General features: G+C 43.0%; 1 protein-coding gene and 1 non-coding gene across 8 annotated transcripts; one reads left to right on the forward strand and one right to left on the reverse strand.

Annotated features, from left to right (window-relative positions):
• Positions 1-47,920: 47,920 nt before the first annotated feature.
• On the reverse strand, positions 47,921-225,302 carry LOC106573623 (A-kinase anchor protein 13). 7 transcript variants are annotated; one of them, XM_014148841.3, is made up of 38 exons: positions 225,033-225,302; positions 175,017-175,060; positions 141,636-141,789; positions 137,382-137,705; positions 127,736-127,922; positions 124,696-124,891; positions 122,126-124,286; positions 119,692-119,771; positions 94,906-94,993; positions 90,481-90,596; positions 82,229-82,620; positions 78,577-78,633; positions 78,117-78,176; positions 75,583-75,742; positions 75,244-75,349; positions 71,287-71,314; positions 71,038-71,152; positions 67,684-67,840; positions 64,750-64,817; positions 64,518-64,572; positions 62,531-62,696; positions 62,161-62,273; positions 61,755-61,901; positions 58,981-59,234; positions 58,733-58,858; positions 58,192-58,309; positions 57,817-58,068; positions 57,505-57,581; positions 56,298-56,479; positions 55,987-56,069; positions 55,676-55,876; positions 54,110-54,274; positions 53,922-53,992; positions 53,225-53,269; positions 52,929-52,976; positions 52,121-52,585; positions 51,443-51,785; positions 47,921-50,723 (listed from the first exon to the last, which is right to left on the reverse strand). In XM_014148841.3, the coding sequence occupies exons 1-38, from the start codon at positions 225,091-225,093 to the stop codon at positions 50,665-50,667; spliced, it is 7,524 nt and encodes a 2,507-aa protein (XP_014004316.3). In that variant the 5' UTR covers positions 225,094-225,302; the 3' UTR covers positions 47,921-50,664. The 7 variants fall into 7 exon arrangements, with proteins under 7 accessions (XP_014004316.3, XP_014004320.3, XP_014004319.3 ...); XM_014148845.3 differs by having other exon boundaries at positions 51,353-51,785; positions 52,929-52,979; XM_014148844.3 differs by having other exon boundaries at positions 52,929-52,979; positions 64,524-64,569; positions 225,033-225,301.
• On the forward strand, positions 148,262-148,412 carry LOC123727929 (5.8S ribosomal RNA). Its single transcript, XR_006759891.1, has one exon. It is a non-coding gene; the product is annotated as a 5.8S ribosomal RNA (ribosomal RNA).
• Positions 225,303-239,114: the final 13,812 nt, after the last annotated feature.

Consider the following 239,114-nt stretch of genomic DNA (forward strand, 5'->3'; position numbering starts at 1 on the left):
GCACAATGACTACATGCTACAGTACATCCCCACCGAGAATACAGCCAGACGTATATGGCAGGGTCTACAGGAAATCACGGACTACAAAAAGAAAACCAGCCACATCACGGACACCGATGTTACACTTCCAGACAACCTAAACACCCTCTTTGCCCGCTTTGAGGATAATACAGTGCCATTGTCGCAGATCGCTAACAAGGACTGCGCCTCCCCCTACTTCTCTATGGCCGATGTGAGTAAAACATTTAAACGTGTTAACCCTCGCAAGATTGCTGGCCCAGACGGAATCCCTAGCCGCGTCCTCAGAGCATGCGCAGACCAGCTGGCTACCAAGGACTGTGGGCTCTCCTTCTCCGTGGCCGACGTAAGACATTTAAACGTGTTAACCCTCACAAGGCTGCCGGCCCAGACGGCATCCCTAGCCGCGTCCTGGTGGCTGGTGTGTTTACGGACATATTCAATCTCTCCCTATCCCAGTCTGCTGTCCCCACAAGCTTCAAGATGGCCACCATTGTTCCTGTACCCAAGAAGACAAAGATAACAGAACTAAATGACTTCCGCCCCGTAGCACTCACTTCTGTCATCATGAAGTGCTTTGAGAGACTAGTCAAGGATCATATCACCTCCACCTTACCGGCCACCCTAGACCCACTTCAGTTTGATTACCGCTCCAACAGGTCCACAGACGATGCAATCGCCATCACACTGCCCTATCCCATCTGGACAAGAGGAATACCTATGTAAGAATGCTGTTCATTGACTACAGCTCAGCATTCAACACTATAGTACCCTCTCAACCTGCCCTGTGCAACTGGGTCCTGGACTTTGATAGGCCGCCCCCAGGTGGTGAAGGTAGGAAACAACATCTCCACTTCGCTGACCCTCAACACTGGGGCCCCACAAGGGTGCGTGCTTAGCCCCCTCCTGTACTCCCTGTTCACCCACGACTGCGTGGCTATGCACGCCTCTAAGTCAATCATCAAGTTTGCAGACGACACAACAGTAGTGGGCTTGATTACCAAAAACGACAAGACAGCCTACAGAGAGGAGGTGCGGGCACTCGGTGTTTGGTGTCAGGAAAACAACCTCTCGGTCAACGTCAACAAAATAAAGGAGATGATTGTGGACTTCAAGAAACAGCAGAGGGAGCACTCCCCTATCCACATCGAAGGGACAGCAACAGCAGTGGAGAAGGACGAAAGTTTTAAGTTCCTCGGCGTACACATCACAGACAAACTGAAATGGTCCACCCACACAGACAGTGTGGTGAAGAAGGCGCAACAGTGCCTCTTCAACCTCAGGAGGCTGAAGAAATTTGTCTTGTCACCCAAAACCCTGACAAACTTTTACAGATGCACAATCAAGAGCATCCTGTCGGGCTGTATCACAGCCTGGTATGGAAACTGCACCGCCCTCAACCGCAAGGCTCTCCAGAGGGTGGTGCAATCTGCACAACGCATCACCGGGGGCAAACTACCTGCCCTCCATGACACCTACAGCACCCGATGTCACAGAAAGACCAAAAAGATCATCAAGGACAACCACCACACGAGTCACTGTCTGTTCACACCTCTACCATCCAGAGGGCAAGGTCAGTACAGGTGCATCAAAGCTGGGACCGAGAGACTGAAAAACAGCTTCTATCTATAGGCCATCAGACTGCTAAATAGCAATCACTAACTCAGAGAGGCTGCTGCCTACATTGAGACCCAACCACTGGCCACTTTAATAAATGGATCACTAGTCACTTTAACCAATGCCTCTGTAAATAATGCCATTTTCATAATGTTTGCATATCTAACATTACTCATATCATATGTATATAATGTATACCATCTACTGTACATACTGTATACCATTATACCATCTATTGCACCTTTCCTATGCCACTCGGCCATCGCTCATCCATAAATGTATATGTACATATTCTCATTCACCTCTTTAGATTTGTGTGTATTAGGTAGTTCAAATCAAATCAAATGTATTTATATAGCCCTTCTTACATCAGCTGATATCTCAAAGTGCTGTACAGAAACACAGCCTAAAACCCCAAACAGCATGTAATGCAGGTGTAGAAGCACGGTGGCTAGGAAGAACTCCCTAGAAATGCCAAAAACCTAGGAAGAAACCTAGAGAGGAACCAGGCTATGAGGGGTGGCCAGTCCTCTTCTGACTGTGCCGGGTGGAGATTATAACAGAACATGGCCAAGATGTTCAAATGTTCATAAATGACCAGCATGGTCAAATAATAATAATCACAGTAGTTGTCAGCACCTCAAGAGTAAATGTCAGTTGGCTTTTCATAGCCGATCATTGAGAGTATCTCTACTGCTCCTGCTGTCTCTAGAGAGTTGAAAACAGCAGGTCTGGGACAGGTAGCACGTCCGGTGAACAGGTCAGGGTTCCATAGCCACAGGCAGAACAGTTGAAACTGGAGCAGCAGCACGGCCAGGTGGACTGGGGACAGCAAGGAGTCATCATGCCAGGTAGTCCTGAGGCATGGTCCTAGGGCTCAGGTCCTTCGAGAGAGAGAAAGAAAGAGAGAAAGAGAGAATTAGAGAGAGCATACTTAAATTCACACAGGACACCGGATAAGACAGGAGAATTACTCCAGATATAACAGACTGACCCTAGCCCCCCGACACATAAACTACTGCAGCATAAATACTGGAGGCTGAGACAGGAGTGGTCAGGAGACACTGTGGCCCCGTCCGATGATACCCCCGGACAGGGCCAAACAGGCAGGATATAACCCCACCCACTTTGCCAAATCACAGCCCCCACAACACTAGAGGGATAGCTTCAACCACCAACTTACCATCCTGAGACAAGGCCGAGTATAGCCCACAAAGATCTCCACCACGGCACAACCCAAGGGGGGGCGCCAACCCAGACAGGAAGACCACGTCAGTGACTCAACCCACTCAAGTGACGCACCCCTCCTAGGGACGGCATGGAAGAACACCAGTAAGCCAGTGACTCAGCCCCTGTTATAGGGTTAGAGGCAGAGGATCGCAGTGGAGAAGGGGGAAACCGGCCAGGCAGAGACAGCAAGGGCGGTTTGTTGCTCCAGAGCCTTTCTGTTCACCTTCACACTCCTGGGCCAGACTACACTCAATCATAGGACCCACTGAAGAGATGAGTCTTCAGTAAAGACTTAAAGGTTGAAACTGAGTCTGCGTCTCTCATATGGATAGGCAGACCATTCCATAAAAATTGAGCTCTATAGGAGAAAGCCCTGCCTCCAGCTGTTTGCTTAGAAATTCTAGGGACAATTAGGACGCCTGCATCTTGTGACCGTAGCGTACGTGTAGGTATGTACGGCAGGACCAAATCGGAAAGATAGGTAGGAGCAATTGGGGAATTATTAGATTACTTGTTAGATATTATTGCACTGTCGGAACTAGGACCACAAACATTTCGCTACACTCACATTAACATCTGCTAACCTTGTGACCAATACAATTTGATTTGAGTTGAGCTACAGCTAGCAATAAATATGTATTATCCCTCACGATGCAATTATCTGGGTACATTCATTCATGTCAACCCTTTCCTTTAGTGTTACCATGTGAATCCATTTTAGATAATTGGCATAGGAGAACTTCCTTTGACAGCTAGTAAATTTCTTCTGAAATGATTCGGTTCATAAGGCTTGAACATGAACAATCCCAGCAGTAGAACTCTGGGTGTCAACTAGTCTGATTAATCAGACTGTAATTGTCATGTCCTGACCAGTAATAAGGGTTATTTGTTATTATAGTTTGGTCAGGACGTGGAAGGGGGTGTTTGTTTCATGTGGTTTGGGCTATGTATTTAGGTAGAGGGGTGTTTGGTTTATGTGGTTCGGGGTTTGTTAGTCTATGTTCTATGTTAGTGTATTTCTATATTCTGACTAGTCTATTGTAGTTCTAGGTTTAGTTAATTGGTGTTGGGGCCTTCAGTTGGAGGCAGCTGTCTATCGTTGCCTCTGATTGAAGGTCCTATAATTAGGGGTGTGTTTGTCATGGGATTTTGTGGGAGATTGTGCTGCGTATAGCTTTGTGCCTTACCGGCCTGTTATTCGTCGGTGTGTTTTTGTCACGTCCTGACCAGCAGATGGAGCTAGTGTTTTAGTTTTGGGGTCAGGACGTGGCATGTTTGTATTGGTTTAATGTTGGGTGGATGATTGGGACTTCCAATTGAAGGCAGGTGTGTATAGTTGCCTTTGATTGGAAGTCCTATATAGGTGTGTGTGTTTTTCTTTGGGGTTGTGGGTGGTTGTTTTTTGCACTGCGTTTCTAGCCTGCAGAACTGTAGCTGTTGTTACTTTGTTTGAATTGTTAAGTGGATGCTTTACTCCTTTATTTTAATTAAAGATGAGTATTCACGTACCTGCTGCGCCTTGGTCCATTTCTACAGAAGACAACCGTTACAGAACCACCCACCAAAGGACCAAGCAGCAGAAGAGGAGGAAGCCACAGGAGAGAAAAAGGGAACAATGGACATGGGAGGACGTCCTGGACGGCAAGGGAGCCTACACCTGGGAAGAGATCCTGGCCGGAAGGGATCGCCTCCCATGGGAACAGGTGGAGGCACTCAGGAGAGTGGAGGCAGCTGGACAGAGGAACCATCGGGAACGTTACGCTGGAACACGGTTGGCTAGGAAACCCGAGAGGCAGCCCCAAGATTTTTTTTTGGGGGGGCACACGGGTAGTTTGGCCAGGCCAGGGAAGAGCCGTAAGCCAGCTACCCGTGACTACAGGGAGGTGCGTACGAGGTGGAGGGCGCCATGTTACGCTGAGGTGCGCACCATCTCGCCTATACGGACGCACAGCCCAGTTCGCCCAGTACCAGCGCCCCGCAGGTGCCAGGGCAAGGGGAGCATCGAGCCGGAAGGGGTGATGCTAACCCTGCACTCATGACCGCCAGTGCGCCCTTTTGGTCCGGTGTTTCCCGCCAGACGCACTAGCATGGAGGTGCGTGTCTCCAGGCTGGCACGTCCTATACCAGCCCCACGCATCAGGAGTCTAGTGTGTCAACCCAGCCTCGCCAGTCAACAGTCACCAGAGCTGCCCGCCAGTCAACAGTCGTCAGTGCTGCCCGCCAGTCAACCATCACCAGAGCTGCCCGCCAGTCAACAGTCGTCAGAGCTGCCCGCCAGTCAACAGTCGTCAGAGCTGCCCGCCAGTCAACAGTCGTCAGAGCTGCCCGCCAGTCAACAGTCGTCAGAGCTGCCCGCCAGTCAACAGTCATCAGAGCTGCCCGCCAGTCAACAGTCGTCAGAGCTGCCCGCCAGTCAACAGTCGTCAGAGCTGCCCGCTAGTCAACAGTCGCCAGAGAGGTCAGACTGCCCTGAACTGCCGGAGTGGCCAGACTGCCCTGAACTGCCGGAGTGGCCAGACTGCCCTGAACTGCCGGAGTGGCCAGACTGCCCTGAACTGCCGGAGTGGCCAGACTGCCCTGAACTGCCAGAGTGGCCAGACTGCCCTGAACTGCCAGAGTGGCCAGACTGCCCTGAACTGCCAGAGTGGCCAGACTGCCCTGAACTGCCAGAGTGGCCAGACTGCCCTGAACTGCCAGGGTGGCCAGACTGCCCTGAACTGCCAGGGTGGCCAGACTGCCCTGAACTGCCAGGGTGGCCAGACTGCCCTGAACTGCCAGGGTGGCCAGACTGCCCTGAACTGCCAGGGTGGCCAGACTGCCCGGTTCTGCCAGACGTGCCCGCCTGCCCTGATCTGCCAGGGTGCCCGGCCTGTCAGGATCAGCCCGAGTGGTCCTCCTGCCCTCCGGTCCAGCCCGAGTGGTCCTCCTGCCCTCCGGTCCAGCCCGAGTGGTCCTCCTGCCCTCCGGTCCAGCCCGAGTGGTCCTCCTGCCCTCCGGCCCAGCCCGAGTGGCCCGCATGCCTTCCGGCCCAGCCCGAGTGGCCCGCATGCCTTCCGGCCCAGCCCGAGTGGTCCGCCTGCCCTGATCTGCCAGGGTGCCCGGCCTGTCAGGATCAGCCCGAGTGGTCCTCCTGCCCTCCGGTCCAGCCCGAGTGGTCCTCCTGCCCTCCGGTCCAGCCCGAGTGGTCCTCCTGCCCTCCGGTCCAGCCCGAGTGGTCCTCCTGCCCTCCGGCCCAGCCCGAGTGGCCCGCATGCCTTCCGGCCCAGCCCGAGTGGCCCGCATGCCTTCCGGCCCAGCCCGAGTGGCCCTCCTGTCCCCCGGCCCAGCCCGAGGGGCCCTCCTGTCCCCCGGTCCAGCCCGAGGGGTCCTCCTGTCCTCCGCCCCAGCACGAGTGGTCCGTCTGCCAGGGTCAGCCCAAGTGGCCCATCTGCCCGGCGCAGTTAGCAGCGCCACCGAAGTGGGCTACGCCGACGGTGGAGCAAGGTCCACGCCCTGCACCTGAGCCACCTCCAGGATAGGTGGGTTGGGGAGGGAGGGTGTAGCACAGTGCCGTCGGTGACGGCAGCCACCCTCCCTTCCCTCCCTTATTGTTTTAGGGTTATTGTTTATGGGTTTTGTGTTGTTTTTTTTTTTTTGGTAGGTGCATTCCGGGGTCTGCACCTTGAGGGGGGGGTACTGTCACGTCCTGACCAGTAGATGGAGCTAGTGTTTTAGTTTTGGGGTCAGGACGTGGCATGTTTGTATTGGTTTAATGTTGGGTGGATGATTGGGACTTCCAATTGAAGGCAGGTGTGTATAGTTGCCTTTGATTGGAAGTCCTATATAGGTGTGTGTGTTTTTCTTTGGGGTTGTGGGTGGTTGTTTTTTGCACTGCGTTTCTAGCCTGCAGAACTGTAGCTGTTGTTACTTTGTTTGAATTGTTAAGTGGATGCTTTACTCCTTTATTTTAATTAAAGATGAGTATTCACGTACCTGCTGCGCCTTGGTCCATTTCTACAGAAGACAACCGTTACAGTTTTGTATACGTGTTTGTTTTGGGTTTTTCCTTCTTTGTCCACTATAAAGAAGATGAGTGTACATATTCCCGCTGCGTTTTGGTCCTCTCCTTACGACACCTGTGACAGTAATACACAATTCATTGGTACAGTTGAAGTCGGAAGTTTACATACACTTAGGTTGGAGTCATTAAAATTCGTTTTTCAACCACTCCACAAATGTCTTGTTAACAAATTATAGTTTTGGCAAGTCGGTTAGGACATCTACTTTGTGCATGACACAAGTAATTTTTCCAACAATTGTTTACAGACAAATTATTTCACTTATAATTCACTGTATCACAATTCCAGTGGGTCAGAAGTTTACATACACTAAGCTGACTGTGCCTTTAAAATGCTTGGAAAATTCCAGAAAATGATGTCATGGTTTTAGAAGCTTCTGATATGCTAATTGACATCATTTGAGTCAATTGGAGGTGTACCTGTGGATGTATTTTAAGGCCTACCTTCAAACACAGTGCCTCTTTGCTTGACATCATGGGGAAATCTAAAGAAATCAGCCAAGACCTCAGAGAAGAAATTGTAGACCTCCACAGGTCTGGTTCATCCATGGGAGCAATTTCCAAACGCCTGAAGGTACAACATTCATCTGTACACACAATAGTACTCAAGTTTAAACACCATGGGACCACGCAGCTGTCATACCGCTCAGGAAGGAGATGTGTTCTGTCTCCTAGAGATGAATGTACTTTGGTGCAAAAACTGCAAACCAATCCCAGAACAACAGCAAAGGACCTTGTGAAGATGCTGGAGGAAACAGGTACAAAAGTATCTATATCCACAGTAAAACGAGTCATATATTGACATAACCTGAAAGGCCACTCAGCAAGGAAGAAGCCACTGCTCCAAAACCGCCATTAAAAAGCCAGACTACAGTTTGCAACTGCACATGGGGACAAAGTTCGTACTTTTTGGAGAAATGTCCTCTGGTTTGACGAAACAAAAATAGAACTGTTTGGCCATAATGACCATCGTTATGTTTGGAGGAAAGGGGGAAACGCTTGCAAGTCGAAGAACACCATCCATCCAGCAATGGGGTGGCAGCATCATATTGTGGGGGTGCTTTGCTGCAGGAGGGGCTGGTTCTCTTCACAAAATAGATGGCATCATGAGGATGGAAATGTATGTGAATATATTGAAGCAACATCTCAAGACATCAGTCAGGAAGTTAAAGCTTGGTCGCAAATGGATCTTCCAAATGGACAATGACCCCAAGCATATTTCCAAAGTTGTGGCAAAATGGCTTAAGGACAACAAAGTCAAGGTATTGGAGTGGCCATCACAAACCCCTGACCTCAATCCTATAGAAAGTTGGTGGGCAGAACTGAAAAAGCGTGTGGGAGCAAGGAGGCCTACAATCCTGACTCAGTTCCACCAGCTCTGTCAAGAGGAATGGGTCAAAATGCACCCAACTTATTGTGGGAAGCTTGTGGAAGGCTACCCAAAACGTTTGACCCAAGTTAAACAATTTAAAAGTAGTGCTACCAAATACTAACTGAGTGTATGTAATCTTCTGACCCACTGGTAATGTGATGAAAGAAATAAAATCTGAAATAAATCATTCTCTCTACTATTATTCTGACATTTCACATTCTAAAAATAAAGTGGTGATCCTAACTGAGCTAAAACAGGGAATATCTATTAGGATTAAATGTCAGGAATTGTGAAAAACTGAGTTTAAATGTATTTGGCATAGGTGTATGTAAACTTCTGACTTCAACTGTATATACCGCCTGCAAAATCATGTAAATGTTCCTTACAAGCCAGAATGTTGAAAAAAATTACAAACCGCACATACCGGTTGTCTGTGCGGTTTGTCCTTCAGCTGCTCTACATTTTTTACAAAATATCCACAGTTAAGTATTGTTCACCTGACTTTTTAGAGAGCTGGTAGGTATATCAGAGGAGGATGGAGAACAAACAACACCTTTTTGAAATGTTTTATTAGGATTTAAATATACCAAAAAATTAAAAATTCACACAAAAAAATATGTGTTGTTCTCATTCTCTGCTGATTTTTTACAGTAATGTAACTGGGCAAGTCAGTTAAGAACACATTTCTTTTTTTCAATAACAGCCTAGGAACAGTGGGTAAACTGCCTCCTTCAGAGCGACATATTTTTTACTTTGTCAGCTCAGGGATTTGAGCTTGCAACCTTTCAGTTACAAGTCCAACGCTCTAACCACTCGGCTACCTGCTGACCCGTTGTTCATGGCATGCTTTGTTCAATAGCTATAGATGAGAGAAAACCGGTGCCTAATCAAACCACACCTACCAGCTCCCTAAAAGGTTTGTTAAGAAATACTTTCCTGTGGATATTTTATCCAAAATTTAGAGCAACTGAAAGACAAGCCTCACAGGCAACAATTCGTGAAAGTTTACATTTTGTTCAACATTATGGCTCATAAAGAACGTTTACACGATTTTTCAGGCAGTATCTCTCAATTGCCCTACTGTAAATGTACAAGTACAAGGATCTGACGTATACTGTGAGCCACACTGTTGATGACCACCATACTGTGGGCTATACTGTACATACAGTCAGGCTAATAACCTGGTTTGGCAGCTTCCCAGAAATGTCATGAACATACACAATTGTGTGGAGAAGCAATGCATGCCGGTGAGATAATAATTTAAGCTGAATAAAAATATATACACAATTCCTGGAAGCGGAAAATGTCAGAGTTCCTTCATGGTCTGCGTACTCACCAGACATGTCACCCATTGAGCATGTTTGGGATGCTCTGGAACAAGGTGTACGACAGCATGTCACAGTTCCCACCAATATCCAGCAACTTCGCACAGCCATTGAAGAGGAATTGGACAACATTCCACAGGCCACAATCAACAGCCTGATCAACTCTATGCGAAAGAGATGCACTGCATGATGCAAATTGTTTTTGTTTTTTTAAAGGTAACTGTGACCAACAGATGCGTATCTGTATTCCCAGGCATGTGAAATCTATAGATTAGGGCTTAATTTATTTATTTCAATTGACTGATTTCCTTACATGAAATGTAACTCAGTAAAATCTTTGTTCCATGTTGCGTTTATATTTTTGGTCAGTGTACATTAAGAAGACAGAGAGCGTTTCACACACTCACTCCTCCCTCTAATGCCAAACATAGATCAGGGCTTGTCAGATACTCCACCATCTCATTTTTTTTTACCACTGATTAAGAGAGACATGTGAAATCAATAAATTCCATTAGCCCTATAAGTCTGTGTAAAAGTAAACACTATGAACAGCTAATCTCACCCCCCAGCGATGGGATTGACAGTGGTTTGCTGCTCTTACTGCTTAGTATGCAGACATGTTCTGCAGAAAGTCTATTGACCTTCTCTCAGAGAGTGCCTTGGATACACAGACTCCTGGGAGTTGAGAGGTTAAAGGTCAAGCTGAGGATTGGCTGCAGCAATATTGTGTGTAAGGGGTGGTTGGTGTTGTTGTCATTGTGGAGCAGAGAGCAGCAGACTAGGACTGGCCTGACTGCACCACTGGGACTGAGAGCATACAAACAGGAACAGTTGAGGACAAAACTACAATTACAACAAACCCTACACTGAACAGTAGGCTACAACATAGATAGTGTTGTGTCGTAAATAAGGTGAATGCACCAATTTCTAAGTCGCTCTGGATAAGAGCGTCTGCTAAATGACGTAAATGTAAATGTAAATTTGCTAGCTACCGCATTCACAATGGCTCACAAATTCTGGGGAAAGTATAAGAGGTAAAATTAAGGTGTATAAGGTTGAAAAGCCACTTGGAAATACCATTGTGTAGTCTTTCTAGTGATGGGGAGTAGTGAGCTACTGTACATTTAGTTCCACTAGTAACTATACTCCATTTTGCAGTAGCTTGGTGGTAGTTGAACTAAATTCAAATATAGTTAGTGTTTTCAGTAGTTAATTACTTTTTTGCCATGTAGCGGTGTAGCAGACTACTGGAATTACAAATTACTTTTTTGCAAAAAGAAAAGATGGGTGAAGTACATTCTTAGAAAAAAGGGTTCCAAAAGGATTCTTCACGGTTCTCCTATGGGGACAGCCAAAGAACCCTTTTAGGTATTTATTTTTTCTTCTAAAATTGTAGGCAAGAATTTCCTTTCTTTGTTGGCATAAGACCTGCTTCATTTTCACTTGAAACATAGGTTTGTGTTTAATAGACTCAATAACACATCCTGTTAACAAGGGACTCGAGAGCGATCTGTTTTTGCTATTTGTATTATATGACATTTTAGATTTGCGTATGATCATTTTTCACAAAGTAGTTTGGATGTAGATAACTACTTTTTCAATGTATCTTTAGTTAATAGACTATATTTCTGAAGGGTAGCTTTAGTGTAGCTTAATTCTTCCAGTGTGAAGTAATTGGTAGCTTGGAAAACTAGATTTTCAGAGTAGCTTCTCCAACACTAAATCTCTCTTTCAACAAGCTTGAGCTGGAATTCAGAACCAAACATCATAAAGACAATAAAATATTCCATGAGGACACAACTGTTGCATGTTGCCCTCCCCTATTATAAATCATGTATAGCAGCCATGATAATTAACAACAGATGAGCTAAGCCAGGTCTCTACTTGAATTTATTCAATTTAAGCAGAATGTATTAATTAGTCCCTGTAATAATGGTGTATGTAATAACACTGGTTAATTAATGTAATAACTTTTATAAATATAATAACATTTAGTATTTTATTAGGATCCCCATTAGCTGTTGCCAAGGCAGCAGCTACTTTTCCCTGGGTCAGAAATAAAACATTACATCATACAAAACATTGTGCATTATACATATGTACATTGCTCCATTATTACATTACTAAGAATAATGTGTATATGTCTCTCTCTCTCGCTTTCACATTGTGCTGTGAGTTGTTGTTTATCTGTTTTTTTAAATCAGATTTTATTGCTAGCTTGAGTTACCTGAGGTGGGAGAGAGTTCTATGTAGTCATTGCTATATATAGTACTGTGCGTTTCTTAGCCTCTGTTCTGGACTTGGGGACTGTGAAGAGACCACTGGTAGCATGTCTTGTTTCAGTGGGGTATGTATGGGTGTCTGTGCTGTGTTTTAACTGATTGAAACAGACAGTTTGGTACTTTCAATACATCAATACCTCTGACAAAGACCAGTAGTGATGCAGTCAATCTCTCCTCCACTTTGAGCCATGAGAGATTGACATGCATGTTTTTTTTTTGTAAATTCCTGTCAAGAAGATAGACACAGAAGTCCAGTTAGCCTAAAGTTTCAAATGGAGGTCGCTAACAAACAGTTTCAATGCTGCAGGAGCTGTGATATTTTGTTTTATTCCCAGACAACGTGGCCCCCCCGGACTTTCAATGTAGCAACTGTTTGCTCGCAGAGGACTACAGAGGTGAAGTGGCTACTCTTAGCAAACAAGTAGTGAACTTATACAAGCTATTGGGGAATCCACATCCACCTGACTTGCCTAGTTAAATAAAGGTTAAATACAATAAAAGAAAACATCCACATCCACCTACTTTCTCTTCTACTCCAGCAGCTGGACGCCACTCTGACCTGATGGGTGTGTTGCCGCCGTGTCGTCTCTCCATAACCGACTGGCCGGTGCTCTGCAGGGATCCCTCCCTGAAAAGATCTCCCCCTTCCCTGGGAAATTGAATTAGTAGGATGCTTCTGGATGACTTAATGGATGTTCCTATTTGTTACAGGCTTTGGTTTTTCCATTTGTTGGTTTGAGTGATGGGAAGGCCAATGCAATGATACTGTATGTTGCGTGGTTCTAGGTTAGATATTGTCCACCCTACCTCCTAACAGGCACACTGCAGGACAAAGTGGGAAACATACTGTACATTCAAAATTCAACATATCACCTACCTCAGTCCAAAATCTTTTGACGTCTGGACATTTCCATTACAGATGCATTAGTGTACCAACCTCACCGCAGCCATACCAACACAAATCTGTGAGGTGTAATATAAGCCCTATGCAAGACCTTAATTTTGAATAATTTTATACCTTACACAGTTGGATATCGATGTTGTGTGTTTCCATGTTGCATCCCACTGTACTGCAGTGAGAGATACACCCAAGTCCTGTTCCCAACATAACTGAGCAGGGATGTTGTTGTTTGAGGAGGAGATGCCAACCAGCTTGTATAAGGCGGAAAACGTTTCTTTCCCATTAGCAACACCCCTCAGTTTGTTGTCTATCACACTTTTAGATCCCACATCAATACCGTTTGAGGAAATACATTTTATTATTGATTTGAGCTGCAAATAGGGTAGAAATGCCGTATCTGTCACGCCTGTTCCCACTCCCCCTCTCTGGCACTCGAGGGTCCCAGGCTGCCCATCATTACGCACACCTGTCACCATCGTTACGCACATCAGCACTTCATTGGACTCACCTGGACTCCATCACTTTGTTGATTGCCTCCTTTATATCTGTCTATTCCTCAGTTTGATCCGCGTCAGCATTAATATCGTTATGTTTCCCTTGTCCAGACGCTGTCCGTGTTTTGTTTCATGTCTGTTATTTATAAAATATTCAGTCCCTGTACTTGCTTCCTGTCTCCCAGCTTCTGACCTCACAGAATGCTGACACCAATATTGGAAGCATCAGGGAGTTTTTTGTTGTTTTTTGTTTTGGTTGGTGACATCGGGTCCGGGTGCCACTGCCGAAGAAACCAGGGATGCCTTAGCTGGCTCGAGAGGTTTTATTATTTTTGTTACCCCTTTTTCTCCCCAATTTTGTGTTATCCAATTGGTATTTACAGTCTTCTCCCATCACTGCAACTCCCGTACGGACTCGGGAGACACGAAGGTTGAGAGCTGTGCATCCTACGAAACACAACCAAGCCAAGCTGCACTGCTTCTTGACACAACTCCCTCTTAACTTGGAAGCCAGCCGCACCAATGGGTCGGAGGAAACACTGTACACTTGGTGACCATGTCAGCGTGCATTGTGCCAGGCCCGCCACAGAAGTCGCTAGTGCGCAATGGGACAGGAACATCCCTGCTGGTCAATACGGACCACAGCCCCCCCCCAAAAAAAAATACTCTGTTAGTGATCCCTCTAAATTCTGGAAACTGTTAATTCACTGAAGCTTGGTAATTCCTCTACTTCCCTGCCTAAGCAAGTAGTTTTAGACTCCTTCATCATTACTGAAAAGTTAAGATCTGTGATGCTTTTAATCAGCATTTTATCTCTGGTTTCATGTTTGGTTTCATATTTCCTATTCCTGGTTTCCTATTTGAAAGAAATGGTAGTCATACCGGTCTTGGTCAGCCAGTTGAGCACCACTACGGCTACCATGGTTGTTGCAAATTATATTGTGAATGCCTTAGATGATAGAAAGAATTGTGCTGCCAATTTTGTAGCTTGTTCAAATCTTTTGATACTGCAGTCCATGTTTTTCTGTTGAATAAGCTGTCCTCAATAGGGTTGGGTACTGATGCTTGCCGATGGTTTCATAATTATCTCAATGACAGAACTCAGGCCATCAAGGTAGATGGGGTCAAATCTGAGTTCCTTTAGTTACATAAAGGGGTTCCCCAAGGTTTGATACTCGGCCCAGTATGCCCCACTATTGTTTACAATCTATATATACTGAACAACAAATGTAAAGTGTTGGTCCCATGTTTCATGAGCTGAAATAAAAGATCACAGTAATGTTCCAAACACACAAAAAGCTTATTTCTCTCAAATGTTAGTGCTCATTAGACAGATGCACCTTGTGCTGGGAACAGTCAAAGGCCACTCTAAAATGTGCCTACCCTAAGTGACTATTAAAACCTACCCTAAACAGAAACCGTGGATAGATGTCGGCATTCGCGCAAAACTGAAAGCGTGAACCATCGCATTTAACCATGGAAAGATGACTGAGAATATGGCTGAATACAAAAAGTGTAATTATTCCCTCCACAAGGCAATCAAACAGGGCAAAATGTCGGTATAGGGACAAAGTGGAGTCGCAATTCAACTGCTCAGTCATGAGACGTATGTGGCAGGGTCTACAGGCAATCACGGACTACAAAAAGAAAACCAGCCACGTCACGGACACTGACGTTTTGCACAGACAGTGTGGTGAAAAAGGTGCAACAGCGCCTCTTCAACCTCAGGAGGCTGAAGAAATGTGTCTTGTCACCTAAAACCCTGACAAACTTTTACAGATGCACAGTTGAGAGCATCCTGTCGGGCTGTATCACCCACCGCCTGGTACGGCAACTGCAGCGCCCACAACCGCAGGGCTCTCCAGAGGGTGGTGCAGTCTGCACAACGCATCACCGGGGCCAAACTACAGGACACCTACAGCACCCAATGTCACAGGAAGGCCAAAAAGATCATCAAGGACAACAACCAACCGAGCCAGTGTCTGTTCACCCCGCTACCATCCAGAAGGTGAAGTCAGTACAGGTGCATCGAAGCTGGGAACCAAAAACAGCTTCTATCTCAAGGCCATCAGACTGTTAAACAGCCATCACTAACACAGAGAGGCTGCTGCCTACATACAGACTTGAAATCATTGGCCACTTGAATAAATGGATCACTAGTCACTTTAATAATGCCACTTTAATAATGTTTACATATCTTGCATTACTCATGTATATACTGTATTTTGTACCATCTATTGCATCTTGCCTATGCCTCTCTGTCATTGCTCATCCATATATTTATATGTATATATTCTTATTCCATTCCTTTACTTAGATTTGTGTGTATTAGGTAGTTGTTGTGGAATTGTTCGATTTCATGTTAGATATTGGTGCACTGTCGGAACTAGAAGCACAAGCATTTCGGTACACCCGCAATAACATCTGAGCAATAACATCTGAGCAATACATTTAAAAAAATTAGCCCCACCTGTTTCGAGCCACACATTTTTAGCAACAAAAAAAACATTTTTCTTGGCTTGCCTGTTTTGCATGTTATTTTGGCATTAATACGTGTCACATATCAGTATGCAAACAATATAATAAATAAATATATATAATTGAGTTGATAAAGCCGCATACAAACATGGTCTCTATTTTGTTTTCTTGAATAAGGCAGCTCCAAAATGCAGGTGTTTCAGCCTAGCTCAGTGCTTTCTGTGGTTGTGGGGCAAGCCATCAGAAAATACGGAATGTTGCGCCGTGATTGTCTCAGTGTTCTGTCACTCATGGGGACACTACGTCACCTTGGATTAAAAGGCTCTTTTCCAAATTTAAAATTATAAACATTCAACATTGACCATGCTGTCAATGAAGCATGATTTGTGCCATGCTCAAAACAACTGTTAACTCGGAACTGCGAAAACTTGACTTCAGTGAGTTCAAGACAACTGGGAAGTCGGGAATAAACAAGCTCCGACTGGGAAAATATGTTTTGAAACGGTCATCCAACTCAGAATTGTAAATCTGGCCTGAAGCTACGACCTGAAGATCATCATTATATGACCTTGTTTTTTTCAGAGTTCCCAGCTGTTTTGAAAGCACCATAAATCCAGAGAATGCCAGACTTTCCTGCTCAAGTGAGCACAGCACAACAAGGTGAGTCCAACAATGTATTGTATGCTGCTGCATAAATGATGTAATATGCCAGGGAGATATGTTTACTGTAGCTAAGAAAGTAATAATATGTGTATGTTGGGTAGTAAGATGTTAGTAGCCCGTGTGCCTCACCCTAATAATTTGGTCTATTTACCCCTCTTAATTTCGCCTACTGTTCTGACTTGGTGGTGCACATGTAGCCTATAACCTGTTTTAGAGAAACGTAATCATCGAATATTGTAAGAGCTTTCATTGTCTGCTTGTATGCCCCCTTTATTTATACTACAGTTCTGACTTGGCGTACAGGGAGAACACTAAGAACGGCCCATGATTTGAATTCTGTCACTGTACATTTCAAAAGTGCTACATCCATCCTAGCTCGCTCGTTAATGTCTTAATCGAAATTATGGATTGCCTCTTATCCACTTGTCGTCCCCTTATGCCATAGTTTGTACTAGAGGTCGACCGATTGTGATTTTTCAACGCCGATGCCGATACCGATTAATCAGACGATATTTTTTATTTATTTATTTGTAATAATGACAATTACAACAATACTGAATGAACACTTATTTTAACTTAATATAATACATCAAAAAAATCTATTTGGTTTAAATAATGCAAAAACAAAGTGTTGAAGAAGAAAGTAAAAGTGCATTATGTGCCATGTAAGAAAGCTAACGTTTAAGTTCCTTGCTCAGAACATGAGAACATATGAAAGCTGGTGGTTCCTTTTAACATGAGTCTTCAATATTCCCAGATAAAAAGTTTTAGGTTGTAGTTATTATAGGAATTATAGGACTATTTCTCTCTATACAATTTGTATTTCATATACCTTTGACTATTGGATGTTCTTATAGGCACTTTAGTATTGCCAGTGTAACAGTATAGCTTCCGTCCCTCTCCTCGCTCCTACCTGGGCTCGAACCAGGAACACAAAATATATACTTCTGTGTATTGATTTTAAGAAAGGCATTGATGTTTATGGTTAGGTACAGTCGTGCAACGATTGTGCTTTGTTCGCAAATGCGCTTTTGTTAAATCATCCCCCGTTTGGCCGAGTTGGCTGTCTTTGTTAGGAAGAAATAGTATTCATACAGTTTGCAACGAGCCAGGCGGCCCAAACTGCTGCATATACCCTGACTCTGTTGCAGAGGTGACACATTTTCCCTAGTTAAAAGAAATTCATGTTAGCAGGCAATATTAACTGAACATGCAGGTTTAAAAATATATACTTGTGTATTGATTTTAAGAAAGACATTGATGTTTATGGTTAGGTACAAGTTGGAGCAACTTTTTCCGCGAATGCGCACCGCGTCGATTATTTGCAACGCAGGACAGGCTAAATAAACTAGTAATATCATCAACCATGTGTAGTTAACTAGTGATTATGATTGATTGATTGATTGTTTTTCATAAGATAAGTTAAATGCTAGCTAGCAACTTACCTTGGCTTCTTACTGCATTCGTATAACAGGCAGGCTCCTCGTGGAGTGCAATGTAAAGCAGGTGGTTAGAGCGTTGGACTAGTTAACCGTAAGTTTGCAAGATTGAATCCCCAAGCTGACAAGGTAAAAATCTGTCGTTCTGCCCCTGAACAAGGCAGTTAACCCACCATTCCTAGGTCGTCATTGAAAATAAGAATGTGTTCTTAACTGACTTGCCTAGTTAAAAAATATTTATAACTTTTTTTTTAAAGAATTGGCAAATCGTTGGCCAAAAATACCGATTACCGATTGTTATGAAAACTTGAAATCGGCCCTAATTAATCGTCCATTCCGATTAATCGGTCGACCTCTAGTTTGTACATCTCAATTGTCATTAGAAACCACATTTGCTTAAGCAAGTCAGCCATATCAGCTATGTTTTTTTAAAGGCAGTAAATGAGGCTGAATTAACTGTTTCGCTGCCAGACAAGGCTCCACTGGTAGCCAGGTGTTGTGGTGGTAAGGTGTTGGGACTGCTGTTGGGACAGCTTTATGTAGGCCCTAACAGTTTGTGGGCACCGTTTGTCACTGTTACAGTGCAATTAATGTATTGTTTAGTGTTGTGTTGTGTAGTGGCTTTGCTGGCATGCGTCCCACTTTTATTTTTTTTGCCCCACCAATATTTACATGCTAAAATCGCCACTGCCTAGCAATGGTACCTCTCTTTTTTTCAAACTGAAGGTGATTGTCATACAAGGAAGTATGATCGTCATAAGGCCTTATTCAATCTTCATCGCGGAAATCAGCTTTACAGAGTGATTTACTAAATTAAAAGGCAATGTTCCTGCTTTAGTGGTGACTGCATTCACTGTAAACACTGCTTATGTCAGCTCAATCGGAAATGACCTTTACATGTATATTGCGGAGTCTGTAACGCTTCAGCATTACAGATTTAATAGAGCCCCTAATCATCTCACTTACAGTAAAACAGACATATCTATCATGAAATGATTACTGGTTCACATTTATTTCCATCTTTGTCATGACTCATTGTAGGAAAGCATCTGTTCATCAAACATTCCAATTGTCTCAACAACCAAATGTTCACATTGTTGCTGTGATTTTATGATTAAATCTGTGCATACAAACATTTTATAAATGATGCCTTTGGTCTGCCATCCAGTGACGAGTACCACCAACCCTGTTTAGCTTCAGAAGCAAGCCACTCTTTTGGTGTATGGCGATCAGACCTGGGTTCAAATACTATTTAGGGTATTTCAATTGCTTTCAAAGATTTGAAAATACTCAAATACACTGACGTAAACCAGGTATTTGAAAATAGTATTTGAAATAAGTATTTGAAAATACTTTCAAAGAGTAGGCTATTTATAGCAAATTATTTAAAAATACTTACCAATACTTTCAATGGTAGTTGTTTCGGGCCACACTATTTGAATATACTCAAATACAGAAAATAAGTATTTAAATAACAAATAATAAAATACACATATATTTGAACGCAGGTATAATGGAGATGGTGCTGGGAAATGGAACCTCTTCAAATTCATAGACAGTGCTCTAGTTGCAGAAGCAGAAGCTATACACAAAGTCTCATATAACAGTATAGTTACATTGCTACATGTTCAGTGGATCATATCATATTTTATATTTTCTTTCATAATTTGTTACGGTTAAGTGAATCCTTTTATGTAAACCTGCTGAGAAAATTCTCAACATTACTTACTGTATAGCCTACTGTGTAATGCCAGCTTGAGAGAGGGGAATGTAGGAGAGAACATAGCATTTCCACAGAAACATGCTGTGACACGGTTCAATGGGAAGCCTGGCTCCTTAAGATTGTCAAATTTACATAACAGGAGTCTGGAGCTGCCGGGCATAGGTAAGCCCAGGGCTCGACAGCCCAGGTTCTCTGTCTGTGCATTACTCTGGGGCAATGTCATCTGTCTGTCTGTCTGTCTGGCAGTAAACATGCCAAGTGTGGGAAGGAACTATGCGAGAAATGCAGCTGTAAAATCAGAGCTGACCTCCCAGAGCAGTGCTGAAACAACAAAGCTTGTGCTGGATGCCACAGCCGCACAAGCTCACACTGTCTTGCACAAGCTCATACTCTGTCTTACACATGCTCTCTCTCACACACATGCATGCACACACTCGTATGTACACACTCCAATGCGCGCACACTCACACACAACAAAGTACAATATAAAACTCTTTCATCTTTGCTAATCCTTGAGAGATTATCTTCAAGTACACATCTCCTGCAACTGAGTAGAGGAACAGCATGCCAGGGGAGAACAGTGTTCACACGTCTACAGCACACAGAAGAATGAGTCTGAGCACAGGGTTTAGTCACTCTTTGCTGCACTGCCTTTCAAAGTAGGACACTTTGTTTGTTGTCATTGTTTGCGTTGCTGTTTCCATTTTCTCGTGAGTGAGAATCATGTTATGTAAACCATGTTCACTGGTGAAAGAGCGGGAGAGGGGGAGATGTGAAGTGGGCAGAAGGGAGGAGGGAGGCAGGGAATGGGGGAGTTGTTTCAAGCCTCACACCACATGGAAGAAAGATGTTTTGGAAGCAGTCATGTCAGGCACAAACTCAGCGTGTGAACAGGGCCCAGTGGGGGTTTGATGCGTCCTCTTATAGAACCTGTAGAAGTGCAGCCTGATGTTCTACCCCGAGAGGAATACTGTACAAAGAGCATGGCAGTCATCAGTTATCACCCATATCATTTGTAAATGTATTATGGAATCTACGTGGAAAATACATTGGATCTGAAAGAAAATGTTTGAGGGTGAAATTTCAACCACAGGATTATGGCATCATGGTAACCACATTTCAACATCGACAAATCTTGTATAAAATGTGTACCTTTAAAACAATGTCAGATCTTCAATGTGAATTCAACTAACAATAGACAATACAAAACACTCTTAGCAAAAGGGTTCCTTGGCTGTCCCCATAGGAGAACCCTTTTTGGTTCCAGGTAGAACCCTCTGTGGAAAGGCTTCTTTGTGGAAACCAAAAGGGTTCTACCTGGAACCAAAAAGGCTTCATTAAAGGGTTCTCCTATGGGGACAGCCAAAGAACAATTTTAGGTACTAGATAGCAACAAAAAAAATTCTAAGAGTGTAGGCCTGGGGTTTCAAGCTCTGGTTGATTTCCAATGTAATGATATTTAGTAATATTGAATTGTGTCTGGTTTTCAACGCAACCAAATATCAACATTTGAAGGAGATTAATCTTCTGCTTGGATAGTTCCATCTGTGCTACTGGCTTTAATTCCAGCTTATCTTCAATTTAATAATTGATGTGTTGGATTCACATCGTCATTTCAACCAAAAATCAAAGTCGAAGAATAGGACTTAATGAAATCAAACTTTATTTAAAGTGCATTTAAACTTTAATTTGATTTAGCCCTGTTCATTCAATTCTATTTTTTGGTTGAGATGGAGACGTGAATCCAACATCAATGATTCATTTGTAGAAAAACTGGAATTTAAGATACAGATGGAAGTATCCATGCAGAAGATAAATCTCCTTCAAATGTTCATATTTGGTTGCATTGACAACAAACATAATTCAATATAACTTTTGAAATACAATAGCTCATTAACTTGTCGACAAGTAAACAACTTATATGTTGGATTCATGTTTCCAACTCAACCTAAAATACAACTTTAAGAATGGGATTAAGCCAGTGGTTCAGATGGAACTATCCAAGCAGTAGTTACATCTCCTTTAATTGTTGATATTTGGTTGCATTGTCAACCAAACACAATTCAATATTACTTTTGTAATACAGTAAAACGCCTAAAGTTAAGTCTATTTTACAAACTAATGTAACATTCTATTTTAAAATGAGTAACACATCCATGGCCACATTTCGAGGTTTCTGTAACTATAAATGTCTTATGAAATCATATAAAGTGTGCATGTTCAAGAGAGCATGCATAGGTGGTTACAGGTCTGTGGAGATCTTCATAATTGCTGTAATAATCTGTGCAGAATCTCGAACAGCATTAATCACCTGCACCTTGCACTTATAATGTAATCTCAACTGAAATCCATCCAGGTCATTTGGTTCTTCTATTAGATTAAGCACAGTGATAACATATTCATCTGTTGTATAAATAAAAATATCTGATGTTGTATTCCCATTTGAACTCTGCTGTGCTTTTAAATGGTTGAAAGTGCAGTGATAGACATTTGTGTGAAAACTAAATGAAAAATCTGTCCAAAAAATTGTTTTTCCATTGAATTTTGGTTGTACTTTTAGATGGTTGAAAGCATAGTGATACCACATTGGAAATTCAACTAACATTTGGCTGTGTTTTTGAGTGTGTGAATATAGGTTGTAGTCTTATTGATCAAAGTCTCAACCAAATGCACTACATGACCAAAAGTATGCTCGTCGAACATTTCATTCCAAAATCATGGGTATTAATATGGAATTGGTCCCCCCTTTGCTGCTATAACAGCCTCCACTCTTCTGGGAAGACATTCCACTAGATGTTGGAACATTGCTGCGGGGACTTGCTTCCATTAAGCCACAATAGTTTATATTGAGGTTGGGCACTGATTTTGAGAGATTAGGTCTGGCTCGCAGTTGGAGTTCCAATTCATCCCAAAGGTGTTCGATGGGGTTGAGGTCAGGGCTCTATGCAGGCCAGTCAAGTTTTTCCACACCGATCTCAACAAACCATTTCTGTATGGACCTCGCTTTGTGCACGGGGGCATTGCCATACTGAAATAGGAAAGGGCCTTCCCCAAACTTTGTTGTCACAAAGAATCGTCTAGAATGTCATTGTATGCTGTAATGTTAAGATTTCCCTTCACTGGAACTAAGGGGCCTAGCCCAAACCATAAAAAATTGCCCCAGACCATTATTCCTCTTCCACCAAACTTTACAGTTGGCACCATTCATTGGGGCAGGTAGCGTTCTCCTGGCATCCGCCAAACCCAGATTCTACCAGATGGTTAAGTGTGATTCATCACTCCAGAGAACGCATTTCCACTGCTCCAGAGTTCAACGGCGGGAAGCTTTACACCACTCCAGCCGACACTTGGCATTGCGCTTGGCATTGCTGCTCGGCCATGGAAACCTATTTCATGATGCTTCCGACGAACAGTTCTTGTGCTGACGTTGCTTCCAAAGGCAGTTTGGACTCGGTTGTGAGTGTTGCTTCCGAGGACAGACAATTTTTACATGCTATGCGCTTCAGCACTCAGTCCCATTCTGTGAGCTTGTGTGGCTTACCACTTTGCGGCTGAGCTGTTGTTGCTCCTAGATGTTTCCACTTCACAATAACAGCACTTACAGTTGACCAGGGTAGCTCTAGCCGGGCAGAAATGTCACAAACTGACTTGTTGGAAAGGTGGCATCCTATGACGGTGCCACGTTGAAAGTCACTGAGCTCTTCAGTAAGGCGATTCTAATGCCAATGTTTGTCTTTGGAGATTGTATGGCTGTGTGCTCAATTTTATACACCTGTCAGCAACAAGGTGTGGTTGAAATAAGCCGAATCCACTTATTTGAAGGGGTGTTCAAATGCTTTTGTATATATAATGTATTACCCAATTAGTCACGTTTAAATGGCGTGGTGTGCACATTGGGCAGTATTCTTCCTTTCTATTTTGTAGTCTTGCTCTATAGATTCCCCAAATATGGTAAATATGTCACTGGAAGAGCACTATACTTACAGTGCTCTGTGTGCTATGCAGGGATTCCACTTCCACATTTCAGGACTCTGTATACTGTATACCGTAATTTCCGGACTATTAAGTGCACCTGAATATAAGCCGCACCCACAGAATTTAAAAAAAAGTATTATTTTGAACATAAATAAGCCGCACATGTCTATAAGCCGCAGGTGCCTACCAGTACATTGAAACAAATTAACTTTACACAGGCTTTAACGAAACACGGCTTGTAACAAAAATAAATAGGCTTTAACGAAACACGGCTTGTAACAAAAAATATAAAATTAGCAGTAAGCTTTAGTTGTCTTTTTGCACTGAGTCAATTCCTCACGCTGCTGTTTCCAACGTCTTATCATCAACTCATTAAGACCAAGCTCCCGTGCAGCAGCTTTATTTCCTTTTCCAACAGCCAGATCAATCGCCTTCAACTTGAAAGCTGCATCATATGCATTTCTCCGTGTCTTTGCCATGATGAGGGTGACAAAATGACTACCGTAATCAGAATGATGGGAAGTTTGAGAGCGCTCAATTTAATCTAAACAGTAAACAAAAAAGTTGTTTGACCTTAACCCATTCGGCAATTTCATTGGTCTAATGAAAGCTTCATGCCGCCAAAAAACTGAGTACGTCACAGAATGTTTTTTTTTTGAAAAAAAATTGAAAGCGGGAAAAATCCATGTATTAGCCGTGTCATTGTTTAAGCCGCGATGTTCAAAGCTGGGAAAAAAGTTGCGGCTTATAGTCCAGAATTTACGGTACTCTAATGTGGATGGAATCTCAAAGGTCTCCCATCCCTCCCCTTCCTGCCAACACTTGTGTGACAGGACAAGACCTCTTGTTAGTCAAGGTAGGTACAGTACAGTCTGCAGTGAACAGGGCCATGCACCAGCGAGAGCACCGCGGCTCCCAGGGGCCCGATGGACAGGCCTGGTCAGGACATGACAGGAGACAAGAGAGGTGTGGTCCCCTGGACAGATGAGTCATCCCACACATTTTTAACAGTGCAATTAACAGCCTTTGAAGAGGTGGGATACCCAGCCTGTTGGAGGGAGATCTCTGGGGTACGGAGCAGCGAGGAGAGGAGAGGAGAGGAGAGGAGAGGAGAGGAGAGGAGAGGAGAGGAGAGGAGAGGAGAGGAGAGGAGAGGAGAGGAGAGGAGAGGAGAGGAGAGGAGAGGAGAGGAAGAGAAGAGGAGAAGAGGAGAAGAGGAGAAGAGAAGCTGATGGCTCTCTCTCACTCTCTGAGAGGAGTTGTTCTACCTCTCTGGAAATCAACAGCAGCCAGCCTTGTGGCCAGAGTAGAGTAGAGCAGAGCCAGTGCGTCAAAGACAGGATATGCAGCATAACACATCCACCCTAATGGACCTTACCTGGCGTTCCTGTCCTTTATCAGATCACTCTGCACTTTAGAACCCAACCCTGCTATATGTTGAATCACTACGCTATACAGATGATTAAAGGGCACTGTGCCTTTCAAGAATACAGTAGGAATGCTGTCATAATACATCATAACAAGTAAGCTCTTCACGGTAACTGTGTCATAGATAGCATGTCACTGCAAAGGACACTTACATTTCTAGCTTTGATCTAGCAAATTATAAGGTCATTAATAAAGTAATGTATAAAGTATGGTGTTCAGGTGTTGTGACAATAATCATCAAGAGGTCACTGTTGGTGCACAGTAATCTATTTGCCATATTAGCTGGAGAACAGTATCCTGAAAACCCGGGCAACAGAGCAGCCATACTGCTGTTATTCTCTAGTCTCCTCTCCCCTTCTTCCTTCATCTCTGAGTGGCCTCTCCTCTCTCCCTGGTTTCCCCTGACTGTAATTCAGTGGAACACATTACTATGGCTCACGTAACCACCCTGTCACATTGTCTGCTGCGGTGTGCAGGGTAAATAAAGCTGCTGCTCCCTCCCTCCCTCCTCCTCTCCATCCCTCTCCCTCCAGCAGTAGGTTATATGGCCAGACGAGCCAATTGCTGGGGCCGAGGGGGGAAGGGCTCAGGGCGTCAGTCAGGGGGCTCCTCACATGCTCCTGCTGCCTGGGAGTCACCTAGTTGCTGTGTGTTTGTATAACAGTCTTATGACACTGTGACTAGGTATTATAACAGTCCCGAGGAGGGGGTGGGACAGGGTATCAACCCAGTGTTTAGAGGGGTAACCACCGGAATGTCTGAGACAGTAATCGCCTGAAGCTGTCCAAGCTGTAATTTTGGTCACCCTCTTGAAAGTTGTAATAGTAGAATGAATGGTAACACTTTACTTGACACCCAGTGTCATAACACATCATAATATGTCATAACCGCTGACATAACTTGTCATAAACTGTTATAATATGGTCATAACATTGTCATGACACATATTTAGACCTGTTGTGACATATATTGCGTTATTTTAAGGCTGGTTATGACACCTACATAAGAGTCTCAAAACCCACAAAGCCTACCACACAAGGCAAAACATTCCATTACACCATAGCCTACGTGTCAACAGTATGTTTAATTAATTACATTGACCATATTAAATTATACAGTCGAAGTCAGAAGTTTACATACACCTTAGCCAAATACATTTAAACTCAGTTTTTCACAATTCCTGACATTTAATCCTAGTAAAAATTCCCTGTCTTAGTTCAGTTAGGATCACCAATTTATTTTAAGAATGTGAAATGTCAGAATAATAGTAGAGAGAATGATTTATTTCAGCTTTTATTTCTTTCATCACATTCCCAGTGGGTCAGAAGTTTACACACACTCAATTAGTATTTTGTAGCATTGCCTTTAAATTATTTAACTTGGGTCAAACGTTTCAGGTAGCCTTCCACAAGCTTCCCACAATAAGTTGGGAGAATTTTGGCCCATTCCTCCTGACAGAGCTGGTGTAACTGAGTCAGGTTTGTAGGCCTCCTTGCTAGCACACGCTTTTTCAGTTCTGCCCGCAAATTTTCTATAGGATTGAGGTCAGGGCTTTGTGATGGCAACTCCAATACCTTGACTTTTGCGACCAAGCTTTAACTTCCTGACTGATGTCTTGAGATGTTGCTTCAATATATCCACATAATTTCCCCCCCTCATGATGCCATCTATTTTGTGAAGTGCACCAGCCCCTCCTACAGCAAAGCACCCCCACAACATGATTGCTGCCACCCCTGTGCTTCATGGTTGGGATGGTGTTCTTCGACTTGCAAGCCTCCCCCTTTTTCCTCCAAACATAACGATGGTCATTATGGCCAATCAGGTTTATTTTCTTTCATCAGATTCGAGGACATTTCTCCAAAAAGTACGATCTTTGTCCCCATGTGCACTTGCAACCGTAGTCTGGCTTTTTTATGGCGGTTTTGAAGCCGTGGCTTCTTCCTTGCTGAGTGGTCTTTCAGGTTATGTTGATATAGGACTCGTTTTACTGTGGATATAGATACTTTTGTACCTGTTTCATCTTCACAAGGTCCTTTGTACAGATGAACGTACAGATGAACGTGGTACCTTCAGGTGTTTGGAAATTGTTCCCAAGGATGAACCAGACTTGTGGAGGTCTACAACTTGTGGAGGTCTTGGCTGATTTCTTTTGATTTTCCCATGATGTCAAGCAAAGAGGCACTGAGTTTGAAGGTAGACCTTGAAATACATCTCCTATTGACTCAAATTATGTAAATTAGCCTATCAGAAGCTTTTAAAGCCATGACATCATTTTCTGTAATTTTCCAAGCTGTTTAACCTGTCTGGGCTAGGGGGCAGTATTTTCACGGCCGGATGAAAAACGTACCCAATTTAAACAGGTTACTACCCTGGCCCAGAAACTAGAATATGCATATTATTAGTGGACTTGGATAGAAAGCACTCTGAAGTTTCTAAAACTGTTTGAATGGTGTCTGTGAGTATAACATAACTCATATGGCAGGCAAAAACCTGAGAAGATTCCTTACAGGAAGTGGCCTGTCTGACCATTAGTTGAGCTTCTTGCCTCTGTTTATTGAAGACTGAGGATCTTGGCTGTAACGTGACACTTCCTACGGCACCCATAGGCTCTCAGAAGGCAGGAAAAAGCTGAATGATGTAATTCTAGCCCCAGGCTGAAACACATTTGCGCTTTTGGCAAGTGGCCGATCAGAGGACAATGCGCTTAGGCGCGTGCACAAGTCGACCCCATGCTTTATTTTCTTTCGTCTTTTTACCTAAACGCAGATTCCCGGTCGGAATATTATCGCTTTTTTACGAGAAAAATGGCATAAAAATTGATTTTAAACAGCGGTTGACATGCTTCGAAGTACGGTAATGGAATATTTAGAATTTTTTGTCACGAAATGCGTCGTGCTCGTCACCCTTCTTTACCCTTTTGGATAGTGTCTTGAATGCACGAACAAAACGCCGCTGTTTGGATATAACTATGGATTATTTGGGACCAAACCAACATTTGTTATTGAAGTAGAAGTCCTGGGAGTGCATTCTGATGAAGAACACCAAAGGTAATAACATTTTTCTTATAGTAAATCTGACTTTGGTGAGTGCTAAACTTGCTGGGTGTCTAAATAGCTAGCCCTGTGATGCCGGGCTATCTACTTAGAATATTGCAAAATGTGCTTTCACCGAAAAGCTATTTTAAAATCGGACATATCGAGTGCATAGAGGAGTTCTGTATCTATAATTCTTAAAATAATTGTTATGCTTTTTGTGAACGTTTATCGTGAGTAATTTAGTAAATTTTTAGTAAATTCACCGGAAGTTTGCAGGGGGTATGCTAGTTCGGAACGTCACATGCTAATGTAAAAAGCTGGTTTTTGATATAAATATGAACTTGATTGAACAAAACATGCATGTATTGTATAACATAATGTCCTAGGTGTGTCATCTGATGAAGATCATCAAAGGTTAGTGCTGCATTTAGCTGTCTTCTGGGTTTTTGTGACATTATATGCTAGCTTGAAAAATGGGTGTCTGATTATTTCTGGCTGGGTACTCTGCTGACATAATCTAATGTTTTGTTTTCGTTGTAAAGCCTTTTTGAAATCGGACAGTGTGGTTAGATTACCGAGAGTCTTGTCTTTAAAATGGTGTAAAATAGTCATATGTTTGAGAAATTGAAGTAATAGCATTTCTAAGGTATTTCAATAACGCGCCACAGGATTCCACTGGCTGTTACGTAGGTGGGACGATTTCGTCCCGCCGACCCTAGAGAGGTTAAAGGCACAGTCAACTTAGTGTATGTAAAGTTCTGACCCACTGGAATTGTGATACAGTGAATTATAAGTGAAATAATCTGTCTGTAAACAATTGTTGGAAAAATTACTTGTGTCATGCACAAAGTAGATGTCCTAACCGACTTGCCAGAACTATAGTTTGTTAACAAGAAATATGTGGAGTGGTTGAAAAACGAGTTTTAATGACTCCAACATAAGTGTATGTGAACTTCCGACTTCAACTGTAAGTGTAATTGCACACACATTGACGTCAGACATGCAAAAACTCCAATGCTCTGTTGCTGATGACAGGGATGACTGCAGGAGCAGATTTCAGGAGCAGGAAGAAGACACCCTCTTTTTGACTGATGACTGGCATGTACGTGATAGGCTTATTTGACTTATATGATAATGATGGTCATAATGCTTCTTGACAGTGTCATAAAATATATTTTCTTAGTCCAAGGAAAGTGACACAGGATGGTCGTAATGCTTCATGACAGTGTCACAAAGTTATTTAAAATATGATGGAGAAAAAAACATGACTGTAAAGAATTCATTAGAAAAAACAAGGATTTAAGAAAAAAACTTTCAAGCGAAAGGAATCTTCTTGGCAGGAAAAAAACAAATTTGAATAATTTGGGTTTTGACATTTGTTATGTAGGTGTCATAACCAGCCATAAAATAATTCAATATATGTCATAACAGGTGTAACTATATAGGTCATGACAGTGTTATGACCATATTATGACATGTTATGACAAGTAATGTCAGCTGTTATGGCATATCATACATGGTTATTACTGTGTCACAGCGTGTAAGGACACTGGATGTAGAGTAAAGTGCAATTTCGAAATTGGGTACTGCATTAGCAGCCTCTTGTCATGCCAGTCATTGTAGACCTTATATTTGTAGCTTTTCAGAAATGTCCAGATCAACTAGCCTATTTTTTAGCTAGGATTTTAACCCATTGATTTTGTGGTAATGTTGGTCTCTTAAATATCACATGAAAAACATGAGCTTTAAAACTGCAAAATGTTCTCTCCACCAAATGGCAAATGTTGTATAATTGCAGGAAATGTACTTTAAATTAGCTTTAAAATTAAAAAAAAATATATAACATTTCCACCCCATGGCAAAATGTATGGAATTGCAGGAAATAAGCATTAAACCTGCTAAATTCTCTTCGCCAACAAGAGGGGTGTGAAAAGTTTGTCTCATTGACAGTGCTTATGCCCATAGAAATACAAGTGCCTTCAGAAAGTATTCTCACCACTTCACTTTTACCACATTTTGTTGTGTTACAGCCTGAATTTAAAATGTATTACGTTTAGTGTAATTATTTTTTTCAAATGTTTACTAATTGATTAAAAATGAAAAGCTGAAATATCTTGGGTCAATAAGTATTCAACCCCTTTGTTATGGCAAGCCTAAATATGTTCAAGAGTAAAGTTTTGCTTAATAACAAGTCACATAATAAGTTGCATGGACTCACTCTGTGTACATTAATAGTGTTGATGATGTTTTTATGATCTCATCTCTGTACCCCACACATACAATTATCTGTAAGGTCCCTCAGTCAAGCAGTGAATTTCAAACACAGATTCAACCACAAAGACCAGGGAGGTTTTCCAATGCCTCGCAAAGAAGGGCACATATTGGTAGATGGGTAAAAAATGTAAAAAGCAGACATTGAATATCCTTTTGAGTATTACACTTTGGATGGTGAATCAATACACCCAGTCAGTACAAAGACACAGGAGTTCTTCCTAACGCAGTAGCCGGAGAAGAAGGAAACTGCACAGGGATTTCACCATGAGGCCAATGGTGTCTTTAAAACAGTTACAGAGTTTAATAGCAATGATATGAAAAACTGATAATGGCTCAACAACATTGTAGTTACTCCACAATACTAACTGAATTGACAGAGTGAAAAGAAGAAAGCCTGTACTGAATACAAAATATTCCAAAACATGCATCCTGTTTGCAACAAGGCACTAAAGTAATACTGCAAAAAATGAGGCAAAGGAACTTTTTGTCCTGAATAGAAAGAGTTATGTTTGGGGCAAATCCAATTACAGAGTACCACTCTACATATTTTCAAGCATAGTGGTGGCTCCCTCATGTTATGGGTATGCTTGTAATCGTTAGGGACTGGGGAGTCTTTCAGCACAAAGAAAAAACGGAATGGCACTAAGCAGAGGCAAAGTCCTAGAGGTAAACCTGGTTCAGTCTGCTTTCCACCAGACACTGGGAGATTAATTCATCTTTCAGCATGACAATAACCTAAAACACAAGGCCAAATCTACACTGGAGTTGCTTACCAAGAAGACAGTGAATGAGGTTGTCTAACAATGATCAACAACCAATTTGACAGAGCTTGAATTATTTTGAAAAGAATAATGGGCAAATGTTGCACAATACAGGTGTGGAAAGCTCTTAGATACTTACCCAGAAAGACTCACAGCTGTAATCACTGTCAAAGGTGCTACTACAAAGTATTGATTCAGGGTTGTGAATATTTATGTAAATTCAATTTTTCTGTATTTCGTTTTCAATAAATTAGCAAAAATGTCAAAAAACATGTTTTCACTTCGCCATTATGGGCTATTGTGTGTAGATGGGTGAGAAAAAATTATATTTAATACAGTTTCAATTCAGGTTGTAACACAACAACATTTTGAATAATTTAAGGTGTATGAATACTTTCTGAAGGCAATGTAGACGTGACAATAGTGAAAAAGTTCAGGAACCACTTCCCTACAAGGTGGAGAATAACAATGACGGTGATCACAGCTAAGATATTAGGTTTCCATGAAGGCCAAAGAAAGGTATTTGGTCAGATGTTGGGTAAAATGTTGAGAAATTCTACTAAGAAAAGGAGAGAACAGGCACACACAAACATTGAGTGACAAAATAAGATTTCTGAGAGGATACTATCTAGAAAACAACTTTCGGTAGTTTCACAAGCGAGGTGTTGCCATGCGTCAGCATAGGGTACTATCCACTTTCACACCTTTCAGATTAAATCATAGAGAGAGAACATGCTGTACTGTCAGAGGGAAGGGGAAACGGGAAATTGGATGGATTCACCATAAAACTGTATTCACATCAAAGACACCGTATTACTGGTCTGGCATGGATTTTAGAATCACTCGAAGGTCATGCATCTCATCATAATGAACATTGATGTCTGTCCTCCCCCAGTAACTTACCATCTCATATCCACAGGGATCCGAAGAGGATATATGATGGATATGAACGATTCCTGTCATTACATCAGAGTACAAATAACTATATAAGGTTCCACAGTCTACAGTGCATGTCAGAGCAAAAGTCATGAGGTCAAAGGAATTGTCCGTAGAGCTCAGAGACAGGATTGTCTCTGAGCTCCCCAAGATCACAGTGGCCTCCATCATTCTTAAATGGAAGAAGTTTGGAACTACCAAGACTCTTCCTAGATCTGGCCACACGGCCAAACTGAGAAATCGAGGGAGAAGGGCTTTGGTCAGCGAGGTGACCAAGAACCTGATGGTCACTCAGCAGCAGGGACTGCAAGACTAGTCAGGATCGAGGCAGAGATTAACGGAGCAATTTACAGAGAGATCCTTGATGTAAACCTGCTCCAGTGCGCTCAGGACCTTAGACTGGGGCGAAGGTTCACCTTCCAACAGGACAACGACCCTAAGCACACAGCCAAGACGCAGGAGTGGCTTCGGGACAAGTCTCTGAATGTCCTTGAGCATCTCAGGAGAGATCTGAAAATAGCTGTGCAGCAACGCTTCTCATGCAACCTGACAGAGCTTGAGAGGATCTGCAGAGAAGAATGGGAATACAGGTGTGCCAAGCTTGTAGCGTCATACCCAAGAAGACTCAAGGCTGTCGTCGCTGCCAAAGGTGCTTCAACAAAGTACTGAGTAAAGGGTCTGAATACTTATGTAAAGTGATATTTCAGGGATTTTTTTTTTGCTTTGTCATTATGGGGTATTGTGTACAGATTGATGAGAAAAAACTAACAATTGAATAAATTTTAGAATAAGGCTCTAATTAACCTGTTAGGGCTAGGGGGCAGTATTGACACGGCTGGATAAAAAACGTACCCGATTTAATCTGGTTACTACTCCTGCCCAGTAACTAGAATATGCATATAATTATTGGCTTTGGATAGAAAACACCCTAAAGTTTCTAAAACTGTTTGAATGGTGTCTGTGAGTATAACAGAACTCATATGGCAGGCCAAAACCTGAGAAGATTCCATGCAGGAAGTGGCCTGTCTGACAATTTCTTCCCCTTCTTGATTATCTCTATCCATTACAAAGGATCTCTGCTGTTACGTGACACTTCCTACGGCTCCCATGGGCTCTCAGAAGGCGGCAAAAAGCTGAATCGTGGCTTTGCAGGCTCTGGCTGAAAAAAAGTAGCGCGTTTGGGTAGTGGCTGGTTACAGTACTGTGAGACTCAAGCGCGTGCCCGCGTCGACCAAATGCTTTGTTTTCTTTCCTCTGTTTACCTAAACGCAGATTCCCGGTCGGAATATTATCGCTTTTTTATAAGAAAAATGGCATAAAAATTGATTTTAAACAGCGGTTGACATGCTTCGAAGTACGGTAATGGAATATTTAGAATTTTTTTGTCACGAAATGCGTCGTGCTCGTCACCCTTCTTTACCCTTTTGGATAGTGTCTTGAATGCACGAACAAAACGCCGCTGTTTGGATATAACTATGGATTATTTGGGACCAAACCAACATTTGTTATTGAAGTAGAAGTCCTGGGAGTGCATTCTGATGAAGAACACCAAAGGTAATAACATTTTTCTTATAGTAAATCTGACTTTGGTGAGTGCTAAACTTGCTGGGTGTCTAAATAGCTAGCCCTGTGATGCCGGGCTATCTACTTAGAATATTGCAAAATGTGCTTTCACCGAAAAGCTATTTTAAAATCGGACATATCGAGTGCATAGAGGAGTTCTGTATCTATAATTCTTAAAATAATTGTTATGCTTTTTGTGAACGTTTATCGTGAGTAATTTAGTAAATTTTTTGTAAATTCACCGGAAGTTTGCGGGGGGGTATGCTAGTTCGGAATGTCACATGCTAATGTAAAAAGCTGGTTTTTGATATAAATATGAACTTGATTGAACAAAACATGCATGTATTGTATAACATAATGTCCTAGGTGTGTCATCTGATGAAGATCATCAAAGGTTAGTGCTGCATTTAGCTGTCTTCTGTGTTTTTGTGACATTATATGCTAGCTTGAAAAATGGGTGTCTGATTATTTCTGGCTGGGTACTCTGCTGACATAATCTAATGTTTTGCTTTTGTTGTAAAGCCTTTTTGAAATCGGACAGTGTGGTTAGATTAACGAGAGTCTTGTCTTTAAAATGGTGTAAAATAGTCATATGTTTGAGAAATTGAAGTAATAGCATTTCTAAGGTATTTGAAAATCGCGCCACGGGATTACACTGGCTGTTGCGTAGGTGGGACGATTTCGTCCCGCCTAGCCCAGAGAGGATAACAAAATATGGAAAAAGTCAAGGGGTCTGAATAGTTTCTGAATGCACTGTATACAGAACCAGCACAGTACAAGTACAGAACCAGCACAGTAGAAGTACAGTAGCTTGGTTGGGATTTTTCTATGTGGTGAGTGTTTCATCACTGTTATAAATCAAATCAATAATGTTATATGCAACAGCAACAGACTGAGAATGGCTGCTGGGTTATCCTTTAGCCCAACCGTTGAACCTATCAGAGATCCCTATTGATCTCTAATAGGTTAGAAATGACCATTGGCAGACTCAGAGAGATGGATGGATAAAGAATGAAGGAGAGGAGGGGGTGGCACACCATTGGTCCTCTCGTTCTCTTTCTTTCTTTCTCTCTCATTCTCTCTCTCACTCTCTCATTCTTTCTGTGAAAAACAGCCTATCTATCTGAGTGCATAGTGCCATTAGTATTGATTGTTAAAACATTGATGGGAACATACACACATGACCTGACAACAAATGTCGGCCCCTTGTCTGAGATTTTGAGGTTCCTCTCCACAATAACAATAACACCCTGCTTTCTATTACTCAGCTGTCACCTTCCTCCTGTGGCTGGACTGTGAGGGGAGCAGGATGGGGGAGAGAGAGAGGGGATGGGCATTATACAAGCCTATTTGGAAGAGGAACAACGCAGTCTAAGAAATTGACTCCCTCCACTATGACACGATATGAAAAAGATGTTTAACCTTTATCAACATCTAGCATAAAAAAATATACAACACGCTTGACGGTGTCGGGCGAAATCAAAGGCTGGCAATGGTGAACATACTGTTTTTGATACTCAATGGCCGTTCTGTTCTCTGTTCGTATTGAGACACACTCTCTGTATGGATTTACAGCCCAAGAAGTAATTGATGGAGTGGAAACACATTCGTTATCACAAAGGCACCCAAAATGAAGAGACAAATGTGGAGCAGACAGAGAATGCCATTGTTAAGTAGTGAAAGGCTCTCTAGAATGAGCTCTCATCTTCATTAGTCACACCCTATTAACAGGCTTAATTACTCCTATCTCCCTGGCCACTGGTCTTCCAAGTGTAATCAATCAATCATGCTCTGGACCCGGCTGACAGGGACGGGAGAGGACTGGCTTTCATGGCTGTGTGATCAGACTGAGCAACCAATGCATTCCTGTATTTTATGTCATTCCTATGTCTACAGGGGGCAGATGCATTACTATGTCTACGGTTATGAATATGAAACTTACTCACTAATAATAAACTTTCTCCATAAACAATGTTTGTTTCTAAGCTGCTGCAGGAGCTGGACTGACTTGGCTTCCATCCCTTTGGTGAGCCATAGCTTATAGATAAATAGTGCACTTTATAGCAAATATTACAGTCTGGCAGGGGCAGACCGAAACATCAGATAGGCTGGATCATTTTTTGCCTAGTGGACCTGTCTAACTATTTTTTTGGCGCAAAATGATAAATATCTGGATAATAATTGGGGCCTCAATGAATAAATGGGCTGGTGTGGGGGCCTTGAGTGACAAAATGTGCCGGTGTTGGGTCCTCAAGGAAAATAACGGTTCGCTGTGTTTGAAATGTTCACTTTATCAAACTGTTTCAAGGTACTTGCATGCCATATGGTCCGCTGTATGTAGGGAGGGGAACATAGCAGAAGCAGTGTGCCCTATGGCGCAGTTTTTAATGAGAGACTTAAGTGACCAGGACAACAAGTTAAGAATTATTATCAAAGGCTAAAACTAGGTCCCAGATTTTTTTCTGGTTAGTTTACATGCGGAAGAAACACTCCTGGTCCTATCCATAGCCTATCAGGTGTGTGGTTGTAGTTGATCATTAAATTGCCTGCCTGGGACCTTGGTATAGGCTGAGTGGGGCCCTGGCATGGTCTGAGTTGGGACGTAACATTGAGATGTCTGAACCCTAGCGTCCTCACAATGCTCCTTCAGAGAATGTGACTCCTGTCCTCTCCTCGCTTCATTCCATTCCAAAGCATTTAGCAGTGATGTTCAGCAAAGCGGACACTGATTGGCTTAAACCTATAGCATCTTTTCCCCCTATTTTTTTCACCCAGAAAGGGCCTTCAAATGATTACCAGTCAGTCGGGGAGGACACTAGAACTGATGCTTTCTAAGTAGGGCCAAGTGTTTTTTCCTCCTCTAGATTAGCATTTGAAAAAGCTGAAGGACCCTAGGGCCGAGGAGAGGAAAACAAGGAGGACTTTGCCCGGTGGTGAGAAGCAGAGGTTTCCTTCACAACCAAACTATTCTCCTGTATTAGCCTGTGGCTGAAAAGAGCCTTTTGTCTGAGTCTCACTAACGTCATTCATCCCTATTATACAGAGCAGGAACCAAGGCCCCTCTGTGTATCACTTCATCTCCCCAACTTCATCTACCTGTCACTACATACTGTATAGTACCCAGACATGAATCAACAGGTTTCACTTTCATTTTCAAGATAGTTTGTCTTACTTCAAAATGCAATTATTAATTATTGATGACAAAATATATTTCTTGAAAGTGAAAGGGGAGAATACTATGTTGCATACTGTACATACTGTTAGAATGAATATAATGAACAATCCTACCAGTTCCATATGTTTTTTTTTTGTGTCAACCTGCTGTGCAGAAGACAATTTCTCTACCCCGTTCAAAGTAGACTAAACTATTTGAATGCCTCATGACTAAAAGTCTTGAGTGGTCAGATCATGATAATTCCAATACTTCAGACTAGTCAAGGTGCCCTGCCCTGGCTATGGCTCTGGCTCTGGCCTCCAGCCAAGTTTCTCTCAAGCAACATGTTTGTCTTCTTTCCCTCCTCTTTTTCATTACAGGGTGGTATTTGCCAAGCAGCTGTCACTGAGGAGATGTCGGCCATTGTGTGTCAACAGCCTGGTAACCATGGAGGTATGCCCAATAGGAAGCATCTAAATTAAAGTCTACAAAATATTTACATTCACCACTCTTGGCTGTGGGCGACAAATTTCTGTTTTAAACAGAGGCCCCATTTAAACTTAACGGTCACAACCTTGAAACTAAAAACTTCTAGACAGAGGAGAACTACATCAGTGGTCATCAACTGGTCAATCGCAATCGACTTGTCAATCTCCAAGTCATTCCTAGTCGACCGCTAAACATTTCTGTAAAAAACCCAACAATAAACCCTTGCGTTCCTATTTTTTAAAATTTGTATTGCACTTTTTGCAGTAGGTGCACCCAATTCAGGTGCCCTGCGCACCGGGTAGCCGAAGTGTTCCCATTTTATGTGTCTGAAGGTTCAAAATCAGCCTTCCCGGTGGGCCCGGAGAGTAAATCAAGTGCTCTATAGGCCTACCGCTGGCCAATCGGATGTCTCAGATTTCCATGTCTGCAGTAATGTAGCAGGTGTTAAAAAAAGCAACAACAAAGTTGATACTGTGAGATTTCTAAACGTTTAAAACCATGACCTTAGTGATCACTCTTTTACAGCCTGTTTCCGTAATGGCTGCTCAGTGAAATGACCTGTCCTGATTTGTCATACGCTTACAAAAAATGTTTAGGAGCAAAGCCTTCCTTCATGGCCTGGCCTCTGTAAATTGGTATAGAATCAGCTTCGAAGACGCTTGGACCTTCTTTTTTTATATTTTCAGTGGTATTGTTAACAAACACACCCACATAAAGAAAATGAGAAAAAAAAAACAGGTTCAGCCCCTGGTTCGACCATGATCTGGCAGAGTTACTCCACCTCAAGAATTCCATTTGGCGAAAGGCTCGGCATACGCATATTCAGGCTGACTGGCTCTTGTTCAGGCAAATGAGAAATAAGTGCACTCAGGCTATCCGGAAGGCCAAAGTTAGTTACCGTAAATTCCGGACTATAAGCCGCAACTTTATTCCCAGGCTTTGAACCTCGCGGCTTAAACAATGACGCGGCTAATATATGGATTTTTCCCGCTTTCAATTTTTCTTTCTCCAAAAAAACACATTCTGTGACGTGCTCAGTTTTTTGGCGGCATGAAGCTTTCATTAGACAACTTTTTGGTTTACTGTTTAGATTAAATTGAGCGCTCTCAAACTTCCCATCATTCTGATTACGGTAGTCATTTTGTCACCCTCATCATGGCAAAGACACGGAGAAATGCATATGATGCAGCTTTCAAGTTGAAGGCGATTGATCTGGCGGTTGCAAAAGGAAATAGAGCTGCTGCACGGGAGCTTGGTCTTAATGAGTCGATGATAAGACATTTGAAACAGCAGGGTGAGGAATTGACTCAGTGCAAAAAGACAACTAAAGCTTACTGCTAATTTTATATTTTTTGTTACAAGCCGTGTTTCATTAAAGCCTATTTATTTTTGTTACAAGCTATTTTTGTTACAAGCCGTGTTTCATTAAAGCCTATTTATTTTTGTTACAAGCCTGTGTAAAGTTAATTTGTTTCAATGTACCGGTAGGAACCTGCGGCTTATAGACATGTGCGGCTTATTTATGTTCAAAATATATATTTTTTTAATTCAGTGGGTGAGGCTTATATTCAGGTGCGCTTAATAGTCCGGAAATTACGGTACTTTAAGGAGCAGTTCTCTCTCTGTGGGTCTAACCCCAAGAAGTTCTGGAAAACAGTTAAAGACCTGGAGAATAAACCCTCCTCTTCACAGCTGTGCATGTACCTTAATGTTGATGATGTGGTTGTTACTGACAAGGAGCACATAGCTGAGCTCTTTAATCACCACTTCATTAAGTCAGGATTCCTATTTGACTCAGCCATGCCTCATTGCCCATCCAACATTTCCTCATCACCCACGCCTTCTAATGTGACTAGCCCCGATGCTCCTCTCTCTTTTTCCCCTGCCCCGCTACAAAGGTTCTCCCTACAGGCAGTCACTGAGTCTGATTTGCTAAAGGAGCTCGTTAAATTTGACCCCAAAAAGGTTGCAGCCCCTATCATCGCCATGCGATAGTACTCTCTCTGGTATTCTCTCTGGTATGCAATCTGGCTTCTGCTCAGGTTATGGATGTGTCACTGCAACCTTAAAGGTCCCAAAATGATGTCACCATTGCCTTTGATTCTAAGCAATGTTGTGCTGCTATTTTTATTGATTGGGCCAAAGCTTTTGATATGGTAGACCATTCCATTCTTGTGGGCCGGCTAAGGACTATTTATGTCTCTGAGGGGTCTTTGGCCTGGTTTGCTAACTATCTCTCTCAAAGAGTGCAGTGTATTAAGTCAGAACATCTGCTGTCTCAGCCACTGCATGTCACCAATGTAATACCTCAAGGCTCGATCCTAGGCCCCATGCTCTTCTCAATTTACATCAACAACATAGCTCAGGCAGTAGGAAGCTCTCTCATCCATTTATATGCAGACAATACAGTCTTATACTCAACTGGCCCCTCCCCGGATTTTGTGTTAAATGCTCAACAACAAAGCTTTTTCAGTGTCCAACAATCTTTCTCTGCCCCTAACCTTGTTCTTAACACCTCCAAAACAAAGGACATGGGGTTTGGTTAAAAGAATGCCCATCTTCCCACCTGTGTGATTACTACCTCTGAGGGTTTAGAGCTTGAGGTAGTCACCTCAAAAAAGTACTTGGGAGTATGGCTAGACGGTACACTGTCCTTCTCTCAGCACATATCAAAGCTGCAGGCTAAGGTTAAATCTAGACTTGGTTTCCTCTTTCATAATTGATCCTCTTTCACCCCAGCTGCCAAACTAACCCTGATTCAGATGACCATCCTACTACCCATGCTAGATTACAGAGACGTAATTTATAGATCGGCAGGTAAGGATGATCCCGAGCGGCTAGATGGTCTTTACCATTTATCCATCAGATTTGCCACCAATGCTCCTTATAGGACACATCACTGCACTCTATACTCCTCTGTAAACTGGTCATCTCTGTATACTCGTCGCAAGACCCACTGATTTATGCTTATTTATAAAACCCTTTTAGCCCTCACTCCCCCCTATCTGAGATACCTACTGCAGCCCTCATGTGCCACATACAACACCCATTCTGCCAGTCACATTCTGTTAAAGGTCCCGAAAGCATACACATCCCTGAGTCACTCCTCTTTTCAGTTCGTGGCAGCTAGGTACTGGAACGAGCTGCAAAAAAGACAAACTGGACCGTTTTATCTCCATTTCTTCATTCGAAGAATCAATCATGGACACTCTTACTGACAGTTTATTTTTCTTTACCTTTATTTAACTAGGCAAGTCAGTAAAGAACAAATTCTTATTTTCAATGACAGTGGGTTAACTGCCTTGTTCAGGGGCAGAATAAAATACTTTTTTATCATGTCAGCTCAGGGATTCGATCTTGCAACCTTTTGGCTAGTAGTCCAACACTCTAACCACTAGGCTACCTGCCGCAGTTGTTGCAGTTTTGCGTGAAAAAACTTCCAAGATGGCGTAGCAGTGGGATGTCTGTTTTGATTGTCTTGTCACGTCCCTTGTATATATCGTTTTTTGTTGTATATATTTTGTATACATTTTTTCTATTTTTAATCTCATTTTCCATCTACGGACTGAACATACTCTCCTGCAATCCGCCTCACCCAATGTGGTACGGATCTGCTATTTTTTACACTTTAGAACCAGAACCGCTTACCTCCACTGTGCTCACATCCCACTATAACCTTGTCTGTACATTATGCCTTGAATCTATTCTTCTGTGCCCAGAAACCTGCTCCTTTTACTCTCTGTTCCGAATGCACTAGACAACCAGTTCTGATTGCCTTTAGCCATACTCTTATCCTATTCCTCTTCTGTTCCTCTGGTGATGTAGAGGTTAACCCAGGCCCTGCAGCCTCCAGCAACACTCCCATTCCCCAGGCGCTCTCATTTATTGACTTCTGTAACCGTAAAAGCCTTGGTTTCATCCATGTTAACATCAGAAGCCTCCAACCTAAGTTTGTTTTATTCACTGCTTTATCACACTCCACCAACCCAGATGTCCTAGTGAATCCTGGCTTAGGAAGGCCACCAAAAATCCTGACATTTCCATCCCTAACTATAACATTTTCCGACAAGATAGAACTGCCAAAGGGGGCAGAGTTGCAATCTACTGCAGAGATAGACTGCATAGTTGTGTCTTACTATCCATGTCTGTATGCAAACAATTCGTGCTTCTACTGTTAAAAATCCACCTTTCCAGAAACAAGTCTCTCACCGTTGCCGCTTGTTATAGACCCCCTTCAGCCCCCAACTGTGCCCTGGACACCATATGTGAATTGATCGCCCCCCATCTATCTTCAGAGTTCGTACTGTTAGGTGACCTAAACTGGGACATGCTTAGCACCTTGACCATCCTACAATCTAAGCTAGATGCCACAAATTATAAGGAACCTACCAGCTACAACCCTAAATCCGTAACCATGGACTCCCTCTTAGATATGATCCTGACCAACTTGCCCTCTAAATACACCTCTGCTGTCTTCAACCAGGATCTCAGCGATCACTGCCTCATTGCCTGCTTGCGTAATGGGTCCGCGGTCAAACGACCACCCCTCATCACTGTCAAACGCTCCCTAAAACACTTCAGTGAGCAAGCCTTTCTAATCGACCTGGCCCAGGTATCCTGGAAGGATATTAACCTCATCCTTTCAGTAGAGGATGCCTGGTTGCTCTTCAAAAGTGCTTTCCTCTCCATCTTAAATAAGCATGCCCCATTCAAAAAATGTAGAACTAAGAACAGATATAGCCCTTGGTTCACCCCAGACTTGACTGCCCTTGACCAACACAAAAACATCCTGTGGTGTTCTGCATTAGCATTGAATAGCCCCCGTGATATGCAACTTTTCAGGGAAGTCAGGAACCAATATACACACAGTCAGTTAACTTCACTAGGGTAGGGGGCAGCATTCGGAATTTTGGATGAAAAGCGTGCCCATAGTAAACTGCCTGCTACTCAGGCCCAGAAGCTAGGATATGCATATAATTGGTAGATTTGGATAGAAAACACTCTGAAGTTTCCAAAACTGTTAAAATAATGTCTGTGAGTATAACAGAACTGATATGGCAGGCAAAAACCTGAGGAAAATCCATCCAGGAAGTACTATTATTTTGAAAGGCAGTTTTTCCATTGAAAGCCTATCCACCATACAAAGACTTAGGACCCAGTTCACGATCTCTATGGCTTCTTCTACATGTGGCCCGTCTTTAGGCATTGTTTCAGGCTTTTACTCTGAAAAATGAGGGAGATACAGCACTTTCAATGAGTGGACAGTGGAAATTTCCACACGAGTCCAGCGCGCGATCGGTTTCTCCTTTTCTATTGACGAAGCTTTTGTCCGGTTGAAATATTAGTGATTATTTATGACAAAAACAACCTGAGGATTGATTCATTAAACATCGTTTGACATGTTTCTACGAACTTATATTGTACTTTTTAGATTTTTTGTCTGTCTGTTGTGACTGCGCTTTGTTCCATTGGATTGCTGAACAAAACGCACCAACAAAACTGAGGTTTTTGGACATAAAGAGGGACATTATCGAACAAAATGAACATTTATTGTGTAACATGGAGTCTTCGGAGTGCAACCATATGAAGATCATCAAAGGTAAGTGATACATTTTATCGCTATTTCTGACATTTGTTACTCCTCTTCTTGGCTGCTAACTGTTTGTAATGATTTGTCTACTGGGCGCTGTTCTCAGATTATCGCATGGTTTGGTTTCGCCGTAAAGCCTTTTTGAAATCTGACACAGCGGTTGGATTAACAAAAAGGTTATCTTTAAGCTGGTGCATAACATTTGTATCTTTTATGTATGTTTATTATGAGAAGATGAGTACACATAACCCCGCTGCGTATTGGTCCACTTTCTCCGACGATGATTTCTCTGTATCGTCTGACGACGAAGAGTGTTACAGTTGTTGTCTTAAGTCTCTCTTTAAGTAGTGTTGTGGTGTCTCTCTTGTCTTGTTGTGTGTTTTTTCCTATATTTTTATTTTTAACCCCAGCCCCCGTCCCCGCAGGAGGCCTTTTGCCTTTTGGTAGGCCGTCATTGTAAGTAAGAATTTGTTCTTAACTGACTTGCCTAGTTAAATAAAGATGAAATACATTTTAAAAACTAGAGCGAGAATGTCAACGAATACAGCAAAGAGCTTCTGTTTTTATTAGTGAGTTCATGTTTAAGTTATTTTTCAGCACTGTCAACACAATTCATTCAACACTTTTATAAGCCATAAAATGTGCGTTCTTCCTTCTTCCACTCGCTCTACAACCAGCATTGCAGCTGTAATGAATAAGTAGGAAAGTGTATCAATAGGCTTGGTTGCATTTTTATTAGCGGCTTGGGACTTTTTTAATGTCGAGGAATTTCACTTTCTCTGCTCATAGGAGTAACAACAACATGAATTTGTGCATGATGCAGAAATAATACGATACGACTCAAGTTTCACCATCAGCTGGAAAAAGGTGTACCTTTTTGGTCAGTGTCAGTGGAGGAAAAGGAGAACGGAGGGATTTTGAGAGGCGAACTGAGGATGAGACTGACCATCAGCTGCAGGCACCATCAGCCCAGTAAAATACAAATAAAATACAAATTATTTAAATGTGTGCTCACTTAGCTGTTCCCCACAAGTAATATAACAACTTATCTATTACAGGTGTGATCATTTAGCCTACCTGACATTTTTCTAATATATACAGTGCCAGTCAAAAGTTTGGACATACCTACTCATTCAAGGGTTTTTCTTAATTTTTTTTACTATTTTCTGCATTGTAGAATAATAGTGAAGACATCAATACTTATACCTAAGATAAATAATCCTTCTCTGTTGCTAGGCAGAAACTCAGTCTGCTCTTCTTACTGGTATTGTCATGGCCCTGCCTAAGTGAGGTTTCTTCTCTCTTCAACTGTTGACCTTATTGAGTTGAGTTCCACACCCATCCTTATCCTAGTTCTACAGCATCTGGCCTGCCTTATCAGGAACTGAGACTAGACTGTTACTCTTCGCCTCCTTCCTTAGAAATATTAATATTCTGCAATGACATGTTTGCACAGCTATTAACTTTCTGTACTTCCCCTGGTCTCACACAGTAACTTTCCTTACACAAAGTTTGTAAGTGAGTTTACCCCTAACATATACTGTAAATGTCTTATATATGCAAAGTAATCAATGTTCTATAATGGTGACATGAATAAGTATATTTGAAGACAGAATCCAATACATAATTGTTGTCCCATGTGGCTCATTTGGTAGAGCATGGCACTTGCAACACCAGGGTTGTGGGTTTGATTCCCACAGGGAACCAGTACATGGACTGTGGTATTCACTACTCTGGATCCAGCCTTCCAGGGGTTTCTATAAATCTGCATTTGACCAGAAACTCATTACTCAAGCCAACGCCAGCACAAAACACACCCATGAATCGTTTTTTTTTTTTTTAAACACCCATCAACAGAACATACAGACAGGCCAACCGACACAACATGCTGCACTTCCTCAAAATACTGTATTTACATACAGACACAGAGTACCGTGGTAATTGGTCAGAGGACACCCGCTGTGTAATGCAGCTCCCCCAGAAGACCCAGTCAGATCAATGAGCAGTCCGTCTGGTCTGTCCAGGACAGAGCAGAGCAACGCTCCATCCGAAACAAGGTGGAGCCTGGAACCCCTGATCGGCATGCCGATGAACTCATCCTCTCTTTCTCAAAGAGCATGTTCACCAGGAGCCCAATGGACTCTCACATTTTCAACTGGCCTGGCAGGCCCTTTGATCTATTGTTGTGCCCCAGCGATTGAAATTTCCTGCTTGCTCACCAGTAGCTGGCTGCAGTGCCTGGTCAGCCTAGTGCTAATGAATGCACACACAATCCCAGAAGCTTCCAAAGCCCCCACTAGTCCAGCGCCAACAGCAGAGCAGGCGCTAAGCTCCCAGTGAACCGGCACATTAAAATACCCTTGTTGACAGCCGTAATGGAGCGAAACCTATTTAATTCCTTCAGCTGCGGCTACAACCCATAGATTCTATTGTGGCCTGTGTGTGTGCATCTTGCATAATCCTCCACCCTCCAATTTGGGGTGGGTGAAGAAGATGCTCGTTTAATTTCACCCCCCCATGTCCCCCCCACAGAGCTAGGGGATGTTGGAGGAGAATTGGGGGAGAGCCTGGTTGTGGTCGGCTGGTGAGTAGAAGATGGTAGTTGGGTAAAACACAGCCAAATTACAGAGCATGAGGAGAAGGGCAGCAATCTGCTGGAGCACAGAAGATGATGACCAAATCCCTCACATGTCACACCAAGGATGTGCTCACATGCCAAGCTGTGTGACTGCCTTACTGCCTGGCTGCTACAGCACAGTGGGAGGTCATAGAAAACCAATAATGGGCAGGAAGGAAAAGTGCTTTTGAAGTGCATGTACCTTACAAAAAATGAGGTCTGGTTCAGAAGAAAGACATGCTCTTTTAACAGCCCGAAAAAGAAGCAGAAATTCTCTGGATGAGCATTATTATCCCTTCTCTCTCTGCCACTCCACCGGGATCAATATAGCCCTAATGCCATCATTTATGATTAATGGAAAAGGCAAAAAAAAATTGATTCAGCAGATCAGGTATAGAGAACAAATTAGCAGAAATAGAGATTGAAAAGGTGGAGGAGGAGGAGAGAGGAACAGAGGGAGAGAGAAAAACAGGAAGAGAAGGAGAGAGAGAGAGAGCTGCAGAGCGGAAGCAATTTAGTTCTGAACCTTTAAGAGTCTAGGTGAAATATGATTTGCTGATGATGGGAGCCGCTGAGGGGGTAAATTATGAACCCTAGCCTCATCATCGCTGCCCCCGGGGAGAGGAGGCCCAGAGATGGATGGAAATGGCTTCAGACCCTCTGCCTCCCATTTCCATCAGACAGTGATTGAGTTCAATAATAACCCATAGGGTGCTGCCTGCGTGGTGTTTGGGGGAATGGGAGAGACAGGGAGGCACTGCACTGTCGTGCTTCCAATGTGATATATATGGAATGAACAAAAGAACGTGACACCTGTGAGATTTACGAGGTACTTGCTTGTATAAACCCAGGCTGGCTAGTTATACAGCTTTCATTGTAAAACAAAGACATCAGTCAGCCACCCATCTGAGATGACCGCCTGTCTCATTAAAGTTATTATCATATTGAAATAGCTCAATACCATACAGGCTGACCTCTTTAAAACATATTAATATGTATTATGTTTCTTTGATGCCTCTACGTTCTCTAAGCTCAGGAGGATATTCTTCATCCAGTATCAAGGTGTTTCCCATGTTATATATACACAGGTTTCCGTACTCAACTGAGCCAGATAGGTTGCCATAACAAACTGTAAGTTGACTACCACAGAGAGCAGCTCATTGAGGTTTGTACTATAATATGTAAAAGGAGAATAATGACTCATGCCCATATCGGAGCACAACACCAGTCTGCCACTATTGTTCTAGCGAACATACGGACAGGATTTATATGCCCGTCGACACGGAACACAATAAAGACTCAGGTTTCTTTTGTTTGTCCCTTTTTCTTTTCTTCCCCAGATGGTGCAGTCTAGAATGGCTCTTTCACATTACACACCAATTGGCACCAGGAGCTAGATAAAGGTCACTACTGACAGTGAGCAATGCATGATAATATCATCCTTTACAAGCCAAATCTCTGCTGCTCTGCTCACATTCTAACGGTGTGACAGGTCGCCCAGTCATTCTTCCACTGCAGTTGAGGGAGGGAGGGCCAGGGGGATTTGGAAGCACTTTGAAAAGGTCATACTAGCAAAGATGAATATGTGCTTAGGTGGAGTTATAATGGCAGACATCTTGTAGGCTGGAGCTTTGGGAATTATATAGATCTGGACCTGAGTGTGGGGCATTTCACAGCAGCTGCTAGAGAATCCTCATCACGGCTTAATAAATCTGTTCATATCCCAAACAATGTTCAAAGTCAAATATGGATACTCATCTGGGACAAAATAATAGAAAGCAGAAATAGAGAGCATAATGTGTTAGTTAAACCACTGGTATAAGCCAGGGAAAACATTCTTTAGATTAGCTGTTTTGTGTATTATCAACCAGAGAAAAGATGTGTACATTCTTTAATCAGGAATCAGGATGAGATTGACTGGATCTGATTAGAAAACAGTTTCTTATCTTCCCCTCCTCTTACCTTGAAGTCCTGTGTTTCTCCTCGGCGCAGTGCAGTACGGTGCAGGCCAGCTGGGCAGGGTCACTTATTGTCACTGACAAAGGCAGGGCTAGTCACATCCAGAAGTGAACTCCGCCATACCCTCTACCACAGAATTCTTCCTGAAGCCACTCTCAGTCTAAAGAGCTGGCAGTGAGGTGGATGAAAAAGCATGCTAGAGCGAAAAAGACAAGTACATTTCTATCTTGTCTATGGAGTGGAACACACAAGCGTAAAGAAGGACAACGTCCCCTGCAGAGGAATGGCAGTTTTGCGAGGTACCTCGTCAAACTAGACAGCACAGGATCATAGAGACAGAGAGAGAGAGAAATAGAGTAACAGGTGGTTAAATCAATTAAGGCCTACATTCACCCAAAAACTGTGAAACACGATCCATGCAGAGTTGTCCTGCTTGGCTGGCCGTTATGTGTGGCCTAGAGGCACACCAAAGCAATTCCATTATAGAACAAACAATTAACACACAAAGACAATGGGAGAAAATAGACACAGACACAAATCTCAGTTGACAAACAATAATAGTTATTTATTAAGAGAAAAATGAATGTACATTTTATACCTCCAAAACAGGGAGGACACTGATAAATAAAGCCTCATTATAAAAAGCTTAAATCAATCCAAAAATCCACAAACAATACTTTAAAAGTTACATTTGTACATGACACATATTTACATAATGGTTGCTTTGCCCTTTTTTTTCTTTTTACATGAAATTCCGCAAGAAATACAAATTGTACCTTTTTAGTACAAACAACAAATTACTTTAAAAGCACTGGTATACAGTATAACTGTAAAACCCACTCCAACTCCTCACAGATGCTGGTTAATATTCTAGTGCATTTCAATTTGAGCATAATGGTCTCCCCTATCTCTGCATTTGCCACAATGCATCATGTACAACATTTCAGAGCTACTGTATCACTGCTCAACATCTTATACTGTAGACGGCCATGACAGTTGTTGTTGAAGGGATGATTAGCAGATATTCCAAGAAGGATATCAAGAGATAAAGGGTAGGGTCTAAGAACGTTCACACCTGTCAAAAGTGGAATATGTCTATTAAGGCAAGTCAGTAAGTGTGAATGAACCAATCAATCAAAATGCCAATGATCCCTCCCTATGCTTTCACTTTTGTAAAATCACTAAACAAGGCCATAAAACACCATGTTAACGTGGTGATTCACTTTGCATATATATGACCAGGGGGAATTGTTGTGAAATATGAAGATGATAAATCCCACAGAGTAGATAGTGGTGGTGAGTTATGAAGATTGCCACAGCGCCATCTGATGGTCAAAACAAGATAAACCAACGCAGACAAGAAGAAGCAGAACAGTTAGGCTGCATTTACACAGGCAGCCTAATTCTGATATTTGATCCACTAATTTGTATTTTTACCCATCAGACCATATATATTTTTTTGAGCTGATCGGATTAGTCCAAAGACCAATTAGTGATAAAAAGATCAGAATTGAGTGTAAACAGCCTATGCGACTGATGATTAGCACCATATTTCAGTTTTACAGAGTCAGAAGAGGACTTTGCTGTGCTTTCATTTTAAATTCTGCTCATCAGCAGTAAAGAGAAACGACAAACCTGAAATATTACACATTATGCACCCCTGGTTATATGGATCAAAACCCCAGACTGGAGCATGGACGGAAAAATATAAATGAAGAAAATACAGGGACATTAATTATTCTGGACTATTTGAGAGGCACAAGAGAGCTTATGGTACCACAGGCTACCAATACTAGAGCAGACTGCAGGGAAAATAGGGAAATATGGGGTTTTGTCCAGAGGAAAGGTTTGGTTTGACTAATAGACAAACAGCCTGTCCTGCAGGCAGATATACAGTATCAGTGTAATTCCAATGGGAATGGTTGGTCAGGGATAGATTCATCTATTCCAATATCAGCATAAAAATATTACCCAAAAATGTAATCAGAATTTTTGTTTCTGTAAATCCATTCTTGTGAGATAGATATCCCTTAATCAGTCTGGATTTCGATTTAGTCTGTGTAAATTGAATGATTGTCACTCATTGTAAAGCAGGAAGTCTCGCCACTTGTAACAGAGTGAATATTATCATCACCTTCAAACCCTGTGCCAGTATTGCATTGCAGTGATTGACAAATAAAATGGTTCACAAATTCAAACTCAAGTGTGCAGTGGAGGAATAGAAACACGTACCGCAAATGTCTCTTCTACCCATTCAGTCAGCTGGAACCGTAACGTCTAACAGTTTATCATCAATACATTCAATTGCAAAGTGGACAATAGCGACAAAAGCATGTCAGCCACTACGTCTTTGAGTTTCGCTTCCTTACACACTACACTCTCTTTCTTCAGCTCTTCCTCTTCGTCACTCATCTCTCTCTCCCTCACTCTCTCTTTTCTCTCCTCCATTACAAGCTATTCTTTCTCTTTCTTTGCCTTGTCTTGTTTTCCTTTTCTCCCAGACTCATTCATCCTCTTCTCATAACTCGGACTCTGTGGTTAGTCATGTCTTCTCTAACCTTGAGTTGCCTTTCTTTACAACTTCTGATGTAGCGCTGATGGGACAAATGAGGCTGTAGTTCCTTACAGGTGGGAACGAAGCATTATGGGGCCCAGTGTTAAGCAATACCTTTAGAAGATTGACAATAAACACTATTGCATAAACTTTACTCACTCAACTGGAATTGTTGAATAGGGTGTACTGTATGCTCTCTTTTGTCATTTTGGCTATTAGGGTATATGTGGATTTGTGAAATGCAGAACATTCTACAACAGTCACTCCCCTACGACACCTGCTCTGTTAAATCTTCCCTTCACATAGAAAACGAATGTCAGCTACTATATACTTCATGAATGCTAAAACTTCTTCTAGCCATGGTAAAATTCCTGAAACTGTCCAAATCATATCTGAACGCTATCAAACACCAAAGTAACCAACCCATGCATACCAATCCAATCCATGCCACAGCAGACTTGCAGACTTGATCTTCATCCAAAAGTTATACCTAGACAATTCAGTGGCAACTAAGCGGGAAGTGTCTGCATGGTTCCGTAATAAGTTCACAGGAAGTGCTCTAGCTGTACTTCCTGTCCATGGCCATGGCCGACCCCTCCAGGTCCAGGTCAGTGGGTAGGGTACAGTATGTCAATGGGGTGCATGTCTATCTGGCCACACTACTACATGGTCTGGCAGTCAGTTGATGCAGTGAGTGTGGGGCATTGTGGGATAGTGGATGACAGAGGGATCAGCAGAAGAAGATCTTTCCGTCGCCCTGAGGCTCTGTGACCCCAGTGTTCTCGGGATCTGTGGAGAAGAAAGACGGACATAGACTTTAGTTAGACTGTAACAACATCCCTTATACACCGAATATACCAAACATTAGGAACCTCTCCCCCTTTTGTCCTCAGAACAGCCTCAATTCATCTGGGCATGGATTCCACAAGGTGTCGAAAGCGTTCCACAGGGATGCTGGCCCATGTTGACTCCAATGCTTCCCACAGTTGTTGGCTGGATGGCTGGATCAAGTTGGCTGGATGTCCTTTGGGTGGTGGACCATTCTTGATACACACAGGAAACCGTTGAGTGTGAAAAACCCAGTAGCATTGCAGTTCTTGACACAAATCGGTGCGCCTGGCACCAACTACCATACCCTGTTCAAAAGCACTTACATTTATTGTCTTGCCCATTCACCCTCTGAAAGGCACACTGTCACATACATAATCCATGTCTCAATTGTCTCAAGGCTTAAAAATCATTTTTTAACCTGTCTCCTCCCCTTCATCTACACTGATTGAAGTGGATTTAACAAGTGACATCAATAAGGGATCATAGTTTTCACCTGGATTCACCTGGTCAGTTTCTGTCATGAAAAGAGCAGGTGTTCTTAATGTTTTGTGCACTCAGTGTATAGCGCCTAGCACAGGTAACTCAACTTTTCCCATGGCTCTCTTTTCCTTACAAAGATGGGGGGTCCTACTGGTACTTGGCTGGTGCTACTGGTACCTGGCTGGTGCTACTGGTACCTGTCTGTGATTGCTGCCCCTTCCCTTTCTTCTTCTTCTTCTCCTTCTTGTCCTTGGTCTTGGCCAGCTGCATCAGGCGGTTAGGGATTTGGTTCTGGCCCTCTGTGCTGCTCTGGGCCTTGGAGCTGGCGTTGGAGGAAGAGGACAAGGAGGAGAAGGGGTTCAGGTTCTTCCCTTTCCTCTTGGAGCCCATCCTGAGGAAGGGGTCTTTGGTGGCGGGGGAGGAGGACAGCTCTGCCTCCCCTCCTCCAGGCTCTATATCCAGAGAGGTGGAGCTCTGAAACTTCATGGACTCCTCTGAGGTGGTGGAGGGCGTCCGCTGGGTCCTGTGTGCCTGATCTGCCTACAGATCAAACCAAACCATACAACAACAAGTAGACAGTTAAGCCTCACAGCAACTTAATGATGGAATCTAACTTTTGAAGGAAGAGATTATGTCTTGGAGTCAAGGTTGAGCTAGTTTTAGGATTAGAAGCTCAGGCTTGAGCCCAGGTGGTTATGGTAAGCGGTAGGTAAAGGGTTATTTAAAGGCCATCATTACATAGCCCATGTGTAGTCAGTCCATTGTGGTTACATTTTGTTACATAATAGTTATTTGATTTCTGTAATGTAAGGTAACAGACAGAGACCAGTGAGCAGCAGCCCTCTTTGAGAACCGTGTCGGCCGATCTAGCTCACCTCGGCTTTCTTCATCTGCTCCACTATCTCAGCCTCCCGCTGCAGCGTCTCCTTGTCTCTGTCCAGCTTCCTCTGGGCGTCCCTCAGCCTCTCCAGATCCCTCTGGTACTCCTCCTTCCTCCTTAGCAGCTCCTTCCTCTCCTCCTCTATCTGCCTACGCCTCTTCACTGTCTCCTCCTCCTGCTCCTTCACCTGCACCTCCCTGTCGCCCAGCCCCGACTCCCTCACCTCCCACTCCCTCTCCCTCCTTCTCCTCTCATCAGCGTGGGCCACCTGCTGGCGCTGCAGGTTGGCCACCTCCTGCCTCTGCTTCTCCAGGCTGCGCTGTTTCTCCTGCTCAATCAGGGAGTTGGGCCGTGAGGAGGAGGAGGACAGGGAGGAGGTGGAGGAGTGGCGTGAGGCTGGCCGCTCAGCCAGAGCATGACGCTGGTCCTCGATGAAGGTGTCCTGCTGCACCACCACTGCCTGCAGGAGGACAGTAACACCGGTTATAAACACATGAAGTTGTATTGACATCCATACTAATGGCCAGTTTTTGTATGTCAGTGGGCTTTTTAACAGCTCCGCGTGATTTATCTAATAAAAGAGGAGAGGAAATGTGAAGAAGAGACGAGAACATTGTATGAAAGAGAGGAGAAGTGGAGAAGAGACGAGAACATTGTATGAAAGAGAGGAGAAGTGGAGAAGAGACGAGAACATTGTATGAAAGAGAGGAGAAGTGGAGAAGAGACGAGAACATTGTATGAAAGAGAGGAGAAGTGGAGAAGAGACGAGAACATTGTATGAAAGAGAGGAGAAGTGGATATACCTGCAGTGTGCTGAGGAGGTCATGGAGGTGTGTGACACTCTGGAGGACCTGCTACATTATAAGACAAGAAGAGAGATCATAAACATGTACCTGTGTATGGTTACACAATAGGAACATGCACACAATAAAATACTTCCTATGAAATAACATAGTACAGTACAGCAGCAACTAGAGGCCTGTCTGTGGGAACAGGTAGTGATGCCTCTCTCACGCAGCCAGTCAGTCAGCCAGCCAGTCAGTCAGCCAAGGATGTACAGTATGCTGGTAGTGTAACATAGCGTTGGAGTCAGACCTACCTCACTGTTCCTCTTGAGCAGCAGCAGTAGGTTGTTGTTGCCCCCCTGTGGAAGAAGACAAGTACAGCTGCAGTTAGTTGCTGAGATGTTAACAGAGCTGCTGAAGCGAGTGGCCATGTTAATCATCCCCTCAAAGGAAGAGATTGATCCCACCTGCCTGCCGGGGAGGCCTGAGCAGAGGAGATTGCAGGCATTAAAAGCACAGGACTGCTCCCACACAGCTCAGGCCAGCCCGGGGGCATCACCTAGCCTAATGGAGCCTTATTAATATGGACCAGCTCAACTCAGCCAGCCCAGGGCCTCGGGCTGGGATAATGTCTGTCTGTTAATGTCAATGGTGGTGATGGGGGACTGAACCAGGCCTACTGAGACACAGGCAAGATTAAATCCTTCCTGATGGCATTGGTTAGGAAATAATAGTTATAAAGAATAGCCAGGAGTTAATGAACAAAGTGTGTGTGTGTCTGTGTGTGTGTGTGTGTGTGTGTGTGTGTGTGTGTGTGTGTGTGTGTGTGTGTGTGTGTGTGTGTGTGTGTGTGTGTGTGTGTGTGTGTGTGTGTGTGTGTGTGTGTGTGTGTGTGTGTGTGTGTGTGTGTGTGTGTGTCTAAGCTGGTCTACAAGCATTTCTCTGTTCCTTTCATTCCTTTGCTGTGACTCACACACATACACCTCTGAGATGTACGGTTACTGTAATTACCTTCTTTAACACACCGTCTGACTCAGTCCTCCGAAGGTCTAATGAGTCATCCCCCTCTTCTTTCTCTCCATCTGGAATAACAAAAGAGACCTTTATCCCACAGCTGCAGATAATGACAGTCAGCTACAGTATGACAGGCAGTCAGGGTACATAGGGAGAGGGAGTAGGAGTGAGTGATGCGTCCTTACTCTTGGAGATATTCATCTGGTGGCTGTCAAAGCCACCGAAGGTCTCAGCGCGGCGAGGCAGACACACCGGCCCCACACTGCCCCCTGATGCATCTTGGGTACTGGACACCTGCTGCCCCACGGCCCCGCCCAGACTTCCATTCACCAGCACATGGAGAGTCTCCACTGAAACACACACACAAATTACACACATAAGGATAGGTCCTGCACTCTCGTGCTGTATTCTTGCATTAACGTGACATAAAATTATTCACAGGTGTGTGTTGTTTTTTATTACTATTTGCCAGGTCTTGTGACCCTTTCCTGGCTACATGTACACACACCATACTGTATGATTTCAGTAACGAATACACACACTGCTCTAGGTAGCTGAAGAAACCTGGACAAACCTCCAAAACTGGGTTTCTAAGGGAACCAGGAGAAAATTAGAAAAAACATCAATATCTGGCTCATTACTCAACCTGCAGCGTTAAAGCAATCCATTTGTATGCTTATGCATTGATTCTATCGCTGTCTACAGAGAGAAAATGCTGATATAAATAACTATGACAAGTACCGTAAATTCCGGACTATAAGCCGCAACTTTTTTTCTCACGCTTTGAACCTCGCGGCTTAAACAATGACGCGGCTAATATATGGATTTTTCCCACTTTCAAATGTTTTTCTCTTCAAAAAAACATTCTGTGACGTGCTCAGTTTTTTGGCGGCATGAAGCTTTCATTAGACCAATGAAATTGCCGAACGGGTTACGGTCAAACAACTTTTTTGTTTACTGTTTAGATTAAATCGAGCACTCTCAAACTTCCCATCATTCTGATTACGGTAGTCATTTTGTCACCCTCATCATGGCAAAGACACGGAGAAATGCATATGATGCAGCTTTCAAGTTGAAGGCGATTGATCTGGCTGTTGGAAAAGGAAATAGAGCTGCTGCACGGGAGCTTGGTCTTAATGAGTCGATGATAAGACGTTGGAAACAGCAGCGTGAGGAATTGACTGGGTGCAAAAAGACAACTAAAGCGTACTGCTAATTTTATATTTTTTGTTACAAGCTGTGTTTCGTTAAAGCCTATTTATTTTTGTTACAAGCCATGTTTCGTTAAAGCCTATTTATTTTTGTTATTAAGCCGTGTTTCATTAAAGCCTGTGTAAAGTTCATTTGTTTCAATGTACCGGTAGGCACCTGCGGCTTATAGACATGTGCGGCTTATTTATGTTCAAAATAAAATAAAAAAATTAATTCAGTGGGTGCGGCTTATATTCAGGTGCGCTTAATAGTCCGGAAATTACGGTAACCATATATCACTCTGGCTTTAGCCAACAATGAGTTTTCGGCAGTATTCTGTAATTTCTCTGCCTTGGTCTTTCAGCTGCTACCGGCATTATATTATATTAGGGGTATTTTCGGGTAATTTCCTGATTGTTTCTGATTGGTCCTGTGTGTCTTTAGGGGCAAGTAACTGGTGGGCCATGTGTCCAGGTAATTCAATAGGTGACCACTGATTGAATAAAGGGTCATCTGTGTTGTGTGTGGTCTCTGCCCGAGGACCGTCATCTCTGACTCACCTTCCCTCAGGGCATCCTTCATGATGGGCTCTCCCTTGGTGATGTCATCTGGGGTGGCTCTAAACAGCATTCTGGTCCTGATAGACTGGGTTGGTCTGGTCTCCTCTGCTGGTCCACTGCCACCCTCACACATGTCCCTGAACACCTTCACCTTCTCCTCCAATAGACTCATGATCTGCTCATCCTTCTTCCTCAGCAGCTCTGAGAGGAACAGAGACACACACTGTGGTTAATACCTGTCATACACAACACTGACAGAGGATATCCATCAGGTTACACAGTATTTGATGAAAAAACAGAATAGGTTTTACCTCTAATCTCCCGTGCTTTGGTCTCTAGCAGTCTCTTGTCTTCCTCGGTCTCACTGGGGATTCCCTCATCATCATCCTTCTCTCTGTTAACACACACAATCCTCAATCAATCAAACCATTTACACTGCATGTGTAGTATAAAACAAACATGTTCAATGTATATATTTGTGTATCTGTGGGTACACAATGTGTGTGTTCCCATAGATATAGAATTACAGATATTTTTTATTATAATCAAATTGCTGTGGTCTGATGGGTTTTCCCCATTCTAGTCATTATATTTCTATGTGTGTTGCTTCTAACTGACTCACATGGAGTGCATGGCGTCCTGTATGAGCTGCATCCAGGTGTTGCGTTCCTCCTTGGTGCTGGCCAGCACCTCCACCATCTCTGGCTTCTCTATCCCCGCTGTGATCAGGAACAGACCCCTCTCCTCATTAGCCACCTCACGCACAATCAACTTCTGCAGGGAGATCACCGTGGACCGCTGGTCCTGGGGGACGGGAGAGTGGGGATGGAGGGGAAAGAAAGAGGGAAGAATGGAGTGAGAGGAAAGCGAGAGAGAGAGAGAGAGGGAAGGAGAATGGAGGTGAAGGATGTATTGACAAGGTTTCTATTGAAGGATGTATAGACCAGGTTCCTATTGAAGTGTGTATAGACCAGGTTTCTATTGAAGGATGTATAGACCAGGTTCCTATTGAAGGGTGTATAGACCAGGTTTCTATTGAACGGTGTATAGACCAGGTTTCTATTGAAGGGTATATAGACCAGGTTTCTATTGAAGGGTGTATAGACCAGGTTTCTATTGAAGGGTGTATAGACCAGGTTTCTATTGAAGTGTGTATAGACCAGGTTCCTATTGAAGGGTGTATAGACCAGGTTTCTATTGAAGGGTGTATAGACCAGGTTTCTATTGAAGGATGTATAGACCAGGTTCCTATTGAAGTGTGTATAGACCAGGTTTCTATTGAAGTGTGTATAGACCAGGTTCCTATTGAAGGGTATATCGACCAGGTTTCTATTGAAGGGTGTATAGACCAGGTTTCTATTGAAAGGTGTATAGACCAGGTTTCTATTGAAGGGTGTATAGACCAGGTTTCTATTGAAGGGTGTATAGACCAGGTTTCTATTGAAGGGTGTATAGACCAGGTTTCTATTGAAGGATGTATAGACCAGTGGGAGGTTTCTATGGAAGCTACTATAGGGAAATTCAATGTAAAGCCCAAGGAAAGGTGAGCTGAATGAAAACTCCAAACGTAAGTGAATGGTAAAAAACTGCAAGACAAGATTCTACAAAGAGTGTAACCAAGCCAATGTTACTGCTTCATTAAAATGTACATCTAGAATGCAATGGACTTGCGAGGCACAATATTAATACAGCTGGATAAACCTTGAAGGACTGGTGTTATAACAGCACAGAAAGCTAAACTTGGTGTAAACTAACATGAAGTGGGCACGGTTCTCTACAGAGTGTGGTACATATGAAACATTGAGCTGGGAAAAACAAAAATAACATACCAGTGAGGCAAATACATATTTCTGGTCTTTCTCCTGGAGGAACACAAACACATCAGACAGCAGCATGGCCTGGACATCTGAGGAAAATAATAAAGGTTCAGGATCAGTGGAGGAGGGAGGGAGGGGGGAGAAGTGGGAGGGGCAAGATAGGGAGGGGGAGGGAGAATGGGAGAGAGTGAGAGAAATTGAGGACAGAAAGAGTGAAAAAAAACTAGAAGGAGAGGGAGAGAGGAGGGAATGAGAAAGAAAGAGAAACCTAGCGAGGGACAGAGAAGGCGAATGAGACAGAGATGAACAAGGCTGATCCCGTACCCTTTAGTCTGCCTGCAGAGTTCTTGAGCTGCAGTGGTCCATCATGCAGCAGCCTCCTGCCTCTCACCAGGTCTTCCCGTGCAAACATCTGGCCACTCTTCATCCTCTGAATGGACTTGCTGTCCGTACGACTGTACACTTCTTTCAACCGTTTCTTCTTGTCGTGTTCGTTCATCTTGTTGTCCACCACATTTAGAATCTCCTTCACCAGTCTCAGAGCCTGGGTTATATCGTCATGGTCTTCCTCATTCTCTGCATCAGGGAAAGAAGAGCTGCATGTCACTTCAGCACACACAGAGGGAGAGACATCACCACTCTTTCTCACAAAGTAAGTGTATGAGTGCCATCCAAGGAATAGAGAATAGCAGGCCTCACCTTTGGTGTGATGCAGTATCCTCTGTAGTAGCACGGGGTACTTGGTTATTCGCTGTGTCACTAATAAGATACACTCTGGAATGCCTAGTCTTCGGACGATTGTGCTGCTCATCTTTTTCTGAAAAACAGACAGATTCAATTCAGATATGAATATTCTGTTTCAAACAACTGTAGGTTATGCAATAAAATTACAACAGTGTAGTGGCACCACCTGGTGGATAAAGTTATGTTTTTCATACTGCTTATAATCAATCAAATGTATTTATAAAGCCCTTCTTACATCAGCTGATGTCACAAAGTGCTATACAGAAACCCAGCCTAAAACCCCAAACAGCAAGCAAGCAAACAGCAAGCAGAAGAAACCTAGAGAGGAACCAGGCTATGAGGGGTGGCCAGTCCTCTTCTGGTTGTGCCGGGTGGAGATTATAACAGAACATGGCCAAGATGTTCAACTTTTTATAGATGACCAGCAGGGTCAAATAATAATAATCACAGTGGTTGTAGAGGGTATAACCATCTACAACAAAGAGCAGTTAGTTACCTTGATGAAGGCTTGGAAGCGTTTGTCTTTGGTGTGAAGCTCCTTATAAAAGTTAACCGCCTCGTTGTGGCGACTGCAGAATTTCCCGTAGACTTTCTTCATGCGGTCCGCATTGGGCCCTGAGAACTGAAGACCAGACAACCCATCTAAGATTAACTTACAGGTTAGTCTACTAGTCAACATTTGCACAACATCTGCACAACGATCACTAAACCCCTCATGCCGACAAACAGTCTCCCCCTGCTAACCTGTGAGACAAGGACGTCTCCTATCTTGTGGATGAGGAAGCTCCCGTCATCCCGACCTTCGATTGAAGACTCCCTCTTGCGCTCCAGGAGGTGTGTGAAGAAGTCTGTGTGTAGGTCCAGGAGTTCGTCCAGCATGGGGAACACACGCTCCACCGTCAGGGCCTCCAGCTGCAACTCCTTCTGCAGTCCCTTACTGTACACCTCAGACATGATCCTCAGCGTCCTCACGTGGTGCATCTCTGTCTGGACCAGCTCTGCAGAGAGACAGGAAGGGTAGGAGGGAGAGGTAGAGACTGGGTTATAGTGCAAAATCCCAATTAACAGCACCTCACATTGTGTTTAACCCCAGGGTGAAAGTAAGCTGGTACGGTCCGGTACAGAGTACCGTCAAAATAACTAGTGGGGATACGCCGTACCGGTTAAACATGACCCTATCACAATAATTAAACAAAGATGCAAATAAAACTGTCAGCTATTACACTTTTATTTATCATTACCACATGTCACATTAAAAAAAATGTGCGAATGTGTAATATGCTTCAAAATGCGGTGTGGTTCAACGACAAAGGTGGCATTTTGCGAAGGCAGAGGTGAGTGGCCAAGATGGAGATGCACGCGGACAGCAGTGGACCCATCCATTCAGGTTAAGTCTAATGAATGACCATCACTGAATGTCATTCATTACATGTTGGGGTGTTTTGTAAAGCCTGTCGCATGCTTCCCAGTCCAAACACCGCTTATATTATGAAAACATTTTGTATCGTTTTTGCAGTGGTGTAAAGTACCTAAGTAAAAAATACTTTAACGTACTACAAGTCGTTTTTTGGGGTATCTGTACTTTACTAGTAATATTTTTGACAACTTTTACTTTTACTCCATTACATTCCTAAAGAAAATAATGTACTTTTTACTCCTTACATTTTCCCTGACACCCAAAAGTACTCGTTACATTTTCAATGCTTAGCAGGACAGGAAAGTTTTCTAATGCACGCACATATCAAGAGAACATCCCTGGTCATCCCTACTGCCTCTGATCTGGCAGACTCACTAAACACAAATGCTTGTTTGTAAATTATGTCTGAGTGTTGAACTGTGCCTCTGGCTATCCGTAAAAAAGAAAGAAAAAAAAAGAAAATCGTATGTCTGGTTTGCTTTATATAAGGATTTTTTTGTGATTTATACTTTTACTTTTGATACTTAAGTACATTTAAAACCAAATACTTTTAGACTTTTACTCAGTAGTATTTTACTGGGTGACTTTCACTTTTACTTGAGTCATTTTCTTTTAAGGTATCTTTACTTTTATTCAAGTATGAAAATTGGGTACTTTTTCCACCACTGTGTTTTTGTTGGTTTTGGTGTTCAGCAGGTTTTTCTTCGGCTGTTCGAGAAAAATAAATTCTTGAGGCGAGTCGAAGTCCGGTAGACGAAGTCTACACCCCTTCGTTGGTGATTGTTCAACAGTAATACTCTTAGTAGGAGTGGGAACTATGAACGGGATTCTTCAATTAAGTGTTTCTTTTCATTCAACAAGAAACGACTAGTTTTCATGCACATATTTTCACATGACAAATAATGCACTGAACATCTTAGTTTGATGTAAAATTAAGCGACTAAGACCTCCTTGGCAAGAACATCAACCTTTATTACAGATTTCTTGATTTATAAATGTGTATTTATTTGTTGTTGCTACGGCATCTCAAGAGGCACAAACAGTAATGTTGCCGCTTTTTTCTCGTTTTTCAAGCAAAGGTCTTTTAAGGGAGTATGCGAGGCACAGACGTTCGCTTCGCCTAGCTGAGTTCTGCTAGCAGCAAAGTGAACCTAGTATGCGGGCGCCTTAACAGATGTCTCTTTCCACTCATCAAATGGCGGGTGTACAGTGCAGTGTATGGATGTAGTAATGATTTTTGAGTAGACAGGATTACAGGAGTCTATTGAAGTAATTGTTTGACAATCAGATGAAAGCATGATGACTGGTTGTGTTTATACCACATTAAAAGGTAATACATTTTAAAAGTAAAAAGGACAAATCTTTACTATTAGTCCCACATATAGCCTATTAAATTAATAGGGATTCTATATGCGAGTTTATATGCGAACATGCAAGTAAGCACTTCATTGCACTGTGTACTCCATGTATTTCAGGGATGGGCAACTTTGATGGGGGTAGAGCTCTGCTAACCGACCCGAGTCCAACGCCCCGACATTATACATCAGGACTAAATTGATCACTAACAATTAGAAGCTGAACATTTGCACGTGCTGTGCTGCGCAGTACAGTCATATATGATTAAGAAGCGTCAGATGTGTCAGAAGCGTTTGAAGCGTCAGAAGTGCTTCAACCTCGTCAAATATAAGACAAGAGAGATTATTTTGCAGAAAACAATAACGTTCCTTGAGTTTTGTCAGAGTTGAGTGACGAAAAAGTAGCTAACAGCTACTCATGTCTCTTCATTGAGCAGAGCAGCCCAAGCAGAGCCGTTGCTATGGATACTCAGACACAGAGTCGCCATGAGCAGAGCACATGCAGAGTGAGCTGCGCGCAGGGAGCGAGTGACAGACAGAGAGGAGCAGCTAATGGATTTCGGGCTTGATTTCAGGCTTCGGTCAGGGCCGGTCTTACATTTGGCAGAAGCAATAGGGCCTGGGTAGGGTAGTAGTGTAATGTAGTTTAAAATGTATGTTGTAACTTCTCAAATAAATTGTTTGACTGAAACAAAGGATTGGAACATATGAAGGAATGAGTGGGATTGGGAGAGTTGCCCTCCTACCATAGATGACGTCCTGTCTCTTGACCACCTCCTTCTTGAGCCCCTTCACATACTTCTTGTCCACAGTGAAGGTCCAGGAGTCTGCCTCAAGATCCTTAGACTCTGCCTCAAACTCTCCCATCAGCTGGCTGTCCATCATCTCAGTCCCTAGGACAACACACACAGGAACAGTTAGTATGGACGAGGCAGGAATGGCTATACTGTAAGTACTGTAAGCATACATGTGCTCTCCTACACTCACATATGCTGTAATGTGGACCAATACAAAGTCATGCAAAACAACAGCTGAAAACAGAGGAAATCCGAACATGTCATATTTGCTCACTCCTTTGAACCGATCCCTACAAAGAGAGTACAGCAAATACAGGCTCTGTCACAGTGATAACTCTCCAGCTCACTACCTTACCTTCATCAGTGAGAGACTCAGTGGACTCATTGACCTTGGAGGTCTTGTGCAGTGAGTCTGTGGACTGGGACAGGTACTTCAGGCCCTTCAGTGGCATCTCATCCATCAATGGCCTGCACGGACAGACAGACAGACAGACAGGGTGGAAGAGAGAAACAGAGTTAGTGAAGGAGGGACTGTTACAGTGATAACATAAGTTGTGTATACACTCTGGTTGTACAATTCATGTACAATGCATTTTACACAACACTTGTGAGTACACAGTATTGTTGATGAGTGTGTCAGCATGAAAATGTACATCCTTTGTACAACCCGAGTATGTAAGGGGCGATAGTGAGTTGGTTGGTGATTGATTGGTGTTGTGTCTCACCCTGCGATGTTGCTGATGGAGATGCTCTTGGACAGGTTGCTTTTGTTAAAGGGGAGGATGCTGTGGTTCCTGCGAGGCACCACCGCTGCCACCGTAACCATGGCCTGGTCATCAGGGGACAAGATGGCAGACCACGGACGCTCCCGAGACGATGTCGATGATGTAGCTAATCACACAAATACAGTTAGCATGTAGAGTAGTACAGCTCATAAGGATATCAGGAATTCTAAAAGCACAATCTCAAATAAATACAAATATACTGTACATAAAAACATTTACAGTATTTGGGATTTTTTTGGAGGGAAATATTAACAATGCATAGATTGAGACAGACATACAGTTGAAGTTGGAAGTTTACATACACTTAGGTTGGAGTCATTAAAACTCGTTTTTCAACCATTCCACAAATTTCTTGTTAACAAACTATAGTTTTGGAAAGTCGGTTAGGACATCTACTTTGTGCATGACACAAGTAATTTTTCCAACAATTGTTTACAGACAGATTATTTCACCTCTCCCTCATTGTATCACAAATCCAGTGGGTCAGAAGTATACATACACTATGTTGACTGTGCCTTTAAACAGCTTGGAAAATTCCAGAAAATTATGTCATGGCTTTAGAGGCGTCTGATAGGCCAATTGACATCATTTGAGTCAATTGGAGGTGTACCTGTGGATGTATTTCAAGGCCTGCCTTCAAACTCAGTGACTCTTTGCTTGACATCATGGGAAAATCAAAAGACCTCAGAAGAAAAAATTGTAGACCTCCACAAGTCTGGTTCATCCTTGGGAGCAATTTCCAAATGCCTGAAGGTACCACGTTTATCTGAACAAACAATACTATGTAAGTATAAACACCATGGGACTATGCAGCCGTCATACCGCTCAGGAAGGAGACGTGTTCTGTCTCCTAGAGATGAACGCACTTTACTGTGAAAAGTGCAAATCAATCCCAGAACAACAGCAAAGGACCTTGTGAAGATGCTGGAGGAAACAGGTACAAAAGTATCTATATCCACAGTAAAATGAGTCCTATATCGACATAACCTGAAAGGCCGCTCAGCAAGGAAGAAGCCACTGCTCAAAAACCGGCATAAAAAAGCCAGATTACGGTTTGCAACTGCACATGGGGACAAAGATAGTACTTTTTGGAGAAATGTCCTCTGGTCTGATGAAACAATAATAGAACTGTTTGGCCATAATGACCATCATTATGTTTGGAGGAAAAAGGGGGAGGCTTGCAAGCCGAAGAACACTATCCCAACGGTGAAGCACGGGAGTGGCAGCATCATGTTGTGGGGGTGCTTTGCTGCAGGAGGGGCTGGTGCACTTCACAAAATAGATTGCATCATGAGGAAGGAAAATTATGTGGCTATATTGAAGCAACATCTCAAGACATCAGTCAGGAAGTTAAAGCTTGGTCACAAATGGGTCTTCCAAATGGACAATGACCCCAAGTATACTTCCAAAGTTGTGACAAAATGGCTTAAGGAAAACAAAGTCAAGGTATTAGTGGGCATCACAAAGCCCTGACCTTAATCCTATAGAAAATGTGTGGGCAGAACTGAAAAAGCGTGTGCGAGCAAGGAGGCCTACAAACCTGACTCAGTTACACCAGCTCTGTCAGGAGGAATGGGCCAAAAGTCACCCAACTTATTGTGGGAATCTTGTGGAAGGCTACCCGAAACGTTTGACCCAAGTTAAACAATTTAAAGGCAATGCTAACAAATACTAATTGAGTGTACGTAAACTTCTGACCCACTGGGAATGTGATGAAAGAAATAAAATAAATCATTCTCTCTACTATTATTCTGACATTTCACATTCTTGAAATAAAGTGGTGATCCTAACTGACCTATGACAGGGAATTTTTACTAGGATTAAATGTCAGGAATTGTGAAAAACTGAGTTTAAATGTATTTGGCTAAGGTGTATGTAAACTTCCGACTTCAACTGTACATCTGAACTATACAAATAAATATATTACATTTACTTCTCAACATGACTCCGGATATGGACGCAGAATCTGGCACCGTTTGCTGCTGAAAAATACAGTATGGTATTACAATACATCAATGCCATTAACAAGCCTGTTACCCATTCATTCATGATAGACAGAGACTGATCCTGCACAAACGCGTGTTGACAGACACACAGACACATTCTGTTCCTGTGTGTTTGAATGAAGTAGCATTGTGGACAGCTGACAGCAAGCTTACCTTCATTTTGACCTGGACACATACAGGAAGACGCTCTCTGCAGCCCTTATGGACCTGTGCATTGCAGTCTGAAATCATCAGAAGAAAAACAACATTAGGACAAAGATTTGGTAGAAACATCTGTTAAAGACTGCAGGAAAAGCAGAGTAGTCAGGTCTACCCATCTCACTCTCCTCCTTCATCAGGTGACAACATTGCTACTTGCTACAGGTGTAAATAATATCATTTCAATGCAACAAGATCACACAACAGCGTAAAAAACCTGCTAGCTTGGTGGTGTGACTCATACTAAAATCAACATTGCTCATCTGAACCATCCTGAACTATAGAAACAAACAGGCAGCAAGAGGAAACTCTAATCTGTACACTGAGAAAATGTCTTCATCCCGATTCCACCAGATTTTAGGCTGCATAAAATAATTAGAAAAAGTCCCAAAATGGTATGATGTTCTGTAAAGAAAAACATATTTTCTATGTTTCTGCCTAGTTTCCCTTTTCAGACAGGGTACAGTGTCTTACAGTACCTCTCCCAGCACTCCATGTCTGACCTCTGAACAACTACAAAGTCTTGTTTACTGAACACAGTTAGCAAACACACCCAGGTTAAGGTGAGGGGAACTCAGAGCAGGCGCCATATAAACAGTTGACCTAACAACATAAAACATAAAACAGAGGAATCAAGGCTGAGTGTAGAGTATGAGCAGACCATAGAGGTCAAAGTGTTCCGCTCCACCTCCAGTCAAGCCCATCCCAACACCAACACAACAACACTTCAGGGAGGAAAGAGATGGGAAGAGGGGAGAAACACAACAATGAGCAGGCTCTCCCAGCTGGAGGTTTTAAACAGTGAGCGAGGACTGTGCTATTGCTCTCTCCCAGCTGGACGTTTTAAACAGTGAACGGGGACTGTGCTATTGCTCTCTCCCAGCTGGAGGTTTTAAACAGTTAGCGGAGACTGTGCTATTGCTCTCTCCCAGCTGGAGGTTTTAAACAGTGAGCGGGGACTGTGCTATTGCTCTCTCCCAGCTGGAGGTTTTAAACAGTGAACGGGGACTGTGCTATTGCTCTCTCCCAGCTGGAGGTTTTAAACAGTTAGCGGAGACTGTGCTATTGCTCTCTCCCAGCTGGAGGTTTTAAACAGTGAGCGGGGACTGTGCTGTGCAACAGGGTGTGTGTCGATTTTTTTTTTTTTAAATGAGTCTGAGAGAACAGAGAGAGGAGCAGTGGTGTAAAGTACTTAAGTAAAAATACTTTAAAGTACTACTTTGGGGTATCTGTACTTTACTTCACTATACTTTTACTTCACTAAATTCCTAAAGAAAATAATGTACTTTTTACCCCATACATTTTCTCTGACTCCCGAAAGTAGTTGTTAAATTTTGAAAGGAAAATGGTTCAATTAACACACTTATCAAGAGAACATCCCTGGTCATCCCTACTGCCTCTGATCTGGCGGACTCACTAAACTATGTCTGTGTGTTGGAGTGTGCCCCTGGCTATCCGCCAATAAATAAAAATCATTAAATTGTGCTTAATATAAGGAATTTGAAATCGTTTATACTTCTACTTTTGATACTTAAGTACATTTTAGCAACTCCATTTACTTTTGATACTTAAGTATATATAAACCAAATACTTTACTCAAGTAGTATTTTACCTGGTGACTTTCATTTTTACTTGAGTCATTTTCTATTAAGGTATCTTTACTTTTACTCAAGTATGACAATTGAGTACTTTTTCCACCACTGGAGAGGAAGCAACTCTCCATTAGACACTACCCTCTATTAGTTAATACTTCAGAAAAACTCATTGACTCTCCACAAAGCCCTATTTTACTATTAGATAAGATAAGGATCAAAATCACCGATCAAGAAAAAATATGTTTTGAATAATTATGTCAATTGTCAAAATAAAGGGCTTGTTTCAAATTTAGGTCTTTGCTCGTCAAACCCTATGTGGGCCACAATTCTGTGAATCTGTATGACAAAAACGAAGTCACTTTTAGAAATGAGCAATGGAAGCCCCAATAGGGCTTACAGCACATCCTCTGCCAGTGGAAGAAAGAAAGAAAGAAAAAAGAGAGAGAGAGAGATAGCCGGGATGTAAGAGTAGAGCTGACATCTTCCAGCTGCGTCAGGGGCCAGGGGCAGGGTGATGCAACCCATTGAAACATTGAGGGGACTAACTGGACTGGCTGGGCCGAGGGCCACATCCCTCCCCTGTCCCTGGTTCCCTCTAACCACCCAACTCCTATTCACTGGGACAGACCCACCCAGTCCATCACGCTTCAGACAGACTGACAACAAACAAAATAGCTCTGAGAAAAAGTATTGGGAGTGGTCTACTCTGCTCTTCTAATGCATGCTGCTGGCCATACAGAGATGGTGGGAGGAATGAATATACTGCAGCGACATAGTTTCTATATACGTCCACTTCTGATGGCCCCAAAATAAACAACATTCTCTTTAGTTCTCTGCAGATAGACCCTCGAAATGTAGAATTTCCTGTGTCCTGCTTAATATGGAGCAGTTTCAGTAAAGTGACTAGACTGAATGAATAAACAGGAGGATAACCAGTCCACATTTTGTCACATTACTTGGAGCTAACGTAGGATGTTCCACCACCAGACATTACACAATGATAGAAAACACGGCTTGAGCCCCTAAAAACATACTGTAAAAGTACTGAATCTACTGACTTACGGAAACAGCATAGTTTCAATGGTAGAAATACACACAAAACAGGTCCAAAGCAGCACCAAGTGTAGGCCTATGTAATCACCATGTAAAGGAATAAGGGGTATTGAGGTGTGGTAAATGGCGCTAAAACTAGAGCAGTGGTCCCTTACCATGGAACAGAGTGACTTATTAACTCTGTGGAGTCTGGGATTCTCATAAACACTCTGATAAGATCATTACAGATTTGTTGTCTTACTGTTGCAGAGGAAGGATTCTTTAGTGATAATTGGTTTGTTGCATTGGTGGCAGGTTGCGGATGGGGCTGGGTTTACAGAGCTGAAGAGATGGCCGTTCAGGTTTTTTTTCTCCTTCTCCTTGGGGTCTTTATCCTTCCCCTGAGCCTTCTCTTTCTCCTGCAGAGAGTTAGAGACACAAAGGAAATACCATAAATTCTCTAAGTCAAAGCACTATGGCACTGTGTATGCTTTCCGTAGATAGTGTAAGCAATCAAGGTCTCACAAATAGATCTCACACTTCGATAGTACTTAGCCAAAGCCTAGAGATATGAGTCATTTGCGCAAAGATGTACAGAAGTTTGACAGCTATCAAAAACCCCTTCACAATATTTCCGTATTTTCTATCCAGAAGTCTCATTCACAAAAATAAACATAATTATGACAAAAGGTTACAGTATATCAATATAACAACAGACACAATACACTGGACTGACCGATAACACACTCTCAGGTTGACTGTACAGGTAGACACTCATTCATAATCAGTACAGGAAATGAAACAACCAATATCCTATGATTCTGACTCAAACTAAATGTGTTGCTAAAGCAATTCCTCCTGAAAAAGGGAAGAATGTGTATTTAGAGAAGAGTATCAGAGCCTGTTCCTTTCTGAGCAGTGAGCCGTGAGACAGGCAACAGGCGTTAGTCAACACAAAGAACCAATATCCCCTACCTCATCCTGTATTGTATCAGCCCTCAGATTCAGGGAGCGACCGTGTGCCAAGAAATGTCTACACAACATCACAGTGGCAGTCTGTCTGTCTGTCTGATACATTATTACAGTGACAGTCTGTCTGAACGCTGTTCTGTACGCTGGTCTGGAACAACAGGCAGACAGAATCTACAGATGGAACTCTGGCGTTCCCATGTTACCAGCCATCAGCCCAACAGAAGGAAGTGAGCTACCATGGATGTACCATGAGTGTCTGTGCTGACTGTTTTGCCGTCTCCGTTACACACCAGCCCCACTGAAACTTCGGGCCTATAATCTAGCTCACAGTCTCAGCAAACTATTGTAAAGTATGTACAGGGCATTCAGAAAGTATTCAGACCCATTCCCTTTTGTCACGTTACAGCATTATTCTAAAATGCAATAAATTCATGTTTTTCCTCATCAATCTACACACAATACCCCATAATGACAAAGTGAAAACAGGTTGAGAAATGTTTGATAATTTATTAAAAATAAAAAAAACAGAAATACCTTATTTACATAAATATTCACACCCTTTGCTATTAGACTCGTTTCCATTGATCATCCTTGAGATGTTTCTACAACTTGATTGGACTCCACCTGTGGTAAATTCAATTGGTTGTACATGATTTGGAAAGGCACACCTGTCTATATAAGGTCCCAAAGATGACAGTGCATGTCAGAGCAAAAATCAAGCCATGAGGTCGAAGGAATTGTCCGTAGAGCTCCGAGACAGGATTGTTTCGAGGCAATATCTGAGGAAGGGTACCAAAACATTTCTGCAGCATTGAAGGTCCTCAAGAACACAATGGCCTCTATCATTCTTCAATCGAAGAAGTTTGGAACCATCAAGACTCTTCATAGAGCTCCTGCCCGGCCAAACTGAGCAATCAGGGGAGAAGGGCCTTGGTCAGGGATGTGACCAAGAACCTGATGGTCCCTCTGACAGAGCTATAGAGTTCTTCTGTGGAGATGGGAGAACATTCCAGAAGGACAACCAAGATTCTCTGGTCTGATGAAGCCAAAATTGAACTCTTTGGCCTAGAGGAAACCTGGCACCATCCCTACAGTGAAACATAGTGGTGGCAGCATCATGCTGTGGGGATGTTTTTCAGCGGCAGGGACTGGGAGACTAGTCAGGATCGAGCAAAGATGAACGGAGCAAAGTACAGAGTGAAAACCTGCCCCAGATCTCTAAGGACCTCATTCTGGGGTCAAGGTTAACCTTCCAACAGGACAATGACCCTAAGCACACAGCCAAGACAACGCAGGATTGGCTTTGGGACAAGTCTCTGGATGTCCTTGAGTGGCCCAGCCAGAGCCCGGACTTGAACCCGATCAAACATCTCTGGAGAGACCTGACAGAGCTTGAGAGGATCTGTGGAGAACAATGTAAGAAACTCCCCAAACACAGGTGTGCCAAGCTTGTAGCGTCAAACACAAGACTCTAGGCTATAATCGCTGCCAAAGGTGGTTCAACAAAGTACTGAGTAAAGGGTCTGAATACTTATGTATATGTGATATTTCAGTTTATTTTTTTATAAATTAGCAAAAATGTCTAAAAACCTGTTTTTGCTTTGTCATGAAGGGGTATTGTGTGTAGATTGATGAGGGAAAAAACAATTTAATACATTTAAGAATAAGGCTTTAACAAAATGTGGAAAAAGTCAAGGGGTCTGAATACTTTCCGAATGCACTGTACAAGGTACATACTTTCAAACCCCATATTGGAAGCTATACAAACATTGGACATTTTTCTCGGTCTGTATGCATGTGTTATGGATTGAGTAGCATTTTTGATGATAAGCATGTTCTTCTATGTAATAACTAGGCCTGCTAAAAAATACATAGAAAGATATTGTTTTGGATACAACACAGGGAAATCAAATCACATGAGAACTGTGTTGATGCATGGTCTGGGCATTACTGTTATTTCCCTTAATGTTATCAGGAAGTCTAATGTTATTAGGTCTGAAAGAATTGTGGTTTGTTTTCGTAGCAGCAGTGATGCCATACAGACGTCTGTTTGAGACAAACCACAGCATGCCTCTGTTTCCTGTTTGGCTTCCCTACTGCGTGCAGACTAGGCGCCTCGCTCTGCTTCTCACAACTCACAGACTCACAGCCAGATACACTTACCCAGCAGATATATACTGTATACTCCCTCACAGTCATTTACAATCTGATTATGACACCTAGAACACAGATAAGCGCCAGGGAAAAGTATCTTATTCCGGAAACGACAGTTTTGAGATTGCAATATGTGTATTAGCCTGCACACAGCTATTAGCCTGGACATAAATTATAACCTGAAAACTTGTACCCAACAAGCTATAATGAGAAACCTTTAGACACGTGATAATCCATTGGATTCAACACCAATACAGACAATAGCGCTAGGGTCAGACTGAAAAGGTAGTGTACTACTGGAGCTTCTTAAATTCAATTAACTTCAATACAACTTTATTTATCCCCTGAGGGGCAATTCTGAGCCAGGCCCTATGCCGGTTATTTCATTGTTAGTCTACACCTGTTGTTGTTTACAAAGCATGTGACCAATAAAATGTGATTTGCTCCACTAGTGCAGGAGGAGGAAGAGAGGCTGAATGGACAGACTCACCTTGTTCTTCTTAGTACTCATCTTGCTCTTGAGGTAACTGAAGGTGCGGCTGACTTTGGTCCCCTGTCTCCCCTCAGAGTCGCTCCGCAGTGGCCCCGGGTCCTCCTCAGAGATGCTGGATGAAAAAGAGTAGGAGAACCAGAGAGACAAACTCAGTATACTGCCATTCAGACTGCCAGATACTACCCTGCTGGAGAAATAGCCTTTAAGAACACACCCATATAAAACGGGACAAGGTTTCTGTCTTACCTGTGCTCTAGTGATGCCGATCCCATTCCTACAGCAGAAATAGAGAGAGGAGGTGATGAGCTGGATCAATGGAACAGCAGAATGTGTCATTTATTTATTTACATTTGTATTGGTACACCAGATAGGTGCAGTGAAATGTGGTGTTTTACAGGGTTAGCCATAGCAGTGCGGCACGCCTGGAGCAAATTAGGGTTAAGTGCCTTGGTCAAGGACACATCTACAGATTTTTCACCTTGTCGGCTCAGGTATTTGAACCAGCAACCTTTCGGTTACTGGCCCACACTCTACGTGCTAGGCTACCTGCCACCTTAAATGGGACAGGGAGTTGTAAATGTAGTTAGAATAATATAAATATGATCAAAATATAGCTGTACATTTATATACAATATGAGCAATGAAAGCATGTTGAAACAACAGAGATTACAGAGTGGAATCCCCCCCCCAAAAAAAATACATGTACTTTTATCAGTATTTTGGTTCAGTACAAGCATACATTACATAACCATTACAATACATTTCCAAGCAGAGGTGATATCACTTAACACGTAGTAGTACCAATATCCAATAGAACCAGGTTAAAACCTGTTGTGGATAGGGGGCAGTATTTTCATGGCTGGATAAAAAAACGAGAATATGCATATCATTAGTAGATTTGGATAGAAAACACTAAAGTTTCTAAAACTGTTTGAATGGTGTCTGTGAGTATAACAGAACTCATATGGCAGGCAAAAACCTGAGAAGATTCCAAGCAGGAAGTGGCCTGTCTGACAATTTGTAGTCCTTCTGTTGCATCTCTATCGAAATTACAGTATCTGAGCTGTTACGTGACACTTTCTAAGGCTTCCATTGGCTCTCTAAAGCCTTCAGAAACCGGATTGACGCGTCTCCTGTCTCTGGGCAGATAACAACAGCACAGTTTGACAGTGGACTGCCTGGTGACAGAGAGACTGGAGATGCGCATTCACGAGACCTCGCCATTTTTTTATTTTCCTCTTTGAATGAATACAACATTGTCCGGTTGGAATATTATCGCTATTTTACAAGAAAAATAGCATAAAAATTGATTTTAAACAGCGTTTGACATGCTTCTAAGTACGGTAATGGAACATTTTGAATTTTTTTGTCACGAAATGCGCTCACGCGTTACCCTTTGGATAGTGACCTGAACGCACGAACAAAACTGAGGTATTTGGATATAACTATGGATTATTTTGAACAAAAACAACATTTGTTGTTGAAGTAGAAGTCCTGGGAGTGCATTCTGACGAAGAACAGCAAAGGTAATACAATTTTTCTAATAGTAATTCTGAGTTTAGTGAGCCCCGAAGTTGGCGGGTGACTGAATAGCTAGCCTGTGATGGCTGAGCTATGTACTCAGAATATTGCAAAATGTGCTTTCGCCGAAAAGCTATTTTAAAATCTGACATAGCGATTGCATAAAGGAGTTCTGTATCTATAATTCTTAAAATAATTGTTATGTATTTTGTCAACGTTTATGATGAGTAATTTAGTAAATTCACCGGAATTTTTCGGTGGGAATGCTAGTTCTGAACATCACATGCTAATGTAAAAAGCAGTTTTTTGATATAAATATGAACTTGATTGAACAAAACATGCATGTATTGTATAACATAATGTCCTAGGAGTGTCATCTGATGAAGATCATCAAAGGTTAGTGCTGCATTTAGCTGTGGTTTGGGTTTTTGTGACATATATGCTTGCTTTGAAAATGGCTGTGTGATTATTTTTGGCTGGGTACTCTCCTGACATAATCTAATGTTTTGCTTTCGCTGTAAAGTCTTTTTAAAATCGAACAATGTGGTTGGATTAACGAGAGTCTTATCTTTCAAATGGTGTAAAACAGTCATATGTTTGAGAAATTGAAGTTATAGCATTTTAAAGTTTTTTGTATTTCGCGCCACGCTCTACCATTGGATATTGGTGAGGCGTTCCGCTAGCGGAACGTCTGTCCATGTGGAATTGCACACTGGGTCATTTGGTTAAGGACATGGCCAATTAACAACAAGACCAACAAATACATACACCAAGGAATGTGACGATTATGCAGCATACATGTACAGTAGTAGTCAAGGGTGGCCAATAATAAAGACATTTACTGAGGGCCAGACACAGCACTGAAACGCAGCCTCAGAACTACCACAAAGCTCAATAAGACACACATACCACGACAAACACAGAGACATTTTCACAACAAACAAAAAAACTGCCAGGCAAAATCTCTCACAGCTCTTAAGCTGTAGATATGACACACTAGAGCAGCGAAAGCCCTTTGAAACGTCATCCTCCAGCAACGGCCCAGACAGGGATTTTCTTCCTATCGTTCTCTCCAAAATAATATACAAGGCTCAAAGGAGTGTGAAAGCAGCAGTGAAATGTTCCTATCCTTCGTAGCAGCTGTCAAGCCCAACAGGAACACTTTGAAATGTGTTTATGTGGATTCCAAAGAATGGAGGCTAGGGGGAATAAATAGAACTGATGGAGGAAAGAGAGGGGAGAAATGTGTGTAAAACTCACAGGAGAGACATAATAGGAATGCCAGCCATGTCAAATACAATAGAAAAAGGGCTACTTTGAAAAGGGGCTACTATGCTAACAGAAAGCTGATTATTTGATCTCAGTTAGATACCAATAGTGGGAAATAGATTCTGGGTTTATATGCGTCTCCAGCAGATATAACATACGGCTGACTGGACTGCAAAGGGCTTTCACTCTGCTACAGCGTCCCTACTCTTTTAAAAAATCTGCACGAGTCTGCTGTTCTTGCATGGGTTTCAGCAATGTAGATATAGTTCAGAAATATAGGGCTCTTAAAAGGACAAAAGAGTTAACTGTTCATGAACATTTATGAAATATGTGAACATCTTGGCAGGTTTGACATCCTTTCATAATTTTTTCAGTCATTTTCATGGCAGCCAAGGTTTTCGAAACTGATCAAATAGTTGAATTTGCTTGAAACTTCACATAAACAGAACAGCAAACAGTGCATATTAGATCACCTGTTGAGATTTGCATTAGTGACTAGAGGCGATTTAAGCCTATGTAAGTAATTTTCTTTTTTAGAAACAATGACTTCTACTGATTGATATTTTAGCAAACCAAATTATTTGCCTGAATTGATTTAAAAGAGTTGATTTAGAGAGGTAACGTCTTTTAGTGACACGGGTTGACCTAGAGGCACACTACACAGGAAGCAGCCAGGGGCTAAGGGGCCACTCAGGGCATTCTGGGAACTGTAGAACTTACTCACTACCTCCTCCTCATCACTGGAGGAAGTGCCAATAGAAAATAATGTTCTAGATTTTGGGAAGGTCGGAGAGATGCTGAAAGAGAAGGAGATGCGCTACTTTGGTCGAGTCCGTCCATTGGCTATCCAGTTCAAGGGTACAACAAATATCAAATCACACGTTAAATTAGCACAAGAACCTGGGCCGTCCCTCATTCCCTTCCAAGTGATCAAATGAGTGAACCCTACACAAAGGGACAGGGAAACCAGAGAAGGGAGAAATAACAACCCCAGTGATAGTGAGGAGAAGATCTAACAGTAGCCCCTGTTAGCCCCAGAGGAGATTGGGATTGAGAGAGTTAACAAACCACCTGATACCTGTCTGGGAAACACAGCAGAGGGACAGAGAGACAATTGACCTGTAGGACGAGGTTGGAAACAGCAGGTGACAGGAGACTTGATTGTTGGATAGATAGAGGCATGGGCCTGAATCCACAAAGCATTTCAGAGTAGGAGTGCTGATCTAGGATCTGTCCATATAATCTTATTCATAATGATCTAAAAGGCTAAACTGATCCTAGATCAGCACTCCTATTCTGAGACGCTTTGTGGGTACAGGCCCTGGCCTTGTGTACCACCATGTTACCACAGAGAGAGAGAGAGAAGGATGTAGAGGGTAACCCAGAGAGAGAGAGTGTAAAAGTGACCCTCACCCTCCAGGTCTCTGTGACTGATGGCCAGCATGGACACCGACTTGGTGAGTGCTTGGTGAGGAATGGAGGGACAGCTGTGTCTCACAGGCAGAACTCTTCCTGATTTCTGAAATAAAGGAGAAAGAGAGAGAGAGAGAGAGAGAGAGAGAGAGAGAGATATCAGTGAGCTGTCTGGGTGAAAATAAAACATGAATTACACTACTGTGCATAGAGAGAACAAGTCTACATGGGATGGTATGAAGATTCATTGATTCAGTGCAAGTGCAAGTCATTGTGCAAGCAAAACACAGGACCTCTATGGTAAAGATACGTCTGGACAGTATAGTGTGTGAGGGTTACCTGGCTGTCGAGGCTGCTGTAGTCTCCCAGGTCTGACTCCTGCTCCTCTGTTAGGGACAGAAGCGAGCCCCTCTCCTCACTGTCCAGACGCGCAACAGTTCCCACACCAGAGGAGATCTTCCCAGCATCCTCCTCTCCAGCCAGACCCTCCAAACTGTAACTGCAGACACAACAATACCATGTTAGTGAAAGAACACTCCACTGGTGTTTCTGGTGATAGATGTAGTAATTGGTTTAGGGACAGTAGATACAAACACCCTGTGAGATCTTTAAACCCTTGGTAGGAAGTGAACCCACACCCAGCAGATCTTCATGCTCCGGAAAGGATGACACAATCAGTTATTTCAAAACTGACACCACACAAGTGGAGTGCACAAGTGCATACACATATTCACAGTTAAAGGAAAAATCCACTCCAAAACAATATATATATATATTTTTTAATTAGTCCACTGTTGATACAGTCCCAAAATGTTTTGCATGTCAGCATTTACGTTTTGAAGATATTCGATTTTCAAGAAGCAAAGTGTCACTTGCCACATCATGATGATGAGGGGTTTGGCACATCTTGAAAGTCTAATATCTTGAAAACTTGACTGTCGACATACAAAACATTTGGGACTGTTTTAAAAGTGGACTAATGAAAAAAATACCTAAATATATTTTTTGAGTGGATTTGTCCTTTAACTAGATCCCTGCAGTAGAGCAGTGAGGTGATGATGAGATACAGAAAAGAGGAAAAGCATGTATAGCCAAATGAAATACATATGAACACCAGCACAAACAGGAAGGAACACATACATGTAAACCTAAACACAAATGTAAGGGGGAAATAACTGAAGTAAAATAAACATAAAAATACAATTCCCCAAGCTTCAAATCAGAAAAAACAACCTAGTTAACTTGATTAAAAAGTGTAGCATGTTAAATAATAGGCGACAAATAAACTCCATTGAGACCATACTTATGTAATTTATGAATGCATAAGAAATCAGCATTCAGTATTAGAATACAACAGACCTATTATCTCGTTCTAGCTGTGTGTCAATTCAACCTCTCACTGAAGCTGTAAGTCTGGCTAAGCGAGATGAACTGAACTAAAACCATAACTCACCTGTCTGGCTCACTGATGATGATGATTATATTAGTCATTCTAATCTTTGCAATAGTTAACCAGCAGTGTAGCAGTATAATACTATTGTTCTAAAGATGCTTGATGCTTCCTCTCTAAATTCTAGCTTCCTTGTCTCAGAGAGAGAGAGAGAGAGAGAGAGACAGAGAGAGAGGGGAAGAAGATAAGTGACTGTGCATCGCTGAGGTCGACCACAACTGACCAACAAGGTGAATAAGACAAAGAGAGAGAAACAGCAGCAGTGACAAAGCACACACCAAGCCAGAGACACACCAAGCCAGAGACACACCAAGCCAGAGACACACCTAGCCAGAGACACACCTAGCCAGAGACACACCAAGCCAGAGACACACCAAGCCAGAGACACACCTAGCCAGAGACACATCTAGCCAGAGACACACCAAGCCAGAGACACACCAAGCCAGAGACACACCTAGCCAGAGACACACCAAGCCAGAGACACACCTAGCCAGAGACACACCAAGCCAGAGACACACCAAGCCAGAGACACACCTAGCCAGAGACACATCTAGCCAGAGACACACCAAGCCAGAGACACACCAAGCCAGAGACACACCTAGCCAGAGACACACCAAGCCACAGACACACCAAGCCAGAGACACACCAAGCCAGAGACACACCAAGCCAGAGACACACCTAGCCAGAGACACACCAAGCCAGAGACACACCAAGCCAGAGACACACCTAGCCAGAGACACACCAAGCCAGAGACACACCAAGCCAGAGACACACCTAGCCAGAGACACACCTAGCCAGAGACACACCTAGCCAGAGACACACCTAGCCAGAGACACACCAAGCCAGAGACACACCAAGCCAGAGACACACCTAGCCAGAGACACACCAAGCCAGAGACACACCAAGCCAGAGACACACCTAGCCAGAGACACACCTAGCCAGAGACACACCAAGCCAGAGACACACCTAGCCAGAGACATACCTAGCCAGAGACACACCAAGCCAGAGACACACCAAGCCAGAGACACACCAAGCCAGAGACACACCTAGCCAGAGACACACCTAGCCAGAGACACACCAAGCCAGAGACACACCTAGCCAGAGACACACCTAGCCAGAGACACACCTAGCCAGAGACACACCAAGCCAGAGACACACCTAGCCAGAGACACACCAAGCCACAGACACACCAAGCCAGAGACACACCAAGCCAGAGACACACCAAGCCAGAGACACACCAAGCCAGAGACACACCAAGCCAGAGACACACCAAGCCAGAGACACACCTAGCCAGAGACACACCAAGCCAGAGACACACCAAGCCAGATACAGACATGCACAGAGCAGAGAACATGTAGAGGCTTCTTTCATATTGTTTGTGTGTTTGTCCTCTTAAGCTATTAGTTGACACGTGATGGCATACCTTCTGCTATCAATCTGTTCCGGGTGGGGAGGGGGGACGTTGGAGGGACACCAGCTCATACTGACAGGGAGAAGACAGGGAGGGAGAGGGATGGAAAGGGACAGGAGAGGAGAGACAGACAGACAGGAGCAGAAGGGAAAGGGTGACGTTATTTCAGGGTGAGATGTGATGGTCAAAGGTAAAAGTGGTGGGTTAATGGAGAAGGTTTTTTTCCATTGATGTGACTTGATACATATTATATTGGAGAGAAATAAAGTTTTCACTGTCTTCATTCTTCATATGTTTTAGAAATGATTTTTCCATAGCATAAGGCACATAAAATACAATTTGATTTGATTAGGGAGTGCTCAATATAGGTAGCAATACATTTTACATTTTCTTCCCGTAATTAAAAAACAGCTTGGCAGTGACACATCAGAGAGAGTCAGAATGGAAACATTGAGGAATAACTGTGTGGTACCTTCTCCTATGAAATGTTGGCTTTCGAGGCTTCCCTTCCCCTTGACCTTGCAATAAACTGAAAAGAGATGGGGAGATGAGCAGATGACAGAAAAGATGGGATGAACAGAGAGAGATGAGAGCACTGACAGTACAGTACATGATCAAATGGGTGATAATGAATAAGAAGGAAAATGGTGGCAATAAAAGTCACAGTGCTTAACCTTTGACCTGGACCAGGCCTTTCCCACAAAGTCCACTGACACAGAGGTGCCTCCAGGAGTATCTAACTGTACTGTATAAGGCCCCCTGAGGGACAACCATGGATTAAATACACACAGAGACAAATATCTACATACACATGCGCTCACACACACAAACAGTAGCCCACTGACACACAAACACAAAGTGTTTGAACTTGAGGCCGTATGAGGACCAGTCCTCTTAAAGCAAGACTCTGTCCTAGTCTCATCCCTGCAGACTGCACTTCCCAGGGTACTACTGTCTCAAGTGACTCCCCAATAGATATCATCATACTGAGGACAAGTCAGGATACTGTAGGAGTTGGAGGCTTATGGTTCACACTAGAGGTCGGCCGATTAATTGGAATGGCCGGTTAATTATGGCCGATTTAAAGTTTTCATAACAATCGGTAATTGGTATTTTTGGCCACCAAATACATTTTTTACCCAAATTTTTTTTTACACCTTTATTTAACTAGGCAAGTCAGATTAAGAACACATTCTTATTTTCAATGACGGCCTAGGAACGGGGGTTAACTGCCTTGTTCAGGGGGGATTCGGGGATTCGTTTTTGCAACCTTCTGGTTACTAGTCCAACGCTCTAACCACCTGCCTTACATTGCACTCCACGAGGAGCCTGCATGGCAGGCTGACTACCTGTTATGCGAGGGCAGCAAGAAGCCAAGGTAAGTTGCTAGCTAGCATTAAACTTATCTTCCAAAAAATTATCAATCTTATGATAATCACTAGTTAACTACACATGGTTGATGATATTACTAGTTTATCTAACGTGTCCTGCATTGCATATAATCAATGCGGTGCCTGTTAATTTCTCATCGAATCACAGCCTACTTCGACAAACGGGTGATGATTTAACCTGTTGGGGCTAGGGGGCAGTATTTTCACAGCCGGATAAAAAACGTACCCGATTTAAACTGGTTACTACTCCTGCCCAGTAACTAGAATATGCATATAATTATTGGCTTTGGATAGAAAACACCCTAAAGTTTCTAAAACTGTTTGAATGGTGTCTGTGAGTATAACAGAACTCATATGGCAGGCCAAAACCTGAGAAGATTCCATGCAGGAAGTGGCCTGTCTGACAAGTTGTGTTTCATCTTGGCTCTTTTTATTGAAGACTGAGGATCTTTGCTATAACGTGACACTTCCTACAGCTCCCATAGGCTCTCAGAGCCCGGGAAAAAGCTGAACGATATCGAGGCAGCCTCTGGCTGAAACACTTTATCGCGTTTGGCAAGTGGCCGATCAGAGTACTATGGGCTTAGGCGCGTGCCCGAGTCGACCCCATGCTTTATTTTCTTTCGTCTGTTTACCTAAACGCAGATTCCCGGTCGGAATATTATCGCTTTTTTATGAGAAAAATGGCATAAAAATTTATTTTAAACAGCGTTACATGCTTCGAAGTACGGTAATGGAATATTTAGAAATGTTTTGTCACGAATTGCGTCATGCTCGTCACCCTTATTTACCCTTTCGGATAGTGTCTTGAACGCACAAACAAAACGCCGCTATTTGGATATAACTATGGATTATTTTGAACCAAACCAACATTTGTTATTGAAGTAGAAGTCCTGGGAGTGCATTCTGACGAAGACAGCAAAGGTAATAACATTTTTCTTATATTAAATCTGACTTTGGTGAGTGCTAAACTTGCTGGGTGTCTAAATAGCTAGCCCTGTGATGCCGGGCTATCTACTGAGAATATTGTAAAATGTGCTTTCACCGAAAAGCTATTTTAAAATCGGACATATCGAGTGCATAGAGGAGTTCTGTATCTATAATTCTTAAAATAATTGTTATGCTTTTTGTGAACGTTTATCGTGAGTAATTTAGTAAATTTAGTGTTCGGTGGGAATGCTAGGCACATGCTAGTCACATGCTAATGTAAAAAGCTGTTTTTTGATATAAATATGAACTTGATTGAACAAAACATGCATGTATTGTATAACATAATGTCCTAGGGTTGTCATCTGATGAAGATCATCAAAGGTTAGTGCTACATTTAGCTGTGGTTTGGGTTTATGTGACATTATATGCTAGCTTGAAAAATGGGTGTCTGATTATTTCTGGCTGGGTACTCTGCTGACATAATCTAATGTTTTGCTTTCGTTGTAAAGCCTTTTTGAAATCGCACAGTGTGGTTAGATTAACGAGAGTCTTGTCTTTAAAATGGTGTAAAATAGTCATATGTTTGAAAAATTGAAGTTTTTGCATTTTTGAGGAATTTGAATAACGCGCCACGGGATTACACTGGCTGTTGAGTAGGTGGGACGCAAGTGTCCCACCTAGCCCATAGAGGTTAACAAGCGCATTTGCGAAAAAAGCACTGTCGTTGCACCAATGTACCTAACCATAAACATCAATGCCTTTCTTTAAAATCAATACACAAGAGATGATAGTTTCCGGATTCGACCATATTAATGACCTAAGGCTCGTATTTCTGTGTGTTTATTATATTATAATTAATTCTATGATTTGATAGAGCAGTCTGACTGAGCGGTGGTAGGCACCAGCAGGCTCGTAAGCATTCATTCAAACAGCATTTTAGTGCGTTTTGCCAGCAGCTCTTCGCTGTACTTCAAGCATTGCGCTGTTTATGACTTCAAGCCTATCAACTCCCAAGATTAGGCTGGTGTAACCAATGTGAAATGGCTAGCTAGTTAGCGGGTGCGTGCTAATAGCGTTTCAAACGTCACTCGCTCTGAGACTTGGAATAGTTGTTCCCCTTGCTCTACATGGGTAACGCTGCTTCGAGGGTGGCTGTTGTCGATGTGTTCCTGGTTCGAGCCCAGGTAGGAGCGAGGAGAGGGACGGAAGCTATACTGTTACACTGGCAATAAGAACAGCCAATAGTCAAAGGTATATGAAATACAAATCGTATAGAGAGAAATAGTCCTATAATTCCTATAATAACTACAACCTAAAACTTCTTACCTGGAAATATTGAAGACTCATGTTAAAAGGAACCACCAGCTTTCATATGTTCCCATGTTCTAGGCAAGGCACTTAAACGTTAGCTTTCTTACATGGCACATATTGCACTTTTACTTTCTTCTCCAACACTTTGTTTTTGCATTATTTAAACCAAATTGAACATGTTTCATTATTTATTTGAGGCGAAATTGATTTTATTTATCTATTATATTAAGTTAAAATAAGTGTTCATTCAGTATTGTTGTAATTGTCATTATTGCAAATATATATATAAAAAAAATGGCCGATTAATCGGCATCGGCCTTTTTGGTCATCCAATAATCGGTATCGGCATTGAAAAATCATAATCGGCCGACCTCTAGTTCACACAGATTATGACTTTTCACCATCCATCCATAGCTATCCTTCCTGGGTATGTACCATAGGGTAGTGAGTGTGTTGAGTTAGAGGTCAGTGTGTGGGGTTAAGAGGACTCACCTGCGTTGGTTCATGTCTGTCTCTCCTGCAGGATTCTTCCCTGGGCCCCAGCTGTGCCGGCGGAACGGAGAGAGCGAGCGGATAGAGGAGCGCAGGATAGCGGAGCACACAGGCACCTCTGTCAGCTTGTCTTTCCTCTCGTCCTCCTCTGCCCCCCTCCCTGCCGTCTGCCAGGCGTCTCCGGCACTCCAACTGGCCCTAGTGCTCAACACCCCTGCCTTTGCCCCAGCCCAAGGAGGGCCCACTCTGCCCTGGGACGAGACACTGAGAGGACCCACACTGCCCTGGGAGCTGGCGCTGAGGGGACCCACACTGGCCACGTCGTCTATGGAGGAGAAGGACACCGACACACCACTGTTGCTTTCCCTTGGCCCAGTCACAGCCTCCTCTCCCTGGGGACAGAGGGGATACAGAAAGACCCTGTTACCCACTGCAGTCAAAGTCAACTGAATGGCATTGTGGAAGGATTTGGAATTGCACATTTCAGCTAACACATTTGGGTAAGGGGCACTACGTTTTACACCAAAAACAAAGCTAAAAACATAAATTATACTAAAGGTGTGAGAGCTAAATAAATCTGTATCTATTGTCGAAGTAGTCAGTTTTAACTTAATGTCCTGTCTTGTATGTCATTGAGGTTAGGCCTGATGACCGGTCTGAGCTGCCTTTAGTCTGAGCTTACTGCAGCCTTCAGTGTGGCGAGGGGAAAGGGCAAGGCAGTGAGAGAGAGACATGCTGCTGGGAGAGAGAGTTCTTTCCAGCCCTATAAAAGGTTACATAACAACAGAAACACACACACACACACCCTTTAGGGAGGCCGGCAGGCAGGCAGGCTGCAGATGATTTCCATTGGGACTGTATCATTAGTTTTCACATTGTCCAGTAGTGCCAGCACTGGGCGTGCGAGCGGGTGGTGAGCTAACGGACGGCCACTGTGGCTCAGAGCATAATCACGCAGGCCCCTTTATGAGGACCAGGCCATAGAATATCAGCTTCCAGAACAAATGAGTCACCCTTCCTGAGCTCATGCAGCAGAGCAGCAGTCAACCAGCTAGCACTGTCTACACAAACACACACCTATAGGCAAGGTTATTATATTAAATGAAAACTGAAACTAAAACAAAAACTAAAATTGGAAAAACTATTTAGTAAAGTGAAATTAAAATATTTGAAAAAAGAAAACTATACTGAAACTACTCTCTTTGACTGTAAAAATAACTAAAATAAAATAAAAACCATCATAAATTAAGTTACGTTTTTTTCTTCTACACTCTGGACAAAAATCTAAAAGGGGTTTTCAAGCTTTTTTGTAATGAGGTTTTTGAGCTTCTGAATCTGGCGGTAAATGCTGCCAGTAGATGCCGATGTTTCAAATAGGCGTAGCTTGTGCATCACTATCCTTATCTATCACTAGCTAACAGTCAAGAAATCTGAGGGCGAGTACAGGAAGTAACTGAGCCAATTTAGAACAGCTTGTGAAGTTGATGGAGCCGTTTGCAATCCAACCCAACCAACTTCAAACTGACAGCCATTCGCTGATTGATGTGGTGACTTTCCTTGAGGCACACTTGCAGTCAACTACTGTTGCAAAATAGTTGCCACAGGTCCTCCTGAAGTTACCGCGTGAGCTCTTCGCATGCAAACGGGATCCTCTGGCATCCAACTTTGATCAAACCCCTGCATTAGCTTGCCTCATGGACCCAAGTGTCTCTGGCACTTAGCTCAACAGAGATGGAGCCACTGATGAGGGACGCAGAGTCTTTTATACTTCAGCAAATCAGAGAGTACAGCCATGGAGCAGCAGGACCCCAGGAAGATACCATAATGATGAATCCAGCAAGCATCTTGACCATAGTGCTTCAGGAATATAGCTTCCTTGCATCGAAGATTGTGTTTGAGGTCACCGTCCAGCCGGATGGTCAATCTAGCATGGCATTAAGTGCCCCGTGTGAGTTGCGGAAATACTTGGACGAGGTAAAGGGGCATGTTTACAGAGTCACCTCTCCAGTTCTGGCAGGCAAGGATGGCTGTTTATCCAAAGCTGTGCCCTGTGGCACTGGATCTGGTTTATGCCCCTGAATCCCAAGCATTCGTGGAGAGAATATTCCCTGTCTGTGGACAACTGTCATTAGGCTTGAGAAACCGAACGACCACCTTTCTGGAACGAAGAGTCTACCTAAAGACAAACCAGAAAATCTTGTTTGTTTGAACAGAAACACACACACACAAGCTGGCTGGCTGTGAACTGATATTAAAAAAAAAATATATATATATATATATATATATATATATATATATATATATATATATATATATATATATATATATATATAAAACCTTTATCTACCTAGATTTGTGAAGAAGTGTTGTATTGCTTATGTTTTTGCAAATGTTTTTAATAACTCAATTTGAAGGGGTTAGTCAGTCATACATTTAATATTACATAAACATACAGTGAGGGAAAAAAGTATTTGATCCCCTGCTGATTTTGTATGTTTGCCAACTGACAAAGAAATGATCAGTCTATAATTTTTATGGTAGGTTTATTTGAACAGTGAGAGACAGAATAACAACAAAAAAATCCAGAAAAAAAACGCATGTAAAAAATGTTATAAAATGATTTGCATTTTAATGAGGGAAATAAGTATTTGACCCCTCTGCAAAACATGACTTAGTACTTGGTGGCAAAACCCTTGTTGGCAATCACAGAGGTCAGACGTTTCTTGTAGTTGGCCACCAGGTTTGCACACATCTCAGGAAGGATTTTGTCCCACTCCTCTTTTCTTCTCCAAGTCATTAAGGTTTTGAGGCTGACGTTTGGCAACTCGAACCTTCAGCTCCCTCCACAGATTTTCTATGGGATTAAGGTCTGGAGACTGGCTAGGCCAATCCAGGACCTTAATGTGCTTCTTCTTGAGCCACTCCTTTGTTGCCTTGGCCATGTGTTTTGGGTCATTGTCCTGCTGGAATACTGATAAGGAAATTATATAATAAAAGGTAAATGAATAAAGAATCCCTCCCTGAAACGTAACTGATTAGTAATTAGTAGATATGTAGCATGTGTGATGAATAATTAAAGTACTGAACGTAAGTCCCATAAGGCCTAGTAGAGGCCTGGGAGGAAGAGAAATGTGGTGTGTTAGTGGGCCTAAGGGAACTGTAGACATGTGTGTGTGACCCGACCTGAAGAAGCTTGGAAGAAACAGGTAGTAACCGTCAAGGTCCCCCTAATCTCGGGGGAAAGGAACAGGCAGCGCTGGATAGTGATTAACAGTGGTGAGAAGTCCGGGGACGGATACTATTCACCTACTGTTCGTGTGTATGGATGTGCGTAGGATATCTACTGTTTGTGTGGAGGTATGTGCGTAAGTGGGGAGGGAGCATAAAATGAACTTCTTTGTGTAATGTACTTCAGAACGTTCTCTGAATAAACCGTACGAACCTTTTGCAGATGCTGAGTCTTTGCCTAATTATTAACCCATTGTCCTACAAACCTTGGGGATTAGTCAAGATTTGACGGTACATGGCCCCGTCCATCGTCCCTTTGATGCAGTGAAGTTGTCCTGTCCCCTTAGCAGAAAAACACCCCCAAAGAATAATGTTTCCACCTCCATGTTTGACGGTGGGGATGGTGTTCTTGGGGTCATAGGCAGCATTCCTCCTCCTCCAAACACGGCGAGTTGAGTTGATGCCCAAGAGCTCCATTTTGGTCTCATCTGACCACAACACTTTTACCCAGTTGTCCTCTGAATCATTCAGATGTTCATTGGCAAACTTCAGACGGGCATGTATATGTGCTTTCTTGAGCCAAGGGGACCTTGCGGGCGCTGCAGGATTTCAGTCCTTCACGGCGTAGTGTGTTACCAATTGTTTTCTTGGTGACTATGGTCCCAGCTGCCTTGAAATCATTGACAAGATCCTCCCGTGTAATTCTGGGCTGATTCCTCACCGTTCTCATGATCATTGCAACTCCACGAGGTGAGATCTTGCATGGAGCCCCAGGCCGAGGGAGATTGACAGGTCTTTTGTGTTTCTTCCATTTGTGAATAATCGCACCAACTGTTGTCACCTTCTCACCAAGCTGCTTGGCAATGGTCTTGTAGCCCATTCCAGCCTTGTGTAGGTCTACAATCTTGTCCCTGACATCCTTGGAGAGCTCTTTGGTCTTGGCCATGGTGGAGAGTTTGGAATCTAATTGATTGATTGCTTCTGTGGACAGGTGGCTTTTATACAGGTAACAAGCTGAGATTAGGAGCACTCCCTTTAAGAGTGTGCTCCTAATCTCAGCTCGTTACCTGTATAAAAGACACCTGGGAGCCAGAAATCTTTCTCATTGAGAGGGGGTCAAATACTTATTTCCCTCATTAAAATGCAAATCAATTTATAATATTTTTGACATGTGTTTTTCTGGATTTTTTGTTGTTGTTATTCTGTCTCTCACTGTTCAAATAAACCTACCATTAAAATTATAGACTGATAATTTCTTTGTCAGTGGGCAAACGTATAAAATCAGCAGGGGATCAAATACTTTTTCCCCTCACTGTAACATGTCAAATGTGCCATAACTTAATTTGTTGTTTTTCACCCTTTCTTTCTGTCAGATAAAGGTAAAGGTACTTGATTCTCCTTACATCTACTACTAAAGTTTAAAAAGCATTAGATTGTTGTAAACATAGGCAAGAGAGTTTCCTTCCACCATATTTATTGTACCAGTCTAGGTGCTTATCCTTTAAATTAAAGTCACTTTAGGATTGATTTCTAATTTAAACCAAGCCAGTGTCCTGGCCGTGGAGTTGTATGGAGGAGGGATCAGCCAATGATTTCTACTTGTGAAGAACATTTACTATTTCAAGATGAAGACGGTGTCAATGGCGATGCCCAGACGCTCACAGATGCCATCATGACACAGATACAGAGATGTTATGTCTATCCAAGTCTATGGTCTTGGCCCATCACCTTATGTATTACTGCCCATCAGCGGCAAGAAGTGGCATCGCCCACAAAAAAGACTGTAGGCCTACAACACATAAATGGCTCCAAGCCTCCCACGCATATGCTACTTTCTGTCCCTAACACTAAAACAGAAATTAATTAATAAAACAAAATAGAAATGTTGTTATCAAACTAAAACTAAATAAAAACTAGTAAATCAATTCTAAAAACTAACAAACTAAAATAAATGTCAAATAAAACACTAAAATCTAACATGAAAACATGTTTTATGTAACATGTAATAACCACTATACTAATTTTGCCTACAAGACCCACATGCAGTCACACACACAAACACACAGCTAAAAACGTTTCTTAAAAAAATGGATTTGAAGGATTGTTTTAAAGGGCCTTTGAGTAGTGAAAGTCTAATTGTAAAAGGTCCTGTTTTGGTCACTGACTGGCTGTGTCTGTCCAAAGTTTTGAGTTCACTCGAACTTTCAAAATCTATTGCATAATGGCAGACCTCAACACCAGAGGCGGAGAGGCAGAGACAGGTCTGGGAGTAGTCAGAGGGGAGATACAGTGCCTTTAGAAACTATTCACACCCCTTAACCAGCCTGAATTTTAAATGGATTAAATTGAAAATTTGTGTCACTGGTCTACACACAATACCCCAGAATGTTAAACTGGAATTACGTTTTTAGAAATGTTTACAAATTAATAAAAAATGAAAATGTCTTGAGTCAATAAGTATTCAACCCCTTTGTTATGGCAAGCCTAAATGAGAGTAAAACTTTGCCTAGCAAATCACATAATAAGTTGCATGGACTCACTCTGTATGCAATAATAGTGTTTAACGCCCTAGTGGTGCGTCAATCTAAATTACATAACAAAAAATCTGTCAGTTTAAGCTAAAGACATCTTTTTTTGTGTGCACAAACTAATGGAAAGGGGAGATTGTGGAAAGGGGAGATTCTCACGAACACCTCTCCGTTTTGCTCTACGACCCCTAAAACTGTCACAGAACTCGTCTGAAGGTAACCGGTACCGGTTTGAAAAAACAAATGGAAGCATGAAGATTGTTTTGTGACAATCCAAAAAAAGGGGTTAAATATGTGTAAAATTGTATATACAGTGCATTCGGAAGGTATTCAGACCCCTTGACTTTTCCACATTTTGTTACGATACAGCCTTATTCTAAAATATATTCAATTATATTTTCTCTTTGTTAATCTAAACACAATACCCCATAATGACAAAGGGAAAATTGGTTTTTAGAAATATTTGCAAATGTATTAAAATTTCAAAACGCAAATACTTTATTTATATAAGTATTCAGACCCTTTGCTATGAGACTCGAAATTGAGCTCAGGTGCATCCTGTTTCCATTGATCATCCTTGACATGTTCCTACAACTTGATTGGAGTCCACCTGTGGTAAATTCAATTGATTGGACATGATTTGGAAAGGCACACATCCGTCTATATAATGTCCCACAGTTGACAGTGCATGTCAGAGCAAAAACCAAGTCATGAGGTCGAAGGCATTATCCGTAGAGCTCCAAGACAGGATTGTGTCGAGGCACAGATCTGGGGAAGGGTACAAAAACATTTCTGCAACATTGAAAGTCCCCAAGAACACAGTGGCCTCTTCCTAGAGCATGCCACCCGGCCAAACTGAGCAATCGGGGGAGAAGGGCCTTGATCAGGGAGGTAATCAAGAACCCGATGGTCATTCTGACAGAGCTCCAGAGTTCCTCTGTGAAGATGGGAGAACCTTCCAGAAAGACAACCATCTCTGCAGCACTCCATCAATCAGGCATTTATGGTAGAGTGACCAGATGGAAGCCACTCCTCAGAAAAAGGCACATGACAGTCCGCTTGGAGTTTGCCAAAAGGCATTTAAAGGACTCTCAGACCATGAGAAACAAGATTTGCTGGTCTGATGAACCAAGATTGAACTCTTTGGCCTGAATGCCAAGCGTCACGTCTGAAGGAAACCTGGCACCATCCCTACGGTGAAGCATGGTGGTGGCAGCATTATGCTGTGGGGATGTTTTTCAGTGGCAGAGATTGGGAGACTAGTCAGGATCGAGGAAAAGATGAACGGAGCAAAGTACAGAAAGATCCTTGATGAAAACCTGCTCCAGAGCTCAGGACTGGGGCGAAGGTTCACCTTCCAACAGGACAACGACCCTAAGCACACAGCCAAGACAATGCAGGAGTCACTTCGGGACAAGTCTCTGAATGTCCTTGAGTGGCCCAGCCAGAGCCCAGACTTGAACCCGTTCGAACATTTCAGGATAGACCTGAAAATAGCTGTGCAGAGACGCTCCCCATCCAACCTGATAGAGCTTGAGAGGATCTGCAGAGAAGAATGGGAGAAACTCCCAAATACATGTGTGCCAGGCTTGTAGCGTCATACCCAAGAAGACTCGAGGCTGTAATAGTTGCCAAAGGTGCTTCAACAAAGTACTGAGTAAAAGGCCTGAATACTTACGTAAATGTTACATTTCAGTTTTATTTTATTTATTAAAAAATTCTAAAAAACAGTTTCTGCTTTGTCATTACGGGGTATTGTGTGTAGATTGATGAGGGAAAAAGTATTTAATAAATTTCAGAATATGGCTGTAACGTAACAAAATGTGTAAAAAGTCAAGGGGTCTGAATACTTTCCAAATGCACTGTATCTATTTCCTGATTTAGGACAGAAACAAAATCTTGTTTCTTATTATTTATTTTTTGACTGTCCTTTTTGCCATTTATGAATATGTTCGTCAATGGTTCTATGGCCTTTAGTAGTAAATGCCCAAATCAGTATTTATCCACAAGAAACAAGAAATGAGGACCAAGGCTGTAGTGTGAAATTGCATTGGAGTGCCATTATGCCACAGACACCCTCCACTGTGTAAATGTTGAAAAAAAGGGTGGGGGGCAGGGGAGGGGAGGAAGGGCGGTAATGAGCGAGTGAGTGGGATGAGGTCATAATGAGTTAGCTGGCCCAGGAAGGAGTGCTCATGGGAGGCTGCTGATGTCACATGGAACAGGCAAGCTGACCAGTCTGCTGTGGACTGGAGGTGGGGGCCAGAGGCCAAAACATAAACTAACGAATAGAGGAGCTGGGAATTATATGGGACTATATCACCAGAAACATACAACATAAAGTCATAGACCATGTTGTTTGTGTTATAGGATAACTGACTTATAATATACCCATATGCTATCATGTCATAGCCACTCAAGACACAGACTTACTCTTCTTCTTTGACAGTGTTGTGACTATAAAGGGAATGTCTCGTTCCAGTGTGCTGATCTCACCTTTCTGAAGACACCGTCCTCTCCCAGACTGTCCAAATCACTGACTGAGTCCCGCAGGGCACCAGTGGTCGACACAGAGCCTCCAACACTCTCTGAGCATGGGGATACTGGGAATTCTGGGAAAGAGAAAATACGTATTATGATTAGAGTCAGATATTTACCATGGCAAGGCAGCACATATTTAATTTTATTTTTATTTTTAAATGTAACCTTTATTTAACTAGGCAAGTCAGTTAAGAACAAATTCTTATTTACAATGACAGCATACTCCAGCCAATGCAGAGTCAATTGTGTGCTGCCCTATGGGACTATCAATCACAGCCAGATGTGATACAGCCTGGATTCGAACGAGGTACTATAACGACGCCTCTGGCACTGAGATGCAGTGCCTTAGACCTCTGCGCCACTCGGGAGTCCGAAGTCAACAGGCTTTAAAATACAATCAGATTTTCCAAAATCAAAACACAACAGAAAGATTAATCATCAAGGTCACATTTTCTAAGAGAATTGGGCCAGATACACCACTTTGATCACAACACAGTCAAATGATCAGTAAGAAAAATGTGCTGCAAAACATCATTGCATCGCTAGTTGCAATCCTTTTGGGCAGGATGTTGATGTCAGAAAGGATTTTATTCTATTTGAGTATACTGTATGAATGGGTTGTTGTTTTGTCATTGTTTGGCCTAACAACCAGTGGAACAGTGGAAGTGAAAGTTGCCTAAAGCGAAGGGAAGAGCATAACAGAAACACAAGATACAGAGCTGCAGTGATTTGGAGATCTTTTTAAGCTATGATCAAATCAAATGTTATTGGTCACATACACATATTTAGCAGATGTTATAGCAGGTGTAGCGAAATGTGCAGTAGTACTACAATGCAGTAGTATCTAACAGTGCAGTAGTATCTAAAAACGATTCACAACAATACACACACGTCTAAAAGTAAAAGAATGGGATTTAGAAATATCTAAATATTTGATTGAGTGGCATTGACTAAAACACAGTAGAATAGAATACAGTACATACATATGAGACGAGTAAAGCAGTATGTAAAAATTATTAAAGTGACTAGGGTTCCATTATTAAAGTGGCCAGTGATTCCAAGTCAATGTATATAGGGCCGCAGCCTCTAAGGTGCAGGGTTGCGTAACCGGGTGGAAGCCGGCTAGTGATGGCTATTTCTGGATCATAGCGGGGTGAACAGGCCGTGGCTCGGGTGGTTGATGTCCTTGATGATCTTTTTGGCCTTCCTGTGACATCGGGTGCTGTAGGTGTCCTGGAGTGCAGGTAGCTTGCCCCCGGTGATGCATTGGGCAGACCGCACAACCCTCTGGAGAACCCTGCGGTTGCAAGCTGTGCAGTTGCTGTACCAGGCGGTGATACAGCCCAACAAGATGCTATCAATTGTGCAGGGATTTAAGGGCCAAGACAAATTTCTTCAGCCTCCTGAGGTTGAAGAGATGCCATTGCGCCTTTTTCTCCACACTGTCTGTGTGGGTGGACCATTTCAGATCGTCAGTGATGTGTACGCCGAGGAACTTGAAGCTTTCCACCTTCTCTACTGCGGTACCGTCAATGTGGATAGGGGCGTGCTCCCTCTGCTGTTTCCTGAAGTCGACAAACAGCTCCTTTGTTTTGTTGACATTGAGTGAGAGGTTATTAACCTGGCACCACTCTCCCAGGGCCATCACCTCCTCCCTGTAGGCTGTCTCATCATTGTTGGTTATCAGACCTACTACTGTTGTGTCGTCTGACAAACTTGATGATTGATTGATGATTGAGTTAGAGGTGTGCGTGGCCACGCAGTCATGGGTAAACAGGGAGTACAGGAGGGGGCTGAGCACACTCCCTTGTGGGGCCCCTGTGTTGAGGATCAGTGAAGTGGAGGTGTTGTTTCCTACCTTCACCACCTGGGGGGTGAACCGTCAGGTAGTCCAGGACCCAGTTGCACAGGGCGGGGTTCAGACCCAGGGCCCGAGCTTAATGATGAGCTTGGAGGGTACTTTGGTGTTGAATGCTGAGCTATAGTCAATGAACGGCATTCTTACATAGGTATTCCTCTTGTCTAGATGGGATAGGGCAATTGGCGATTGCATCGTCTGTGGATCTATTGGGGCGGAAAGCAAATTCAAGTGGGTCTAGGGTGTCTGGTAAGGTAGAGGTGATATGATCCTTAACTAACCTCTCAAAGCACTTCATGATGACAGAAGTGAGTGCCACGGGGCGATAGTCATTTAGTTCAGTTACCTTGCCTTCTTGGGTAGAGGAACATCTTGAATCAAGTGGGGACAGCAGACTGGGAAAGGGAAAGATTGAAAATGTCTATAAACACACCAACCAGCTAGTCTGCGCATGCTCTGAGTACGCAGATAGGGATGCCATCTGGGCCGGCAGCCTTGCGAGGGTTAACACACTTAAATGTTTTACACACGTTGGCCACGGAGAAGGAGAGCCCACAGTCCTTGGTAGTGGGCCATGTCGGTGGCACTGTGTTATCCTCAGTCTGAGCACTGATGGAGGGATTGTGCGTTTCTAGTGTAACTCGGGCAGTTGTTGTTGCCATCCTGTACCTGTCCCGCAGGTGTGATGTTCGGATGTACCGATCCTGTGCAGGTGTTGTTACACATGGTCTGCCACTGCGAGGACGATCAGCTGTCCTTCCTGCCTCACTGTAGCGCTGTCTTAGGCGTCTCACAGTACGGACATTGTAATTTATTGCCCTGGCCACATCTGCAGTCCTCATGCCTCCTTGCAGCATGGCTAAGGCAAGTTCCCGCAGATGAGAAGGGAGCCTGGGCATCTTTCTTTTGGGGTTTTTCAGAGTCACTGTGACCTTAATTGTCTACCGTCTGTAAGCTGTTAGCGTCTTAACGACCGTTCCACAGGTGCATGTTCATTAATTGTTTATGGTTCATTGAACAAGCATGGGAAACAGTGTTCAAACCTTTTACAAAGAAGTTGTGAAGTTATTTGGATTTTTACGAATTATTTTTGAAAGACAGGGTCCTGAAAAAGGGATGTTTCTTTTTTGCCGAGTTTATGTCGGCGAAATCTTACTTAATGGCAACTAATCTCTGCACAGATGTGAACAGTAGTCTAAATCCTATGAAATAATAAGCTACATAAACTATCTTCTTCGGACATCAAAGGTAGTAGAGGTAGGGTAGCCTTGTTCGTGAGCTGCACAGTGTGCTGCATGTCTGGCCTGCCAACCAAAGGGTGCAGTGATACCGAAGGGACACATGGTACAGTAGGGATAAGATTCAAAGAAAGCAGTGCCATTCCATACCCATCTTATCGGCATCAATGACCTTATCATTTCAGTGCTCCAGACTGCGACTATTTAGTTGCCGTTTTCGACCCTTTGTCTTCACTGTGCAAGTTCAATTCTTAATTGGTGGCATTGGTGCGAGCTGCACATTCTATCTACATGGTCACCTTACTTAAACATTTAAAAATTTTTAGGAGGCTAAAACCATGATTTGGTCAAAAAGTCAAGTACATTAACCTCATCATTCCTCTAAAGAAAGTGTCTGCCTGGCCCTGTACCTGTTTCACTGCTGTGTGGAGCAATCCACTCTCTCTCCTTTCCCGGGAAAACAGTTATGTTCCAGGATAAAACAAATAAAGTGTTCCTATTGTATAACATTTTCAAATCTAATTGTGGGGAAACCACAGCTATCATAGTTCTCAGCTTTCTGTAGATATCATTTTTATTTCTCAACTCTAAATTTTGCGCTCAATATAAACTATTTTACAACAGAGATACTTGATATGGCTTTGAGATATGGAATGCGCAAAATGCGATATGGCCATTGTGATTGCATAGGCCTCATTAGGCAGCATAGGCTACAACAAAATTAGTAAATTACTTGCCTGAGCGTGTTTTTGTTTAGGCATTTACTTTGTTTGATATTTGGCAATGTGAAAACAACTGGACCAAATGAAAAAAATACAATGTAACAAATAATGAAAATGATTGGAACTATAGCTCAGAACTGTGTGTGAAAACGCCCTAAGCCTCTCTCTCTCCTCCTACAAAGCGCTGCTCTCTCCTCTCCTCTCATTTGCCAGAATGTAATTTGATTTCTGGAGGATCTCAGTTGGAAAGGCGAGGTTGTAACTTGATTTCAGAGGATTAAGACATACTGTAGGTCCTCCAGAAATCAAATTACATTCTTGCAAATGCTCTTCCATGATCCAAGCAAGGACCTCTGGAACTCGGACAACCCTCCTAATCTTCATTTATGCTCCTCTCTATCTTATATAACCCTCAATGATTAGTGACTGCCTGACAGAAATTGTCAATACAAATTCCCCTGACAAGCTGCCTTAAAGACAGAGTTCCTTTGACTAACAGATTTGTATGTAAGTTCCCTTAGCCTCATCTAAAGTACGGCATCATATTTTGACTCGTTCTTACCTGTGCATTCTGGGATGGTGGTCTTCACCTGTAGTGTGGGATCTGTGCAGGGCTGGACAGGGTAAAATGACTCCTTCTCTTTGTGGATCTGTAAACAGTAGACATTTGGTATCAACAAGACTGAACTTATACAACAGATGTCTTCAGCAATGTAGAGGGTAAACATTTTTTGTTTTTGAGAGACAAAACCACTACTGGATATTCACCAACTGCCCGTTTCTCCGAATGTTCTATTTTCATAAACCCCAAGAATCTGAGAAGAATTCCTAGTATTCTCAACCACATTGTCTTGGCTGGTTGGTGTTGTATGAACAGTCAGACAGACTTACAGTAGTGTTAGTCTCAGGACATTAACATTGATGGCCTCTACTTTGGAAGACCCCATTTTCCCTACCACAGAACCATTTTCCCTACCACAGAACCATTTTCCCTACCACAGAACCATTTTCCCTACCATAGAACCCAGCCTTGCATAGGGGAGGGAGAAGAAATACATTCCTGGAGGTAGAGAGAATCTAATCACGTGAATAAAAGACCACAAACAGTGGGACTGTGCCGCGATCTGACTTGCCAGGCTCACATCTGGCCTATCCCATGGGCCCAGATCTGCTACAGGCAGCATACAGGCAGCATACAGGCAGCATACAGGCAGCAAGCTCTCTGTCTGGAACAGCCTGGGCTGAGCTAAGCTGAGACTGCTGCTCACCACACATGCTGCTGGGAATTTGGACTGGGAGTTAGAGAGGAATTCTGCCCACATGTAAACATGAGGCCTGATTGACATTCAGCTAACAGCTGCTAGCAGTCTGAGGCTCTGGGTCTAGCAGGAGTTCAAGAAATATAAAGATGATGAGTGTTCACTGTTCAGATGGCAGTACCAGCAGAATGGAAGAGGGAGAACACAAACACTCAGATTCATACAGAGATAAACTATTGCTTTTTCTAGTAGATGCCCTTATTACAACCCAAATACATTAGTTGAAGATTTCAAGACTTACAATATAGTGACTACAATAATTACACTTCTCCAGGGAGGGGTTTATTGAGAACTTGGCCATGGAGAGTTGAAGAGGACAGAGAGGCGATTCACACCGCTCAGCCTCAGTACCCCATCATACATCATCAGCCCCAAACATCACACCCACTGGCAGACCACTCATCATGTGACTCCAGGTCGCCAACTACAGAGCCAATCCTCCCATGTACTGTACGTGTGTTTGTATAAGTGTGTGTGTGTGTGTGTGCATGCTTGCGTGTGTGTGGCTGTGTGCTTTTACTATCTTTGTGGGTACCATACGTCCTCACAAGAATAGTAAAACAAGGACAATTCAGACAATTGAGGATATTTCATCGATCTCCACAAGAAAAAAGGCTATTTTAGGCTTAAGGGTTAGGTTTAGGGTTAGGGTTAGAAATAGGGTTAGGTTAAGATTTTAGGGAAAATAGGATTTTGAATGGGAATCAATTGTTTAGTCCCCACAAGGATAGTAAAACAAACATGTGTGTGTGTGTTTACATGAGTATATTATGCGAATGCACTCGTGCATGCAAGTGACACACACAAAGACGCTTGAGCAGCTGCTGATTACAGGGCCATACTGTTCCTCCCCTTATCAGCTGCTGCTGCTCAGACCCAGGCCAGGGGGGCAATACGGACACGTGACCTGGAGATACTATCCTCTCAGACCACACAATGGCTTTATCACACCACACGACCCGCGGAAAGATAGATGACCCATGACCACATCTCAACATGCTTTTATCACTTACAGACAACCCACGTTGGGACCTCATCAAGGTTTATCTCACATAGACAACCCACGGACGCATCGCAACATGCTTCGACAGTATCACACCAGACGACCCATATTCGGACATAAGTATGGTTTATCACAAAAACAGAGGACACATTAGGACCTTTCTATCCCTTCATAACCTGTAGATGACCCTATGGAGACCTCACCAGGATCCTATCACATAAGGCAACCCCATCCTATCACAGACCAACCCCACAATGCACCACCCTTTATCCAACCAGACTCTAAGATTTAAAGGTCCTGACTGAATCAATGACTATGGTCCCATCAGCCCAGACCCAGTTGAGTTTGTGACAGGCCCCTGGGCCCCTGACTGTGTGCCCAGTCCACATCAAACACAGGACTCTGACACCGGACACAGTTCATTGACAAACTGCTGGTCACATAGCTGGATTCCATTCTGATGCCATGTTGTGTAGTAATCAATTGTGATGTTAATGAGCCTAGCAGTCTGGGTTGGTAGGACACACAACCTGATCTACAGTCAGCGAAATCCTATGTGACATCTTGGCTAAATATCTTTCTGAAGACCTCGACTCTGACTCAATCACACACACAGAGCCACAGTAATCAAGAAATATGCAATACATAACACAGGTCTGTATTACTATATTCTCAAAATGGGCAGGAAAATGATCAGCTATTTGGACTTCCAGAGGAGAGTTCACTGTCTATTTGGTTTCCACCACTGAGGAGAGAAAAGTCAAGAAGGCCAGGATCTTTTTGTTAGAGAGGAAATACATCAGTCGGTCAGTTACCTGTCTGGACTAAACAGCCATTAAGGGCCAGAGACTGAAACAGACAGTACAAATGGAAATATTAAGAAACACTGAACAAAGGATCCATTGGCTACTATGATTTATGGTCCAACAATTAAGTTATGAAGCCATTCCACTGCTTTCTTTCACAACACAAACATGTGCACTGACATTCATTACTAATGACAACTTACTTGATGACAGAACTGATTGAGTCAGGTAAAAGTCAATTATATTTCAAAGCATGAAACCCAATAAAGTCTCTATGCATTTTTGTTATGTGAGAGAGAGAGAGCGAGAGAGAGAGAGCGAGAGAGAGAGAGAGAGAGAGAGAGAGAGTGAGAGAGAGAGAGAGACAGAGACAGAGACAGAGACAGAGAGACAGAGACAGAGAGACAGAGAGAGAGAGAGAGAGAGAGAGAGAGAGAGAGAGAGAGTGGGAGAGAGAACAAAGTCTATGTGAACATTGCTCTTCTCTGTAGTGGGAATGTGAAAACGTGGATTTCCCCATGCTTGTGGTTAATTGTCTTAGCCCCACTAGAGGGATGTGGGGGGAGGGGGCTTCTATACCAGGGGCTCTGCACAGTCAAAGTGGCTAGTGGACAATGCACAAGGCCTAATGGGCCTGCCTACAGCCCAGTCAATCACTGAGCAGCCTCTGTGTGCCCTGCAGCGCTGGGCGGAGGAGAACACTACACTCTTATCCTCCAGAAGCCCAGGGTCCAGGCCCCACAGCAGACACACACCGGACACACATATGCAACATACAATATAGAACATGAGACATGGACACAGTTCTTATTGTATACAATGCATGCAGGTACAGACACATATCCATTCTTATCCAACAATGAATAATAATTCATTTTTGTTCTATTCTATTTTATTCTATTCTATACAAAACTAGCATGCATTTACAAAGTATTTCAGGACTTAAGCCTGTCTCCTGTGCTGTCTGAGAAATGTAGATGATCAGCTAAAAATTGATAAAGTTGGGTGGAGAAAGAGGCTCAATGTTCAGATGTGTCCTTGATGGAAAATAAACCAAATATAGTGTATGGTAGACAGAGACTTGCCATTTCCACAATGACAGCCAATGGCTGGCGTGACACAGTGGCACAGCAAGGGAGTAGAATGTCTTTGGAGACAACTAATTTGAAGTGCTTTGTTACAGTACTTACAGTGTTACGCACATACGATCAATACATGCACTTGGAATAGATTTGTAAATTTTTATTTAACTTTTATTTATTCAGGTGAACCCATTGAGACCAGGGTCTCAATTACAATGGTGCCCTAAGGACAATGATACAACAAATTCAAAATGATCAATAAAAATAAACTGAAAATTACATAAATCAACACTACAGCTTCAAACATCACAAATACAATTGTTTACAATAAATCCAAACAGTTGCAATACTCATTAAATTCATTCAACATTAAAGTCCTAAACTGCCCTAGAGGCACCAGAGTCAAGATGAGTTTTGTAGACTATTCCAAAAATGGGGGGGCACTAAAACTGAAGGTGGCTTTACCAAGATTACATTTTCTGAAGCTGAGGCATAGTTAATAGAGCTGGGGGGGGATAATTTCAAGATTTCTCCCAGGAGTGGTACTAGCAACGAGTAGCAAGGAGTTTTACCCTGGTCTATCTGGCACTGAGTTCACTTGGCCATCGCCCTTCACGGCACACATGACCATACCACACCAAAGGACTTCACAGGACAGTTTGTCAGTCTGAGAGAGGACCAAAGCTAAGGAAAAATAGATTTGATCTGACTACTACCGCCGTCACCCCTACTTTTGAGGGATGTCGTAAGACAGATGCAATAAATAAGGTATAGAGGCCATCTTGTCTCTAATATACAGTGCCTTCAAAAAGTATTTATTTTACTTGACTAGTTCACAAATTGTTTTTTCCCCCTCACCCATCTACTGTACACACAATACCCCATAATGACTAAGTGAAAACATGTTTTTAGACATTTTTACAAATGTATTGAAAGTTAACCTGTTGGGGCTAGGGGGCAGTATTTGCACGGCCGGATAAAAAACGTACCCGATTTAAACTGGATAGTACTCTTGCCCAGAAACGAGAATATGCATATAATTAGTAGATTTGGATAGAAAACACTCTAAAGTTTCTAAAACTGTTTGAATGGTGTCTGTGAGTATAACAGAACTGATATGGCAGGCCAAAACCTGAGAAGATTCCATACAGGAAGTGCCCTGTCTGACAATTTGTTCTCCTTCTGCGGCATCTCTATCGAATATACAGCATCTCTGCTGTAACGTGACATTTTTTAAGGCTTCCATTGGCTCTCAGAAGGCGCCAGAAAGTGGAATGACGTCTCTCCAGTCTCTGGGCGAAAAACAGCAGGAGATTTTGTGAGTGGTCAGGCTGAGAACAGTGACACTGGAGATGCGCGTTCATGTGAATTCTCCATGTTTTTCTTTCTCTCTTTCAATGAATACAACGTCGCCCGGTTGGAATATTATCGCTATTTTACGAGAAAAATCGCATAAAAATTGATTTTAAACAGCGTTTGACATGCTTCTAAGTACGGTAATGGAATATTTTTAATTTTTTTGTCACGAAATGCGCTCGCGCGTCACCCTTCGGATACTGACCTGAACGCACGAACAAAACGGAGCTATTTGGATATAACTATGGATTATTTCGAACCAAAACAATATTTGTTGTTGAAGTAGAAGTCCTGGTAGTGCATTCTGATGAAGAACAGCAAAGGTAATCCAATTTTTCTTATAGTAAATCTGAGTTTGGTGAGGGCCAAACTTGGTGGGTGTCAAATTAGCTAGCCGTGATGGCCGGGCTATCTACTCAGAATATTGCAAAATGTGCTTTCGCCGAAAAGCTATTTTAAAATCTGACACCGCGATTGCATAAAGGAGTTCTGTATCTATAATTCTTAAAATAATTGTTATGTATTTTGTGAACGTTAATCGTGAGTAATTAAGTAAATTCACCGGAAGTTTGCAGTGGGTATGTTAGTTCTGAACATCACATGCTAATGTAAAAAGCTGTTTTTTATATAAATATGAACTTGATTGAACAAAACATGCATGTATTGTATAACATAATGTCCTAGGAGTGTCATCTGATGAAGATCATCAAAGGTTAGTGCTGCATTTAGCTGTGGTTTTGGTTTTTGTGACATATATGCTTGCTTTGAAAATGGCTGTGTGATTATTTTTGGCAGGGTACTCTCCTGACATAATCTAATGTTTTGCTTTCGCTGTAAAGCCTTTTTGAAATTGGACAGTGTGATTAGATTAACAAGAGTCTTGTCTTTAAAATGGTGTAAAATAGTCATATGTTTGAGAAATTGAAGTTATAGCATTTATGAGGTATTTGTATTTGTATTCCACTGCCTGTTGACTAGGTGGGACGAGGTTAAATACAGAAATATCTCATTTGCATAAGAATTCACACCCGAGAGAATAAATGTTAGAATCAACTTTGGCAGCGATTACATCTGTGAGTCTTTCTGGGAAAGTCTCTAACAGCTTTGCACACCTGGATTGTACAATAACTCCACATTATTATCAAAAAAAATTATTTAAGCTCTGTCAAGTTGGTTGTGGATCATTGCTAGACAACCAATTTCAGGTCTTGCCATAGATTTTAAAGACAAAACTGTAACTAGGCCACTGAGGAATATTCAATATCAGCAACTCCAGTGTATATTTGGCCATGTGTTTTAGGTTATTCTCCTGCTGAAAGGTGAATTTGTCTTCCAGTGTCTGTTGGAAAACAGACTAAGACAGGGGCTCCTCTAGGATTTTGTCTGCTTAGCTCTATTCCGTTGATTTTATCCTAAAAAAACTCCCTAGTCCTTGCTGATGACAAGCATACCCATAACATGATGCAGCCAGCACCTAGCCTACAATTCCTTCCTTTGGCCGCCTTTCCTTCCAGTTCTCTGCTGCCAATGACTGGAACGAATTGCAAAAATCACTGAAGTTGGAGAATTATAACTCCCTCACTAACTTTAAGCGTCAGCTGTCAGAGCAGCTTACCAATCGTTGCAGCTGTACACAGATCATCTGTAAATAGCCCATCCAACCAACTACTTACCTCATCCCATATTTGTTTTGGTTTTTCTGCTCTTTTGCACACCAGTATTTCTACTTGCACATCTTCATCTGCACATATATCACTCCAGTGTAAATTGCTAAATTGTAATTACTTCGCCACTATGGCCTATTTATTGCCTTACCTCCTTACTTCATTTGCACACACTGTATACAGATTGTTCTATTGTGTTATTGACTGTACGTTTGTTTATCCCATGTGTAACTCTGTGTTGTTGTTTTTGTCGCACTGCTTTGCTTTATCTTGGCCAGGTCGCAGTTGTAAATGCGAACTTGTTCTCAACTGGCCTAACTGGTTAAATAAAGGTGAAATAACAAATAAAAAAATAGACAAATTAAAATTTGTGGACTAACTAAAATGTTGTTGATCCATCCTCAGTTTTGTCCTATCACAGCCATTAAACTCTGTAACTGCTTTAAAGTTACCATTGGCCTCATGGTGAAATCCCTGAGCGATTTCCTTCCTCTTTGGCAACTAAGTTACAAAGAATGCTTGTATCTTTGTAGTGACTGGGTGTATTGATACACCATCCAAAGAGTAATTAATAACTTCACCATGCTCAAAGGGATATTCATTGTCTGCTTTTAAATTAAAAAAAATACCAATCTACCAATAGGTGCCTTTCTTTGTGTGGCATTGGAAAACCTCCCTGGTCTTTGTGTTTGAATCTATTTGAAATTCACTGCTTGACTGATAATTGTATGTGTGGGGGACAGAGATGAGGTAGTCATTCAAAATTAGGAAAAAGTAACACAATAACAGTGTACTTGGTCCTCTCTTCTCCTCTGTATTGAAGCCATCCAAAATGTTATTTAACATTTTAGTGATACAGACATTTTACATTTACATTTTCATCATTTAGCAGACGCTCTTATCCAGAGCGACTTACAGTAGTGAATACATACATTTCATTTTCATTTCATGCATTTTTTTTTTTTTTGTACTGGTCCCCCGTGGGAATCGAACCCACAATCCTGGCGTTGCAAACACCATGCTCTACCAACTGAGCCACAGGGAAGGCGTACAGCAGATACAGCAGATGCTCTTATTCTGAGCGACTTATAATTAGTGCATTCATCTTAGGATAGCTATGTAAAGCAACCACATATCACAGTTGTAGTAAGTACATTTTCCCTCAATAAAATAGTTATTAGCAAAGTCAGTGCTAGTAAGAAAAGACACATTTGGGTATTTATTAAACTTTTTTAGGATAGGGGGCAGGATTCGGAAATTTGGATGAAAAGCGTGCCCAAAGTAAACTGCCTGCTACTCAGGCCCAGAAGCAGGATCTTCGCAACGAGCTAACCGCAATCCCGGGTGACTACTCCTGGCTAGCGTTTCAATCCTGGAGCAAGCACCAATTAGCCTGAAGCTAGCCCGGCCAGGGCTCCTGTGCTACCACCGAAGCCCACTCCTGGGCTACAATATCCGGACCCCTTTTACTGCCGGTACGAGGCACGGAACCCCGCTGACCCTCTACGACTGGAATACTGACATAATCTGCCCGGCAGGATTCCAACAGCCCCTCAGGCGCGACGTTCGCTGAAGGCCCATTCTGCTAACCGCGGCCTACTAGCTACCTAGAGCTACTTGGAACCCTACTAATTCCACAACTGGTCTATTGACGTCACCGCAAAAACCGACTTAACCCATCGCGACGTCCCCAAAGGCTAACTTGCTAGCCCTGGTCTGCTAACTGCTAGCTTGCTTGCCCCGGTCTGCTAACTGCTAGCTTGCCTTCCCCGGTCTGCTAACTGCTAGCTTGCCTGCCCCGGTCTGCTAACTGCTAGCTTGCCTGCCCCGGTCTGCTAACTGCTAGCCCCGGTCTGCCAACTGCTTGCTTGCTAACCCGGTCTGCTAACTGCTAGCTTGCCAGCCCCGATCTGCTAACTGCTAGCTTGTTTAACTCCAACCTACTATCTGTTAGCATCGGCCTGGTGATGTGGAGGTTAATCCAGGTCCTGCAGTGCCTAGCTCCACTCCCACTCCCCAGGCGCTCTCATTTGTTGACTTCTGTAACTGGAAAAGCCTTGGTTTCATGCATGTTAACATTAGAAGCCTACTCCCTAAGTTTGTTTTACTCACTGCTTTAGCACACTCTGCCAACCCGGATGTCTTAGCCTTGTTTGAATCCTGGCTTAGGAAAACCACCAAAAACCCTGAAATCTCCATCGCTAACTATAACATTTTCCGCAAAGATAAAACTGCCAAAGGGGGCGGTGTTGCAATCTACTGCAAAGATAGCCTGCAGAGTTCTGTATTACTATCCAAGTCTGTACCCAAACAATTCGAGCTTCTACTTCTAAAAATTTGCCTTTCCAGAAACAAGTCTCTCACTGTTGTCGCTTGCTATAGACCTCCCTCTGCCCCCAGCTGTGCCCTCGATACCATATGTGAATTGATTGCCCCCCATCTATCTTCTGAGCTCGTGCTACTAGGTGACCTAAACTGGGACATGCTTAACCTCTTCGCTATAGGGGGCAGTATTTTCACGGCCGGATGAAAAACGTACCCAAATTAAACGGCCTACTACTCGGGCCCAGAGTCAAATATTTGCATATTATTAGTAGATTTGGATAGAAAACACTGTGAAGTTTCTAACACTGTTTGAATGATGTCTGTGAGTATAACAGAACTCATATGGCAGGCAAAAACCTGAGAAAAATCCAACCAGGAAGTGGGAAGTCTGAGAATTGTAGTCTTTCAGACCATTTTCTATTGAAACTACAGTGTCTGTGGGGTCAACTTGCACTTCCTAAGGCTTCCACTAGATGTCAACAGTCTTTACAAAGTTGTTTGAGTCTTCTATGGTGGATTTTGACCGAATAACAGCCGGTTCAAGCAGTGGACAGTCTGAGGTTCACGCATGGATAGCATTTTTTAATTTTCTTCTGAATACGCTATTGTCCAGTTGGAATATTATCGATTGTTTATGTTAAAAACACCCTAAGGTTTGATTGGAAATAGTGTTTGACATGTTTCTACAAACAGTAATGGAAATGTTGAGCTTTTCGTCTATTGATTTGTGCCCCCGTCTCGTGCCTTTGGAATGGTGTTCTGGACGCGCCAACAAAACGGAGGTATTTGGACATAAATTATGGACTTTATCAAACAAATTAACATTTCTTGTGGAAGTGGGAGTCCTTCCGAGTGCATTCCGCCAAAGATCAGCAAAGGTAAGAAAATATTTATAACAGTATTTTAGAGTTTTGACGACGCCGTGGCTTGACGGCTAACTGTATAGCTTGCATTGATGGCGGAGCTCTGTACTCAGAATATTGAACAATGTGCTTTCTCCGTAAAGTTATTTTGAAATCTGACACAGCGGTTGCATTAAGAGGTAGTATATCTATAATTCTTCAATAATTGTTATATATTTTGTCAACGTTTATGATGAGTATTTCTGTAAATGACTGTGCACATTGTGGTCATTCACCGGAAGTTTTGGAGGCTAATCATTTTCTGAACATCACGCGCCAATGTAAAATGCTGTTTTTGGATATAAATATATACTTGATTGAACAAAACATACATGTATTGTGTAACATGATGTCCTAGGAGTGTCATCTGATGAAGATCGCCAAAGGTTAGTGCTTCATTTTAGCTGGATTTCGGGTTTTTGTGATACATCTCCTTGCTAGGAAAATGGCTGTGTGGCTTTTCTTGTTTAGGTGGTGTCCTAACATAATCTAATGTTTTGCTTTCGCTGTAAAGCCTTTTTGAAAATCGGACAACGTGGTTGGATTTAGGAGAATTGTATCTTTAAAATGGTGTAAAATAGTCATGTGTTTGAGAAATTGAAATGATTAGATTTTTGATGTTTTGAATTTCGCGCCCTGCTGTTCCATTGGCTGTTGACTAGGCGTTCCGCTGGCAGAACGGGGTTCCGCTAGCGGAACGCCTAGATGCAAGAAGTTAACACCCCGGCCATCCTACAATCTAAGCTTGATGCCCTCAATCTCACACAAATTATCAATGAACCTTCCAGGTACAATCCCAAATCCGTAAACACGGGCACCCTCATAGATGTCATCCTAACTAACTCGCCCTCCAAATACACCTCTGCTGTTTTCAATCAAGATCTCAGCGATCACTGCCTCATTGCCTGCATCTGTAATGGGACTGCGACCAAACGACCACCCCTCATCACTGTCAAACGCTCCCTAAAACACTTCTGCGAGCAGGCCTTTCTAATCGACCTGGCCGGGGTATCCTGGAATGACATTGACCTCATCCCATCAGTAGATGATGCCTGGCTATTCTTTAAAAGTGCCTTCCTCACAATCTTAAATAAGCATGCCCCACTCAAAAAATGTTGAACTAGGAATAGATACAGTCCTTGGTTCACTCCAGCCCTGTCTGCCCTTGACCAGCACAAAAACATCCTGTGGCGTTCTGCATTAGCATCGAAACGCCCTCGTGATATGCAACTTTTCAGGGAAGTTAGGAACAAATACACACAAGGACTGTATCTATTCCTAGTTCTAAGGCTAGCTTTTTCAAACAGAAATTTGCATCCTGTAGTACTAACTCAAAAAGGTTCTGGGACACTGTAAAGTCCACGGAGAATAAGAGCACCTCCACCCAGCTGCCCACTGCTCTGAGGCTAGGAAACACTGTTACCACTGATAAATCCACTATAATTGAGATTTTCAATAACAATTTCTCTACGGCTGGCCATGCTTTCCACCTAGCTCCCCCTACCCCGGTCAACTGCCCGGCACCCTCCACAGCAACCCGCCAATGCTCCCACCATTTCTCCTTTTCTCCACCCAAATCCAGACAGCTGATGTTCTGAAAGAGCTGCAAAATCTGGACCCATACAAATCAGCCGGGCTAGACAATCTGGACCCTCTCTTTCTAAAATGATCTGCCGAAATTGTTGCAACCCCTATTACTAGCCTGTTCAACCTCTCTTTCGAATCGTCTGAGATTCCCAAAGATTGGAAAGCTGCCGCGGTCATCCCCCTCTTCAAAGGGGGTGACACTTTAGACCCAAACTGCTACAGACCTATATCTATCCTACCCTGTCTTTCTAAGGTCTTCGAAAGCCAAGTTAACAAACAGATTACCGAGTATTTCGAATCCCACCGTTCCTTCTCCGCTATGCAATCTGGTTTCAGAGCTGGTCATGGGTGCACCTCAGCCACCCTCAAGGTCCTAAACGACATCATAACCGCCATCGATAAGAGTCATTACTGTGCAGCCGTATTCATCGACCTGGTCAAGGCTTTCGACTATGTCAATCACCACATTCTTATTGGCATACTCGACAGCCTTGGTTTCTCAAATGATTGCCTCGCCTGGTTCACCAACTACTTCTCTGATAGAGTTCATTGTGTCAAATCGGAGGGCCTGTTGTCCGGACCTCTGGCAGTCTCTATGGGTGTGCCACAGGGTTCAATTCTTGGGCCGACTCTCCTCTCTCTATACATCAATGATGTTGCTCTTGCTGCTGGTGATTCTCTGATCCACCGCTATGCAGACAACACCATTCTGTATACTTCTGGCCCCTCTTTGGACACTGTGTTAACTAACCTCCAGACGAGCTCCAATGCCATACAACTCTCCTTCCGTGGCCTCCAACTGCTTTTAAACGCAAGTAAAACTAAATGCATGCTATTTAATCGATCACTGCCCGCACCTGCTCGCCTGTCCAGCATCACTACTCTGGACGGCTCTGACTTAGAATACGTGGACAACTACAAATACCTGGGTGTCTGGTTAGACTGTAAACTCTGCCTCCAGACTCACATTAAGCATCTCCAATCCAAAATGTAATCTAGAATCGGCTTCCTATATCGCAACAAAGCATCCTTCACTCATGCTGCCAAACATACCCTCGTAAAACTGACCATCCTACCAATCCTCGACTTCGGCGATGTCATCTATAAAATAGCCTCCAACACTCTACTCAACAAATTGTATGCAGTCTATCACAGTGCCATCCGTTTTGTCACCAAAGCCCCATACACTACCCACCATTGCGACCTGTACGCTCTCGTTGGTTGGCCCTCGCTTCATACTCGTCGCCAAACCCACTGGCTACAGGTTATCTACAAGTCTCTGCTAGGTAAAGCCCCGCCTTATCTCAGCTCACTGGTCACCATAGCAGCACCCACTCGTAGCATGCGCTCCAGCAGGTATATCTCACTGGTCAGCCCCAAAGCCAATTCCTACTTTGGTCGCCTTTCCTTCCAGTTCTCTGCTGCCAATAACTGGAACGAACTGCAAAAATCTCTGAAGCTGGAGACTCATATCTCCCTCACTAGCTTTAAGCACCAGCTGTCAGAGCAGCTCACAGATCACTGCACCTGTACATAGCCCATCTGTAAACAGGCCATATATCTACCTACCTCATCCCCATACTGTATTTATTCATTTATCTTGCTCCTTTGCACCCCAGTATCTCTACTTGCACATTCATCTTCTGCACATCTACCATTCCAGTGTTTAATTGCTATATTGTAATTACTTCGCCACCATTGCCTATTTATTGCCTTAACTTACCTCATTTCTGAGTTTTGTGTTGCGCCTGGCGGGTTGAATTATGATTGTCATGTGTTTGTTTGATGGGGTGCTGTCCTCAGATAATAGCCTGGTTTGCTTTCGCCGTAAAGTATTTTTGAAATCTGACACGGTGGCTAGATTAACAAGAAGTTAAGCTTTCATTTGGTGTATTGCACTTGTCAATGTATGAAAGTTAAATATTTGTAAAAAATAATTGAATTTCGCGCTCTGTCATTTCACCGGATGTTGTCGAAACATTCCGCTAGCAGAACCCCTAGCCGTAAAAGGTTTTAAGATACTCTTTTAAGAGGTAGGGTTTCAATTGTTTTTGGAAGATGGGCAGGAACTCCGCTGTCCTAACATTAGGGTGAAGCTGGTTCCACCATTTCCAGGACAGAGAAGACTGGGCTGAGCGGGAGCTGTCCTCCCGTTGGGGTGGGACGGCCAAGAGACCAGAGGTGGCAGAACGGAGTGCTCAGGTTGGGTTGTATGATTTCAGCATAGCCTGAAGGTATGGAGGGGCAGTTCCTCTTGCTGTTCTGTAGGTAAGCACCATGGTCTTGTAGTGGATGCAAGTTTCGACTGGAAGCCAGTGGAGTCGGTGGAGGAGCGGGGTGACATGGGAGAACTTGGGAAGGTTGAACAACAGGTGGGCTGTGGCTTTCTGGATAAGTTGCAGGGGTTTTTTGGCATATGAAGGAAGCCCAGCCAACAGAGAACTGCAGTAGTCCAGACGGGAGATGACAAGTGCCTGGATTAGGACCTGCACCACTTCCTGTGTGAGGAAAGGTTGTACTCTACAGATGTTGTAGAGCATGAACCTGCGGGAGCATGAACCTGCACTGCCTTGATGTTTGCAGAAAAAGACAGGGTGTTGTCCAGGGTCACGCCAAGGATTTTTGCACTCTGGGAGGGGGACACCATGGAGTTAACAACTGTGATGGAGAGGTCTTAGAGCGGGCAGGCCTTCCTCGGGAGGAAGAGCAACTCCGTGTTGTCGAGGTTGAGCTTGAGGTGGTGGGCCGACATCCAAGCGGAGCGACCTACCAGGTGTCAAATCTCATCACTGTCCAATGCTAGTCTGGCCTGTTCTGTGACATCCAAAGATGATGGCGAGCAGAGAGGAGAGATCCCAGGTCTCAAGCCCAAAGATAGAGTCTGACGCCTAGCCACAGAGATGCAGCCTGACCCCTTATCACACACCTAATGCACAGGCCACTCTACTCTGTCCAAGTGCTTGAACAGGCTCTGCTGATTTGGGCTGGCCTCTCTCAGATACAAATAAAGTGCCCTTCCTTACCACTACATATACTGTATATTCACCAGCCCAAAGCCCACAAGACACATTCCACCACTGTTCCCAGTGCCATCCAGCTACAGTAGGGAGACATGCTTGAAGTGATAATGATGTGAGAGATGCTATGAATATCACTCAAATCCTTCATCCTCCACTGAAAAGGTTGCCATACCCTTGAGCAATAATTGTGTTTTACAGAAAACAAATTCAGGTTTGCCTGTTTTATAAGGTTGTATCTGTGAATATCTATGGGAAAACATGATCTAAGCTGTATTCTTTTTTAAATAAAATGTTTTATCTGTAGAAATAAAAAGGGGACAGGTTTTGACAAGTCAATGAGATATTTGAGGCATAATCTATCCCAACACACACAGACAACCGAATATGCATCACATGCAGAATCCTAGCATTGTATTCAGTGACTCACTTTGCACACAGACAAAGAGTCAACCAAAATAAACAAGGAGAAAGAGTGATAGAAAGAGAAAGGGAGAGAGAGACAGAGCGGGAGAGGAGAGAAAGGAAGAGAAAACAGAGAGAATGAGAGAGAAAGAGAGAAAGACAGAATGAAAGAGAGAAAGAGGGAAAGAGAATGGATATTAATGGGATCTGGCCTGCAGGCCTCCACTCTCCATCCAAAAACAAACTCCACCCTGAGAGCACACTCCTAGAGGCTGTCAGTGTGCCCATCTACCAATGGCTCACACACACACTCCACACCTCCTGAGCACACACAGAGGAACAGCTAACAATTAGACACAACCAGACAATACACACTCAGCGACTAAATAATGTTTCTGTGACATGAAATGTGAGCCATTTTTGCGGCGTATATATGAAATCTAATTTGTTACCACACGGATACAGCAGAGAAGAAAAGCTAAAACACAAAACACACATTTATAAAAACTAGTTCCAAAATATTTCCATGACCATATATCCATAGGAGTAGAGGTCTCTCTCATGTGGCAACTGAAAAGATTCTCTGTCCATCCATACCTTTATCAAAACGACATCCACTGTTCTCTCCCCCTTTCCACGCAGACTATACCTCCGCTTGTGTCGCTCGTACATCTTTCCAGGCAGTGAAAAGGAGTGGTTATTAACAGAAAGGCGCTAGATTCCAACATGAAGCCCAGGCTTGTGGAGTCCTTCGTAAAGTTTTGGGAAAATGAGCAACTCTTCTCACATCTGCTCACAGAACCAGCCCCTGGGTCTGACCCTCCCTCCCTCTCTCCCACACACTCCTCCCTCCTCTCAAATTCACTGTTACTCACTGAGCCTCTCCCTCTTTTCCTCTCCTCCCTTTTACTGATACTGCTTTTTTGGCCGTTTTCCTCTATTCATCTATTTCCATTTTCTGTTCATTTCCCGTCCTCTTATCCTCCCTTCTATCTCCATCTATTTCCTCTTCCTGTGTCTCTTTAGTGATGAGTTGAACAGTGTTGTGCAGTGATGCTGAGCAGCAGGGAGAGAGCGTGTGTCTTTGGAAATAGTCTAAGGTAGCCAGCCATGAGAGAAGCCTCTGAGGCCTGCCCTGAATACTGCCACCCTGACTACAGGAGAGGGATGCTCTCCTACAAACTGTGATTCCTCGGCCGTAAGGAAGAAAGATAAGTACTTTCCTAAGGGAAACTATCAAATAAAAGTGTATTAGTCACATACACAGTTTAGAAAATGTTATAGTGGGTGCAGTGAAATTCTTATGTTACTAGCTCCTAACAATGCAGTAAAATGTCAAACAACTACACAAATAATCAAAATCAAATACTGTTACTTCTCCCATAGGTTTCTATTAAATAACACTACAGTTAATAATTGTTTTAATTAGAAACATATATTTAAGTAGAAACAGTAAATGCATGGTAAACATCCCAAGCTTATCAGTAAGCTCACAATTCATATCTCAATGTGAGTAAAATGACCTCAACCACCGGGAACAGAAGCAAAGGAGAATGCAGAACTGCCCTCTGTGTGAAAGACTGGAAAAAAAGCAGGAAAAAACTCCATCTGCAGACAGATCAATGGAAAGGACAAACAGCTGGAAGCATGGCAACCATTACAAACTGTCCACATGACGAGAGAGAGAGACTTGAGACGGCTGGGGCTCCTTCAGTTCTAACTAACACGTCTGGGCAGCTGAGCGGAACGCAACACAACCCCTGGAAACAAGAGCAACTTGGCCCTAATCCTACTACTCCCCAGGGCACACTACACATAACATTAGGAGAGGAACAGAAAAGAACAGACCAAAATACATGATGTGCCCATCTTGTTTAGGAGGGTTTTCTAGTCAGATCGTTCTCATTGGTTAAAACCTATCACTATGGAGAAGGGGGAAAACATGTGGTTTAGCTTCCCTTTTTCCTTCCGACTGTGTAACTCGCAAGAAATGTCCAACCAATTCACATTGTTACATCATTATTACAATTGCTAAGATAGTTCTATCAACTGGCAGTCTGGCTTAGCAGCCATTCTGAATAGGAAGTCACACACGAGAGCAAAGACAGGACAAAGCCATGCAAGCTGATAGAAACACAGTGTGCACACAGAGTGCATAGCCTGAAAATGAGAAAACAGCACAGAACACTCTCAAGGGCACACACACACATGCAAATGCACACAGAAATGCACACACACAGAAATGCACACACACACAAATCACCCTCATAGCCAAAGCTTCCTGTTTCTATTGAGACTGATCTGCGTGCCCCGCCCCCACCCGACCGTTCTAACAGTAAACACTTCCATATTTCCTCCAGCCTCTCGTGCTGCGCTAACAAAGGACGGCCTTCTTTTTGAAGGCCGTCGTTCACATACCACAACAAACTCTCAACACACGCCTACTGTAAATAACAGCCCTTTCAAAACATTTAAGAACACAGAATTCACAAAATTTCAATAAGCGTATAATTTCCCATGCTGCCTGCTCAGTTAGCATAGTGGTGTGGGTGCAGCTCGTCCCCTGAAAGAAGGATCAATTATCATAAAAGGCAGTGGGTCAGGGTGGGTTGAGAGAGGTGGTAGAGGGGGAGGGAGGGAAGGGGGAGCACTGTGAAGGGGCCTTTGTAAAGCCCTGATGCATACAAACATAGAGAGACTGGGTCTCTGCTAAATACATGGCACCTATGGAGCTCTGGGCTTAGGACCTAGGCTAGTTCAGGACCATAACCAAAAAAGACCTACAGTGAGGGGAAAAAGTATTTGATCCCCTGCTGACTTTGTACGTTTGCCCACTGACAAATAAATGATCAGTCTATAATTTTAATGGTAGGTGTATTTGAACAGTGAGAGACAGAATAACAAGAAAAAAATCCAGAAAAACGCATGTCAAAAATGTTATAAAATGATTTGCATTTTAATGAGGGAAATAAGTATTTGACCCCTCTGCATAACATGATTTAGTACTTGGTTGCAAAACCCTTGTTGGCAATCATAGAGGTCAGATGTTTCTTGTAGTTGGCCACCAGGTTTGCACACATCTCAGGAGGGATTTTGTCCCACTCCTCTTTGCAGATCTTCTCCAAGTCATTAAGGTTTTGAGGCTGATGTTTGGCAACTCGAACCTTCAGCTCCCTCCACAGATTTTCTATGGGATTAAGGTCTGGAGACTGGCTAGGCCACTCCAGGACCTTAATGTGCTTCTTCTTGAGCCACTCCTTTGTTGCCTTGGCCGTGTGTTTTGGGTCATTGTCATGCTGGAATACCCATCCACGACCCATTTTCAATGCCCTGGCTGAGGGAAGGAGGTTCTCACCCAAGATTTGACGGTACATGGCCCCGTCCATCGTCCCTTTGATGCAGTGAAGTTGTCCTGTCCCCTTAGCAGAAAAACACCCCCAAAGAATAATGTTTCCACCTCCATGTTTGATGGTGGGGATGGTGTTCTTGGGGTCATAGGCAGCATTCCTCCTCCACCAAACATGGCGAGTTGAGTTGATGCCAAAGAGCTCCATTTTGGTCTCATCTGACCACAACACTTTCACCCAGTTGTCCTCTGAATCATTCAGATGTTCATTGGCAAACTTCAGACGGGCATGTATATGTCCTTTCTTGAGCAGGGGGACCTTGCGGGCGCTGCAGGATTTCAGTCCTTCACGGCGTAGTGTGTTACCAATTGTTTTCTTGGTGACTATGGTCCCAGCTGCCTTGAGATCATTGACAAGATCCTCCTGTGTAGTTCTGGGCTGATTCCTCACCGTTCTCATGATCATTGCAACTCCACGAGGTGAGATCTTGCATGGAGCCCCAGGCCGAGGGAGATTGACAGTTCTTTTGTGTTTCTTCCATTTGCGAATAATTGCACCAACTGTTGTCACCTTCTCACCAAGCTGCTTGGCGATGGTCTTGTAGCCCATTCCAGCCTTGTGTAGGTCTACAATCTTGTCCCTGACATCCTTGGAGAGCTCTTTAGTCTTGGCCATGGTGGAGAGTTTGGAATCTGATTGATTGATTGCTTCTGTGGACAGTTGTCTTTTATACAGGTAACAAACTGAGATTAGGAGCACTCCCTTTAAGAGTGTGCTCCTAATCTCAGCTCGTTACCTGTATAAAAGACACCTGGGAGCCAGAAATCTTTCTGATTGACAGGGGGTCAAATACTTATTTCCCTCATTAAAATGCAAATCAATTTATAACATTTTTGACATACGTTTTTCTGGATTTTTTTGTTGTTATTCTGTCTCTCACTGTTCAAATAAACCTACCATTAAAATTATAGACTGATCATTTCTTTGTCAGTGGGCAAACGTACAAAATCAGCAGGGGATCAAATACTTTTTTCCCTCACTGTAGGCTGTTATAGGACTATAACCCTATAGGACCTACGCTGGTGTAGGACCTCCCTACAGTAGGTGTTAGAGAGAAAGGGGCTAGAGAGAAAGAAAGAAAAACAAACTGCACGGTTATGTTTCCTCATACACTCTTAGGAAAAAGAAATGTGCCATCTAGACTTTTTACATTTTTTATTGAACCTTTATTTAACTAGGCAAGTCAGTTAAGAACAAATTCTTATTTACAATGACGGCCTACCAAAAAGCCTCCTGCGGGTATGGGGGCTAGGATAATACATTTAAAAAATATATATAGGACAAAACACACGTCATGACAAGAGATACACCACAACACAACATAAAGAGAGACCTAAGACAACAACATAGCATGGCAGCAACCTAAAAGGGTTATTTGGCTGTCCCCATAAGATAACTCTTTGAAGAACCCTTTTTTGACCCAAGTAGAAACCTTTTGGGTTCCATGTAAAACCCTTTCCATAGAGGGTTCAACCTGGAACCAAAAAGGGTTCTCCTATGGAGACAGCCAAAGAACCCTTTTGGAACCCTTTTTTCTAAGCGTGTATCCTGCTGTACAACTACAGAGGACCTACGGAGGAAGAGGACGAGAAACCAGAGGGAGGGAGAAGAAGAGGGACATGTGTAAAGACTTAGCGAAATGACTGATATTCCCCTTCTCACACACACTCACGACAGCTAGACTCACCATGGTCAGACTCAGTGAGCTATGAACAGGCTCAGTGTGTTTGTCTAGCTCCACTGATCAATCTCACTGAAGACTTCACAAGCTACCCCTTCCTCCCAACCCAATCGTCCCCAAAATCAAACAATATGGTGGAAAACCTCCTTCCTGTTATGAATGGAGCACTGAGCAGCCTCAGGACCTACTAAGTTGTACAGTGCCCATGCAGCCCATTTCACTGCAGTAAGGACGAGTGCCAGATTTATAACAGCCTTAACATGCTCGCTTTGGTAACCTGTGAAAACTCAAAAAATCATTACCCTTCCTAATCACAATTGCTGACTAAACTGCAGGCTCTCATGAATGCCTCTAAAATATTACTGAACCAAGGCTTCTGGAGAAGAATAAAAACAACTTTTAATAATCTGTGTTGTCTTTTTCTTGTTAAACCATATGAATTGTAGCGGAGAGCAGCCCAAGCACACATCTGGAGGTAGTTATACTAGAACACAACACAAGGGGGTGCCTGAGGACACACAGCCAGGGCTGGCAGGAACAGAAGCTCCATCTGCTCTGTCTTTCAGGACTTACTTCTCTCCAGGCTGCTCTCTGCAACTCTTCCCCCACAGTACTCAAGAGTTCTGTTTTTCGAAGATTACTCAACTGTACCTCGCATTACCTCCTTCACACTAAAATCTGTGACGCATGTCAACACAAAGCATTCCACAAACGTAACATCTTACTTTATATCATCAATATAATAGTGAATTTGTAAGTGCTCTATATTCTCCTTTGTATGATCCATGTATTGTTGAAAACTTTGGTCATCAACATTTTCAAACAAATGTAAATCTCTGGTGCAGTCTGTCGGCCAACATGCAGCTCCAGTTGATGTAAGACGTCTCTCTGTTGGTGACAAGCATCAAGTTATAATTCCAGGCATCTCCTCCAATCTGTCTCTCTGACACGTTGTCATTATCAATGAGGCAGAAACCAAAGATTGTGAATAAATAAGATAGTTTACTCAGGCCATTTACCATTGAAATAAAAGTGTCAAGGTTCCTGTTCCTGTTAAACTCAACTTCATGATTTACGACGGAGTTGAGCGGCGACTAGTGTTGGCGGACTGGAGCTCCGACGTCACATAAAATGACATTTTTTATCCAAAACAACTGATTTCAGCAACTAAAACAATAGTCTGAAATTACACACAACATTGTGTGAGTTTCTTAAGAGAGAGTGCTCCAGAGTTAGTGTAATTCCTCTCAAATGCTAACAATGTAAGGAGGTGGGAGTCTGGCCAAGAGAGAGCTGTGATAGTGGCCCTGTCTACAGTGCCTTCAGAAACTACTTACACCCCTTTACCTTTTCCAAATGATGTTGTGTTACAGCCTGAATTAAACATTTATTAAATTGATATATCTTGTCACTGGCCTACATACAATACCGCATAATGTCAAAGTAGAATTATGTTTTTTGAAATGTTTACAAATTAATAAAAAATGAAAAGCTGAAATGTCTTCAATAAGTATTCAACCCCTTTGTCATGGCAAGCCTAAATAAGTTCAGGAGATGTTTTATGACTATCTCATCTCTGTACCCCACACATACAATTATCTGTAGGGTCCCTCAGTCAAGCAGTGAATTTCAAACACAGTTACAACCACAAAGACCAGTTAGGTTTTTCAATGCCTCACAAAGGAGGGCACCTACTGGTGCCCATAGGAGGGCACTGACAAAATGGACATTGAATATCCCTTTGAGCATGGAAGCTGTATTAATACACCCAGTCACTACAAAGATACAGGCATCCTTCCTAACTCAGTTGCCGGAGATGGATGTGGTGGATTTCACCATGAGGCCAATTGTGACTTTAACCGTCTAGTGTCTAAACCTTTGGGGGGGGGGGGGGGGGGGGGGACCGGCTCTTTCCATGACATAGACTGGCCAGGTGAATCCAGTTGAAAGCTGGGATCACTTATTGATGTCAGTTGTTAAATTCACTTCAATCAGTGTAGATGAAGGGGAGGAGACAGGTTAAAGAAGGATTTTTAAACCTTGAGACAATTAAGACATGGGTTATGCATGTGTGCTATTCAGATGGTGAATAGGCAAAAGATTTAAGTGCATTTGAACGGGGTATGGTAGTAGGTGCCAGGCGCACCTGTCAAAAACTGCGACGCTGCGGGGTTTTTCATGCTCAACAGTTTCCCATGTGTATCAAGAATGGTCAACCACTCAAAGAATATCCAGCTAACTTGACACAACTGTGGGAAGCATTGGAGTCAACATGGGCCAGCATCCCTGTGGAACACTTGACACCTTGTGTCCATGCCCCGATGTATTGAGGCTGTTCTGAAGGCAAAAGGCAGGGGGGGGGGGGGGTGCAACTCAATATTAGGAAGATGCTCTTAATGTTTTGTAAACTCAGTGTATACTTCCATTAGTTTTTTAAACTGGTACTAGGCTATTTTCAGACAGGTCTTTTGAGGCTTGTAGGCATCCTATAGCAAAACAACTGACATGTTGGGGTCATAATAGAGGGGTCATAATAGTCTGAGAAGAAACATTTTCGGGATTAAAAAATTATAATATGCTAATTAGATTCCTGTAGGGGTGCGGAAATTGACTTGAGGGTTTTAAAACAGTTACAGAATATAATGGCTGTGATAGGGGAGAACTGAGGATGGATCAACAACATTATAAGCTAACATTACCAACCTAATTGATAGAGTGAAAAGGAGGAAGCCTGTACAGAATAGACCTATTCCAAATTCATCCTGTTTGCAACAAGGCATGAAAGTTACACTGCAAAAAATGTGGCAAAGCAATTTACTTTTTTCCTCAACACAAAACTGGTTGAGAGAATGCCAAGAGTGTGCAAAGCTGTCATCAAGGCAAAGAGTGGCTACTTTGAAGAATCTAAAATATAAAAAATATTTTGATTTGTTTAACACTTTTTTGGTTACTACATGATTCCGTATGTGTTATTTCATAGTTTCGATGTCTTCACTATTATTCTACAATGTAGAAAATAGTAAAAATAAAGAAAAACCTTTGAATGAGTAGGTGTGTCCAAACGTTTGACTGGTACTGTAAATCTGCTTGAAAATGTATAGCAAGACTTGAAAATGGTTGTCCACCAATGATCAACAACCAAATCGACAGAGCTTGAAGAATTTTGAAAATAATAATGGCAAATGTTGCACAATCCAGGTGTGGAAAGCACTTAGAGACTTACCCAGAAAGATTCACAGCTGTAATCGCTGCCAAAGGTATATTTCTGTATTTAATTTTCAATACATTTACAAAAAAAAAAATTAAAACATGTCTTCACTTTGCCATTACGGGCTATTGTGTGTACCGTAGATGGGTGAAACATTTTTAATTCAGGCTGTAACCCAACAAAATGTGGAATAACTACTTTCTGAAGGCACTGTATATGTCTACATGCCACTCCCCAGATTAGCATGAGAGCAGCACAGCTCCACCACATTCACAGAGTGTGGGGGGGAAGAGAAGTACAGAACAAATTAGAGCTAAACAATACTAAAGTACCTCATGAGGAAAGACAATTATCATAGTTGCAGACAGAGTTTAAGCTAAACAACGTCGATGACGAGCACACTGTGAGATTGTGGTGTGATTGTTTGTGTGATTGCAACAGTGGTGCCACACACCATGTGTTTGTGGCTGAATCATATGACATGAATGAAGTATACAGTATGACATCATCCCAGTCACATAGGCTCTGTGGCCTATGCTGACACAAAACACCACAAGACAACCACAAAGGAAGGCTGCCTACATCTGCAAGGTCAGTCCCTCACCATAACATCAATAAGCAATAAGGCCTGAGGGGTTGTGGTATACGGCCAATATACCACGGCTAAGGGCTGTTCTTAAGAACGACGCAACGCGGAGTGCCTGGATACTGCCCCTTAGCCGTGGTCCAGTATATTGGCCATATACCACAACACCAGAGGTGCCTTATTGCTATTATAAACTGGTTACCAACGAAATTAGAACAGTAAAAATAAATGGTCTGATATACCATTGCTGTCAATCAATCAGCATTCAGGGCTCGAACCACCAAGTTTCTAATACCTACTATACAATAGAAGGTCACCTTTTAGAACCAGGTGGTCAAAAACCGAGAATGACAAGGGTATGAAACAATATGGCTTCCCATAGGAAGAGATATGTTTCTAGAGCTGTGATGGAGGGCAGTGCCCTGGCCCTGCTGGTGTGGATGTATCATGCTGGTAATAAGACACTTCCTCTCCCTCCCTTCCTTCCTTCACACTTCTGCTGCTGCTGTCAGACTATGTTATTTCTGCCTCCTTCTCTACGGCTTGTTTCTCACCCCTCATATCACTCCTCTCAGGGGAGAGAAGATACAGTGAGGTCATCTTTCTTTTCTCCTGGTTAAACAGGGCAGGGCAGGGCACACTTAGGCCAGGGCATGGGCGCACACACACAGTGAACCGCATGGCCACAGCTTTCCCATATCTTCCCACCCGACTTTAAAAAGACAGAGTTCAACTTATCAGGCCGAAAAGTGCGTCATGTTTGTACTGACATCCCCAAAAGTGAAGGCAAACATGAAAAAGGGTTTATTTAGTGAGGTCAGGTGAGACTGCTTCCCAGAAACAAATAGTCTCCCAGTCATGAAAAATGTTACATTAATCAGACTACATGTGACTTCCCCCTGATTTGTGGGAACTGGAGTCACGGTACGTTTTTACTTAGGTTCCAAGTTATTAAACAACCTGGGACTGTAAATTCATAAACACATAAACATAAACTCACCAGTGTAGAGTCTGCCGTGTCTGAGAGGGATTCCTTCTTCTCCTTCTCTTCTCCCTGGGATGGACAGACTATGTCTTTGTCTGGGGAGAGATACAGTTAGAGACATAGGTATGACACAGGGACTGTATGATGACACAGGAAGAGGAATATGAAGCCATGACCTTATGGACAAACTAACACAGAATCCTCTCAGTAAGTGAAACTTCATTTCAACTCAAAATATAAACTCATAATAATGAATCATACCAGTAATATCTAATGTATAAAATGGTCTATGCCTTGACAACCATTTGGATAGCAACAACAAACCAGCTGTCATGCAGGAAGAGAGGAGGAAAGGTGTGGGGAAACAGTCATTTCTATTAGGGAACAATGATGTTGCTGAGCATCAGTCAACACTGCCCTGCTATTTATACCACATCAGTGCAGATGTAGAGGATCTATTCTACTTCATATTCCCATCCAGACGGGAAAGGGCCAGGGCGTAGCCATGTGCTTACAGACTGCCAAGATTTGGCCCGGGGCTCCGAGTGGAAGACCACCGTTCAGGCTACCTCTATTTTCAGAACCTACTGTAAGGTCTGGTGATATCATTGTATTGTTGCTTGGATACACAGACTGACATACATAAATACCAGCTCCATTCACATAGCGCTCTAAATGACTGATATGAAGCCTTTGACCTTTTCAGACTGACTCAGGGACCAGAGGCCAGAGTCTCATGTTATGTTTCTCCTGAAAATCAAGCTTCTCTAATTCACATACTGAAGCTGACAATATTATGGACTTAGCTAAGTTACATTTTGTTCTAGTTTCTGTTTGGGGACTTGTTTGACGTAAATATTCTGTAGTTCAACATCGCCAGAATGTCATGACAAATGACAGCCTCTCTTTAGCAGCAGTTGACACATAGCTGAACTAATGGTCACATGCTCAGAGTCATATGACAGTGTGCTATGCCTCAGAGCAGGCGGTGCACTTCAACAGCATTTGAGGGATGCACACTGGGCCTGAACTTAGCAGCTGGGCTAGGCTCAGATTCTGTATACAGTAGAGCAGGGGTCTCCAACAGGTAGATCACCAGCTAACAGTAGCTCGCAGCCATCCTCAAGTTCCACGTTTTTAATTAGTCGTATGTATGGGATACGCATGGTATACATCGTCCAATGAAATGCTTACTTGCAGGTTCCTTCTCCACAATGCAACAACAATAAGAAATAATACAAGATAAGAATACGAACTATGAGTAGCTTGCCAAGCAATTCTGAAAGTACTTGCATTTTTTTCATGCGTTCCATCGCAAACTGTCAAAAACATAAAGCTCCCGGCTACTATCCAATCAAAGCCACATTGACATTTTCTCACTCCTGGTTACCACTATTGGCTTAAAATGCCAACGTAACACAGTATTAATTTCCAGCAATATTGCTCGTCTGTCTGTTTGGTGTGCGCATTTGTCTATCACCCTGTACGTAGCCAGTTAATGATGCTAATGATAACCGTCTTGTGGGTAGACAGAAAGACTTTCCCCAAAAACCTTCTCAAGTAAATGTTAATTGCTGAGCAGGCTGACCTGACAGAATATGATTATTTGTATCAATTGGTTGGCCATTGTTTTGCAAACTAAGTGCTCTATCAGAAGTCCTAACAGCAGAAACATTCTCTTGTTTAATACACAATTAAAGGTGTATTACACAACAACAACAACAGAAAATCACCTCAAAATTGGTCTTCTGATGCATTGACATTGACTCAGAACATACATTTTCATTATTTCTTTATGAATAAGTGTAATATTGAGAGTAAAACAATCTAAAACTATGAAAATGTATGTGATGAGTCAATGTCAATGCATCAGAAGACCAATTTTGAACTCTTAGAAAATAACTAAACAAATATGATTTTTTTGGTGTAATTCAACATAAATTGTGCATTAAACAAGAGAGGAATGTGTTAGTCTAGGAATGTTTCTGCTGTTAGGCCTACTGAAAAAAAAACTGAATTCCGGGAAATTACTAAATATAGTTTTATGGGGCCCCTTATAGTTGTTTATTAACCATTATTTTACCAGATATATTGACAGAAAACACATCTCTTGTACACCAAGGACCAGGGGGAGAATAGAAGAATGTGTCTATTTGAAAGCTATAAAAAATGATGCTAGAAAAGGTTGGAGACCCCTGCAGTAGAGGGTGCATGTAAATGAAATATGAGCTTCAGGTTAGCCTCATGACCCAAATCTGTTTGAATTTCAGCTAGTGCCGATAGTCATCTTCCTCTTTGAAATATTTAAACTGTATACTAAAAGCATTCTTCTTGAGCAATAAATGAATATCTATGCAAGCAAAACAAAGACAAAAACTGCAAAATCAGGATATAAAAGGGCCATAACTAGCTACAAACTAGCTATATGTATATTATTTTGTGGCCTTACCTTTCACTGGCTTGTTAAGCTGTCTTAAAGCTTCAGAATGCTCTTCTTTAGTATCCAGTGTTCTCACACACTCTCCATCCAGGCTTTCCAGTGTGTCTGAAGACTGAAGGCCCAAGGACATGCCAATGACTACTTCCACAGAGGTGCTGTACTGCTCATCATCCAGGCCTGTTCCATTGTCTAGCTCCAAGGGGGAAGTCAGCTCTGGATTCAGGGATGTACCACTGTCTGAGTGTGTAAGGGTGGTCAGGGTCGAGTCACTGGGTGTATGTGTATGTTCAGGTGGGGCTGGAGGGGCCGAGCTCTCTGGGATGGTCTCCTGATGTGTCAGCTCTGAGGATCTCTCTGGGGAAATAGAGGAGGAGGAGGATATGACCTCAGCACTCTGTCTGTCCACAGCCCTTTCATCATGTAACAACGTGTGCGAGTGGGAGTCTGCACACTCTCTGCTGGCTTCTACACTTTCTTCCTGTGTCAGACTCAGGCCTGGTAGTCTGGCCTCCACTCCATTCTCACTCCCATGTGTGGTATTGGACAGATCACTGTTCTCCTCTCCCAGTCTGACATGAGACTCATCCGCTCCCATTGAGGGGTTCTTGACCATCACATCCTCCTCTAACGGACTTGCTGAGACAGTCAGACCCCTGTCTGAGGTGCTAAGGTTCTCAGTGGCCTCAGACACCATGACCCCTGACCTTCGTGCAGTGTCTTTGGGTCCGGTCTGATGCTTACTCTGGCTCTCTGCGGCAGCTTCCTGTACCTGGCCTCCCTCCAGCATGGAGTTGGAGTTGCATTGTTCTAGGCTTGCTACAGCAGCTGCTACTGCTACGGCCACCACTGCTACTGCTGTGGCTGCTATTTCCTCTCTACACGCCAGAGAGTCTGCCTCTTCTAGCGATGCCCACTGTACAGACACCTTCTTCCCAGGGGCCTCCTGTCCTATGACTGTCCCCTCAGACAGTTTGTCTGTGGAGCAGCTGACCGACTGGACGAGTTCCCCCTCCTCACAAGAGGATGTGTGGACCGTGACATCACAGTGTTGTCGCCCCATGGTCTCTCCACTCTCTCTGTCCTCAGCTGTTCTGCTGGCTAAGTCAGTGGACGGCTGTTCCTCACATTCCTGCCCAGTCTCGTGGCCCTGGCTGTGGGCGCCATCCTGGTCCTGCCTTGGCTGTTGTGGGGTTGCCACTACCTCCACTGTATCCTTAACGTGCTGATCCAGGACCTGCTGCTCACTGGGTTCTTTTGTTGTAACGTAACCTGGTCCGTGTGAATGGCTGCGCTTGATCTCTCCCTCCACCATAATGGGGCTCTGCTTCATGCTGTTGGTGTCAGTCTCTCCACTTCTGCTGCTGGTTGTCTCAGTGCTACCGTTGGTCTGTTGGCTGGGGTTTCCTGCCTCTGTCTTTCTCTCGTCTGTACCGCCCCTCTCAGACTCCCGGGTCTGGTTGCTGTTATCGGCCAACTCGGGCTCCACAGAATAAGTTGTCACTGCTGTAGTGATTTCCTGTCTTTGTTCGGAGTCCTGTGCCTCTACAGCTTGTGCCTCATGGCGGCTCACAGCTCCCGTCAAAGTCTGAAGAGTACATTCAGAAGTGGCCTCAGCATACTCCACCTCAACCTCACCGCTATGTCCGTCGTGCTGTCCATTCTCCACAGGAGCCCCTGACTCCATCTCCTGGATGTTCTCAGGCTCGCCCTGCCTTTCCATAGTCCTCTGAACGCTTGTGTCCCCACAGCCACTACTGCTGCTGCCTGTAGTCCTTAGGGGCTGATGCTTAGCTTCCGTATGTTCCGTGTGTTCCTGAGACTGCGCGTGGCCCATGGCTCGTGAAGCCTTTGTCGGAGCAGCAACAGCCTTATCGCCCGTCTCAGTCTCTGCTCTCCTCTTCTCTTTCTCTTCCTGGTTCCTTTTACAGTGCCCTGCCTTGCTGCCCTGCGTGGCAGTGATTACGCCTGTCCTCTCTCTATCAGCTTCCTCCTGCTGGTCTCCACAGGATGGTGCGCTGAAAGCTGGAGTCTCGCCCTCTCTCCGCTGCTGGGCATGGCTGTGGGGGGGCTGGGACTCTGTGGCTGAGTGTGCTGATGTGTTGCTGATGCCACTGGATCCTGCTGTAGTGTTCAGCTCATCTGGTGACTGTTGCTGGAGCACATGATCTTCCTACAGTACAAACAGAAACACAGTGTGAATAACTGTCCCACAAATGACACAAATAATAAATCACACACTATTTATTCTACACACACACACATATTAACTTCCTGTAAAGATAAGATGTACAAAGAACTTTCAGAGCAAACAAACAGATAGCATACAGGTAACTCACAATAGGCCATGTTTTCTCTTTTGGCAGATGTTAATTAGCTAGCTAGTTCACACAAGATTTGGTTGTAGGATCTGAGAGTACATACTGTACTGGATGAGCCCTTCGCTCCATTAGGAGCTGCAAGGAATAACTAAATTAAGTCATGATTTAAAGCAACAACATGTGAGAGTTAAAAGCAGACAGAGATGAAAGCAGACTGGGTTTAAAAGCAGACAGAGTTTAAAGCAGAGTTATATAGCTCACCTTGTTGTCTCTGTGGCGCTGTATGAGTTTCTGTAGCTCCTCCACCTCTCCCTTTAGGCTGGGCAGAGGTTTCCCTAGTAACGTGTCCACCGTCAGGGTGTATGTGTTCAGTTTAGGGTGGTGCTGTAGCACTCGGCCTCCTGGGTAACACTGTCTCTCCTCCGTCTTTATCCGGGTCTCTGACAAGGTCTCAACCCTGCCCAACACAAACAGAGCACACCGTGTCAGAACGGAGGTAGCCCAATCACATAGCACTGATTCAGCATTCAGCACCACTGCCTACGCCCATAATATATCACCTAGTGTGAATGACAGGTTCATTCCGGGGGTAGGAAGGCACTGGAGACATGGTGTACTACCAAACCTTTCATCAATCGACCGCCAACCTCCAAACTGGTTCAGCTTCATTGTATTGCTACTTCTACCCGGTCAGCTTTCTGGTATTTAATTCATTGTTCTACGGTATCAGTGGAATTGAAAAAGAAAACACTACCTCTCCCTTTCTAATCTACTTCATGTGAAAACACTTCTACTGAGTAACAAAAATAAAGAAAAGAGACCAAACATGGCTGAGCTAAAATTAAGTTTCCTTCATGGTTCTAGACTAAATGTGTCTTGTAATGGGTAAACCCCGGCAGGGACGAAACGTCTATAGCAGTGTATTGTCCTGTTGAGCTGGCTCTGGGTCTGTCTCTGCCTGGGTAGAGTCATATTTTCTACTCTCTTACAATGAGTGTAACTGACCCCAACTGACTCAGGTGTGAAGATGTCACTGCTGGTACACACCGATGAGAGACACAACAAAACAATCTGATGGAAATAGGGCTTTAGAAACAAAAGGAATGAGGGAGTATGTAAGTCCCCCTCTAGCCCCAGCCCCATGAAGCCCCTGGTACAGGAGTGCAGACCTAGGTTCAAATAGTATTTGAAATCATTTAAAATACTTCATCTGTGCTTGATTGAGCTTGCCTGGGTTATTGGACCAATGGAACAGTCCCAAAAACTGCAAACCCCGGCCATATGGTACTCCAGGCAGGTTAGAGCAAACACTAAAAGATTTCAAATAGTATTTGAAGCCAGGTCTGCAGTAGTGATGCGATCTAGGGCTGTTCTCACCTGCCTCATGGCGCTCAGTGCCAATGCAGGGAAATAAAGGGCTGAATGGGTGTCCATGGCAACCCCCTGACATCACTCAGTGGGGACTGAAAGGCAAGACGCAGGGCGGAGGAAGAACAGAGGCACTTTGTGGGGCCTGAATGCACCCAGGAGGCAGCCTCAACTCTCTCCACATCCAGGGGAGATATCTTAACAACACATAGAACTGCACTATACATGTTAGAGCTTTTACTACTTTATTACTAGATTACTAGTATACAATTTAACCAACTTAATCCCACAGTCAGCAGGTGGAATTAGCACATGTATGCTGTCTCCAGTGAGTTGGGATTCAGTCATGACACCTAACTGTTTTCTTGTGCCAAATAACAGCAGGACCTCTGCTTCTCCCTGACCTGAACTAATCCTGTCTCAGAGCATTTAACACCAGCAGCCAGGTGACTCAATCTCTCTACTCCCAGCTTAACTCAGGACTACTTCAAAAACATAACAGCCTCCCCTAACAATATCAGACAGATAGGCTTGGTGTCCAGGTGAAGGAGTACAGGTAGTGTATGTAAGAAGAAAATGCTGGTCTGGTATGGAGAATAGCTACAGCTTGGTTCTCTTCTGTAACACACACACACCAACTCTCCGAGGAGCTCCCACCAGGCCCTTTTCCTTCCTATGGTTATAAGGTTTCACCGCCTTCACCAAACCAAGGCACGGCCGACAGACACCCAGGATCCGGTGACCCAGGGGACAGCCTGTGTGACGCAGACAGACCGAGAGACACCATTGACGTGGCCTGAGAGTGTCCCTGGGCCAACTCTTTACTGTTCCTGGTCAGCACAGGATATCTCTGTCAAGGACTGGGCGACACCTCAATCTCCATGTTATAGAGAAAGCTGATGATCTCAGGTGATCTCTGTAATGTAATTGCTCATATGTGCTCAGCTGGAGAACAGATCACCACCGTGTCACGGAGACTGATGGAACAGGTAAACAAAGTGGTTTGGTGAGGTGCCAGGGAAGGTTGTGTTCATTGTCTACCAATAGGACAGAACTACCCCTGCTAGATAAAATCTGACAAAGCTCTGACAGTTTGTATACAAGGACCCGAGAACATCTATTTCCCGCCACTTGTACATGTAGTGCCTGGTGTTTTTGTACAGCTGAGATGTGTCACAGAGCACATGAAAACAGTCCCATACAGCTATCACAGCCAGTGAGAACGCTGTGCAGTCTACGAGCTGTCATCTAGTACGTACACATATCCTCCTAATTCGAGGTACATTTTGTGATTTTATCCCACGACAAAAGACCCAAACTAGTCTGACTTTATGTATTTTAACAAAGTGCATATAAATAAAGTTGGATTCTGTGGGGATTTCTGTGCTGACTTCAGCTGTTTACAGCAGCAGTCCGGAGTTTGTCCTTGGTCTGTCTGCTTATCTGTGTGTACCGCCAACACTCCAAACACATTTCAATATCCACAACAAGCCCCTCCTAACCATAGAGCTGCTCCCATTCCCATGGTTACATAAAGACCTCTCGTTGATTTGGATTCCAAATCTTAGTTTGCTAGCTAATGTCTTGAAGAATATAGGAGTGCAAGAGTATGTGTTCAAAAAATAGGAAGAGGTACTAGGTAAAGATGTGACGATGTTGAGAGCCAATAAATGCTGTGGAGACAGCTGTGCCTTTCATTCACAGATAACACTCTGAAAACAGCAGAATATAGTTAGTTCAGCAAGTTCTGATTTTTGTCATACAGTCCGTCCCAGGGTTAGTAGAAACGATTGGCTAGCCAGCCTACTCCCATAGAAACATAATAATAATGTATCTGAAGGTTATTACTAGTGTAATAAAGGATATTTAAAGGTTATTCATGTTTAGATCCTGTGTGTAGTATACAGTATGTGATCCAGTTCCAAGTACTTACTCAGTGAAGAGCTGCTGTAGCTGGTTGTGGCCCCTCTTCTCTGCCACACTGACTGGTGTAGAGCCCTGCTTGTTGGGCAGTCTGAGAGCCTCTCTGCCTCCTGGCTGCTCGAGCAGGAACAGGGCCACCCTCCGCAGACCGCGCCGAGCCGCAAAGTGCAAGAGGGTCTCGTGTGGACCGGGCTCAGCTGAACCGGACACACAGGGAGGGAGAGTTACACTGGGCTCAGAGACAGTCAACAGTTACAGTCTTCTAACTAGAACACGACACACATTCAACAATGTCCTGCCAGTAAGCATCCAACAACTAGCTTCTGCTTAATATCCAACCTGTTTTCTCTACTACTGTGTGACCAATAATCTGTTTTGCAGTACAGTATGTTCATATGTAAATCCCTCAGTGCGTTTGCAGGCGGACACGGTCGTCCCTCTCTCCACTCTCCCTAACCCCTCCCACCTTTGCTATCAGCCTTAACTGATAGCCCTGTCAGAGTCCCGCCCCCTAACCTGTGTGACACACTGTCCTTCCTGAGTCATATGTCTAATAACCCCGCCCCCTCCTACCCTCTCACTCCTACTGGTCAGACTGCTGATTCTCTGCTTCAATACACACTGAGTCACCAGGAAGGCCTGACTAACTGTGTGTCTAACTAAAAACACACCGCTACAGTCCAATTCAGTGTGAGGAAGTGATTATGTCCTTATGGGTCCTAGCAGGGGGTGAGGATTTAACACAGTTTACACCAGGTCTAACAACAGGGGCCTCATTTATCAATCATATGTAGGCACAAATCTGCGCATAGGATCATGTACACGCAAAGTGTGAGATTTATCAGTATAAACATTTGGTTGAGTGTGTGTGAATTTACACACAGCCATGACCATGCGTACACACACGTGCCAAATGGTGGAATGAGGGAACTGCTTGTCAAGCATAGAATGAGGAAAATATATATGTTGACATTTTTTTTAAATTATGATAGTGGGCCTAATAATGATGATAGTGGGCCTAATAATGATGATAGTGGGCCTAATAATGATGATAGTGGGCCTAATAATGATGATAGTGGGCCTAATAATACTGATAGTGGGCCTAATAATGATGATAGTGGGCCTAATAATGATGATAGTGGGCCTAATAATGATGATAGTGGGCCTAATAATGATGATAGTGGGCCTAATTATGATAGTGAGCCTTTTATCGATTGAATTGTATTTCCATTGTGAATTCATGCAACATATCTTGACAGGCTATATATCATTTGACCATATCAGTGCATTTGTTACAATAATAATCAATATAAAGTACAGTCATTTTGCTAAATTAGAGGCACGTGTGAAATTGAAACCACTGTTGAAATACTATAAAACAGTGAGACAATGAGAAATGGCTGATCTTGTTGGAAGATTTGGCACCCGCTGCACTTCGCAGAGAGTGCGTTTTTAGAGACAGGTGGGACTTTTTTTCAGAAAGTACAGATTGGTTCATCAGATATCGTTTCCCAAAACCAATCTCATAGGATCTTTGTGAGGATGTAAGACCTACTTTAGAAAGGCAAACATTCCATTCCGGTGCACATCAAAGTGCTATCTACCCTCTGGTTTTTGGCAACGGACACGTTTCTGCGGGAGATTGCAGATCGGCATCTCACATCCCTCTATGAGCCAATGTTTTGGATGCAATCATCAGCAAAACAAGCTGTAACATAACATTTCCATACACCATCGCACAACAGGTTGAAGTCAAGAGGGGTTTCTTTGCCATCAATGGGTTCCCAAATATGAACTGAGCAATAGACAGCACACACATCACCATAAAAGCACCATCACAAAATGAGTTCAACTATGTGAACAGAAAAGGTTTCCACTCTTAATGTGCAGGTGATAGGTTATGTGATGCGCAAAAAACACTGCTAAATGTGGTGGCCTACAGGAGGGAGCTGTTGAGGATGGATGGCTTATTAATGAGTGTTGAACTCTATTTGAACTCTATTTTCCATTGCTAAGGCAATTTGAATTGTCCTAATGGGGGACCAGTACGGGAGATTTTTTTTTTATGAAAATGTATGCATTCACTACTGTAAGTCGCTCTGGATAAGAGCGTCTGCTAAATGACTAAAATGTCAAATGTAAATGTCCTCGCTTTGTAGTTATGTTTGAATTTTTACTGGTCAAACTACAACTGAGCAAGCCAAATAAAACCTTTTGGTTGTACTCAGTGTTGTGTTCTAAGCTTTTTTTGGTTGCGCCGTTGTAGGCTATTTCATGGTACGGCGTTGTATATTCCCCACTGGCTTTAAAGGGATGATTTTTACCATAGATGGTAGTCACTGTTCACCCATGACTGCATGGACAGACAAGACTCCAAAACTATTATTAAGTTTGCTGACGACACAACTGATCACCGACAATGATGAGACAGCCTATAGTGAGGAGGTCAGAGACCTGGCAGTGTGGTGCCAGGACAACAACCTCTCCCTCAATGTGAGCAAGACAAAGGAGCTGATCATGGACTACAGGAAAAGGCGGGCCGAACAGGCCCCCACTAACGGGGCTGTAGTGGAGCGTGTCGAGAGTTTCAAGTTCCTTGGTGTCCACATCACCAACAAACTATCATGGTCCAAATACACCAAGACAGTTGTGAAGAGGGCACGATGACACCTTTTCCCCCTCAGGAGACTAAAAGGATTTGGCATGGGTCCCCAGATCCTCAAGAAGTTCTACAGCTGCACCATTGAGAGCATCCTGAAGGGTTGCATCATAGCCTGGTATGACAACTGCTCGGCATCTAACTGTAAGGCGCTACAGAAGATAGTGCGTATGACCCAGTACATCACTGGGTCAAAGCTCTACACCCAAGCCATAAGACTGCTGAACAATTAATCAAATGGCCACCCGGACTATTTACATTGATACCCCCCATTTGTTTTTACATTGCTGCTACTCGCTGTTTATTATCTATGCATAGTCACTTCACCCCTACCTACATGTACAAATTACCTCGACTGACCTGTACCTTCGCACACTGACTCGGTACCGGTACCCCCTGTACATAGCCTCGTTATTCTTATTTTATTGTGTTAATTTTTTATTTATTTTAACTTTTGTTTATTTGGTAAATCTTTTCTTAACTCTTTCTTGAACTGCACTGGTGGTTAAGGGCTTGTAAGTAAGCATTTCACGGTAAGGTCTACACCTGTTGTATTCGGCGCACGTGACAAATAACGTTTTATTTGAACCAAATAGCCAAGGTTGTGCACGAGCACCGAGAATAATTGGTATTTATCAACAGTTATCTCCTACCACTGTGCGTATGACCCTCATAGGATTGTTTGATAAATCACACTTTTTCTATGCCTACAAACATTCTAAATTCTGTTCGTAAGTTGTATTTTAGAATAGTTTCTACATAATATTGATAAATGAGGCCCCAGGAGTCATGAAGTAGAGATTGTAATCACCCCTGCAGAGTAGAGGTTGTTTTTATGTTTTGGTCTCATTTTCCTGTCAGAAGATGTCAGAGAAAAGGGGAAGTAAAACAAGAAAAACAGGCACTGTATTTCATCACACTGACAGACACACAGGACAAAAAGAACAAAACAAATGTTAGGAAATCTGTAATACCCGGACTTACCATAATGCATGCATAATAAACATTATAAACTCAATGGCCTACAGTGGCAGATGAGAACGCCTAGACTCATTGATGGGAAATTATCAACGTGAAAAATAAAATCAACCCCGCTCCAGATCGCTACAGACTCAGTTCAGTGGATCAGATTTGTAGAAACACATAGACAATATGAGCATGGGCCGTCATTTCCTCTCTGTCAGCCCCATTCTATGGTAGAACTCACACTCCAACAACCACTTACAGGAGTAGGGAGAGACACTAACAAATCAGATTTTCCACCAGTGCTGGATTCTCATGGCTACTTTTCTCCCACAAACCCTCAGTCTAATAGACGCCGGGCGATGCGCTGGAATGCTAGCAGATCCTCTGTTGGCATTTAGAGCGCTGGCAGCCGATGTGACAAGGGATGAAATATGCCTTTAGGAGTTTTACTGCGTTTTTCATGATATTAATGCCCCTCTGTGCTTTATTTTACTCAGAATGAGTTTTGGGCTGTGGCCGGGAGGTGCCAGTGGAGCCACCTAACAAAGACAGCCTCTAGGACGGGCGGTGTCATCAAGCCAGCTAACAGAGAGAGCCTCTGGGCCGGTTGGTGCCAGCAGAGCCAGCTAACAGGGAGAGCCTCTGGGCCGGACGGTGGCAGTAGAGCCAGCTAACAGGGACAGCCTCTAGACCGAGCGGTGCCAGCAGAGCCAGCTAACAGGGAGAGCCTCTAAACCGGGCGGTGCCAGCAGAGCCAGCTAACAGGGAGAGCCTCTAGACCGAGCGGTGCCAGCAGAGCCAGCTAACAGGGAGAGCCTCTAGACCGGGCGGTGCCAGTAGAGCCAGCTAACAGGGAGAGCCTCTGGGCCGGATGGTGGCATTTGAGCCAGCTAACAGGGAGAGCCTCTGGGCCAGGCGGTGCCAGCAGAGACAGCTAACAGGTAGAGCCTCTAGACCGGGCGATGCCAGCAGAGCCAGCTAACAGGGAGAGCCTCTGGGCCGGACGGTGGCAGTAGAGCCAGCTAACAGGGAGAGCCTCTAGACCGGGCGGTGCCAGCAGAGCCAGCTAACAGGGAGAGCCTCTGGGCCAGACGGTGGCAGTAGAGCCAGCTAACAGGGAGAGCCTCTGGGCCGGGCGGTGCCAGCAGAGCCAGCTAACAGAGAGAGCCTCTAGACCGGGCGGTGCCATTAGAGCCAGCTAACAGGGAGAGCCTCTGGGCCGGATGGTGGCATTTGAGCCAGCTAACAGGGAGAGCCTCTGGGCCAGGCGGTGCCAGCAGAGACAGCTAACAGGTAGAGCCTCTAGACCGGGCGATGCCAGCAGAGCCAGCTAACAGGGAGAGCCTCTGGGCCGGACGGTGGCAGTAGAGCCAGCTAACAGGGAGAGCCTCTAGACCGGGCGGTGCCAGCAGAGCCAGCTAACAGGGAGAGCCTCTGGGCCAGACGGTGGCAGTAGAGCCAGCTAACAGGGAGAGCCTCTGGGCCGGGCGGTGCCAGCAGAGCCAGCTAACAGAGAGAGCCTCTAGACCGGGCGGTGCCAGCAGAGCCAGCTAACAGGGAGAGCCTCTGGGCCGGGCGGTGCCAGCAGAGCCAGCTAACAGAGAGAGCCTCTAGACCGGGCGGTGCCAGCAGAGCCAGCTAACAGAGAGAGCCTCTAGACCGGGCGGTGCCAGCAGAGCCAGCTAACAGGGAGAGCCTCTAGACCGGGCGGTGCCAGTAGAGCCAGCTAACAGAGAGAGCCTCTAGACCAGGCGGTGCCAGCAGAGCCAGCTAACAGAGAGAGCCTCTGGGCCAGGCGGCCTGCTGCTAGCTCCAGTTTCAAGGCTCACTGTGCCTCACCAAGGTGCCCGGGACCAGCTTCAGGAAATGCCAGGGCTGGAGAAGGCATTAAACAGCTGGCCCACTCTACCGGCAGGTTGGGGAGAGGAATGAAATGTTCCTAACCTGACTGCAGCATTATCTATTCTAAAAGGACCATTCATCTTTCCCCCTTTTCTTTTTTCAAACATCAAAGAGTTTTGGAATCCACTATTATCAGGGAAGACCTCAGTTAACAGTGGAAGCGGAGGAGATGCAAAGCACAGGGGATATAAGCAGGCTCACATGTCCCACCAAATAAAGGACAGCATGCTTTCATCTGGGTGCACGTCAGACCCAGAACCAACTGAAGCATATAAACCGGCCAATCTGACAGGTGTTTCTAGCTCGCCATACATTGTTGGCTTGTTCTGTACATTGTTACTAGGCAGAGGTCCCTGCCAAATCCCTGTGCTCTTACATGCTGAAGCCCTGAGAAAAAAGGATCACAGTCATTCAGATACTATAAACCGATCCCAATACGTTTAATAGGGATATATCTATCACTGAGTGGACAAGACAAAGCAGTCCTTTGAGAGGCTGATAGGAGGGGCTCTCAGTCTTCTAACTCTGTGAGTTTTTGTGTTCCTCTTATCTATTCCTGACAGAGGCACTGGTTTACAACCCAGACAGAACATCTGCTCACCACATCAGCAGTCAGTGGCACAGCTCTGACCGAATGCAGGAATTGGAACTAACATTAGAGGACGAAACACATTCTGTTAGTATTACAATCTGTCATCAGTCAAAGCTAAATACAAGGACGGTAGACTAGACGAAGACATGTATACACAGCGTACCGATTTTTGTGCTTTGGAATTCAGACCATGGATGTATCCCAATCCAGGGGGCAGCTGCCTGCTGCCTACCTGCTTCCAAAGGAACCTATCTTAGTAGGTAGCAATTTCCAGTAGGTAACTGCCATTTGGGACAAGCGCAAAGGCAGCATGACGTGATAACGCATTCACATTCCACTGAGCGCGAGACGTTTGTTTACATTGTAGCCACTGTAGCAGCGTGAGCTAGCAATTCAGTGAACAACTATCCCAAAATTGAAATATCTGACATGAATAACAAGTAAACAAGTAACAGAGTCGATCTCCTCAGTATCTGTTAATGAATTAAGTTGACACCGACCAGAATAATTATCCTACGTTATAGGGTCCTCCTCTCGCATATTGCTTGGTGTGCTGCGCCATCGTTGTGGACATGACAGGTAAGCTTGCATGCATGATAGAGGCTACGATTATTTTGAGATGGCTAAATAAGCTATTTTACTGAGTGTTTAGGAATTATTAATAACCATAATAGCGGTGTTTCAGTGTGAAGCTAATATTGCCTTAGAGCTTCTATTGTTTTTTGTAATGAGTAGGCTTGAATTGTGATTAATTCATACTATCAAACCATCACGTCCTTGTATATTTCTAAATTACACGGATGTTCAAGATAACATGGTGTTTTATTAGTTGATAACTAATATTGAACGGTGATATGATGCAATCTAACTAGATTAGAAGGCTACTTCAACTTAATGTCAGCTAAAAAAAAACAAGGTGTTATGGGTTAGCCTCCCCGGCAAAGGATACATGGGATGCTACCTTCAAAATAGCCGAATGAGTTCTGATTAGAGAGGGTACAACTACGACCAGAAGGACTTTTTTTTATAGCAGGTTAGGAGAATTTACGCAGCAGGTTATGATAATTAAAGTGGCAGGTTAGGAAAAGGTTCAGAGAGAGAAAATGCTCTCCTAACCTGCTACAAAAGTCACTTCCGGTCATAGCTGTACTCCCAGTAGTCACAACCCGAATGAAGGCACCTTAGAAGGCAGCACTTTAAGGTACCTTGGGATTGGGAGGCAGCATCCTTGTCAATTGGGACACAGCCCATATGTGCCTATGTCAACAAAAGTCTAAGGGGACGAGAAGCACAAAGGACTGAAAGGTCCTTCAAATGGCTTTCTGTAGTATTGCTGTAAATATCAAATCAGCTTGTAGTTTACATTCTTAACTATAGATATGTGTATGATGGATTATAATTGCTAAGCACTGACAATGTTAGAAAACAGAAATGTCTTGTTCAATCTGTCTTCTCCAGTTTGGTGTTCCAAATTACCCAGCAGGAGCCTATAGTTTTCATGATGACCTATGGGTCCTATACTATTACAGTATATTGCAATAGGGCCATAAATTCAAGTGGCTGAAAGGGCTGCCTGTCTGTCTGATCTACCTCTAGTTTTTTCATGACTTTTCCTGCACACCTATTTTATCCTAAAATACCAGGTTTTTCCTCCTCTACCACAGTCTCTTATTCCTGGTGCAGAGAGAGAGAGGAGCAGAGAGAGAGGGGAGGAGAGAGGAGCAAAGAGAGAGGGGAGCAGAGAAAGAGGAAAGCAGAGGGAGAGGAGAGAGGAGCAGAGAGAGAAGAGAGGAGCAGAGAGAGAAGAGAGGAGCAGAGAGAGAAGAGGGGAGAGGAGACAGGAGCAGAGAGAGAAGACAGGAGAAGGGAATGCAGAGTGAGAAGAGAGGAGCAGAGAAAGAGGAAAGCAGAGGGAGAGGAGAGAGGAGCAGAGAGAGAAGAGAGGAGCAGAGAGAGAAGAGAGGAGCAGAGAGAGAAGAGAGTAGCAGAGAGAGAAGAGGGGAGAGGAGACAGGAGCAGAGAGAGAAGACAGGAGAAGGGAATGCAGAGTGAGGAGAGAGGAGCAGAGAGAGAAGACAGGAGAAGGGAATGCAGAGTGAGGAGAGAGGAGCAGAGAGAGAAGAGGGGAGAGGAGACAGGAGCAGAGAGAGAAGACAGGAGAAGGGAATGCAGAGTGAGGAGAGAGGAGCAGAGAGAGAGGAGAGAGGAGGAGAGAGGAGCAAAGAGAGAGGGGAGCAGAGAAAGAGGAAAGCAGAGGGAGAGGAGAGGGAAGCAGAGAGAGAAGAGAGGAGCAGAGAGAGAAGAGGGGAGAGGAGAGAGGAGCAGAGAGAGAAGACAGGAGAAGGGAATGCAGAGTGAGGAGAGAGGAGCAGAGAGAGAAGACAGGAGAAGGGAATGCAGAGTGAGAAGAGAGGAGCAGAGAGAGAGGAGAGAGGAGCAAAGAGAGAGGGGAGCAGAGAAAGAGGAAAGCAGAGGGAGAGGAGAGGGAAGCAGAGAGAGAAGAGAGTAGCAGAGAGAGAAGAGGGGAGAGGAGAGAGGAGCAGAGAGAGAAGACAGGAGAAGGGAATGCAGAGTGAGGAGAGAGGAGCAGAGAGAGAAGACAGGAGAAGGGAATGCAGAGTGAGAAGAGAGGAGCAGAGAGAGAGGAGAGAGGAGCAGAGAGAGAGGTGAAAGCACACTAACACTATACTGACAAGAACAGGCTTACTGGCTCCAAATGAAACAAGTACCAGTCTCTGACCAGAGCCGACATTTATCCCAAATTTCCCCTTTTGTGCTCCAGAATATGTCCCAGGCTCTGGTTAATAGGCCATATAAACACTGTGTGTTACTGCCTACTTCTTAATTGGGTGGGAATGTTTGTTTTTAGCATATCTGACATTGCATTACTGATTTATGATGATGACCCAATAGGAGCAGAAAACAGAAACACAGAGGAAATAAAGTGGGTGAAAATGCAGTTGGAAAGCCGAGCCATGAACTTCAGGAGTGCAGAACTGGTGCTATCCCAGGGGACACTGCTCTCTCAGCTAAAGCCCTTCCTGTCCTTTCTAGGGTAGACCTCTCTAGTCAGACTCGCTCCTCTGTCAGGACCCTCTGTGTGCCAATTAACAGAATCACTGCAGTTTGACTGAAAGTAGTTACACATGTCAGAGCCCCTCCAAAAAAACACAAAATGAATAAAGTGACCTCTGATTGGCCGTTAGCTGGAGTGGATCTTTCTCCTAAAGCCGTAGGTGGCTGGTGTGAACATTAATGCCCAGGCGGAGCTGGAGTATCATTAGTGAACCACCAGGTGGGTACGCTCCACTACTCACACAGTGGAGGAAACAACAAATGTTCCCTCAGTCTACTTAATTACCTCACTGAGGTGTGAACAGAACACAGCAACACATACTGTAGGAAATCTACAGGCACATTATAAGGGTATAAAGCCTGATAATGTACAGACAGACAGTGCTGCAACACTAAACTGTGAGAAACATACAGAAGTAGACGCACAGAGACACACAAAGCAGAGACCCCATCCCTACTCACCAATGCTGTTGTCCAGGTCGGTACCTGGTGGTGTGCCTACGTTGGCGCCCAGGATGCTCCACCCCTGGGGCAGGGCCAGATGTCTGAGTGCCAGGGAGAGGCTCTCGTCCAGTCGCTCACACTCCTGCAGGGGGATCTGGCACTCATCCAGCAGCAGCGCCCCCTCCAGACCGTCGGCCCGCCCTGCAGCGCTCACCAGGAACTGGGCCATGTCGAAGGCCAGGTCCTGGACGAATTGGAAGCGCTCCTCGGCCACAGGGTCCACCGAGCCATCAGACCGCGCAGAGCACAGCGTGACCTGCACCGACTCACAGCAGTCATGGGCTGGGGAGGGAGGATGGAGGGTTAATATAACTTGCACACGTGCTTCAGACATGCCAAAAATACTTTACAGTGTGAGTTTACAGTGTGAGTTTACAGTATGTAGTAGCCCTACAGCTCAGACTCCTGAGAGAAGAACAGAGAAAACCATGTTCAAGCTCCACTGTCCTGCTGCAATGCTGGCTTGAGTTCTGTGGCTTCTCTGGTTGCTAAGATGCACAAAGTCCAAACATTAAACACTATTTGTCAGTGAATAGTTTTAAAAACCACAGATAAATGAAAAGGAAGCCTTTAGCATTTAAGTTTCTCGTCAGCTAATATGGGTAGGAGTGACAGAGTAACTGCCACGTTGCTTGCCCAAATAACTTGGCTGAATGGGGTCAACAGGTTTCAAAGCAGACAAACATTAATCTAGCCTCCATCCCAGTGGACCATTAAACAGACCATTTTAAAACAGACCACAGATAGAGATGTAACATTGAAGAGGCCTGTGAACCAAAAGGTAAATATGCTTTTCTCACAATCAGAGGAATATTCATTATAGGTGTCACAAAGAGGGGAAATTACCATCAAAACCTATTAGCAACAACAGTGTTTAAAACATGGCCTAATGATGTGATATACTGAACTGTTCTTTACCATGTCCCTCCCTTCCTCTAAGAATGCATGGACTCCACAGCCAAAGGACATGTGAGAACTTAGTTAAGGAGACGTCATATTATGAAACAGGAGTGATGGGACAGGAGGCCCAAATACTCCTATTCATGGCTCTGCTGACGTCCACACACACACACAACACAAACACTGATAAATCAAAGCTGGGGCAGCCATCATACCATCATCAATATGCCACTTCAGCCATGTTTTTACATGGACCCTGCATACTGCTCAGGGTGATAACTGAAGCCGGGTGAAAGTCCAAAACACCAAAATATATTTTTGTTTTATCACCAAGTCTTCTTCTGGTAAGGCTGCCTAGACATAAACAGCCCTTTGATGAAAACATGGTTTATTGCCAACAACCAGAGTGGGATAGATATAATTATTGAGCAATGTTCTCACATTATAACAATGTATTTCCATGACTGTGAAAAAAGCAAGATGGCATACATCTAGAAGAGAAGCAGTCATTTACGAATGCTCCTTTCCTGTGGCAGCTGCCAAGAGGCTCGTCCCATTTCAGTGGAACCATAAAGCACAAATCATTAGCTGGAAATCCATGTACAATGTCTCTCTGTGCCCATGAAGAGCAGGGTGTGTGTGTATTACTCTCCTCTTGGGCATCGGAAATCCTCCATAGTCCACACAAAGATAGTAAAACAAGGACAATTATCCCTTGTGGGGACAAAGGCTATTTTAGGCTTAGGAATTAAGTTTAGGGTTAGAATTTGGGTTAGGATAAGGGAAAATAGGTTTTGAATGGAAATCAATTTTAGGTCCCCACAAGGATAGTAAAACATATGCTGTGTGTGTGTATAGTAAAACAAGGATAGTAAAACAAGGAAAATAATCTCCCTCGTGAGGACATTTCCCACATCCACATGAGGACAAAGGCTATTTTAAGCTTAGGGGTTAGGTTTAGTGTTACAATTAGGGTTAGGTTTAGTGTTACAATTAGGGTTAGGTTTAGTGTTACAATTAGGGTTAGGTTTAGTGTTACAATTCGGGTTAGGTTTATGGCAGCGGAGGCTGCTGAGGTGAGGTCGGCTCATAATAATGGCTAAAAAGGAACAAATGGTAACCATGTGTGTGTTGTTGATACCTTTCCACCTATTCCACTCTAGCCATTACCAGGTGCCTGTGCTCCCCAATTAAGGTGCCACCAACCTCCTGTGGTTTAGGGTCAGGGAAAATAGAATTGAATGGAAATTAATTGTAGGTCCCCACGAGGATAGAACAACATAACGTGTGTGTAATCATAAAAGACTTGGTTAATCCAAACGGATCTGCCACACACACATCACCAGTACGACTGTCCAGCATCAGACCTAGCAACCAGTTTCACTATAGCAAGAGCCAGGAACTCCGGCAGAGGCAGAGCTCTGTAAGGGAGACAGAAGTGTATCTGAGGGGGCTGACAGAGCATTCTGAAGCTCTTCACCACGTCCATTTGGAGGTCTTAATGCACCGGCCAAAAGCCTTTAAGTCAGGGGTGTCAAACAAATGTTGTCTCTGGGCCCGCATTCGATCTTCAACGAGGTCCAAAGGGCCGCACTCAAAATGGGTTATATTTCCTTTCTGTCAAAATTGTCCTCTATTCATCGTTTTGGGGATTTTCTATGCTCCCTGACTGTCTTGTTTTCATTTGGGTGATTATTAGTGAGCTGGAGACAGTCAAGAAACTGTATGAATTTAGGTCCATTATGAATGATTTCTACACAGTTTCAATTTGGTTTTAGTCATTTTAACCTTTTACTGCAGCGGGCTAAATCAGGTCACACCGAGTGTTTCTTGGTAGTCTTAAACAAATCTATTTTGAAACGAAAGTTTACAGCTCACATGGTTATGGGCTTAAAAAAAGAAGACCCCTCACCTGTACCAGGTCAGATATAGAGTTGAAATGTATTCAATTTGGAGTGTGCATCCCAATATTGCAATTTATATACATCACAGAAGTTTGAAATATAACAAAACCGTTTGACATAGAAACACTGGATTTTCAGAGTTAATAACATTCCACCCATGAGACCACTAGAGGGCGATTTGGTCATTTGACTGCAGGAAGGGCTACAGTACATAGAGTTTCTAACCCCCCACCAACAAAACAAATCAAACCATCCGCGGGCTGGATTGGAACCCCCTCGTATGTTTGACACCCCTGCAAGTGTTCCCACAGTGGAGTGATTACAGTGGCCGTGCCAAAGAGCCGCTATGTAAACTCTAACATTGATTTATCCTGCAATAGGTGTCGTTGAATTGGTAATATTCATATTTGTTTTCTTCTAATGCCTCTTAAGGGAAAGTAATCTAAAAGTAACTGAAAGTAATCAGATTATATTACTGCGTTTGGGTAATCCAAAAGATATGTTACTGGTTACAATTTTTGACAAGTAACTAGTAACTGTAACGGGTTACATTTAGAAAGTAACCTACCCAACCCTGATTATAGGATAAGTATGGCATCACAACATTGCGGTATTACAGTATACCTAACTGGAATGAACCGCAAACACATACTGTCTGGCTAACTGATGATATGATGTGTATGACAGCTATAAGGCCATGGTATATTTACTTCAAGGGAATGGGATCTCGTAGAGATTCAGATTGAGTAATACAGTTAACACAGAGGGAAAGGAGTCGATTAGTCAAAGGACATATCCTTATTTATTTTGAAGTTTACATTTTAGTCATTTAGCAGATGCTCTTATCCAGAGCGACTTATAGTTATGGTGCATTCATCTTAAGATAGCTAGGAGGGACAACCACATATCACAGTCATAGTAAGTACACTTTTCCTCAAAGTAGCTATCAGCAAAGTCAGAGATAAGGTGGGGGGGAGTCAAGTGTTGGTTCAGAAAGTTTATTTATTATTCAGCTACCTAGGGTAAATACACACACACACACACACACATACGTATGGACCAGAGCTGAATATGTCTTTACTTCTCTTCTGACTTCCGCTATGTTCACATGGAATGTCTCTGAACAACAGCAGCAATTAAAGGTTGTGTTCTGCTCTGCTCTCTGGCCTTAAGGGCAGTGTCTCAGTGTGAATTATTAGTCCTGTTTCAATTTGGAACACTTCGACACTTGGGCCTTTCTCCTTCACTAGATGTGCTTGGTTGGTAGACGATAGACTATGGTGGTATGGAGCAGCATGGCTGTGTAAATGGGCTGAGGTGTTTGGACATGTTTGTTGGTGAACAGCTTTCCATTGGCTAGTTCAGTGGAATGTTGTGACCTGTGTGTGTGGTGCATGGGGGAATTTACCTGGGCACACAGCCTGTAGGGTGACATGGCTTATCCTCAAGGTGCTGGTCAGGTGCCTCTGGGTGGTGCCAGCAAAAAGCAGGTAGAACTCTACATCCTCCTCATCCTCCAAACGCTCTCCATCACCCAGCTGCACCGTCAGAAGACACTCACCCTGGAAAAAGACAGACAAATAGAAATACAGTTATACATTTGATCGACAAAGTTTGATTTACATAGTTTTAACTAATAGCTTACATTGTCAGAGATTGCAACAGCATGGCAAATAAACCAGAGGAGAAACCCAAACAGAAACAGAGAACATTAAGATCATGGTGGGCAGGTATCAACACCTGTCTATTATAGTAGGAAGAGGCTGGGTTTTGTTATAGCTCTATCAACCCGTAATGTAGGTTGGAACACTACTGTATACAGAAAAACAAACCCTGCTAAAACAATAATTACCCTGCCTTATTTAATGACAGTGTATTGTGTAAGAGAATGTGTATGTACCAGTGTTGGGGAGTAGTTCATGTAGTTCAACTAGTAATTGAATTACATTTTGCAGTAGCTTGGTGGTAGTTGAACTAAATTCAAATCTAGGTAGTGTTTCCAGTAGTCGATTACTCTTTTGCCATGCACAGTGCCTTGCAAAAGTATTCACACCCCTTGGATCTCTTCACATTTTATTGTGTTACAAAGTGGGAATAACATGGATTTAATTGTATTTTTTGTCAACAATCTACATAAAATACTATTTAATGTGAAAGTTAAAGACTTTAAAACATGTTTTAAAGATCAATAGCAATTCAATAACTAAAATATAGGCGTTACATAAGTATTCAGCTCCCTGAGTCAATACATGTTAGAAACACCTCTGGAAGCGTTTACAGCTGCGAGTCTTCTTGGGTAAGTCTTCTTGGGTAAGAGCTTTACACACCTGGATTGTGCAATATTAGCTCATTATTCTTTTCATAATTCTTCGAGATCTGTCAAGATTTTGGGGATCATAGCTAGACAGTAATTTTCAAGTCTCAACATATTTTTTAAAGCACTCAGGAACATGCACTGTCTTCTTGGTAATCAACTCCAGTATACACTGAGTATACCAAACATTAAGAACATCTTTCTAATATTGAGTTGCAACCCCCCCCCCTTAATCCTAAAAATATTATCCCCAATTTTTGCCGATGTCAAGCATACCGTACCATGATGCAGTCACCACCTTGCTTGAAAATAAGAAGGCAGTTACTCAGTGATGTATTGGATTTGCCCAAAACATAAGGCTTTTCATTTAGGCCAAAAAGTGTATTACTTTCCGTGTTTTTGCAGTATTGCTTTAGTGCCTTGTTGCACACAAGATGCATGTTTTGGAATATTTGTATTCTTCATTTCACTGTCATTTAAGTTGTTATTGTGAAGTCTACAATGTTGTTGATCCAAGATTCATCCTCAGTTTTCTCCCATCACTGCCATTAAACTACGTAACTGTTTTAGAATCACTAATGGCCTTATGGTAATATCCCGGAGCAGTTTCATTCCTTTCCTGCAGCTCAGTTCAGAAGGACGACTGTATCTTTTTGATGTGTCTGGGTGGTTTAATACATACTGTAATCCACAGCATAATTATTAACTTGACCATGCATAAAGGAATATTCAATGTCTGATTTGTTATTGTTACGCATCTACCAATCACTGCTCTTCTTTATGAGGCTTTCGAAAAGTTCCCTGGTGTTTGTAGTTGAATCTGTGATTGAAATTCAATAATTGACTGAGGGACATTACAGATGTTGCACGTATGGGGGACAAAGGAAGGGTTAGTCATTCAAAGATCATGTAAACCACTATTGGTGAGTACATGTAACTTATTATGGGATTTGTTAAGCCAAATTTTACGACTGAACTAATTTAGTCTTTCCTAAACAAAAGGGGCTGAATACTTAGGCAACAAATATATTTCAGTTAATCATATTTTCATTAATCTTAAAATATATATACAGTACCATTCAAAAGTTTGTGGTCACTTAGAAATGTACTGGTTATTGAAAGAAAAACATTTTTTTTGTCCATTAAAAGAACATAAAATTGATCAGAAATACAGTGTAGACATTGTTAATGTTGTAAATGACTACTGTAGCTGGAAATGGCAGATTTTTTTATGGAAAATCTACATAGGCGTACAGAGGCCCATTATCAGCAACCATCACTCCTGTTTTCCAATGGCACATTGTGTTAGCTAATCCAAGTTTATCATTTTAAAAAGGCTAATTTATCATTAGAAAACCCTTTCGCAATTATGTTAGCACAGCTGAAAACTGTTGCCCTGATTAAAGAAGCAATTAAACTGGCCTTCTTTAGACTAGTTGAGTATCTGGAGCATCAGCATTTGTGGGTTTGATTACAGGCTCAAAATGGCCAGAAACAAAGAACTTCCTATTGAAACTCATCAGTCTATTCTTGTTCTGAAAAATGGAGGCTATTCCATGTGAAAAATTGACAAGAAACTGAAGATATCGTACAATCCCTTCACAGTACAGCACAAACTGTCTCTAACCAGAATAGAAAGAGGAGTGGGAGGCCCCGGTGCACAACTGAGTAAGAGGACATGGACATTAGTGTCTAGTTTGAGAAATATACGCCTCGCAAGTCCTCAACTGGCAGCTTCATTAAATAATACCCGCAAAACACCAGTCTCAACGTCAACAGTGAACGGGCGACTCCGGGATGCTGGCCTAGGCGGAGTTGCAAAGAAAAAGCCATATCTCAGACTGGCCAATAAAAATAAAAGATTAAGATGGGCAAATGAACACAGACACTGGACAGAGGAAGACTGGAAAAAAGTGTTATGGACAGATGAATCTAAGTTTGAGGTGTTCGGATCGCAAAGAAGAACATTCGTGAGAAGCGGAAAAAATTAAAAGATGCTGTAGGAGTGCTTGACGCCATCTGTCAAGCATGGTGGGGCAATGTGATGGTCTGGGGGTGCTTTAGTGGTAGATAAGTGGGAGATTTGTACAGGGTAAAAGGGATCTTGAAGAAGGAAGGCTATCACTCCATTTTGCAACACCATGCCATACCCTGTGGACGGCGCTTAATTGGAGCCAATTTCCTCCTACAACAGGACAATGACTATGCAATAACTATTTAGGGAAGAAGCTGTAAGCTGGTATTCTGTCTATAATGGAGTGGCCAGCACAGTCACCGGATTTCAACCCTATTGAGCTGTTGTGGGAGCAGCTTGACCGTATGGTACATAAGAAGTGCCCATCAAACCAATCCAATTTGTGGGAGGTGCTTCAGGAAGCATGGGGTGAAATCTCTTCAGATTACCTCAACAAATGTACAACTAGAATGCCAAAGGTCTGCAAGGCTATAATTGCTGCAAATGGAGGATTCTTTGACAAAAGCACAATTATTATTTCAATTAAATATATATATATATATTTTTACAATTAAACCTATTTTAATCCCACTTTGTAACACAATAAAATGGGAAGAAATCCAAGGGGCATGAATAATTTTGCAAGGCACTGTAGTGGTATATGTAACTACTGGAACGACACACTGCTCTTTTTGCAAAGGGAGTGTCTCCTAATCTGTGACCAGGGCTCCAGTCCAAATTCAAAGTAGACAGCCCTCGGCCCTAAACCCTCAGCCCTTGAATTACGCTTTATATCGTCACATCCGAATGTACCTTAAATGTCCCTTGCCCAAGCGAGAGAGGGTGATGATTGTAGAGGCAATGTCTCTGGTGGAAATCTTGAAATTTAGTTTAAAAACAACCAACCTAAAGCTATTAATGTACCTAGCTGTCACGACTTCTGCCGAAGTCAATGCCCCTCCTTGTTCGGGTGGTGTTCGGCGATCGACGTCACCGGTCTTCTAGCCACCATTGATCAGTTTTTCATTTTCCATTGGTTTTGTCTGGTCTCCTTACACACCTGTTTCTTATCCCAGTAATTACATGTTGTGTATTTAACCCTCTGTTTCCCCTCATATCCTTGTCGGTGATTGTTTGTTATGTTATGTACGTGTTGATTATGTATCGGTGTGCGACGGGTTATTGTTTACCCGGATTATTGAGTACGTTGGTTTTGGAGTTATTTTTTTTTAAATAAATACTACATTTTTTACCACTTTGGTTTCTCCTGCGCCTGACTTCCCTGCCACCTACATACACGGATTATGACACTAGCAAGCTAACGTAGATAGCTAGCTACAGTACAGTTACTCATAGCTGGATAGCTAGTTTTATAGTTTGGTAAATTTATTCCAATAAATGTCAGAATTCCCCAAAATATGTTTATGAAGCTAGTTACATTTTATAGGCTCCTCACTACGAGACGGAGCCGATTTTACAACAATAAAATCAATGTCATACAGTACCAGTCAAAGGTTTGGACACACCTACTCATCCAAAAGTTTTAAACAAATCAAAATATATTTTAGATTCTTCAAAGTAGCCACCCTTTGCCTTGACAGCTTTGCACGCTCTTGGCATTCTGTCAACCAGCTTCCCCTGGAATGCTTTTCCAACAGTCTTGAAGGAGCTCCCACATATGCTGAGCACTTTTTGGCTGCTATTCCTTAACTCTGTGGTCCAACTCATCCCAAACCATCTCAATTGGGTTGAGGTCAGGTGATTGTGGAGGCCAGGTCATCTGATGCATCACTCTTCTACTTGGTCAAACCAGATGGGATGGCGTATCGCTGCAGAATGCTGAGGTAGCCATGCTAGTTAAGTGTGCCGTGAATTCTAAAGAAATCACAGACAGTGTCACCAGAAAAGCAACCCCACATCATCACACCTCTTCCTCCATGCTTCACGGTGGGAACGAAACATGCGAAGATCATCCGTTCACCTAGTCTGCATCTCACAAAGACACGGCGGTTGGAACCAAAAATCTAAAATTTGGACTCATCAGATCAAAGGACAGATTTCTACCGGTCTAATGTCCATTGCTTGTGTTTCTTGGCCCAAGCAAGTCTCTTCTTCTTATTGGTGTCCTTTAGTAGTGGTTTCTTTGCAGCAATTTGACCATGAAGGCCTGATTCACGCAGTCGCCTCTGAACAATTGATGTTGAAATGTGTCTGTTACTTGAACTCTGAAGCATTTATTTGGGCTGCAATATTTGAGGCTGGTAACTCTAATGAACTTATCCTCTGCAGCAGAGAACTCTGGGTCTTGCTTTCCTGTGGCGGTCATGAGAGCCAGTTTCATTATAGCGCTTGATGGTTTTTGCAACTGCACTTGAAGAAACTTTTAAAGTTCTTGAAATGTTCAGGTTTGACTGACCTTCATGTCTTAAAGTTATGATGGATAGTCATTTATCTTTGCTTATTTGACCTGTTCTTGCCATAATATTGACTTGGTCTTTTACCGAATAGGGCTATCTTCTGTATACCAGCCCTACCTTGTCACAACACAACTGATTAGCTCAAACGCATTAACAAAATAAATTCCACAAATTAACTTTTAACAAGGCACACGTGTTAATTGAAATGCATTCCAGCTGACCATCTCATGAAGCTGGTTGAGAGAATGATTAAATGTGACACTTTGCGGCCACCGGATTATGACACGTGACTACAGTTTGCAATGAATTGTGGGTCATAACAACCCCACAAGAGATCAAGTTCTTCACTCTCTCCCTCAAGCTAAATAGAGGGCAGAGGAGGCAACGTTAGTCAATTGGGCCTACACTTAAGATAGCAATCAAACTGCATCCGGTCTCGACGAACTAGACTTCAGCATGCTAACTAGTTATTTGGCCCTGAGCAGTCGGCGTCCAAATTCTTAGATGGACAAGTGGCATTCAGCCACACGAGATTGAGCAATAACAGGTCTGTGATGCCGTTAGATGTCCAGGGCTGCACGCGCGCCACACTCAGCAGATCAGCATGTGTACACCCTTCACCGAGAAGCATGGGTAACCCGCTGAACCCCACTCGTGATAGGGATTGGAGAATGCAATTATTTCCCAGGAACAAGGAATTCCCAGTAACCGCGGATCATAAGTCCCTGCCCTTTGTACACACTGCCTGTCGCTACTACCGATAGGATGGTTTAGTGAGGTCCTCGGTTCGGCCCTGCCAGGGTCAGTCACGGTCCTGGTGGAGCACTGACAAGATGATCAAACTTGACTATCAAGAGGAAGTAAAACTTGTAACAAGGTTTCCGTAGGTGAACCTGCAGAAGGATCCTTAATGGTTTGCCAGCCTCCGGTTGCCCCCACCCCCCGCCTCTCCCTTTCCTTGGCGCGGGGTTCTGGGCCAGGGAGGGTGGTTTTGCCTCTCGCCCACCTTTCCCCATTAGGCATGGCCGGTGCATCGGCTGCGTCAGAGGGGGATTGGAGATTGCCGGTAAACCGGGTCTTCCTGCCTTGGTCTCCCACATCAAGCGCTTGGGTCTCACGCTGGACCCTTGCACAGCTCCGGGTACCTAGCCAACCACTCTGTGCCCCTGGCGCAGGCAGGGGTTTAATGTCTCCCCTCCTGTCACCTCAGCAGGAGCGCCCGCACGCTTTTCAACCTATAACCTTTTTACTATGTGAACTGTGGCCTCTCGCTCTGGTAAAGGACAGGCGGGGGAAAGGAGGGCAACCATCCTAACCCCGCCTAGCCACTAGCCTCTGCATAAAAACAAAACTCTTAGTGGATCACTCGGCTGGTGCGTCGATGAAGAATGCAGCTAGCTGCGAGAGCTAATGTGAACTGCAGGACACATTGATCATCGACACTTTGAACGCACCTTGAGGCCCCAGGTTCCTCCTGGGGCTATGCCTGTCTGAGGGTCAATTTGCCATCAGTAGGAACCCCTGGGGTTCCGTGGCTGGGGGAGTCGCAGGCCACCTCCGTGCGGCCTTCGTCCCCCTAAGTGCAGACCAGGACGGCTCGGTGGGAGGGGGCCTTGGTTCTCTCTCCCCTCCCCCGTGCACCCTTCCTTTCCTTTCCCTTCCCGCCTTGGGCGGGAGGCACCCACGTTTGCTGCATGGTCAGGGGGTGGCTTCTGGTGGACTCTGTCTCTCTGTGCTGCCCGCACTACGTATGCGGTTCTCGGGGAAGCGCTCAGGGTTAGGTTTGGGCCACGGATCTCCGACCGCCGACCTGAACTGAATTGAGAAGATGAGCCCGGGCGCCTGGCCACACTCCATCACTTTGACCTCAGATCAGGCGAGACAACCCATTGAATTGAAGCATACTAGTAAGCGGAGGAAAATAAACTAACTAGTATTCTCTCAGTAGATGCAAGCTAAGAGCCCAGCGCCGAATCCCCGTCCGTCCAGCGAGTGGCTCGCATTCCACGCCCGGGCACCTTATCCATTTAAAGATTGAGAATAGGTTGAGATCGTTTCGGCCCCAAGACCTCTAATCATTCGCTTTACCAGATGAATCTGCGAGACTTCGAGCGCCAGCTATCCTGGGGAAAAGGCCGGAGGGAACCAGCTACTAGATGGTTCGATTAGTCTTTCACCCCTATACCCAGGTCGTAAAACCGATTTGCCTCTCTACGACTGGACTGGCCAATCTAGCTAGCTAGTAGAGGGGTACAAAAACACCGGTACACAGATGCATAGCTCATACAATTATGCTTTGTTTTAGTCAATGACAATACATGTTGCAAAGTAGATTTCTGCTTCAAAAATATCTCTCATTGCATTGCATGCTGATGCATGAAATCTCTAGTTGTGTTTTTTTTTGCATAGGAAAGAGGACTCACCCAACATGTATGATAGGTACTGACCGAGGATGAAAAACCCGGTGACCACTAAATGTCCTCGTATACCCATATTTAGATCAAATGCACTTTTTTTTGTCAATACTGTGTGAATGACAAGCCCACCAAATCAAGTGTGTGTGAGTGACATTGCAAATATCATATTTTTGAATTTGTATATATATTGGGGGGGGGGGGGGGTGTTTGACGGTTGAGGGGCAGCTCTCGAGGAGAACTGTGGGGAAATTTGGATGGTTCATGGCTGGATGGTAGATGACTGAATGTAATGTAAATGTTAAGCAGCTTCACTGCAGGTAGATCGTATGGCAGTTAGCCTAGTGGTTAGAGCGTTGGGCCAGCAACTGAAAGGTTGGTGGATCGAATCCCCGAGCTGACAAGGTAAAAATCTGTCGTTCTGCCCTGAACAAGGCCACAAACCCACTCTTCCTAGGCGGTCATTGTAAATAAGAATTTGTTCTTAACTGACTTGCCTAGTTAAATAAAAAAAAATGTAAATGCTAAAAAAAGACGACTCTGTGCTGTAGAATTTGTGAATTCTGTCTCTTGTATAATAAGTGATATACATTTGTTTTTACTAGATTAACCTGTTAGGGCTAGGGGGCAGTATTGACACGGCTGGATAAAAAACATACCCGATTTAATCTGGTTACTACTCCTGCCCAGTAACTAGAATATGCATATAATTATTGGCTTTGGATAGAAAACACCCGAAAGTTTCTAAAACTGTTTGAATGGTGTCTGTGAGTATAACAGAACTCCTATGGCAGGCCAAAACCTGAGAAGATTTCAAGCAGGAAGTGGCCTGTCTGAGAAGTAGTGTTTCATCTTGGCTCTTTTTATTGAAGACTCAGGATCTGTGCAATAACGTGACACTTCCTACGTCTTCCATAGGGTCTCAGAGCCCGGGAAAAAGTTGAACGATATCGAGGCAGGCTCTGGCTGAAACACTTTATCGCTTTTGGCAAGTGGCCACTCAGAGTACTATGGGCTTAGGCGCGTGCCCGCTTCGACCGAATGCTTTCTTTTCCTTTGTCTGTTTATCTAAACTCAGATTCCCGGTCGGAATATTATCGCTTTTTTATGAGAAAAATGGCATAAAAATGTATTTTAAACAGCGGTTGACATGCTTCGAAGTACGGTAATGGAATATTTAGAATTATTTTGTCACGAATTGCGCCATGCTCGTCACCCTTATTTAGCCTTTAGGATAGTGTCTAGAACGCACGAACAAAACGCCGCTGTTTGGATATAACGATGGATTATTTTGGACCAAACCAACATTTGTTATTGAAGTAGAAGTCCTGGGAGTGCATTCTGACGAAGACAACAAAGGTAATAAAATGTTTCTTATAGTAAATCTGACTTTGATGAGTGCTAAACCTGCTGGGTGTCTAAATAGCTAGCCCTGTGATGCCGGGCTATCTACTGAGAATATTGCAAAATGTGCTTTCACCAAAAAGCTATTTTAAAATCAGACATATCGAGTGCAATTTTGCACGCCCAATTTTTCCGTTTTTTATTTATTAAAAAAGTTTGAAATATCCAATAAATTTTGTTCCACTTCATGATTGTGTCCCACTTGTTGTTGATTCTTCACAAAAAAATACAGTTTTATATCTTTATGTTTGAAGCCTGAAATGTGGCAAAAGGTCGAAAAGTTCAAGGGGGCCGAATACTTTCGCAAGGCACTGTATATATGTATTAAAGTAGCAAATTTGATCCCATATGCATAGCACGCAATGACTACATCAAGCTTGTAACTCTACAAGTTGGTTGGATGCATCTGCTGTTTGTTTTGGTTGTGTTTCAGATTATTTTGTGCCCAATAGAAATGAATGGTAAATCATGTAGTGTCATTTTGGAGTCACTTTTATTGTAAATAACAATATAATATGTTTCTAAATCACTTCTACATTAATGTGGCAGCTACCATAATTACGGATAATCCTGAATGAATCTTGACTAATGATAAGTGAGAAAGTTACACGCCAAAATATCATACCCCCAAGACATGCTAACCTCTCACCATTACAATAACAGGGGTGATTAGCATTTTGGGGGTATGACATTTGTGCTGTAATTTCTGAAACAGTTCACACGATATGGATGACAATACCTTCAAATTAAAGCTGACAATCTGCACTTGCTCACAGTCATTGTTTGATTTCAAATCCAAATTCCCACAAGATAACACGAGAATTTGCCACAGATTAGGAGCCACTCCCTTTCGCAAAAAGAAAAAAAATGGATGAAGTGGGCAACAGAACTCTTCAAATTGATAGAGCCCTATGTCTGGAGTTACCTTTTCTTTTCAATCCCGGCTATGTGTAGTTATTCAGACAGGTCTGCTATATTTAGGGACACAGTGTAAATGCAGGACAACCTGTCGTTCCGTTAGAACCGGTAGATTTATATATCGGGTTCATGACATGACGTTACCCAGCGCATGGTCCAGTATGACAGCCAGCCACGCATAGCAATAGCCTCAGCCTCAGAGGAAGGAGATAAGATTAGAGGATGGCTATGTTTCCTGACAGGACTGCCCTTCTTTATAGGTTATCTGTTGGCCTGTCCAAAGCACTGCACTAATAGAGATGTCTGCCTGCCCTCCATTGTTTTCCTCACAGCTCCACATCATAGCCACTTTATCACATGCAGCAGTAGATAACGGCTGGGGGACATTCAGAGTAAGACACAGGGGTACTGACTGTCTAGTCCAAACGAACCAACTCTCTCCTTCAGTGACTGGATCTATTCTAAAAGAAAGAAACACTGAAGACATGCAAAAAACGAATATGTGGGAAACATGCATTTTATGGGTAAAAAGAATGCATAGCATATTCACTCATTACACGCACAAACAATTCCCAAATACAAAAAGACTATACAAAAAGTGGTTCAGTGCTGCAAAGACACAAGCTGACACATGCAACGTGTCCACTTACAGTATTCTTCAAACACTGGAAACACAGGCCTAATGTGAAACATGTTTTCATGGTTCAGAGCTACCAATTGTAGCCTTTGTAGTGGCTAGCTAGCTCACTATAGCGGTTGTTCAATAAGGGAGTGACGTGCAGTGGGCCTATGTGGACAGGACTATTTACTTTGGACATCCTGCAGTGCTGAATGCCAGTAAACTGTTCTCTCTGGCTGATGACGGTTAGAGGACAAGAGGCACAATATGGGGGAATAGAGTATTGAAGGCTCTCTCACCATATACAGATGAAGTCGGAAGTTTACATACACCTTAGCCAAATACATTTAAACTCAGTTTTTCACAATTCCTGACATTTAATCATAGTAAAAAGTCCCTGTCTTAGGTCAGTTAAGATCACCACTTTATTTTAACAATGTGAAATGTCAGAATAATAGTAGAGAGAATGATTTATTTCAGCTTTTATTTCTTACATCACATTCCCAGTGGGTCAGAAGTTTACATACACTCAATTAGTATTTGGTAGCATTACCTTTAAATTGTTTAACTTTGGTCAAATCTTTCGGGTAGTCTTCCACAAGCTTCCCACAATAAGTTGGGTGAATTTTGGCCCATTCCTCCTGATAGTGGTGTAATTGGGTCAGGTTTGTAGGCCTCCTTGCTCGCACACGCTTTTTCAGTTCTGCCCACAAATTTTCTATGGGATTGAGGTCAGGGCTTTGTGATGGCCACTCCAATAGTTTGACTTTGTTGTCCTTAAGCCATTTTGCCACAACTTTGGAAGTATGCTTGGGGTCATTGTACATTTGGAAGACCCATTTGCAACCAAGCTATAACTTCCTGACTGATGTCTTGAGATATCGCTTTAATATATCCACATAATTTTCCATCCTCATGATGCCATCTATTTTGTGAAGTGCACCAGCCCCTCCTGCAGCGAAGCACCCCTACAACATGATGCTGCCACCCCATGCTTCACGGTTGGGATGGTATTTTTCGGCTTGCAAGCCCCCCCTTTTCCCTCCAAATATAGTGATGGTCATTATGGCCAAACAGTTCTATTTTTGTTTTATCAGACCAGAGGACATGTATCCAAAAAGCATGATCTTTGTCCCCATGTGCAGTTGCAAACCGTAGTCTGGCTTTTTAATGCCGGTTTTGGAGCAGTGGCTTCTTCCTTGCTGAGCGGCCTTTCAGGTTATGTCGATATAGAACTCGTTTTACTGTGGATATATATACTTTTGTACCCGTTTCCTCCAGCATCTTCACAGGGTCCTTTGCTGTTGTTCTGGGATTGATTTGCACTTTTCGCACCAAAGTATGTTCATCTCTAGGAGACAGAACGTGTCTCCTTCCTGAGCGGTATGACGGCTGCGTGGTCCCACGGTGTTTATACTTGCATACTATTGTTTGTACAGATGAAAGTGGTACCTTCAGGCATTTGGAAATTGCTTCCAAGGATGAACCAGACCAGTGGAGATCTGCAGTTTTTTTCTGAGGTCTTGGCTGATTTCTTTTGATTTTCCCATGATGTCAAGCAAAGAGGCACTGAGTTTGACGGTAGGCCTTGAAATACATCCACAGGTACACCTCCAATTGACTCAGGTGATGTCAATTGGCCTATTAGAAGCTTCTAAAGCCATGACATCATTTTCTGGAATTTTCCAAGCTGTTTAAAGGCACAGTCAACTTTGTGTATGTAAACTTCTGACCCACTATGTGATACAGTGAATTATAAGTGAAATAATATGTCTGTAAACAATTGTTGGAAAAATTACTTGTGTCATGCACAAAGTAGATGTCCTAACCGATTTGCCAAAACTATAGTTTGTTATCAACAAGTTTGTGGAGTGGTTGAAAAACGGGTTTAAATGGCTTCAACCTAAGTGAATGTAAACTTCCGACTTCAACTGTAGGCTAGAACTGCTGTAGTAACTGTAACATACAGCTGGGGAATAGAGCACCTGAGATTATGGCTAATCCTGCAAGAGATTATGTCTCATCCTGTATGCACCTGATTGTGCAGAACCAAATTGGCCTAGAGCCTTTGAACAGTATGTATCTTTAACATATAGCACTGTCTGCACCCTTACGAAAAATGATTGCAGTCAGAGTGCAGTATAACTGCTCTACACTGTAGTATAACTGTAGTTAGAGTGCAGTATATAACTGCAGTATGCTGCAAATACTGCATTGAAAATACCACAATCGACTGCAGTTACCGCACTTTTACTGCAGTTTCAAAACTGCTCTATTTTTTTGTAAGGGAATGGCTGGTAGAGCAAATAATCTGTGAGAAAAGCCTTTGTTTTACAGTGACAGATGAGCGATGTTATCTCTCTGCTCTGACTGCAGCAGCCATTTTCTACAAGATTGGCCCATGGCAACACAAAAGAGGAGGGTAGCTAGTGTGTCTGTCTGCAGCTCCCTCCCTCCCTGCTACTATGCTGTGTTACTACAAGCTTCACTCTTGATCGAAGGTTACGTATGTAACCACGGTTATGTGAGCTATATGGATCACTCCAATATATTGTTATCACTCTGCGGCGGAGGGATACATCCGAGGTGAGGATTTACAGATTTACTCCCGTGTACACCTGTGTCATTGCTGGGGTCCGCCCCTATATGTAGAACCGCAGAGGGAGGTGCCACATTTACTTGATAGTACCAAGCAAAGGTGCAAGAGGAAGACCAGCGCCGCAGCACAGATATCAGCGAGGGGCTCTCCTCTCAGTAGAGCCCAGGACGCAGCCACACGTCCCGGCTTCAGTCGCGGGTCCTGCCCTATAATCTCCTGGTCCGGGAGGACCATGGCAGCTATCATGATGGTCAGGTCCATGGTAAGGTACTCCCGGAGGCCGAGTAACTCTGCGCCCGCAACATAACTCCATGGTCCAGCTGTGAGTTGGAAGCGACCCCTGGCAGAGGCCCAGCTCTCCTGCAAGGCCTCGCGGAACTCAGCAGAGATGTGGACAGATGGAGAGTCATCACTGTCCACTAGTTTGATGTCCAGTGCAGTGGCTACCCGAGTGAGTAGGCTAATGTAACGCTAATGAAACACAAGTACAACAAACCACAGACGGAAGATTCAGATCAACCGCGTGCAGTGAGTGGAGCACTCAAGAGGAAGGGCCAGCTCCCCTAGGCTGCAAACAGCCAGTGAGTATACTTCCACGCAAGATATTATACTTACCAAGCGAACTTCAGAAAGTTTGTACCTCAAACCATACCGACGTCCGCAGAGAAAATGAAAGAGATGCAAAATAGGCTATTTTGATTAATTTCCTATATAGCCAATAGATTAGATCAAGGAACCAAGTGACAACATTACCCCCACGGCTGCGGAAGGAATGATACGGAGCGTCTCAATTTTCAGGTAGTAAAAAGTATGTTGAATGCCAGAGCATATTACAAGGAGCCGCCCCTTTTGTGAAGAAAAACACTCAGAATCTTGCATCTGCATAGAGCTTGTAGTAAGCTTTAGACTCAGCTCTCATTGATGTGGAGGACACCTCCACCTGTTGATGTGTACTACCCTGCTAGGCTATATGGCCTTAGGGTAGCAGAGAGATGGCTGGCAGGTTTGGTTACTGGAAACTGTAGTCACTGAGAACAGAGTCTTCCTTTTGTAAATTCAGGAGCACATTATAGTTGTGTATGATGTGAAAGAACAAAGCAGACTACAATAAAAAAAAAATCATTTAAAACTGTTAAAGGTTTTTCCACTTATGTAAATGTTGCCAGGGAGTTAGACAGGTTTGAGACTTGGGTCAAATGACAAAATTCTGTCACAAAAAGCTATTTAATATTTTGAGCAGACAGAATGACTTGTTTGCTAAAGGTTTTAGGCCTGTCATCTGCAATATGAAGGCAATCTGAGAGCATCTGAGGACAAAAGTTTCTTTCAAGCAATCAAAAGTACAAATGGTCAAGAGTCTAAAACAAATCCAACCAATACAAAGTAAAATCATGAAGTGCTCCTCAGCAATGACAAAAGGCTTAAAACACCAAAGAGAATAGTCTGAAAAAAGAAAGGAATCACTGCAAAAGAGCCAGAATAAGTATAATGCAGTGCTGTTCAAGAGCATGAGAATGAGCATGCATGGTTAGATGGGCCATGGGCCACTTTCAGACTGTGAAAGCTCAATATGGACAACAGGTGTTGAAGCAAAAAAGAGAACTAAACAATGAGACAAAAGACAATCCTGCAGGGGATTAAGATTGTGAAATATATTTTGAATGTATTTAAAATGTGATTCTTTGTTCCAAATCATGTAGGGTATGTAGCACTACATGACTACCAGACGTTGGAAATTCAATGCCCTAAGGTTCCAACGGTTCCACTAAGATTCCAACTATGGCTTGGTGATACGGCCTAAAAATCATCTAGATTTTTTCAAATTTATGGGAGATTCACGATATACAGTGCATTCGGAAATAATTCAGACCCCTAGACCTTTTTCCACATTTTGTTATGTTACAGCCTTATTCTAAAATTGATTAAAAATGTTTCCCTCATCAATCTACACACAATACCCCACAAAGCAAAAAACTTTTTTAGACATGTATACAAATGTCTTAAAAATAAAAAACAGAAATATGACATTTACGTAAGTATTCAGACCCTTTACTCAGTACTTTGTTTAAGCACCTTTGGCAGCGATTACATCCTCAAGTCTTCTTGGGTATGACACTACAAGCGTGGCACATCTGCATTTTTCTACGGCTAGCCATGCTTTCCACCTGGCTACCCCTACTCCGGCCAACAGCTCTGCACCCCCCACAGGAACTTCCCAAGCCCAACCCGCTTCTCCTTCACCCAAATCCAGATAGCTGATGTTCTGAAAGAGCTGCAAAATCTGGACCCCTACAAATCAGCTGGGCTAGACAATCTAGACCCTCTCTTTCTAAAATTATTTGCCGCAATTGTTGCAACCCCTATTACTAGCCTGTTCAACCTCTCTTTCGTATAGTCTGAGATCCCAAAAGATTGGAAGGCTGCCGCGGTCATCCCCCTCTTCAAAGGGGGAGACACTCTAGACACAAACTGTTACAAACCTATATCCATCCTGCTCTGCCTTTCTAAAGTCTTCGAAAGCCAACTTAACAAACATATCACCGACCATTTAGAATCCCACCGTACCTTCTCCGCTATGCAATCTGGTTTCTGAGCTGGTCATGGGTGCACCTCAGCCACACTCAAGGTCCTAAACGATATCATAACCACCATCGATAAAAGACAGTACTGTGCAGCAGTCTTCATCAACCTGGCCAAGGCTTTCGACTCTGTCAATCACAGCATTCTTATCGGCAGACTCAACAGCCTTGGTTTCTCTAATGACTGCCTCGCCTGGTTCACTAACTACTTCTCAGACAGAGTTCAGTGTGTCAAATCGGAGGGCCTGTTGTCTGGACCTCTGGCAGTCTCTATGGGGGTGTCACAGGGTTCAATTCTCGAGCCGACTCTTTTCTCTGTATACATCAATGATGTCGCTCTTGCTGATGGTGATTCTCTGATCCACCTCTAAGCAGACGACACAATTCTGTATACTTCTGGCCCTTCTTTGGACATGGTTAATAAACCTCCAGATGAGCTTCAATGCCATACAACACTCCTTCCGTGGCCTCCAACTGCTCTTAAATGCAAGTAAAACGAAATGCATGCTCTTCGACCGATCGATGCCCGCACCCGCCCGGCCAACTAGCATCACTCCTCTGGACGGTTCTGACTTAGAATATGTGAACTATAAATATACTGCTCAAAAAAATAAAGGGAACACTTAAACAACACATCCTAGATCTGAATGAAAGAAATAATCTTATTAAATACTTTTTTCTTTACATAGTTGAATGTGCTGACAACAAAATCACACAAAAATAAGCAATGGAAATCCAATTTATCAACCCATGGATGTCTGGATTTGGAGTCACACTCAAAATTAAAGTGGAAAACCACACTACAGGCTGATCCAACTTTGATGTAATGTCCTTAAAACAAGTCAAGTGTGTGTGGCCTCCACGTGCCTGTATGACCTCCCTACAACGCCTGGGCATGCTCCTGGTGAGGTGGCGGATGGTCTCCAGAGGGATCTCCTCCCAGACCTGGACTAAAGCATCCGCCAACTCCTGGACAGTCTGTGGTGCAACGTGGCGTTGGTGGATGGAGCGAGACATGATGTCCCAGATGTGCTCAATTTGATTCAGGTCTGGGGAACGGGCGGGCCAGTCCATAGCATCAATGCCTTCCTCTTGCAGGAACTGCTGACACACTCCAGCCACATGAGGTCTAGCATTGTCTTGCATTAGGAGGAACCCAGGGCCAACCGCACCAGCATATGGTCTCACAAGGGGTCTGAGGATCTCATCTTGGTACCTAATGGCAGTCAGGCTACCTCTGGCGAGCACATGGAGGGCTGTGCGGCCCCCCAAAGAAATGCCACCCCACACCATGACTGACCCACCGCCAAACCGGTCATGCTGGAGGATGTTGCAGGCAGCAGAACATTCTCCACGGCGTCTCCAGACTCTGTCACGTCTGTCACGTGCTCAGTGTGAACCTGCTTTCATCTGTGAAGAGCACAGGGCGCCAGTGGCGAATTTGCCAATCTTGGTGTTCTCTGGCAAATGCCAAACGTCTTGCACGGTGTTGGGCTGTAAGCACAACCCCCACCTGTGGACGTCGGGCCCTTATACCACCCTCATTGAGTCTGTTTCTGACCGTTTGAGCAGACACATGCACATTTGTGGCCTGCTGGAGGTCATTTTGCAGGGCTCTGGCAGTGCTCCTCCTGCTCCTCCTTGCAGGCGAAGGTAGCGGTCCTGCTGCTGGGTTGTTGCCCTCCTACAACCTCCTCCACGTCTCCTGATGTACTGGCTTGTCTCCTGGTAGCGCCTCCATGCTCTGGACACTACGCTGACAGACACAGCAAACCTTCTTGCCACAGCTCGCATTGATGTGGATGAGCTGCACTACCTGAGCCACTTGTGTGGGTTGTAGACTCCGTCTCATGCTACCACTAGAGTGAAAGCACCGCCAGCATTCAAAAGTGACAAAAACATCAGCCAGGAAGCATAGGAACTGAGAAGTGGTCTGTGGTCACCACCTGCAGAACCACTCCTTAATTGGGGGTTTCTTGCTAATTGCCTATAATTTCCACCTGTTGTCTATTCCATTTGCACAACAGCATGTGAAATGTATTGTCAATCAGTGTTGCTTCCTAAGTGGACAGTTTGATTTCACAGAAGTGTGATTGACTTGGAGTTACATTGTGTTGTTTAAGTGTTCCCTTTATTTTTTTGAGCAGTGTACATAGGTGTCGGGTTAGACTGTAAACTCTCCTTCCAGACTCACATTAAGCATCTCCAATCCAAAATTAAATCTAGAATCGGCTTCCTATTTCGCAACAAAGCCTCCTTCACTTATGCTGCTAAACATACCCTCGTAAAACTGAGTATCCTACCGATCCTTGACTTCGGCGATGTCATTTACAAAATAGCCTCCAACACTCTACTCAGCAAATTGGATGCAGTCTATCAGAGTGCCATCCGTTTTGTCACCAAAGTCCCATATACTACCCACCACTGCGACCTGTATGCTCTCGTTGGCTGGCCCTCGCTTCATATTCGTCGCCAAACCCACTGGCTCCAGGTCATCTATAAGTCTTTGCTAGGTAAAGCCCCGCCTTATCTCAGCTCACTGGTCACCAAAGCAACACCCACCTGTAGCACGCGCTCCAGCAGGTATATTTCCTCATCATCCCCAAATCCAACTTCTCCTTTGGCCGCCTTTCCTTCCAGTTCTCTGCTGCCAATGACTGGAACGAATTGCAAAAATCACTGAAGCAGGAGACATATCTCCCTCACTAACTTTAAGCATCAGCTGTCAGAGCAGCTTACCAATCATTGCACCTGTACACAGCCATCTGTAAATAGCCCACCCAATAACCTCATCCCCATATTGTTATTTATTTTTGCTCTTTTACACCCCAGTATCTCTACCTGAACATCATCATCTGCACATCTATCACTCCAGTGTTAATGCTAAATTGGAATTATTTTGCCACTATGGCCTATTTATTGCCTTACCTCCCTAATCTTACTACATTTGCACTTACTGTATATATTTTTTTTCTATTGTGTTATTGACTGTACATTTGTTTATCCCATGTGTAACTGTGTTGTTTTTGTCGCACTGCTTTGCTTTATCTTGGCCAGGTCGCAGTTGTAAATGAGAACTTGTTCTCAACCAGCCTACCTGGTTAAATAAAGGTGGGGAAAAAATTAGGGGGAGTTTCTCCCATTCTTCTCTGCAAATCCTCTCAAGCTCTGTCAGGTTGGATGGGAAGCGTCGCTGCACAGTTATTTTCAGGTCTCTCCAGAGATATTCGATCGGGTTCAAGTGCGGGATCTGGCTGGGCCACTCAAGGACATTCAGAGACTTGTCCCGAAGTCACTCCTGCATCGTTTTGGCTGTGTGCTTAGGGTCGTTGTCCTGTTGGAAGGTGATCCTTCTCCCAGTCTGAGGTCCTGAGCGCTCTGGAGCAGGTTTTCATCAAATATCTCTCTGTACTTTTCTCAGTTCAGCTTTCCCTCAGTCCTGACTAGTCTTCCAGTTCCTGCTGCTGAAGAACATCCCCACAACACCATGCTTGACCGTAGGGATGGCGCCAGGTTTCCTCCAGATGTGATGCTTGGCACTCAGGTTAAAGAGTTCAATCTTGGTTTCATCAGACCAGAGAATGTTGTTTCTCATGGTATGAGTCCTTTAGGTGCCTTTTGGCAAACTCCAAGCGTGCTGTCATGTGACTTTTACTGAGGAGTGGCTTCTGTCTGGCCACTCTACAACAAATGCCTGATGGTGGAGTGCTGCAGAGATGGTTGTCCTTCTGGAAGTTTCTCCCATCTCCACAGAAGAACTCTATAGCTCTTTCAGAGGGACCATCAGGTTCTTGGTCACCTCCCTGACCAAGGCCCTTCTTCCCCGATTTCTCAGTATTCGTGGTTCCAAACTTCTTCCATTTAAGAATGATGGAGGCCACTGTGTTCTTGGGGACTTTCAATGCTGCAGACATTTTTTGGTACCCTTCCCCAGATTTGTGCTTTGACACAATCCTGTCTCGGAGCTCTACGGACAATACCTTCGACCTCATGGCTTGGTTTTTGCTCTGACATGCACTGTCAACTGTGGGACCTTTATATAGACCAGTGTGTGCCTTTACAAATCATGTCCAATCAATTGAATTTACCACAGGTGGACTCTAATCAAGTTGTAGAAACATCTCAAGGATGATCAATGGAAACAGGATGCACCTGAGCTCAATTTCGAGCCTCATAGCAAAGGGTCTGAATACTTATGTTTTGTTTTTTTTTAATACATTTGCAAAAAATAAGCGAAAACAGGTTTTTAGATTATTTTTGCAAATGTATTAACAGTCATTATGGGATATTGTGTGTTGATTGATGAGTAACATTTTTATTTAATCAATTTTAGAACAAGGCTGTAATGTAACACAATGTGGAAAAAGGAAAGGGGTCTGAATACTTTCTGAATGCACTGTATATGTAGATCTTTCAAAAAGTTCTCTCTAAATAAGCTTTGTTGTACAATTAAAGGTAAAATACACTGCATTTCAAACAGTCAGCAATATTTAAATGAATTCAAGGTTTGTGAAATTATACCTTAGATTTACATAAGTATTAAACAACCATAAGACCCACTCATTATTTATTGATTTTATCAAAATAGTTTAACCTGCTTTTTTTAAATAATCACTGATCTGGCATTCAAGTCTGTCTATGAAAATACCCTTTTTGTTACAAATTTAAGCTGAACCATGCATAATGCACATTCATTAACAATGACTAACTTCTTGTAGCAGGGATTATAGAAAATTAACACACTCTCTCAAGCACAAGCCCACATGCTAGTGAGTAGCCAGCTAATCTTAACATCTCAAGGCAGAACAGTTGAATTGTTATGAACACACCATTCTGTCCGTCTCCAACTGTTTGAACAGCACGCTAATCTGTCCCCTTTGTTCAGATGTTGAAATCAAGTGTCCTACCATCTCCTAATGAGAACGAGTTGCCAATTCCTTATATAATTGTGTTTTATGCTGTTTGCACATTTATAAAACACAGACTAGACAGCTAGTATAGCAGCATTTGGCAAAAATTCTGCTAGCGGTACATGGTACTGCACGCAACAAACTGAGCATACATTTTCCAGAATCAATGTTCATTGACACTCTCATTTTAGTGTCTTCTCTGCACGCAATTTGAGAAGTTGAGACATAAATAAGATATCATTAGAAAGGTTTAACTTCTCTATTAAAGTAAAATAATGTCTCAATGTGTTTCAGCATCCATTAGACCGATTCTGTTGGACCAAACCTCAAATGCAAATAGTGAGTTGAAACCGCTTCTTAGGGAAGAAGAAGTGATCTCTCATCTTTGTCGTTGTGAGTAGCAGGGGGAGGGGCTTGGTGTGTGTGTGAACAGAGAGGAAAAGGTGAAGCGAGAAGTTTCACTCTCGCCAAAATCTTTCCAAAATAAGCCCAATATATTTCTACGGGCTTATTTTGGACCTAAGCTTGTTGCCTGCCTTCCTGCCTTTAAGACAACGACTCCCATTGTTAGGGCGGAGACATGAGCATCTCGTCATTATATTCAGATCTCTGATGTAAATTGGCAGGTGCGCACAGCACAGAAGGAGCGAAGGTGACCAGACCAAAAAGACAACATGAAAACAAGCAGACATAAATGCTCAGAAAAACATCTATAAAGAAAAAGCGTGATTCTTGCGATATAGGCATTTGGAATATCCCGCAAAAAAATACATTCTAATTAATCAAACAATTTCACTATATCACCTTGCCCTGGTTCCAACTATTCCACTTCTCTGCCCTTGGGTCCTGAGTGGGTTGCCTTGCCTTCTTATTGTATGCTCTTATGCATTCTTGGGTTGTTTGTGATGCTGTTCCAGATATCTACATCAGAGGTAGGCCTAAATGCTCACTGGAAATAACCCCAGAGAGAGACAGTCCAAGGAGGAGCTCCTTCCTGGCTGCCTGCACCCCACTGATGCACTTCTAATGACAGACTGACTTTGACACTCCTCACACCGAAGACAGGGTGGCTTTCGGGCCCAGAGTGTGTGTGCGCCTTAACGTGTGTGTCCTGCTCTTCATTCAGAGACTGCTGTATGACTCCAAGGGCCCTCGTCAAGGACATAAAGTACAATCTCCAAGGCTTTCTACAAGAACTGGAGTCAGGACACAGACTCTGTACTCTGTTCCTACATTTGTTCTTAGCCAGGCTGCAACAATTACATCAAATCAATAGCGCAGGACATGTGATTGAATTATCCACACTGCTCCACTACTCTGACTCATTAAGCACCAAGGCCATGACCAGAGTTGGTCCCTGTAGGCTTAAAATCACACAGAGCCTAAGCCTCTACTGTCAGAAACAAGTTCAAACACACAATATTGGAAAAATAATTCGCTTTTTTGAGTGCTTGTGCTATGTGCAAGATGAGGATCCCTAGTTGAAATGTCTCTCCCTATGCGTACACCAGCATGTGCCAGCCACAGCACAGCCACACTGCATAGGTGAATGAGTACTGTCACGAGTGGCTTTGCCCCGGCCCTGTTACATTCCTGACCCTCTACTCGCACTACACCACAGCCAGCACCCTACACCAGGGGGCTAACTCTGAGCTTACAGTCTCATTGTCGAAGGTGAGGAGCCAAGGAGAGATGAAGAAAGAAAGAGAGAAACAGAGAAATGGAATGAACTTCTCCAAATGTAGCCTAGTTACTTCCTCCGTCCTCTCTGGGTGGGGCACAAGAGGCAAAACTGTCATTTGTTTCAAAGTGTATCAACTCTTCACATATCACTTAACTTATGTGTTCCTTATAGAACAGAGTTGTTACTTGAGTTCACTTCTCTGTTCAATATTTAGAATAAAAAGTTGATAAACGTCACGTAATGGACTGGAAACAGCAGACACAAGGCAGGAATAAGCAACCAATAGTGACCACATACACAAGTACTGCAGCACATCTCAGTCACGTTGCTCTGCAGCTGTTAGTCTAGTTCAAAGCCTGGCTCAGTGTGTAGGAGAGGTACTCCTAGAGAATATTTTATAAATCAAATCCCTTGTTTTCTGCAAGCTTTCTGCCACCGCACACTGAACGTTTTATTTTCTCCCGTCTCCTGACAGAATCCTGTACTTTAGCCTTACCCACGACAACAGGCACAAACAGTGATAGGTTGCATGCATCCAGAGAACACTGCTTTAGTTACGGAATATTTACTTTGTCAGTGGCTCTGTTGTCAGTACATCAGCCAAGTAGAGTTTTGAAAGTAAATGCTGTGTCGCAAAATGAGGTAATCCAGCTGGCTACAAATCTGTGGCCAAATAAAGACTGTATGTATGAATGTATTAGATCAGAGTTGTAATAGCTGATCTTGCGTCTGAAAGCAGAATATCTGTGGTGGAGAGCAGGGCTGGGATCGGATCCTCACGAGTGATCAGGTTCTGTTTGCTTTCCTCCCTATTAATGAGGATACCAGCACATACACTGAATGTACAAAACATTAGGAACACCTTCCTAATATTGAGTTGCATCCCCTTTTTGCCGTCAGAACAGCCTCAATCCGCCAGGGCATTGGGGGGTAGATCAGATTTAATATTGTAAATAGATTATGGCTTCTATCAATGTAATTGTTTGTATCATTTCCAATCACCCATGTATATTTTTTTGTAAATATATATAATTTTAAATATATGTATTTTTTATGTACTGTACCAGTCAAAAGTTTGGACACACTTACTCATTCTAGGGTTTTTCTACATATTTTACTATTTTCTACATTGTGGAATAATAGTGAAGACATAAAAACTATGAAATAACAAATATGGAATCATGTAGTAACCAAAAAAAGTGTTAACCTCTTACATCTAGACGTTCCGCTAGCGGAACACCTGCTCCATTATCCAATGATGGGCGTGGCGCGAAATACAAACTCCTCTAAAATACAAAAACTTCCATTTTTCAAACATATGACTATTTCACAGCATTTTAAAGATAAGACTCTCCTTTATCTAACCACACTGTCCGATTTCAAAAAGGCTTTACAACGAAAGCAAAACATTAGATTATGTCAGCAGAGTACCAAGCCAGAAATAATCAGACACCCATTTTTCAAGCTAGCATATAATGTCACAAAAACCTAGAAGACAGCTAAATGCAACACTAACCTTTGATGATCTTCATCAGATGACAACCCTAGGACATTATGTTATACAATACATGCATGTTTTGTTCAATCAAGTTCATATTTATATCAAAAACCAGCTTTTTACATTAGCATGTGACGTTCAGAACTAGCATACCCCCCGCAAACTTCCGGGGAATTCGCTAACATTTTACTAAATTACTCACGATAAACGTTCACAAAAAGCATAACAATTATTTTAAGAATTATAGATACAGACCTCCTCTATGCACTCGATATGTCCGATTTTAAAATAGCTTTTTGGTGAAAGCACATTTTGCAATATTCTAAGTACATAGCCCAGGCATCACGGGCTAGCTATTTAGACACCCGGCAAGTTTAGCACTCACCAATATCAGCTTTACTATTATAAAAGTTTCATTACCTTTTGTTGTCTTCGTCAGAATGCACTCCCAGGACTGCTACTTCAATAACAAATGTTGGTTTGGTCCAAAATAATCCATCGTTATATCCGAATAGCGGCGTTTTGTTCATGCGTCCCAGACACTATCTGAAATGGTAAATCAGGGTCGCGCGCGTGGCGCAATTTGTGGGTAAATGACAAAAAAATTCTAAATATTCCATTACCGTACTTCGAAGCATGTCAACCGCTGTTTAAAATCCATTTTTATGCCATTTTTCTCGTAAAAAAGCGATAATATTCCGACCGGGAATCTCCTTTTAGCTAAACAGAGGAAAGAAAACAAAGCATTCGGTCGACGCGGGCACGCGCCTGAGTCTCACAGTACTGTAACCAGCCACTACCCAAACACGCTACTTTGTTTCAGCCAGAGCCTGCAAAGCCACGATTCAGCTTTTTACCGCCTTCTGAGACCCTATGGCAGCCGTAGGAAGTGTCACGGGACAGCTAAGATCCTCACTCTTCAATAAACAGAGACAAGAAGAACGACACCTTGTCAGACAGGCCACTTCCTGCCTGAAACCTTGTCAGGTTTTTGCCTGCCAAATGAGTTCTGTTATACTCACAGACACCATTCAAACAGTTTTAGAAACTTTAGGGTGTTTTCTATCCATATGTAATAAGTATATGCATATTCTAGTTACTGGGTAGGAGTGGTAACCAGATTAAATCGGGCACGTTTTTTATCCAGCCGTGAAAATACTGCCCCCTAGCCATAACAGGTTAAAGAAATCAAAATATATGAGATTCTGCAAAGTAGCCACTCTTTGCCTTGATCACAGCTTTGAACACTCTTGGTATTCTCTCAACCAGCTTCATGAGGAATGCTTTTCCAACAGTCTTGAAGGAGTTCCCACATATGCGGAGTACTTGTAGGCTGCTTTTCCTTCACTCTGCTCAAATATATTTAGATTCGTTTAACACTTTTTGGTTATTATATGATTCCATATGTGTTATTTCATAGTTTTAATGTCTTCACTATTATTCTGCAATGTATAAAATAGTAAAAATAAAGAAAAACCCTTTAATGAGTAGGCGTGTCCAAACTTTTGACTGGTACTGTCAGCAAAAAAAAGAAACATCCTCTCACTGTCAACTGAGTTTATTTTCAGCAAACTAAACATGTGTAAATATTTGTATGAACGTTACAAGATTCAACAACTGAGATATAAACTGAACAAGTTCCACAGACATGTGACTAACAGAAATGTAATAATGTGTCCCTGAACAAAGGGGGGATCAAAATCAAAAGTAACAGTAACAGTCAGTATCTGGTGTGGCCACCAGCTGCATTAAATAGTGCAGTTCATCTCCTCCTCATGGACTGCACCAAATGTTCCACTCTTCCACCAAGGCACCTGCAAGTTCCCGGACATTTCTGGGGGGTAATGGCCCTACCCCTCACCCTCCGATCCAACAGGTCCCAGACGTGCTCAATGGGATTGATATCCGGGCTCTTTGCTGGCCATGGCAGAACACTGACATTCCTGTCTTGCAAGAAATCACACACAGAACGAGCAGTATGGCTGGTGGCATTATCATGCTGGAGGGTCATGTCAGGATGAGCCTGCAGGAAGGGTACCACATGAGGGAGGAGGATGTCTTCCCTGTAACGCACAGCATTGAGATTGCCTGTAATGACAACAAGCTCAGTCCGATGATGCTGTGACACACCGCCCCAGACCATGACGAACCCTCCACCTCCAAATCGATCCCGCTCCAGAGTACAGGCCTCGGCGTAACACTTATTCCTGCAATGATAAACACGAATCCGACCATCACCCCTGGTGAGACAAAACAGCGACTCGTCAGTGAAGAGCACTTTTGCCAGTCCTGTCTGGTCCAGCGACGGTGGGTTTGTTCCCGTAGGCAATGTTGTTACCGGTGATATCTGGTGAGGATCTGCCTTACAACAAGCCCTCAGTCCAGCCTCTCTCAGCGTATTACAGTCTGAGCACTGATGGAGGGATTGTGCGTTCCTGGTGTATCTCGGGCAGTTGTTGCCATCCTGTACCTGTCCCGCAGGTGTGATGTTCGGATGTACCGATCCTGTGCAGGTGTTACACGTGGTCTGCCACTGTGAGGACGATCAGCTGTCCGTTCTGTCTCCCTGTAGCGCCGTCTTAGGCGTCTCACAGTATGGACATTGCAATTTATTGCCCTGGCCACATTTGCATATCCTCATGCATCCTTGCAGCATGCCTAAGGCATGTTCACTCAGATGAGCAGGGACCCTGGGCATCTTTCTTTTGGGGTTTTTCAGAGTCAGTAGGGAGGCCTCTTTAGGGTCCTAAGTTTTCAGAACTGTGACCTAAATTGCCTATCGTCTGTAAGCTGTTAGTGTCTTAACGACCGTTCCACAGGTGCATGTTCATTAATTGTTCATGACTCATTGAACATGCATGGGAAACAGTGTTTAAACCCTTAATAATTAAGATCTGTGAAGTTATTTGGATTTTTACAAACTCTCTTTGAAAGACAGGGTCCTGAAAAAGGGACGTTTCTTTTTTTAGCTGAGTTATATAATTGAAGTCGGAAGTTTACAAACACCTTAGCCAAATACATTTAAACTCAGTCTTTCACAATTCCTGACATTTAATCCTAGTAAAAAATCCCTGTCTTAGGTCAGTTAAGATCACCACTTTATTTTAACAATGTGAAATGTCAGAATAATAGTAGAGATAATTATTTATTTTATTTCTTTCATCACATTCCCAGTGGGTCAGAAGTTGACATACACTCAATTAGTATTTGGTAGGATTGCCTTTAAATTGTTTAACTTGAGTCAAACGTTTCAGGTAGCCTTCCACAAGCTTCCCACAATAAGTTGGGTGAATTTTTGGCCCATTCCTCCTGACAGAGCTGGTGTAACTGAGTCAGGTTTGTAGGCCTCCTTGCTCACACACACTTTTTCAGTTCTACCCACAAATGTTCTATGGGATTGAGGTCAGGGCTTTGTGATGGCCACTCCAATACCTTGACTTGGTTGTCCTTAAGCCATTTTGCCACAACTTTGGAAGTATGCTTGGGGTCATTGTCCATTTGGAAGACCCATTTGCAACCAAACTTTAACTTCCTGACTGATGTCTTGAGATGTTGCTTCAATATATCCACATCATTTTCCTGCCTCATGATGCCATCTATATTGTGAAGTGCACCAGTCCCTCCTGCAGCAAACCCTCCCCACAACATGATGCTGCCACCCCCGTGCTTCACGGTTGGGATGGTGTTCTTCGGCTTGCAAGCGTCCCCCATTTTCCTCCAAACATAACGATGGTCATTATGGCCAAACAGTTCTATTTTTGTTTCATCAGACCAGAGGACATATCTCCAAAAACTACAATATTTGTCCCCATGTGCAGTTGCAAACCATAGTCTGGCTTTTTTATGGCGGTTTTGGAGCAGTGGCTTCTTCCTTGCTGAGCGGCCTTTCAGGTTATGTCGATATAGTGGATATAGATACTTTTGTACCTGTTTCCTCCAGCATCTTCACAAGTTCCTTAGCTGTTGTTCTGGGATTAATTTGTACTTTTCGCACCAAAGTACGTTCATCTCTAGGAGACAGAACGCGTCTCCTTCCTGAGCGGTATGATGGCTGCGTGGTCCCATGGTGTATATACTTGCGTACTGTTGTTTGTACAGATGAACGTGGTACCTTCAGGCGTTTAGAAAATGCTCCCAAGGATGAACCAGACTTGTGGAGGTCTTGGCTGATTTATTTTGATGTTCCCATAATGTCAAGCAAAGAAAGCACTGCATTTGAAGGTAGGCCTTGAAATACATCCGCAGGTACATCTCAAATTGACATCTCAAATTGACTCAAATGTCAATTAGCATATCAGAAGCTTCTAAAGCCATGACATAATTTTCTGGAATTTTCCTAGCTGTTTAAAGGCACAGTCAACTTAGTGTATGTAAACACACTGGAATTGTGATACAGTGAATTATAAGTGAAATAATCTGTCTAAACAATTGTTGGAAAAATTACTTCAGTCCTGCACAAAGTAGATGTCCTAACCGACTTGCCAAAACTATAGTTTGTTAACAAAAAAATTTGTGGAGTCGTTGAAAAACGAGTTTTAGTGACTCCAACCTAAGTGTATGTAAACTTCTGACTTCAACTGTATATATAATGTTATACCACATCTAGAGTGCTGCTTGGACACAGCTGCCTCCGCCGGCTCCTGCTATATGTCTAAAGGCCCTGGGTTTCCTACTATATATCTAAAGGCCCTGGGTTTCCTACTATATATCTGAAGGCCCTGGGTTTCCTAATATGTATCTGAAGGCCCTGGGTTTCCTGTTTGAGGACGGAGTATGCTCATGCCAGGAGGAGAGGAGAGTCCAGGCCTAGCTGTGTGCACTGAGCCCAGCTGATCCCCTTCTTCATGTGACTGCTCCCTGAAATCAGACACCGCTGGGCCACACATCACACAGCAACAACCTCTTCCTTCCCCCTCTCTACCTCCTTCCGCTCCATTGGCCGGGCTGAGTGCTCTGCTTAGGGATCCAATGGCAACTTGAAGCCAGGCCCTTATTTTAAAGGGATACTTCAGGATTTTGGCAATGACGTCCTTTATCTACTTCCCCAGAGTCAGATGAACTTGTGGATACCATTTTTATGTCTGTGTCCAGTATGAAGGAAGTTGGAGGTAGTTTCGCGAGGCAATGCTAACTAGCGTTAGCACAATGATATGGCTATCTGTTTGCATGCAGATACCCATAGACTTTCAGTGTGCTAACGCTGGTTAGCAATTGCACTAGCACCATTTAGCAACTTCCTTCAAACCGCACGCAGAGACATAAAAATGCTATCCACGAGTTCATCTGACTCTTGGGAAGTAGATAAAGGGCCTCATTGCCAAAATTCCGAAGTATCCTTTTAACTCCCTGCCTAGAAGTTTTTGAAATAAAAGAGCCACTTAGCAAAGTCAAAGCAAACCTTTAAGTTATTTAACCCCCACATTCTGTTCTGGGATATGAGCAACACTAAACCATGTTTACAGAGTAGACTTGGTTATGACCAAGAATATAGGGTGAGAACCTCACCACCAGCACAGACACATATGGCCATCATATGTCCATGTAAAGTTAGACCAGACAGCCTAGCCTAACAAAGGCAAGGTGAACAAGGAAAAATAAAATGGCGCCGGAAGAAATGTCAGCAGTTTTACGGGCGCCCAACCATTTGTGCTATTATGTTTTTTTTCGCGTTATTTGTAACTTATTTGTACATAATGTTTCTGCAACCATATCTTACGGCAAAAAAGCTTCTGGATATCAGGACAGCAATCACTCACCTCGGATTAGACAAAGATTTTTTTCTTCAATAAGCAGGACGCACAGGACATACTCCAAACACCCGACAAGGCCAACATCCCAGTTATTTGCAAGAGGAAGAGACGCAGGCACAGAGGACACCGAGCGGGATGCCTCGTTAGGAGCCGCCGACGGCGAGAGGGAATGCTGCCGTTACCGTCAATATTATTCGCCAACGTGAAATCATTGGACAATAAAACTAGACGAGGTACGATCACGAATATCCTATTAACGGGACATCAAAAACTGTAATATCCTGTGTTTCACGGAATCGTGGCTGAATGACGACATGGATATTCAGCTAGCGGGATATACGCTGCACCGGCAAGATAGAACAGCACACTCCGGTAAGACGAGGGGGGGCTCTGTGCATATTTGTAAACAACAGCTGGTGCACGAAATCTAAGGAAGTCTCTTGATTTTGCTCGCCTGAAGTAGAGAATATTGTGATAAATTGCAGACCACACTACTTGCCTAGAGAGTTCTCAGCTATACTTTTGGTGGCTGTTTATTTACCACCACAGACAGATGCTGGCACTAAGACCGCACTCAGCCAGCTATATAAGGAAATAAGCAAACAGGAAACCACTCACCCAGAGGCGGCGCTCCTAGTGGCCAGAGACTAATGCAGGGAAACTTAAATCAGTTCTACCTAATTTCTATCAACATGTGCAACCAGAGGGGGGGAAAAAAATTCTAGATCACCTGTACTCCACACACAGAGACGCATACAAAGCTCTCCCTCGCCCTCTATTTGCTAAATCCGACCACAACTCTATCCTACTGATCCCTGCTTACAAGGAAAAATTAAAGCAGGAATCACCAGTGACTCAGTCTATAAAAAAGTGGTCAGATGAAGCAGATGCTAAACTACAGGACAGTTTTGCTAGCACAGACTGGAACATGTTCCGGGATTCTTCCGATGGCATTGAGCAGTACACCACATCAGTCACAGGCTTTATCAATAAGAGCATCGAGGACGTCGTCCCCACAGTGACTGTACGTACATACCCCAACCAGAAGCCTTGGATTACAGGCAACATTCGCACTGAGCTAAAGGGTAGAGCTGCCGCTTTCAAGTTGCGGGACTCTAACCCGGAAGCTTACAAGAAATCCTGCTATGCCCTGCGACGAACCATCAAACAGGCAAAGCGTCAATACAGGGCTAAGATTGAATCATACTACACCGGCTCCGATGCTCATCTTATGTGGCAGGGCTTGCAAACTATTACAGACTACAAAGGGAAGCACAGCCGCGAGCTGCCCAGTGCCACGAGCCTACCAGACGAGCTAAATCACTTCTATGCTCGCTCCGAGGCAAGCAACACTGAGGCATGCATGAGAGCATCAGCTGTTCCGGACGACTGTGTGATCATGCTCTCCGTAGCCGATGTGAGTAAGACCTTTAAACAGGTCAACATTCACAAGGCTGCGGGGCCAGACGGATTACCAGGACGTGTGCGCCGGGCATGTGCTGACCAACTGGCAGGTGTCTTCATTAACATTTTCAACATGTCCCTGATTGAGTCTGTAATACCAACATGTTTCAAGCAGACCACCATAGTTCCTGTGCCCAAGAACACGAAGACAACCTGTCTAAATGACTACAGACCCGTAGCACTCATGTCCATAGCCATGAAGTGCTTTGAAAGGCTGGTCGTGGCTCACATCAAAACCACTATCCCAGAAACCCTAGACCCACTCAAATGTACATACCGCCCAAACAGATCCACAGATGATGCAATCTCTATTGCACTCCACACTGCCCTTTCCCACCTGGACAAAAGGAACACCTATGTGAGAATGCTATTCATTGACTACAGCTCAGCGTTCAACACCATAGTACCCTCAAAGCTCATCACTAAGCTAAGGATCCTGGGACAAAACACCTCCCTCTGCAACTGGATCCTGGACTTCCTGACGGGCCACCCCCAGGTGGTGAGGGTAGATAGCAATACATCTGCCACGCTGATCCTCAACACTGGAGCCCCCCAGGGGTGCGTGCTCAGTCCTCTCCTGTACTCCCTGTTCACCCACAACTGCATGGCCAGGCACGACTCCAACACCATCATTAAGTTTGCAGATGACACAACAGTGGTAGGCTTGATCAACGACAACGACGAGCCAGCCTATAGGGAGGAGGTCAGAGACCTGGCCGGGTGGTGCCAGAATAACAACCTATCCCTCAACGTAACCAAAACTAAGGAGATGATTGTGGACTACAGGAAAAGGAGGTCCGAGCAGCCCCCATTCTCATCGACGGGGCTGTAGTGGAGCAGGTTGAGAGCTTCAAGTTCCTTGGTGTCCACGTCGCCAACAAACTAGAATGATTCAAACACACCAAGACAGTCGTGAAGAGGGCACGACAAAGCCTATTCCCCTCAGGAAACTAAAAAGATTTGGCATGGGTCCTGAGATCCTCAAAAGGTTCTACAGCTGCAACATCGAGAGCATCCTGACTGGTTGCATCACATCCTGGTACGGCAATTGCTCGGCCTCTGACCACAAGGCACTACAGAGGGTAGTGCATACGGCCCAGTACATCAGGCTAAGCTGCCTGCCATCCAGGACCTCTACACCAGCTGGTGTCAGAGGAAGGCCCTAAAAATTGTCAAAGACCCCAGCCACCCGGTACCAGAGTGCCAAGTCTAGGACAAAAAGGCTTCTCAACAGTTTTTACCCCCAAGCCATAAGACTCCTGAACAGGTAATCAAATGGCTACCCGGACTATTTACACTGTGTGCCCCCCCAAACCCTCTTTTATGCTGCTGCTACTCTCCGTTTATCATATATGCATAGTCACTTTAACTATACATTCATGTACATACTACCTCAATTGGCCCAACCAACCAGTGCTCCCGCACATTGGCTAACCAGGCTATCTGAATTGTGTCCCGCCACCCACCACCCCCTCTTTTACGCTACTGCTACTGTCTGTTCATCATATATGCATAGTCACTTTAACCATATCTACATGTACATACTACCTCAATCAGCCCGACTAACCGGTGTCTGTATGTAGCCTCGCTACTTTTATAGCCTCCCTACTGTTATTTTTCACTGTCTTTTTACTGTTGGTTTTATTTCTTTACTCACCTAATACCTTTTTTGCACTGTTGGTTAGAGCCTGTTAGTAAGCATTTCACTGTAAGGTCTACACCTGTTGTATTCAGCGCACGTGACAAAAACTTTGATTTGAACATGGACAACCAGCTTTAACGAGAGGTACCACCTGCATGTTTTAAAACAGTATAACAAGTTACAGTAACCCACATAATCTAATAACAGTGTTATGTCTCGAGCCCAGCCACCCTTCTGAAACGTGGGCACCACATGCACTGTGTAAATCTAATTAAACATGCTCTAACCCAAGAAAAATACCAACATGCAATTACCCAGGGCAGCCCTATAACCTGGCCCACTGGCCCTCACTGTCAGAGCACAGACAGACTATCACTCACTTAAACCAATGTTATTTACACATACATCCTATGTACCATCTATATTATGAATACATTTGTCTTTTATTCTTAGGTTCCTTTAATGAAAATTTCAATATTTAATTTATGTGTCACCAAAACAGAACTCTTTAATATCTACAGAAAATGTATTCCAACAACCATAATAGGTTTTAATGGTTTGAATCCATTTCCCAGATGCACCACAGACAGAAATACGATTTTGGATTAAAGTGACATACTTACATATAGCGGAGCTTGCTGTGGATTTAGTTTCATGACACTGGACACTGTGGAGAGAAGAGGGAGAACATCAGAGTTAATAAATATAGTAAACCCCAAAGCAGAGGGCAGCATGAGGTAAGCAGTAATTATATAGTCTTACACTACCACTTCTCTGTGTCAGCTCCACACAACTGGCCAACAGCCTAAGTCAGACCATGGAAGGCGGTGGGGCTGCGGCAGCACTAGCCTTGGGTTCAGACGAGGCATTTAACAGATAAAATCAGGCCTAATAACCATCATTAAGGGCACATTACAGAAATGTAGCTACCTGGGCCTATAATGGCTACCCTGTTCTTCCTTTTTCTCTTTTCCCTAAACTAAGGAATCTAGCTGCTTTCTTTGTCTGTGTAGAACACTGCAGACAGAGAGAGAGACCATTCCTGAAGTTTGGGCTTTTGTTGTTAATGATTAAGGTCTAAATATTTTAGCATTTTCTATGCTGTTTTCATGGACTACAGGTTGAAAAAAATGTCTGTGAAGATGTGGTGGACCTTGACTCTGATCAGCTGAGCACTTTACATATGTACCGTATCTCACAAAAGTGAGTACACCCCTCACATTTTTGTAAATATGAGTATATATTTTCATGTGACAACACTGAAGAAATTACACTTTGCTACAATGTAAAGTAGTGAGTGTACAGCTTGTATAACAGTGTAAATTTGCTGTCCCCTCAAAATAACAACACACAGCCATTAATGTCTAAACCGCTGGCAACAAAAGTGAGATTTTCACTGGACAATTACTTTAACAATGTTTCGATGATAGTTGTTGGCTATCCACTTTGTAGATTTTTAAGTGCCTAAACATGTCAAATGTATAATTCAATTATCATGGAGTAGAGTTCTTGGTCTAAACAAATTTGGAGTAGAGTTCTTGGTCTAAACAAATTGTTAAACTTTTTATTACAAAATGATCAACATAAATCATCTATGCCAGTTGCATGTATATGTGACTTGTTTCAGGAAACTAGGCGTATGTCGTTTGTCACTACTTCACAGGATAGCCATTTGAACGTAAACTTTATTTTTATTTTTATCAAAATACACTTTTTTGGCAGAAAAGCCTTCTGGAACATGTGAACTTTCATGTGCCTTAATAACAAACGTGTATGCCATCTGTAAATACGAATACAATTGTAAAAATTATGAGCCTAGTTGGTTTAGCCGAAGAAAAAGTGATGAACCTTCCCGCTAGCCATGATTGGCTGAGATAACGAGTGGGCTGGACATGCCGAGAGATGAGTTCGGATTGGTCTGCCATGTAGCACACTTCTGTCTATAACATGTGTTGGTCAGTATGTGTAGGTTATAATTTCTAACTCTGCTTTTTGAAAGATATCACATAGCAGAAATGCAAAAGTGTTGCTCTCCCATTTCTGGAGGACCGAGTTTTGAAATCAGTGGAATGCATGCTGGAATTAGAGTATGACAGCTAAGGAGATGGAGAAAGTTCTGGCGTTTGATTGCAAATATGCAGATGAAGTCAAAAAGAGAACACACAAAAGGCTGTTGTATAAAACACGGTCTCCCAATTACATCTTCAAACTAAGGCAACAATGGCATCCGTGACAGAGGGAGAAGTGTCCGTACATGTATACGGGTAAGAGTCTAGCTAACTATATTTCCAGATATTACACATTTCTAATTTTGTCAGAAAGTCATTTTAATTTCAAGTTAAAGCGTACTGTTACCTAGCCAGCTAACATTAGCTGTCTGGCTCGCTAGCTAACATTACGTGTATGATCTGTTTAGTAATATTATTCATATCTCATATTGCTAGTTATAGCCTAATGTTAGCTAGCTAGCTAACATCGAACCTGGTTGGTTAGCTACCTGCAGATTCATGTAGGGTAGTAATGTTATGAGTTGGGATTATGGCTCATTGTTTAGCTAGCTAGCTACATGTCTAAGCAAAAGACTCCACTATGCAAGTAACCATTTTAATAGAATTTTCATGATGTCACTGTGACAACTGTCGATAGACATAGTTGGTAAATTCGCTCCGATTTCAGAGCTCTCTCGTCTGAGTGTGCCAGAGCGCAGAATAACTGACGAATTTACAAATGCTCAACACCCGTTGAATATGGCCGGTGTCAGTAAACGTTGGCAAAAAAGCGTAATTAAATTGTTGCCAGCAGCACAGTTGCAGTCACCAATGCTTTGAATAACATAAAAACAGCCTAACCGGCTCTGCTAGGGCGAGTAAAATGAGCTGTTCCCTCATTTATGTCAAGAAGTAGCTAGTAAGCTAGGCAACATTAGCCAGTTAGAGCTTGGGTGTTGTTAGGTCAGAACGCTCGGATCAACCCTACTCCTTGGCTAGAGCGTCCAGTGTGTGCTCTGAACACTCCGAGAGCGAAACGCTCTGAATTTACGCACGGACAATCTGACAACGCTCTGAGATTATGAATGCCCAAAGCGAACTCTGATCACACTCAGGCACTCCAGATTGAATTTACGAACACACCCGTAGTATAAACCAGCCTTTTGTCTTGAAATCTTTGGTTGTTTAGTATATGGCCTCATGTGAATCCTTAAATAGATGGGTGGGGCTAAGGCTTAAGAGGGTGTGAACGATTTTGAATGGGTGTAGACAAAGAGCTCTCCAGTAGGTGTACCAAAACATGCAAGGACAATTTTCTCAAAAGTGAGGTTACAAGTTTATCAACTTTCAAAGCAGAATTACTTTCCTATTTTTCCTCAACTGCAGTGTATGATATACCATTTTCTAGCTCTGAGTTTCTACTTTTATCCAATGTAAAAAACACAATTTCAAATTTTGCTACATAAGACCGAATTGAGCCAGTCAGTCACAAATGAAATGCAAACTCTGATCCCTGGTCAGCTGATCTGTGTGACGAGGCTCTGTTCAAAGCAGCAACAGGAAGTGTCTCCATTGAAAAGTGAACAGAGAGGCCTAACAGGCCTGGCTGGCACAAGCCCTGCCATTCATCCCAAACATATCACTTTGCATGGCAAGTAGAGACCCATAGATATGCACAGGCAGACAGGCAGGGAAACTGTTATGGCCCAATAAATACAACACAGACAATGTTGCACTGCAGTGAGCAATGGTAACTTTTAAAGAGACCGTAGCATTAGTTTTCCAACTGCAATACTTATTTCCTCTTTAGCATTTCTTCATCATGTCCTATGAACTCATTATGAACTTGCATCAGTTGTTACATCGTATTTGATCAATGCATAAAACCACACACACAAACAAACGCGCATGAGGCTGCCTGCCTTCTACACAACACGGAGTGACTGTGACACAGACCTCACTTCAGGTATATGTTTTGAGAGAACAGAGCAGGTCTGAGACTATGTGCGTGTGCCCTTGCCATGCTTTGGAATCTCAGTGTGCTGTCGAGTGTGATGCCCACGTGCAACAGGGTGTGGGCTCTAACCAGCTCTACCCGGGCATGAACACATCTGTGCACCACACACACTAGACCTTACTCAGACCACAGCAACACTGACTGAACTAGTCGCAACTAGCCTCTTTATTGTATCATTGAGGAGAATGTTCTCTCTTGTCAATCCATTAGGGCGTCCTTTTTATCTGTGAAGCAACCATTCAATGGGAGCTGAGTAAATGGAAAAACCTTCCTCCTCATTATTATCTTGTCCACCTTCTGTCTACTTCAGATGATAATCCACCCCCCACTATTGTTTAGCAATCAGCCTCAAGTCACGTTCTGCAGGGGGGAGTTTAAAGAGGCAATCTGATTATTGAGTCTCAAGTCACACAGTGTACCCATGCCAACTGACAAAATGAAAAACGGATTTGTTTTTGGAAGAATATATGACTTTAAACTGAATTGCAGTCCTGTAGGTGCCGGTCACACATAGTGTCTCTCTAATCCTGCATTGTGATGTCAAACTCCCAGCTATAATTCCCTTTAAAACCACCAGCACAACTGCACAGGCCATAGCCCTGCCTGCCCAACCCCCACTATAAGCCACTGCTGCAGCTCGAGCACCAGCCCCATTCTACCCCATCCCTCATCAAAGCCCCTGTTCCAGTCCCAGATTAACCCCCATGTACCCTCAAAGTGAGTACCAGCCTCAGCTCCAGCCTCATCCCCAGTCCCAGCCTCAGCGGGTCTTCACACTTACTAAACTTTTTGCAAAAATACTCTCGGCTACACATATACTACAATGTAAACTTGCAAACGTATCACGTCTCGATCGCTACCTCTGGACGTAGCACACGACACTCGCCCGACAGTTGCCCCCCTCTAAGCAGGGCAGTGTAAACAGAAATGTCTTGTTGAGCAAACACTCAATTGTTTAGCATAGGATAGCAATGTTTTTCAAACAGCTGAAATATACAGACATTGTCCTTTTTGATATTTGTTTAATTGAGTTTTTACTTGAAATTGTAGTAACAGCCTGTTACGTTCTGAAATTGTCGCCGTAGCTTTAAATCTCAACAGTGTTTATTACATTTTTTGGGCTCAACTCCACTGAGCCACCGAGGTCCAGGCAAGAAGCAGCTCCCCGGGGAATGATCAACGATTTCAGTCGCAATTTGCTTTTATCTCATATGACTTCCATGATATTGATCAAATAAAGCCTGGTTTGGTCTAAGGTAACTTTTATACGGTAGCTAGAGTAAGCCTAAGAACGCCTATCTAGATATGGTTCAGCTAAACGTCAACATTCAGCTACAGCCAACACATTTACTGTTGACTAACCCCATTCCATACAAATTTGCGCAACAGCGGTATTCAATCGAGGCTGCAATGAAAACAAATGTGACTGTAGTGATGACTGTCATGGCATCAAAATCTGGGGTGTGAACTACGTTTCTATTCAAGAGCTGATTGACATGGTAATGGCCCGATAGTATTGGAGAAAAGTTGAAAAAACTGACCCCTCTGACACTGTACATTAAATTGTGACGCGTCATGACATAACGTACAGCATGCATAATGCAACTCATTCTGTGTCGTACAGCCTCTCTCCACCAGGTGTAGCACTTCTCCCGCAGATTAAAAACAAAAAAGGACAGGGGCTGGGTAAGGGGGATACCTAGTCAATTGTACAACTAAATGCCACATTTTTTTGCATCATCACTGCAAGCCAACATGACTCTCAAAAGCCGAGACAGCCGCTGTTTACTTCTGAAGATAACTTTAGCACCGCCCAAAAATCCGATTCAAATTCGACACAAACCTTCAAATAGGTATGTATTGAGAAATTATATAAACTCTTGGTAGTGTTTTATTTACATTTTAGAGGTGATAAATTGGACAGATCGGGTACAAAAAGCAGTTTCCCCACACGGCTTATCTCCCCCTTTCCCTATCACGCAGTAGGTTTCGCTTTTTTTAAAGACCAGACGGAGCTGATTGCCTTCTTGAATCATGCAAAGACGGGCAGCATGAAGGTCTCATCATTGTTTTGCTGGAAAGGGGAGAAATTGTGTTTTACAATGGTATTCATATTACAGTTGACCTGGAAGTATTGTTTTTTCAGTGCTAAAATGAGGTCAATTGTACGTTACTGTGCGATGTACAAAAGTACGTTAGCTAAGTATATGTGAGGATACAGAAATTATTTTGTTTAGCTAGCTTGCTAGCTAATGTTACCTAGCTGTGTAGCCTATATTATAATATGAATTACACTGTATGATAATGCTACTGTATTTTTGTATTCGTATGGGAGAGGTAAATATTCATTATTGATATGCTAACGTTACTTGATCATGAAGCATGCTGTTAGTTAGCTAGCTAGCCAGCAGGCGTGAGCTGTATAGCCTATTGTCAGCTGATTTAAGTGTAGGGACGAGAAATTAAACACTTTAATTATCTACACATGCTTGTGGATTGTTGCATTATTCAAGAGTGTAATATGGTTTGGTTACATTATTCAATATTGCAACATGTTATAGAAGAAAGGTTGCTCAGATTGTTAAATAGTTTGTGCTTAGTGGCTACTGTGATATTTACGGTCAAAATGAGCTCCGGACCAAGAATGTCGCATTGCCAGCCACAATGAAAGAGGTGTGAATTGAAAAGTAGAAATCTCTTTTGCCACTCCACTCCTCAGACTTCATCTCTCATAGTGGGAATAGGGCCTTAGACCCAGCCACATGCTGACCCCCTGCCACAAACGTCAGACAGGGACCAGACAGCCTGCTGCTGTTGGCCTCACACTCACTAAACAGGTGCTGATTTAACATGGAACTCATTCCAAATACATCATCAGCTTCTACACATACTGAGCAATGAAGTGATCACCACCAGCAAGGAACATCTCAATCTCTGCCAGTAGCCAGGACCAGGCAGGGACAGTTTGTCAGAGGGAGGAAGAAAGGCCTGACAGAGTGCTGTACTTTGAGCTGCCGAACATGGCTACACAGGGGAAATTAAGAATGACGAAGGAAAAGAAACCGCAAAGAGACAAAAGTGGCTCCCTGAAGTAGAAAAACACTATAGGATGGGCCAGGAGAGTGACTAGCGGCAAACTGCAGAATCAGCAAGGCTGTGGTTTTCCACACCATATCCATGTATAAAGGCATTCACAAAAAAGTAGAAAGGGGGAACTGTTGTTTGTGTGCCTTGGCTAACTCTCTCTGGCACCGCTGTAACTCGACCCGTACATTTGGTCTGCTCCAAAACCCCATAAACCCCATAAAAAGCCCACCATTCCAGAGGGGGAGAGGACAGGAAGTGGGGATCCAAATAGGGGGTATGGACAACAAGCAGCTCCGAGTCAGCTCCTCCCAGCATCATGAATAAGTCTGGAGGAGTGAGGGGGCATCCATCATGGGGCAGGTCATGCTCACTGTTCCTGGGACAGTTTCTAGTTCTTTCCTCCGTAAATGGTGCTACTGTTGGAGTCAGATACACAGATAAGATAGAGGGATAATCAGCTGGCTCTAATTATACACATTGATCTCATCCTGACTCCCTAAGTCCTCACAGTCCAGTCTTGCAGACAGAAAGACAGACGGACAGAGGGATGGACACACACAGCCCTATACATACTGACTCACACAGACAGAGCTTGAACTTGACCTGTAAAGCATCTGGTCATCAACTGGCTGTCAAAAAAGCTATAAGGAGAGATGCTAGTAGGGCTGTCCCAGACTAAAAAAAATCTTGGTCGACCGAGAGTTGTCTCTTCCGACCAATCGATTGGTAGAAATGTTCAAACCTGTATTTTTCCATATATAGACACACCCTATGTTTGAATAAAATCAACTATATGTAGGCTACTGAGCTTGTCTGATGCTTTAAGCACTGCAATGAAAAATGAAGACACACAAATTACTAAAGAGGGAGCCAGAGATCAATACAGCCTAACCAGAAGAAGAAAAAAAACTGTTCCTGACCCTTTTCCTTCCGCTGCCCAGTTAAGCTCCTGAAGTTGCTGGTAATAGGCTACACCAGCTGTTTGCAACCTTTTCCATTTGGAATGCCAAGTTATCCTAACATTTCTACTGATCTGCGTGCCAGATTGTCATAGTCCGTGTATATAGGTGGCAGGGAAGTCAGGCGCAGGAGAAAACAGAGTGGTTAAAAAATGAGTATTTATTTCCAAAACCCACGTAGAAAATAATCCGGGTAAACAATAACCCGTCACACACCGATACAGAAACAACACGTACATAACATAACAAACAATCACCGACAGAGAAATGAGGGGAAGCAGAGGGTTAAATACACAACATATAATTACTGGGATATGAAACAGGTGTGTAAAGAGACCAGACAAAACCAATGGAAAATGAAAAACTGATCAATGGTGGCTAGAAGAACGGTGACGTCGATCGCCGAACACCACCCGAACAAGGAGGGGCATCAACTTCGGTAGAAGTCGTGACACAGATATTATTTTTACATGCACGTTTTTGTGGAACAGTTTCATTTAATTTCAAATAGTGTTCATATCTCAAAATCAAATGTCATATGGTTAATCAAAATTCTAAATGAAATTATATCAATCTAAAATAAACTTCTATTGCCATTGCCAATATGTAAAATAGCCAACATAAAGCCAACAAATAAAAACATTGCAGCCTGCAGGTCGAAAATATCCTGATGAAAATAAATATCCTATAAATCACATTGGCTACGTATGGCCTGTCTGCAAGGAACTTGAACATTTTTATCAACTTTTGTATTAACTTGGTCCAGCCCGAAGCTGTGCTAGCAAACTTGCAACATTGTATAAAATATTCTGGGTCCTCAGAGTTTCCTGAGCCAGTGAGCTCCAGACAGGCAGACACAGCTGTAGGCTATTTTGCGCAAGGGATAAGAAGTAAATCAGGTAGGACTATTTTATGACGTTTCCACCAGATCAGAACATAACATTTTTTGTTTACTTGCTGTTTGATGCAAAGAAAAAAATACTTTGAGAATCTCCACAGTGATTGTTAGTTAAGACAATCAGAAGTAGTATTAGATCCCCAAATGGGCACACTTTTAGGCCTACATTTGCTCGCAAGCCAGATAGATTAGTCCTACTTCAATATGCGTAATCAGGTGCATGCCCTTACTCAAGATTGACAGGATCTCTCAAAACAAAAGACAATGAATAAATTGACAAATAGTAAATGGAATGAAATGAAGGTAGTGCCCTCTACAAACAACGTGTCAACTCCTACACTGACAACGGTAAGACTGTAATAATAATACAGTGCATTCGGGAAAGTATTCAGACCCCTTGACTTTTTCAATATTTTGTTATGTTACAGCCTTACTCTAAAATGGAATAAATAAAAGTTCTGCTCATCAATCTACACACAATACCCCATAATGAAAACAGATTTTTCGAAATGTTACAATCAAAAACAGAAAGTCCTTATTTACATAAGTATTCAGACCCTTTGCTATGAGACCCGAAATTGAGCTCAGGTGCATCATGTTTCCATTGATCATCCTTGAGATGTTTCTACAACTTGGAGTCCACCTGTGGTAAATTCAATTGATTTGACATGATTTGTAAAGGCACACACCTGTCTATATAGTGCATGTCAGAGCAAAAACCAAGCCATGAGGTCGAAGGAATTGTCACTAGAGCTCCGAGACAGGATTGTGTCAAGGCACAGATCTGGGAAGGGTACCAAAAAAACAGCATTGAAGGTCCCCAAGAACACAGTGGCCTCCATCATTCTTAAATGGAAGAATATTGGAACCACCAAGACTCTTTCTAGAGCTGTCCGCCCGGCCAAAATCAGCAATTGGGGGAGAAGGGCCTTGGTCAGGGAGGTGAACAAGAACCTGATGGTCACTCTGGTAGAGCTCTAGAGTACCTCTGTGGAGATGGGAGAATGTTCCAGAAGGACAACCATCTCTGCAGCACTCCACCAATCAGGCCTTTACGGTAGAGTGGCCAGACGGAAGCCACTCAGTAAAAGGCACATAACAGCACGCTTGGAGTTTGCCAAAAGGCAGCTAAAGGACTCGCAGACCATGAGAAAGAACATTCTCTGGTCTGATGAAACCAAGATTGAACTCTTTGGCCTGAATATCAAGTGTCACATCTGGAGGAAACCTGGCACCATCCCTACGGTGAAGCATGGTGGTGGCAGCATCATGCTGTGGGGATGTTTTTCAATGGCAGGGACTGGGAGAATAGTCAGGATCGAGGGAAAGATGAACGGAGCAAAGGACAGAGATATCCTTGATGAAAACCTGCTCCAGTGTGCTCAGGACCTAAGACGGGGGCGAAGGTTCACCTTCCAACAGGACACTGACCCTAAGCACACAGCCAAGACAAGGCAGCAGTGGCTTCGGGACAAGTCTCTGAATGTCCTTGAGTGGCCGGACTTGAACCTGATCTAACATCTCTGGAGAGACTTCTGCAGAGACCTGAAAATATCTGTGCAGTGATGCTCCCCATCCAACCTGTCACGCCCTGACCATAGAGAGCCCATGGTTATCTATGGTATAGTAGGTCAGGGCGTGACCTACTATACCATATACCATAACAAAACAAACATTGTAGATTAGAAATTATGGGAATTAATGGTAAATGTACCACTGGTGATGTTAATGGATTTGTCCACTCATGAATCAGACATGTGTCTCGCGTGCCATAATTTTTTGTTATATATTTGTTAAAAAAAATCTTGGTCGACCAACAGTATCGACCAGTCGACAAATTGGGGTCAGCCCTAGATGCTAGCCAAGCTTGTCTTTCAGAATTTCACACTCTGCCTCTGCCATGCAGCATATTTTTGTTAAAGTTACAAAACCATACCAATGTCTTTCAAAGACACAAACATGGCAAAAACCAAAAATTACACAAAAGCTAGACCAAGTGGGATTATCGCAGAAAACACCTTCATGATTTCCATTACATGGAAAGTGATTTGGACACATATGTTTCATGTTAGTTGTAGATGAACCTGCAGGGCTTCCGTAGTAAGTTCTGGTCCCCTGATATTAATCCTTAACAACAGGCCAGGGTACCTGTGGTGCATGACGTAGCGTTGCCTGGAGATTATTCTATACATCCAGAGAAATACCCGTTACTAACCTATAATAACATCTGATCTTCAAAGGGAGTGAGAGAAGAGGGCCTGGCTCGCTGCTACTGCCCTGAAGTTGTAGTTGTTGCACAATAGACCACAGAACGAGTTCAGCCAGTGTAAACTAATACTGTTCTGCATAAATAAATTGCTGCTATCATTTATATAAGCAACGTTTTTATTAACATAACACTTACTTTCTCCGCTATGCAATCCGGTTTCCGAGCTGGTCACGGGTGCACCTCAGTCACGCTCAAGGTCCTAAACGATATCATAACCACCATCGATAAAAAACAGTACTGCGCAGCCGTCTTCATTGATCTGGCCAAGGCTTTTGACTCTGTCAATCACCGTATTCTTATCGGCAGACTCAACAGCCTTGGTTTCTCTAATGACTGCCTCGCCTGGTTCACTAACTACTTCTCAGATAGAGTTCAGTGTGTCAAATCGGAGGGCCTGTTGTCCGGACCTCTGGCAGTCTCTATGGGGGTGCCAAAGGGTTCAATTCTTGGGCCGACTCTTTTCTCGGTATACATCAATGATGTCGCTCTTGCTGCTGGTGATTCTTTGATCCACCTCTACGCAGACGACACCATTCTGTATACTTCTAGCCCTTCTTTGGACACCTCCAGACGAGCTTCAATGCCATACAACACTCCTTCCGTGGCCTCCAACTGCTCTTAAATGCTAGTAAAACGAAATGCATGCTCTTCAACCAATCGATGCCCGCACCCGCCCGCCCGACTAGCATCACTACTCTGGACGGTTCTGACTTAGACTATGTGGACAACTACAAATATCTAGGTGTCTGGCTAGACTGTAAACTCTCCTTCCAGACTCACATTAAGCATCTCCAATCCAAAATTACATCTAGAATCGGCTTCCTATTTCGCAACAAAGCCTCCTTCACTCATGCTGCCAAACATACCCTCGTAAAACTGACTATCCTACCGATCCTTGACTTCGGCGATGTCATTTACAAAATAGCCTCCAACACTCTACTCAGCAAATTGGATGCAGTCTATCACAGTGCCATCCGTTTTGTCACCAAAGCCCATATACTACCCACCACTGCGACCTGTATGCTCTCGTGGCTGGTCCTCGCTACATATTCGTCGCCAAACCCACTGGCTCCAGGTCATCTATAAGTCTTTGCTAGGTAAAGCTCCGCCTTATCTCAGCGCACTGGTCACCATAGCAACACCCACCCGTAGCACGCGCTCCAGCAGGTATATTTCACTGGTCATCCCCAAAGCCAACACTTCCTTTGGCCGCCTTTCCTTCCAGTTCTCTGCTGCCAATGACTGGAACGAATTGCAAAAATCACGGAAGTTGGAGACTTATATCTCCCTCACTAACTTTAAGCGTCAGCTGTCAGAGCAGCTTACCGATCGCTGCAGCTGTACACAGCCCATCTGTAAATAGCCCATCCAACCAACTACCTACCTCTTCCCCATATTTGTTTTTGTTGTTCTGCTCTTTTGCACACCAGTATTTCTACTTGCACATCCTCATCTGCACATCTATCACTCCAGTGTTAATTGCTAAATTGTAATTACTTTGCCACTATTGGCCTATTTATTGCCTTACCTCCTTACTTCATTTGCACACACTGTATACAGATTTTTATATTGTGTTATTGACTGTACGTTTGTTTATCCCATGTGTAACTCTGTGTTGTTGTTTTTGTCGCATTGCTTTGCTTTATCTTGCCCAGGTCACAGTTGTAAATGAAAACTTGTTCTCAACTGGCCTACCTGGTTAAATAAAGGTGAAATTATTATTATTTTTATTGTATTTTTGGTTTTGCATTTTAATGCCAAAAATTTGCATCGGCAAAAAAAGGACCAGCCAATCATTCTGCACTCGAAAAAATTTCAGAAAAAGGCGACAAAGTGCTTGCAGGTATTGTAATGCCGATAATGGCTTTACTCAGTAATGGAGCGCGTAGTCTGACAAACCACGACACAACTAACATATTTACTCTGTTTGTGTACATCCTTGGGTTGTTGTCTCAGTCTATGTGGATGAGAGGACTGTGTGTGGAGTTGATTTGCTCTGCAACCACAGCCTCAGTGCCCTCAGTGGTGGTAGCCAGGATGGGTAATCAGTAAACAAAGGAATTGTGGCACATACCTCAGTGTGGTAGAAAGAGACATTGTTCTGCTACAAGAACAAGGTCAGTGAGTTTAACTTGATTTAACAATCTGGTGAAACACAGACCAGCAACACAGATAGTTAGAGCAGGCTGCAGAATCTCTCAGGTTAAAGACCTAGAAGTAGAGTGTCCCACTAAACAAAAACAGACAACTATTATCAATCCCAGAATGAGTGGAGAACTCTGTGGAGTTCAGCAACTAAGGCCAGACACCTGTTTGTTTAGTCTGAGTAAATACATCAGACCACAGACTCCTCAGTGCTAGGCTCTACCTCTGGTCTCTGTTACCTCTGGTCTCTGTTAGGGAGGCATTAACTGCACTTAAACTGTCTATTTCTCTTAGAAAATCATAAAGTGTTAAAGTTCTGCTGCAAAACTAACATACTGCAAATCAAATGCAAGGGAGTACCCCAGCAGTAAGTCTAGAGAGAGAGACAGCATTGATATACTGTAGCTCAAGCCTAGGTAAGCCAATTCCCTGTTGCACTACACAATTACCAGGGAGGGAAATTAGTGTGGATGTGGATGATGCTGAGACAACAGCATCATCCACATCCCCTACATGAAGCCTGAAATAGCATTAGGTGATTACGGATTAGCTGGCTAACGCCAACCCATTTATTACATTACATTACATTACATTTGGTTACATCCCAAAAAAGAAAAAAAGAACGATGAATAAATGATAACGACTCCCATGTCTTTCAACACAACACAATGACCGTTATGAGTTATTATATGAAAAGCATGGCAGCTATGAGGTATCATGGTATAAGAGCACGGCTGGAGCCCTGGTGGAGACTCTCATGCTGTTACACGTGCATGCCTCCGTCATGGTGGAGGAATGCATGAACAATCTGAGCTACAGGGGCTGATGTTCATTCACAAGGGTCTGCAGAAATAGTTTGGATGTCAATGTCCCTCCCGGTGGTGGTGTTGTTGCTGCGAGTCTGTGTGTGTATTTACAGAGCCGACTCAGAGGGATAACAGTGCATGGGGGGCTGATGGCGTCGACGCGCACACACACACACCCTTGTGACATTAACAGGATGTAGCATGTGTCACTCTCTAAGGAACTTCCCAGTGGAACATGGGAAAACCTTTGTACTGTGGACCATTCAGTCTGTCTGAGAGGTCAGGGGTCATGTGCACCATCTCCTGCAGATTGCAGCATTACATAACTGGTTGTGTAGCTGATAGCCATATGCAGGACAACAGAGTACATAGCAAAGACTATGGGCTATCTGAATTATTCTTAATTATTCTTAATCAAAGCCTGGTATCTCTCTAACTATGACCAAGCCATCATGTGGTGGGAACAAATCATTATGTTAGGTAACGGTTACATTAAAGATATTCTCCGGTAGGTTTGTATATTTTTTTGTAGCCGGTAGTCCTGAAAGTAGTGCTCAAGAGACAAAAGTGGTACTAGCCTCCAAAGTTTCGGAGCATTACATTTTTACATTTTAGTAGATGCTCTTATCCAGAGCGACTTACAGTAGTGAATGCATACATTTCATACATTTTTTTCTCCGTACTGGTCCCCCGTGGGAAACGAACCCACAACCCTGGCATTGCAAACACCATGCTCTACCAACTGAGCCACACGGGCATGTCTTTATGCACCAGAAGCATTCACTAGACTAGGGAAATACCATCTTAAGTTGAGACCTTCAAAGTGCTCCAGCTTATCTACTCTACCGTGACAAGATTCCAATTTTGGCAAATCATTCTTTATGCATTCAATACCTTTCTTATCTATTACACTTGTTTACCATAGACTGGGAGGGGGGGGGCTGTCTGTAAGAAGTCACCTTGGCCTTTACATGATACCATTGGCACCACTGTGACCGAGGTAACGGCAAGGTAATGTTTCTAACACACACACACACACATACACACAAAGGTGGAACATTGGTCCAGGTTTTGTTCGTACAAGGAGTGATTAGATTGCATATCTGGCTTAATCATTTCACTTCAGTCACACTTTGTGATTTTAGCTGCCCGTCTTACCTCCTGGAGCTCAACAAATCAGCTGTCTCACAGTTAAGGTCTCCATGTCGACAGACAAACAAAAACAGCTCAGTTAGGAGATCCCTGCTGCAAGTCAATCCCGGGATTTCTAAATGGAGCCCTAGCCATTAAGAGAGTTAGGGAACTGTAGTGCTGGTAAATCAGAAGGGAATATATAACAGCTACAGCTGGCACAGGATCATCATGTAGCAAGGCCAAGACTGGTTTCAGATATATTCAATGTCCTAAAGAATTACCCAACAACTGATGATTGATCTCACTGTCAATGCGTTTTGTAATACAATAGTGTCTAATCAGTCTTCAGACCAATAGCCTGGTGGAACACTTAACAGCTAGTTACCACAGGGATAAGAGTCAAGCAGAAATAGCCTGACGCTCACTGTGTCTAAATCTGTCTCTGGTGCTGTAAACAAGCCTTCTTCGTTTGGGGTCATGGCCTGTGTGCGACTGTGTGTTCAGAGGGTGGGACAGAATCTGTTCAGGTCAGCAGGACAGGAAGATGGGGGTTTGATGGAGTTAAAGTTTAACCAGAGGCCTGGTTAATGCTCACCCCATTGGTCACTGCAGGAGAAACTGGCCTCACACAAACCACCATGAGCCACCTCTCCTCCAGAGGGAAGAGGAAAAACAAGGAGACAAAATGGAACATGTAGAATCTCTAAAGATCAGGTTTGGTATAGCAATTATTCAGAGTGCAAATAAAAAATCTATATATATATATATATTTTACTTTTAGTTTCTACGATGAGGTAAAAAAATGTAATGGGACATCTTTGAAGTAAACATGGGTCTTCTTAAAAAGATTTGGCATTTGAGTGGCTGCTCTGAACCAGTGAAGAGTTTTGGTGGAATGCATACCAAGGATGGAGAACACTCGGAACAGACGGAGCATCTAAAAGGAGCCTGATAACCGCTTGCTCTGAAGATGGCGGTGCCCAAATTAAGAGATCGCTAAGAGCCTGTTGAGAGGTTTTCATGCCAGCAAGAACCACTGGAGCACAGAAGAAAGCAAGGCTCTGGGGATGTTAGAGGAGGAGCGGTGGGAGCTAAAGTAAGATGAGGATCAGCCCTTGAACTGCAGTTAAAACAATCCAAATGTTGCTAGACTCCTGCCGGAGCGCTCATCGGTTTTCCTCAAGTCAGGACAGAGGAGCAATAGAGGTTTCCTATCTGTTGAGAGGATCTGCCTGCATGGGCCCTGCTTTAATAGATATCAGGATATGTACCATAAATGACCTGGCCTCTACACACAGCTGTGACCGACCACCAGAGCCAGAACTCAACTCACAGACCCAGAGGGGGGTCCAGGTTTCCACAACTTGTTTTAATTAGCAGTTATGTAAAGGTGACACAGCTTTTCTCTGCAGTCTGCACAAAATAAACCACCATCAGGAGTCTCCCTCCACAGCAGGAAATCAAAAAGGCGTGGCATTGAGATAACTTTGGACACTGGGCTGTAGGGAGAAACTCAACTTCTTGGCTTTAACTTGAGCCATGCTCTTAGCAACCATTCTGCTCTGATAAACACAGAGAAAGATTAGGGCTCCCGAGTGGTGCAGCGGTCTAAGGCACTGTGGTCTAAGGCACTGTATCACAGTGCACACGGCGTCACTGCAGTCCCTGGTTCGAATCCAGGTTGCATCACATCCGGCTGTGATTGGGAGTCTCATAGGGTGGTGCACAATTGGCCCAGGGTCATCCTGGTTTGGCCGGGGTAGGCTGTCATTGTAAATAATAATTTGTTCTTAACTGACTTGCCTGTTGAAAAAAAATAAAAAATAACCTCTGTCCTGAGAGTGATACATGTAGCCTAGATGTCCCTCAAATATACTGTAGCCTGGCCGCAATACTGGCATATTGGAAAGAAGTCATGAACTAAAAACAGAATATGGCCTGTTGTTTGTGAAAAACAAAGCTCTGCATTTGCATATAGCCTAGGTATTTAAAATCCAAAATACCTTGTTAAATAGTAGCTGTCTGGTCACAGTGTTCTAAATGACCTCATAATGTCATCAATCACTATCTATACAGGAATGACATTTTGCTCCTTTATGGCCTGGAAACAGCTGCATTCTGCTAGTATATGTACAGTATAATCAGTGTTTTAACACATAAATCAGTTAAATAGTCTCTCAAACAGGAGAGAGGGCGCATCTGCATGCCTCTATTCACCATAACTATGACAGTCACACCTTCACACACTACACTGCAGCACAAGCAGAAATCAGAGTCCAATTAAAAACCCAGTCTGATGACACTACCTCCCAGTCAGTCCCAGGCAGCTTGGCCGCTCCATAGGTGACACTCTGGCAGAGAGACAGAGAGCTGCAGCTCATTCACAGAGACAGATAGACAGGCACAGACATGCAGGCAGGGGGCTGTGCTGACAATCCCCAATTCTCATCCACCTCTACACAGACTGCCATCCATTTGAAGTAAAAACAAAACATGGATCTCGAAATAGTAAATGACACAGGTGTAAGGCAGGAATAACATGGTGCCCAAAGCTAGCCATGTCTGTCTGTCTGTCTGTCTATTCTATTACAGGTCCTGACTGAAACCATAATACCGGAAATGGCGCTACACCAAACTGGAAGTCTTCCAACTAGCTTGGAAAGACAGTACCGTGCAGTATCGAAGAGCCCTCACTGCTGCTCGATCATCCTATTTTTCCAACTTAATTGAGGAAAATAAGAACAATCCAACATTTATTTTTGATACTGTCGCAAAGCTAACTAAAAAGTAGCATTCCCCAAGAGAGGATGGCTTTCACTTCAGCAGTGATAAATTCATGAACTTCTTTGAGGAAAAGATCATGATAATTAGAAAGCAAATTACGGACTCCTCTTTAAATCTGGGGATTCCTCCAAAGCTCAGTTGTCCTGAGTCTGCACAACTCTGCCAGGACCTAGGATCAAGGGAGACACTCAAGTTTTTTAGTACTATATCTCTTGACACATTGATGAAAATGATCATGGCCTCTAAATCTTCAAGCTGCATACTGGACCCTATTCCAACTAAACTACTGAAAGAGCTGCTTCCTGTGCTTGGCCCTCCTATGTTGAACATAATAACCTCTCTCTATCCACCGGATGTGTACCAAACTCACTAAAAGTGGCAGTATTGAAGCCTCTCTTGAAAAAGCCAAACCTTGACCCAGAAAACATAAAAAACTATCGGCCTATATCGAATCTCCTATTCATCTCAAAAAATTGTGACAAAGCTGTTGCGCAGCAACTCACTGCCTTCCTGAAGACAAACAATGTATACGAAACGCTTCAGTCTGGTTTTAGACCCCATCATAGCACTGAGACTGCACTTGTGAAGGTGGTAAATGACCTTTTTATGGCGTCAGACCGAGGCTCTGCATCTGTCCTCGTGCTCCTAGACCTTAGTATTGCTTTTGATAACATGGCCTGGTTTAGATCTTATCTTTCGGAAAGATATCAGTTTGTCTCTGTGGATGGTTTGTCCTCTGACAAATCAATTGTACATTTCGGTGTTCCTCAAGGCTCCGTTTTAGGACCACTATTGTTTTCACTATATATTTTACCTCTTGGTGATGTCATTCGGAAACATAATGTTAACTTTAACTGCTATGCGGATGACACACAGCTGTACATTTCGATGAAACATGGTGAAGCCCCAAAATTGCCCTCCCTGGAAGCCTGTGTTTCAGACATAAGGAAGTGGATGGCTGCAAATGTTCTACTTTTAAACTCAGACAAAACAGAAATGCTTGTTCTAGGTCCCAAAAACAAAGAGATCTTCTGTTGAATCTGACAATTAATCGTGATGGTTGTACAGTCGTCTCAAATAAAACTGTGAAGGACCTCGGCGTTACTCTGGACCTTGATCTCTCTTTTGACGAACATATCAAGACTGTTTCAAGCACAGCTTTTTTCCATCTACGTAAAGCAAAAATCTGAAACTTTCTGTCCAAAAAAAATGCTGAAAAATTTATCCATGCTTTTGTCACTTCTAGGTTAGACTACTGCACTGCTCTACTTTCCGGCTACCCGGATAAAGCACTAAATAAACTTCAGTTAGTTCTAAACACGGCTGCTAGAATCTTGACTAGAACCAAAAGATTTGATCATATTACTCCAGTGCTAGCGTCTCTACACTGGCTTCCTGTTAAGGCAAGGGCTGATTTCAAGGTTTTACTGCTAACCTACAAAGCATTACATGGGCTTGCTCCTACCTATCTTTCAGATTTGGTCCTGCCGTACATACTAGAGGTCGACCGATTATAATCTTTCAACGCCGATACCGATTATTGGAGGACCAAAAACCCCCGATACCGATTAATCGGACGTTTTATTTTTTTATTTGTAATAATGACAATTACAACAATACTGAATGAACACTTATTTTAACTTAATATAATACATAAATAAAATCAATTTCACCTCAAATAAATAATGAAACATGTTCAATTTGGTTTAAATAATGCAAAAACAAAGTGTTGGAGAAGAAAGTAAAAGTGCAATATGTGCCATGTAAGAAAGCTAACGTTTAAGTTCCTTGCTCAGAACATGAGAACACATGACAGCTGGTGGTTCCTTTTATCATGAGTCTTCAATATTCCCAGGTAAGAAGTTTTAGGTTGTAGTTATTATAGGAATTATAGGACTATTTCTCTCTATACAATTTGTATTTCATATACCTTTGACTATTGGATGTTCTTATAGGCACTTTAGTATTGCCAGTGTAACAGTATAGCTTCCGTCCCTCTCCTCGCTCCTTCCTGGGCTCGAACCAGGAACACATTGACAACAGCCACCCTCGAAGCAGCGTTACCCATGCAGAGCAAGGGGAACAACTACTCCAAGTCTCAGAGCGAGTGACGTTTGAAACGCTATTAGCGCGCACCCCGCTAACTAGCTAGCCATTTCACATCGGTTACACCAGCCTAATCTCGGGAGTGGATAGGCTTGAAGTCATAAACAGCGTAATGCTTGAAGCATTGCGAAGAGCTGCTGGCAAAACGCACGAAAGTGCTGTTTGAATGAATGCTTACGAGCCTGCTGGTGCCTACCATCACTCAGTCAGAATGCTCTATCAAATCATAGACTTAATTATAACATAATAACACACAGAAATACGAGCCTTAGGTCATTAATATGGTCGAATCCGGAAATTATCATCTCGAAAACAAAACGTTTATTCTTTCAGTGAAATACGGAACCGTTCTGTATTTTATCTAACGGGTGGCATCCATAAGTCTAAATATTCCTGTTACATTGCACAACCTTCAATGTTATATCATAATTACGTAAAATTCTGGCAAATTAGTTCACAACGAGCCAGGCGGCCCAAACTGTTGCATATACCCTGACTCTGCGTGCAATTAACGCAAGAGAAGTGACACAATTTGACCTGGTTAATATTGCCTGCTAACCTGGATTTCTTTTAGCTAAATATGCAGGTTTAAAAATATATACTTCTGTGTATTGATTTTAAGAAAGGGATTGATGTTCATGGTTAGGTACAGTCATGCAACGATTGTGCTTTTTTCGCAAATGCGCTTTTGTTAAATCATCCCCCGTTTGGCGAAGTTGGCTGTCTTTGTTAGGAAGAAATAGTCTTCACACAGTTCTGTTGCAAGAGAAGTGACACAATTTTCCTAGTTAAAAGAAATTCATGTTAGCAGGGAATATTAACTAAATATGCAGGTTTAAAAATATATACTTGTGTATTGATTTTAAGAAAGGCATTGATGTTTATGGTTAGGTGCACGTTGGAGCAACGACAATCCTTTTTCGCGAATGCTCACCGCATCGATTATATGCAACGCAGGACACGCTAGATAAACTAGTAATATCATCAATCATGTGTAGTTAACTAGAGTTTATGATTGATTGATTGATTGATTGATTGTTTTTTTATAAGATAGGTTTAATGCTAGCTAGCAACTTACCTTGACTTCTTACTGCATTCGCGTAACAGGCAGGCTCCTCGTGGAGTGCAATGTAAGGCAGGTGGTTAGAGCGTTGGACTAGTTAACCGTAAGGTTGCAAGATTGAATCCCCGAGCTGACAAGGTAAAAATCTGTCGTTCTGCCCCTGAACAAGGCAGTTAACCCACCGTTCCTAGGCTGCCATTGAAAATAAGAATGTGTTCTTAACTGACTTGCCTAGTTAAATAAAGGTGTAAAACAAAAAAATTATAATCGGCCAAATCGGTGTCCAAAAATACCGATGTCCGATTGTTATGAAAACTTGAAATCGGCCCTAATTAATCGGCCAATCCGATTAAACGGTCGACCTCTAGTACATACCTACATGTACGCTACGGTCACAAGACGCAGGCCTCCTTACTGTCCCTAGAATTTCTAAGCAAACAGCTGGATGCAGGGCTTTCTCCTATAGAGCTCAATTTTTATGGAATGGTCTGCCTACCCATGTGAGAGACGCAGACTCGGTCTCAGCCTTTAAGTCTTTATTGAAGACTCATCTCTTCAGTAGGTCCTATGATTGATTGTAGTTTGGCCCAGGAGTGTGAAGGTGAACGGAAAGGCACAGGAGCAATAAACCGCCCTTGCTGTCAATGCCTGGCTGGTTCCCCTCTCTCCACTGGGATTCTCTGCCTCTAACCCTATTACAGGGGCTGAGTCACTGGCTTACTGGTGCTCTTCCATGCCATCCCTTGCGTCACTTGAGTGGGTTGAGTCACTGACGTGATCTTCCTGTCCGGGTTGGCGCCCCCATTGGGTTGTGCCGTGGCGGAGATCTTTCTGGGCTATACTCGGCCTTGTCTCAGGATGGTAAGTTGGTGGTTGAAGATATCCCTCTTGTGGTGTGGGGGCTGTGCTTTGGCAAAGTGGGTGGGGTTATATCCTGCCTGTTTGGCCCTGTCTGGGGGTATTGTCGGATGGGGCCACAGTGTCTCCCGACCCCTCCTATCTCAGCCTCCAGTATTTATGCTGCAGTAGTTTATGTGTCGGGGGGCTAGGGTCAGTCTTTTATATCTGGAGTATTTCTCCTGTCTTATCCGGTGTCCTGTGTGAATTTAAGTATGCTCTCTCTAATTCTCTCTCTCTTTCTCTCTTTTTCTCTCTTTCTTGCTTTCTTTCTTTCTTTCTCTCTCTTGGAGGACCTGAGCCCTAGGACCATGCCTCAGGACTACCTGGCCTGATGACTCCTTGCTGTCCCCAGTTCACCTGGCCGTGCTGCTGCCCCAGTTTCAACTGTTCTGCCTGCGACTATGGAACCCTGACCTGTTCACCGGATGTGCTACCTGTCCCAGACCTGCTGTTTTCAACTCTCTAGAGACAGCAGGAGCAGTAGAGATACTCTGAATGATCAGCTATGAAAAGCTAACTGACATTTACTCCTGAGGTGCAGACCTGTTGCACCCTCGACAACCACTGTGATTATTATTATTTGACCCTGCTGGTCATCTATGAACATTTGAACATCTTGGCCATGTTCTGTTATAATCTCCACCCGGCACAGCCAGAAGAGGACTGGCCACCCCTCATAGCCTGGTTCCTCTCTAGGTTTCCTCCTAGGTTCTGGCCTTTCTAGGTAGTTTTTCCTAGCCACTGTGCTTCTACACCTGCATTGCTTGCTGTTTGGGGTTTTAGACTGGGTTTCTGTACAGCACTTTGTGACATCAGCTGATGTAAGAAGGGCTTTATAAATACATTTGATAAATTTGATACCAGTAGGCTGAGGTAGACAGAGTGCAGTCTAACGTCTTTATAGAGGTGTAGGAGGAGAGGATGTTTTTAATCACCTGCTGCTGGTTCGTCTTATCTAAACACCCTATCAGGCTCTGAAAAGGCCTATTGTACAATCCTGTGCCACTATGTTTACACACTGGATATTCAATACTAGTTAACAAAGGCTACACATCAGCGCACAGTCCACATCAGTAGATAACTTCACTGTTGTTCACAAGATGTACAAAGGTCATTTTGATGAATGATTTGACTTCCCAGAAGGACATGACTAAACACTTCAAACTTCTGATATGAAGTGAACCATGAAAAGTCATTATCAACACACTTCCTAAGAGGAGAGAAATTTAAGTGCTCTAACCAAGCCCATGCCCACACCCAAATGCTAAATACGGCATCTGTTCTAAGGGTTGAAAAAATAGGAAATGATGTTGCTGTGGATTAAGTAACAAAGTGGGTGTAGTGAATTCATAAAATAACAAATGAAAAAGATGACAAAAAACTGGTGTCTCACTGACCTAACCTTTCAGAAAAGTAGAAACAAACATTGTTACTGATAACACAGCACAAATGGCAATGTTTACGATTCACTGCACACTGACTACAAATGGAATACTGCAAATAGCAAAAATCATTTTCAACATGACTCAGACCGATGACTGCTATGATTACATTGGGACTAAGTACTAGCATATTAGCTACAGAGATCTACCACCACCACAGAGCATGACAAAGAGCAAGGCAGACCGAGGCTGAGCAGATGGTCATGAAAGCTACAGCAGTGTAGTGGATGTGGATAGGTCCAGCTAGCACACTGCTGCTCTGCTCACAGGAAGCTGTCCAGACGCAGGCACATCATCATTAAAAGTGCAGATGTGTGCTGAACTCATACAAAGGAGGACAAGTTGAAAAGGAAGCTGAAGAATCATTCATCTCAGAGGTAACTAAAGGTCACCAAAGTTCACAGCAACATTCAGCTCTGAAAGTATCTCAGCACTTTAAAACTAATGCCACTGGCAGAGTGCTTAACTGAAAGCACTTGTTGGAACTTGGAAAGGCCAGCCTTTTAAGGTCTGAGTGAGTGATTTTCATAACTTATTTTCCTTCCATTTACACAGAAGCTCAATACATATCGAATGCTGACTTTACATCAACAACAAAAATAGGAAGCAAGGCAGTGTTCGGAACATGCAGTGACTCCAGAGGATCCCGTGTGTGTGCTTGGCCAGGCTGAGGCCCACTACACTGATTACAGAAGGGCTAAATATGGAGATGGTAGTGAGGGGGAGATAAAAGCTGTGATGTCACAGTGGAGAGGGGGAAAGGCAGCCAGGCCACAGGCAGGTGTGTGTCAACAGCGCTGGAGTGTCTGGGACATGTGCTGTTGGTTGCTGTTGGTTGCACTCTCTAGTGCAGATTTGACTTGGCTTGTTTAACACATGCTCCCTTCTGAACAGTTGAGGACCCTTATGTAAACTCCGCTATAGTAGGAATGCTAAAAATGAAAAATTGGTACAGAGGATCTGGTGTGAGTTATTCATGTTTATTATGATGAAATTTAACAAAATAAAACCTTCTGTAGTCATCGGGCAGATCAAGGAAGAACCAAGTTTAATTTGTTGAAGTAAAATGGCAGAGACAGAACTCCTAGGCCTATCTGTTTGCAATCAAAGTCGTCCACTACAACACATGGCACAAGTGTGACAGTATGACTCGACACAAAGAAAGCCTAACTTGGTTAGCTAATTCCATACTTTTGAATCAGTGCTATGAATAGAAGTGTTGCTTGGTAGTGCCATCAAGTTTTCAACATATTCTAACACAGCCTCTATCTGAAGTACTGTCATTCTATTGTCCCATCCTTTGTTGGAGTAAAAGGTGCTGCATGGTCAATACGACGTCTGCATTGGCCGTGCAGCATTTACGGTGATATGGCATCTGAGAAGTCAGGGCATTCATACTTGTAAAGGAAGTTGTCAAGGAAGTGAGTTTGAGTTTATACAGGACCTCCCACCGTCACCTACCATCAACCAATCATGTCAATGCGGAGCTATACGGAGCCCTCTGCATTGTTAGAAAATTTGAGAGGCGCACAGCGATGTGGTAAGGAGCTCAATTTGGCCTCTGCGTGCCTCCTGAGGCTCCACAATTGCGTCACACCATCCATACAGCACTTCCGACCACATTTTCGGATCAAGTATAAATGGGCTCTTAATGTGCGCTGCAATTGAGGACACAACCAGAGTTCCGTGTGAAATCTTTCATTAGGGGGAGTTAGCAGTAAGTCAAGCATGCTTCGTATCAGACCGAGACAGTTGGGCACTGGAAAACCACTTCTCAAGTCGGAGAGCAGCTTAAAACCGGAAAAGCAGGAATGATTGTAATTGTGACCATGCTTACCATTGCAGAATAACCACAGACATATAAGGGGAGTGAAGAGAAAACAAAATCACTGGACAGGGAAGACAGTATAGAACACTGAGCTCTGCTCTCATACATTATTTCCCAGCGTCTGAAATAATAGCACCCCAATAATTCACCCAGTCCATCTGTGAAACAGTCCAACAGCTACAGTAGCCAAATACAGTTTATATACAGTGGGTATCATAAGTATTCACCTCCTTGAAAACTGTTTTAACTATTGAACCAAGACTTAAAAAGAACTGATGTTGGCACAAGATGGAGGGAATGTTGCAGCTTAACTAACGAAATTACAGTTAATTAAAGTCTACGCTTAATCCAGTATTATCTAATGTATATAATTTATTATACAAGAGACAAAATTCACAAATTCTACAGCACAACAACAAAGTCATGTCTTAAGTGTAAACTAATAATGACTTAATAATACATGCTTTCTGGGAATGCTATAAAGTCCAAAAGTTATGGGTGGAGCTAGAAAGTTGTCTGTCAGAAGTATTACTTTTAATCCGTCTGTCTGCATATTTCAAGACAAGAAAGACTCATCTTGAAAAAACGTATACTAAAAACTAGGAAATCAATCAATCAATCTGCCATCATTAACACAATATAAAACTCAAATTATTTATTATTGAAATAGCATGGGCAACGAGAAAAACGAATTGGTACAATTTAAGGCCATGTCGCCATCAATAATGCAGGCACTAGGGATGGGGGTGTGAGCATGTGGATCTGGGCAGATGAGATTGTTGTTTGTGTGCGTCTGTAAGTTAATGTTCGTATGTGTATCTGGTGTGAATTATTTTTATTTAAAAAAAAAATATTATAAAAAATAAAAAACGTATTCACACTCTTGGATTTCTTTACATTTTATTGTGTTACAAAGTCCGAAGTCAATTATTTCATTCCATTTTGTTCTGTTTTTTTCTGTGAGCTCAATGCACAGTTTATCTAGAGATAAATTAAATCAAGCCTGAACTGTGCAATTTAGGGAGCTGTAGTTTCCAACAGGCCAAAATTCTACAAAGTTTAGTGCCGAAAATGTGGTAATTAACTACAATGACCATAATCCATTGCGCCCCTACTTGTCCGTCTGTGTGTGGCAGACACGAAGAGGGAGGGAAGATGGAAGAACACGCGATCGGGCTAAAGAGCAGTTGCTTCGCGAGGAAAATACATGATCTAAGTGATTTATAGTTGGAATTCAGTTGGTATTCATAAAAGTATGCAAACTAATCACTAAAATAGTGATTTTGTCAGATAGCATAGGCAGCAGCTCTATAGAGATGAGATGATGACTTGGAATGAAATAAAGTCATCAAATAGCACAAATGTAATACACACAACAACTGAAATATTTTATTAAAGTAAAGTAATGTGAATAAATTATGGTTAATAAGTGATGAGCATTAATGGGCAGTCACTACCATCGTGGGACTTTAATTAATTGTTTTATTCTGTATTATTACAGCATTCAACCCACATAATATCAAAGGGTTACCCAGACCGCTCCCTGTATATAGCCTCGCTATTGTTATTATTTTACTGCTGTTGTTTAATTATTTGTTACTTTTATTTTCTATTTTCTTTTACTTATCTATTTTTTACTTAACATGTTTTTCTTCTTAAAGCATTTTTGGTTAAGACTTGTAAGTAAGCATTTCACCGTAAGGTCTACACATGTTGTATTCGGAGCATGTGACAAATACAATTTGATTTGTTTTGATGTGATAATGCATAGTGCATTTAATGTTTAAATGTTTTTTTTTTATGATCAAAACCGAAATAAAAAACGGTGATTATTTTTTGATAATCGAACCGAAACCGAACTGACTTCAAAAAGCACTACTTTCTCAGCACTATTATTGAACGTAGCAGCTGAATGTTAGCTGTCGGTGGAGTAGCTAGCTAGCTATATTTTGCCAAATTGGTGATGCTAACCATTTGGCTAACATTAGCTGGCAAGAAAACCAGCGATATGGGATAGTGGAGAGTGAATTAAATTATTTCTTCACCATCTTGCTAGATAGCTAGCTTGGTAAAGCATTTGGTCAAACACAGTATAGTATGAAGATCGGTAGAAACTGCTTTTCCAATATAAATCCCAGATCACGCTTGTAGGCAATGTCATGGCGACATTGGCTAGCTAAGCTAATGCGCAGAAACACGTCTTCGGGTCTAACGGTCGTCTCGAGCTGAACTGCCCTTGTGCAGGCAGTCAAATCAAAGGCACTCCTTCAATATAACGATGTTGCGCCTCTGGGTTTAGAAACTCTGTGATTTAGTGTTGTCTGCATTGTGCTGCACGTACCACCCCATTTGTTACATTTGAAGTGTGTGTGACCTGAGATGAAGAGGGGAAGCAAGAGGTTTACTCCACCACAAATCTGGCCCAAAAAAATAAGCCCACAAATTGGGTATTTGTTTTATGGAGGTCAATGAGAGTGTTGAATTTGGTAAACTAAAATGTAATTGCTAATTTGCCACGTGAGGCGTATTTGATTGAATATAAGTTCCATAATGGTTAGGTTGTTACGAATGCGCTGATATAAGTGGACGCACGTGGCATTCCGGCAACTTTGAAATAAACAACTTTATATCGGCATTGTGCCTGTTGTTATAGAGATAGAGAACTCATCATTGCTATAACCCGTTTTAGTGTTGCCATTGCAATTGAGGGCTTCCACTATTTTAAAGTAGTCAACTGGTTGGGGGTTCCTATGTGTTAGGTGCAATCAGCTAATTAAGAAGAAAATGTACCACTTTAAAATGAAGATAGCATGGGCAGTGCCATTGAGGCTGTCACAGACACTATAATGGCAAACATACAAAGACGAGTCTTCTATCTATCTCTATGGCCACACGTATATCTGCCCTTTCATTGGCTAGAATGGTCCCACCTGATCTCGCCTCCGTCCGCCTGCCTTCCAGGAGATATATTTCCATTAGAGCGGTCTCTCGAATATCTTGTCAATATAATAGACAATCTTTGGTGTGACTGCCTGGCTCAGTTAGCAAGCTAACGTGAGCTAGGTAGCTAACTTATGAGCAGTTACACATTATCAAACTGAACCTAACAGAAATATCCTTCTTCAAGCACAACATTCCTTAGGTAGATGTAAAAGACTCTAGAAAGAAAAAAAAGTATTATGCATGAAAATAAGGTGTATTACACCGGGAAAAGTGCCTTCTTTTCCCCCTTTCTTGTTACTTCTATCGGCTCCCGCATGTGGAGTTTCATGCTATCTGATTGGCTCAAAGTCAAGTTCTCGGCCACTGACAAGCATTGCGATTCTACAAGTAGAAATGGCAGGTTCGTCGGTATCAGGTCGGTACTCAGCAGGGACATCTTTTGTTTTAGCAAGAGAAAGAATGGCCTCCTATTGTGCTAAGTACCTATCGGCAGTCAGATATCTTTGTGTGTCTGTACCATAACTTGGCCACTTAGGAACATTATTTTCTTGGAAAGCAACTCCAGTGTAGATTTGGCCTTGTGTTGTAGTCTATTGTTCTGCTGAAAGGTGAATTCCTCTCCCTGTGCCTGGCGTAAAGCAGACTGAAGCACGTTTTCCTCTAGAATAATGCCTTTGCTTAGCACCATCCCATTTATTTTGATCCTGAAAAACTCATGCTTGGCATTTGCCAATGCCAAGCATAACCAAAACATGATGCATCCACCACCATGCTTATAAAAAAGGAGGCAGTTACTCAGTGATGTGTTGTATTGGATTTGCCCCAAACATAAGGCCAAAAAGTGCATTCATTTGCCTTCCTTGTTTTTTGTCCTGCAGTATTACTCTAGTGCCTTGCTAAATCATGTCCACCCCTATTATTTCACACAGTGAGTCTGTCTAATTTATTATGTGATTTGTTAAGCCACATTTTACTCCTGAACTAATTTAGCCTTGCCTAAACATAAGGGGGTGACTACTTATGCAACTACTTTATTTTAGTTATTTAATTTGTAAAAATTATAGAATTTTCTTTTCACTTTGACATTATGGAGTATCTTGTGTAGATCAACGACAAATGTAATACCACTTTGTGCCTTCAGAAACTATTCAAACCACTTGACCAATATTCCCTCTAAACTGCGCTCGTGCGCAGGAACGCAGTAGCAGAAGACTGCTGCACAGCAGTCCCCAGAAAAAATACGGTATCAACCCACAGCTAGTAGGTGAGTAATTAGCCCAGTTTTAGATCATTTGTAGTCATCAATTGGGGATTGATTGCTTCCTACAAGAGCAGAAAATGTGTACATTTGTAGACATCTTTGAAAAATAAGTCAGGTAAAAAGTTTTTCTTTTTATCTTAAAGGCACGGTGTTGTATTTTGAGACAGGCTTCAATAAGCTAAGTACCCAATAAGCGGAGGGTAGCATAATTTGTCTGATTCTCTGTAATAATGGTATGGGAACAAGAATGCATTTTATTTTGTAAAGTGTTTTCTTGCATCAAACACAACATTTTCAGTCACCTGCTTGTCTGAAGGTCAAGTGAATAAACAAGTAAACGCATGTTGTTCTCAACAGTCTCATGGAATGTAGGCCTACATTGACTGCTACTGTAGGCCACTGTTAAAACTGTCATTTAAAGCGGGTAGAGCCTCAGTGTTCACAGTAAACGCACAGTAAATGCTGGAAGTTGCACAGAACTTTCACGACTTTCAAATTTGTGCTCTACAGACATGAAATTTGCTCAGTGCCGAAAACAATTAGTGGGAACATTGTCCTTGACTTATTCCACATTTTGTTTTGTTACAGCCTGAATTCATGAATTAATAAAAATTATCCTCAAGGATTGTTCCTGTGCTTAGCTCCATTCTCTTTCTTTTTTATCCTGAAAACCTCCCCAGTCCTTAACGATTACAAGCATACCCATAACATGTTGCAGCCACCACTATGCTTGAAAATATGGAGAGTGGTACTCAGTAATGTGTTGTATTGGATTTGCCCCAAACATAACACTTTGTATTCAGGACAAAAAGTGAATTGCTTTGCCACATTTTTTGCAGTATTACTTTAGTGCCTTGTAGCAAACAGAATGCATGTTTTTGAATATTCTTATTCTGTACAGGCTTCCTTCCTTTCAGTGAAAGAAGCCTGATTTAGCATGTATTTCTTGGTATGGCAAACTCCCCAAAAATGTTTTAGATGCATGCCAGCAAAGCCACTACACAACAATAAACAATACATTAATTGCACCACAACGGTGACAAAATGTGCCCACAAACTCTTAGGGCCTACATAAAGCTTTCTTTTCAGCACCATGGAGTGAATACTTACCACTGCTACACCTGGCTATCAGCGGAGCCTTGTCTGGCAGCGAAACAGTTCATTAAGCAAAATGTATTGCCTTTAAAAAAAAACAGCTGATATGGCCGACTTGCTTCAACAAATGTGGTTTCTACTGACAATTGAGATGTACAAACTATGGCATAAGGGGACAATGAGCAAATAAAAGGCAAGCCATAATTTCGATTAATAAATTAATGAGCGAGCTAGGACGGACATAGGCAATATAACTATTCGTTCAGCACTTTTGAAATGTACAGCGACAGAATTCAGAACATGGGCCGTACTTACAGTATTCTCCCTGTACACCAAGTCATAACCGTAGGATAAATAAAGGGGGCATATCAGCAGACAATGAATCTCTTACAATATTCGATGATTACATTTCTCTAAAACAGGCTATAGGCTACATGTGCACAACCAAGTCAGAACCGTAGGCTAAATTATGAGGGAGAAAGGGACCAAATTATTAGGGTGAGGCACATGGGCTACTAACAGCTTATTACTACACAACATACTAGGAATGCACGATATATCGGTGAACATATCGGAATCGGACGACATTAGCTAAAAATGCCAACATCGGCCCGATGTCTAGTTTAACGCTGATGTGCAAAACCGATGTCAAAGCTGATGTGCATACCTATATAACGTAGGTACATGACATAATGACTCCAAGGAAAATGTTGCGCTACACATGCAACACAGCATTCCTTACCTAGCCCACAATGTCTGCTGTGTGGATCGAGCAGTCAACAAGTAGAGCAGTCATTTGAAAGAGTATGACATTTTCAGCGAGATAACTCAAAGGTGAAATCCATTAACGCCAAGATAATGGAATTCATTGCCCTTGACAATTAAACGTTCTCTGTCGTGGGTGATGTTGGCTTTCACCGACTGGTCGAGCACCGGTACACAATAACAAGTCAAGTGCGCTATTTTTCAGATGTTGCCCTACCGGAGTTACACAGTAATAGCTTCACTGCTATTAGCTTCACAACATACTATGGAACGCCGTTTGGGTCTTTCCGTATCAAAAATGATACACGTCAAATAACACTATCTGACGAGTAAAATTACCCTATTTGACGAGTTAAATAAGCTTTTAATTTGAGACGTCAAATAACACAGTTCTATTATAGAATGTTGTGTGTTCTGAATTTCCGGTGCCGACAAAGATGGCCGCCTTGCTTCGCGTTCCTAGGAAACTATGCAGTATTTTGCTTTTTTATGTGTTATTTCTTACATTGTTACCCCAGGTGATCATAGGTTTTACTACATACAGTCAGGAGGAACTATTGGATATAAGAGCAACGTCAACTCACCAACATTACGACCAGAAATACAACTTTCCCGAAGCGGATCCTCTGTTTGGCCCACCACCCAGGACAATGGATCGGATCCCAGAAGGTGACCAAAAACAACGACGTCGTAGAAGAAGGGGCAGACGGAGTGGTCTTCTGGTCAGGCTCCGTAGACGGGCACATCGCGCACCGCTCCCGAGCATACTACTCGGCAATGTCCAGTCTCTTGACAACAAGGTAGACGAAATCCGAGTAAGGGTAGGATTCCAGAGAGACATCCGAGACTGTAACGTTCTTTGTTTCACGGAAACATGGCTCACTCCAGACACGCTATCTGAGTCGGTACAGCCACCTGGTTTCTTCACGCATAGCGCCGACAGAAACAAGCATCTCTCTGGTAAGAAGGGTGGGGGTGTATGCCTTATGATTAACGAGACGTGGTGTGATCATAACAACATACAGGAACTCAAGTAATTTTGTTCACCTGACTTCACTATCAAATGCCGACCGCATTATCTACCAAGAGAATTCTCTTTGATTATAATATACACAGCCGTGTATATCCCCCCCCAAGCAGACACATCGACGGCCCTGAAAGAACTTCATTGGACTGTAAACTGGAAACCACATATCCTGAGGCTGCATTTATTGTAGCCGGGGATTTTAACAAGGCTAATCTGAAAACAAGGCTCCCCAAATTCTATCAGCCTATCGGTTGTGCTACCAGGGCGGGCAAAACCCTAGACCACTGTTATTCTAACTTCCGTGACTCATATAAGGCCCTCCCCCGCCCTCCCTTTGGAAAAGCTGACCACGACTCCATTTTGTTGCTACCAGCCTATAGACAGAAATTAAAACAGGAAACGCCCGCCCTCTGGTCTGTTCAACGCTGGTCCGACCAATCGGATTCCACGCTTCAAGATTACTTCGATCACGTGGACTGGGATATGTTCCGCATTGCTGCGAACAACAACATTGACGAATACGCTGATTCGGTGTGCGAGTTCATTAACAAGTGCATCGGTGATGTCGTACCAACAGCGTCTATTAAAACATTCCCCAACCAGAAACCATGGATTTATGGCAGCATTCGCACAAAACTGAATGCGCGAACCACTGCTTTTAATCAGGGCAAAGTGACCGGAAACATGACCGAATATAAACAGTGTAGCTATTCCCTCCGCAAGGCAATCAAACAAGCTAAGTGTCAGTACAGAGACAAAGTGGAGTCGCAATTCAACGGCTCAGACACGTGAGGTATGTGGCAGGGTCTACAGTCAATCACGGACTACTAAAGAAAAATCAGCCCCGTCGTGGACCACTTTTTTGCTCGCTTTGAGGACAATACAGTGCCACTAACACGGCCCGCTACCAAAACCTGCGGGCTCTCCTTCACTGCAGCCAACGTGAGTAAAACATTTAAACGTGTTAACCCTCGCAAGGCTGCAGGCCCAGACGGCATCCCCGGCCGCGTCCTCAGAGCATGCGCAGACCAGCTGGCTAGTGTGTTTACAGACATATTCAATCAATCCTTATCCCAGTCTGCTGTCCCCACATGCTTCAAGAGGGCCACCATTGTTCCTGTTCAAAAGAATGCTAAGGTAACTGAGCTAAATGACTACCGCCCTGTAGCACTCACTTCCGTCATCATGAAGTGCTTTGAGAGATTAGTCAAGGACCATATCACCTCCACCCTACCTGACACCCTAGACCCACTCCAATTTGCTTACCGACCCAATAGGTCCACAGACGACGCAATCGCCATCACACTGCACACTGCCCTAACCCATCTGGACAAGACGAATACCTATGTAAGAATGCTGTTCATCGATTACAGCTCAGCATTTAACACCATAGTACCCTCCAAACTCGTCATTAAGCTCGAGACCCTGGGTCTCGACCCCGCCCTGTGCAACTAGGTCCTGGACTTCCTGACGGGCCGCCCCCAGGTGGTGAGGGTAGGTAACAACATCTCCACCCCGCTGATCCTCAACACTGGGTCCCCACAAGGGTGCGTTCTCAGCCCTCTCCTGTACTCCCTGTTCACCCACGACTGCGTGGCCATGCACGCATCCAACTCAATCATCAAGTTTGCAGACGACACTACAGTGGTAGGCTTGATTACCAACAACGATGAGACGACCTACAGGGAGGAGGTGAGGGCCCTCGGCGTCTGGTGTCAGGAAAATAACCTCGCACTCAATGTCAACAAAACAAAAAAGATGATCATGGACTTCAGGAAACAGCAGAGGGAGCAGCCCCCTATCTACATTGACGGGACAGTAGTGGAGAGTTTTAAGTTCCTCGGCGTACACATCACGGACAAATTGAAATGGTCCACCCACACAGACAGCGTGGTGAAGAAGGCACAGCAGCGCCTCTTCAACCTCAGGAGGCTGAAGAAATTCGGCTTGTCACCAAAAACACTCACAAACTTTTACAGATGCACAATCGAGAGCATCCTGTCGGGCTGTATCGCCGCCTGGTACGGCAGCTGCTCTGCCCATAACCGGAAGGCTCTCCAGAGGGTAGTGAGGTCTGCACAACGCATCACCGGGTGCAAACTACCTGCCCTCCAGGACACCTACACCACCCGATGTCACAGGAAGGCCAAAAAGATCATCAAGGACAGCAACCACCTGAGCCACTGCCTGTTCACCCCGCTAACATCCAGAAGGCGAGGTCAGTACAGGTGCATCAAAGCTGGAACCGAGAGACTGAAAAACAGCTTCTTTCTCAAGGCCATCAGACTGTTAAACAGCCATCACTAACATTGAGTGGCTGCTGCCTACATACTGACTCAACTCAAGCCACTTTAATAATGGGAAAATTGATGTAATCAATTTATCACTTGCCACTTTATATTATTTATATTAGATAATGTTTACATAACCTACATTATTCATCTCATATGTATATACGGTACGCCATACCATCTACTGCATCTTGCCATCTTGATGTAATTAGATGTATCACTAGCCACTTTAAACAATGCCACTTTATATAATGTTTTCATAACCTACATTACTCATCTCATATGTATATACTGTACTCTATACCATCTACTGCATCTTGCCATCCTGATGTAATGTATCACTAGCCACCTTAAACAATGCTGCTTTATATGTTTTCATACCCTACAATACTCATCTCATATGTATATACTGTACTCCATACCATCTATTACATCTTGCCTACGCCATTCGGCCATCACTCATTTATATATTTTTATGTACATATTCGTATTCATTCCTTTACACTTGTGTGTACAAGGTAGTTGTTGTGGAATTGGTAGATTACTTGTTAGATATTACTGCATGGTCGGAACTAGAAGCACAAGCATTTCGCTACACTTGCATTAACACCTGCTAACCATGTGTATGTGACAAATACATTTGATTTGATTTGCATGTGCAAGCCAAGCACCACCACTACTATCAGCCAAAGTTGTGCAAAAAAGTCTGCAAACAAGCAAACACCAACCACGAACGATGTGTTTACAATACCGCGTTGGTAATAAAGCATTATTTGTTTGATAACAACTTCTGGGGTAGCTAGCTTTAGCTTGGTACCTAGCTAGCACTAATACAACCAGCCTGAAAACAATGACCAGTCGAAACTGCAGTCATTTTCATTATTCTTAACAATGATTTAGGAATCATTGTAAGTATTAGCTAGGTAGCCACTTGTTGTTCTCCTATTGAAATTGAACTTCAGCTCATGAAAATAATCAGCTAGCCAGCTACTTCCCTGTTGCCCAAAGCTAATGTTATAGGCAGTCAGCTAGCTTCATCTGGCTAGTGATGCTCGACTGGGATATGTGTTGTGAAGCTAGCCACAATAAGGTTTATGCACAATAGTGACATTTGCAGTTTGCCTTCAAAATAAAAGTACCTCTTTGAAAGTGATGGAGACATTTACAATTGATGGAATCATGCCATATTTAGACTAGATAATGTTAAACAAGGTTGGAATGTGAAGCAATGAAATGGGGTATTAGTCTACTCAGTGACACCCACAGAACACAACTGTAAAGCGTTTACACAAACATTAGCATTGTAGCTCTTACCGCGGGACAGTGACTGTGTGAAATCACCTCCCCAGTCAGCCTATTGTGTGTATTGACATTCATATTGACTGTACAGCTTTACCTAAGGATCGGGATCAGTGAAATAGGGTATCAGTCTACTCAATACCCAAGATATTTTTTCCCAACGTCCTCCTCAGAGTTATCAGACTCCAAAACATCCACGCAGTATGGTTTTTCCTCAGGAATAGTGTTCAATACACATAGGTTGACAATAAATGTGGCTCTATTCATTGTTGTTTCAGAGTCCCGCAATAAGAGCTATGATGCTAATGTTCTCTGGGTGTCACTGAGTTGACTGATACCCCATGTCATTGATCCACAATCCATAGGTAAGGCTGTACAGTGAAATAAGTATGCCACCAATGCAATTCTAAAGTATAATACATCCCGTGTGATTTCAACAGATGTCAAATTAACAAACTATTGTATTTTGTTGATTTTAAATAACAACATTCCAACCTCGTTTAGCTAGATCTTTTCAATTATGGCATAATTCTACTATTTGTATTAATTTGCATCACTGTCAATGACACTTTTATTTTGAAGGGCTACTGCAAAGTCCACTATTGTGGCTAGCTTCACATAGATGGTACAACCACCATTAATCAAATAAGAACTGTCTTTTAAATTAGGGTTATTTTAGATGATGACACCTAGCTATATAGTTAGCTAGCTAGCTATAGCTACTGAAACAGATTGTCGTTTTGTGACGTGCAGTCATATTCAGGTCCTGATTGGTCAACAAGCTTATTTGACATGCAAAGACTCAAAACGGAATTTCCATAGAAATCCTGGTTCAGAATGAAACGACTAAAATGAACAAGTAAGTGAAAGAAATAGTTTTTGATTATGTTTTACTGGTAAATGGGGACATACGTAAATGCCAACAAAATAACTTTTTGGTCAGTGTGGTGTGTGTGTGTGTAAAACTTTTATTTAACTAGGCAAGTCAGTTAAGAACAAATTATTATTTACAATGACGGCCTACCAGGGCCAAACCCGGATGACGCTGGGCCAATTGTGCGCCGCCCTATGAGACTCCCAATCATGGCTGGATTCTTGATTCGAACCAGGGACTGTAGTGACGCCTCTTGCACTAAGATGCAGTGTCTTAGACCACTGTGTCCATGTGTGTGTTAACAATTTAACTATATTAGAACGCTTAAAAGGACGCAACATTTTTTAATATCGGTTATCGGCATCGTTTTTTTTTGTCAAGGAAAATATCGGATATTGGTATCGGCCAAAAATGTCATATGCATCAAATGTCGGTGCATCACTACAACATACACTTAGTATTACTTTCATAGCTACGGTATACATATCTCCCTGGCATATTACATCATTTATGCAGCAGCATACAACAGATTTTTGGACTCGTTGTGCTGTGCTCACTTAAACAGGAAGGTGGCGTGGCGGTCCATCATGGGCAAATTTTGTCATCAAACTTTGTCAAAGTCTGGTATTCTCTGGATTTATGGTGCTTTCAAGACAACTGGGAACTCTGGAAAAAAACAAAGTTCAATCATGACATCAGTGATCTTCAGGTCGGAGCTCTAGAAAGAGTCTGAGCTCTAGAAAGAGCCTGAGTTCCCGACTTGGAATTCCGAGATGGATGACAGTTCAAAATGTATTTTCCCAGTGTAAGCCATTTTTTTTCTCCAGAGTTCCCAGTTGTCTTGAACTCAATGAAGTCTGAGATTTCCCAGTTTCGAGTTTCCAGTTGTTTTGAACGCGGCAGCAGTCATGCTGGATTGACAGCATGGCCCAAGTATTCAACCTTTTACGGCCCATGGTGTTGAATGTTTACCCTTTTAAGCTTGGAAAAGAGACCCTTAAACCCAGACTTGGACCACACACCTTCTCCACTGAATAGCAGGCTTGTGATTGCTTTGCAATGCTTGCAGTTAGCCACTGATTCCTTCCAAACCACTCATTGTTGAATTTGCAATTTCCAACTTGTTGTGTAATGTTTATGTCCAATGGCCGATGAGCACTGATATGTTTTATATATAATTTCTCTTCATAATTTCTCTTCATATGACAAGGGTTGAGAAGAGACCATGTCTGCAAAACAGAGACCATGTTTGTATGAGGCTTTATTAACTCAATGTCATAGTTTTTTTTTTACATTGTTTGCAAACTGATATGTGACACATATTAATGCCAAAATAACATGCTCTGCCCTGAATGACGGGTCACCACTGCTTCTTTTCCCTCTGTCAATTAGGTTAGTATTGTGGAGTAACTACAATGTTGTTAACCCATCCTCAGTTTTCTCCTATTACAGCCATTATACTCTGTAACTGTTTTAAAGTCACCATTGGTCAGCCTCATGGGGAAATCCTGAAATCCCTGAGCGGTTTCCTTTCACTACGGCAGTGGTCACCAACCGGTCGATCACCAACTGGTCGATCTTCAAGGCCTTCCAAGTCGATGACCAAATATTTCTGTAGAAAAGCCAACAATAAATGCTTGCGTTCCTTTTTTATTATTATTTGTGTTGCGTGTTTGGCAGCAGGTGCACTTGATTCAGAATCCTTGCGCACCGGGTAGGCAAAGTGTTCCCATTTTGAACTATTTCATTTGACTGAAAAGACAAATTCCGCCTACCCAGCGGACCAAGAGATCTGTGGCTAAATAGAGTGTTCCTACTGTGCAGGGGAATCGAATAGCTCAAATCACCATGCCTAGATGTTTGATTACTAGCCTATGTGAGATTTCATAACTTTTTAAATCATGACCAGAGAGAGACTGTCAAAGAATACAGCAAAGAGCTGCTGTTTTATTGTATTATTCAGCACTGTCACTGTTTTTATTCAACACTATTACAAAACATTCAATGCCTTCTCCCTACTCCCACTCGCGCTGCAGTGAATGAGTAGCCAAGTGTATCGATAGCCCTGCATTTTTATTATTATTAGCAGCTTGTGGTGTCTATATTAATATCAAGGAATATTTCACTTTCTCTGGTCATAGGAACAACATTCATTTGTGATTTAGGCAGATGCGGATGCAGTGCGACTCAAGCTTTGCCATCAGATGGAAGACTGGTCAGTCTCACCAGAGGAAAGGAAGGAGAGCAGGGAAGGAGAGCAGGGATCGCGAGAGTCTGACCCTCTGCTGCTCTCCCTCCCTGCACTAAGTCTAATGCCATATTCAAAACAATTGTGAACTCTGACATCTCCGACTTCAGTGCGTTCAAGACAACTGGGACTTGGAAAAAAACGAGATACAACTGAAAAATCGTTCTGAACGGTCATCCAACTCGGAATTCCAAGTCGGAAACTAGGGCATCTTTCTAGAGCCCCGACTTTCTGACCTGATCGTCACTAGTTGTTTTTCTTTCGAGTTCCCAGTTGTCTTGAAAGCACCATGACCATCAGATGCAGGTACCATCAGTCCAGTAAAATAAAAAAGATAATTATTTGCAAATTATTTCAATTTATACTCAACTGTGCCTTGCAAGTGCTACACCAACTGATCCAGGGCCAAAAATGAACACCTGCCACACCCCCCAATGCGGGTAGATTTAGGAATTTGCGGGTAAAATGTCTATTTCACCAGACACGTTGGCGGGTGGTCAGGGTTCCATAGTGCAAGCATTTCACTCGTATTTGCGAATAAAAAGAGCTAGAAGTCAAGTATGAGCACATTTATAGCAAAATAAAATCTGCAGTAGCTTTTTTCTACTGTTTCTGTATTTTGATTAATAGCTAGTAGCTTATCACAGAAAGACCTAGGAATCCTATATATCCTACCTCGCGGGACGCGCATAAACACTGCCTGGCTGGGGAGCTGTGCTCACTGTGATTAAAGTGAATATACATTTTTAGAAGTGCTGCTCACAGACATAAAAGTTGGTCTAATTTTTTCAAAAGTCTACTAAAGTGAGCCTTTGTCCTTTCTTGGCTATTTACATTGTTTGTTAACAAGCTAGGTTGTTTTTTTATCTTTGAGTGTATGCTTCATCGAAGACATTGGCTACTAGTCAGATTCTCATATCTCACAGGCAGGCACACTGCAACGGAGGACTCCAGCTGCTCGGGTGCCCTTGTTGCCACAGTAACCTTCTGCCCTAAAAGGAGCAGCTGAACATGTGTGACCGACCGGCTCGATTCGGTCTTACAGTTGAAGTCAGAAGTTTACATACAATTAGGTTGGAGTCATTAAAACTCATTTTTCAACCACTCCACAAATTTCTTGTTAAAAAACTATAGTTTTGGCAAGTTGGTTATGACATCTACTTTGTGCATAACACAAGTCATTTTTCCAACAATTGTTTACAGACAGATTATTTCACTTATAATTCACTGTATCACAATTCCAGTGGGTCAGAAGTTTACATACACTAAGTTGACTGTGCCTTTAAACAGCTTGGAAAATTCCAGAAAATGATGTCATGGCTTAGAAGCTTCTGATAGGCTAATTGACATCATTTGAGTCAATTGGAAGTGTACTTGTGGATGTATTTCAAGGCCACCCTTCAAACTCAGTGCCTCTTTGCTTGACATCATGGGAAAATCGAAAGAAATCAGCCAAGACCTCAGAAAAAAAATTATAGACTTACACAAGTCTGGTTCATCCTTGGGAGCAATTTCCAAATGCCTGAAGGTACCACATTCATCTGTACAAACAATAGTACGCAAGTATAAACACCATTGGACCACGCAGCCGTCATAGGAAGGAGACGCATTCTGTCTCCTAGAGATGAATGTACTTTGGTGCGAAAAGTGCAAATCAATCCCAGAACAACAGGAAGGGAACTTGTGAAGATGCTGGAAACAGGTAAAAAGTATCTATATCCACAGTAAAACGAGTCCTATATCGATATAATCTGAAAGGCCGCTCAGCAAGGAAGAAGCCACTGCTCCAAAACTGCCATAAAAAAGCCAGACTACGGTTTGCAACTGCACATGGGGACAAAGATCGTACTTTTTGGAGAAATGTCCTCTGGTCTGATGAAACAAAAATAGAACTGTTTGGCCATAATGACCATCGTTATGTTTGGAGGAAAATGGGGGAGGCTTGCAAGCCGAAGAACACCATCCCAACCGTGAAGCACAGGGGTGGCAGCATCATGATTTGGGGGTGCTTGCTGCAGAAAGGACTGGTGCACTTCACAAAATAGATGGCATCAAGAGGGAGGAAAATTATGTGGATATATTGAAGCAACATCTCAAGACATCAGTCAGGAAGTTAAAGCTTGGTCGCAAATGGGTCTTCCAAATGGACAATGACACCAAGCATACTTCCAAAGTTGTGGCAAAATGGCTTAAGGACAACAAAGTCAAGGTATTGGAGTGGCCATCACAAAGCCCTGACCTCAATCCTATAGAAAATGTGTGGGTAGAACTGAAAAGGCGTGTGTGAGCAAGAAGGCCTACAAACCTGACTCAGTTACACCAGCTCTGTCATAAGGAATGGGCCAGAATTCACCCAACTTATTGTGGGAGGCTTGTGGAAGGCTACCCGAAACGTTTGACCCAAGTTAAACAATGTAAAGGCAATGCTACCAAATACTAATTTAGTGTATGTAAACTTCTGACCCACTGGGAATGTGATGAAAGAAATAAAAGTTGAAATAAATAATTCTCTCTACTATTATTCTAACATTTCAAATTCTTCAAATAAAGCGGTGATCCTAACTGACCTAAGGCAGGGCATTTTTACTTGGATTAAATGTCAGGAATTGTGAAAAACTGAGTTTAAATGTATTTGGCTAAGGTGTATGTAAACTTCCAACTTCAACTGTATGTAGCAAAATTTTTAAAAATGTACTTTTTTTATACATTGGATAAAAGTAGAGACTCAGAGCTAGAAAATTGTACATTATACACTACAGTTTAGGAACAATGGGAAAGTAATTCTGCTTTGAAAGTTGATGAACTTGTAACCTCACTTTTGAGAAAATGGGCCTTGAATGTTTTTGTACACCTACTGGAGAACTCTTCTTTGTCTACACCCATTCAGCATCGTTCACACCCTCTTAAGCCTTAGCTCCACCCATCTCTTTTAGCATTCACATATGAGGCCATGTACTAAACAACCAAAGGTTTCAAGACTAAAGGCTGGTTAATGCTACGTCTATCGACAGTTGTTGCAGTGACATCATTAACCTGTTGGGGCTAGGGGGCAGTATTTTCACGGCTGGATAAAAAAAAACGTTACTAATCCTACCCAGTAACTAGAATATGCATATACTTATTATATATGGATAGAAAACACCCTAAAGTTTCTAAAACTGTTTGAATGGTGTCTGTGAGTATAACAGAACTCATTTGGCAGGCAAAACCCTGAGACATTTTCTGACAGGAAGTGGATACCTGATGTGTTGAATTACCTTTAAGCCTATGCCATTGTAACACACAGGGGCTGATTAATGTTTTGGCACTTCCTATTGCTTCCACTAGATGTCACCAGCCTTTACAAAGTGTTTTGAGTCTTCTACTATGAGATCTGACCGAACAAGAGCCTTGGAACGGTGATGGCCGATTAGACTCTGGCGCGCAAGGTCATGTTGGGTACCCTCGTTCCAATACGTTTTAAAAGAGAATGCATTCGTCCACCTTGAATATTATTCATGTTCTGGTTAAAAAAGGCACTAATGATTTATGCTATACAACGTTTGACATGTTTGAACGAACGTAAATATATTTTTTCCCCTCGTTCATGAAGTGAAGTCCGGCGGGCTTAGATCATGTGCTAACAACACGGAGCTTTTTGGACATAAATGATGAGCTTTTTTGAACAAAACTACATTCGTTATGGACCTGGGATTCCTGGAAGTGACATCTGATGAAGAGAATCAAAGGTAATGGATTATTTACATAGTATTTTCAATTTTAGATCTCTCCAACATGGCCGTTTGTCTGTATCGCAAAGCGTATTTTTCTGGGCGCAGTGCTCAGATTATTGCAAAGTGTGATTTCCCAGTAAGGTTATTTTTAAATCTGGCAAGTCGATTGCGTTCAAGAGATGTAAATCTATAATTCTTTAAATGACAATATAATATTTTACCAATGTTTTCTAATTTTAATTATTTAATTTGTGGTGCTGACTTGACTGCCGGTTATTGAACGGAAACGATTTCCTGAACATCAACGCCATAGTAAAACGCTGTTTTTGGATATAAATATGAACTTGATAGAACTAAAAATGCATGCATTGTCTAACATAATGTCCTAGGAGTGTCATCTGATGGAGATTGTCAAAGGTTAGTGCATCATTTTAGCTGGTTTTATGGTTTTGGTGACGCCTGTCTTTGAATTGACAAAACATTACACACAGCTATTGTCAATGTACTCTCCTAACATAATCTAACTTTATGCTTTCGCCGTAAAACCTTTTTGAAATCGGACAACGTGGTTAGATTAAGGAGATGTTTATCTTTCAAAGGGTGTAAGATAGTTGTATGTTTGAAAAATTTGAATTTTGACATTTATTTGGTTTCAAATTTGCCGCTCTTGAAATGCACCTGCTGTTGATAGGGTGCACCACGGGTGGCACGCTAGCGTCCCACATAGCCCCAAGAGGTTAACATTCTATTGCCGTCCGACATCAAACTTGACGCTGTCGTTATGAAAAAGTATAAACACAAAAACTACAAGCTGCATGACATCAGCAGCCTGGTTGTCCAAAATAGCATAACTAGTGTTTTTTAACACCAATAAACCCACCCATTTAAAAATTGATTTAGTATATGTCAATCTAGCAAACCAGGCAACTAAAAACAACTTTTTAAACAATGTTTTGGTTTGTTTCTAGCTTGTTAGCTAGGTAGCTAATGTTAAGTTAGCTGGCTAGCCAGTTCAAATAATGACCATATCCTATCACTGACAACGTCTTCACTTTAGCTCATTTGTCTTCACTATTACAGGAAAATAAACTCACAACAAGATCATTATTTACAAGTTAATGGCGAGCCAATTACAGAAAATAGCTTAAGGTTGTGAGTGTGACAAATAAAAGTAGGGCATTCTATCAAGGAAATGTAGAACTCGGACACTGTTTGGTTGGCCCATGGTCACATGCAGAGGATACAGAAGGTGTAGTGAAATGGTTACTTGCATAGTGGAGTCTTTTGTTTAGACATGTAGCTAGCTAGCTAAACAATGAACCATAATCCCAACTCATAACATTACTACCCTACATGAATCTGCAGGTACCTAACCAACCAGGTTCAATGTTAGCTAGCTAGCTAACATTTGGCTAAGCTAGCAATGCAATTGGTTCTGAGATACGAATAATATTACTACACAGATCATACACATAACGTTAGCTAGTGAGCCAGCCAGCTAACATAAGCTAGATAGCTAACAGTACACTTTAACTTGAAATGGAAATAACTGTGAAAAAAATTGAAACGTGTAATATCTGAAAATGTAGCTAGCTAGACTATCTTACCCGTATACATGGATGGACGCTTCTCACTCTCTGTCACGGATGCCATGGTTGCCCTTAGTTTGAAGATGTAATCCGGAGACAAGTGTTTTATACAAAATCCTTCTGTGTGTTCTCTTTTCGATTCCCTCAGCATATTTGCAATCAAACGCCAGAATTTCTCCATCTCCTTAACTATCATACTCTAATTCCAACAGGCATTCCACTGATTTCAAAACTCGGTCTTCCAGAAAGTCGAGAGCAACACTTTTGCAGTTCTACTATGTGATATCTCGGTTTTAGAAAGGATTACCTACGCATACTGACCAACACATGTTATAGACAGAAGCGTGCTACATGGAAGACCAAACCGAACTCATCTCTCAGCATGTCCAGCCCATCAATTATGTTAGCCAATCACGGCTAGCGGGAAGGTTCCTGGCTTTTTCCATGGCTAAACCAACTAGGCTCGTAATTTTTACAATTTTATTCGTATTTACAGATGGCATGCAATGTTTGTTATTAAGGCACATGAAAGTTCACATGTTCTGGAAGGCATTCTGCCCCCAAAAAACAATTTAAATAAAAAATTAAGATTATGTTCAAATGCCTCACCTGTGAAGTAGTGACGCGCTGTCTCATCTGTGATATTTTAGTTAAAAGACTCGGGTCACAAGAAATGTAATAAAATGTAGCAATATACCACATCACTTCTTACAAGTAATACCTTTATTGTTTAAGAAACATTACAAAGCATGCTCATCTGTTTTTTGTTTTAGTGTAATAATGGCAACAACAAAACAATTGTCTGGTAATAAATTATGAGTGGGTGGTAGATTTGGCTGGTGGACCAAAAAGTTAGTTTCAGGTCCTGAACTGATCTATTAAGTTAGCAAAGCTTGAGTTTTGAAAGGTAATATGGTCTGAGAAGAACAATATTAGCAGGCCAGGCATATAGCCAATATGCTGTGATAATGTATTAGGCCTACCTACTGCACAAACCTCATTCCTACAGAATTGTTTTTATTAGGTTAGTGTTACATTTAAGTTATGTTTAAAAAAAATCTGAGCAGTAGATGTCAGCTTGCTTTTTGACTGCAAAAGTGATCTTTACTCAGAAAATGTTGGTGACGACTGCGCTATGGCAACTAAGTTAGGAAGGACGCCTGTATCTTTGTAGTGACTGGGTGTACACCATCCAAAGTGTAATTAATAACTTCACCATGCTGAAAGGGATATATATATATATTTTTTTAATATATATATATATATTTTTCATTGAATATCCGAAAAATACAACATCCTTGCAGCAAAGCTGCTCAACAACTGCACCATACCAGTCATCCAACAGACTCCCATTCAGAGCGACACACAGAAGCATCCAGGGTCAATGCCCTGCACAAGGGCACATTGACAGATCTCCCACCAGGCCAAAAAACGGGAACCCGAACCCTCAAAGATCCCCCCCCATTATGGGGTATTCTGTATAGTAGTAATCTAATTTTAATCCTTTTTAAATTCAGGCTGTAACACAACAACATTTTGAAAAAGTCAAGGGGTGTGAATACTTTCTGAAGGCACTGTATGATACCCACCGTAGTTTGAAAAACTGAAATAAAACTCTAACAATCCAGAGAGGTGTTGGTGATTCAGAGGTGTGGTGTGGTCTTCCCCCGTGTCACTCATCCCCCCTCTCTACCAGGGTATCCAGCTGGTGTCATGGGTGTTTAGACACAAGGGCATGTGTGGAGGTGCACGCTTTGTTAATAGAGGGTTTTTAATGTTGTCATACCACTTTGAAAAGGGAGGAAACTCAGGCAGTGAACGCATTCTTCAATTATCCACTACATACAAAGACCTCCCATGGATTTGAGTTGGAGGTCTAACCTTCCTGTCTATGTCCTCTAGCCAGCCTGAGGACCCCAACCAGCCAGAGATGTTGGCTTTACAGCATATCTACTGTTCTACTGTGGAGAATGTTGCTGACAACACGCCAGTATGCCATTCCCTTTAACACCTCCATCCTTAAAGTCACACTTGAAAAAAAAAGGTCATATTTCAATCAGCGAGTAATGAAATTGGCGAGAAACAGAACCATTGCTCAAAGTGAAACTCAGACAGGATAATTTCCTATACCCCAATGTTTAACCCCAGGAAAATGTGAAAGCACTTTCAGGTCAATCTTTAGCAGGCCCTGTAGTCTGTGAGGAACCACTCATATAAGGAGATGAAACTCAAACCCAGGCAGTGAGTGGCAGACGGACCCTCTTGTGTTTCATTAGACAGAGAATTCCACTGTATGGAATGTTAAAAACCACTTTCTCCTGTTTTACAGTTCTATTCCCAGAGCAATTTTTTCCCACAAGAGTGGCTGTTTTAAACGTCATATTCAAGAATACAATGTGTCAATCTTCAGAATACAATGTTTCTAATGGTTTTAGGCCTATATCATCAAAGTGCTATAGCAGTCTTTATGAACCAATGTGACTAACTGCCCCATGCCAAAAGATATCAGACAGATTCAAATACAGTGCCTTCATAAAGTATTCATACCCCTTGAATTATTCCACATTTTGTTGTGTTAAATTGATTATACACAAAAAACTTCTAGAAATGTTTGCAAATTTATTGAAACTTAAATACAGAAATCTAATTTACATAAGCATTCACACCCTTGAGTCAATACATGTTCGAATCATCTTTGGCAGTGATTTCAGCTGTGAGTCTTTCTGGGTAAGTCTCTAAGAGCTTTGCACACGTGGATTGGACAATATTTGCACATATATATATTTTTGTATTTATTCAAGGTCTATCAAGTTGGTTGTTGATCATTGCTTGACAACCATTTTCAAGTCTTGCCATAGATTTTCAAAACGATTTAAGTCAAAACTGTAACTAGGCCACTCAGGAACATTCAATGTCATCTTGGTATGCAACTCCACTGTATATTTTGCCTTGTGTTTTAGGTTATTGTCCTGCTGAGAGGTGCATTTGTCTCCCAGTGTCTGTTGGAAAGCAAACTGAACCAGGTATTCCTCTAGGATTTTGCCTGTGCATAGTTATGTTCTGTTTATTTTTATATATATATATATATATATATATATATATATATATATATATATATATATATATATATATATATATATATATATATATATATTTTTTATCATCTAATCCTGTCTCTGAGCTCCACGGACATTTCCTTCAAACTCATGGCTTGGTTTTAGCTCTGACACGCACTGTCATCTGTGGGACCTTATATTGACAGGTGTGCCTTGCCAAATGATGTCCAATCAATTGAATTTACCACAGGTGGACTCCAATCAAGTTGTAGAAATATCTCAAGGATGATCAATGGAAACAGGATATACCTGAGCTCAATTTCAAGTAAAAAACAAAAGGGTCTGAATGCATATGTAAATAAGGCATCTGTTTTTTAATTTTAATACATTTGCAAACATTTCTAAAAACCTGTTTTCACTTTGTCATTATGGGGTATTGTGTGTAGATTGATGAGGATTTGTTTTATTTAATCCATTTTAGAATAAGGCTGCAATGTAGCAAAAAGTGGAAAAAGAGAAGAGGTCTGAATTCTTTACCAATTGCACTAGAGTTCGACCGATTATGATTTTTCAACGCCAATACCACGGTTGACATGCTTCGAAGTACGGTAATGGAATATTTCGAATTTTTTTGTCACGAAATGCGCCATGCTCGTCACCCTTATTTACCCTTTCGGATAGTGTCTTGAACGCACGAACAAAACACCGCTATTTGGATATAACAATGGATTATTTGGGACCAAACCAACATTTGTTATTGAAGTAGAAGTCCTGGGAGTGCATTCTGACGAAGAACAGCAAAGGTAGTAACATTTTTCTTATAGTAAATCTGACTTTGGTGAGTGCTAAACTTGCTGGGTGTCTAAATAGCTAGCCCTGTGATGCCGGGCTATCTACTGAGAATATTGCAAAATGTGCTTTCACCGAAAAGCTATTTTAAAATCGGACATATCGAGTGCATAGAGGAGTTCTGTATCTATAATTCTTAAAATAATTGTTGTGTTTTTTGTGAACGTTTATCGTGAGTAATTTAGTAAATTCACCGGCAGTGTTCGGTGGGAATGCTAGTCACATGCTAGTCACATGCTAATGTAAAAAGCTGGTTTTTGATATAAATATGAACTTGATTGAACAAAACATGCATGTATTGTATAACATAATGTCCTAGGATTGTCATCTGATGAAGATCATCAAAGTTTAGTGCTGCATTTAGCTGTGGTTTGGGTTTATGTGACATTATATGCTAGCTTGACAAATGGGTGTCTGATTATTTCTGGCTGGGTACTCTGCTGACATAATCTAATGTTTTGCTTTCGTTGTAAAGCCTTTTTGAAATCGGACAGTGTGGTTAGATTACCGAGAGTCTTGTCTTTAAAATGGTGTAAAATAGTCATATGTTTGAGAAATTGAAGTAATAGCATTTCTAAGGTATTTGAATAACGCGCCACGGGATTACACTGGCTGTTGAGTAGGTGGGACGCAAGCGTCCCACCTAGCCCATAGAAGTTAACAGGCACCGCATTGATTATTTGCAACGCAGGACAAGCTAGGTAAACTAGTAATATCATCAACCATGTGTAGTTAACTAGTGATTATGTTAAGATTGATTGTTTTTTATAAGATAAGTTTAATGCTAGCTAGCACCTTACCTTGGCTCTTTGCTGCACTCGCGTATCAGGTGGTCAGCCTGCCACGCAGTCTCCTTGTGGAGTGCAATGTAATCGGCCATAATCGTCATCCAAAAATGCAGATTACCGATTGTTATGAAAACTTGAAATCGGCCCTAATTATGCCGATTAATCGGTCAACCTCTAAACTGCACTGTACTTATTGACTCAGCTTTTCCTTTTTAATAAATAATAAATACATTTGACATTATGGGGTATTGTGTGTAGGGCAGCGACACAACAATATAATCCATCTGTAATGCATGATAGTGCAGTGGGAAACAGAGACCCAACATATGTTGGGAATTCCACTACTCCAATTCTTAACAAACTCAACGCTACAGAATGTAATCAGACAGGAGTTAAAAGCAATGAAACATCCAAAACAATAACATGTAACATGTACTGCAGGCTAGCTCCCAGGCCTTGGCATGTTTTACCAATCACAAGCTCTCTTGGAGAAGTCACACCGAAGTCTGTCTCACAACCATTTAGATGTTGTATGGTGAGACAACAAATGTGTCAGGGGTATGTATGTGAATGACTACTGCTACTGTAGCACATTGGGTATAAACGTCTTATCTAAACAAATAGATTGTTTAAAATAAAATAAAAACATGTATTATGTTTATAACAATACTAATGTTGTAGTCTAGTAATAAATGTTACATTAACATCACATCTGATTCAATGTGGCTGTGTGTTTCAGACCACATTCAGAGCCCCTGACCTTACAGAAGAAATAGTCCCTAACAACATATAGCTACTGTACTTTGGTCATCTGAATTTTTACAAAAGTAATACAATCTTAAATGGTGAGACACCTGTATAGTGAAAAGGTAACAGGCCTGATTTTGTATTGCACGAGTTCTATAACTACATGAAATAACATCAGAATTACATGTAGGCTAATTACATCATGGCAACTATGCATTGTATTAATATTGCAGCGGATAACATTTAGGTCATTCTATTCAGCCTGGTAATAAATGTGTCCGTTTTAGTGGCACAATAGTGGAGTGCAACCCCCCATGTCTTTTTGGTGGACACTCATTTAGCATTTATATCTGATCCGAATTTAGGAGGGGATGCATGGGACGGGGTTGCCTAACTGTACCGGTGTGTGCCACAATTATTTACCACGGACATTGTTTGGATTCTAAGCAGCAAGGCCACCTCAGGGTCACTACGACAACGTTCTTAACACTTTTACATTGGCGCAATCATGAGGCTAGACGCAATTAACCGGCTACAATGTGCCATCTCTAATATGGGGAGACCAAGATAATTGTTTCAAAATAGTTTCCAGATAACAGTTTATTCACATTTCCCAAATGCCACTGTCCTTTTACTCAACTCGTGCTACAGCCTAAAATGTATCTTACCTCGAATATTGCGGGTGTTTAAAGCGTGCGTTCCTCTTTCCCGAAGCATTCCCCTCTCCATTCACAAGTTATCAGAACACAAACCACAACTTTTTCGTGCCATCTATACTCATTGATCTGCAGAGAGAAGTCCAGATCCCTTGGGCATCTAATTTTCAAATAAAGTACCCCTTCTTCTCAGCATAATGAATGGCCGCTACTTCTAAATGCAGTAGGGCTACTAGATAGTTCCCAGAGCGCCCACTTGTTGATCACGCTTAAAACTCTATTCTCAGTTCACGAGTATACTAGTATTCTGCCAGCAGCACAAACAATGACGTGACTATCATAAGGTAATTTTGAAACCTTCAAAATAAAAGCCCCCATTTCAAAACACTGCAATGTGGATAATGCATTCAAAATATACTGAACAAAAATACAAAAGTTGGTCCCATGTTTCATGACCTGAAATAAAAGATCCCAGAAATGTTCCATACACACAAAAAACATATTTCTCAGAAATGTATTTACATCCCTGTTAGTGAGCATTTCTCCTTAGGCAAGATAATCCATCCACTTGACAGGTGTGGCATATCAAGAAGCTGATTTAACAGCATGATCATTACACAGGTGCAGCTCGTGCTGGGGACAATAAAAAGCCACTAAAATGTGCAGTTTTGTTACACAACACAATGCCACAGATGCCTAATGTTTTGAGAGAGCGTTCAGTTGGCATGCTGACTGCCGGAATGTCCATCAGAGTTGTTGCCTTACAATTAAATGTTATTTTCTCTACCATCAGCAATGTCGTTTTAGAGAATTTGTCAGTACGTCCAACCGGCCTCACAACCGCAGACGACGCCAGCCCAGGACCTCTACACCCAGCGTCTTCACCTGCTGGATGGTCTGAGATGAGCCACCCAGACAGCTGATGAAACTGTGGGTTTGCACAACCAAAGAATTTCTACACAAACTGTCAGAAACCGTATCAGAGAAGCTCATCTGCGTGCTCATTGTCCTCATCAGTGTCTTGACCTGACTGCAGTTTGGCATTGTAACCGACTTCAGTGGGCAACTGCATACCTTCGATGGCCACTGCCACGCTGGAGAAGTGTGCTCTTCACGGATGAATCCCGGTTTCAACTATACCGGGCGAATGACAGACAGCGTTTATGGTGGGTGAGCGGTTTGCTGATATCAACATTGTGAACAGAGTGCCCTATGGTGACGGTGGTGTTATGGAATGGGCAGGCATAAGCTACGGACAACAAACACAATTGTGTTTTATGAATGGCAATTTGAATGCACAGAGATACCGTGACGAGATCCTGAGGCCCATTGTTGTGCTATTCATCCGCCACCATCACCTCATGTTTCAGCATGATAATGCATGGCCCCATGTTGCATGGATCTGGAAGCTGAAAATGTCCCAGTTCTTCCATGGCCTGCATACTCACCAGACATGTCACCCATTGAGCATGTTTGGGATGCTCTGGATCGATGTGTACGATAACGTGTTCCAGTTCCCGCCAATATCCAGAAACTTCGCACAGCTATTGAAAAGGAGAGGGACAACATTCCACAGGCCACAATCAACAGCCTGATCAACTCTATGCGAAGGAGATGTGTCGCGCTGCATGAGGAAAATGGTGATCACACCAGATACTGACTGGTTTTCTGATCCACGCCCTTACCTTAAAAAATGGTATCTGTGACCAACAGATGCATATCTGTATTCCCAGTCAGGAGAAATCCATAGATTAGGGCCTAAAACATTTATTTAAGTAGACTGATTTCCTTACATTAACTGTAACTTATTAAAATCTTTTAAATTGTTGAATGTTGCGTTTATATTTTTGTTCAGTGTATATTGCATTTTAATCAATGACCTCTTTTTATTGTTCCAGCAAGAAAATGCAATGTAATTTATGAAAACAAATACAAATATGTAAAATAAAAATAGAATTAAGACCAACAATGACAAAATAGAATGTTGACACTAGTATGCTGAGAATATTGTCCCGTTACATAGATCAAACTTTTCTACTCGTCTCAGCTAAACTAACCCATAAGGTTTGCTTCTTGGACTTTGTCTTACAAGTCCCTTCATACTTACTTATTCTCTAAAGCAGTCTTATTAGCAGTCTTACTTTGTCACAATGGCATTTTTATATGAGTTATCAAGAGAGAAAATTACTTCGTAATACATTTTTTTTAATCTACAGAAAACGCCTGGTAATAGTCATTACATGTAATATGTAAATGTAAAATGTAAATTAATAATATCTTCGTTCTGATATAATTAAGTTTTGGCTTGAGTGTGTATTGATTTCAGGACCATGGATAGTACCAGGTTATTTGTATGCCATGGTTATTTAAAGCTGGATATGTACGGCATGGTCCCCCTCCAAAACTATCCATATTTGGTTAGTATAGACCCTACTGAGTATTTTCAACCCCACATTAGCTGAGACAGGTAGAAAAGTTTTTTCTCTACAAGCCAGTATGTATCCAATGTACAGTTTGTTACAGCAGATTGCATTGTGGGCTATGGAGGGGGCGGAGCGAAAAGCCAGCAGCAGGCCATGCGACACAGTCCCCCTCAAAAACGAACCATATTTGGTTAGTGAAGACTCAACTGAGTATTTCCCACCTCTGTTTATATGAGACAGGTAGTAAAACATTTTCTCTACAACCCAATAAGTATCCAATATACAATGCATTGCATTGCAGTGAATGGAGTGGGTGGAGTAAGGAGTCACCAGCACTCTGTATTAAACCCATTGCCCAGCACAGTATAACAGTATAATTTAAGTTTTGCAGACTCTATTGAGTAACTCCAAAAACATATATTTGTACTTTATTACAAGTGTATTTCTTTAAATATAGTTTACACAATAGCTTTCAACATACCAGTATTTGTGTAAACTTTCAAAAGAAATGCTGGTATAAATAATACAATATGAAAAATAAAATACATCAAATTATCCATTTATTGCTTGAAAGGCGGTTGCAATGCTGTAAAAAAAAAACTGTTGTACTGCACTAGATGGCTAAACAAATCGATAATCCCAAAGTTAAGCATGTCTTTCCCGGGGGACTTTATTTTGAAAAATGTGTATCGGCGATCCTGCTAACTATTACAGTATAATATATCCTGCTGCTAGGAGAACGGTAATCACAAGACGCATGCATCAGAGGGCGGATATACCATCTCTAGGGAGACGAGGTTTAGTTGGAACTATGTTCCATTGTCTTCTCTCACCGGTCCAACGAGCTGTCACTCAGTCACCCCTATAAAATATAGGTTAGTGCTACCCGAGATCCTTGGGACATCCCTACCCTACATCCTAACCCTAACCTTAACCATTTTAAATGTAAACCTCAGTTGGGTGACGTCAGAGTTATAAAATAGGGTGGGTTTTGGCATTGTTTAGGGTTTCTTTCTATGCAATTCAAGTTTTTAAAATGCATCAATTATAGGTGATGAAACAACTGCATTTAAAGTTGACAACTTGTCATTTTCACATCATTGCATAAGACTGTGCAGTATGCTTTGCAACCATGGAGTATTATGTGTGAAGGGTAAACACAGTACATTTATTAGGCAATAATGAATGTACTTCATGTAAGTAAGGTGGACTTCTAGTGGCTATGTGAAGGGACATGGTTTATTAATGTCTCTAACTTATAAATGCATAAACTCAGACTGCACTGTGATTGACATGGCAATCATGCATTGCTCTGCATGACCAATAGCATGTAATGCCATCGCACTGTACCTGTCAATGCAGTTTATTTTGCCTCAGCTACTGTAGAAAATGTAATTAAGGGTGGTTATTGGTAAATAAAAACCATAGGTGAGAAACCCATTACGTACTACTTTAATGATTTTACTGTTTGTCATAAATTCTATTTAATACACAGTAGATCTAGTAGCAGGTCCAAGAATGGGACCTTTAATTAGCAGCTTACGTGCAAGCTGCCCAATAGCACTTTGGTCCTTATTCCTGGAACGGGAGAGGGGGTAAACAGAGGGTTAGCTGCTCCCAAGCTGAAACAACATCGTACACACACACACACACACACACACACACACACACACACACACACACACACACACACACACACACACACACACACACACACACACACACACACACTCAGAGGAGAGACAATGTGAGTGCTTTGTGGTCATGCTGAGAATACGCCACAGTTTTATGTCCTCAGGAAGTGTGGCAGTCTGTCAGAAAACAGGTGATTGAGGCCCGCTCTCCAGGAACACTGGCCCCCTCTATTTGGTCACCTCTGAGAGATAACTGTTCACGTGAACTGTCCTCGGCCCCAGCCGGCCGTATAGTCATTTCAAGCACAGCCGGGGTGCCACAAGACATAGCCATAATAAACATATATAACCATTAGTAGATGGGTTTTGTGTTAGAATAATTTAGTTCAACTAAGATCTGTTTATACCACCCAGGAACACCTGGTTGGAAGTGGATCATGCATCCTCAATGCTTTAGCAGATAATAAATATTACAAGTGGAAACATGTGTGGGCCTGTGCTGTGTAGTCAGTGCATGCATGTGTGAGTGAGGCACCCAGTGTGGCTAGGGTACAGTTCCTTGTTTGAATTTGGGGTATCAGTATGGTAGAGACAGTGTTAGGTTTTATAGGGAGCAACGGACTTTGAACACAGGCCTTGCATACTAGGGATGAAGAAGAGAGTGTGAGAGTCGGAGTGGGGCTAGATGAATAAAACTTGGGGCCTCTGGGTTCAAATAAAGTGCACCACACTAACACCAGTGTACAGTATAGCTCACCATTCTCTATTCATCCAGCGAGGGAGTCCGCTTGAAAGCCAGTCTGTCTTCTGAAGACTGTGGCATTATCTTGGGTAGTGCTGTTATATCAAACGGTTTAAAGGTGCTGCTGTTATATCAAACGGTTTAAAGGTGTTAATGTTATATCATACAGTTTAAAGGTGGTGCTGTTATATCAAACTGTTTAGAGGTGTTAATGTTATATCATACAGTTTAAAGGTGTTAATGTTATATCAAACTGTTTAGAGGTGCTGCTGTTATATCAAACTTTAGAGGTGTTAATGTTATATCATACTGTTTAAAGGTGTTGCTGTTATATCAAACTGTTTAAATGTGCTGCTGTTATATCAAACTGTTTAAAGGTGTTAATGTTATATCATACAGTTTAAAGGTGGTGCTGTTATATCAAACTGTTTAAAGGTGCTGCTGTTTATATCATACTGTTTAAAGGTGCTGCTGTTATATCAAACTGTTTAAAGGTGCTGCAGTTATATCAAACTGTTTAAAGGTGCTGCGGTTATAAACTGTTTAAAGGTGCAGATGTTATATCAAACTGTTTAAAGGTGCTGCTGTTATATCAAACTGTTTAAAGGTGTTAATGTTATATCATACAGTTTAAAGGTGGTGCTGTTATATCAAACTGTTTAAAGGTGCTGCTGTTTATATCATACTGTTTAAAGGTGCTGCTGTTATATCAAACTGTTTAAAGGTGCTGCGGTTATAAACTGTTTAAAGGTGCAGATGTTATATCAAACTGTTTAAAGGTGTTAATGTTATATCATACAGTTTAAAGGTGCTGCTGTTATATCAAACTGTTTAAAGGTGCTGATGTTATATCAAACTGTTTGAAGGTCATTCATTAAAGTCTAGAGACTCAGGTTAGTGTGAATCTTTCAAAGTGGTGCAACGTATTTGTTTTAAATCAAGTGAGTCTGCCTCTTGCTCTTTTCCTATTCAACCCTTTCTCATTCCTGTCTTTTCCCGTCCTCCCTCGCCCTTTTCCTGCTTCTCCACCCTCCTTTCCTCGCCCCCTCTGAGAACGGGGCCCCTGGAGTACACGCTGGTTCCATGACTACCACGTGTTAGTGGGCTTTGAATAACTGTCATGTTTTTTTAGGCTGAGAATGCGTCACTGTCTCTTTTTCTCTCTCTCCTGGTTCTTCAGTAAGCAGCCCAAAGGTTAGATAAATAGTACACTGGGCGCGAGGAGATGCAGCTCAGGTTTTCTATCACGCTGGGCTGCTTTGAAACACATTTGTCCAGGGCAGCATCAGGCCTGATTCTGAGGGTGGAGGAGCGTAGGGGTACTCTCAGCTGCGGTGCTGTGGGACGCTGCTACTGTGGGCTGCCTGGGAGGATGACTGGATGGAGAAAAAGACACGGGGGACCACGAACCAATGACCATTAGGACACAAATAAGCGCCAAGTAGATTCTGTGTTACAGCATCAGTGATTGTGGATTAGATGACATCTTGATATAGAGTACATGTGCATACAATTGCATTGAAGTTTTCAGTCATCCGTTATATAGTATGGTACTTATACCAGATAATTAAGAAAAATATCTTGATCCACTGCATATCACATTTAAAGACCCACCAGGCAGGAGACCTACAGGCAGGGAAGGAACACAAGTGATATGTTACAGAGATTCCTGCCAAGAGCAATAGGCAGTAATGTCTGAGGCTGACAGACAGAGGTAATAAAGAGTCTAAATTTAGTTTCTCTAATCCTGCAGGAGCTCTAATGTGCTTAACAATAATGAGATTCATCCCCCTGTAATTCTTTAGCTTCAGCATTTTATTTCACAAGGCAAGTCAGTTAAGAACAAATTCTTATTTACGATGACAGCCAGTGGGTTAGCTGCCTTGTTCAGGGGCAGAACGACAGATTTTCACCTTGTCAGCTCAGGGATTTCATCTAGCAACCTTTTGATCATTGGCCCAATGCACTAAACACTAGGCTACCTGCCAGCCCAGATCATTACTTTGCCTTTGCTTGATCTGGAAGTGGTATTCCATTCAAGGTAATTCATGAGACATTTCTAAGCAATGAAGTATGTTCAGTTTTGGACAATGCAAAAGCCATTTATGTAAATTGAATAAAATAAAGTTTGTTTATACAGATGGTGGGACCATTATCAGTAAAAAATGATTACAGAATTTGTCAAGTAGAGGGCACTGTTGTCATTTTAATTAAAACACAATGGATGTTTGTTTGTTTCAATGGGAGACATTAACTTGGGCCCGGCTCCACGAGGGGGAAAAAGGGGACTTAGCCCCCTCAGTTGAAACTTGTGCCCCCTCAGTTTTAGTTTTATGTCCCGATATAAAAATAGCAAAAAAGTTCAAATTATTGAGTGACAGGTTGGAGCAAAATCTGTATCTCCGCTGCACAATGGACAGAGAGCGCCATGTGTGTAGGGGGGCTATGGAAAGCCACTGGGACAATTAGGTATGAATCCTTTGGATTTCCATAAAAAGCGTGAAAACACACTTCTCTTCTGTGGTAGGCTATGTGAATAAAGTGATGTGCCTCCGCCTGTAATATTTTATTTTATTTGTTTACCATTGAAGCTGCTTCACTCAACTTTGCCTCACGCCCCACCATAATTTCAGAGTTAAGTTAGCTTCATAGCTAGCTGTAAAAAGCATTATTGTTATTAGGATATTTAGCTAGCTACCAAATAATCTGCAACAGCCACGATGGATATCAGAAATTTGCTTCACCAAAGTATCCAAACAAAGCGAAAGGAGAAGGGGAAACCTGGCTACTGTGTCAGGGGTTGTTAAAAGTCCCTCTCTTACATCAAAGTAAGACTCGAAGCTACAGGGCTGCTGAAGGCTTTAAGTTTACAGCCACCATGGTGCACAGAATCCTCAGTCTTTTCGATGCAGATCTTTACACTGGAGTCAAAGTGGTCCACAGTACTTTGGAGTGCACGAGAAGCTAAGGTGTGACAGTGAGTTTGAAGTCATTTGGTCACAGTGCAGTGCCAGTGGCACTGATGCACCACCAGCTCCAAGCAAACGACTACCTTATGTAGGCGGAGTACAAATACCCAGCAATACGTGGTAGACAGTACCATAGGCCAGCAGGACAGAGGAGAAGAGACTGTAAATGACAGTTCTCTAGCCCGTTGGATGCTGTCATTGGTGAAGTCCGAAATATTCTGCTAACATAAGAGCCAACTGGTGGAGGGCCTGCGTGCCCTTGACCGAGAGAGTCATACCTTTCTAGATGTGAAAAAGGTAAAACCACTGCTGGATCTACGCAAATCAAATTTGGTGGAAGCTGATTTTAGTGTTGCTTGCCAGTTTTTGCAGTTTGAAATTGCCTGCTCTGGCTCCAATGAGGACAAATGGACCCCAATTGATATCCTGCAACTATTCTCTAGGCTTTTCTCCGCTATGCCGACTGTGCTTACTGCACTGAAACATGTATTGAATTTTGGTGCGTCCACAGCAACATCCGAGAATGCGTTTTTCACTTTGACAAACGTGTTCAGTCAGCACAGAAGGAGTATGCTACACCTGAGGAAAGCTCAACTAAAACAACTGGCATTTGAGGAGGATTTTACAAGAAGAATGGAATGATCGATTACTCAGGAAGTTCCACAGAGCTTCAAGGAGGCTGCAACTCTTCTGAAAAGATAAGAAACAATCTAGCTGGTTGTTTTTTAAATAAAAATCTTGGTGTTTTCAGCAAAAACCTAGGGGTATGGAATGGCAAAAGGACTTCCTTAGCCAGCCTTAGTTTTCAACCGCATTGCTTTAGTGTGTGTCCATGGTGCTGGTAGAGCGCAGCGGAGATTTCACGCCAACCTGTCACTTCTTGGTCAAAAGCACTCAATGGTCTAGGCATTTGAACTTTTATGTTTATTTTGGTATAGCATGATATACAGTTGAAGTCGGAAGTTTACGTATACTTAGGTTGGAGTCATTAAAACTTGGTTTTCAACCACTCCACACATTTCTTGTTAAACAAACTATAGTTTTGGCAAGTTGGTTAGGACATCTACTTTGTGCATGACACGAGTCATTTTTCCAACGATTGTTTACAGACAGATTATTTGATTTATAATTCACTGTATCACAATTCCAGTGGGGCAGAAGTTTATATACACTAAGTTGACTGTGCCTTTAAACAGCTTGGAAAATTCCAGAAAATGATGTCATGGCTTTAGAAGCTTCTGATAGGCTAATTGACATCATTTGAGTCAATTGGAGGTGTACCTGTGGATGTATTTCAAGGCCTACCTTCAAACACAGTGCCTCTTTGCTTGACATTATGGGAAAATCAAAAGAAATCAGCCAAAACCTCAGAAAAAAAATTGTAGACCTCCACAAGTCTGGTTCATCCTTGGGAGCAATTTTCAAACGCCTGAAGGTACCACGTTCATCTGTACAAACAATAGTACGCAAGAATAAACACCATGGGACCACACAGCCATCATACTGCTCAGGAAGGAGAAACGTTCTGACTCCTAGAGAAGAATGTACTTTGGTGCGAAAAGTGCAAATCAATCCCAGAACAACAGAAAAATAACTTGTGAAGATGCTGGAGGAAACAGGTACAAAAGTATCTATATACACAGTAAAACGAGTCCTATATCGACATAACCTGAAAGGCCGCTCAGCAAGGAAGAAGCCACTGCTCCAAAACTGCCATTAAAAAAGCCAGACTACGGTTTGCAACTGCACATGGGGACAAAGATCGTACTTTTTGGAGAAATGTCCTCTGGTCTGATTAAACAAAAATAGAACTATTTGGCCATAATGACCATCGTTATGTTTGGAGGAAAATGGGGGAGGCTTGCAAGCCGAAGAACACCATCCAAACCGTGAAGCACGGGGGTGGCAGCATCATGATGTGGGGGTGCTTTGCTGCAGGAGGGACTGGTGCACTTCACAAAATAGATGGCATCATGAGGGGGGGAAATTATGTGGATATATTGAAGCAACATCTCAAGACATCAGTCAGGAAGTTAAAGCTTGGCCACAAATGGGTCTTCCAAATGGACAATGACGCCAAGCATACTTCCAAAGTTGTGGCAAAATGGCTTAAGGACAACCAAGTCAGGGTATTGGAGTGGCCATCACAAAGCCCTGACCGCAATCCTATAGAAAATTTGTGTGCAGAACCGAAAAAGCGTGTGCGAGCAAGGAGGCCTACAAACCTGACTCAGTTACACCAGCTCTGTCAGGAGGAATGAGCCAAAATTCACCCAACTTATTATGGGAAGCTTGTGGAAGGCTACCCACAAGGCTTGACCCAAGTTAAACAATTTCAAGTCAATGCTACCAAATACTAATTGAGTGTATGTAAACTTCTGCCTCACTGGGAATGTGATGAAAGAAATAAAAGCTGAAATAAATCATTCTCTCTACTATTATTCTGACATTTCACATTCTTACAATAAAGTGGTGATCCTAACTGACCTAAAACAGGGAATTTTTACTAGGATTAAATGTCAGGAATTGTGAAAAACTGAGTTCAAATGTATTTGGCTAAGGTGTATGTAAACTTCCGACTTTAACTGTAATCAGAATTCAATATAACGTAACACTCCGTATTATCAGCATATTCAACAGCCTTTAAAAAATATATTGCCTTCAATAATGTTAGCTTGTGATGAAGCCATCAATGTTTTGTGATTATTGGTGTCGTAAAAAAAAGTTAGCTAATGGGTTACAATTAGCATGTTTGACATTTCAGTGGGAATACTAATACTATCAGCTTTTTGATAAGTGGTTTAGTAAAAAAATACATCCCGTATTATCGGCATACGGTCCACAGTTATTGGCCACCTTACTATTTTGTTCAATTACAAGATATATCCGTTTGATTTTGTTCCAAAAAAGAGACACCAACCTCCTATGCGAAGTGTTTACTAGATAGTTGACTAGTTGGCTAGCCATCCAGTAAAATTTTAAAAACCTACCTGTCATCTTTTCAATTCGTAGCCCGGTCCGATGTTGGGGGAAAATGAGGTAATTCCAATGCAAGAACCCAAATGACGCCCCTGCGTATAGCTACATATCGGTATGTTTCACCATAGACATAGATAACCATAATAGACTTTCTTGGTAGCCTATTGTTTTTCGTGGTTATAAATGGAACTGTACGATTTGGAAATGTGTTTATGGTAGGCTGGCATTGCTTAATTGATTATGTGGGTTGAATATGATCCACAGAAGTGTATCGTGCTGTATTACAACTCATGATTTCCATGTTTGAAGCGACCTATAGGTCTGTTTATTTGACAGGACAGCTGTGGATGGCTACATCTCACTGTAGTAGGCTGTAGGGTGTGTTTTGTTTATTTGGATCTCCATTCACCTTTTGTTTACTGTGTTTGTGTAACGGCCGTCGTATTGAGTAGACCAAGGTGCAGTGGGAAAATGTACACTCATCTTCTTATTTATTATAAAAGAAGGAAAAAAACTAAAGAAACACGTATACAAAAACGAACGAACGACACTAAACAGTCCCGTCAGGTGCTACATACACTAAACAGGAAATAACTACCCACAATTCCCATTACCAAAACACCCCTATACATAGGACCTTCAATCAGAGGCAACGAGGAACAGCTGCCTCCAATTGAAGGCCAAATCAATCAACTAAACATAGAACTAGAAAGACTAGAACATAGAAATATACTAACATAGAACATAAACCAAAACCCCAGAACACTCTAATCAAACACCCCTCTACAAAACACATAGCCCAACAAACCCCGAAACACTCTAAACAAATACCCCCTGCCACGTCCTGACCAAACTAATAATACAAATAACCCCTTTACTGGTCAGGATGTGACAGTACCCCCCCCCCCCCCCCCCCCCCCCAAAGGTACAGACCCCGGATGCACCTCACACAAAAAACACAAAAATAACCCCCCCAAAAAATTATCCCAACTAAAGGGAGGGAAGGGAGGGTGGCCACCGTCACCGACGGTTCTTGAGCTACACCCCTCCCCCCCCGCCCCAACCCACCTACTATGGAGGTGGCTCAGGCTCCGGCCTTACTCCCCAACCTAACCTGTCCACCCCCGCTAAATATTTATTAATTGTTACCCATCCCGAAGTCTCTGGGCTATGGCGCATCGCTGAAGAGCTCGGGCTGATGTGCGTTGCTGGAGACCTCGGGCTGAAGGGCAACTCTGGCTGCGCCGATTCCGGACTGTAGAGCGACTCTCGCTGCGTCGATTTCGGACTGTAGGGCGACTCTCGCTGCGTCGATTCCTGGACTGTAGGGCGACTCTCGCTGCGTCGATTCCGGACTGTAGGGCGACTCTCGCTGAGTCGATTCCGGACTGTAGGGCGACTCTCGCTGAGTCGATTCCGGACTGTCGGGCGACTCTCACGGCTCCGGACTGTGGGCCGTCTCTCTCGGCTCCGGACTGTGGGCCGTCTCGCTCGGCTCCGGACTGTGGGCCGTCTCGCTCGGCTCCGGACTGTGGGCCGTCTCGCTCGGCTCCGGACTGTGGGCCGTCTCTCTCGGCTCCGGACTGTGGGCCGTCTCTCTCGGCTCCGGACTGTGGGCCGTCTCTCTCGGCTCCGGACTGTGGGCCGTCTCTCTATGGGGCACTGTCGCCGGAAGCTCTGGACGGGGCACTGTCGCCGGACACTCTGGACGGGGCACTGTCGCCGGAAGCTCTGGACGGGGCACTGTCGCCGGAAGCTCTGGACGGGGCACTGTCGCCGGGAGCTCTGGACGGGGCACTGTCGCCGGGAGCTCTGGACGGGGCACTCTCGCCGGAAGCTCTGGACGGGGCACTCTCGCCGGAAGCTCTGGACGAGGCACTGTCGCCGGAAGCTCTGGACGAGGCACTGTCGCCGGAAGCTCTGGACGAGGCACTGTCGCCGGAAGCTCTGGACGAGGCACTGTCGTCGGAAGCTCTGGACGGGGACTGCGCACTGAAGGCCTGATGCGTGGGGCTGGCTTAGGACGTGCCAGAGTAAGAACACACACCACAGGGCTAGTGCGAGGAGAAGGAGCAGGATGAGCTGGACTGGGCTGACGCACTGGAGGCCTGGTGCGTGGGGCTGGTAGTGGAGGTACCAGACTGGAGACACGCACCCCAAGGCTAGTGCGAGGAGCGGGAACAGGACGTACTAGACTGGGCTGATGCACCGGAGGCCTGGTGCGTGGTGCTGGCTTTGGACATGCCAGACTGGAGACACGCACCTCAGGGCTAGTGCGAGGAGCGGGAACTGGATACACCGGGCCATGGGTAAGCACTGGAGGTCTGGAGCGCACCTCCTGCACAACCTGTCCTGGCTGGATTGTAATAGCAGCCCTGCACGAGCGGAGTGCTGGCACAGGGCGAACTGGGCTGTGCAGAGGCCTGATGGTTGCCGTGCGTAGAGCAGGCGTAGGGTAGCCTGGGCCTAGGAGGCGCACCGGTGGCCAGATGCGCTGTGCAGGCATCCTCCTTCCAGGCTGGATGCCCACTCTAGCACGGCACTTGCGAGGGGCTGGGATCGCTCGCACTGGACTGTGCGTGCACATGGGCGAGATCGTGTGCACTTCCGCATACTCCGGCGCTCTCCACTCCATGTGCTCCCCATAATAAGCACGGGGAGTTGGCTTAGGGCTCACCCTTGGCCCAACAAAAAATGTCTTGGGGGTGCCTCTCGTGCTTCCCAATCAGCGCGTATAAAGCTTCATACCGGCGCCGCTCTGCCTTGGCTGCCTCTATCTCCTCCGGTGGGCGACGGTACTCACCAGCCTGGTGCCATGATCCAGCCCCTTCCAGAATCTCCTCCCATGTCCACGATTCCCTGTAGTCCACATAATTCTTCTCCAGCTCCTTACCCCGCTGCTTGGTCCGTTTGTGGTGGGTAGTTCTGTAACGGCCGTCGTATTGAGTAGACCAAGGTGCAGCGGGAAAATGTACACTCATCTTCTTATTTATTATAAAAGAAGGAAAAAAACAAAAGAAACACGTATACAAAAACGAACGAACGACACTAAACAGTCCCGTCAGGTGCTACATACACTAAACAGGAAATAACTACCCACAATTCCCATTACCAAAACACCCCTATACATAGGACCTTCAATCAGAGGCAACGAGGAACAGCTGCATCCAATTGAAGGCCAAATCAATCAACTAAACATAGAACTAGAAAGACTAGACTAGAACATAGAAATATACTAACATAGAACATATACCAAAACCCCGGAACACTCTAATCAAACACCCCTCTACAAAACACATAGCCCAACAAACACCGAAACACTCTAAACAAATACCCCCTGCCACGTC

The sequence above is a fragment of the Salmo salar genome, chromosome 16 (genome assembly GCF_965601325.2).
Source record: "Salmo salar chromosome 16, fSalSal1, whole genome shotgun sequence".
In the NCBI taxonomy this organism is placed as follows: Eukaryota; Metazoa; Chordata; class Actinopteri; order Salmoniformes; family Salmonidae; genus Salmo; species Salmo salar.

Coding starts and splice junctions, on each gene's coding strand:
- LOC106573623 (XM_082962701.1), bottom strand. CDS start 225,093: ATGGAGAGGGGAATGCTTCGGGAAAGAGGAACGCACGCTTTAAACACC. Junction 75,743..78,116: donor GAACAGATTGATAGCAGAAG/GTATGCCATCAC, acceptor TTGTGTCTGCAG/TTACAGTTTGGAGGGTCTGG. Junction 64,573..64,749: donor GTGTCCAGGTCAAAATGAAG/GTAAGCTTGCTG, acceptor TGTATTTTTCAG/CAGCAAACGGTGCCAGATTC.